The following is a 288,358-nucleotide window of genomic DNA, read 5'->3' as shown; positions in this document are numbered from 1 at the left end:
TCCCTCCCCGCCCCCCCAAAAAACCTGTTCCATACTTTTCTACCCATACCCAACAACCCTCCAACTTAACACCTAGGCTCCTTCCCAGCAATTTACTTTCCTCTCCCTCAGAGCTCCTCCGTTAACCCTGACTCCCCCAAGCCTTTGCACTGCTACTGAGGGGTGCAGGAAATACGATTCTGTATTGTAGTTTAAATGTATTATTCAGAGTTCTGTATTAATATGCCTATAGCGGGGTGGTCACCCCGCCCCGGCCCTGAAGGGGTTAAAAGCAGCCCTTGCTAATGATGAATGGCGATTACACTGCAGCCTGCCCCAGTGAGCAGGGGCTAGATGATGACTGGCAATAGCCACTGAGGCAAGGTGGGTTTAGAGGGTTGGGGGTTCCCCTGGGAGGGGAGACCCAGAGCGTGGGGGTCCTGCTGGGGCAGAACCCTGAGGTAAAAGGGCACTGGGGTCCAGGAGGGACACGGGGCCAGCAGCAGGTGAGACACCAGCTTGCAAAGGGCACTCCGTAAGCTGGAAAGAGCTAATTCCTAGACGATCAGCAGGAGGCACCACACCAGTGAGTCTTCACATCTCTACAATGCCTAGTAAGGAATCTATTTGTCAAAAAACATTTCCGGAATCTTTTTTGTTGTCTCTATTGTAACAGACATACTTGCTTACAGGTATTTTGAAATAAATGACCAAAAATAATTGAAACTGGTATGATTATATTGTGTTGTTTTGACAAAATTTGCAGAATTTTAAAATATTGTGTGCAGAAGTTTTAATTTTTTTTGGCACAGAATTCCCCCCAGGAGTAGCCCATATTAGGGCTGTCAAGCGATTTTTAAAAAAAATCACGATTAATCGCACGATTAAACAATAATACAATACCATTTAAATATTTTTGAATGTTTTCTACATTTTAAAATCTGTTGATTCTTATTACAATACAGAAGACTGTGTACACTGCTCACTTTCTATTTATTTTTAATTATAAATATTTGCACTGTGAAAAAACAAGACTATTTTTCAATTCACCTAATACAAGTACTGTAGTGCAATCTTTGTCATGAATGTTGAACTTACAAATATAGAATTATGTACAAAAATAACTGCATTCAAAAATAAAACAATGTAAAACTTTAGCCTACAAATCTACTCAGTCCTATTTCTTGTTCAGCCAGTCACTCAGACAAACACATTTGCAGGGGATAATGTTGTCCGCTTCTTGTTTACAATGTCAACTGAAAGTGAGAACAGGCATTCGCATGGCACTTTTGAACAGACATTGCAAACTATTTACATGCCAGATATGCTAAACATTTATATGCCCCTTCATGTTTCGGCCACCAATCCAGAGGACATGCTTCCATGCTGATGACACTCATTAAAAAATGTGGTAATTAAATTTGTGACTGAACTCCTTGGGGGAGAATTGTATGTCTCCTGCTCTTTTACCCGCATTCTGCCATATATTTTGTGGTATAACAGTCTCAGATGATGATCCAGCACATTTTGTTCATTTTAAGAACACTTTCACTGCAGATTTGACCAAACAAAAAGAGGGTACCAATGTGAGATTTCTAAAAATAGTTACAGGACCTGACCCATGGTTTAAGAATCTGAAGTGCCTTCCAAAATCTGAGAGGGATGAGGTATGGAGCAGGCTTTCAGAAATCTTAAAAGAGCAACAGGTTGATGCAGAAACTACAGAACCCGAACCACCAAAAAAGAAAATCAGTCTTCTGCTGGTGGCATCTGACTCAGATGATGAAAATGAATGTATGTTCGTCCATACTGCTTTGGATCATTATTGAGCAAAACCCGTCATCAACATGTATGCGTGACCCCTGGAATGGTGATTGAAGCATGAGGGGAGATATGAATCTTTAGCGCATCTGTCATGTAAATATCTTGCAACGCCGGCTACAACAGTGCCATGCGAACAGCTGTTCTCACAAGTATGGGAAGCACAAAAGCTTGTCTCTTTCACCACCAGAAGTTCGTTCTATAAAAGATGCTACTTCACCCACCTTGCCTCTCTTCTATGCAGCAGCCCTTGTTTTGGGGAGAAATAGGGCATGGTAGAGCATTCTTGATCCATGAAAACCTAATGGTCTGACTCAAAGCCAATGAAGTCAGTGGAGAGAAACCCATGTACACTGGATCAGACCACACTGGCCAAATTTTCCTAAAAGCTCAGCACCCAACATAATGAGGTCTTTTGAAAATCTGGCCAGTTAAGTTCTTAAATGGGAGCTGTGTTCTTGAAATCTGTCCCTAAATGTTTAATTTCTAAGATGGGGAATATACTTGCCCTTCTCTTCCCACTCCCCGGTGTGGCTTGCATTATCCTTTGGTAAATGTATGCCACTAGTGTGTTTATCTTGCTTTGCCCATTTTCAAGATAGTTGTGGTTTTCCCCAACTCCTTAATTTCCCCAATGTATCAGTGATTGAGGTTACTACAGAAGATAATTCAACAAGGCAATCTGATTTTACAGGCTTATAATAGAGCTTTACTTAGTGCTTGGAAAGGTAGGACCACAAGCTACCATATGCTCCGTGGTGGAGAGGAGACCAAAATGTAGCAGAAACCCCAGCCAAACCCACAAAAGAGAGCGAGAGAGCAGTGGCCCTGCTCTCATCTCCCCTTGCTTACATGTTGCAAAAGTCCCTCCTGGTAGGAGCTCTATTGGTCTTAGAGGGTACAGCTGGGGTGGAGGTGGACAGCAGTTGTTGGATGCGGCGTGCTTCATAGGAGGTGTCAAGGTTCCTCCCCCACTCTGAACTCTAGGGTACAGATGTGGGGACCTGCATGAAAAACCTCCTAAGCTTATCTTTACCAGCTTAGGTCAAAACTTCCCCAAGGTACAAAATATTCCACCCGTTGTCTTTGGATTGGCCGCTACCACCACCAAACTAATACTGGTTACTGGGGAAGAGCTGTTTGGACGTGTCTTTCCCCCGCAAAATACTTCCCAAAACCTTGCACCCCACTTCCTGGACAAGGTTTGATAAAAAGCCTCACCAATTTTGCCTAGGTGACTACAGACCCAGACCCTTGGATCTTAAGAACAATGAACAATCCTCCCAACACTTGCACCCCCTCTTTCCTGGGAAATGTTGGATAAAAAGCCTCACCAATTTGCATAGGTGACCACAGACCCAAATCCTTGGATCTGAGAACAATGAAAAAGTATTCAGTTTTCTTACAGGAAGACTTTTAATAAAAATAGAAGTAAATAGAAATAAAGAAATTCCCCCTGTAAAATCAGGATGGTAGATATCTTACAGGGTAATTAGATTCAAAAACATAGAGAACCCCTCTAGGCAAAACCTTAAGTTACAAAAAAGATACACAGACAGAAATAGTTATTCTATTCAGCACAATTCTTTTCTCAGCCATTTAAAGAAATCATAATCTAACATATACCTAGCTAGATTACTTACTAAAAGTTCTAAGACTCCATTCCTGGTCTATCCCCGGCAGAAACCAGCATATAGACAGACACACAGACCCTTTGTTTCTCTCCCTCCTCCCAGCTTTTGAAAGTATCTTGTCTCCTCATTGGTCATTTTGGTCAGGTGCCAGCGAGGTTACCTTTAGCTTCTTAACCCTTTACAGGTTAGAGGAGCTTTCCCCTGGCCAGGAGGGATTTCAAAGGGGTTTACCCTTCCCTTTATATTTATGACAGGAGGCTGAGCAGATTTCTGCCTGGAAATCTGCCTATGAGTTACTACTGGTTAGATCAGTGGTAACTGCACCTGTACCTCTGTTGTCCCCCATTTTTTTTTTGGTGATGGGACCACATAGTAGCATGGAGCAGAACTTCCAGAAGGGAGTGGGGACTGAGAAAGGTAGAGGGAGCAATGAATAATGCTGAGGTTTGGGGCCTCATTCATATGTTTCTCCTCCTGGTAGGTGCCTGGAGATTCATATTAATTTTGGAGTATCTGCTGTATAAAGCACTGAAACAGTTTCACATTCCATGGGCCTAATCCTGGCCTCCCATGTGACAGGCTCATTGATTTTCACTCTTCAAGCTTCCTCCCACAGTATTTCCTAGACCTTCTACAAGGAAACGTGCATGGTGATAGCATGAGGACCATAATTGCATCTGAATATGGATGGATATTGAGTAAGCTTACACCAAGCTTTTAATCATAAAGCTTGCTGATTAATTTCTAGTGAATCAGGAGAACTAAATCCAGCTGCGAAAGATTATTTAACTCAGGGCTATGAAAATGTGAGTGAACAAAGTGTCAGGCCTGCAGATAATTAAAATAAAAAGCTGTCCTGGAAGATTTAAACTCATCCTGCAGCAGATGAAATGAAGCAAATATACCTGAGATACCAGGAGAATAACCCCAAATATATATCTGGGAAATACTATTTTTTAATGAATACTGGATCTTTTAACAAAACCCCTGTAACCATGACTTTTTTCATGAACATGTTCAGTATTACTGTGCCACTAGCTAGCTTTTTCATTGAGTGCTAAAGTTTGAAGAACTTGGTTCCTATTTCAGAATTGCACACTTTAGTCCTAGATTTAATTTAATTTAATTTATTTTTTGAAACGGTCAGTGTTGGTCTAGCTGAATCTATATGGTGCCTTTAAAACCTTAGAAAAGAGATGGAAAATTCAAGATTAGAAGATTTAAAACCTAATGTAGGATAAGGCATAACCATTTAAAGCTCATTCTATTAATTCAGGTCCCAGTTCAGCAAAGCAGTTCTGTAAATGTTTAAGTCCATCTGTAGTCAGTAAAGCAGTGAGGCGCCTGGTTATCTTTAAGAATGTGTCTAAAGCTGAGAGTTTTGCTTTAGAGGTATGGACTGCTGAATTGGTGCCTAAATTTCTCCAAATGAATACGATATTGATAATGCTGAAAATCATTTTTTCTCCTTGGAAAATGATAGCAATCAGGATAATATAAAACACATACAGAGTAAATTGGAGAAAGAACATTTTGACAAAGGCTGGAAGACTCTTCGTAAACTACTTTTAACTTAGTTTATGCTGCACCTAGAAAACTTGGTCAACTCCTCTAGTGAAATGCATTAAAGATTTAAAATAGGCAGTTAGTTAAACATGAAAAGATAATAGTCCCAATCCTGCATTCCCTGTGCACCCAAACTCCCTCTGAAATAATTGGCTCTTGGGCCTGAATTCCTTACACTCCATTGGTCAGCATGGAATATCACACTATATGTTTTGTTTGAATTGTGAGAGCCAGAGGTTCCAAACATAGGAAGAGAGACAGACTTATCCTTCTTTGTAGAGCAGACTACTTTTGACATAAAATAAAGCAGGGGGAATTCTAGACATCTGCCTGGTAAGCAAGCTCACTTTCCTAATTTTTTACTTTATCAGACTTGTGAAAGGAGGGGCCAATTCTGGGAGGGGTTGAATGTGCAACTTACCTCTGAAGCCAATAAATTCCATGAGTTTAGTGGGCTCTCGGCACCTTGCAGGGTCAGGTCACATGAGTGTAATTAAAGCCAGCACAGACTTTACAGGGAGGGAAAAGAATTAAGGCATCAAAATGTATTACTACAGTAAGAGTGGATCATTACAAAGCAGCCTAGGAGAAGCCTGAGGGAGCTGATGTGAGTGATTATTGATTCCAGGGAAAGGATATCTCAAGGGCAGGGGTTGTCATGTGGGAGCTGCAGTGAGGTAACAATGCACTCCCCTCTCCCCCTGGCAAATGAATCATAGCTGTAGAGAGTACGGTATGCTTAACTAGACACTTGCAACTTGATATTATTGGCCATTGTGTTGTTCCCTCTGGTCCCTAAGTCAGCCGGAGTCATCACTTTCCTTAGTGGTGTTATACTGATGACCTTGGCAACCCCTATCTTTCTCTCTCACTTTTCCACCACGGTATATTCAGTACTGCTCCTCAAGAGTTCAAAAATCAAGAGTGGCCCCAGAATCATTAGACTGAAAAATGTATCTTGATGATTTTTTAAATCTGTCTTTTGACTCTGCTGCCAAGGTGTTTCTGATAATTAAAGGTTGGCTTTTCAGCCTTAAATGTACACAAATGCATGCCTCTCCCTGAGTGCTAATAGTGAAACTACCCTTACCCTTTCCTCAACTCTAAGATAGGGAAACTGCCATCCCTTGTCTATTACTGTCTTGACTCTCTCCCCTCCTAGTTCATTTCCTTTGATTAAAGAAGGTTTGTATAGTAAATAGTTTGAGAACCTCTGCCCTAATTAATGGGTCATGATTCACACTCTCACATTGAACTGATACCAATTTTTAGGGTTGGTAAATTACAGATATATCTATTAAAGGATTTTCACTAACTCCTGCTTTCTGAATTTAGCTTAACAGGGTGCAGAGGAATATATCAGGACAGGGTCACAGACAAAAATGAGTATTGTACATTGTAAGCAACAGCAAAAAGAAATGTTTGTCATTACATATGAGTAAATTTCATATGTTTATGTAGCACTGCAATAAAAGAGATGACCTCTTCACAAATAAGTATAAGCTAACCACTAATCAGCATCCTTGGGGAGTACAGTTAGATAATCTCCATTCATTAAATATATTTTTTTAAAAAATTAAGTCTTGAAAATATTTGTAATACTACAAAAATGACCCTGTAGTGACTGATGTACCTTTTTTTGCATAGAAATATTATCATTCGTCAGTGACAATGTTTCAGTTAAAATATGGGATTGGTTTAGCCTTTTGCAAGAAGCAGCACTTCCCTGACTCCCTCTACCCTTCTCTGCCTGAGACTGAATAGCACTTCCTCCTCCTCTGCCTCCCAGCTGCTCCTGAACCCCTGCTCCACTCTGCTCCACTGCAACCCCTAAATCTGCCTCCTGCTCCCCCCTCATCTTTCCCATCCACCTTTCCCAGTATCTCTACTGCTCCTCACAGTCCTTGTGAACTGTCCAGCCCCCTGAGTCCTAGAGTGGCAGCCATTTTGCCTGTGGGCACGGCTTCAATCTCAACTGAAAACAGTGAGAGGTGGCCACCAACTTTATTAATGGCAGCCTTCCTTTCACATGCAGATAGCCACTATTCCCCCCACAATCCCTCTTGCTGGCTGTAGCCCTGTAGACAGTAATAAGAGATGGTGACTGTTTTGAAAAAGGGAAAACTTGTGAATTGGCAGCCTTTTGTCATGTTTTTACCTGTCTCGTGAAATCAATACCATAAAATCATGAAAGTTGGCAATACTGGATGTTCATGGACATGTATGCTCACATAGACACCCACAGCCATGTTCACTTACACTCAGTTCAGTTATTTTAAACCAGTTCAGTGCTACGTTAGTTGAATAAGAAACCATACAAATGTTGCCACAGTGTGGAGAAACCTGGCACGCTCATGTCATCAGTTACAGTCTGAGGCACAGATCACCTGTGTAACCTTTCACTTTGTTGCATTTACAAACATTCTTAAGGAATCCAAATATTACATTAGCAAGAGTATGTGATGTTTGAAACTAGAGTAAGTCATATGCGAGTAAACCCTACTTTCTGTCAGTGGAGTGTGTTTATACTGGAGGTTTGCACTGGTGTACCTATAATCAGGTTAGGCTGTTTTTGAAGGATGTTAATGCCATTCTTGTACCCTCTCAGAGAAAGAAGATGGTCCAGTGGTCTGAGCATTTGCCTAGGACTTAGAAGATCTTGTTTCTAATCCTTGCTCCACCACAAACTTCCTGTGTGATGGGCAAGTCATTTAGTCTTTCCATATGCCAGTAAAATGGGAATAGCACTTACTCACAAAGATATGGTGATGATAAATAACTAAGATTGTAAGGTAATGGGGGATAGGATTTAAGAGAGAGATCTCATAACTTCATATGCTATGTAAAATACAGTTACATCAAAGTAATGGATACATCAGAAAACACTGTCCATATAGTTACACAAAATTGCTGAAACTGCAAGAAAAATATCAGAAGCCTCTGTGTAATTATAGCAAAGAATCAAAATATGAAAATAACTGGATTTAAATTATTAACCTGATAGATAGCTTTAGGTTAAGTGACTTGTCCAAGGTCTCATAATGAGTCACTGGCCTCTTGATGCATGTGCGTTTGTAGAGGAACTCTCAGAATTATGCACCTGCACTGAGAGGAAAACATCTAGTCTAAACTAAGTCAATTTTAAGAGTCTGATCTCTACAGCAACATTACTTCCATGATTTCTCCCCATTCACCTGTGTTCATGACACTTTGTGTTAACTAATTCAAGCTCATTGCTTAGGTCAGTGAAAATTTTGGTTTCTAGTTGTAATTTAATCAAGTTTAGTGCGTCCTCTCAGTGTAAACTCTTGGCAAGAAGTGCAGATGAGCCTGATTATAGAACCATGGGATCTTGATTAAATAAATAGGTCTGACAGTGTTGCAGGTGAGCTTTTACCCATTTTCAAGAGCAGCAGGTTAGACCTAGCTTCCAGAGGATAAATTTGGAGTTGGTCTATGGATGGAGAATGGGGGAATATGTTTGAGAGCTCAATGAGAAAGGCATGAATAATTTGCTGTATAAAAATCTGAAATGAATCTATCTGGCCCAGGGATTTTGCCAATCAATTGCTGCAGCTTGACCTGAGGAAGTGTGTTTGTCCCCCGATTTTTAGGAGAGAATTGTTGGTAACATTTCTGAGAGAGATGTTGGAAAAGAGAACCATATTCATATTTTTAGGAGGATTGCTCATGAATTGTTTGATTTCCTAGAAGGGGATTAAAAGTCACTGATTGCCCTTGGTTTTTCAGAGAGACAAGGGGATGAGATAATATCTTTTATTGGCCCAACTTCAGTTGGTGAAAGAGACAGGTTTTCAAGCTACACGGATATCTTCTTCAGATATCACCTCACCCACCTTTTCTTTTTAATATCCATATTCTCTTAACAGAAGTTATCATCCACAGTGGAGCTTTCTGAACCTATTGGAAATGGATGTTATTCAGAATATAGGCTTGCTCCTGGACCCATCTAACACCTCTGAGATGATGGAAGATCTGGAGAGTCAAACTTGCAGGAGTCATGCCCTCTCTACCATGATGGTCACCTCTGTGCTAGAGTATGTCCTCCAGGAAGAGTAGAGATGCCACCTTTGGCTTCTCGGGACACACTTCTTGTTGGGGCAGAAACAAAGCAGCCCACAATAGGGCAGAAGCAGGCTGCAGCTGCACGAAATAGCAGGAAGTTTTGTTGCCTCATTTCTGTACATAGTCACTGTTTGTAACAGAGTTTCTCTTGACACCAGTCTGCTCTTCAGTAAGATACTACAACCACTGCACTAGCCAATATTGCTTTTTCAAGGGCTTGACTTCTCAAAGAAACTCAAGTGCCATCTCTGCTGTGAAGACTTCTGCAATGCCATGGAGCTCCTTTGGGGTGAACTGACTAGTATGCCTTTTCTCTGTGGTCAGGTTGTGAGACTCTTAGCGTTGCTATTTTTTCCTTAGATAGTTGGGTGACTGTTTGTTTGTTTTGTGGTTTTTCCTCCAGAGAAATCCCCCGACCTTATTTACGTATATGTAGAAGCTATTTTTACATAAAATAAGAGGAGTAACATGAGATTTAATGATATACTGTGAAAGCTCATTATTGTGGAAATTCAAATAATAGAGTCTAGGAGCTCTAGTCATGGATGAGGACCCCATTGTGCTAGGCGCTATACAAATACGGAACAAAACTGTCCCTTCCCCAAAGAGCTTACAGTCCAAGTATGACAGGAGATGATGGATAGATTGACAGGGCAGTACAAGATAAAAATGAAACAATACTGGTCAGCATGATGGGCAGTGGTCTCAGCACATTATCTGTGTTTCTTACAGTTGTGCTGTGCACCATCTCCCATTTTTATAAATAACATAAAAAAGTCCTTTTAATGACCCCCTCTGTAGCTGTTCTTGAAGAATAGGGAGGCTTGAATGACCTTTCTTTGGGGATCCAACTAAATCTTCTATAGTTATGCATCCTGCTTGATCAGAATAAAAGGTGCTGTCATTCCATTAGAGGTGTTAATGCAGTGCCCTACTTCATATAATTTACTTGCATTGCATATAGAAACAAAGGGAATACAACAAACACAATGTGAAATGACAGAAATAGCAAACAGGGCAAAATGCATCAGATTAATTTAGGCCCTTGTTCTTACCTCCACTGTGTGGCACAGAGGGGAGTAAAAACACATTAATCATGTGGCTATCATGCTTGGGAGACCACGCTGGTGAGAGGTGGCTAACAGGCATACTCCTGTCCTTGCAGCCCCTTTGCTTGAGCAATGCATGTCTGGCGCAAGTATAACTACATGTAGACTTGTAGCTGGCTAGAAATGGTGGTGCAGATAGGAAGCAGCCTCCTGATAAAACATGCTTCCATCAGACCACAGCACAAATAACATGACTAATTGTCCCAAAGCTAATGACAACTGAGTCAGCATCATCATACATGGAACTGGCGTCACTGTGTGCTTTTGGATGATATCATAGCTGTTTTAGCAGCTCTAGATACTACATAGTGCTGTTGTCACTAATCTCATTGTCTATAGGGGGGACTGGAAAGGAGGGGCTTAGAATAATGCCAGCTTGATTAGGTGCCTCAATTTCCCATCCTGCACTGTGCTTTTGTGGGTTCCTTGCCATTATGTTATGCACTTCCCCTGTTGCCATACAATTAGCTGTCCATGGTCCCTCTGAATTCACAGCAAAATGCACTTTTGAATCTTTTGAGACTATTCCGTAGGCTGATTTTAAAACATTTTCTTTTGGAGTGCAAATAAATATATATGCTTTTGGGGGTTGACAGAGGTGTTGCAGTCATGGGATAATCAGACGCATCTCCTGTGGCTCAGAAGAGGTTACATCATTTTCCCTTCTCTGTATAAGATTTGACCTGTTACATGGTAAAGAAACAAATCCCATATCGTGTGTGTGCGCATCTGTCTCTCGTGAGTCTTATAAGTCAATATCACACATTTTGGGTATGTCTATATTTGAATTTTTATTGGCACTTTAGCACTTAACTAACATAACAGTAAATTCTAGTATAGAGATGAAACACATTTGTTCCTAGCCGTGGTTAACCCTACTTTATATTTACCAACATTTGTTCCTAATCGTGTTTATCTGGTCTACACAGGAATTGACAGTTATATTAGTTAATGTGTTAACTGACACCTGTTAAACCATGACTAAACATTAGTGTGGACATACCCTTTGTGAGCCTGGATGAAGGGATTTATATTCATGAAAATAATAGATTACATACTTAAAGTACAAACACAATCCTTCCTGGGTGAGAACTCCCACTATATTAAAATGTACTATGGAGATAGCCTCAAAAAATGTCCCTTGGATACAGAAAACATTCTAAATGGTCAGTTCTGGCGTAATTTTATTAAGGTAGTTATTTGAAGCTTTTTTAAAAAGAGTACTGAAAGAGAAGATACATATATTTTCTGGTAAAAGTTTTTAGAAAAAAGAGACCTTGATTGTGATTTTTTTGTGATATGTAGCTGGTACGCTTTGTCACTGTATTTAGATATAAACAACAGGCTATTCTTGTTCTATTTGTAATTACAGTTTTATTCCTCATCAGTAAAAAGCTGTTTTTAAAAAAAAAATGTACAAACAAAACTAAAACCAAAATTTGTCTAGATTGGAGTAATATTTAACAAATTTCTCTTTTCACAATGACCCTTTAATTCCTGTATTTCAGAATTAAATAATTATGTCCAGGAATTGGGGGTTGGAGCTACATTGGGAAAGCTCTAGAAGATACATAAAGTCAAGTTTTCTAAAAATACCTACTGAATCTGGTTCTGGCCATCATTCGTCATTTCATTTGCTGGCAGCAAATAGAGATGAGAGTGGAAACAGTTATCTCTTAGCCCAGCAACTGTTCTCAAGTAAAGGACCCTGGAAGCCACATATTCATAGGAAGTTTGTTGTGACTAATGCAAACTGATAGTCCTTGCAATGTGATGTCGAAAGCCCAGAGGCACTTAGAGTCCTGTTGTTTTAAGTGAGCATGTGGAAGGCAACATGGATCATGAAGGTCTGTTAATATTCCCGCACTGGAGAGGAAATGTGTGCTGGCATTAATGTGTGTGGAAAAATTCTCTGACACTGCTCATGTATTTAAAACACGTAATCAAGGCTGAAAACAATAACTTTTTTTCTTCTTTTGTTGAATGTGTTTGTTTTTTTTTAAAGTAATTAACTAAATCCTCAATAAAGCCAAAGAACTGCACTGGAGTTACTGTTAAAAGACATGCAGTAAATTCCGTGATCCTAGTATTTAAAAAGGAGGCTAAAATAAAAAGTAAACTCCTGTATTTTGTGGCTTTACTATATCTTTTTAATTGTGGCACGTATCAAGCAATTGGAAATGAAGATACTATTGACCTATATTTCCATTCTCCATATGTGAGTTCCATCTCTACCTTTGCTTTGTCTTTGATTTTCATTATAACATTATATTTTTGTCTTCCCTGATGATGTGCTTCACAAGAAGCCAATAATGTGTCAAACAACCCAATAGTAAATTTATTTCCTCCTTATGAATTAATGACCTTTACATTAGATTCTGCCGTCAGTTTCAATGCCTTTGTTCTGACTTGTTTTGAGCATTGTCCTGAGATCCGTGTCAAAGATTAGAGGAATGAGTCTGTAGAACAAACAGATTTCAGAGTAGCAGCCGTGTTAGTCTGTATTCGCAAAAAGAAAAGGAGGACTTGTGACACCTTAGAGACTAACCAATTTATTTGAGCATAAGCTTTCATGATAACTGTGATTACACAGTCTTTGGGGTGTGTGGGAAGAGTTGCTTAAAAAAAATGACAATATAGCCAAGTTTTATATGTCTACAGAAATGATCAGGCTTTCAGTTTAGATTGCAAACAGCAATACTAAATCTTTACTATGAATGATGAGGTGGTTGCTGCAAAGCAGCCAGGAAATCTACAATGTTCCTAGAGGGCCAGTATGACCTCAGAAGTCCTCTGACAGTGAAATATTTTGACAGCAATGTGAGGCTCAGTTTTTATTAGCCTAAACATTCTTTTATTGGAAAATGTGTGTATAAGATTGGGGAGATTAGGAAAAGGAAAAGACTTAGGCCCAAAGTGGCCACTCCTAATGTGGATTAGAAAAAATATTTATTAATGGGGACAGTCAATAAAATAACGTTTTTATGAAGAGGCTTTCAGTGGGATGGGGAAACTGAATGTCCCTGTGAGATCTCATGTTTAACTGCTTATGGTTTAGACTAGAGCTACGTTGCTGTAACAGAAGTAGCAGTAAATATATGAAGGTGACACTAGAAAGGAGAGGTTATACAAAAAGATCATAATAGAAGACCGTCTTAATAACCAAGAGCTCAGTGCTATAGATAATGAGTCCTTGTGGAAGAAGGAAAATCCCTTGTTTCAAATGGCTTTTCTTTCTGTATTGAAGATCAACTGTACAAGGAAAGGAAGGCAACATCCAGCATCACTTGGCCTTGCACCAAAGACAAAAATATGTTGTATGGAGGCAGAGGTGCGGTTTGTAGATGGCGGGGTCTAAACAGCAACTGGGAGCAGTATATGGATAGCAGTGCTAGAGATGTACATTTGAATCTGGAACTTGAACTCTGAGTTGCACGTTGCTGGTGCTCTGGAAGGGGAATTATTTGTGGGTAGCTGTACTGTTGCTACAGCTATCTTTGTTCAAGTAAATAAGCAACTGTGAAGAAAACAGGCTAGGAATTCAGGCCAAAATGTTATGCCATGGTGCTCAATTAGGCTCTTAAATCTGTATTGAGTATCTCAATATATTTATTTGGATAGAGATAAAAATAAGATGCCCATACCAAAAAATCTAGTTTTGAGACATTTAATTAGACTTGCAATCAAAATGACTACCCAGCAGCAAGAGAGTCATACACAAACAATGAATTAATTCAGCCAGCCAAAGCAGTAGCAAAACAGACGCTTTTATACCTCCAGGAACATACTTCCAACCTTCCTCAAAAACCCCTCACAAAGCTATGTAAATTGATTTTCAGAAGAGCTGAGCACCCACAAATTTTGTTGAAATCAATGGGACATAAAGGTACTCCAACACCTTTGAAAATTAAGCTGCTATTTATATATAATATTTGAAAATCAGTGAGAGTGTATAGATTTATATAGCTTATTTTCTCTTGTTTCCTTTGTTGTCCAGCATATATTTTTTAGTCTGAATCCTATGAGGAATCCTGAATCATACAGATATTTACTTCTGCTTCAGGGGATGGGTTGATGCTTGAGACATGTTTTGAAAATCTTGCAATTATGAAAAGATTGGAACAACAATAAGGAGTGGTTTGGGGATAAGTTGATAAACTGGAGACTAAATGCACATGAGACAGACTAATCTAAATTACGTTTGATTTTTGTATTTTTTTTTAATTTAGTTGTGGCTGCTAATGTGGCTTAGGTGATCTTGAAGACATGCTCAGGGTCTGGAATATTTATATCTGGAGTGGAGAAATGACCCTTGACCTTATTTTAAAGTTACACTGGAAATGTAATTTAGTAAGTGAGTGGTCATGTTGTTCGGATGTGAAACTTTTGAGGGAATTACAAAATGTGATTTTTAAGAATTTTATTTTGGTGAAAGGGAATAATGCCTTATTCTGTGTTTATCACATGGGAATGACTGGAGCAGCTGTAGCAAAAAGGAGTCTCTCAACTCTGGCAAGTGATTTCGGGTAGAAACTAGAGATGGTGGGAAAATGGATGTTTTTCTTTGTTGTTGACATTTTCTATGGAAAACTTAGAATTTTTGGCAACCCTCCCCCCCCAAAAAAAACCAAAAAACAAAAAAACACATATGCCTAAAAATTAACCTTAATTTAGAAAGGCTGCCAACGTGCCTCATGGGAGCTCTAGCTTGGGTTCCTCATGCCCCATTCTTCGCTATCGGCTGTCCTCCCTGGCCAGAACACATCTCCCCTGATAGGTCACAACCGCCTCTTGTTGAGCCCTCATGCTGCATCATAGAAGTCCTTTTCTGTGGTTCCCAGAAGGCGGAATGTGATTGGGGAATCTGGCCCAGAGAGGAGAATGGGGGCATAAGGCACCTAAATTACAATTCTCCTATGAGCCACCACAGTGGCATTTCCAAATAAAAAAAAAAAATTTCTGGCTGAAATTTTTGGTTTCTGGTTGCAAATCAAGAATTCTTTGGTTTTCAAGTGTTTTGGCTTTTCACTGAAAAGTCAATTTTCTGTGGAAAGTGGACACTTCTTGAAAAACTTTAGTTTTAATTTTCTATCAATATACAGTTTAGGCAGAATTTTTCACCAGACCTATTTAAAAATCTCTCCTACAAAAAGGGCTTGGTTAGCAGCCAGTGGAAATTTTTCAGAACTCTTTACTGGGGGTGAGGGGAAAGAGCCAGAGGCCTAGATCTAGTATCAAGTAGAGTCCTGATCTGGCACTGCTGAAGGAGGTAATGGAATTTTCTATGTTTTTGTAATTCTTGTTTTTCAAAAAAAACTTTTAACCTTTTATAAATGAAGCAGTTTTTATATACACATGGTAATACTGTTGTAATTTCCAACATCTTGCCTGCCCAGCAGATTACAGACACAGGCAGACTGTCACAGTAGACACATCACATTTCCTTGTAATCAGGATTCCAGCGGCTGTATCTTAATAAATATCGGTAGAGAGAAACAATTAATAACAGAGACCACCTCATCTTTATATCCTTGAAGAAAGAAGTACAAGGAAAAAATACTGTGTGTGTGGGGATAGAGATACATATGCAAATATCAGTAAATTTAAGTCATGATTACATGTTACCATTTACCAACATTAAAGTTTGAGTCAAACTTTTGAACTGATGGTATTAAAATGGGTCAGAAGTTAAGCAAAATGAGTTAACCCTTCGCTAATTCGGCTATGATGGCTATTGTAGAGGGTACTATATTATCTTTTTATCTTTGTGACTAGTAGCCATTTTTTTACAATAATTTTCTTTTTACAAAATCTTTGGCATTTAGTTAACATATAGTACTAGCTATACTTAAATCTAGGTCCCATTTTGGATAATTCTGATTTACATTTCTCCACAATCATGTAGTTTGAATTATAAGCATTATGGTAAAACAGTATCAGTTATACAGATGCTAAGAAAAATATGTAAAGCAGTATGAGCTACCATGCTAACATCCTATAAATGTCACTATGACAGAATGATGTTAACTTAATGAGCCATAGACATCTGTTTCTAAACTGTTACCATCATTTTATGCAGTGACTCTGATTCTCAAGTTTCTATCCCATCTTTAGTGTTTTTGTGCTGTATTCATTTTGGGAGGATTGAAGAAAGTTAAGATAAAACTGTCTTTGAAGGGCAAAATTTGAATCTGAATGAATTTGTAGATCATCATCTCCTATTCCTAACTTGTATTACACATGGTCTGAGGACTGGGAGCCAGGAACACTTCAATTCAAGTATCTGCTCTGACACTGACTTTTTTGGAGCCTTGAGGAAGTTGCTTAACCTCTCTCTTCGTCAGTATTCATGTCTGTAAAATGGTGATCTTAACATCTGTCTCACTGAGTATTGTTTAAGGCAAGATCTTTGCACTGGTTACTTCTGCTGCTTCAGTGCAGGAGGGAGAGTAGGCTTCATTTACTACTAAACTTCTCCCATAGGCTAGGTGGATGGAAAGAGGCAGGGAAAGGACAGAACCTTTGCTCCTCTCTCCCTCAGTGTGCTAGGCAGCATAATTGTACCAGCACACTGGGTGATGTGAACTGTACCAGGTACAGACCTAGTGTAGATTTTTTCCCTTCTTAGAGCAGCAGAAAGACTGGGAGGGAAATTGTGGCTCCAAGAATCGGTCTCCCTCTGGGGCAGAAGAACAAGCTACTTCTTACTCTAGGCTTGTGGCAGAGCCACGACTGAGTACTCGGAAATGAAAAAAGCTATATAACACCACTTGCTGTGAATTTTCCTCGTCTGTCATCTCTTGTATTGTGCAGTGTAGTTGTAGCTGTGTTGGTCCCAGGATATTAGAGAGGTGGGTGAGGTAATATCTTCTATTGGGCCAACTTTTGTTGGTGATAGAGACACCTTTTAAGCTTACACAGAGCTCTTCTTCAGGTAGGCGAAAGGTAGTCTGAGCCCAGCTAAATGAAAAGTGGAACAGTTTAGCATAAGTAGTTATCTGTTCCACTTGGCATTTAATTGTGACACTTGGGATTTCCCAGACTTGAGGAAGAGCTCTGTGTGGCTCAAAAACTTGTCTCTTTCACCAGTAAAAGTTGGTCCAATAAAAGATATTATCTCACCCATCTTGTATCTCTTGTATTATCATTTCCACGCTCCAGAGCACACTAGCACTTTGGAAATAGACTGGCCCAAGTAACACGCAGTACTGGGTAGTGACGTGCTGAGTGGCAGCAAATTTTGGACAAGGCTCTGCTGGCCAGCTTGTCAGTTGCTGGACTTCACTGGAGCTATTCTGACTTACACCAGTTGAAGATTGGCTCCTCAGCTGATGTAAGTCAACATCACTCCATTGACTTTAATGGAGCTATACTGATTTAAATCAGCTGATGATTTAACCTCCAGTCCTCTGTTTAATACTGTTTCATATATTATAAATAAAATTGGCTCATTACATGATCATAACATTCATCATCTTCTTTGTCATAAAATTCTGGGTGCTCAGCACCTTATAGGATTGGGCCATTTTACCTTACGGAGTGGAAAACTGCCGTTTGAAATAAAGACTGGAGACTGAATGTACCATTCATGCTATGAGGCTTGTGATCATGGTGTCATATTCATGCAAATTAAGGAGCACCAAATATGGGTGACTGAGTTGATTTGAACCCTTATTGGTCACAGATGCTCATCTGTCTGAAAGCTGCTTGTTTGGGAGCTCAGAATTAGCTCTGGTTGACTTGTGTGTGGGGGTGGATGGAATGTAATGGACTTGCTCATATAACAGGGCTCTCTACCAGTTCAAGGAGCAGAATAGCAGCCCTGGTCCTGGCATGTCATGCTGCATTCTCATCTTGCTTGTCATGCTCGTTGTGCAGGGCAGGTTAACAATCACACTGTAGTTATATATGTGTAAAAAACACAATTTTGCAAAATTATAACTCCTGGGTTGGAGAGTTCTCCATGGACAACTGTTTTAACACTCAAGGATGAGTGAAATGCTGATTATCATGGATAAAGTTTTGAAAGCACTGAGTTGAGTTCTTTGGGTAAATCAAGCCTGCTTTTCTTGAATGTACAGATTTAGACCTTCAGGAAACTATTTTCTCCTAAACTTGAAGCATAAAGGGCAGTGGCTTCCTTTTTTCAGATACAGACATGTTTGTTAGAATTCTAATTTATATTCATTTCCTCAATTTCCAATTCTGTGAGTCATATGAAGGAATCAAATTCCCCTGGAATAAGCAAACTGGAAAGCACATCCTATCTCCAGGCAATAGAAATATGCTGAGGTAGCTGATAGTGAAACAATTATAAGGGTAAGCCCCACTGTGAGAGGGGAGGAAGTCAAGCATATCACAGTTCAACTGAGAGGCCAAGAGACAACTTAATTGAACAATTTATGTTACGTGAATGACAAAACTATCAATTATTTTTTTTGAAAAAACACATGGTATTTCTTGTAGCAGCAACAGCACATAGCAATTAGGGGTTGGGTTTTGTTGCCTTCACAGCTCAGGAAAGGACACTAATTTATGCTGTGTCAACTGGAATTAATCGTATTTCTCATAGCATAGATTTAAAATGGTTCTTTGCATCTTACATTTCACCTTATATTTCCCATATGCTACAAAGAGCAACTTAGAAAATTGGCTCGGTCTCAGATCAGCCAAACTACACTCTTAATTTTAATCTCTTTTCTCTTTCCCTCCCCCGCCCAGTAATTATTTTAATATATTTGTTGTTTGATGATCTGTGTTGTGGCTTGTATGCAGGTTGCCAATGAACAGGCTAGATATAAGGTCTCCTACCAAGTGAACACGAAGCAGTGTAGGAATGGCTACACGAGAGATGTCTCTAGGCGTCTTGTGCTTTACCTGGAAACAAGAATCAAAGCCTATGCACAGAAGAAGAAATAGGACTTGAAGCAATTCTTTCACTGACCTGCTGTGTGAACTTGGGCAAGTCACTTCACTTCTCTTCCCTGTGCCTTTGGTAGGAGGGGATCCTAACCTTTGTCTGTCTTGTCTATTTAAACTGTAAGCTCTTTGGTGTGGGAAGACTGTCTCTCACAATGTGTTTGTACAGTGGCTAGCACAATGGGACCCATCTCTGTTGGTGCCTCTAGATGCTACTTGGGAGTTCAATTGTCAGCCATATCGATTTTGTGTTTGTTTTTTTTCCCACCGGGAACAACATTTGTCTCTCTCTCCCAGAAGCTTCATCAGACTTTCCACCTATTCTCTTCTATAACTAGCCAAAACTAATGTCCTCTAGACTGTAGCATGTCTTGGGTGCAAGGAATATCCACCAGCTGAAACAAAGTATGAGTTTCTACTAGTTCAGCTAACGGGGTGGGGAATCCTTTTGATTCATTACTTAAATGTATTCTTTTGGGCCATGTAGAGCCTGGCCTGAGGAAACTTGCAGGATGCATAAATTTAGGGCTCAATTTTCAAAGAATATATTTCATTCAATTCAACTCTCATTGTAACTAATGGAAGGATTTCTGCTGACTTTAATAGGAGCTGGATCAAGCCCCAAGTACGTAGTGAACTGCAGTTTCACACATGATGATGATATTTTTATAAGCTCAGTTGAAATAGTGAGTGTAAAGAGACATAAGGATGTTTTGCAGATTCAGCTGGATGTGGAACATGAGATGTTTAAGGCGCTCAGGTAATATGGTGGTGAGCATAGCATAAATTCCTAAAGGTGAATATAAAGCTACACTCCTTTTCTCAGTCACCTTCCTCCCAGTTGCACGCTAGTTTGAGCTACGTAAATGACCTCCAACAGCTCTTATCGCTTCATTTGAACAACCAATGACTTCAAGTACCTAATAAAAAGCCACAGCATTCTCTATGCAGTTGTGAGCTCATGCTTGATATCTGTAAAGTGCTGAGAAATAGAGGAACAGCTTTCAAGGCTGGAAGGTCTAACATTTAACCTCTTCTGCAGGGGTTCTCAGCCTCTTTCATAGTGTGATCCCATGTTACAAATGAAAAATTTCAAAGTACCTTTCTCATCTCTCCATAAAGATAGGGAGGATTGTCATATCCCTGCACCCCACCTGTTCAAAATTCACAATGTGAGCATACATATTTAAGTTAATAATTAACCAGAAGAATAGCACTATTGCTTTGCAGGCCTGCCTCACTCTGGCCTTCTGTTCTGCTTGCCTCTTCTGTTTTTGTGAGCGGGCAGAGTATCAACATTGACAAAAATCTGCTCTTCTATAGTAAGATTCTTGTAAGTTTTGATACTTTACCAATGCACAAAAAAGAAGAGAGTAGGCAGACCGATCCAAGGGGCCACGTGACTTTCATATGTGCACCGGTTATAGCAAATAAGTCAATACCTAGATATGGTCTGGGTAGATAAGCAATGGGATATTGGTTTTTCATTACTTGGGCAGAAACATGGCTAATAGTTTTTCCAGGATTAAACTTTAAAGATATGATTTATAGGGAAGGCCCAGTTTTGATTTGGTTATTCTAAGTGGTGCCCCTTTAGTAAATTACTTTTTTGCTCGCTACTTAAAGAGAGCAAAGATACTGTATGGTGCTTGAAAATTAAAAAAAGAGGCATAAATCTTTAGAGAGTCTGGGCATGCAGAGATATTATGCCCTGGTATGCTGGCATGCTGTGTAATGCTATCTGCTTATGAACTGTGGGAGAGGGTGTGATGCAGCATCCCTATGTCAAGCCCCAGGAGTTTTAAAAATGAAGACTTGGGCTGGGAATGTTTCAGGGGCAGAGCAGATCGGGGCTTTATTCTTTATAAAATACTACCCAATTTTCTCACCTCCCACTTGAGATTTCCTCCAGAGAAAGCAACAGACTGAGTGTTTGAATCAGTCCCATTGCCAGAGTCAGACTCTACTCAGGAAGGCAGGCTCGTTCTCATTATGTAGGTGTTACTCTTATTGGGTAGCATAACTCCAATTTTTTTATCTCATGGCATGCTAGTCAACTTTAAGTCAATTGTATCTTCAATTTTCCAGGAGTTATTCAAATCATATGACTCAAGTGTAATTTTATTTTGTTTGTCCTTAAGTGTTTCTAGTAACATAAATGGGATAAGTTTTTGGATCTGGAAGAAAGTTAGGAACAAAGATTGGTTAACTTTGGCCATTTCCAGATTGAAGTAAATCTATATTTAACGTCTGGAGAAAATGTGCTTTTTTTAAAAAAAAAAAAAATGGAATTTGAGTATCTTTTTGTATGTTAAAAGAGAAACTAAACTTTGCTCTGAATTTTTGACAATCTTGAAACAATATTTGACTATTGGACCAAAACTTGAAGCCCTTTCTCAGACTTTACTTGGGAAGCTTCTGCTGATGTCAGTGGAAATTATGCTTCAGAACTAAAAACTCAGACCAGTGGGAGTTTTGTCTAAGTAAAGAATTGACTAAAAAGTGAGTAAGAGCTTCAGCATTTTGCCCACTGATAATCAAATTTAGCTCTGGGTTGCAATCCCCATTGTCTATATGAGAGCTGTGCTGGTGAAATGTTACCATTTTAAAAAAATTGCATGATATGTGCTTTTTAATGGACTGCTCATGGTTTTCTCTCAGATGTACACACTACTGGTCTGAGTCTAGATTTGGAAGATAGAATTGCCATTCCCAAGCATTCAAAAATCATAAGTCCTTCCCCAAAAATCATGATTTACAAAAAAAATTACCAACAGTTGAGTTCTTATTTGTTCTTTTGAGCCTTGATATGTCATGTGTTCAAGGATTTCTCTGCAACCATAATGGCTAGAGACTCTTTGATTCTTAACATAATCATGGGACTGTAGGAGCTGGGGCTTTAAGGAAAAACATGAAATATTGCAAGGCTCCCCGTGTATATTCCTAATTAGAAGCTCATTGAGGCAGAGACCTGTCACGCTTGTCTGTAAGAGCTGGACACACTTACTGTGATGTGAGCACATTCTCCCCAGCCTCCCACTTGTGCGCAGAACAAGCCCAGTGGTCACACTGAGTTGTAGCCATTCCAAGGCCCATATGCTGCTGTGTGAATTTCACAAATAATGAATAGGATTGGGATGGCTGCTATTAATACAAAGTTTGAAAATACTCTCAAATGCTCAGATAAGAGGCAACAGGCAGAGTTCATTGTGGTCCATTCTATGCAAACCATAATCACTGTATTTTTTTGCTCGGGTATTACAGTGATAGGTGCCCTAAGTACCCTAAATAGGACGACAAGGGTTCTGCTCTGCAGAGCTTACACTCTAAATTGGAAAGCTACAACACATATAGATAAAGGATATGCAGTGAGGGTACAAACTTGGAAAAAATGTTCAGTTACTGTTGTCCCAATTATACCTACTCTCCACCTGGGCAGTTTCTTGGGTTCCAGGTCCAAATGTGCTAGAAGATGCACATTGTATTACTATCATGATGGTCCTGCTCTTGGAATTAGCTTGAGTGCGTGCTTAGGTTCCTACTGAAATGTACTTCTATCTCATTGCTTTCTGGAAGGCCGTCAACTGAGCATCACTGGTACTTGATCTTTCATATTGAGCAGACCTTCAGTCATGATTTGGAAACCAGAAAGAAGGAAGCAGGAGAAACACTTTTTGGATTTTAAAAGTAGTTACAAAATTGAACTTCTGCTGCTTGAACTGGCCATCAAAAATCTTAATCACAGTTCTTTGATAAGGTCACTCTTATCAAAGAACTGTAAATATCTAAATATCTCTGTAGAAAATTGACATTGTGTAGCTAGAAATCATCTTGACACCAGAATGCTTTTTCCTAGTATAATTAAACCGAATTTGCTTCTATGTCCGTCCTTGGGAGAACACTATATTTGGAGCATCTCTCTTAAATGATGCCTTCAAATAACACTACAGCCAGATCCTCAGCTGATGTAAATCTGACTAGCTCCAAGGAAGTCAGCAGAGTCACACTGACTTACGCCAACTGAGCATTTGGCGCTGTACTACGAAGAGGAGCTACATGTCTGATCAGTGTTATAATACAGTAGTGTTTTTAAAAAGCAACCCTCTCTGGTTTCCAGTTTCATTACATGATGAAAATTTCTCTCAGTGACCACTGAGGGTGCTCTGAAAAATGGGTTGCTTAATAGATGTGGTCTTCTAATAAAAATGGATGAAACTCTTGGGCCATTTTTGGGTAGTCTCTTAAAACAGGCTGTTTTAATAAGAGAGATCTTTGTACAGGTTTCATGTTAAATTTCTAGCTAAAGGCATGCAGCTCAGAATGGAATGTAAAAATGAATGGTCCACATGAGCTGCCTTATTTGGGGAGAGGGGCTGCTGTAAGTTATCAGAGAGAGGTATATTAATGCCCTATTATTTAAACAAATAATACTACCAAAGAGAGATTTAGGAAAAAAGATTCAGTGTAAACACAGAACATAAGTCTGCCAACAGAGAGCGCACTAGAAGCTACTTTCCTGAGGCCAGTTAGCAATGCTGATATTAGATCAGTTTCTCTGGTGCTATTTTGAACATCAAAACACCAGATTTACAATACTGAGGTTTTGATTCCACTTTCTTTATTTGTTTAACTATTTATGCACCTTGGCCCCCAGAACATTTGGGGCCATGTATTTTGATACAGGTCAATTATAAAGAAAGCTACAGGAGAATGTGAATCCCATATCGTCAGTTGGAAATATGAAGAACAATTCATCTTGGGCAATCCATTGTTGGAATTTCTCATTTTCTGTCTATCCTTTCTTCATACCATTTAAGTACGCCCACCTTTAGAATGAAACGCAGCAACAGTTTGAAAGCTTTCAACAGCCTACAGAACAGTTTATGCCAGGAAGTAAAGAATACCATATTGATGTGAAACTGCAGTGGGAATATAATTAATATTACCCACAGAGGAATTTGGCTAAAACAGTGGAATTACCACACTTACTCTTGTGAACAGTGTCATAGGATCTTTATTGACCACAGTTGGTCAGATTTCAGTTAGAACTGATCCTGGATGCAAGGGCTGGACCTTTATCTGTTTTTGTCCTATTTTTCATTTTGAATCAGATACAAATGTTTTTTAAATATTGAGCATTTGAATTTTATTTTGTACGAGTACTTATTAAGGATTAATAACATTTAAAACATACCTTTGTTCAGTTCTTCAGAGAGAGAGTTAACTTTTCAAAGGACAATCCCAACAGAGACTCTGAAGCTGCATATTATCAGTTCTTTCAAAGGTAGCTGATATGTCAAAAGTGTACTCGGTGTCACTCACAACATACAATGTGAGTATTCTCTGAGAGATTTACAGTAAAAGTAGGCATAATGCAATCAATGGGGAAAAATATATCCTCCCAAGCAATGTCCACTCAACCTGTTTTATTAGAGGTCTCCTTAATAGGGATGCATCTAATCTTTGATTTCATGTTGGTTTGGTGTCTGTATGAATATACACCGTTTTTAAAGTATGTGAATTAATTGAACACTGATTTTTGGGAAGCATGAATTTAAAGTAATCGCTTTGAAAGTGATCTGACAGTTATGCAGATCACTACAGAATGCTATGGAATGACAGCATCACTTGGGTTTGACAGCATGATTTTGAAATTTTCAAGTGGATGCTCGGTGCTCAGATGAGCATCCATGGCAGGGTGTTCTGGAAGGAACTTTCATTTTGAGTCTGTAGGAAGGATATGAGTGAAAAAAGAAAACTTGGATTGAAATTTTTTATTTATAATTCTGTTCTGTTCATGGAGTAAGCACAGATAAGTTAGATACTCTTGCTGAAGGTTGCATTGCAACACTATTTTTATTTTTAGAATCCAGACTAATACATAGTAACTCAAAACAGGGAGAGACAAAGTAGGCTGCTCCATAAGGCACAGAGGCACAACTCACCCCACCTTGTTTTAGTCTGGTTCTTTCCAGGCTCCTCTGATCACATACTTCACTCCGGAGTCCCCTAGCGTGCAAGCAAAAACAGGCAATTGCCCCCCATCTCCCTCCATCCCCACACTGTTGAACTGGTTCCTTGCAATTCCAATACAGTCCTTAGTACACCACAGAGTCTACTCTATGGCAGAGTGAAAACTACAAAATCCACAGTCCTTCAAGGTTAATCCCATTTTGGGATGCGCTAAAATGGGCATGATGAAACACATGCAAATCAGCAGGTGGTGCTGCTCCACTGTTCCAAGGGAAATTAGAATGAAAAGAAGAGCTCATGAAGAGCTGGTCATCTGTACACCTGGCATTTTTTCTGCTTTGATCTCTATATCCAATGTGTTCATCACAGGTAACTTCAAATCCTTTCTTATTGAATAGCTGTAATGTATAGTGTGTCAGGTGTTTTTTGAGTAAAGACTGAAAGAGCACTTCACTCCAAATTACATTAGGATCATATAACTAGATCTGGTCAAGAAGAGAGCACTGAAGACTGCTATGGATGAATATTAGCATATATATGATGAAACTGTCACCATCAGAATGATGAGACTTCTTACATTTATGAATTATTTAAATATACTTTGCTTCCATCTGATGAATCATTGTGAGCACATGGATTAGACACAAATTGTAATAAGTCTTGAAGAGGAGCAAAGCTATGTTGCCCAATAGTTGTTATATAGCTATTCTTTGTAATCCTTATTTTTTCTAGTGTAATCTGCTAAATATGACTCATTTCGATCAATTTTATCTCTTCCCTCATCTCCCCTACTAGCAACTCAGAGTGAGAGGTATACTTATTTTCTGACTGGGGAAATCGGCTCTGCTTAATATATATGCGAGGATGTTTATGCATTTCTCATGAAATTATGCTGATATTTCAGATCCATATAACACGACGGACAGCAGAAAATGGGACTTACTATGCAGCCTTTTGGAATTATTATTGCTGGGTTAGGGACTTTTCAAAATATGCATTACCTGTTCAGGAAATGTTTTTAAAACATGACCTGTAATAGAATATTTGGCCTTTGAACAATTATCCTAGCCCTTAAAAGCTATTGGTCTTTTTAGGGGCTTGTGAGTTTTTGGAGTTCTTACAGTCTATTTTGTAAATACCTAACATAGGACTTATCATAGATAGTTGGGGACATGTTAGGAGACTTTTGATTCCTTCATACCAGGATTCTAGAAAGAAGGGACCGTGATAACAGCTGATGATCCAGTTTCTTATCTCAGCGACACTGAGGCAACTTCTCTGAAATCCGTGGTCTTACCTTGAAATGAGACTTTGGCCCACATGACAACAAAGCCACCACCATTTTTGTATAGACAGTTTTCCATATAAACTAGGATCTGAGGACAGCTTATGGTCAGCAGATATATTAATATGTTAATGTTGATTTTACATTGATCGTAATAGCGATTTTAACTCATATTGCAATTTTAACCTTTCCAGGCTTCCTGGGATTTTTATGCATACACTTGGTCATCAAATCAAAGTTACTGTTGTAGTAGCAGCCTACCACAAAGACAAAAAGGCCTGAACAAGTGGCCAGAATCTTACTGTGCACTGATGCACTTTTTGGTTTCAGGAAGAACCACCAATTAATGACTGACAAAATCATGAAGAGTGGATCTAAAACTCTGAGCCAAACAATTATCCCAATTAGGGGTCTGATCTCGAGTGGTAGGTGCTGACTACTTACAATGCCCATTGATTGTAGCTCAGTGCTTGTATTCTTTGTATTATGTTTCCATTTTCCCTCTTTAGGAGAGATCCTCATTGCCTACAGATTCTATTTAAAAGTGTGATTTATTCTTTAAAAATGGCATTGCCCAGTTCTGCATTTCTTGTCTCTAAAACAAATAAAATTCAGGAGCCATACAATGTTTTTATTTATTTTATTTATTTTAATCAAAACAACCTAAATCCTTGTGTTTATAACCTTGAGTCTTGCGATCTCACCCTGGGATCTGAAAGTCAAGCTGTTTCACAGATAACTTTCAATTATAGATAACATTTCTGTTTGAGGGTATGCAACAGAGTAGAATCTATGTGTGTCTGTCTGTCTTTTTCTTTTTCTGCCACAGCTGTATTGGCTCTAACATGAGTAAAAATAGTAAAAACTCACTGTTGCTAAAGAAAGCAGAAATGGCTGAATATACATAACGAGTATATCGTTGAGTAAAAAGCTACTATTTTTATAAAATCACTTATCTAAGCATAACTTGTGATAATAAAATCTCTTCTGATTCCCTGCATTATTACTTCTAAAAGTCTTGACTAATCACTCACATTAAATACAAGCGAATGTGACTTTTTTTTGCCTTCAGTTGTCAATTCAGGTAACTGTACAGAGACTTGTGAAGTCTCAGTTGCTCTGTTTATTCTACTGTTTAATCATATCAGGATACTACACATATCAAATTGTCCTAAAAATGGACAGATCAAACAACAAAATCAAATATGCTCTTAGTAATTAACAATTTCCTTGTGCAACAATTCAGGCACACATAATACATATTTATGTTGAATTGCTATTACAATAATAATACAGTAGTATAAGGCCCTTTTACAAACTCCACATCTAGCCTGCTTGTTTCTTGGTTATGGCTAGGGCCCTACCAAATTCATGGTCCATTTTGGTCAATTTCACAGTTATAGGATTTTAAAATAATAATTTTCATGATTTCAGATATTTAAATCTGAAATTTCATGGTATTGTAACTGTAAGGGTCCTGACCCGAAACGGGGTAGTGGGGGCATTGCAAAATTATTGTAGGGGGGTTGTGGTATTGCCACCCTTACTTCTGTGCTGCTTCTGGTGGCAGTGATGGTTTCAGAGCTGGGCAGCCGGAGAGCGGCAGCTGCTGGCCAAGAGCCCAGCTCTGAAGGCAGCGCCATCACCAGCAGCAGCACAAGTACGGGTGGCATGGTATGGTATTCCCACCCTTACTTCTGTGCTGATGCCTTCAGAACTGGACCCTTGGCCCCTCAGCCAGCAGCCGCCACTCTCTAGCTGCTCATTGCCACCCTTGCTTCTGCTGGTGGTGCTGCCTTCAGAGCTGAGCACCTGCCAGCAGCCGCTGCTTTCCAGACACCCAGCTTTGAAAGCAGCACAGAAATAAGGGGGCAATACCACAACCCCCCTACAATAACCTTGCAATCCCGCCACAGCCCTCTTTTGGGTTGGGACCCCCAGTTTGAGAAATGCTAGTGTCCTTGACCCCTGTGAAATCAGTATAGTATAGGGCAGAAGTACACAAAAGACCAGATTTTGTGGTGGAAAACAGATTTCAAGTCTGTGATGCATTTTTCATGGCTGTGAATTTGGTAGGGCCCTAGTTATAGCCCAGGCTAGGAGTTGCAGTTCCTGGGTCTCTGCAGCACAGCATGCTGATAAGGGTGGAGTAGGCTATATAAGCAGTTCCCTGCAGGAATCAGTCAGTCACTTGAAACAGGATAAATAACTCCACAGATCTAGAGACAGTTAGTGGGCTTATGGACCTGGGGAAAGAAGCTTTTAACATTTACTAGTAGTGTAACTTTTGTTGATTGTTAAGATTTTGTGTTAGGAGCCCAGAGTGGGAGAGAGGCTTGAAATAAGATTATGACAGTGATCTGAGGTAAAAGGACAATGGGGCTGTAAAGTCCAAAGTGGACATCTGTTCAAATTTTAGGGGCACAAGGTGGAATCTCCCCTCCATGCCCAAAATGGGAGCTGAATGCAGACTCCCAGCAACTTGCCTGCACCCAAGGCAAGACTGGGGAAAGCTTGGCCTTGACTTATGCTTGGCTACAGTAGGTGGAGTTTGAGTTTAGCTGAAGAGCTAAATAAACAGCAGGATAATTTTAGTGCTTCTGAAATGAAATCTGCTTCCCAGGAGCCTGGAAACCCTGTGTGTCCTGGCTCTGCTGCAGCCTGTCAGGAGGGCTGCTAAGGAAGGAGACAAATAGGCATGTCAGTTGGCAGGGAACTTGGTTTCAGTTGAAAGTTCCTGCAGAACACTTGATTTTGATGAATCAAGATATTCTGATGGGAAAAATGTTCTGTCAGAAAATTTTCCACCAGCTCTAATTAATATACTAACAAGAGAAACTGAGGCAGCAGGTTTATTACCACAGCCAACAGGTGAGATCTCTCTCAGTAAACAAGTGTGAGATTTCTTTAATACCAAGGAGTTCAGATATTTACTACTGTATTCATGCTAAAAGAAATAGTTTATGAAAGGGTTTGAAAACAGCAAAGCATGTTTGCCAAGTTTACAAACTCCAAACTGCTCCTCTGTCATTGTTTTATGATTATATCTGTTTCCTTAATTTCTCTCCCTTGCAGATTACTAGACTTGTTCCCATGATGCTACTTGGAGAAAGCTTCCTGAGATGTGTTTTCTAGACTTAAGCGTTGCTTTCTTTCCCTGGCATAGCTTTGTAGCATTGCAGATTTCAGAAGAGTTTTCTGACATCTTTGCTACTGGATCCTTTTCTCAGCCAGGAACTGCCAGTCTGGTTTGCTTGACATACGTTAGTTCTTAGCTTAAATTTAGTTCTCTTTTCTAGTCATGTTAAGAAAATGTACCTTCTTGATGGCTGATACCCAACAGATGAGCAATTCTTACTTCCATTTAGTCCTTTACAAAAGAGAAAATATACTTTACATTGGTCCTTCAGAGGTGTGGAGAGTTAGTTTTCTGGCTGAAATCTTCAACTGTGCCAGGATTCTGAGTCTTGTTTGTTTTGCAGTAGTACCTAGAGGCCCCAGCTGAACTGCATTGTGTGGGTCATGTTCAGACAAAGAATCAATCAGACCCTGTTGTGACCCTAGACACCCCTATATTTATACCCTACACACTAATGTTATGCTTTCTTTTGTACAAAATATGTCTTGTGAGGTATCATTTGAAAACTAATAACATACTGGTCAACAATTTCATTGTAAAATATATATAACAATGTTTTATGTGAAATTTTGGATACTCACTGATATTATGCTTTTAAAGTCAATGACTAAAAGGTGTTTTAAACTAGGCATGTCAGGGGAGTTGATTAAAGGAGTTTCTCCAGACAAAGGAAAGAGGCAGACACCTCAGACCATGTGGCCAAATTCAATGGGCAATTCATTTGTATCCGATGTTTCAGCAGGAAGAGATACTTTGTATAGTAGCAACCACTGGCCGGGGAGGAGCCAGAATGGAGCCTTATCCTCTAATTCTCATGGCTCCTTTACTCAGCATGCACTAATGAACGCTATCTGGGGGAACTCTCCAGATGAATACATTTCAAAAGTTCACTGAACTATAGAAAGAGCAGGAGTGAACCCTTAAGTGACCCTTCATCTTAAGGAGACAAAGAAACCAAGTGTTTTGGTCTCTGTGATGGGTGCTGGCCAGTAAAGGCTAGAAAGGAGACTGTGGCTGAGAGAAACCATCTTGAACAAAGACTGGGCCTTGCTAGATTAAGTTTTAGACTTTTAGATGCATCTTTTCACTTTTATTTGCTTGTAACCATCTCTATATTTCTCTTTTACCTGGTATCCCCTAAGCCATGCTCTTTTGCTAATACGCTTGTTTTGCTTTCATTATAAATCATCAGTGCTGAGTGAGTTCAATAGTGTGTGCTTCTAGGAAGCTGACAGGTTGACATGTTACACTGAGTGTCTAGAGGCAGTGACACTAACACCCTTTCTGTGAGGGTCCAGTGAAAGGACCTAGTCCTTGCAGCAGGATGATTTTAGGGTGAATTTGGGGCTGGCAGGGTACTAAGGTCAGTCTTCAAGGAGTAACCAAGTTGGGCAAAGCCAGGGTGAAGCTTGTGGGCTGCTGGCAGGCTGTTGGAGTCAGAGCTTTGAACCAAAGCTGTATAGCCACGAGACATCCAGGGTTACAAGGCAGCCATTGACTGAACCCCTTACTGACCTAGGTGAAGCCCCAAACGTCATACATGCCCCAAAGAGCTTTATAGTCTAAATAGATGGGGTGGGAGAAGAACAGAGAGTTGGGGTGACCAAGGTCACACATCAGGCCAGTGGTAGAAGTGGGTATAAAACCAAGTCTGTTCAGCCCCAATCTGGGGCCCTTTGACCATGCTGACTCTCGATACCTTTGAAAACATATCCGGGAGAATTTGGAGGGTATCCTAGCTCAAAGACCTGCTTACTGGACAAGACTTTGTTCTCAATTACACTAGTGTAAATTGTGAGTAAGACCATTTAAGTCAGTTGAGTTACTCTGGATTTTCACCTGTGTAACCAAGAGCAGATTTTGGCCCACCTTCACTTGGTTGTTTTTGCCTTGTTGCCGTTCTGTAATTTGCCTTTTGTCTTCTTTTTACAATTTGATAAAAAATGTTGTTTCTGGTCTTGAGAATTTGTATTTCAAGGGTTGGCCCAGGATAGCTTTTTAATTTTGAAGGCAGGAGGGAGAGAACTGACAGATCAGTGCAATGTACATGTGATAATGGGGGAAAAATTAATATTAAATCTGAAAGGAAAAAGGAGCATAGAAGTATTTGCAAATAGACCGCTAACCTTTGTCCACAAGTAACTAAATATTATTTGCTTACTAAGTGCCAACAGAGTGATTTGTACGGTACCAAATAAAAGTATCAAGACTGTTCCATACCAGAGAACTAAGACTCTGTTACTGCTTAGCTTATATGACTACTAAGAATGGGTCTCCATGGGAGTAAGAGTGGCAGAATCTAGTCCCATATTACCATGTGTAAAACTTCAAATTGCACCTGTTGCATGTGCCAGCTCCTGGCTAACTGTGCATGTGCCATGGTCCTCTTGTACATAGCATGTTAGATCTGCTCAAGCCTGTGTGAGCAATACATTACCTATTTGCTGGTGACCTGAAGATGAGAGAGATCCAGATTTCACTGCACCTAAAATAGATTCTGTGTTTTGGAAGCTCTATGCTCTTTTTTCTTACCCAATAGGATGTCTGCGTGTGTGTGTGTAGCCACTGACTCATTACACAAGCAAAAGGATGCTTTCGTGCTGGCAGTTATCCATTTTCCACAGTTACCTGCCTGCACATAAATGCATATTTTGCAAGTGAAATTTAGGTAACTATATTTCAAAACATAGTTCTTATCATAAATGGGAGTTAAACACAAAACGAGGGGAAATTTATACTCCTCTGTGTTCACCCTCCCACTTCTTAAAAATTCCCTTTATGGCAACTCAAGGATAAAAATTGGCATACGTTTTAATGGTGGTTGGTAACAGCTGGTCAAACTTTATTTTAGGTGTCCCATCGTTATTAATATATTAGTTACTATAATAACCCTGATCAAAATAAATTCATCTGGGGCTCCCATCTTACATTCTTTTCCTGGAATTTCCTTGTAATTCAGCAAAATTGATGCATTCATTTGAGACAAAGTACTGTTAATACCTGGGTTAAACAAAGTGATTCTCTGTGTGTCTTTGCTGTGGGATATTAGCTGTGTCATTTGCCTCAAAGTTGTACAGTCCCAAAGTAAATACTCAAAAATGTTAAAGAACTTCAAAGGATCGTAATGCCCAAGTAATCCAACAAGCATTAACAGTCCCCTTGCCCTGAAAAGAGAGCCATTTACATAACTAATTAGTTTACCATAGTAAATAATCCCCTGACATTTACAGTAAGTATCCATATTGGAGGTTGAAGTAAATATTATGTTGCATGCAAAGCTATAAATAGTAAGAATTTTGATGTCAGGCACAGGTTTAAAATACTACGGAAAATAGGAGAGCACTGGCTGTGTTGAAATGAGTATGCATGTCCACGGAGCACAGTTCAAAAGCTCATGGTTCCCATATACTAACGAGACAGGGATCAAAAGTCAGTGGTGTGTTTTTGTTAACTCAGAGGTTTTCAACACAACAGTATGTGCTGCATCCTTGTCCAGCTGGCCAGAAGAAAAGGGGCTTTTGCCCTTTAAGGGCATTACTGTGCAACTAGAGGAAAAGGAAGTTTGCGCAGAGGGAGTGGGTAGTTGCTGCAAGTGGATGGATCAGGTTGGTTGGAGTGGAATTTATACCCTGTGGAGTTCCCAAGCAGCCCTCTCACCTTCACACCCATGAAATCTGAAAAAGTTCCTTCATGATCCATACTGGGCATCATGCTAGTGACCCCTTTGTCGTTGGGACTGAAAAATAATTTCCCCCTCACAGTTGGCAGGGGTGGGCTTTTTCCCCTTCCCCACAGGAGGTTTGTGACCCAGTGAGGTAGATAGGGTGGTTAGGTTACAATGTCAAAACGGATTACATAAAACCTGTGGTGGTACTTGTTACAGGTACTTGTTAGGGAAGGGTATTTGGATAAAATGGATTGGAAAAAGATTTAGAGGAAAGCATCCCTTAAAGGAGCTGAGTTGGGGGGACATGGAGACCCTGAGTCTAGTACAGCAGGGAGCTAGTTGCCCTCCTTTTACGGCACCCTTCACTGTCCTACTACGAGGCGAAAGTTTGAAGTCCCAGAGACAGGATCGCTGAGACCACTTTGGGGATTATGTGAAAATGATTAAAGAAAGGATGATGACCTGCTGAGCACACCCAGATATTTTAAGTGAATAAAGTTGCAGCCTAATTAAACCACATCTATTGCTTTCTATCTTTTCCCCAGCATGATTGGACAGTGAGGTTATGAGACAGTCTGAGCAGAAGTGAAGTGTATCTTAAAAACCACGAGGTTGACTTTTAGCTATTCCCAATTGGGAGGGAGCATAGTGGTTAAAGCACTGGGCCAGGAGCCAATGATTAATAGTTCTCAGTTCTGTTCCCAGCTTTGCCAATGAACTTTATGAAAGTCATATGACCAGTTTGGTGAAACTGAGATACAGCTTAGAAAGGGAGATAACATTGTACTTTGCAAGAGTGATGTGAAGCTTAATGAATTACAAGTTGTAAAGCAAGTTGAGGGGATTGGTGCTCGAGAAGTGCCAAGAATTATTATATGATGGCTAAAGCTGCAGGCTGAGAGCAATACTGATTGTGCATGGACAATGAAAAACCATAGAACTCTAGGTATGCAGCTTTAGAAGACTATGCATCAGTGAGGGTCCCACTCAGTCAATAACTTTTTCCCAACACACACCTACAACCCTCCTTGCCTTTGCTGCAACTCCCAATTCCAACTAACTTTTCTGAGCTCAGTTACATGAACCAAATCTTTCTGGATCCCCAGTAATGAGCATTGTTTCCCCCCCTTTCAGAACAAGCTCACTTGATGTCCCCCATACATAACAATACCAATTGCTGCAATTTTCCCTTGGTAGTAGAAACTCCATAGAATCCCTTGTTGGTTTCTGTGGGAGGAACAGGAACAAGTAGACCAATGGCTGTACTTCTACATTCTAGAACCTTATTATCAAATGTAACCAGCTGCAAAGTTTTAACTGGAACATCATCTGTTGGGGGAAGTCTCCACTTAGGTCCCTATGCATTTTACTTTACTTAGGTTCTGCAAATCATTCATCTATATTGGGGATGCTTATAAACAGATGAGTAAGAATCAGAAAGCATAATTTATTTTCACTTTCAAAAAGCCTTTGACAAAGTTCTCACAGTCTTCACACATCAGAAACTGGCTAAGAGCCAAACAAAGATTAGGAATAAATTATCAGTTCTCATCATGACAAAAGGTTAAGAACTGGGTGCCCCAATGTTTTATACTTGGACCCATGTTGATTAATAGATTCACTAGTGATATGATAAAGGGTTGAACCAGCAAGGTGACAAAACTTGCAGATAGTACAATTATATGGTTACTCAAGACTAAAGTCTGGGGAACTCACAGAGGACCCTAACAAAGCTAAGTAAATGGGTAGCCCAATGTGAGGTGAACTTCAATATTGAAAGTGTGAGGTAATGTGCAATCGGAGAAAAAATTAGAAGTGCTCCTATGCAATGTTCAGCAGTGGTCAAAAAAGTAAAGAAAACAATAGAATGCATAAGGAATGAGATGAAGAAGAGGAATAGTGAAAATATTACAAAGGTATTATATAAAGAAATGGAGTTCAGAAGCGGAGCCCCCATCTCAAAAATGGATATTGGAGAAGTAGAGGGAGTTAGAGAATGGAAATGATTAGAGGCATGGAAAATCACATGAAGAGACTAAAAGGACTAAGACAGTTTTGCATAGAGAGCAGAGGAGTAAGAGGGGAATGTGTCAGAGGTATCCAAATAATGAATGGAGGGAAAGGTAAATTGGGCACACCAGTTTACCTTCTGACATAATACAAGAGCAAGGGGACAAAGAGCAAGGGAATGTTCCAGCTGTCTAAGCTGCTGGCAGGCAGCTCTAAACAAAATGAAACAAGTTGTTGCACAATATCGGAAAATATACAATGGAGAATTAATAAGGCTGAGATTCAGCAACGTACTTAAGTATGTGTATAACTTTAAGCGTGTGAGTAGATCTACTGAAGTCAGAGTTAAGTACCTGTCTGAACAGGGGTCTAATACGACATTAAAAAAAAATGCAAGGACACTCAAAGTTGGAGGAAAATGTGTTCCAGATAACATGGGAACACTAGTATTTAATTCCTCCTCTTTCTATTCCAGTTCCTTTTCCTCAGACCATTCCTAGTTTGACCATTTCTTGCAGTGTGTATGTCAGTGGATTGCTTAGGCGATTCACTCAATGTGGATGTCTCTTGACTGCTGTATTAATTATGCTTGTAATCAGTTGGGGTGTGAAGATATTTTCTATGATGAAAACTTTGGTTTGTTTTTCATTCTCTTGTTGAGCTATGTGATAGGGTATTCTCCCCACACCACCCATGAAGGGGTTAAGGTGACTCAGTACAGGGCTAACTCACTTTGTAGGCTGCACCTGGGAGTAGATTTAGTCTTGAGTGACAAGCACTAATTGAAAATGGAGCCCATCTGTGCAGGAATAAGTAGGGGGTTGTGTAAAGCAGGAAGTGACAGCAGAAGGGGACTGCAGTGTGGAACTCTGTAGTCACTTTCTGGGCCCAGCGAAGAGAGAAGGAGGAAAACTGCAGGGAAAGCAAAAGCCCTGGGATCCTGACTCTGGGGGAAGAGTTTATCCAGAGAGGTGATGGAGAAGCAAGTCTGCAGAGGAGGAAGCCCAGGGAAATGGCAGTGAGGGTTGAGACAGTGCAGATCTTGGCTGTTGATTGGGGGGTCCTTGGACTGGAATCTGGAGCAGCAGGCAGGCAGGCCTGGGTTCCCCTACCAGCCCCTGAGAAAGTGGTACAGTCTGGAATGAGAAGACTGCCTGGAATGGCACTCGGACAGCTGCTCCAGTGAGACTTTGTTACCCCAGAAGGGGAAAATTATATAGAGACCTGGCTGAAGGACCAGGCCACAAAAGAGGAAGCACTGTGACTTTTAGAGCTTAAGAAGGGCCGCAGTACAAGTGAGCGAAGGAAGGTGGCATCAGAGGGGGTAGAGCTAACTCCCAGACACAGGACTAGCCACAGACCAAATGGCACCCCAGATGAGGAGCGTCTTTGCCCCTGTCTTTGTTAAACTTTTAAATAACTTATTTTTCATTGCATTTGTAGCCCATTTCATGACTTTGATGCATGATTTGCATGCATGATTTATCTCTGTCATATAGGATGATAAATTTGCATGTGAAGATCTGTAAATCTGTATTTATTCAGGCCACATCATATGTAAGCAAATAAAAAATTCATTTCCTCTAAGCTTATAGAAACTTTTTAATTTTAAGAATAACTGAAATGTACTAACATCAAGATATTGAACTGTGTATCAACATTGGGTGGACTAGTATCAAATAGCATTACAGTAGGTGACAGCCTTAGAATGTTAACTCTCGTCCTTTAATTCAGAATGTCACTTCTCTCGTCTTTGCCCTCATAAGCTGAAGCACAGCGTCAGAGAGATCCAAAGACTGGCCAATGGCATTTTCAAACGATAAAATAGAAAGTGATGTCAGTCTCTCATTGGCCATTGTTGATCAAAGATATGTTTTAATGAGCCTGAACTCTGAAAAGCTGTGCTCACTGCTCCCGACTATGATTGGCAGCTTGATCAGAATCTTCCAAGCTATCCACACATTAGGAAAAGTGTCCTTCAGCTCTGCATCAGGAATAAATTGGAGAAGTTGGAGTGGAGAGTGCTTCCCAGATGGTAAAATGTGATGGATGTTGTCCAATTCGATATAGAGGTCTTTATGATTGATGTCCGAACCATTCCCCATGTGTCAGCGTCTGGTGAAGGTCTGTACAATTGTTCAAGAATGTTTTCCTGTCCGCTGGCAGCTTATTAAGGTCATACAAAAAACCTCAGGTCTTTTCATGGTGCTTCATTTGTCCAAACTCTTCTTTGATGGATGCACGAACAGTGTCAATGAGCGAGCAAAACCACTCCCTCTTGAATTTTTCCTCCGAGATTCCCATCTCGTCATCTCTGCCCTCAGAACGAAACTGTTTCTTCTTCTGATGAACACAAGTTTCCTTGAAGACAGGCTCAACTCCTAAGTTTTCTGCCATTTCTTTGGCAGCAGTGATGGCATCTTCAAATCTGTTGTCTCTGTAGGCCACAACGAAATCAAGCAGTAGCGGTCGCAATGTCCATCGACTGAGTTTGTAATGCCTTGCTTACAACATTTACTTGCACAGGGTATAGTGCTAAACCACAGTTGAGACCAGAAATTTGAAATCTGTGATCTGGTTTGCCAGGCTTTGAGCGTTGTGTTGGATTCCAGCCTCGACTTTACTCAACTGCACCAGTTCCATCAGGGCATTGTAATCCTCAGTCACTTGGTACCTCACTGGCCTTACGCTGTCAATGCGACTCGCCCAGCGAGTGTCACTTAGTGGCTTTATGGTCAGATTTGTAACATTGTCCAGATCTGATAGTTGATGCTGAAAACAGGATGTATATCCTTTGCTGTACTACAAAGAGAGATACTGAATCTAAAGAAGATGATGCTGTGTCTGACACAACCAGGCTGAGGGAATAGCAGCCACAAGGCATGATGAAAGCTCTTGGATTCAGCACAAGGATTCTTGCCTGGATGCCACTGTTTCTTCCCTTCATGTTCACGCCATTGTTGTAGCCTTGGTTGTGGCAGTGCTGAAGCTTTATTTTATTCTCATTCAAAACGTTCATACATAGTTCTATTTGACCTTTCCCAGTAGAGTCATTCACAGGTTGGAAACCGATAAAGTGTTCCTTTACCTGGATACTGCCATCCTCTTCGTCAACAAATCTTACTGTAAATGATATACTGTCACTGTGACTGACGGGAGTGCAGTCAATTATTACGGCATAATACTTCACTTTGCCAAACAGCCTCAATATGTTATCAAGCACCTTCCTTGGCATAAGGTCAATCAATTCGTTTTGAATTGTTTTGCTGCAGTAATGGTCCATAGCTTCTTTACAAACTACTTGATGTAGGTGCTCACGCATGTCATCATTGTATTGCCCAGCAAGCTCTACCAAACCGAGGAAATTATTGTTATGTTCAGTGACATTAAATAAGTTGTTTATTAGTCGCTACTTACACTCTTCAAGTCTTAAAAGGCAAGTACACTTTCACAGTTACACAACAAAGCAAGGCTCACAATATCATAGCTGGGCTCTCACTTCAGTTTGTTCTTGACTGTCTCTTATATAGCCATGAGGGCATGGCTGACAACATTCTAGGCGGTTCGAGGAAAATGTAGTTCTCAGAAAGTCTGGAAGGTTCCACAAGATTCTACAAAGGTCCAGAACATTCTAGGAGATTAGTGGAAAAATAAATCCACATCTAGAGTACCCGAAACGTGTTACTTCAAACATTCTATTTTCCCTTTTGTCACTAACAACAAAAACCTAAATCCAGCCCTGGCCAGACACAGCCACAAGAGGGCACCCGAGCAAGGAGTAGAACCCTGCAACAAGCTGCCTTTTGGGGGAACATTTTTTCTAATCTTGGTGTGTGTTTGTCCAGGTACAGTGATTACTACAATTATAAGCCAATGTTTTGATACTATATAATTGTTGCTTTTGTTTGTCAGTTTTATGTTGGCCAAGTAGGTGACATAAAACTTCTTAGCTTTGTTGTTAGAATTATGTGTTCTATCGCAATTCATCTTGTATGTTCTTTGTTAGTCTATTTTACTCTTCTAGTGATGGTATATTTGCATTTCTAATGCTCGCTATGTGCAGTTTGTATATGTAACTCCTCTTTGTTTCACTGATGCATTTGAAATTACAGTGATTACACTGATTGTATGTATAGCTATCCGTAGGGTGATGCAAATTCATCCTATGATTTACTCACAATGGGCAAAAATCACCTAGGCACAAAGGGCTAGATCCACAAAAGGACTTAGCTGCTGAATATCCACTTTAGGCACCTAAATCCCAGAATTGGGCCACACTGGGATTCACAAACCCTGTAGGCACCTAAATTTGCTTCATGCCTATGTTTTTGCAGTGAAAGTTCCTTAAGCAGTTATGTTTCTACCTTGAGCATATGCACTGTAGCCCCATTCCAGGGGTCTGTGTGCCTAAGCCCCAGAGCTATTCATGACCTGGGAAAATTGGGTATTCCTCTGCCCACCTCATCTGTGGGACCTTAGCCAGTAAACCTGTTCAGATCTCACCTACTGGACTGGGTCACTATAGATGAGCTTACCCAAAACAACTGGGAAGCGGAGGACCTCCTTCATAACTTTTAGTCCAGTGCTTAAGGTACTCAGCTGAGATGTGGGAGCCCCCTAATTCAGGTCCCCCATCTGTCTGATGGAGAGAAGAGATTTAAACTGGGAAGTACCACCTCTCAGGTGAGTGCCCTAACCACTGGCTATGGAATATTCTGGTGTGGGGCTCCCACGGTGTGTCCTGTTAGAAGCTGTCCACTGTGGATATTGGAGCAGGGACTGGATCCTGGGTCTCCCATCTACCAGGTGAGTGCTCTCACCAGCAGGTGTGTGTATCTCTCTCCCTCTCTCTCTGATTCTTTCATTATTTAATCCAAAGTGGAACAGGAGAAATTTAGGGAGCCCTCTCCACCTCCCAATTTAAAATATCCAAAGGTGCAGATTGTCAGGTGGATGGGGGACTTGAACCCAAGGTCTCCAACACCTCAGGGGAGTACTCTAGCCACTGGGCTAAAAATTATGAGGAGGTGGTCGACCTTTATGCTAAAATGGCTGAACCCCAAGAGATCCTTTTGCGGCTGAGAATCCCGAGCAGAGGGAGGGGCTTCCCTTTTGTTGCCAATACCTATCCCCAAGAGAGGGGCTTGGCATTTCCCATTGCCTAACTTAGGATAGAAGCCAACTCATGTGCTGGTTTTTGTGAATCCCATTCTGAGGCACCTATCTCTCCACAATTATTGTCTATAGGGAGCCTAGTTGCCTAACTTAGGTTTTGTGGATCCCAGTGACTTTTCAAGGTGCTGAGTGTTTAAGTGTGGCAATAGATTCCTTTGTGAATCTATCCCCAAATCTTTAAATACTGCATAGAGGCTTCATGATGGTGGCAGGAGGGCTGCTGTCTCAGTGGCCACACATGGGTGTTTGTGTACCTCCTATGCATTGAGGGAAAAGGTCTCAGCACCAGCCTTGCATAAGCCAGTATGGAAGGCCACATTTCAAACCTAGTTTTTGTTCATAGATGGGAAGAAAGAAACAAGCTTTCCTACTTTTCCAGCTTTCAATTGGTTTCTTAACTTCAAATGAAATAATCATTTAGCTGAATGAGTTGAATAAACTGAAATGAAGAAAACATTCTCTCTATACTGCAGAAAAGGCTACTGCTGTCAAGAGCTGGTTCAGCACTTTCAACAAACTCTAGTTCCAGGTGCCTAATCAGTGACTTCCACCAGTTCAATGGTTTGATTTTCTTTAATACTGAGCGTCAGACATGTACTGCTTAATATTTTTGTGCTTAATTTAAATGATTTTAATAAATTGTGGAAAGTTTAGGGCTTAATGTAGGTTGTCGATTTCAAATTTAATTAGTTTTATTTTTAAAAAGAAAATCTGTATTTAATTTAAATCCAATTTTTAATATTTTTAAAAATCTGTTATCCATCCTGCACTTAACCAACCAGTCACACAACCTTCATCCTCCTCACCTGGGTAGGTGAGTTAAGCTTGTCACAGGTGGCTTTGGAGTCATCTCCCATTAAGGGGCAAATCACCCAGTATTACTTATTTATTCATTCATCATTGTGATGCTGTTGATGGGGCATTAATTATATCCTTAATACTGTGATTGAATTAATGTAATAAATAATTATCTTTATAAATTTGCAAGTGTTTGTTTATACTCCAACCATTCTGAGGTTTTTTTTATTAGAAATTGAAGTTTCCTGCTCTTTCTGTTGAAGCCTGTAAGTTTATCAATGGGATGGTCTAAGCCACCTAAAGTTTGGTCAATGTGAACTTTTTCAGATGGATGGGTATTCAATTTGGAGTCATATGATACTGACAAGAATAGTGCCTGTGAAGTCAAGGAGAAATAATGCGTAGCATTTCAGTGTCCTTAAACAACCTGTATGTTTCAGAAAATATCACGGAGATTTACTGGAGAGAGAGATGAAGGAAAGGCTGGGGATATCATTTGTATCTTTCAAATCACTAATGAGCAGGATGGAAATCATAGAATATCAGGGTTGGAAGGGACCTCAGGAGGTCATCTAGTCCAACCCCCTGCTCAAAGCAGGACCAACACCAACTAAATCATCCCAGCCAGGGATTTGTCAAGCCTGACCTTAAAAACTTCTAAGGAAGGAGATTCCACTACCTCCCTAGGTAACGCATTCCAGTGTTTCACCACCCTCCTAGTGAAAGTTTTTCCTAATATCCAACCTAAATCTCCCCCACTGCAACTTGAGACCATTACTCCTTGTTCTGTCATCAGCTACCACTGAGAACAGGCTAGAGCCATCCTCTTTGGAACCCCCCTTCAGGTAGTTGAAAACAGCTATCAGGTCCCCCCTCATTCTTCTCTTCTGCAGACTAAACATCCCCAGTTCCCTCAGCCTCTCCTCATAATTCATGTGTTCCAGTCCCCTAATCATTTTTGTTGCCCTCCGCTGGACTCTTTCCAATTTTTCCACATCCTTCTTATAGTGTGGGGCCCAAAACTGGACACAGTACTCCAGATGAGGCCTCACCAGTGTCGAATAGAGGGGAACGATCACGTCCCTCGATCTGCTGGCAATGCCCCTACTTATACATCCCAAAATGCCATTGGCCTTCTTGGCAACAAGGGCACACTGTTGACTCATATCCAGCTTCTCGTCCACTGTAAGTCCTTTGAAGTCTCTCAGGCTGAGTGGTTTGAATATTTCCTACCTATTCCTTCTGCTGCTTTTCTTTTGAGCAGTGCCAGTACATCTGAAGTACTAAATAAACTTTATCCTTCAGCTTCAAAAAGGAAGAATAGTTGTAGAGTTGCTTGAAAATGTACACTAATAATATTATATTCTACATTTCTCTATTCTGAGGACCTAAAATCCAAATGTGACTGAATTAAGTGAACTAATTTGCTTATATTTTTTATTAAATTTCATAAGACCCCCATGAGGCAAGTAAGTTTTATATCCATTTTCTAGGGAAACAGACAATTGGTGATTCTGAGCTCATATTTGTTGCTTGTCCAAACTCACCCTACAAAATTTTGCCAGAGTTAGACCTTTTTCCTTGTCATGTATTCACTAGTAACAGTTACTGTCTGACAATATAAATGATGTACTTTGACAATAACTGTATTTTCTATGATTTATACATGCTATTGAATAAGAGTAATTATTCTGAACAATAAAAAGGTGATTTGCCCAATACAACAAAAGAATATAAAAATGGGTTCTGTGCTATGTATACATCACGAGGATGATGTACTGTAGATGGTTACTCCATAAGGAAACCCACTTTTCAGTAAACACTGTGTTTTTAAAGTACATGGACTACTGAGGATTTCAGTTTATATGACTATTTCAGAGTAACATGCCTAAAACTGATCATGTATTTCAAGTATCTCCACAGTTTGGAATGTTAAGATCAGAGATTTTTGATTGACCTACTATAATAAATGGTGAGCCATGAAATATAGATCTGGGATGGTTCTGAATAATCTCAGTCCCCAGGGATGCAAAAGGGGAGGGGAGTTCAGAACCATCTTTATTTGATGTAAATCCCCATTTGGAGACTAGAAGCTGCTTAGTTAGTATCACAGCAATCATTTATACAATAAAAAAATCTTCTATTTGAACTGCTGCATGGAAGCGACATCACTACATCAATTAAGTCCAAGCTATTCCATTTCTCAAAAATGATCAAAACGTTATGTAATAAGTAGGTATTTTATTATGCTTCTTAGGAACTAGTTAGTTCATAGAATGGTGGTGGAATGGGGTGGGATGATACAAACATTGGTCACAGTCGGGACATAATATCAAGATGCTTCACATGGGGATATAGACAGTAGAATGCAAATTTATTTAAATCCATTTATTTTAAAACTGCAAGTGATTTCCTGTTTCTTGTCTCCCCTGGCATTGACTCCCACTTATATGAGCTTCTGGTTATCTGAACAAACTTCATGTCTCCATGACTGTTATGAAATTATGGATCATATACTATATGGGATCCTACCGTTGTAAAGCATTTGTTCAATCCAAAATGGCACAGGAAAGAACATGTACATGTACATGCATATGCAACCTAGACTGACTACTTAATGTACTTGGGGTCAGACTTGAGTTTGTCCCTTTGCACAAGAAGGAGGACTAGAAGAACAGGAAATAATAACACAGCATGAAAGCATATATTACATGCCAAGTACTTCATAACAAATACTCTTCCCAAGCACCTGGCAAGCACAAGTCATTCATTTTCCAAATGTCACTGGCTAGTCAGTTCCTCAGGACATTCCCTCCTAACACAGGGATAGTTGATAGGTACAATGTCAGAATTTGGCCTCCAGCCTTGTTCTGCTGCCATGTGTGCAAACTAAGGACAGAACTACAGTGTGATTCTGTTTTTGTCTTGCAGGTGGTAACTCTTTGATGATATCCTTGATGTTTTTTACTTTCCCATTAATGTAACACAACGTGTCAACAGAGCTTTGATAGAAGCATATTTGGAATATTGAAAATATCTTTTAGGTGCCTAGACACAACAACTGGCTCCTGGTACAGTATGCAAAATATTAGTGGTATGCTGTAGTCACCTAGCTTTTAAGGAGAGTGAAAGCACACACAGCTGCGATGGATTGGGAATGTGTCGTGTCTAGAGTACACCAATGCAGGGGGCAATATGGGAAATACATTAATGTTTCAAACCTGCTCTCTGGAGTGACTTTAGAATGCAGCAGACCTCCATGTTTGTTACTGGCTGACCTAATGGGAGTTGCTCTTCTAGCTCACTAGGCAGAGGGTTAGAGATTTGTGCTTTTGAGGTAAAGGTCATGAAATCCATTCCGGACATCACGTACACGCTGTGGCTTCTTTCTGTGTACAGTAGGAGGCTGTGGCTACATAAACTGAAGATTTTGAAGCAGTGTTGCAGAAAAAGACAGCCGAAGTTCTGCACCCTAGTTGTATAATTTTCACCCCCAGTTGTATAATTTTTGCTTTGATTGCCAGTAAATTTTGGAATTAGTTGTAACTTAGAAACCATTGCATAACTGGTGGATGCTCTCACTCCTGACTTACGCTTTAAGTTAGTAGGATGCAGAGAAGTATACAGGTGCATTGTCTGTTGCTTTGTTTCAGATTCACTCAGTTATAAAAAGGAGTTCAGCCCAATCTGTTCATCCCAAATGACAGCCATAGTTACTGAAAGAAAAGCAAATGTAGAATAAATGTATTTTAAGCCATAGAAAGTCGCATTGTTTGAATTTATTTTTAATAGCAAGCAATCAAAGATTGGTCCATCGGTTCAGGATCTCAATCGACTATTCTGTCATGTCCCGTAGAGAAGACAGCTGTATATATGATATACAAGCTATAATGTTTTTCAGTAGGTTACCCATATATAACTTCTCCAGCCAGTTTTTGAGTTGAAAGTGTATCTTCAATGTTTAGAATATTACTTCATGTACAAACAGTATTTGAATTTCTTTGGTTCCATATATGAAACCTAAAATCTTTGGTTGCTTGCTATTAAAAATAAATTCAAACAATGCAACTGTCTTTGGCTTAAAATACATTTATTCTACATTTGCTTTTCTTTCAGTAACTATGGCTGTCATTTGGGATGAGGAGATAGAGATGAACTCCTTTTTATAACTGAGTGAATCAATCAGGTACTGCTTATGAGGGACACTGAAAGCTATTTTCCCTAATTATTACAAAGTGTTTTTGTTCACATATTTGTAAATGCAATTACAATCCATAATATGGAAACCACAGCCAGTCCATTTTCATTTATATGGGTCACTCCAGATTTTCAGTTTGCATAATTATTAAAGCCGCTCCAAGACCAATGAGGAGCAAATAGCTGTAAGGCAAACATGACTGATACATAACCAATGGTGGTTGTCTGTATATTATGCTTATGTATCTATCTTATTAATCTACCTACTACCCATCTATCATCACTGTATGATGTGAGTGCCTGATCTCCTGCTAACGGATGAAGAAGTGCACATGCTCATCCTCTGTGATCCCTTAGTTGCCTTCAATGCTGTTAGTTTGTAAGATCCACCCATTGTCCCTAGCAGGGGTAAGTAGAATTTTTTTAAGTGCTCTTGCTGCTTGAGAGGCCCAAAAAAAGTAGTACTAGGCAATTATTTGTCTGCCTCAAAGTCACTCTCATGCAAGGTACCACATGGTTTTATCTGGTCACCTTGCCTGTATGGATCATGATGCCTGTAGTATAAAATCACAAAAAGAAAAGGAGTACTTGTGGCATCTTAGAGACTAACAAATTTATTTGAGCATAAGCTTTTGTGAGCTACAGCTCACTTCATCGGATGCCTTCAGTGGAAAATACAGTGGGGAGATTTATATACATAGAGAACATGAAACAATGGGTGTTACCATACACACTGTAAGGAGAGTGATCACTTAAGGTGAGCTATTACCAGCAGGAGAGCGGGGTGGGGTGGGGTGGGGTGCGGGGGGAACCTTTTGTAGTGATAATCAAGGTGGGCCATTTCCAGCAGTTGACAAGAATGTCTGAGGAACGGTGGGGAGGGGAATAAACATGGGCATTTACTCAAGAAACTCCCTGAAAAAGCACAAGAACGAACCCGCACAGACACACCCCTGGAACCCCGACCTGGGGTATTCTATCTGCTACCCAAGATCCATAAACCTGGAAATCCTGGACGCCCCATTATCTCAGGCATTGGCACCCTGACAGCAGGATTGTCTGGCTATATAGTCTCCCTCCTCAGGCCCTACACTACCAGCTATCTTCGAGACACCACTGACTTCCTGAAGAAACGACAATCCATCGGTGATCTTCCTGAAAACACCATCCTGGCCACTATGGATGTAGAAGTCTTCTACACCAATATTCCACACAAAGATGGACTACAAGCTGTCAGGAACAGTATCCCCGATAATGTCACGGCAAACCTGGTGGCTGAACTTTGTGACTTTGTCCTCACCCACAACTATTGCACATTTGGGGACAATGTATACCTTCAAATCAGCAGCACTGCTATGGGTACCCGCATGGCCCCACAATACACCAACATTTTTATGGCTGACTTAGAACAACGCTTCCTCAGCTCTCATCCCCTAATGCCCCTACTCTACTTGTGCTATATTGATGACATCTTCATCATCTGGACCCATGGAAAAGAAGCCCTTGAGGAATTCCACCATGATTTCAACAATTTCCATCCCACCATCAACCTCAGCCTGGACCAGTCCACACAAGAGATCCACTTCCTGGACACTATGGTGCTAATAAGCGATGGTCACATAAACACCACCCTAAACCAGAAACCTACTGACCACTATTCCTACCTACATGCCTCCAGCTTTCATCCAGACCACACGATCCATTGTCTACAGCCAAGCTCTACAATACAACTGCATTTGCTCCAACCCCTCAGACAGAGACAAACACCTACAAGATCTCTATCAAGCGTTCTTACAATTACAATACCCACCTGCTGAAGTGAAGAAACAGATTGACAGAGCCAGAAGAGTACCCAGAAATCACTACTACAGAACAGGCCCAACAAAGAAAATAACAGAACGCCACTAGCCATCACCTTCAGCCCCCAACTAAAACCTCTCCAACGCATCATCAAGGATCTACAACCTATCCTGAAGGATGACCCATCACTCTCACCGATCTTGGGAGACAGGCCAGTCCTTGCTTACAGACAGCCCTCCAACCTGAAGCAAATACTCACCAGCAACCATACGCCACACAACAGAACCACTAACCCAGGAACCTATCCTTGCAACAAAACCCGTTGCCAACTGTGTCCACATATCTATTCAGGAGACACCATCATAGGGCCTAATCACATCAGCCACACTATCAGAGGTTTGTTCACCTGCACATCTACCAATGTAATATATGCCATCGTGTGCCAGCAATGCCCCTCTGCCATGTACGTTTGTCAAACTGGACAGTCTCTACGTAAAAGAATAAATGGACACAAATCAGACGTCAAGCATTAGAACATTCAAAAACCAGTTGGAGAACACTTCAATCTCTCTGGTCTCTCGATTACAGACCTAAAGGTGGCAATTCTTCAACAAAAAAACCTCAAAAACAGACTCCCACGAGAAACTGCTGAATTGGAATTAATTTGCAAACTGGATACAATTAACTTTAGGCTTGAATAGAGACTGGGAGTGGATGGATCATTACACAAAGTAAAACTATTTCCCCATGTTTATTCCCCCCCTCCACCTCCCACTGTTCCTCAGACGTTCTTGTCAACTGCTGGAAATGGCCCACCTTGATTATAACTACAAAAGGTTTTCTCCCCGCCTCCCCTGGCTCTCCTGCTGGTAATAGCTCATCTTAAGTGATCACTCTCCTTACAGTGTGTATGGTAACACCCATTGTTTCATGTTCTCTATGTATATAAATCTCCCCACTGTATTTTCCACTGAATACATCCGATGAAGTGAGCTGTAGCTCATGAAAGCTTATGCTCAGATAAATTTGTTAGTGTCTAAGGTGCCACAAGTACTCCTTTTCTTTTTGCGAATACAGACTAACACGGCTGCTACTCTGAAACCTATAAAATCACATGTAGGACTGGAAGGCACCTCAAGAGGTCATCTAGTCCATCCCCCTATGCGAGGCAGGATTATGTATACCTATTAAATATGCTTTTACACCTGTCTCCATCTCTAATCACTTAACCTAGTTAGTGCAGATGAGTGACTTATCTTGAGTCTGAGACTAGGCCTTGGTTGAGGACTAATTGATTAAAGCTCAGCTCAGATAAATCTGAGGGGACTGGTTGAAGGCTGTTTTCTGGAAGGATTTCTTGACTCTGCGGCTCATTCCTTCCCCTTGGTTCTAGGGTTGCTTATCCTTCGTGCCTATTGTAAGGCTCATCTCTTCTCTCAGCCTTTCAGGAGGAGATGGGTTGAGAGATGAATGGTCCCATGTGGGAAGTTGTTATCTGATGGCATGACATGCTTAGAAAGAGTACTGCTTGTGGCCACATTTTTATATATTGTGATACAGCATGGTCAGACGGCAGCAGGACAGTGTTAGAAGGGAGCCTTATTCCCTGTAGAGGGAAGAAAGTTTGCTATAGATTAATTAAAGCACCTGAAGCCAGTCACCTGATAAAACCCCCCTGCTTCAATCAGACAAGGGAAGGAGTTGAAGCAGAGTGGATTGGTGTTGGAATAGAGAGCAGTTTGGAGGGAAGCAGAGGAGAGTTTGGAAAAGTGCTGCGGTGGGCTAAGAAGACCAAGACCCTAGGTAAAGGGACACCTGGTTTGTGCAAAGGGAGGGCAGGAAGCCCCACAAACTGAAGGGCAGGAGAGGGAAGTAGCCCAGAGGAAAGAACCGCTAGTTCAAGCGGTTTACTGCTATCCCTAGGGCCCTTGGGCTGGGACCTGGAGTAGAGGGTGGGCCCGGGTCCCTCCCGCTCTACTCCCCTCCTCTAATACACTAGTGGGGCAGTTAATACCCCAGTTCAGGGGTGAGAAACGGTGCCCTGAACCCTCCCCAAGAAGAGAGAGCATGAGACCCATCAAAGTTGTGGCAGCAATTTGCCACACGTGGTGTGAGAAGTGGGATCTACGCGCTGGGGACTTAAACCAGGGTTAGCCAAAACCCTCCTGTCCCTAAGATGGATGACGTGGTCAAGGCCCTAATACAAGCCACCGCATCCCAGCAGGAGGCTACCCGGGTCCAAGCAACCACCCAACAGGAGGCAGCTCGGATGCAGCAGGAGACTAATAGTCTGTTGATGAGTCAGGCTGCCTAGGACCGAACCCTGCTGCAAGAGCTGATGAAAAAGATGAAGGCCCTTATGGAGCTGAACTGAGACGGGACCCGGATCATATGGGCCATCCACTGCCTACAGAAAATGACACGGGAGGATGATGTGGAGGTATACCTCCTGGCTTTTGAAAGAGCAGCCCTGCGGGAGGCCTGGCCCCAAGATCAGTGGCCTGGTATCCTCACCCCGTTCCTGTGTGGGGAGGCCCAGAAGGGCTACTACGATATGGCCGTGGAAACTGCAGCAGATTACCCCCAGCTGAAGGCAGAGATCCTGGCCAGATCCGGAGTAATGAAGGCATTGCGAGCCTAGAGGTTCCATGAGTGGCAGTATATGTAGGACAAGACACTCCGGTCGCAATTGTTTGACCTGATCCACCTGACCCGGAAATGGCTGCGCCCTGAGGCCCTCAGCTTTGAGAAGATGATGGAGCTCCTGGTACTGGACCGGTATATGAGGGGGCTACCACCAGGCCTCCGGGCTTGGGTTGGCCAGAATGACCCCTCCACCTATGATGAGTTGGTCTCCCTCATGGAAAGACAGCTGGCAGCCTGCGAACTGTTCCAGACCCCAGGGGGTGAGACATGGCAAACCAGGAAGCCAGTCCCAAATCCAAGGCCCCGGATTGTTGAGAACTCCAGGAGAACCATAACTGGGAGGAAAGACACTGAGGAATGGCCCAAGGCCAAGAAGGGACCTGGAGGTTTGGGACGAGAGGGCTGGAGGAGCCGGCCAAATAGCCCCAGGCAGAAGGCAGCAAACAGAATAAGGGGGCGGTGTTATGAGTGTGGGGAATTGGGGTATATAGCAGCCCAATGCCCCAACAGGGAAGAGCCTATGCAATGTAATCTGGGGGATCATGGGGAGCAATGTGGCCTAATCGGCCTGGTAGGGGTTGCAATGACCTCACATGGGTATACAAGATCAGTAAAAATGAATTGAATCAAAACCATAGCATTAGTAGATTCTGGGATTGCTGTCACGCTGGTTTTGGGGAAGTTGGTGGTGCAAGACCAACTAACCTGGGCCAAAAACACAGGGGTAACGTGCGTTCATGGCACTGTAAATTTCTACCCCACAATCCTGGTACGGATTGAGATCCAGGGGAATACTACCAGGGGTGGTCCCCAGCCTCCCCTACCCTGTCTTAATTGGTAGGGACTTCCCCGGGTTTGAGAGCTTACTCCCACCCCAATAGAGCCAGGGGAGGGTAGCAACCCCCAGGCTGAGATGGAGGCACCTACAGATAGCCTCACCCCAATATTTGCCGAATTTGCCCCAGAGTTATTCTCATCCCCCGGAAAACCCTGAAAGTCTAGGCAGGAAAGGAGGGCAGATAAAAGATTAGGGACCAGGATTCTAGAAGAGCACCAGAAAACCTCCCTTGTTGGTAGGCGAACCCGTTCAGGAGGCCAGGAGATAATTCAGGCCAGTGAGGATTTGGAGGCAGTTCCTAGCTCAAGTAGGAGCAACCCAGGGGGCGAAGTAGAAACAGGCCCCCTGGAATTAGGTCAGATTGGTACCACACGTGAGAATTTCGAGCAGGACCAAACCAATGACCCGCTATATGCGAATGTGAGGTAATGGAAGTAAATGGCGTACCCGCGGAAGAAAAGACCAAAGGCCCAGGGCAATATTATGTGCTCAAACGTGATCTGTTGTACAGGATAGCGCAAATACGAGGGGAAGAAGTAGAGCAACTCTTAGTCCCACAGAAACACACAAGGGAAGTACTAGAGTTAGCTCATAGTCATCTATTTGGGGGACATCTAGGAGTAGACAAGACACTGGATAGAGTCCTAAGAAGGTTTATTGGCCAGGAATATGTGCAGCGGTCCAGCGCTATTGTGCCTCCTGCCCTGAATGCCAGTTGCATAGCCCCCGACCTCATTTGCGGGCCCTATTAGTACCTTTACCTATTATTGAAGTCCCTTTCGAGAGGATAGCAATGGACATAGTGGGCCCGCTGGAAAGATTGGCACGGGGCTACTGAAACGTACTAGTCATCCTTGACTACTCCACATAGTATCCAGAAGTCATTCCTTTAAGAAACCCCACATCCAAGGCAATAGCAAAAGAACTACTCCAGGTTTTTGCCAGAGTGGGCATCCCTAAGGAGATCCTGACAGACCAAGGAACCCTGTTTATGTCAAAATTAATGAAAGACTTATATACCCTACTCTGCATCCAGGCCATACAGACCTCAGTCTACCATCCACAAACAGATGGACTGGTCGAGCGGTTTAACCGTACCCTTAAAAGTATGATCTGGAGGTGGTAGCACAGGATGGAAAAGACTGGGATACCCTTCTGCCGTATCTAATGTTTGCTATATGGGGAAATCCCCCAGGCGTCCACTGGTTTCTCTCCCTTTGAACTACTATACGGACGCCACCCACGCGGAATATTAGATATTGCCAAGGAAGATTGGGAAGAACAAACCAACCCAGGAAAGAATGTCATTGAGCACGTGACACAGATGAGAGAGCGAATAACTTGAGTAACCCCTATAGTACGAGAACATTTGGAAAAAGCACAAGAGGCCTAGCAGACATATTACAACCATCAGGCGAAAGTACGGAGATTTCAGCCGGGGGAACGGGTAATGGTGCTAGTACCAACAGCAGAAAGCAAACTCCTAGCCAGCTGGCATGGACCATATGAGATAGTGGAAGCCATTGAGGAGGTGGACTATAAGGTCAGACAACTAGACCGCCGAAGGCCAGAGCAAATCTACCACATCAACTTACTGAAGTCCTGGCGTGACCGAGAGACATGCCCGATCATTCGGAGAGCTCCACCCCAGACTGACGACCCACAGGGGCAGGTGAAGATATCTTCTGAGTTAACTCCAGAACAACGAACAGAGGTCATTAGTATGATCCAACGGAACCAGGACGTGTTCTGTACACAGCTGGGCCGTACGACAGTGGTCCAACATCATATTGCTACTGGTCCCGGAGTAAGGGTGACGATAAGACCATACCGAATATCGGAAGCTAAAAGGGAAGAAATTAGGACAGAAGTGAAGAAGATGCTGGAACTTGGGGTTATTGAAGAATCCCACAGCCAGTGGTCCAACCCTATCGTCCTAGTACCCAAGCCTGATGGCACCCTGAGGTTTTGCAACGACTTCTGGAAGTTGAATGATGTATCCCAATTCAATGCCTATCAGATACCCATGCATTGACGAGCTAGTTGATCAGTTAGGCAAGGCCTGACACCTAACCACTCTGGACCTGACCAAAGGATATTGGCAAATTCCCCTGGCTGAGAATGCCAAGGAACAGAGTGCCTTCTCTACACCTGATGGCCTGTTCCAAAACACTGTCCTCCCTTTCGGACTCCATGGGGCCCGTGCAACATTCCAACGACTTATGGACAAATTGCTGTGACCCCATGCCAAGTATGCCGTCGCCTATCTAGCCGACATAGTCATCCATAGCCCTGACAGGGAAACGCACCTCAGAAAAGTAGAAGCTGTATTAGACGCCCTGCAGAAGGCTGGCCTCACTGCCAACCCTCTCAAATGCGTGATAGGACTAGCTGAGGCCAGATACCTCGGGTATGTAGTAGGGAGAGGTTTGGTGAAACCCCAATGCAACAAAGTAGAGGCAATACAAAGTTGGCCTTGACCAGTCCACAAAAAACAGGTCAGAGCATTTCTAGGGATAGTAGGATACTATCGGAGATTCATCCCTCATTTTGCCACAAGAGCAGGGCCATTGACTGATTTGATAAAGGCTTGAGGCCCTGAGATAGTAAAGTGGACTGATGTGGCAGAAGGAGCATTTGCAGATTTAAGGACAGCCCTTTGTTGCCATCCAGTATTTTAATATTTGTGCAACTATACAGAGCCTGGACTGGTGCTCCTGATAAATAAGAACATATGAATGGCCCTACTGGGTCAGACCAAAGGTCCATCTAGCCCAGTATCCTGTCTTCCGACAGTGGCCAGTGCCAGGTGCCCCAGCAGGAATGAACAGAACAGGTAATCATCAAGTGATCCATCCCCTGTCGCTCATTCCCAGCTTCTGGCAAACAGAGGTTAGGGACAGCATTCCTGCCCATCCTGGCTAATAGCCATTGATGGATCTATCCTCCATGAATTTATCTAGTTCTTTTTTGAACCCTGTTATGGTCTTGGCCTTCACAACATCCTCCGGCAAAGAGTTCCACAGGTTGACTGTGCACTGTGTGAAGAAATACTTCCCTTTATTTGTTTTAAACCTGCTGCCTATTCATTTCATTTGGTGACCCCTAATTCTTGTGTTATGAGAAGTAGTAAACAACACTTCCTTATCTGCTTTCTCTACACCAGTCATGGTTTTATAGACCTCAGTCATATCTCCCCTTAGCCGACACTTTTCCAAGGTGAAAAGTCCCAGTCTTATTAATCTCTCCTCATATGGAAGCCTACACAACCTAATAATTTTTGTTGCCCTTTTCTGAACCTTTTCCAATTCCAATATATCTTTTTTGAGATGGGGTGACCACATCTGCACACAGTATTCAAGATGTGGGTGTACCATGGATTTATATAGAGGCAACATGATATTTTCTGTCCTATTATCTGTTCCTTTCTTAATTATTCCCAGCATTCTGTTTGCTTTTTTGACTGCTGCTGCACATTGAGTGGATGTTTTCAGAGAACTATCCATAATGACTCCGAGATCTTTCTTGAGTGGTAACAGCTAATTTAGACCCCATCATTTTATATGTATAGTTGGGATTATGCTTTCCAATATGCATCACTTTGCATTTATCAACATTAAATAGATCTAAAAAATGAAATAGAACTTTCAGCAATATGACGCTTCATATTTTTAAAATATGATCTGGAAAAGATTGTTTATAAATCCTCTTTTGTCATAGCTGGAAGATGACAATGTCTGATCGCCAACAGATCTGGCCATTAGATTCCTTTCAAACATTACAGTCTGCTCTCCAGCTATGAGTCATCTTCACCCGAGTAAATAGTGAAAATAACTAGAATATTAGAAAAGGAGAAATAGATAAAAAGAGAATCTGTTAGCAATACTTTTTGTAGCAAGCAGATGCTAGAATGCTTTTTCACCTGTTACATAATCTGTGTGACTCACAACAATGTGTATGTAACATTTAGTACAAAGGGGAATAGCCATAAATGCAAAGAACATTTTTGCAATCTCAGGAGTTGTTCACAAAGGAGGAAATCTATAGTTTTGTGTTTTAAGTTCTTTAATTTAGGGCTGCATGCTTATCTGGTTGGTTTTTATTTTCTTCTTCTCATGTGTTTTATCACAACTTATTAATAGCAGGGAAAACCCTGTTGTTTAAAATCTTTTTTCCTCAGAGCTGTTTTATGCAACCAGTCAATATAAGCTATTACCACTGTGTTTGCATTATTGACTGTTTTCAGTGGCACTCAATTCATGGGGTAGCTTTTAACAACATGCTGACCGAACACAGAAAAGTAAGCAACGCCTAGCTTACTAACTGTAAAAACTTAGTAATATAATGGGCCCAGAATGGCTCTCCCCAGTTCTGTCCCTGGTGGGGGACCCTATGCACACAGATCTCACACTGCTGCATGGAAAAAGGAGCTTTGTTACCTCCATGGCATCATCCCCATGCCATTGTGGATTCCGAGACAGAACTTTGTGGAGGTGGGCTGGAAGATGAATGCCAGTCAGGGGCAAGAATGTGAAGGATATTCTTCATCTCTTCCCCCCACCTCTTCTGGCCCCGTACAGGTTCCTTGGAAAAAATGCCTCAGCATTAATTTCCACAGCAATTTCCAGCATCTCTTACAGTTTTATAAGGGGACTTTCCTGCATGAAAAGTCATTCCTTGGCTACTCCCCCACTTTTGTATAGGCATATGTGTATGGGCAGGAGGGTTGGCAGTGGCACCATGGTGATCTGGGATGTACCATGAAGCTGTATTTCCCCTCTTTACCACTGACCCTGCAGCGTGACATGTGAATTACACTTATCTGCTCTCCGTCACCCCAGATAAGGGGGAAACAACATGGAAAAATGCAAAACTACCAGGAGTTGGCCCATGGGCTTTAACATTTTCAGCATAAGAACACTAATGTTAATCAACAGCTGTAAAGTACATGTAGTTTTGGAAGGGCACAAATGTTTTTAGTTAAGCCAGACTCCACTTTGCTGTAGTAATAACCTCCGTTCTTCTAGCTGGAGTTACAGCCCTAGATATTCTTTCTCCTTTATCTAGCAATCATTAAGAGGTTTTGTTTTGAGCGGAACACTATGAAGTTCCAATACACGGTGAATCCTTCCAGGTGGAATTATGTTTAGAAATATTCTAGTCTCGAATAGCAGATTCAGCATGTGGTCAGAAATCTTATGTGTTTTACTATAGCATGTAGGAGCCCCAGCTCTGGGCCAGGATCCCATTGTGCTAGGCACTGTACAAATAAAGGCCAAAAGACAGCTTATGTGCACCCTGGTGTGTGTGTCACTCTGGTTAGCAGAACAATGGCATGTCATAGCAATAGCTGGTTTATTAATACTTCAGTTCCAAGTACAGCAAAGTGGATTTTTTTGTTTTGAATAATTAGGAGTGACCTCAGACCGTACAGAAGCTAATGGAATGTTTCCCATTGACTTCAAAGGGGTTGGAATTTACCCTAGGACAAGAGATCAGAGATCAGCATCTATGTGCGCAAGTCACAAATTCAAACATTTGAGTGCGATTACACAGTGTGTGTAGGCAACTTAATAATCCCCAAATAGTCCCAGTTCTATTACATTTTGCCCTGGGAGTTTGGTAGGTTTAAGACAAACTTGCAGAACAATGAGCTGGCTCTAAAGACGCTCCCTGTTCGGTGTGTGTTCATCCTCTGCCAAGCTCCAGAGCTGGATGTTTTCATGTACATTTAAAAATGAAACACATGTATTAAGCTTTTCAGTCATTTATCCTGCTGAAGTGGTTTAGCACCATTTGAAATCATATTTTTTTCACTTACGTAGCTCTTGGCACACAAATTGGAGGAGACGGACACAAGGTCATTCTATCCCCCGCCTTCCCTGTGACCCCAGCATTTACTTTGGTGCTGCTCATCTTGATTTGGTCTCCTCCTGTTTTCCTGGCCATATCTGAGCTCCCTGGCTGTGTTCCTGCGGGGCTCCTCGAAGCAGTGTCTTCAGGACCCACTTCTCATCATTCTGTTCTCTACACTTTATTCCCTCTTCAGTTGTCATTCTTCTTTTCACCCAAATCCTCTTAATCTCAAACAGTTGTGTTTCGTCTTCTCCCTCAACATGCCCCCCTCCTTCATTCCCCCTCAGTTCCTCCAAACTCATTCCTCTGTCGAGCAAACTTTTTCTCCCCTGACTTCTGCCTTGCCCTCAAATCCTCCTAAACTTTCTTTCTTTCCCAGGTCTTAAGTCTCTCTTCTCTTTTCCCTTCCAATCCTACAGTCTTTCCAATCTATTTATATTTATATACAGGCACCCATCACTCTGATATCTTATCTCCTCCTCCTCCTCAAATGCTTCTCCTCTCCCTCATTTCCCCAGTCTTTTACCTACCCTTCCATATCCCAGATTCTCCTCCCTCCTCCATATTTTTAGCTCCTCAAATCACCATTCTCCCTTCCCCACATCCCTCACTTTTTTCTTTCTCACCCCAAATCTCCTTCATTCCTCTCCCTTTGTTCTTTCTCCCTCCAAATACTTCTCTTCTCCCCCTGCTAACAATGTCCCTTGTGATGGGGTATACAAACACCACACTAGACCTTGGGGTTAATGAGCTAATGTGGGCTTAGGTGGCTCTGCCCTGTCACATCTGGGAGAAATGTCAGGATTGGAGAGAGAGTCCCAGCTCAGTTGGTGGATGACCAGAAGGGAGAGTTGCACTTTACTCCTGGAGAGGCCTGACTGAAGGTAGGAGTTCCCCCAGCTGACTTCTGCCCTATGGCCCCTGTCTGAAGACAGGGAGGGCCAAATGCTGACTCACCTTGAGGGAACCATTCTCCTCTATCACCTGTGAACTCAGTATATTTATGTTAATTCTCCTTGTTTTTTGTTTGTTGATTACCCCAGAAAGGGAGAGACTTTAAAATCAGCTGGCTGGAGGGCCAAGTCACAGGAAGAGGCAGACCTCTGTAAGCCTGGAGTGATTTTCGACCAGAGAGTGAGCTGCTATTCCACAGATGGCCACAAGATGCGCTAGTGGCTAGACAACCGCTTTATAACTGGCAGAGACTATGGTCATCCTTCCTATGTCTGAAGAGGAGCGGGGAGGAATGACTGACCTAGATGGTCAAACACCCTAGACCTAGGGATGTGGGTTGATAGGATGGTGGCAATATGGACCTAGAGGGTCTTCTCAAATGGCTGACCAAATCTCAAAATCTCAAATGGCTGCCCAGCATCAACACATGGTCTCGGACTTTAGGGAACAACAGCAGGAACAGCAACAAATGCTGGTCCAACAGGTAATGGCCCCAGTGCAGCCACAGGGACTCCCTGGGGTTCCCCTCCAGGAGCTGTAGGCCTGGGCCCGGTGCCATGCCAGTGAAATTCACAAAGATGGGCCCTGAAGGCGACCCAGAGTCTTTCCTGGTAATCTTTGAGTAAGTGACTATGGCAATCCAGTGGCCACCTTACCAGTGGGCCACCTTGTTGGCTCCTTACCTAATGGGGCCAGGCCCCACATGGTGGCCAAGAAATTTAAGAGACCTATGCTAGCGGTGGTTAAAGTTGGACACTTGTCAAGGTGGCTGAGCTCATTGTGGTGGAGCATTTTGCCCATATACTCCCAGCTGGAGGTAGGGAGTGGGCGCTCAAACACCAAAGAACCTAGCCAGTTCTGTAACTGTGGGTCTTTGAGATGTGATGCAGAGGTGTATTCCACTTAGCTGTGTTTCAGAGTAACAGCCGTGTTAGTCTGTATTCGCAAAAAGAAAAGGAGTACTTGTGGCACCTTAGAGACTAACCAATTTATTTGAGCATGAGCTTTCGTGAGCCACAGCTCACTTCATCAGATGCATACCGTGGAAACTGCAGCAGACTTTATATATACACAGAGAATATGAAACAATACCCCCTCCCACCCCACTGTCCTGCTGGTAATAGCTTATCTAAAGTAATCATCAGGTTAGGCCATTTCCAGCACAAATCCAGGTTTTCTCATCCTCCACCCCCCCACACAAATTCACTCTCCTGCTGGTGATAGCCTATTCAAAGTGACAACTCTTTACACAATGTGCATGATAATGAAGTTAGGCCATTTCCTGCACAAATCCAGGTTCTCTCACTCCCTCACCCCCCCTCCAAAAACCCACCCCCATACACACACAAACTCACTCTCCTGCTGGTAATAGCTCATCCAAACTGACCACTCTCCAAGTTTAAATCCAAGTTAAACCAGAACATCGGGGGGGGGGGTAGGAAAAAACAAGAGGAAATAGGCTACCTTGCATAATGACTTAGCCACTCCCAGTCTCTATTTAAGCCTAAATTAATAGTATCCAATTTGCAAATGAATTCCAATTCAGCAGTTTCTCGCTGGAGTCTGGATTTGAAGTTTTTTGTTTTAAGATAGCGACCTTCATGTCTGTGATTGCGTGACCAGAGAGATTGAAGTGTTCTCCGACTGGTTTATGAATGTTATAATTCTTGACATCTGATTTGTGTCCATTTATTCTTTTACGTAGAGACTGTCCAGTTTGACCAATGTACATGGCAGAGGGGCATTGCTGGCACATGATGGCATAAATCACATTGGTGGATGTGCAGGTGAACGAGCCTCTGATAGTGTGGCTGATGTTATTAGGCCCTGTGATGGTGTCCCCTGAATAGGTGTCCCCCCACTTAGCTGTGTGTGCGCCCAGGGCACTGGAGCCGGAGAATTTTGCCTAGCAGTGCCCGTAGAGGGGCAGCACTTGCAATCAAAGCTTGCAACTCTCTCGCTCTCCTTGCAGCTGTTGTGAAATGCAGTTTTTTGACATAGGAGAGGAAAGGGCCAGGATGTCAAAGACTTGAATGGAGGTCCCATGAGAGCTGCTAAGACTGTGTTAAGGTCCCACAAGGGAATTGGTTCCCACACTGGAAGATGGAGACATAAGAAAATAAGACAAAGGATTCCTTTCAAGAATCTTGCCACCATACCATTGGAAAACATTGATCTTCCATGAATGGATGGTTAAAAGATTGTGATTGCCACTAGATGCATCCTCAATGAACTAAGCATAAGACCGGACAACTGAAGATGTCTTGGATACTAGCCAGTGTTGGCTGAACTCCGTGGGCCAATGACCACGTTGAAAAAGGCTTCCACTTTGCCGAATAGGCCATCCTGGTAGAGGGTTTTCTACTACTGAGTAGGACCTGTTGAACAGCTGCCAAACATTGCTCTTCCTCCTAATTCAACCATAGAGCAGCCATGCCATAAGATGCAGGGAGCTGAGTGCAGGATGTAAAGTGCGACCATGATTCTGTATGAGAAAGTCATAATGGGGGAAGGGATATGGGGTCTGAACTGACAGTGCAAGAAAGTTAGAAAACTAGCAGTGCCTTGGCCATGCCAGGGCAATGAGAATGAGGTTGTCCCAATCCACTTTCAGCATGAGGATGACCTGTGCAATGATAGAGGTCAGAGGAAAAGTGTACAGGAGAGTTGACTGCAAGCTGAGGTGGAAGGCGTTGGTCAGGGAGACCCCCTTGAGAGCAGAACAAATGGCATTTCCTGTTCCTTGTAGAGAACAGTTTGATTGTTGGGATGCCCCACTCTGCAAAGATGACTCTCAGAGCACTGGGCTTCAGAGAAAAAAATATTGCTGAAATGGTCCGTGAGATGATTCTGGGCCCCAGGCAAGTGATCAGCTTATAGAAGTGATACTCTTGTTAATGCAGAACTGCCACAACCTAATCACCTCTTGGCAGAGCACCCTTGCTTGTTCACGTAATACATCACAGTGGTATTGTTGGTAAGTATGTGAACCCTTGATGCAATCTATGAAAGTGAGACAGGCATTATAGATGGGCCCAAGCTCCAGGCCATTGATATGCAGTGAAGCTGCCTGCTCTGACCACAGGCCCTGAACCTTCAGCAACCCTAGATGCACTCCCCAATGTATCAGGGAGGTGTCAATGACACCAGTTCTGGTTAAGGACTGGGCAAAGGGAATGCCTTGACATACTTCCCCTCAACCATCCACCGCTGCAAGGAATCCAGAATCAATGGAGGAAGGTTGAAACTGCAGACTGAGACAAAGGCAGCAAATTGTCTGGAAATGGTCAGTAAGCAGAAAACATCTTGAATTTGTAGAGTCTATTAGGACCACAATGAACTCAATTTTTCTGGGTGGCGACCAGCATTGACTTTCCAGTGTTTAGGATGAGACCCAGAGTTGAGTAAATGCAGTGTAATGTGTACATGAGAAAGGACTTTTTCCCTGGACCTGCATCTAAGTAGCCATTTGCCCAGAAATGGGAAGACGTGGATTCCCCGGCTCCGGAAGTATGCCATCAGCATGATCACACATTTGGTAAAAACCTGGGGGCAAAAGACAGACTGAAGGGAAGGACCACGTACTAAAAATGGCAGTTTGCCACAATGAACAGGAGAAATCTTCTGTGCTTTGGGAGAATGTCCTCATGGAATTAAGCGTCCTGAAGATCCAGAGCAGTCATTCTGAGACAACATGGCAAGGCTAGTTGATGGGGTGACCATATGGAACCTCATGTATCTGATATATTTGTTGAGGTTGCAGAAGTCAAGAATAAGTATTACTCCTCTCTTGGATTTGGGAACCAGGAAGCACTGGGAATAGAAGCCCTGACCCCGGTGTTCTAGAAGAACTTCCTTCACTGTTCCCAAGGCCAGTAAAGAGTAGACCAGCTCGAGAAGCAGTATCTTGTGAGAGGGGTCCTCCCTGGGGAGGGATGGTGGGAGGAGGAGTGGAGAGGAATTGGATAGCATAGCCCAACCTGATGGTGCTTAGGACGCAGCTGTCAGTTGTAACAGAGTGCCAAACATTGCATGAGCAAGCCAACCAGTCCCTGAACAGAGGTCAGGTAAAGGAAGTGACAACGGGACTAATGCTCTGGACCAAGAAGTCAAAATGGACACGTGAGGGGCGATGGGGATGGGTGTGATGACTGGCTGAACCCTAGACCCAACTGCCTTCTCAGGGAACTATGCCCCTTTCTGGGGTAATCCTGCTGTCTTGAGGGAGGAAAAGGCTTGCCAAAGGTGCATTGTGGATAGTATTTTGCTGCTGCTGGCCACCAAAGTGGTGCCTCTACATTGCTAGTGTATACGCCCCCAAGGAATATTGAGTGGCCCAAGAGTCCTTAAAAGAGTGCAGGGTCTTGTCTGAAAACAACCCCCTGCTGTCAAAGGGAAAATTGTGGCCTGTGGACCACCAGTGGTCCAGGAGCTCCATTCAGGTGGTCTGCGGATAGTTCCCTCTAAGGTGCACGCCTAGGTGGCTGCACACGAGAGAATGAAGGGCCACCCACCTACTTAGTGGAGTCGTGCAGGCGTGGCTGCACTAATTAGGTGCCTGGACCCTGGAGCAGACACACATGTAAGGTGAGGTGATGGCCTTAGGGGGAATTAAGGGGTAGGTGGGAGGGCAGTGGGGTGAGAAGAGAGGGAGGAGGGAATTTGGGATGTGTAGGGCTGCGGCGGCCAGAGAAAGACATGACTTTCCCCAGCTCCAGGGCCGTAGCTGCTGAGAAGAGACCGCCCTTCCTCTGAACCTCAGCTCTGTGGCTGCTGTGGCGGGGGAGAGACTCCCCCCCTCCTTCCCAGCCCCAGCTAGGTGGCTGCTGTGGCCAGGGAGAGAGAGGGCACATCCATCACATTAGAAATGTAAGACTACTGATATTAAAATATGAGTTGTGTGCTTTTATTTGTAGAACAAAAAACATTTATTACTTTTTTTATATAGCGCTTTTATCGAAAGTGTTTTGCAATAGTTAGCTAACGGTACAAACAACATTTGGAAAGATCATTAAGTTGTCTGCTAAGACCCTCCGTAATTTTCAAGTGGTCTGCGAAAAAAAAGTTTGAGAACTACTTCTCTATGGCCTGCAGCACATCTCGAGCAATGCCCAAATTCTGCAGCCAGGACGCCCTTCTGTCACGAAGTTTGGGGGAGACAGGGCCCTGCACCCCCCACTTCCTGCAATTCACCGTGACTCTCAGCCAGCCAGTAGAACAGAAGGTTTATTAGATGACAGGAACACAGTCCAAATCAGAGCTTGTAGGTACAGACAACAGGATCCCTCGGTCAGGTCCATCTGGGGGGCAGGGAGCTTAGGGAGGCCAGAGCCCATCTGAGCCTCCCTCCATTTCCCCAGCCAGCTCAAAAACTGAAACTCTCCAGCCCCTCCTCTCCTTTGTCTCTTTCCCGGGCCAGGAGGCCACCTGATCTTTGTCCTCCAACACCTTCAGTTGGCACCTTGCAGAGGAGGAGGGGCCCAGGCCATCAGTTGCCAGGAGACAGGGTGTTGGCTATTTTCTGTGTAGACAGCATCACACTGGCCCTCTAGGGCTCTGCAACAATCACACACCCCATCCCACTACCTAGATACTTAAGAAAGGCATGGGGGAAACTGAGGCACCCACACAGTATTTGGAGAAAACCTTAAGAACATTCCCACTTCCTCACACCTTCTCATGGTCACTGCAGAAGCCATACTGTGGCAGAAGTGTCTGCAGCATCCAGCACAGACTGCAACAATGTCTTGGCCACTACACAGCCTTCGTTGACAAATGCCTGAAATTCCTCTCTGGAGGTTTCAGGCAGCTGGTCTGCAAACTTAGACATGGCCGTCCAATTTACAAAGTCATACTTAGACAATGATGCCTGCTGGTTTTCAATCCACATTTGCAGGGATGAGGAGGTATAAATCTTCCTGCCCATTAAATCCATCCTGTCGGAGTCTTTGCCCTAAGGAGTGGACTTAAATATGCTCTCTGGACCCTATCGTTTGTTGTGGCTATGACTGGGGAGTTTGGGGCCAGATAGAAGTACAAACCCTCAAATCCCTGCATTGGGACAAAGTAGCATTTCTCTATGTGCTTTGCAGTAGGCAATACCAAAGCTGGCATGCTCCAGAGGGCCTTTTCAGGCTCTAGGAGTGCATCGCTGATAGGGAGGTCTACTCTCCCAGGAGCAGATGGCTGAAGGATATCCACTAACGTATGGGTTTTCTCCTGCATGAATTACTCCTGAATGCCCAGGGAAGCAGCCATGTACCACAAAAGGTCCTGGTAGGCCTTAAAATCCTTTGGCTTTAGAGCAGAGGAATAGCCAGGCACTGCTACATCATCCTGGGATGAAGAAGGGGCTCTTAACTGTGCCAAGGCTCCCTTTCCTGGACTGGTGGAGCTGGAAGGGGCATGGGAATATTTAACTAAATACAACTAACACTGATGTAACTAACACAAAGGGTACTACTAACTATATGCAACTAGAAAAAACACTAAAATAGTGAGAGGTTGAGGTTAAAACCACACGGAGCTCTGACTCCAGCCAAGGGCTGTAAGAAGGAACTGAGGCGGGTCGGGATTGCACTGCCTTATAGAATCATAGACTCATAGAAGATTAGGTTGGAAGGGACCTCAGGAGCTCATCTAGCCCCAGCTCAAAGCAGGACCAACCCCAACTAAATCATCCTAGCCAGGGCTTTGTCAAGTCGGGCCTTAAAAACCTCTAAGGATGGAGATTCCACCATCTCCCTAGGTAACCCATTCCAGTGCTTCACCACCCTCCATGGAAATAGTTTTTCCTAATATCAAGCCTAGACCTTCCTGACTGCACTTGAGACCATTGCTTCTTGTTATGTCATCAGCCACCACTGAGAACAGCCTAGCTCCATCCTCTTTGGAACCCCGCTTCAGGTAGTTGGAGGCTGCTATCAAATCCTCCTTTACTCTTCTCTTCTGCAGACTAAATAAATCTTGTTCCCTCAGCCTCTCCTCCTAAATCATATGTCTCAGTCCCCTAATAATTTTTGATGCCCTCCCCTGGACTCTCTCCAATTTGTCCACATCCTTTCTGTAGTGGGAGGCCCAAAACTGGATGCAGTACTCCAGATGTGGCCTCACGCATGCTGAATAGAGGGAAATAATCACTTCCCTTGATCTGCTGGCAATGCTTCTACCAATTGGGGATTGGTCCTGCTTTGAGCAGGGGGTTGGTTGGACTAGATGACCTCCTGAGGTCCCTTCCAACCTTGATATTCTATGATTCTAAATGCAGCCCAATATGCCACTAGCCTTCTTGGCAACAAGGGCAAACTGTTGACTCCTATCCAGCTTCTCGTCCACTGTAATCCCCAGGTCCTTTTCTGCAGAACTGCTGCTTAGCCAGTCGGTCCCCAGCCTGTAGCGGTGCATGGGATTCTTCCGTCCTAAGTGCAGGACTCTGCATTTGTCCTCGTTGAACCTCATCAGATTTCTTTTGGCCCAATCCTCCAATTTGTCTAGGTCACTCTGGACCCTATCCCTACCCTCCAGCGTATCTACCTCTCCCACCAGCTTAGTGTCATCGGTGAGCTTGCTGAGGGTGCAATCCATCCCATCATCCAGATCATTAATGAAGATGTTAAACAAAATTGGCCCCAGGACCGATCCCTGGGGCACTCTGCATGATACCAGCTGCCAACTAGACATTGAGCCGTTGATCACTACCCGCTGAGCCCGACAATCTAGCCAGCTTTCTATCCACCTTATAGTCCATTCATCCAAACCATACTTCTTTAACTTGCTGGCAAGAATACTGTGGGAGAAGCTTTGCTAAAGTCAAGATATATCATGTCCAACACTTTCCCCATATCCACAGAGCCAGTTATCTCATCACAGAAGGCAATCAGGTTGGTCAGACATGACCTGCCCTTGGTGAATCCATGTTGACTGTTCCTGATCACCTTCCTCTCCTCCAAGTGCTTCAAAATGGATTCCTTGAGTACCTGCTCCATGATTTTTCCAGACTGAAGTGAGGCTGACTGGTCTGTAGTTCCCCAGATTCTCCTTATTCCCTTTTTTTAAAGATGGGCACTATATTTGCCTTTTTTCAATCATCCGGGACCTCCCCTGATCACCATGAGTTTTCAAAGATAATGGCCAATGGTTCTGCAATCACAACAACCAACTCCCTCAGCACCCTCGGGTGCATCTCATCCAGCCCTATGGACTTGTGCATGTCCAGCTTTTCTAAATAGTCTTTAACCTGTTCTTTCACCACTGAAGGTTGCTCACCTCCTCCCCATACTGCGCTGCCCATTGCAGCAGTCTGGGGCTGACCTTGTCTTTGAAGACCAAGGCAAAAAAAGCATTGAATACTTCAGCTTTTTCCACATCATCTGTCACTAGGTTGCTTCCCCCATACAATAAGGGTCCCACACTTTCCCAGACCACCTTCTTGTTGCTAACATACCCATAGAAACCCTTCTTGTTACCCTTCACATCCCTTGCTAGCTGCAACTCCAATTGTGCTTTGGCCTTCCTGATTACATCCCTGCATGTTCGAGCAGTTTTTTTATACTCCTCCCTAGTCATCTGTCCAAGTTTTCACTTCTTGTAAGCTTCTTTTTTGTGTTTAAGCTTACTGAAGATTTCTCTTATATAGCCAGGGGAGGGGCTATGGCCACGAGGCATGAGCACTGCCCTACTGCTAGGCAAAATTCTCCAGCTCTGGTGTGCAGGGCACTCATACACCTAAGTAAAATATATGGCTGTATTTACTTGAACTCCTGTCTGGCTATTGAAATGGCTTTGGCTGCATCACATGAGTGATTGCTTGAGGCCAAGGGGCCCCTTGACTTAAGGGAGAACCTATTCAGAGGAATTGGTGGTCTTATGGCATGGTTTTGGAAATGCCAGTCTCTAAAAGGCCCAGCAGATTGCAGGGTCCTAGACTGGCCTCTGGTGGGAAACTCTGGCATCTTAGGACCCAGCCTGGAGAATCGTCCCTGCAGTCTCCTCCACAGGAAGGTAGGGGTTGGAAGCAGATGAGTCACATAAGGAAGGGCCACCTTGAACATCAGGCTCGGGTTCAAGGCCTACTTAGACAGCAGTGCGGTTTGTTTTTCATGGGGGTGTGCAGGCCACTAGCATCACAAGTGCCTCTATATTGAATGTGCTTCTAGGTTTGGGACTCTTTCTACAGTATATTCATGGAGATGTTAAATCCTATCCCAGTGGATGCATGCAATTGACTGTTGGGGATATAGGAATTCCCTTGTAGGTGGGCTGGCCTCAACGCTAACCTACTTCATTATCTTGGGGTGGGATTAGGAGCATTTCTCAGGGGTACTGAGAGACTTCAGACAGGCCCAGAGGGGTTAAATGAGGTGATCCTGGGAGAAGGGAGTCTCAAAACCCTGGGACGTTGGACACACAGGTGTAGGTGAGGAGCTGGACCATGGAGAAGGATGGGGGTCTGGCTGAGAGGAAGCTCTCCCAGAAGGGCCACCTAACAATGAAACTGTTTGCCCCCCTTTTCCCCCAGAGGAGAGGGCATCCTAACTAGAGGCACCAACTTCATCAAGGATCAGAGGGAGGATGAAATCTTGAGCCTAAGACCGGCTACCTTCTGGGAGTCCCAGAGTGAGCAGAGCAGTACACCTGATTTGAGCTTCGCATGGAGCGACTGGAGAAAGACCAACTAATGAATCTGTTTGGTTGGAACTCCGTGTTCACTGGCCTCAGAGGTGTGAGAACATGTGATTGGCTCTTTCTATCCCCTCTGCGGGCCAACTCTCCGATGAGAAGACCCTGACCCGGATTCTGGATTGATTTTTCTTGGCCTCAGATTAATCAAAACTTAAAGACTTCTGCAGCTCCTGTCCCAAATGCAAACTCATAGGACATAAAGGGGTGAAATAATTCCCTCTAGTCCAGTGGTGGGGAACCTGCGGGCTCCACGCGGTCCATCAGGGTAATCCGCTTCCCACAGCTCCCATTGCCCCGGAACGGTGAACCGCAGCCATTGGGAGCTGTGGATGGCTGTGCAAATGTAAACAACTGGTCTGGCGGCCCACTAGTGGATTACCCTGACAGACCGCAGATTTCCCACCACTGCTCTAGTCCCACTTCCTGTAGTAGGCATCCCATTTGAAAGGACAGGGATGAAATTTGTTGGACCCTTTAATGTTTTTATACTCAGCTGCACCTTTTTTATAGTTGATTACATCACCTGATACCCTGAGGCAATCCCACTGTGTTCCCACCAACGCAAAGAACTGCTAGAAGTCTTTGCCAGAGTCTGGGTACCTCAGGAGAGCCTCATGGATCAAGGCACCGACTTTACATCTTGGCTGTTGAAAGAGGTGTGTGATTTGCTAAAAATGACAACTCTACATACATCTGTCTGTCATCCGTAAATGGATGGTCTAGTTCAGTCATTCAACCAGATCCTGAAAAGGATAAATGCTAAGGAACCCTGTCACTGATATCAGCTCATCCCTTTGCTTTTATTTGCTTTTTGAGAGGTTCCCCAATCATTTAGTGCAGTGGCGCTCAAACTTTTTTCTGGTGACCCACATAGCAAGCCTCTGAGTGTGACCCCCCCCTTATAAATACTTTTAAATATATTTAACACTATTATAAATGCTGGAGGCAAAGCGGGATTAGGGGTGGAGGCTGACTGCTCGTGACCCCCCATGTAATAACCTGAGGGGTCCTGACCCCATTTGAGAACCCCATATCTAGTGGATTATTTCTTTTTGAACTTTTATATGGGAGACAACCCCCGGGATTCTTGACATGGTCTGTGAGAAGTGGGAAGAAAAAAAATTCCTAGGACAGAGACAGTTATATAATATGTACCAAAGCTCTGTGAGGGGCTCAAAACCCTAGGGACCTGCACCAAAGGATACCTCTTCAGTGGCCAACAGGCCCAGGAGCAAGCCTATAACAAAGGAGCACGTATGTGCATATTTAAGTCAGGTGATTGGGTGGTACTTCTAGAGTCCAAGCTATTTGTTACATAGCCATTTGAAGTAGTCCCCCTAAGTTGGGCCAGTTAACTATGAGATCCGGCAGCCTTCTGAGAGGAAGTTGCTCAGATTTACCATATTAAACTGACGCCATGGAAGGAGTGTGAGAGTGTATGTTTTACTCCTTATCTCCTTGAGCCAAGTTGGGGCTCCAAGTATTCCCTTCTCTGGACCCAGATCATATACAGATCGGAGGAAACCGCCATCTGGAGCAGAGGGCCCAAGTGAGAAGCCTAGTGAAAGCCTTCCCAACAATATTTGTCTTCCAGTCCAGATGGACACCTCTCATGCAACACCATACACAAAGAGCTGGGGCAACTTGCTGGGGAAAACCCCTGGCTGCTCCCATCGAAAATGTGGGATGCTGTGAAGCAAAAGAATCCAGGTCATGTTGGAATGAGGGGTCACTGAAGAATCCTGCAGTGGCTGGCAAAGTCCAATTATATTTGTCCCCAAAACTGGATGGCATTATCCAGTTTTGCATAGTGTTGATTTTTTCTAAAAGATCTCTCCAAATTAAGTGCTTACCCCTGCCCAAGTGGATGAATTATTAGACCGTCTGGGTGCGGCCCAGTATATCACAGTGTTAGCTCTAACCAAGGTATACTGGCAGATCCCACTCACACTGGAATCATCAGAGAAAACAGCCTTTGCCTGTCCTTTGGCCTGTATCGTTGTAGGACTATGACTTTGACCTCTGTGGTAACCCAGCAATGTTCCAACAACTCATAGATCTAGTCTTCAACCACATGGCTCATATATAGCAGCAGATTTAGATATAGGCATCTACAGCCAAAGTTGGGAGGAACACCTAGCAGTAGTCGTTGCCATAGTTTGGTCCCTATGAGACACTGGGCTAGCTGCAAACCCTACAAAGTGTAAGGCTGGAAGAGAAGAGACCACCTACCTGGGATATCTTTTGGGGAAAGGCCAGGTCCAGTCTCTCGTGAACCAAGCCCATCCCCTCAAAATATGACCTACCCCAACCAAGAAGAAACACATCAAAAGGTTTCTGGGGCTTGTGGTTTAATGCTGTGGATTCATGCCAGCGTTTTTGGGGATAGTGCCCCACCTACCCCCCAAGAGCCTAGTTAAGGCTAGCCCCAAGAAAGTTCACTGGTCATTGAAAGACCTCCCTATGCAAAGAACCTGTCCTGTTCACGTCTGACTTCTCAAAAGACGTCATTTTGCAAACCAATGCCTCAGAAGTGGGACTAGGGGCAATGCCATCTAGCACTCTTCCTGAGCTGCGAACTGTTCCTGGGTGGGGGGGGCATAGTCAGTGTTGGAAAAGGAAGGGTTGGCTGTGAAATGGACTGTGGACTCTCTCTCCCTCTGATATCACCTCTTAGAAAAATCCGTTCAACCTTGTCACTGATCATGCCCCCTTGAGGTGGTTAAACGACATGAAAAAAATGAACCCCCAGCTTATGCGCTGATATCTGTCTCTCCAGCTCTACACCTCCCAAATTCAACATATGGTGATTTTTTCCCCCTGCCATCCCTAGGAAGTGTGTGTGGGGGGGCACAGTCTGCTGGCCCAGTTCTCTGGCTGCCATCTCAATGGGGAGGGTGTGTGATGGGGTATACAACTCCCCCCACTAGACAACATGGGGTTAATTATCTAATGTGGGCTCAGGTGGCAGGATTGGAGGGATGAGCATAAGAGGGAGAGCCCCAGCTTAGTTGATGGCAGCCTACAGAAAAGAATAGATCTTCAGTGATCATCTCCTGAAGAGAGGGGCTGGATGAAGATAGGAGCTCCTCTGCTGACCGGTGCCCGACAGTCCCTCCCTGACGAAAGGGAGGGCCAGCTGCTGATGCACTTTGAATCATTCTCTGTTTCCAGTGAACTCAGTTTATTTGCATTAATTCCCCTTATTTTTTGTTCAAGGCCGACTCTGGAAGGGGACAGACTTTAAAGTGACCTGGCCGGAGAGCCAAGTCACAGGAAGAAACAGACCACCACAGGCCCAGAGCCACCGTCGGGAGGAGAGCTGCTACTTCGTGCATGGCCATAAGAAGGAGCTAGTGGTGAGCCAACTGCTTTGCTCTCTTCAGATGTATAACCACCATATTTGATCTCATAGACAACTTGGGGCATGCGGAGGAGGCTTGTGGAAATGGTGTTGCGAATTTGTCCCTTCAGTACGATAGCAAAGCACTGAAACCATCTACTGTAAATGTAAATCAAAGCAATTGTGTTGCTTTTTACAGGACTTAAATCGCTAGGAGCACTGAAGTCTCGCCCCTGTGAAATGGTATTGCTACTCATCTCATGTTGCTCTTCCTACAGCAGTAGACCCTGCACTGTCAAGGCTTCACAAACACTAGTCTAAGCAGAATCAGTTACTGTGGTCACAAGTAAAACGGAAGGCACTGACCACTATTTATGCAGGCTGTTGTGTGGTACACAACACAATTTATGCAGGCTGTTGTGTGGTACACAATTTCTCAGCTAAATGTGACTATATAAGCATCTTTTCCTAGTGGATAGAGGTCTACCATTGGTGACTGGTAAGACATTGGGGACTTGGAAAAGTCACTTCACCTTCCTGTGTTTTAGAATCTGTAAAATGGGGATAATGATCCTGATCTCCCTTTGTAAAGTGCTCTGAGAGCTCTGGGATAAAATGTTCTATAAGAGCTAGGTATAGTAAATAAAATACCAGATACTTTCAGAGTTATTCTAATCCTATGGAAAATGCCCCCAAAATATATCATAGCAGCAAAGTTAAATAAAGGGCCCCAACTACAGAGCACAGTGGTGTAATTATCCCAGGATTATTGCAAACAAATTTGATTACTGAACTGAATTTAATAAAAATAGTTTGCTGTGTATGGTCTCAGGACTCCAGATCCTCTGAGGGGTTTGTTCTGTGTATATTTTGAATTAGAATCTAAATCTAGCTCTGGGTCAAAACTTTGCACTTGGACCCTACTGCTGTTATGGCTGAAACTAACCCCCCTCCCTGCACCCAGAGCCAAACATCTGCAAACTTTGGAGTGTTTGAAATTCAGGGCAAAAATTTTCAAGAACAGGTGTCTGAAGTTAGGATTCTGATTTTCAAAATTGCTTCAGTGGGATCTATTACCTCAGGCTACTTAGGGGCCTAATTGAGGACTGAGGCACCTAGTTTTGAAAACCTTGTTCCCAATCTGCCTTTCGTGGCTTAGGCCCCTATATAATTTATCTAATTTAGGGACATGAAGAGGTTGATAAAGGAAATCTCAGTGAAAGCGAGTTATATTTTTGCAGTTTTAAATACCCTTTACATGGTGTTTTTCAGTGAAACTAATACAGCTTGGACATGATTTAGTTGGGGATTGGTCCTGCTTTGAGCAGGGGGTTGGACTAGATGACCTCCCGAGGTCCCTTCCAACAATGATATTCTATGATTAGAAAAGGGGACATATCTTCTCCTGAATTTACTGGTTTGTATCAGAGGGGAGACCAGGTCATGGAAATACCATGCAGTGTATTTTATAAATCTGGAATTCAGCTCTAATTATCTTCTGCATAAAAAGAGCATCATCGCCCCTTCCCCAACTTTGATTTAAATTACAACAAAATCAGAGGCCAGTCTCCTAGAGGCAGCTTAAAAACAGTAAATTGTTTTTCCTCTATTTGTTGCTCCTTTTTAATTTATATTAAACTCACAAGCTACAAATTTAAAATGTAAACACTATATGGTTCTCTACCTTTCCTAGTGTAGTCTGGTAAATCGGGTGCAAGGGATGGAGGAAGGATAGAGTTGTGGAAGCCCACTCTAATGAGCAAGAATGAATGTGCAGTACAGGGTACTTTTTTCCCAGGAGCTCATGTGTTCATTTCTCAAGTCCAAAAATAATAATCACAGCACACAAACCAACGTAAATCAAGAATCCCCAGAGGACTCTTTAGTCTTCCCTGTTGGAGTTAGCTGCAGCAATCTGTCCATTCTTCCTCATGATCTTATCAAGGACATTTGTAGTGGATCTCACAATTCAAATATCAGATTTTTCATAAAGGTGACAGTGTTTCACTGGGAATAGTTATCTGCCTTTTGCAGCCTCTATACACAGAGGTTTCAGTCATGTATACTATCACAAAAGAAAGACTACAGTAGCTATTCAAATCACTAATCATATATGGGAGTGTAGCAAGGCGGTGTGGTACCCCACCACCCCGCAGAGGGAGGAACCTCCCCAGACACCAAAGTGGGCGGAGCCAGTGGATCCTGCGCCCGTCCCCCAGAGGTCAAGGCGCAGGACAGGGAGTATAAAAGCCCAATCCCAGAGCTCACTTGGTCCGCAGCCGCCGGAGAGGCCAGACGCCTGTGGCCTGGCTCCAGCCTGGGTGACCCCGGCAATCCACGGCCGACCCCAGGACTGGCTGGACCGGCCAATGCTGACCGGTGCACGGAGGAGATGCCAAGCCTACCCCTCGCCAGCTACCCGGAGGAAGCCATGGTGCTGGAGCCCTCTGAGGACACCACCCTGACCCAGGTACCCTATGAGGGGGAGTCAGGAAGTAGCCTGGGGGCAGCTGACCCTAGTCTGGCTGCAGCACTGCCAGAACCCATGTCAGTGAGTGGCGGCCAGGATCCACACTGACGCAGCAGCGGGTCTTTTGCTGCTGCTAGGGCCCCAGGCTGGGACGCAGTGGAATGGGTGGGCCTGCGTCACCCCCTGCCACCCACTCTCCCTAGTCGCTCAAAGCCAGGAGCCTGGGGTTTGCTACTGAACTATTTGCTCAGCCCCTGCCTGCAGGCCTGAGCTTCTGACTGTTTGTTTGCTGCCCCGCTCTGACCCAGGGCCTGGGCTTACCTAGAACTATTTTGCACAGTCCCTGTCTGAAGGTCTGGGCCATAGACTGGCCAACCCAGCAGAGTGTGTGTAGCGAGGCGGTGTGGTGCCCCATCACCCCTCAGAGGGCCGAGTCCCCTTACTGGGGGACTGAATGAATTAAGTATAGGTTTGAAAATTAGGATACAGTCATACAGAGCAACAGCCTTAGAGTGTGAAAATGAGCCAAATGGGAGACTGGGCCACGGACACAAACACATGCATTTCCAGTGCAGTAACTGAAGTTCCATGTTGTCATGTCACCAGTGAATTTGGCCCAGCATGGCTAAGTAGCATGCGACGAATTTGACTTCTTGGAGAATGATGGGGGGAGGGTGCGGAGAACAGAATTATTGGGCTCTCAGTTCAATTTGAGAGAGTAGAGATTAGTCATAAGGAAAGAAAAATGAACAAGCATGGAGCAAGCTTTCATAGGAGATTAGCCTCTTTAGGAACACCTTCCTCTTCAAAAAGCCCTTTCCACCATCAGAAGAACACAACAGTAATTTCCCCTGCACCCAACCCTCCCCCCATTAGCCTGAAACACATGAACCTAAACAAAAAGTAAATCAATGAAATCTAAATGGTCAGAACCAAAAAAGGGAAAAGTGGCAGAGACTCTATGAACTCCCCTAGGGACTAGGTTGTTGATTTTTACATTGAAGATGCTTAGGTACTACGGGCAGCAGTATGAAGTCCTTAAGGCAGATAGAAGTAAAGTTTTTTATTCCTCCCCCAATCCCATCTGTTCCTTGGGCTGTCCCCATTAAAAGTCTAGTATTCGGGAGAATAGACCTGCTTTCCATTCACTTCCTCGAGAGGCACCCATAAAGTGCTAATATGTCTGTATTGTTTGCAGATGCCACTTGCTAGTTTTCTGCAAAGAAAAACATCAGGATTTGTGCATTGCAGAATTTGAGAGCGATGCTGCAGATGTTTTAACTACAGTAGGTTAGCACACCAATCCCTTATTCTGTTTCACACTCTCTGTTCTTCAACCTCTTCACTGTTTCTGTGAATACTAAACCAGAGGATTTGAAAATGTTATTTCTTAAAGGCTTAGTTAATCTCCTTTCATTTGCTCCATGTTTAGTAGCTGACCTTCGATAGGAGGACAATGTACTGTGCCATCTTCTCTGACTCACTGAGCTACTGAAGAATCATTTTTATATCCTTCATAACCATATCTTATTAATATACAGTAACTAAGAATGTTAATATGACTTGAAAGCAGAGTGAATACCTGCAGGCTTGTTACTCTTATCAGAATAATTTATTGTACAGCCTACTTTACTATAGTTCTTAGCTACTGTGTAGTATCATTACATACATGTCAATGTTTGTGTAAATAAATATTTCTAGGCTTGTTATGGAAATGGCTTATGCTATGTATCTGAGAGCATGGTTTTGATAGTGTAAGCCCACAGGCCAGTGTTCACATTGAATCCACTTTTTCTTTCGATGTCCCACCACTAGAGTGGAAGTCTCTTTAGTTTCTTTTTATCTGATGGGAAGATAGAGTTCTTTATTCATTCTCTGCTCCTTTGTCTATGTGCTAGGAAGACCTGATAACTGAGACTTTGACAATCTTTGGTGACTCAAAACTGTCCATTTGATAGTATCTCTGTATTGTGGACATTGAATATATTGTGTAATCAGATAAATTCATATAATGTAATTACACAAATAAGAAAGTGCCCATAGCTGGAAAAGATGTCACTGTAACGATGTCATTCTGTTCCCATAGTTGTAGAAAAAGTTCCTCTTCATCCCCAGATTCAAAGGGTGTCTTGAATTTTGAGAATTAGGCAGGGAAAGCTACTGTAGTTTAAATGGGATCAAGCAAACACGTTCTCCTCTGTTGCTGCCTAAATCCTTCACTTGTTACTGGGGGGATTTACATATGAATTGTTACATCTTCACATTCACAGTACTGTAGAAATACTTCATGTCACTTTAATCTCAGTTTTGAAGATATGAAGAGTATTGTGTGGTCAAAAAGTGGTAGGGGAATAAAAGGTGGTTTAGAGATCTATCAGTTTCAAAAATGTTTGACAATATGTATCTCTGTTCATTATACCCAGAAACTTATTTTTTCATTGTTAAACTTTTTAGAGAAGGGCTTATTGTGTAGACAAGAGACATTCTTGCAGCTTTATAAAGGTAGAGTTAATTCAAAACATAGACAGGAGCAACTGCTCCTAAAATATATATTTCTATTAAAGGGAAGCTCCTGAAAACTCAGCACCTATTGGTAACAACTAAGAGGGAGTAAAACTCTGTAGTGACCTACTCATTAGACAACCCTGCTGGCTTTAATGGAGTTTTATATGCTGTGTTTAGTCTGTGTAGAAATACATAAAAATCCTATTTGTGAAGAGAAAGGAAGAACACCTATATCAGGAAGCTATCCACCAGTTTTAACTTTCTTTCACTTTGAAGTGATACATTCCTTGGGTAAAATCCTTAACTCTATTGAAAACAAGGGCCAAATTCCCTTGGACTTCCAAGGAGCCAGGCTTCTGCCCATTCTCTTGGCAGATGATAGAAGACATTTTTCCAGGAAAAATATCTGCAGTATACTGTTCGCATGAACAGAAAAACCCACCTGCAACTCTTAATAACCAACTTTTTATTAGAGCAAATACAGTTGTGGAAACTGTACATTTTTTGGGTTCAAGACTTTTATAAATAGAGAAACTCCTACATAAAGAGTTCATTTTTTTTCACAGCAAGAAACTTTAAATAGACAAAGTGACATTATTAAGTACATTGGCAGGCTTCATGTGCTGTCCGAAATGTAGTGTACAGTATAACAACCAATTATAAATAGCCTTTCATGTAAAATACAGCTGTGCACATTTTAGAAAAATACCAACAATTTTTGAGCTTTGTTTTAGAAAAGCTTATAAATCATACATATTTATAAATTGTAGTAACATGCTTAAATTTATAAACATTTTCAGAAGCTGATTGTTACCCCATTATTTGCAGAGCATAAAGTATTTTAAATAAACATTGAATAAGAATTAAATGTCAGTTACAAAATTAGTTCTCTTTGTAAGGAGACATGGGGTGGGCAGGAGCATTTATCCCTTACATCAAGGCTTACAGTAACTTTAAAATGTGTTCTCATTTAAAAATTACTTTCTTAAATTTAAAAGTAAAACATGATTTTACTTCTTTTTAAAAATAAATAAATATTCCAGTTATTTTCATTTGCTCTCTTTCTGCTTTCTTCCACACTGGTCAAACCACAGGATTCTCAACATACTTCTGCATAAAACACAGTGTTATTGTTCTGCACTGAGCTGTATCAGGCTACACAATATTCATTCCATACCTATGTTACTTTATGTGCTGCATCAAAAGATACCTAATGTAGCTTTTAAGAAACTTCTCCATTAAATCATGCAAACAATTACAAAGTTTACAAACATGTTCAAAAACTAAAAATTATGAAATCTTTTCTAATAGAGATAAAATAAACCATATTCCAAGCCCTTTTCTATTTTTGATTTGAAAGTAAATATTTTAATTTAAAATGATCACACCACATAAACTTCTGTAAGTAAAGAAGCATGCTTTTGAGTAATACAGGGTACAGTAATTACAGTGTAATGGCACATGAAAAAGCACTGATTACATCAGCATAACACAGGACTATAAAACAACTTAAGACAAATGTTCCAAATCAAAATTTCTGTGACTCTTTCTTGTTTTGTTTCGTTGAGGTAAAATTATCTACGGACTTTAAAGACATTAAAGCCATCAAATTGATTAAACAATTATTTCAATGGATCTAAACGCTCTACCTGAATGTATTCAACACAAAGCTAGTATTTTAAAATTAATAATATTTTTGTATGTAGTAACTAGCTTAGGTTTCATTGGCATTAATGTCCACTTGGACAAGACTTGACTTTAACTGCTGGCAAAAATCCCAATATTAAAATATAATCATTCAAATAACCAATTACCACAACACTGGTGCCAGAGAAAAACCACACAAAACTTCAATCCTATTTCTCAAAATATTCTGCCTCCTTTTTCTAACGTACTGGTACTCCCTGAAGACTCTCATGGTATTATAAATTGGCTTGCTATTGACACAAGCATTTGAGCATTTTTTGGAAGCTATAAAGGACAGCTTAAAACTTCGCCATTACTGTATATTACCTGCTAAACCTTAATAATTTAGGAAAACAAGTTTCAAGAATTGTACCTTCAGATAAAAAAATATATATACTGTATGTATAACAGAGTTTAGCTTCTCTGCTGCTAGATGCAACTAGTACATTTCTCCAGGTTGCTCTACATACTATATTATGGCTATACATCAGGTTTAAACAACAGCGAAAACAGAATCATGCACTAGCAAATGAAATTCAATCTCCCCGACCATTGCAGGAGATGTTAAAAGCAGCAGGTAATGGAATAAGACTGGTGAGTGATGCTGCTAACTATTTCTTCTAATGAGATAGGAGTGAACGCTGGAATCACTTCCACAGCAACTGAATCCTCTGACCACATTCCTCTGGCAGTCGTTTTCCGATCTCCCTACTAAAAACATCAGACGGTAAAATAATAAGGCAGCTGTTAGCTTCCATCAACAAAAAGTGCAGCTCCGTACATTTCCAGTTTAGTCACACACTGCTGGAACAGATGGAGTAGCCAATGCACTTCACTGGTTGGGCTGCTTCAGCAGATTTTTGTTGTTGTTTTCCAACATGGCTGCTTGCTTCAGCTTCCAGAGGACCCCAAAGCCACAAATCATCAGTAGAGAAACTGATCAGGCCCCTGGCTGAATTTTCCAAGTGTCATCTCTCTTGCGTCCCATCCTAATTCCAAGCCTCCTTCCCTGTGTCTGAGTACGACTGGTGCCATTTAAAAGGCTGATGAGACAACTGCAGAGAATTGTGGGCTAACACCACTAGTTGTCATGACTTCACTGAAGGGTCAAAACAATTATATCATTAAGTAACTATGTTGAATCACATTCAGGCATAGCTAAAATTAAAGTAGGGAACATTAAAAGTTTGTAAATCTTTATAATTTGAACAGGGGAATCAAACTGATTTGGATATGGTGTTCTTCTATAGAAACAAGACCTTTCTTACCTTCTCTAATTCCAGTCAAGTTAGAAAATGGACAAAAAGAATGGCTAAACCAATATTCAACAGCATTACCAGGGCAATCATGACTGAGTTAGGACCCTGAAAATACAATAAAATGGGTTTCGATTACATTTTTTTAAAATGGAAAAAATCATGCAAGCCTGAACATAATGCATGTTTCTAAATGAAGTCACAACAGGAAATATATATCATGACCTTGTCTTGACCTTTTAAAACCTGCCTTTGAAAGATTAATCACCCCTAAAGGTACAGACTCTACTCCTGATAAACAAAACATTTAAACTCATTATTTCTGGCATTCAGCTGTGCTAAATATCATGTGTGTGAGAAATGCAATGGATGCTGTAAATGCAGGTGAAATTAAATGTGGTATCATATTGGTTTAATCAAGTTGGGATTAAGTTGTTTTTCTGGGAACTGTGATTGTCCAAAGAAAACAAAATAGTGCAAGACAAAATCGATGCCAGTTTTTTAAAACAAAATTTGAACTTCAGTAGTAGTAAAAAAAAGATGATAGTACAGCACCTCTTCCCTACTTCAGGCCTCTTCATAGACTGCAACCTCTTTTAAAGTAGAAAATATAACTGTGTTATGTAAAATAATACACCCTGGCCCTGGCAGTACTCTCACTGGAATTTCCTCTTTCCCTTCCCTCCGCAGGTAGTTTGGCTAATAAAAAAGAGATGATAGAGATCCCCCAGAAATCTTTTATAAATATTTAAACTGTAATTTTAACAGTTGCAGAATTACAGGCCTGTTCCTGCTCCTGTAGACACTGATGGCAAAATTCCCTTACTTTATAAATGGAGATAGTCAATTTCATAAAGAAATGTAAAAGTCAAAACAACCCCTGCCTCCCAAGCGAAATCTAAATTTTATTAAACAGCTGACTCTTAATCTTTGTATAATTTCTTCATTTTTACATGAAATAGATGACCAAAGATTCTGATTGATGTATACTGCTGCTTTTTAACAGTGCCCAGAAAGATATCATTTGTACAGATTCTCACTTATGAATAGTTTGGAATATATATTTAACAGATGAGATGCCTCTGTTCTTGGATTCGCCTTTTAAAATTTTTGACATATTTACTCAGACTTACATGTGATTAACTTTTAAAAAAAATGCATACTCCACTGCTAGTAAAAAAACAAAGAAAACCACACCCCTTATAAAATTCATTCCTATGGAAAACACAAATGATCCATGCAAAAAGGCAAGATCTGAGCAGGGCAAGATTGTTGGACCTGTTGATGGGACTATCACTTTTAAGAACACAAGAGGGATAACCAGATTTAATTAAATCTTAAACAAGAATTTATTGACTTACTGCAAACGTCATCTATTGTAAAATTCCGCTACATTTAACGGCTATGATTGACATCAGCCATACAATCCCTGGAATGATACAGGTTGAGAACTGTTTGCTAGAATACCATAATGGCAAAGCCTGTCTTAAATGCACAGTATTTGTGCTAATATCACATCAAATAGTATTAAAAATGGTTTAGAGATGATTACAGGCAAACACTTAATACCAGGCCTCGAGCTTACTACTGTGAGTAGTTTCATTCAAGACAATGAAAACAGTATGTACAGTGATGAGCAGTAGGCCTGGTAATGAGTGTTTTCAAGGACTGGGCTCATAGTACTCTCACAATAGAATCCACTACAGATGGTAGCTGCAGGGGACTTTAGTCTTGGAGAAATGGAGTTAACAATTAACAGACACCAGGCTTGCCAACTGCCGTGAATTTATTGTGAGAGACATGATTTCTAAGTAAAATTAAGCCTCACTCATGACAGAACTCTCAAAGCTCAGGATTTTTTTTTTTCAGTCCCAGGTGGCAGCACTCCGGCTGTCAACCCTGGGTGGCTGCTTCCCTGCCAGCTTGGGAAGAGGGAGAGGTGACCCCACTGCAGGCCTCCTAGGCCTGGGGAGGGTGAAGAACCCGAAGAAGAGCACAGGTGAGGCTGGGAGAGCTGAATTATGGCGTGGGGGCTGCAGAGCAGGGCTGATGGGGTAGGTGGGCTGTATTGATGATGGGTTTGGAGCAGACGGTGTGAGTGCTAGGAGGGTGAACTGAGACCGCTGGGGGTCGATGGGGTAAGGGGGCTGAACTAAGGGGGGTTGAGTGGGGAGAAAACTGAGGGCAGTGGGGTCGATGAGGGAGGGAGGGTTGGGTGGGGAGAGAACTGATGGGGACCTGGAGGACAGGATTAATTACTGGGCAGGAGAGGGGCAGATGTGGGGGTGAGAGCTCCTGCAGCAGGGGCCAAAATCACCTTATCCAATACATGTGGGAGAGTGGGCAACACTAATTGTCACATGCACACACCCTGGGGATGGGAAATTCAAAAATCAAGGGACTGACCTAAAAAAAACGCAATACAATCTTTTTGTGTCTCATGATTTTTGATCTCTTGAAGTTGTCAATATGGAGACACTCCCATATCGATAGTGCCACTGCTTGCTGAGATGCAAAGAGGCTGTCAAACGAATGGAGAGGCCCTTGGAGATGGGAGGAGGCGCACCACCTGTACTGGGCCTATCTGCACAATGGCACTGACAGATGTGAGATACCTGGTGTGATGGCCCAGCTTGTATAGTTAGCATTTGAAAAGTGAGCTCACGGCCAGGAACAAGTGAAGGACTTTCTGCACAAATCACAGCTAACAAACAAATAAGACCAGGAGAAAAGAGACAAAACTAGCGTAAGATTGAAACTTTAAAATTAATATCCGGAGGCAAGATTTTCAGAAGCGACTAATGATTTTGAGTGCCTCGGTTTTTGGGTGCCCAACTTAAGGCACTTCTTAATGACCTAAGTTTGAGGGAGTGGTTACCTAGAACTTTCTGAAAATTAGACCCGTTAAGGCAGCGGTGGGCAATCTGTGGTCCTCAGGCCGCATGCAGCCCATCAGGGTAATCTGCCTGCAGGCCGTGAGACAGTTTGTTTACATTCACTGTCTGCAGGCACAGCTGCCCGCAGCTCCCATGGGCCAGGAACGGTGAACCAGGAGCTGCAGGCGGCCATGCCTGCAGATGGTCAATGTAAACAAACTGTCTCACGGCCTGCAGGCAGATTCCCTGATGGGCCACAGGTTACCCACCACTGCTTTAACATGTCTCAAATGGGTGCACACTATCACTAGCAACTTCTAAAAATCATGTCACTAAGTACGTCTACACTGCAATTTAAGGCAACATTGCAGCTTATATAAGCATTCCCATGCTAGGTTTAACCACTACAGTACAGATAAGGTGGCATGGGCTTCAGCCTGGGCTAGGAGCCCCTGTATAAGTCCCCTGGGGACCCTAGATACATACTTGTGTTTCTGTTCTGTGCTGGGGTACGTGCTGCTGTGTCTTCACTACTATCAAAAGCTAGTGTGGGTCTGGCTGCCTGTGTTACACATTCAACTGCAGTGCAGATGTACCCTAAATGAGCTAGAGTCTTCCTGCTTAAGCAGAATTACTGCCTTTTTATGATCCCATTAACTAGCAGTCTTTCCGTTAAGAAGTACCAACAGGGCTAAATCTGGTCTCTGGGAGATGCCCCCATTTATGTAGTTTTGCCAGTTAAATGCAACCTGCATAAGTACAGTGCTCTGCATGACAACAAATTGTTAGAACAGTGGTTCTCAACCCAAGGTAGTGTATCTGTGGGGGTACTCAGAGGTCTTCCAGGTGGTAATCAACTCATCTAGGTATTTGCCTAGTTTTACAACAGGCTACATATAAAACATTAGCGAAGTCAGTACAAACTAAAATTTCATACAGACAAATAATTTGTTTATTCTGCTCTATTTACTGTACACTGAAATGTAAGTACAATATTGATATTCCAATCTATTTATTTTGTAATTATATGGTAAAAATGAGAAAGTAAGCACCTATTCAGTAATAGTGTGCTGTGACACTTCTGTATTTTTATGTCTGATTTTGTAAACAAACAGTTTTTAACTGAGGTGAAACTTGGGCTACGCAAGATAATCAGACTCCTAAATGGGGTACAGTATGGAAAGATGGAGAATCACTGAGCTAGAGGGCCACACCCTAGAGCCTTTGCTGAATTTTCACAAGTGTCTGGTGGAGTATGTCTTCATGGCAGTTAACCTCTACCTCGGTGTTGCCCCTAACCCCCACTTCTAGCCCCCGTCCACATACACAAATCTTTGACCCATCTGAGGCTGTATGATAAAGCCTGACGCTCAGGTCGGTAACCTGGCTGCTTTGCAGTGAGGATGCAGGCTAAACCACTGAATTGCTGATAGTCTCCAGTGCCTTCCCACAATTCAAGTCCCCACAAGGAGTACCAACAGGGCTAAATTACTAAATCATTATCTCACCATTTGCTGGCAAAGAATCAGAGTGGCCCAGCTTACTGCATCATAAGGAACCATAGGAGATACCCCCAGAAGTCCTAGTGCCATGCATGGGTGAGTGCAGCAGCTGGTAACTCAGGTAGGACTTTGCAGTGTGGCTCCTCACACCCAGACTAGATTTACGTGGGTGCCAATCATCCAAGTTAACTCTGAAGTGAAGATATATCCTTCTGTAGCAGAGTGTGTGTTAAAAATGACTAAGGGTTTGCGATATTGTCTACAGAAAATTCCCCACAGGAAACAATGGGTCCCATGGATGTTTTTGAATCAGATTCACTTTCATTCCACTTCACAGAGATGGGGACTCATCCCTCCTGCCACAAACTGGCCTTTAGATTATCATAGGAGAGGCTGCTATTATAACTACTCTGGATGCTTACATCTGCATGGTTCAGTGCACCACAGCCCTACGGGGATCCCTTTCTACGGCAAACTTGTTTGAAACAAATACGACTTGCAAACTCAAAAAGGCCAAGGTTCATACACTTATGAGACCCTTCCTACTAATGCCACTTTTCTGTTTGCAGAAGGACAGAGAACCATACGATACACTTCACTGTTAGGATACATTCCTCCAGCAAGGAAGGATGGTTATGGTTATGGTTAAGGCACTGACTTGGACTCAGGAGAGGTGGGTTCACTTCCTGGCTTTACTGCAGACTTCCTGTGTGACCTTGGCGACATCACTCTGTCTCTCTGTGTTTCAGTTCCCCATATGTAAAATGTGAACAATACCTCTATTCCCTTTGTCTATTTGGGCTGTAAGCTCTTTGGGTTTCAGACTAGCTCTTACTACATGTTCATTGGGTCTCTAGCATGCTGGAGCTTGTAGATGCTTCAGTAATATAGGCCTGGATTTTCAAAGGATTGAAATTCAGTTGGAGCTGGGTGCCAACTCCTTTGAAAATTCTAGCCATAAATAATAATATTGGTTTATGTGGACTAGGTGAAACCCTGGCCTTGTTAAATCAATGAGAGCTTTGTCACTAATTTCAGTGGAGCCAGGATTTCCTTCATTACCTATCATACATCCTGAACTGCATTCTACATGGTATGAGAGCTCCAAGACAGACAGTTTTTGGTTGAATAGCAAGTTGGGGCTGTAGTTCAAACAGCAACAGAATAAGATATCAGGTTCCAGAACCCTGCCTGGAGATGGAGGGCTATTCTATTGATGCATCTATCACCCAGATGAAGTGGGTATCATTAGCTCCTACTAAGGAGAATAAAAGGTAGAGAACCTCTAAAGTAAGAGAGGGGTAGGATATGAGACAAGGCATCCTTCCTAGAAAGAAGCAGCTGATGAGGAAGCGGAGGTTAAGGATTAGGTTTACTAATACTGAGTAAAGAATGAAGAGATGGTGATGTTGGGGCACCAACCTATGCTGAGTTGACACAAACAGGGACTCACCCCATTCACAGCAGTGAATATATTTTGTTTTCTCTTTTGATAACAAGAATTGTGAAAGTGGAGTTTTTTGATGTTCCAAAAATGTTCAGTCTTAGAGTTTTGTTCTATGCAAAGCATGACCCCAGTTTTTAGACACATGCTATGAGTGTTAAATGCTTTAAGGTAAAGCACCAAAGATAAGTCCTTAATACCCTGCAGGAGCTTAAAATAGCAAAAGGCAAAATTAGTCTGTGCTGTGCAGGATTGACTAGAACAGGTGCAATAAAGAAGCTGCAACAGCAAAGTTTTAGTCCTGCATCAAACTGTCCTTTCATCTTTTCAGTAGCAGGAAAGACAACATCTTTTTCCTTAGGTAAGAGAACCCTATGTAATTAATTTTGAGGTAGAAGATGGCACGACTGTTCAGGGAAATAACTAAGAGATATAAAGACTAGTCCTGCAATCCATTTGCATTAGGAATGGCTATTGACTTTGCTGGGAATTCTAGGCATAGGAGTTTACAGGATCAGTGCCAGAGCTCTGTATTTTCAACAGGGACATTAGATTGTATGATTGATGGATGTCAAGTGCACATTAAGAGGAGACTATACCCCATACCACTTGATATTCTGCACATTGTGATGCCCTTAGATTTAGGTAAAACGGAACTAAGTATTGTGGTTTAATACCAGTTACTCTCAAAATAGTCTTTTACGGTATAATAGAGCCATGCCCCTTCTTCCAATACTACCTTATTTAAGCCAATATGCAAACAATTTGGCAGAAGAACATGAGTGCATAGGATAAAACACCATCTGCTCATCTTTTTGATCACAATTCAAATCTCATCTGATTTATCTCCAGTGATTTTTCAGGTTTAGTTCAGTGGATGGGTAACTGTGACTTGCTGACAAATCTCTGTTCAGGAAAGACTCAGAGCAGAGGGAATCAGGGAAATCATTTCTGAGGTTGAAATGGGGATGGTGAAAACTTTGGAGAAAAATGCACAAGCAGCATTAAAAACAATTCTGTACCAACACACACCCTTGTTCTGGTAGACTGTTGGAGTACCTCTTGTTGCTTTACTCCTGTTAGAGTTTTAAAAAATGCAAATCGGTAGAGAATTTACCCTGTCTCTGACACACATCACCACATATCTTGGAAAAGTTTCAGAGTAACAGCCGTGTTAGTCTGTATTCGCAAAAAGAAAAGGAGTACTTGTGGCACCTTAGAGACTAACCAATTTATTTGAGCATGAGCTTTCGTGAGCTATAGCTCACTTCATCGGATGCATACCGTGGAAACTGCAGCAGACATTATATACACACAGAGATCATGAAACAATACCTCCTCCCACCCCACTGTCCTGCTGGTAATAGCTTATCTAAAACTTTTCCACGGTATACATCCGATGAAGTGAGCTGTAGCTCACGAAAGCTCATGCTCAAATAAATTGGTTAGTCTCTAAGGTGCCACAAGTACTCCTTTTCTTTTTGCGGATATCTTGGAAAAGTCAGCTACACATACACACACACTTGTAGAAAATATAGTTTTAAAGACATACAGCAAAATGCCTTCACATTGGGAATGAACTCCCACACCCTAATTTCCTTTCTCTCATACACTCACCACACCGAGGTTATCAAGACTAATGCAATTAAAGTACCCCAGTAGAGGCAGAGGGACAGATCCCAGGCTATCACATCAATAAATAAATGTCTGCTGTGTGATATTCTCTTATTACCCTCTCCACCTTTTGGGCATGGCTACACTGCATGCTTTTTTCAGTAGTGTGTCGTGTAGGTACATATGGAGCCCCCACAACATAGGTATAAATAGCAATAGACTGTGAGGCATAGCTTAGGTTAGTAAAAACATGCCTGAAGGGTGTGGGTATGTATGTGCGTACTTTTCCAAGTCATGCCTCTCTCTCGACACTGCTAAAAACAGCAGTGTAGGGTCCCTGCTGCTGGAGCCTTTCCTCACCTTTTGCTGACATGTGTACTTAGAACCTGCAGTGTGTATGCTTTTCACTGCAGCATGTAGCTACACGTACACTGCATGCCACTGCCAGTTGCATGTAGTGAAGACATAGCCTTCCTGATCATTGGCTAGTGGTGTGTTTGTGTCTGTGCCCTGCCCTGATTGTCAGAGAAGGTGGAGGGATACATTTCTGATCTAGAGAGACTCCAGCTAGTCAGTAAAGTTAGGAGCTCCCTCAGGTCCCAATAATGATTTGGTTTGGAAGGAATGGTGGAAAAGATGAGAAAAATTTGGCCTGATAGATGCTGCCTAAGCAGGTGCAACTTCACTTGCTTATATCAGGGCTGAACAGAAAACTCAAATTTCAGGCTGAGATTCTGTCCCTTCATCTTTGGACCCCCTTTCCCCTTCCCAGGCCTGACAACTTCATGGTAGTGTACGTCTGACCCATCCACATATGTCAGGCTCCCAGGGTCAAAGGCCAATATCAGCTGCAAAATAGATTAAAAGGCCAGAAGGAAACATTGTGATACTGTAGTCTGACCTCCTACATAACACATGCCACAGGACTTCTCTGAATTAATTCCTGTTTGAACTAGATCATATCCTTCAGAAAAATATCTAATCTTGATTAAAAATTTCCAGTGATGGAGAATCCATTACATCCCACAGTAATGTTGTTCCAATAGTTAATTTTGCCATCACTGTTAATTTTTTTTGCCTTACTTCTAGTCTGAATTTGTCTAGTTTCAAATTTCAGCCATTAGATCATGTTATACTTTTGTCTGCTAAACTGAAGAACCCTGTATTTCTGTCCCCTGTGTAGGTACTTAATCAAATCACCCCTTAGCCTTCTCTCTGTTAAGCTAAGTAGATTTAGCTCCTTGAGTCTCTCTCTATAATGCATGTTTTCTCATGGCTCTTCTCTGAGCCCTCTCCAAGTTTTTAACATCCTTCTTAGAGCGTGGACACCAGAACTAGACATAGCATTCCAGTGGCGGTTGCATCAGTACCCTATTTATATATTCAAGGATTGCATTTGCCTCTTGGTCACAGCATTGCTCTTGGAGCGCATGTTCAGCTGATTATCCACTATGACGGACAAATCTCTTTCAGAGTTGCCGCTTCTCAGGACAGAGTCCCTCATCTGGTAAGTATGGATGGACTACCTTTTCCCCCAGATGTAGGGCTTGACGTTTGGCTGCATTGACACACGCATTGTTTGCTTCAGTCTAGCTTACCCAGCAACCCAGATTAATTTCTCAATGACGTGTCCTCTTCATTATCTACCAATCCACCAAACTTTATGATTTTATGTTTTCTGTCACGTCACTGATGACAACAGTAAATAAGTATAGGGCCAAGAATCAATTCTTGTGGGACCCTAGTAGAAACACACCCACTTGATGATTCCTTGTTCATCATTACATTTTTGAGACCAATAAATTAACCAGGTTTTAATCCATTTAACGTGTGCCATGTTTATTTTCTATCATTCTACTTTTAGTCAAAATGTTGTGCAATACCAAGTCAAATGCCTTACAGAACTCTAAGTATATTAATTGCATCATCACTATTACCTTTATCAATCACATCTGTAATCCCCTCCAAAAAAATATCTAGTTAGTTTGACAGGATCTGTTTTCCATCCACCTATGTTGATTGGCATTTATTATATTACCCTCTTTTAATTCTTTATTAATCGAGTACTAGATCAGCCAGACCATTATTTTGCCTCAGATTGATATTAAGATGATGGGCATATAATTATCCAGGTCATTCTGTTCACCCTTTCAAAATACTGGCACAACATTCGCTTTCTTCCAGGCCTCTGGAACTTCCCCAGTGTTCCAAGCCTTACTGAAAATCAATATTAATAGACCAGAGAGCTCTTTGGCCAGCTCTTTTAAAACTTGGATGCCAGTTATTTGTGTCTGCCGATTTTGAAAAGTATACTTTAGTAGCTGCTGTTTAAAATCCTCCTGACATTCCGTTGGAATGGAAACTATTTTATCATGATATAATATGAACATATGTGTAGGGCTGTCAAGCAATAAAAAAAATTAATTGTGGTTAATCGTGCGATTAAAAAAGTTTATCGCCATTAATCGCGCAATTAATCGCGCTGTTAAACAATAATAGAATACCACTTATTTAAATATTTCTGGATGTTTTCTACATTTTCAAATATATTGATTTCAATTACAACACAGGATACAAAGTGTACAGTGCTCATTTTATATTTATTTTTGATTACAAATATTTGCATGATAAAAAACAAAATAAATAGTATTTTTCAACTCATCTAATACAAGTACTGTAGTGCAATCTCTTTATCATGAAAGTTGAACTTACAAGTGTAGAATTATGTACAAAAACCCCCTGCATTCAAAAATAAAACAATGTAACACTTTAGAGCCTAAGTCCAGTCAGTCCTACTTCTTCTTCAGCCAATTGCTCAGACAAACAAGTTTATTTACATTTGCAGAAGATGATGATGCTTGCTTCTTGTTTACAATGTCACCTGACAGTGAGAACAGGCGTTTGCATGGCACTATTGTAGCCGGCGTCGCAAGATATTTACATACCAGATGCGCTAAAGATTCATATGTCCCTTGATGCTTCAACCACCATTCCAAAGAACATGGCGTCCATGCCGATGATGGGTTCTGCTCGATAATGATCCAAAGCAGTGCAGACTGACGCATGTTCATTTTCATCATCTGAGTCAGATGTAACTAGCAGGTTTACTTGTGGCACCTTAGAGACTAACCAATTTATTTGAGCATGAGCTTTCGTGAGCTACAGCTCACTTCATCGGATGCATCCGATGAAGTGAGCTGTAGCTCACGAAAGCTCATGCTCAAATAAATTGGTTAGTCTCTAAGGTGCCACAAGTACTCCTTTTCTTTTTGCGAATACAGATTAACACGGCTGTTACTTTGAAACCTAGCAGAAGGTTGATTTCCTTTTTTGGTGGTTCAGGTTCTGTAGTTTCCGCATCAGAGTATTGCTCTTTTAAGACTCCAGAAAGCATGCTCCACACCTCATCCCTCTCAGATTTTGGGAGGATCTTCAGATTCTTAAATCTTGGTTCGAGTGCTGTTGCTATCTTTAGAAATTTCACATTGGTATCTTCTTTGCATTTTGTCAGATTTGCAGTGAAAGTGTCTTAAAACGAACATGTGCTGGGTCATCATCCGAGACTGCTATAACATGAAATATATGGCAGAATACGGGTAAAACAGAGCAGGAGACATACAATTCTCCCCCAAGGAGTTCAGTCACAAATTTAATTAACGCATTGTTTTAACGAGCGTCATCAGCATGGAAGCATGTCCTCTGGAACGATGGCTGAAGCATGAAGAGGCATATGAATCTTTCGTTCATTTGGCATGTAAATGATGCCGGCTACAACAATGGCATGCGAACATCAGGTGACACTGTAATTAAGAAGTGTGTAGCATTATCTCTGTAAATGTAAACAAACTTGTTTCTCTTAGCGATTGGCTGAACAAGAAGGACTGAGTGGACTTGTAGGCTCTAAAGTTTTACATTGTTTTGTTTTTGAGTGCAGTTATGTAAAAAAACCCTACATTTGTAAGTTGCACTTTCATGATAAAGAGATTGCACTATGGTACTTGCATGAGGTGAACTGAAAAATACTATTTCTTTTATCATTTTTACAGAGCAAATATTTGCAATGTAAGATAATATAAAGTGAGCACTGTACACTTTGTATTCTGTGTCGTAACTGAAAGATATATTTTAAAATGTAGAAAAACATCCAAAAATATTTAATACATTTCAATTGTATTCTATTGTTTAACAGTGCGATTAATCACGATTAATTTATTTTGAGTTAATTGCATGAGTTAACTGCGATTAATCGACAGCCCTAATCATCTGGCTTTTTTCAAATACAAAACAAATGTTTATTGAATGCTTTTTCTTTTTTGGCATTATTATTGACAGTTGTACCTTTCAACTGTCTAGTAATGGAATATCTAGGCACAATGGTCTAAAACCACAATTTCAGTCTTCACTTTCAATTTTATGAAATTAATCCAACTAGAATTTCTGTTAAAAAATAAAGAAGAAAATTAAATTTTCCATAGCAGTATAAGAACTGAGCATTATAAAACTTTAAAGTACTTGTTTTGGGAATTTATTTAGATCGTTTAGTGGACTTTAAGATCCCTCACTAACTTTGGATCAGGTTTTTAATATATTTATATATGAAATTTTAGAATTTTCTGTATTTACTGAGCTGAAAAACCTGAGGGACAGCTGGGGAACCATTGAAAGACTTGCCAGAAACAGACATGAGCGGAGTAGCTTCGTCAGTGCCCTAAACGCCAGAGGTGTAATAGGAACATGATGATGATAACTAAAAGTATATCTGCACAGCAACTAGTCACCTGTGGCTGGCCTGTGCTAGCCGACTAACTCATGGGGCTTGGGTTGCGGGACTGTTTGTTTGCTGTGTAGATCTCTGGGCTCGGGCTAGAGCCCAGGCTCTGGAACTCCATGGAGTGGAAGGGTCCCAGAGTCCAGGCTCCAGACTGAGCTCAGAAGTCTACACAGCAAAGAAACAGCCCCGCAACGTGAGCCCCATAAGCCCGAGTCGGCTGGCATGGACCAGCTGCAGGTTTTTCTTTGCAGTGTAGATGTACCCTAAGAGGCTGAAATATCACCTTTGTAGCTGATATTTAATGAGAATCTGTAATCAGGACTTTATTAAAGTCTTATTGCATCACTGGGTATTTAATGCCTGTTTGATACACTGACATTTTAGCCCCAAACATTCATATCAATCTAAAGGGTAACCCTTAGCTCTAGGGAGTTACATGGGTGATGAAGATGATCTGTTATGCTGATTCTGAAGCAGAAATGATAAACACACACGTGCCTGATGTGATACTATATATAAATTTTTTTAATGGTTGCACAGTAATTAATTGTTAACTATTCAGCAGCAGCCATCTGAATTTGGAAATTACCTTTCTCAGGGCAAGCAAATAATAATCCCTGTGCTGATAATGTTTATATGCAGGTTTACAGCAAAGCTACATGGAAGTTATAAACTTTTCAATGACAGTCTTCAGTAAATCCCACTGGCACTTTAACAATTAATGGGGAAAAATGTTTGTTACACTCATAAAATTGGATTTTTGGAAGATCCTGCATAATTTTTTGGGTAAACATTTAGAAATTGTTAGATTCTGGGATCAATCTAGCAGTGTAACCAAAATATCCAATAAGGGAAACATATTGGTTTGAGGTGAACACACGAAAAAACACCAAAACATTTGTGTGTGTAAGGATCTTGCTGTTACATAAATACACAAGAATTTATTCTATGAACTGCCACTATCGGTATTCTGGCTACTATCTGTCCCTTCCATATTTTTAAGAAAGGCAACAGTGAGGTAAAGAACTTCAGTTCCTTACTCCAGTTTTACTCATTGGGTGTTATCCAGCAGTCCATACAGAGATGAAACTGCTATGGAAGTCAGTGAGTTTTGCCCGGACTTAGACTGCAAAGCTGAAATGCAGCAGGCAGAGCAGCACTGAAGGGGAAGGGGCTGCCAGTAGTACTTACCGAATGGATTTCCACTTCTGCTGAAGAATGGGACTCATTATTAGCGGGATTCTTTGGTGCAGCAAGTTCAGGTTTCTTTACTTTTGTATCAGATTTGCTTTCTTTGGCATCTGGATTAGTCACAGATCTGGCAGGACTTGGCTTCTGTGGAGTTGGTATCCGTGTGAGTGCTGAAGGTGATGGGTTGACATCTTCATCCTCCTCCATGAGCTCATGTGGAAGCAGCGTTGGATTCATTTTTACGTAGTAGCCATGGTAATGACCATGCAGCTCCCCATTCTCTGTGCTGATGGGATTGTGGTGGGCTGAAAACTTTGGCTGATGTTTCACCGCTATCTCCTCCTTTGCGGGTACTTTTGAATACAGAGGCTTGTTGACCACAGCTGTTACAGTCTCACTAGCTAAACTCTTTTTTTCTTGAGTGAGTCTTGCCTTTGAGCTGGAGTTTTGCCTTTTCAGTTGTTTGGTAGGGGAGGGCTCAGATGGAATAGGAGAACTGTGCTTTGGGCTTGCTACAGGTGTCCCAGGGGGTGTAGTGCCTTTTCGATAAAAATGAGGAGACTCTTTGGGGGAAGGTGTTTTTTCTTGAACCTTTTCTTCAGGGTTTTCTTTTACCTCCACGCTTTCTTGAAATCTTTGTTTGATATAATCAGGGCCTGAAAAATAGTATAACAAAATCTTATCTCATTAAAACAAGAATAGGGCCTGGTGGCAAATCTGCCACGCTGTGGGTATGGAGCTGGGCTGAAGCTGAAATAAAGAGGGAAAATAAAAACTCACTCAGTTTTGGACTTTATATTATAATGCATTTGCTAATTAAAGTTGCGGCACCTTTTCCTCTCTGCTTGGCAATAATTTGGGCTTTTCACTATTGGTTTGATCACTTTGCCTTCAACCTTGCAAAGGGACATAGAAAATACAGTAGATTGTCTCCAAATGAGACCATTGAAATCAATGGGAATTAAGTGCCTAAATACCTTTCTGAATCTCACCCCCAAGTGGCTAACTTTTTATTTGTCTCATGCATACACTTGCCATTTTCTCCTCTAATAGCTGATTTTTGTCTGTCTACCATACATGGTCCTCATCACAATGATACCTGATTGTTATTTTGGTTGTTACATACTTAGAAGGCAATCTCTCTCCTTATGCCTTAATAGCCTGTAGAAGACTGAGCTTGAATCTTTTATAAGTTTTCTGGTTTGAATTTATGAGTGGGTATTTGTGTGAGGGATTGCACTGTCTCTGTCTTTGGGTATGTCTTCATGGCAGAGTAGACCTTGGCTCTTATTCAGAAATTTCACCTAGCTCCCCTTGCATTCCCTCCCTCCCCTTATCTGAGTTTAGTGGTGCTTTCTAATCCTTTACAATAATAACATCTTGTAAAGAATATTGTAACTTGTTGCTGCTGGAATCTGAGAATTAGTTTGCCACTAAAAGGCTGTGTCCCTGTGCAACAGAAACTCAGTGAAGGAAGGACTTTCTAACACACAAATACAAATTGATGGTCTCTCTTCCTCTTAAAGTTTTAATACTGATCTGTAGTAAGGTCTTATTAGTTTGTCATTATTTGTACAAAATATATTTCATTACATTTACAATATCGTCTTCAAGGGTTCAAAAATCATGACAATGTTTTAATAGTAATGAGATCTTTTAAAAAAAGCTAATTGTTTTCTTTGCCTTCTTGTTAGCCCTTAGGACATACTCTAGTCACATTTCCAAGCTTTTCTCCACAACCACGAAGTCTAGAAATATACTTTAAAAAACAAACAAAACAAACAAAAAAAGAGCAGAGATTGTCACATAATTGCTTGATTCCAGAAGCTGACTTTAAGGAAACACCAACTATCACAAAAATCACAAGAGTTGGCAGTATTTCATTTAGCAATATTCTATGATGCATTATTCACAGCTAGTTAAAGCTAAAATGTAATTGAAAAACTAATAAAGTACACTCTGTAATGCTGGAGCTTGGTTTCTTTTTATTGCCTTTGTTCACTAAGAGCAACATTCTGCTTCGTCTTTTACACAGCTTTGAAGTAAAAGGGGAGAGTGTAAGGGGCTTAAAAAGGAGGGACTGGCAAAACTGTAGTCTCTGAACTCCAGGGAGCACAGGGACTTCTCCATCCCTATTCCCTTGGGATACAGAGAACCCTAAGGAGGCAGAGAGAAGATGGGGCCAAGGCCACGGCCCTGCTCCTGCCTCCTCATCAGCCTGGAAGAGGGGCTAAAGCTGGAGCAGGAGGGCAGGGTGCACCCCATACAGATATGTAGCCTGCCTTTGTGCATTAGGGTGGATAGGGATGAATTTAGTCTCCCTAAAGCATGATTCCTCCTGCTGTTTCCTAGGAGCAGCATGTCTCCTCAGTTCAGGGCTTTTATGCTTCACAGGCAGGATCTGAACCCTTATCACTAAATATCCAAAATTCACCATCTGGCAGTGACTCTCCCAATCTCATTAGTGTAATTTAATAAGCATGTGTTGTATTTTTTTATATTTATTTCTATATCTTCAGAGGTATAATGAAAAATTAATCCTATTTTTTTTTTGCCAGCTATAAAGGCAATTCCTCTCTTCAAAAAAGGTAATTAGTACAAATGACTCATTTTGGATGATAGAAAAATCCTGGCCTAATCAAGTCTCTGCCTGTCTCTCTCACTTGGAAAAAAGGAGTGTTTATTGTGATACAGTGTTTTCACTGTGAACCAGTTCATCTTCTGGTCCAGCTGTGCATGCTAACACATAAACCAAGTAACAGTTTGATGGTTTAATAATTAAAAAGGCATGACAATATATTATTTTTAAATGACTTATTCCGCTAGTGTAATAGTACACTTTCAGTTGCTCTTAAAATTGAATACACTACATCCTGATCTCTTGGGATTTTTACTTCTATTCCTGTGTGACCTTGGGTAAGTCACAACTTTTCTTTGCCTCAGTTTGTTCGCCTGTCAAAAGAGATAATTTAGTGGGCGCAACTGACTCACCTGCTTGAAAACATCTCTCTTGTTCTGGAGCTATTCCCTGTTTTAAAATGGGAGCACCATTGTTAGCACCAGTAAAATCTTTCCAACTGGGCACCCTTAAATACGTCTATGAATGTGCTCCCTCTTAGGAGTTACTGCCTGAAGCTTAACTCATTAGGGCTAGGGATCATGGGTTCTCAATCTGGTGAATATGAACAGGTTTCCAGAAAAGAGGGTTTTTCTATATGATTAAATGGAGAGGTGGGTATCCCAGCATGCAAAATGTTGAGAGCCCCAGGCCAAACAGTGACAGTTGAGCTGGGTCATGCAGCATTTGGAGTCCAGATGACTAAGTCAGATGCCTATTAGGCCTGTAGGTAACAACATGCTGTAGAAGAAGCTCTACCAACTTTTTGAAGGGTGAAATGTGCATCCTCCCCTATTAGACCAACTCCACTTGCTGGTGTTGAAGGAAGTGGGTCTGGGGCTCTGCTCTCAGCCCACCCCTTTTAGCTCCCCTCTGGAAGCTAGCCATACCGACAGGGCTAACGAACCCTCTACTCCTTACGTGGCTGGCTCCCTGCACAAGATAGGCTCCTTGTGTCCTTCTTCTCTACTTGCATTCCTACGCAGGCCCAGCCACAATCCTTAATATTTTGTAAGTGGTTTGGGTGGGAGGTCTACAAAACTACGAAATAGTATTATCATTACATACTGTATGCAAAAATGCTGGTTTGAGAGTCACCTGGCATTACCTAAGTGACTAATTGGATAATAATAATTGGAATAATGGTGATTAAAATATAAAGATCCATGTACAGTTTACTCTAGAGACTAGTTTTGAACTGTGTTTGCTCTTCGGTAGAGAAGGGAATCTAAAGCATGGCAAACAAAACACACCTGTATGTACAGTAAACATTGTTCAGTCTTTCCTTCTGTATAGACTTATATTAAATTTAAAAAATATTTAAAGGTCTTGTTAAAAGAGAAGCACTTTACAAATAATTTTCTAGAAAAAAGGCACCACTTTAAAACCTGGAGAAACCTAGCGTGGAAAAATTAAAATGGTGCAATTTTATGTAAGCAGGGTTTTGTAGACAAAGAAAAGATGGCAACTCTCTATACAGAATCTAATGTCATTCAAAGTATAGTACACGATGACAGTACATAATTCGATTTCAGAGTATTTCAGTGGTAATTATCAAGCATACACCTATTCCTATCTTTTAAACTGGAGTGCATAATTATGTAACATCCCCTAACCTATTTTATTTCCATACAACTGATTTACTACTAATAATGATAGTTGCTTTTGGACTCAGTAGATTTAATTCCTAGGTAATGAATGACATTTCTGTTCATTTTAATGATAATAAGTGTAGTTATATTGTGTTAAGGCTAAATTCTTCCCTGAGATGTCTACGCAATGCTCCCAGAATTTGGTTCCAATCCTCACCCCAAACTGCCAGAGGTGTAATGATGACATTATCAGACCCACTGCTCACTGAAGTCAGTGCAGTGCCTAAGTGAAGAATTTATTGCTAATATTTGTATTACATCCATGTTTTAAGTGCACAACCAAGATTGGTGCCCCACTGTGCTAAGCAGTGGACGTATCCATAGTAAGAGAGAGACTGAAGAGCTTACAATCCTATTAGATAAGACAGAAAAAGGGCAGCAAAAGGAAATATCAAATCCCCATTTTACAGATGAGGAACTGAGGCACAAAGAGATTGTGGCCCCAGTTTAGCAAAGCACTTAAGCACACGCTGAACTGAATAATCCCACTGAACTCAATAGTTAGTTGTCAGTGGAACTGTGCATGTGCTTAAGAGCTTTGTTGTATCATGGGATAAGTGATAGCCCAAGGTCACAAAGAGTGTCTTGGGCAGAACAGGAATTGAACTCGCATCTCCTGAATCCCAGTCCAATGTCTGAATAATTGCAAGCCCATTCTCCAACTTGGCCCTCAGAAACAACACATAGATACATTGATACGTCATACCACTGTGGATTAGTTGAGAGTTACATTTAGTAATTAAAAAGTAATTACTATATCCATTCTGATCTGGAAGACAGAAATACGAAATAATTATTAGGTAAATACACAGGTCTTTACTGTGTTGTAACCTGGAACAAAGCAAGAGCACACTGGTTGTAGCGAAAGCTGAAGCTCTAGTTGTTTAAACAACTGAATGATCTTTTTTGAACAGTGTATTACAACTATTGATTGATGTTCACCGTTTTGAGGAATAAATTAGTGAAAATCCTGTGACTTTGTTATCCTGTGAGGGGATCAATGTTTTTCTGTAACACTACAGCTGCCAACAATATCTGTGCTGTCAGTGAGAATTATTTTTTACGCTACTGAATATTTATGACTTAAGTCTGACTTAAACCTGAGCTCAAAATTGTATTATTAGAAGGTCCCTATCCTGCAGGTCCCGAACATGGAGAATGCTCACAGACTTCAGCAAGACTTTCTCACGTTAGAGACTTGCAGGGTAGGACCTTTATAGGTAAGCAGTTCTCAGAAGTCAGGATGACAACTGTGGGGGAAGGAAATAAAAATAATCCTTCATCAGTCTCTTAAACTAAGTATTTCAGTGAGTCAGCACTAGGGTGAAAATAACTGTATTCAGTAAACTTTAGAAAGACAGGATTTTTTATTATTACTTCATTGTGGATGTGAGTATGTGGCGGGAGGAAGAGCTATAATTAAAGTCTTTGGTGCCTCTGTTTTATTTTAATATTTCTAAAGGTTAAATTACATGAAAAAAGAGCCTTTTCACTGCTAGGCAGCACATGTCAATGGATGGCTGTTTAGAGGTACATGTAAAATGAGTTGCTGGGGTCAGTGGACAGTTTTGTCCACATTACCACCTCCTATGGTTGTGGATTTATTTATGTTTGGTGAGATTTGCTAGCAGTATCTGTACAGGGACCAAGGACTGAATGGAACTGGAGACTAATGACTCAATCCCTCAAGGTGCTGATCTCCTTCAAGTAGTATACACCTTGCAGGATCCAGCACTCAAGTATTCTTCTCACTCCTAAAGATGGTTTCCCATTCCTGGGCATATCTGAGGGGTTTTGGTGGGGAACACTGTTGATCTAGCACCTTTCGGTGAACTCAATTGTACCAAAAAATTATTGGCAAAGTAACACAACATACTCAGTAGCATGTTCCATCTTGTTCATATAATATAAACAAACAGACTAAGTTTGCACAAGCTCTGAGCAAGTTTTGAGTAACACAGTCAAATCAGGGGTTACAGAAACAGTACTTCACTTGTACAGCATCTTTCATAATAACTGAACCTGAGAACACGGTTCATACAATTGTGTAGTTTAAAAATTAATAATAGCAGAAGGAGGGAGAAATGCATGGTCTAGGCAAAGGCTTAGAATACAATTTCAGCTGGGATTTGAAAGGAAAGGGATAGTTGATGACACAGCATTCAGTGCTGTTTACAAGGAACTTGAGGTCAGAAGCTGATTTGCATTTTCAGCCTCTGACTGGTTAGTCAGTATACCCAGGATTTTTAAATGCCAGTCAGCAGTGTGCTCAGGAAGTCATTAAACTTTACTTCTCTGGATTGGATTTTAAAATTGTCCTGGCCTGCCTGGCAAGAATATATTTTTCCTACTTGCTAGCTCTAGCATTGAGATGTCTCAGGGTCAATAGATTTGCCCAGATAGGCAAATTACAAGACAAAAAGCCACGTTATGCTACAAAGTTTGGTCAATGCAAGTTACCTTGGTGTACAGCCAATGACCTTTGTATATTGCTTGAGTCCATGCATACCTGGGTGCGTGCTTTGGCGCTGCATTACTCATCACAAGTGCTTGTATCCATGTAAAATGTGGTGCACCCTGGGTAAGTATCCGAGCTCGTCCTGTGCTGCCATCTGACACAATGCCTTGTGGGACATTTTTGCCGTGCTTTGTGAAATACCAGTGATTCACCCAAAGATTTCTGGGAGCTGGGGTCAAATTCCTACCATGCCACTTTCTCCATTCCATAATGTTTTCCACAGCTCACAACTTTCATGCTGGTTGCAAAACTCCCACAGTCCTCCATGCCGCTTTTCAGTCTCTTTGGCAGAAGCATGGACTCTGAACAGCTCAGCACAATTCTCATGAACATTGCTATTACAGCATGCACAATTCTCCGGTATTAGAAGAACCTGAGCAAATACTATTATAACTGGGATTGTAAAGAGGAAGACGTGGAGATGTTCAAGTGCAGAAACTGGAGGCTGACAGACTCAATGGGAAAAAATGCCAGGCTGTTGCTGGTGTTCAAGGAGCAGCTCCACACAGTGGATTTCTGCTTCTGGTCTCAAGAAATGAGCACCGATTGGTAGAATTGCAGCATAAGGTACATTTGGGATGATGAGTAGTGGCTGCAGAACTTTTGGTTGTAAAATATCACATTTCTGGATCTGTGTGCTAAGCTCACCCAGACCTCCAGTAGGAACACCAAAATGACGGCTGCATTGTCAGTGAGAAGCAAGTGGCAACCATGCGAAGCTTGCAACGCTGGACTGGGCAATCAGCTTAGAGTTGGAAAATCCACAATGAGGGCTGTTGTCATCCTTGTGCGTAAGGCCATTAAGCATCTCCTGCTACACAGGACTGTGACCCTGGGTAATGCAAAGGACATATGGATGGATTGACAACACTGTGGTTCCTGAATTGCGGTGGGTTGGTAGATGCACCCATATCACTATTCTGGCACCAGTCTACTTTGCCACTGAATACATCAACTTCAATACCCAAGTGCTAGTGGATCACTGTGGGTGCTTCATTAATATCAATGTGGGCTGGTCAGGGGAAGGTGCATGATGCTTTCTTCTTTAAGAACACAGGACTTTTCAAAAAGCTGAAAGCAGGGACACTGATGATACTGAAATAGCAATAGCTATTCTGAGGGGCCCAGACTACCTCTTGCTCCCATGGCTCATGAAGGTTTACAGTGGTCACTTGCCCAGCACCACAGAAAGTTTCAACTACTGGCTCAGCAGGTACAGAATGACAGTTGAATGTACTTTTGATACACTGAAGAGATACCAGTGCTGTTTACTTAGTACTTAATAAGGCAAACATGCCCCTTGTTATAGCTGCACATTGTGTACTGCAGAATATCTGTGAGGTGAAGGGGGAAAAGCTACTGCCACAGTGAAGGGGTGAGGTGGTCAGGCTGTTTGCTGAATTTCAACAGCCAAAACCCAAGGCTATTAGAAGACACAACTGTGGAGCTGTCTGGGTGAGGGAGGCCTTAAAAGAACCTTTAACAGTCAGTCACGGTAATGTTTGATGCTTTTATGAAATAGGGTCTCTCTTGTGTATGAGGCGGAGTCAAAGAAGGGGACAGACCGCAACAAGGCAGAGATGGCTGTCAACAGGACAGCCTAGGGAGCACCAACCACGGAGTTCTCCAATGATTGGAAAGGCTGCTGAATCCTGGATCTCTGGGGATGTAGGTCAGTAATGCTTTGCAGCATCTGAGTTTATTGCCTGAGCAAACCCATTATACCCCCGTGCACTTCCTGATGTGCCTCTGGGTCCTTTTCTCTCTCCTGCAGCAACCACTCTCTCCATTCTTGGTCCTTGTCCATGGTCATGGCCATATGTCCCCTCCAAGACCTGAGTTCATGACCTGAGGCTGTACAGGATTGGAGGATCTCAGAGAACATATCCTCTCTAGTCCTCTTCTTTCTTCTCCTGATCAGGGTCAGACATTCAAACAGAGGGCACCTCTCAAGGCCACCACGCCAGAAGTTGTTCATTGAAATAGACAGCCACACCACTAGATTTACAGTCACGAGGGAAAGCAAAAGAGAAGTCTCAAACTCCCTTCAATTACTCCCATACCCACCTTTAATGAGAAATGCTAACTGTCACTTTAACTTTGGAGCACCTTGTTACAGCACTGCTCTGCAGCTCAAACGCTAGTGAGCACGTCCTAGCTTAGTGGGGAGGGTGGGAAGCTGTTCTGTTCCTGAAGCTTTAAATACTGGAGGCCCTGCCCCGGGTTTAGGGAAAGGACAATGAATACTGGCAATATTTTCACAAGCAGTAGTGATTTTGGCTGATATCTCACTCCCAAGAGTGACAAAGGAATAGAGAACGCAGCTCTTACTGGCGTCCTGAAGCTGCCCAGGCTCATATGCTACTAGCTTGTTTATTACACTGGTGCCTGCTGAACTCATGGCAGAATAGTCCCGTAGGAAAGTCCCCAGTTGTGGTGGAAGAAACAAGGCTGTCGTCCCTAGAATCTTCAGGAGAGGACTGCAGAGTATATCCATGAAAATTTTGTCAAGATCTCTCAAGAGGATAAAAGGAACATTTCTATCCATATAAGCAAAGTACTCTGCAAGGCCCCCTCTGCTTAGCCCAACAAGCCAAAGAATTGAAAAGCAGATGCTGAGTCTACCTCTATTTGTCTACCTGAGGAAAGGACACTGATCTGATATGGATTGTGTAATTGGACTTCCATACTAATCTTTTTGAATTTATTCCCTAACATTCTATTTTTTAATATTATACAGGTAAAGTAAGCAATCAAAAGTCAATGACTGTTTGCTAAACTTGCAGATGGGATGGGCACCATTTTTAAATGGGGAAGAATAGTGGAGAGGGAGGAGAAAAAGGGAGGGAAGGAGACGAGATTTTGGACAATGTAAAGCAAAAAACTGATAAGGAATAATACATATGCACACTTACCCAAGCTCCCTTCTCCTTCATCAGTGGGGTCATTTGTGCTTGCCTGTTGGGACTGGCTTGACTCCAGTGGAGTTACAAACAGCTCCTGGCTCACAGTAGGATTTGAGTTTCCTGCCGTGTTGCCCTCCTCCTTGCCTTTCCCAGGAAGGGTCTCTGCCTTGGGCTCCTGCGAAGTGTCCACGTTGAATGCAGGGTGCTGGTGTGGTCACTGCCAAGTATGGCAAGCAGTTTGTTGTAAAAACAACATGTCTGTGGGGCAGCACCAGATTTCTTGTTGCCCTCCCTCATCTTTTGGTATCCCTGGTGAAGTTCCTTTGTTTTCACACAGCACGGCTGCTCATGCCTATCGTGCCCCCATTGAAGCGTCCCCTCTGCAATCTGCAGGTCGATGTTGATATTTCTGTGGCTGCCGCATAGCTGTGCTTGCCCAGCCTCTTCTCCCCACAGTCCAAGTAGATCAAAGACTTCTTGCCTGCTCCAGGCAGAAGCACATCTAATAGCGCTCAGTGTGCATGGAGTTGGCATGGTTTTAGGTACATAACAAAGGTGAGCAGGTAGGTGTGCTTACCCAGGTGGGCAATCAGGAAAAGGCATTTCAAAAACATGTGTGTGATTTTAAAACAGGGGAGGGGAGGGGTTGGAGTGGCTGTTTTTTGTGACCGCTGGGCAGCGGAGTTCAAAATTGTGACTGGAGTGGCCACTGTTGCAAGGACAGGGGTAATGTGGGATGGCTGCCGCAGGACTGTTTGGATCAGTGCAAGTAATCAGTGTGTACACTCGCACTGTGTAGACCTAAGTAGGTAAGTCATGGCTTTGTGTTACCTGGGGAGGTGCTCTTATTGCATCACCGTAATGTGGTGCTTACATTGGAGGGATACAAATTTTGTTGTAAACAAATGCACAACTAGGTTGACGTAAGTCTATGTAGATCGATCTAAATTTGTATTGCACACCAGGCCAAAGAAAAGACAGGATATGGCAAATTTTGTATAATATAAAAATGCCCAGATAATACCTAAATTTCAGAAATTATCTGGGATCCTTCCCAACCTTCTCAGGTTCTCCACCAACCACCCCCGCTCCCCCACAGAACACAACTTCTCCAGCCTGAAACTACTTTCCCCCTAGATTTGGGATTCAAAGTCTCTGGGTAATTGTGCTGCTTCTTTTATCATTACTCTTCCTCCCCCTTCCACATCGGAGGCAACAGTGATACCAGTGCCTGCCAATAGCTCTGCTCTTGCCTTTGAACATTCTTTAGGGTATCCTCCAGATCTGATTTTTGTATGTGGAATTGTTGTGACTGGACAGGGCAGCCCCTTGGCATGCAACTTCAGAGGTGAGCCAAAATATCTTTTGAGGTCAGTATGACATAACATGATGTTGTGCCACGGCAGATTGTGCTATAATCCAACAATGCCATGTCATCATGCTGTGATGTAAATGTCATGATGCACAAATATGTCTGAGGACAAACTTTAAAAGGTGGCATCCCAAAATCCCCATTTGGCTCTAAAGTAGTCTCAAATTCACCTCTCCCTCTCTCATAAAGTAAGAGAGGCTACTTTAATTTTTAACTGCTGCAGGCCTTCAGTTTACTGTGTACCCCATGTGTAGAAACCCATGTATTCATTAGGCTTACAAAATATTGTACATCAAGTTTGCCTTCTGAAATGCTTGCTTTATTTCTTTTCAGAGACCAATATCATAGTGCACCACAAACAACTTCCAAGTAATTTTGCTATAATGCCTCATTCTTTCAAAACCTCTACTGGTGCTTAACTCTCCCGTTACACCCATGAACAAGATAGGGCCTCTTCCAAGCCTACAATCAAACACACACTTTGACCTGCTTCTAGCCAAACTCCAAAAGTGCTTAGTCACTTAAGTTACAGGCCATGTACAGGCCTGGCCAAGGTCAGTTCCCAAGTCTGTCATTTATTCTGCTCTGCTGTTGACATGCTGGGGATAAACTATTGACATGGCTTGGAGATTGGTTGCTGTACTTCTAAACCTCCTGCCTTTTAGAGATAAATGCATTATAAAACGGAAGTGACTTTGTTAGCATAACATAACGTGATCCTTAACTCACAAACCATAAGAACGTATTACAAAGGCTAAAACTCCATCCAAACATTACCCGACTTGCTAGAGAAAGTATAAGAGTGTCAAAAATGTAGGCGAACTTGCAAAATGGTCCAGGTTGTGTACAACATCATGAACTTGCAACTCAAACAGCATGGTAAACAAGTTTATCTAACAGGGAAAACTTTGAAAGGTAACATGTCTCAATCGTTCAATGCAATATCAAATCCTCCCATCAATTCCTGCAAAGCTACGTTAAGCACTATCATTCACTTAATTGAGTACAGTATTTAGGCAGGATTTTTGCATGTAATATCCATAGCTGTTTTCAAATTAGTAAAAAAAAGACACCAATTTCTCATTATTCAAAATAAACCTTAAAAGCAACATTTTCAAAAAATTTCCAAATACAAATTTACAAGATGGACAATATGTATAAAGGGACTTGATCGGATAGTGTAAATAGTAGAATAGTGAATCTCTCAAATGGCTATCAGTAAACGCTTAAGTGACAATAGTGTTTGTGCCCCTTCTGTGTTCTTTTTGGGTACGTCTACACTGTAATTAGACACCTGCAGCTGGACCGTGCCAGCTGACTCAGGCTCACAGGGCTTAGGCTAAGGAGCTGCTTAACTGCAGTGTAGACATTCAGGCTTGGGATGGAACCTGACCTTGGGGACCCTCCTGTTTTTGGGTTCCTAGAGCCCGGGCTCCAGTCTACACTGCAATTAAACAGCCCCTTAGCCCAAGTCAGCGGGCATGGGCCAGCCACAGGTTTATAACTGGCATGCAGCCATACCCTCTCTGAATATCCTAGCAAATGTCTAGAGAAGAGGAGGAGGAATGTTTGTGTAAACAGCACATTTTGAACTCATGTGAGTATCTGCACTGTAAATTAGGGCCTAATCCTTCAATGGTAGGCCCCTACACATCTATTGAGCCCCATCTGGAAATACCGTACCTGCATTTGGATCTGATATGAAGGATAGCACTGCGAATAGTACATTTCTCTACAACACCACGCTGGGACATGAGTTCATTGTCTCAGAGGAAAGAATGGAACTTATTGAATCACCAACACTGCTTCCTGAAGGCACTTTGTTTTCCTAAGTATCCCTTTACTAACCAGGACTGATTGTACTTAGTTTATATTTGACAAGATCATATTCCAATGAGATATGGCTGCCAGGGCAGGACAGGCTTAATTTTTCCTGGCTGAATAACTTACATATGCTGTAATCTACATGAGTGCCACTGACTTTTAAAGGCTCACTTAGCCACTGAGCTGCTCCCCCGTAGGCAGACACCTTGATATGGTACAACTGCCAAGATAAATAAAGTTTTAGGCTTTGCAAATATAATAGCAATCCTTTTCAAAATATTTAATTTCATTGGGCTTCTTGGAAGTACAGTGCAGTTATTAGAACCTCTGGTCATTTATTCATTTTACAATTGCTCTGAAGAGTAACCCTTGATCATATTTTGTAAAATCTGAATAAATACATCAAAAAGTTTTAACCAATATTAACTAAAGCAGCCAAATGGTATTCTGTTCTAAAAATGGTTTTGTATCAAACAGAAAATCTAATGCATGCTCTCCATGATGTGCTGATTCTGCAGGACTGACATTAGTGAAAATAATTAAATATGTATTTGTCACTAAAATAAGCAGATATGACTGAATATATGCAGATATGTGGCATAAACAGATGTTTTTACAGTCAGTTGTCACAGTAGAATGACACACTGATTTTTGTAACATTTCTTTGAATACCTTCCAGCTTGTCCACATCTTTCTAGTATTGAGGTGCCCCCAAATAACCTTAGTATTCCAGGTGCAGTGTCACCAGTCACGTGGAGAAGGGACTAATACCTTCCTTCTCCATGACATGCTGCCTTTGCGTATACAGCTTAAAATAGCATTAGCTATTTTGCTGCCATATCACATTTCAAGTGCATGGGTCTGATTCTGCTCCCAGGAGAGTTTGGCAACTGACTTCAGTGGGCGTACCATCACGTCTTATATCTAATATGCTGACTCCTATCACTCCTATGTTTCTTTGATATTATTACTGGTGGTCAAGTTTCTTCCTTTCATTTTAACCATTTAGGTTGATGAGTTCAGCCCTATGTGTCAGCTTGGCTTTGTCTCAGATACAGATTATTTAAGAGTCAAATTGTGAATCCCTTACTTGCACTGGTGAGCAGTTACTCATATGAGAGTGGCAACACTGACTTCTGTCCCCCAGTAATTATTTCCAGTCCATATTTGTAACTTCAACTAACTACTTTGTTTTTCTCTGTCATCACTTGCTCTTGCATCACCTCATTTCACCATCACCGGCTGATTTAAATATACTGTGTGCCTCTTCTACATTTAATTAATGGACATGGATCTACCACTACGTCCTACGTCATCTCATTAGATGCCTCCTTCCTGAGCTCTCTGAGGACAAAAAAAAAGGGTGATGGTAAAATGAGACACAGTTTTCTGTCCATGTGCCAATGCTCATGTCTACACCAATTTGAATGCTATTTTTAAAAAAGAGGTTTACAAAATTAGTAGGCAAGGAAATGCAGTAACTGTAATGTTTTGTTTTAGCAAAGCATGGTGTGGAAGTAGATGTTTTTCTCCCACAATGGTTTTAATGGTTTTACAGTAGTCTCTCGTGAAGTTATATTTGAAAATTTCAATAGAATTGGTCTGGTATGTCTTGTTCTTAAAAAAGCCAAGCTGTTTATTGCTCATGGTTCTGTTAACCTAGAGAAGTTCCCCCCTCCCTCCCTTAACATGTGCATAACTCCATCAAAGACCTAGTTGAACTTGGGCACTCCAGACTGCTGTGAGGGGATTCACACACTGATCTTTAAGCCTCTGGAGTGTGAACAAAATCCAGGCACTGCCCTGGCTTCGGGTAGGCACACTCGAAGTGCAAATTCTTTGTCTAGCACCCTCCCCCGCGAGCTGAGACCCCCATGCTCTTGACTTAATCTCATGAAAAACACATGCAACTCAATACAAAAATAATAACCCTTACACACATTTCCCTGCCTTAGTTTCCTCACCACTCTAGAACATTCTCTGCTGTGTCCAGGATCCTTCTGTTGAAGCTCATGTCTTGACTTCTGAACCATGGAGCCTCTTTCCTTAGGTCAGCTTGTGTTCTCTGAGCTTGGTTGGTTCTGCAGCGAAATCTAGTCCTCCTGCTTTGAAAGCATGCCTGTCTCTTCACATCTCCTGCCCAAACTTCCCATGTCTCTCTCCAAGGCCTTCCCCTTAAGAGTCCTTTTAAAAACTCTTGCTTTGTTACATCTGTCCCTTTGTCCGGTTGGAGGATTTTCCACTTGTTCCATTTCTTCCTCCCTGCAGACAAGTTGGAGGAAGTAGCTTTTTCCAGCCTCATCAGCCAACCTGTCATTCAGGTGTTTCATAGGAACAACTTCATAATATGGACCAGAATTCATAATTTGCATAGACAGATCCCCCAAACTGTCACAAACTCTACCAGAGATTTTTGTGTGTTCCCCCCATTCCATTGTGATGTTGAGCTAATGGATTTGCATAGCTGTCCTGGCTCCACTGCCTGTTGGGCCAGAAGTCACCACAAAGGAGGGAGAAGAATTTGCCTCACTGCATCTGAATGCATGTAGAAAATTTATAATTATAAGACAAGGAGCAAGTTTCCCCCCCGCACATATTTGGACTTGGGGGTAGGGGGAGGGGAGAGGGGTTGTTTAGTTAACATGCACTGAACGAAACCTGGACTTCTGGATTGCTACTGGGGATTAATATTTACTACTCAAAGCAGAGATTATTGAGTAAATTAAACGGAGTAGTTCTCTACAAAATAAGAGCAGCTGTTCAGCCCTCACAATCTCTACCAGGCCATGTAGGCTCCATAGCAGTCTGACCAAGTTAGAGGAAATATGAACATGAACCAGAAGCGCCAAAGAAAATAAAAATCTCCAGCACAATGAGATTTAGAGCTGTATGCTGGGAGTTGAGATCTGTAAATACACAAACCAAGCCTTGGGCATCTCAGGTCCATCCATCCACCTAACACAGCCAACAGCAATTATTGCAACCTTAGTAATACTCCAGGTATATAGACTGACCAATCTTAGGCCAAAACGACAATCAACTGTGCGTAAGAAACGTTAAACAAGAACAAAATATGCAGTGTGGGGGTGGGAGAGAAATGATATCTTTCACTGCTGTGGGGTGCTCTCGTCTCTCAGCCCAGCTCTCACCGCATCATTGTGCTTCTAGTGCTGATGGCTGGGTGGAATCGCTCATGGGGAAAGCCTGATAAGTTCTGGCTCTTAAAATTCTAACCTGGGGAAGCATTCAAGTTGAGTAGCATCAAAACAATCCCTCCCCACCCCCACTGAGGTTTAGTGTTCCCAGAAGATAAGGGATACTCCCCTCATGGACTATAGGAAGGTTGGAGATAGGATGTTTAACAAGATTGTAATAGTAGCCTTTTTTCCCCCTAGGCATCAAAACAGCTTCCTTAAAGACAGATGGCAACCCACTCCCCGAAAGGGAAACCTCTGATAATCTGAAGCAACACCAGATCCAGGACACTGATCTAAATCATAGGTTGTAGCTCAGAGCACTCCTTATGCCTTTAGAACTTCAGTGAGCAATATCAGCTTGAAATTCAAAACAAAGAAGATAAAGTGTTGTTCCCTCAAGATTCTGCTGTGTCACCATGGAGGCACACAATATAGTTCAGATATGCGTGGTTTTATGGGCAAAATAGTCACTGTTTTAGACTTATTATGCCTGTCAAGGTTCCTCCCCCACTCTGAACTCTAGGGTACAGATGTGGGGACCTGCATGAAAAACCTCCTAAGCTTATCTTTACCAGCTTAGGTCAAAACTTCCCCAAGGTACAAAGTATTCCACCCGTGGTCCTTGGAATGGCCGCTACCACCACCAAACTAATACTGGTTACTGGGGAAGAGCTGTTTGGACGCGTCCTTCCCCCCAAAATACTTCCCAAAACCCTGCACCCCACTTCCTGGACAAGGTTTGGTAAAAAGCCTCACCAATTTGCCTAGGTGACTACAGACCCAGACCCTTGGATCTTAAGAACAATGAACAATCCTCCCAACACTTGCACCCCCCCCTTTCCTGGGAAATGTTGGATAAAAAGCCTCACCAATTTGCATAGGTGACCACAGACCCAAACCCTTGGATCTGAGAACAATGAAAAAACATTCAGTTTTTTACAAGAAGACTTTTAATAGAAAATAGAAGTAAATAGAAATGAAGAAATCCCCCCTGTAAAATCAGGATGGTAGATATCTTACAGGGTAATTAGATTCAAAAACATAGAGAACCCCTCTAGGCAAAACCTTAAGTTACAAAAAGATACACAGACAGAAATAGTTATTCTATTCAGCACAATTCTTTTCTCAGCCATTTAAAGAAATCATAATCTAACACATACCTAGCTAGATTACTTACTAAAAGTTCTAAGACTCCATTCCTGGTCTATCCCTGGCCAAGCACAGCATACAGACAGACACAGACCCTTTGTTTCTCTCCCTCCTCCCAGCTTTTGAAAGTATCCTGTCTCCTCATTGGTCATTTTGGTCAGGTGCCAGCGAGGTTACCTTTAGCTTCTTAACCCTTTACAGGTGAGAGGAGCTTTCCCCTGGCCAGGAGGAACTTCAAAGGGGTTTACCCTTCCCCTTATATTTATGACACGCCCCCCAAATCTCAGCTAGGGTGAAACACTGGCTGGGATTTCTTCCTGGAGCTCTAGGAAAAACAGAGTTAATAAGACACATGCATCTCTAAATATACTACCAAGTACATAAAGACTAACAATATTTTCCACATCTTAAGGATGATTTTAACCAGTTGATTCTGGGAAACTTTCACGGGAGAGTGCATCAGCCACTTTGTTAGAAGCTCCTGAGATGTGTTGGATGTCGAAATCAAAATCTTGGAGAGCTAAACTCCACCGAAGAAGTTTTTTGTTAGTTTCTTTGACTGTGTGAAGCCACTTCAGTGCAGCATGGTCGGTTTGCAGGTGGAAACGCCGTCCCCAAACATATGGGCGTAGCTTTTCCAGAGCGTAGACAATGGCATAACATTCTTTTTCAGTGACTGACCAGTTGCTTTCCCTCTCAGACAGTTTTTTGCTGAGAAACACTACAGGGTGGAATTCTTGATCAGGTCCTTTTTGCATTAAAACTGCTCCCACACCACGCTCGGATGCATCTGTGGTTACTAGGAACGGTTTGTCAAAGTCTGGGGCCCTTAGTACAGGGTCAGACATGAGTGTCGCTTTAAGCTTGTTAAAGGCCTTCTGACACTTTCCGGTCCACTGAACAGCATTTGGCTGTTTCTTTTTGGTTAGGTCTGTCAGTGGGGCAGCAATTTGGCTGTAGTGCGGTACAAATCGTCTGTAATAACCGGCCAAGCCTAAGAAGGATTGAACCTGTTTCTTTGACTTTGGGACAGGCCACTTTTGGATAGCATCCACTTTGGCCTGTAGGGGGCTGATAGTTCCTTGACCCACCTGGTGTCCAAGGTAAGTCACTCTGTTTAGGCCTATTTGACACTTCTTAGCCTTAACAGTTAGTCCTGCCTCCCTTATGCGCTCAAGGACTTTTTGTAGATGTTCCAGGTGGTCTGCCCAGGAATCCGAAAATATGGCCACATCGTCAAGGTAGGCAACTGCATATTCTCCTAATCCCGCTAGGAGACCATCTACAAGTCTTTGGAAAGTGGCGGGTGCATTTCGCAGCCCGAAAGGGAGTACATTAAATTCATACAGCCCGAGATGTGTGATGAAGGCTGACCTTTCCTTGGCAGATTCATCTAGCGGTACCTGCCAGTACCCCTTTGTTAAGTCCAAGGTAGAGATGAACTGGACCCGTCCCAGTTTCTCTAACCGTTCATCTGTGTGTGGCATTGGATAGTTGTCTGGGCGAGTTACAGCATTTAGCTTACGGTAGTCCACGCAAAAACGTATTTCCCCATCTGGTTTGGGAACTAGAACCACTGGAGATGCCCATGCACTTTCAGAGGGGCGGATTACACCCATCTGTAACATATCCTGGATCTCCCGTTCTATAGCAGTTTTAGCTTGAGGAGACACCCGGTAAGGTTGGACTCTAATCGGATGAGCATTACCTGTGTCAATGGAGTGGTATGCCCGTTCAGTCAGTCCTGGGGTGGCTGAGAACGTTGGTGCGTAGCTAGTGCACAGCTCCTGGATCTGCTGTCGCTGCATACGCCCAAGGGTCATGGAGAGGTTCACCTCTTCCACACCACCAGCACATTTCCCTTCGTAGTAGACACCTTCAGGCCACTCAGCATCATCTTCTCCCTGGGCTGTAAACTGACAAACCTTTAATTCTCTGGAATAAAAGGGCTTTAGAGAATTAATATGGTACACCTTAGGCTTTCGGTTGGAGGTGGGGAATGCTATGAGATAATTAACAGCTCCCAGGCGCTCCTGGACCGTGAATGGCCCTTCCCACGATGCTTCCATTTTATGGGCCTGGAGCGCCCTTAAGACCATGACCTGGTCTCCTACTTTGAAGGAACGCTCTCTGGCATGTTTATCATACCAGGCTTTTTGCTCTTTTTGAGCATCCTGTAAGTTTTCTTTAGCAAGGGCTAAAGAGGTTCGGAGGGTGTTTTGTAGGTTGGTTACAAAGTCCAGAATGTTAGTTCCTGGAGAAGGTGTAAATCCCTCCCATTGCTGCTTCACCAACTGCAATGGCCCCTTAACCTCACGGCCATATACAAGTTCAAATGGGGAAAACCCTAAACTGGGATGTGGTACAGCTCTGTAGGCAAAGAGCAACTGCTGCAACACTAGGTCCCAATCATTGGAGTGCTCATTTACGAATTTACGTATCATGGCCCCCAAAGTTCCATTAAACTTCTCCACCATGCCATTTGTTTGATGGTGGTAAGGAGTGGCAACCAAGTGATTTACCCCATGAGCTTCCCAAAGGTTTTTCATAGTTCCTGCCAGGAAATTAGTCCCTGCATCTGTGAGGATGTCGGAGGGCCAACCTACCCTGGCAAAAATGTCTGCTAGTGCCTGGCATACACTTTTAGCCCTGGTGTTGCTTAGAGCTACTGCTTCCGGCCATCGGGTGGCAAAATCCATGAAAGTCAGTATGTACTGCTTTCCTCTGGCTGTCTTTTTCGGAAAAGGACCCAGAATATCCACAGCTACTCGCTGAAATGGAACTTCAATGATGGGGAGTGGTTGTAGAGGGGCTTTGACCTGGTCTTGGGGTTTTCCCACTCTTTGGCACACCTCACAAGACTGGACATAGGTAGAAACATCCTTGCCCATTCACTCCCAGTGGAATGACCCCCCCAAACGGTCTTTGGTCCTGTTCACCCCAGCATGGCCACTAGGGTGATCGTGGGCTAAGCTCAAGAGCTTGGCCCGGTATTTAGTTGGAACTACCAACTGTCTCTGAGGATGCCAGTCTTCCTGGTGTCCACCAGAAAGAGTTTCCTTGTATAAAAGTCCTCTTTCTACAACAAACCTGGATCGATTAGAAGAGCTGAGAGGCGGTGGGTTGCTCCGTGCCGCTGTCCAAGCTCTCTGGAGGCTTTCATCTGCTTCCTGTTCGGTCTGGAACTGTTCCCTTGATGCTGGAGACATCAGTCCCTCATTGGATTGTGGACCTAGGCTTGGTCCCTCTGGAAGCAATATAGGGGATGGAGCTGTTTCTGTTGACTGTGAACCGCTCTCCGCTGGTGCACTATGTTGGGATTCAGGCTCCGGCTGAGCCTCTTGTGTAGGGTTATCGGCTGCTGCCAGTTCAGGTTCAGTGGGGCCCTCTGGTGTTGAGGTTGCAAGTACTGGATTCAGTGCTGACACAGGGTCTGGTGTTGGTTGTTCGGCTGGTTCCGGTTCTGGGACTGGTTCCGTCTGGGTCTCTGGGACTGGATCCACTACTGCTGTTGCAGACATTGGCCTAAGGTCCAGGTCCATCACCTCTGACTGGGTCCTGATAGCAGTTTCCGGAACAGAGCTAGGCCTCACGGCTTGTTTAGCCTGGCTGCGGGTGACCGTTCCCACCCTCTTGGCCTGCTTCACATGATTGGCCAAGTCTTCCCCCAACAGCATGGGGATGGGATAATCATCATAGACTGCAAAAGTCCACATTCCTGACCAGCCCTTGTACTGGACAGGCAACTTGGCTGTAGGCAAATTGAAAGAGTTGGACTTGAAGGGTTGAATCGTCACTTGGATCTCTGGGTTGATTAAATTGGGGTCCACTAAGGAAGCATGGATAGCTGACACTTGTGCTCCGGTGTCCCTCCACGCGGTGACCTTCTTCCCGCCCACACTCACAGTCTCCCTCCGCTCTAAGGGTATCTGGGAAGTATCTGGGCCTGTGGACCTCTGGTGTGATTCCGGTGCAATGAACTGTAATCTGTTGGGGTTCTTGGGGCAGTTGGCCTTTACATGCCCCAGCTCGTTACATTTAAAACATCGTCCAGCTGACGGGTCACTGGGGCGAGGAGGGTTGCTGGAGAACGGGGTGGCAGGACGATAAGGGGTCTGGAGGGTTCTTTGGGAGGTAGGTGGGGCCTTGGGCGGCCCCCGGTAATAGGGTGTGGTCTGGGGTGGTCCCTTCTGGTCTCCGCTCCAACTGCGACCAGTTTTCTTCTTCTCTGCCACCTCCACCCATCTGGCTCCAATCTCTCCTGCCTCGATTACAGTTTTGGGTTTCCCATCTAGGATGTATCTTTCTATTTCCTCAGGAACACCCTCTAAGAACTGTTCCATTTGCATTAGGAAGGGCAAATTTACTGGAGATTCAACACTTGCTCCTGATATCCAGGCATCCCAATGTTTCACAATGTGGTAGGCATGTCGGGTAAATGACATGTCTGGTTTCCACCTTAGGGCTCTGAACCTCCGACGAGACTGCTCGGGTGTTATCCCCATTCTGACTCTCGCCTTGGATTTAAACAGTTCATACTTGTTCATGTGTTCTTTAGGCATTTCAGCTGCCACCTCAGCTAAGGGTCCACTGAGCTGCGGCCTCAGCTCTACCATGTACTGGTCAGTAGAGAGGTTGTATCCAAGGCAGGCCCTTTCGAAGTTTTCTAGGAAGGCCTCAGTATCATCGCCTGCCTTGTAGGTGGGGAACTTTCTGGGATGGGAAGTGGTACTTGGAGAAGGGTTACTAGGGTTTGTTGGGATATTCTGCTGAGCCTTTATCTTCTCCATCTCCTCCACATACTTCCTCTCTTTTTCCTTCTCCTCCAGTTCTTTGTCCCTCGCTTCCATAGCTCTCCTGTGAGCAGCCGCTTGGTGTTGTTCTGCCTCCCTTTCTTGTTCCTTCTTCAGCTGCATGAGTTCTATCTGTCTTTCATGTTCCCTTTGTCTTTCCTCAGCCTGAAATTTGGCTAATTCGAGCTGTAGTCGAGCCGCGGATTTTGCCATTCTAGCCTCTCTGTTTTTAACTAACTTTACACCCGAGGTTTAGAAATAAACAAACAAAACTTGGCTGTAAACTTTTGCTGTGCTGGAATAGAATACCTATTCTCTGATAGTGATTGTCAGCCTACAGAAAAAGACAATTCCCTTGTCTCTGCTCTGGGCCCAAATTAAAGCAAAAAACCTCCAACTACTTGGAAACCTGCTTACCCAGCCCAAAGAAAAAAAAATTCCCTTTCAAACCTGTGCTCCTTGTAAAACAAAAAAAATCAAAATCCTAAAAAAAACACCCTGCCACTTTTGTCTCCAGGCAAATGGGTAGAGCACACCCCCCCTATTTACTTTTTGGAAGAAAAGAAAAAAAAAAAACTCTGGGTTGGAAGACTGTGAATTTCCCTGCAGGAGTTAAGTACCCTGCCTCCAGGCAAAGAAAACCTGCAATTCACAAAGATAATCCCCTTTTGTCTCTGCTTGGCCACAAAGCAGAGAAAAACAATCTGCTTTCAGTTTCAACTGCTTTCTGGACTTCCTTTCCAAAGGAAAAAATAATTTCTTTTTAAAATCTGTATTTCTAGTTCAAAAAATCTCAACTGGATCTCAAAATGATTTCAGGTTAATCCCACCACTATGCCACCATGTCAAGGTTCCTCCCCCACTCTGAACTCTAGGGTACAGATGTGGGGACCTGCATGAAAAACCTCCTAAGCTTATCTTTACCAGCTTAGGTCAAAACTTCCCCAAGGTACAAAGTATTCCACCCGTGGTCCTTGGAATGGCCGCTACCACCACCAAACTAATACTGGTTACTGGGGAAGAGCTGTTTGGACGCGTCCTTCCCCCCAAAATACTTCCCAAAACCCTGCACCCCACTTCCTGGACAAGGTTTGGTAAAAAGCCTCACCAATTTGCCTAGGTGACTACAGACCCAGACCCTTGGATCTTAAGAACAATGAACAATCCTCCCAACACTTGCACCCCCCCCTTTCCTGGGAAATGTTGGATAAAAAGCCTCACCAATTTGCATAGGTGACCACAGACCCAAACCCTTGGATCTGAGAACAATGAAAAAACATTCAGTTTTTTACAAGAAGACTTTTAATAGAAAATAGAAGTAAATAGAAATGAAGAAATCCCCCCTGTAAAATCAGGATGGTAGATATCTTACAGGGTAATTAGATTCAAAAACATAGAGAACCCCTCTAGGCAAAACCTTAAGTTACAAAAAGATACACAGACAGAAATAGTTATTCTATTCAGCACAATTCTTTTCTCAGCCATTTAAAGAAATCATAATCTAACACATACCTAGCTAGATTACTTACTAAAAGTTCTAAGACTCCATTCCTGGTCTATCCCTGGCCAAGCACAGCATACAGACAGACACAGACCCTTTGTTTCTCTCCCTCCTCCCAGCTTTTGAAAGTATCCTGTCTCCTCATTGGTCATTTTGGTCAGGTGCCAGCGAGGTTACCTTTAGCTTCTTAACCCTTTACAGGTGAGAGGAGCTTTCCCCTGGCCAGGAGGAACTTCAAAGGGGTTTACCCTTCCCCTTATATTTATGACAATGCCAGATGCTGATCTCAGTTACATCAGTTTTCTATAAGCGTAACTTCAATAACAACTCCCTGACTTCAATAACAACTCCTGGTTCTCACTAGTGTAAGATCAGAATCACACAATCATCTCCGACTACAGTATAACAGAATTCATGCCCCCTTTCCATTAAAAGATGCATTGTTTCTCCCCAAATCATGTGATTATGTGAGACTCTCAGTTTTCATTTTCCAAAAAGTAAATTTCTAACCCTCACAGAACCACCACCCCCTAGACCCCTAGCCGTACCCCTTTGCTGTCTGCAGTGCTAGAAATCAGATTATGCAGGGTCCTAGCATGAGTAGGCTAAGACGCAGGGCTCCCTGTACCTTCTTGTTCACCACACCACATTATTTATCTTTGCAATCACACTTGTGGTGCTGTATTTCCAATATGCAAATACTACGGTAACTAATTACAGAAAAGGTAAATGTCAGGACTTTAATGGTATTTCAGTATTCACGTTTCAGACTGACATCTCACTTTTACAATATGCTAGTTTGTTTTACTGCTTTACTCCCTTTTCATTCTCCCTCTAAACTACAGTATAACAGCTAGAATGTTTTGACACCTGCTGGTGTCTGTGTAAAATGAGTGCAATATTTAAATGTGAAAATAGGTACATCTAATGTTCAGTTGGAATGTCAGAGGCATCATGCTAGGGGGCAAGCTAAAATTGTTTCATTTCATAATTGTAAATTGCACCCCACATTGTCCCGGTATGTACTGAGTAGGAGGCAAGAGTTTGAGGACTAAAAATTTAAGAGCCTGATCCAAAGACTCACAGAGATTTCAATGGGCTTAGGCCTCAGGAGAATCAGATAGGATCTGGCTAAACGAGAAAAGACACAATGATCAGTTGTTTAAGGAGAAACATTTCAGACGGGAGACTTTAGCCTTCACTCTGTTTCTCTTTCTTAAAGAAAATTGTTGATATCCCAAGTGCAGTCATGCATACCTTGCTGACAGACTGCTTGCTTATCACACATACAGTTCTAGCCAAGAAGAGGGTAAAATTACATTTTCCCACAATATCTTTTTTTCCCCAAGACAATTCAATGCAATGAAAGGCTGTGTCTTAACTAGAGTCATGGAGATTGAGACTATCTCATGCTTCATTATCTTTCAGTAATACCTAATAGGACTCTATGGAGATGCTGGAAACCGAATAGGCTTGGGCAACTGAGAAATTGCTATAACGGAGACAACAATGTTGAGTTTGTTTTCTTTTAAACAGGCATAAACCCAGTATTATTTTGAATAATGGCTCTTGGAGAGGGATATATAAATATTATTATGGGCATGCCTTGTTTATTATTGTTAATGACACATGATAATAAGAAATGGTGCTCTATCAGTCATAGCTATGATATACTGGAAATATTTAAATATAACACTGCCGCGTACTGTGAGGTTCAGAACTGGATGATACCAGACAGAAGTGATCTATTTGAGCAACATTCAGAACTTTCAGCCTGAAACTGGATATGTTAAAATTCATGCACCTTTGAGGAGATTCACAGGTGCACAATTCAACATAATACCCTCTGCAGATCCTATGCTGTATTGCGGCTGATGTGGGATACTTAAAATTTGGTCAAAATCTTTGAATATTACAGTCCCTTAAAACAAAGCTTTTTAAGAAAAGGAACAGAAATTAAAATATACATCTCACATGTCTGGAAATGTTTATAATGGATTAGGAAACTTAAAATCAAGATTCATAAAACCTGCTCTTTCTATCTCTAACTACACAGGTTGTAAATGTTCCCACACAAGAGACTGACTCAGCAAAAACTTTCTAAAAACTATTATGTGACCTACCTGCCTATGAACTTTCCTCTTCTGTTCTCTTGCTGGCCGTAATCCTGCCTGCAGAATTGAGCATGAATGACATAGCCTTGCATCACGAATGTCACAAGGACTAGGGGAGGAATCCTTCCACCCAGATCATAGATGGGCAGTAAACTGCTCTACTGTTGCACTTCATCCAAATGACTGAAGTAGCCACCATATTCTGGCAAACACACCTTTGTAGGAGGTTTGACAGAAGGATACATATAGTTGAGATCCCCTGAAGAACTGAGTGCTAAGATGTACAAGGGGCATGCACCCCCTGCAGACTCGATCATAGAATATCAGGGTTGGAAGGGACCTCAGGAGGTCATCTAGTCCAACCTCCTGCTCAAAGCAGGACCGATCCCCGACTAAATCATCCCAGCCAGGGCTTTGTCAAATCTGACCTTAAAAACTTCTAGGGAAGGAGATTCCATCACCTCCTTAGGTAACGCATTCCAGTGTTTCACCACCCTCCTAGTGAAAAAGCTTTTCCTAATACCCAACCTAAATCTCCCCCACTGCAACTTGAGACCATTACTCCTTGTTCTGTCATCTGCTACCACTGAGAACAGTCTAGAGCCATCCTCTTTGGAACCCCCTTTCAGGTAGTTGAAAGCAGCTATCAAATCCTCCCTCATTCTTCTCCTCTGAAGACTAAACATCCCCAGTTCCCTCAGCCTCTCCTCATAACTCATGTGTTCCAGTCCCCTACTCATTTTTGTTGCCCTCCGCTGGACTCTTTCCAATTTTTCCACATCCTTCTTGTAGTGTGGGGCCCAAAACTGGACACAGTGCTCCAGATGAGACCTCACCAATGTCGAATAGAGGGGAACAATCACGTCCCTCGATCTGCTGGCAATGCCCCTACTTATACATCCCAAAATGCCATTGGCCTTCTTGGCAACAAGGGCACACTTGACTCATATCCAACTTCTTGTCCACTGTAACCCCTAGGTCCTTTTCTGCAGAACTGCTGCCGAGCCATTCGGTCCCTAGTCTGTAGCGGTGCATTGGATTCTTCCGTCCTAAGTGCAGGACTCTGCACTTGTCCTTGTTGAACCTCATCAGATTTCTTTTGGCCCAATCCTCCAATTTGTCTAGGTCCCTCTGTATCCTATCCCTACCCTCCAGCGTATCTACCACTCCTCCCAGTTTAGTGTCACACTGTCCTTCCTTCTCTTGTACAGTAAGGTGAAAGAGTTCTTTTGCAGAGGGTCTCTACACCTGTGGAGTAGGGGGTCAAGATTTGCCCCACACAACTGGAACAAAACAGTTGTAAAATGGAAATTCTTCTTGATGAGAAATGGATCCTTTTACACCCCCTTTACACCAAAATCAAGCCATGTTAAATAACATTACTTTTGATCTCCAGGTACGCAATGAAAAAGAACAGAACGGGGAGTAATGGTCTCAAGTTGCAGTGGGGGAGGTTTAGGTTGGATATTAGGAAAAACTTTTTCACTAGGAGGGTGGTGAAACACTGGAATGCATTATTTAGGGAGGTGGTGGAATCTCCTTCCTTAGAAGCTTTTAAGGTCAGGCTTGACAAAGCCCTGGCTGAGATAATTTAGTGGGGGATTGGTCTTGCTTTGAGCAGGGGGTTGGACTAGATGACCTCCTGAGGTCCCTTTCAAACCTGATATTCTATGATTCTATGATCTCAGGCTGATAGAATCCTTGTCCAGGGGGCCAGGATTCACACTGACAAACGTTAGCATTTACTGTTTGGCTATGAGGGCCCCTTCTGTCTCCCAATCTTGGGAGCTTCTAGCACTGCTCTTTCTGTAGGCTTCCATACTCCCTATTATCCTCCTCTAACCTATTTAATTTTGACAAAGTCCCTGTTTCCAAGTTCTTACCTTACTCACTCATGGAGAGGTATTAACTGGGCCTATTCAAAAATATTACTGTTATGATTATTGGATGTGACCAAACAGCTTGAGCAAATCAAAGCCTACTAAAAATTTAAAGCACGTATATATATTCAAAGAAATGCAGTCCTTTCAAGAGATTTGGTTCTCTGACTTTATTCGAACCCATGATGTGTGATTGTGTTCAAAATTTAGATTACTTTTTCTCTGTCCATACGCCTTTCTACACTTTTTTGCTTTACATATACCAGTATATAATCCAAAATTAACAATTATAAAAGAAACTTAGAAAATCAAATTTAAATAATTATTTGACCTTTCATTGTTTTTGAAGTCAGAAAGCTAATAAATAGTTACATAACAGTTAAATTAATGTCACTTTGTACTTTAAAGAGACAAAACTGCTTACCTAAATTGTTCATGTGAAAGACTGTACTGTGTTTAAATCAGTGATTCTCCTAGATCAGTGGTCAGCAACCCACTGACCGCGATCGACTGCTTGATCATGGGGACTCTCCCAGTTGATTGCAATCTCCGGTGGTGTAGCGGGGCTGCTGCTAAGGCCAGCTCCCTGCCTGCTGCAGCCCCACGCCACTTCCAGAAGCGGCCAGCACGTCCCTGCGGCCGTGGGGTGAGGAGGGGGTCTCTGCATGCTGCTCCTGCCTGCAAGCACTGCCCCTGGAGCTCCCATTGGCTAGGAATGGGGAACTGTGGCCAATGGGAGCTTTGGGGCCGTGCCTGCAGAGAGGGGCAAGCGTGCAGATCCATGTGCCCCACGCCCCCTCTCAGGGGCTCCAGAGGCATGTTGGCCCTTTCTGGGAGTGGTGCGGGGCCAGGGTAGGCAGGGATGTTGTGGTACAGGAGAGAGTGCGGGTGCTGGCTCTGGGAGGGGGGGTCAGGGCTGGGGTAGGCAGTTGGGGTGCAGGGTATGGGGTGCTGGCTCCAGGAGGGGGCTCACGGCTAGGGGTTGGGGTGCGGCCTCCCGCTGGGTGGCACTTACCACGGGCAGCTCCCAGGCGGCGCTGCAGCCTTCTCCTGCACCCGAACACCCTCCCAGAGCTTGCACCCCTGACCCCCTCCTGCACCAAGCCCCTACCCCAGCCCTGACCCTCCTCTCGAGCCAGCACCCCAAACCCTCTGCCCCAGCCCTGACCCTCCCCCCAAGCCAGCACCCCAACCCCCCTGCCCCAGCCCTGACCCTCCTCCCAGAGACAGCACCCCATACCCCCTCCTGCACCCCAAGCCCCTGCCAAAGCCCTGACCCCCCCTCAGAGTTACCACCCTGTACCTGCTCCTGCACCACAAACCCCTGCCCCAGCTCTGACCCCCCTCCCAGAGCCAGCATCCTGCCCCTCCCTGCACCCCAATCCCCTGCCCCAGGCTCAGCTCAGAGCCTCCTCCCACACTACAAACCCCTTGGCCCCATCCCAGAGCCGCACCCCTTCCCGAACCCCAACCCCATCACAGCCCAGTGAAAGTGAGTGAGGGTGGGGAAGAGTAAGGGACGGAGAGAGGGGGGATGGAATGAGCGGGGCAAGGCTTTGGGGAAGGGGTGGGGTAGATCCTGGGTTGCCCTTAAATTCAAAAAGTGATCTTAGACATAAAAAGGTTGGAGACCACTGTCCTAGATACACGCCTTTACTGCCACATTTGAAATCATTGGGAGCACTTCCAGGATGTGACCATATACCGATCTTGGGAAAATACACACACAAGTAGGGTAGAAATAGGGATAGTGCATCCTGTATTTATATTATATATAAACGTAAACTAGAAAGGTTTTGTCAAAACAAAACTGCTCATTATAATCATGAGGATGTACTGTAGTTTGAGATGTAATAATGAATTTCTTTGCTTTGGCTCAGGCTGCAAAAAAAAAAAAAAAGTTACGTTCCAAGACTATAAGAATAAAGCATGCTGAGACAAAAAAATAAACTCATTTTAAAATAAAATTTCAGAAGATCATGAAATGTGTGGTTTCCCATGTATTGTCTCAGCACATATATCCCAGAAATTGTTCTGAGCTTATGGTCTGGAAATGAGTGTAGTTGCAGGTACTGGAAGGCACACACAACTATGGAGCCAGGATGCTAAGCTGCCTTATTTCCAGCGGTTGGTGACTTTTGGTAAGGAAAGAGGGAATAGGTTGATGGTAAGAAAAGGTCACAGGGTGAGGGCGCTGGGAGATTGTGGGAAGGCACTGAAGAACTCATGGCTTTCAACTGCAGGGTTACAACACACTAAATGATACCTTGAATGGGAAGCTCACTTGAGGTCTGCCTTACTCCCTGAACCATGTTAGCTAACTCATGTGATTTCAACCATATCCCATAAATGAGAGAGGAAGGTTTTTTGTCTTGATAGCAGGACAAGTTAGTAGGAAAATTGAGCTATAATTTGTGTTAACCTGCGAGTGAAGACAAGCCCTAGAACAGAGGTCCCCAAACTGTGGGGCATGGAGGAACATTCGGGGGAGCGCGGCTGAGGCTTGGCCTCGCGCCTGCCATGGCCCCAGCCTCAGCCTCTTTACCCCTGTCTGTGTCACAGCCTTCCGGAGCCGAGGCTCTGCTCCCGGCTCTGCCAGGAGGGAAGCAAGGGGGAGGGGAAGGGCAGACAGGAGTAAGGTGGGGCATGAGGTTAAAATTTTTGGGACTTCTGCCCTAGAAAGAATCGAAGAGCTGTAACTCTTGACTAAGGGGGAATATGATAGAGGTCTATAAAATCATTAATAGTAAGGAGAAAGTGAATAGGGAAGTATTATTTACCACTTCACATAACACAAGAACTAGGGGGTCACCCGATGAAATTAACAGGCAGCAGGTTTAAAATAAACAAAAGGAAGTACTTCACACAACACACAGTCAACCTACGGAACCTGTGTCAGGGGGACGTTGTGAAGGCCAAATGTCTGACTGGATTCACAAAGAATAAGTTCATGGAGGATAGGTACATCAATGACTTTTAGCCTAGATGGGCAGGGACATGACCCTATGCTCCAAGTGTCCCTAAACCTCCAACTGAAGTCTTTAAACCATGATTTGAGGACTTCAATAGCTCAGACATAGGTGAGAGGTTTTTTTGCAGGAATGGGTGGATGAGATTCTGTGGCCTGCGTTGTGCAGGAGGTCAGACTAGATGATCATAATGGTCCCTTCTGACCTTAGTATCTATGAATCTATGAACTGCCAGAAACTGGGATTGAAAGACAGGGGGCGGATCACATGAAATTGCTTTGTTCTGTACATTCCCTCTGAATCATCTGGCACTGGCTGCTGTCAGAGACAGGATACTGGGCTAGATGGACCACTGATCTGACCGAGTATGGCTGTAATGTTCTTATTGGACAGGTAAGAGACCAGATAATATTCTGAAAATACATATTAACACTAGATAAAAATCTGTTACCCACCTTTTCGTATCTGTTGTTCTTCACGATGTGCTGCTCATGTTCATTCCATTCTAGGTGTGCATGTGCCCACGTGCGTGGTTGTCGGAGATTTTTACCTTAGCGGTATCCATAGGATCGGCTGTGATGCCCCCTTGAGTGCCGCGCTCATGCTAGGGACATAAATAATGTGTAAAAACAATAACCGTGTATCTGATTAAAATTCTATCGGTTACACGGTTAAACGTTTAACCCGGGAACTAGGAATGTGGGGCAGCGGAGGTGTTGCAGCACTTCAACGTTTTACACGGAGCTCCACTGCTGGCCCCACACCCGGGATCCTGGCTGCCGACCCGCGCCCAAGGTCCTGGCTGCCAGGACCTCTGGTGCACCAGGATGCATGGCACAGGCAGCAGCAGACAACCAGGTGCACGGGGTTGGCAGCCAGGACCCCGGCAGAATTTAATCGTTAACAGAAAAGCTTAATGCTTATCGGTTATCCGGTTAAACTTTTACATCCCAGGCTCATGTGTCAGTATATCTGGCGCTGCTGGCCCTACGCCCTCTCAGTTCCTTCTTGCCGGTAACTCCAATAGAGGGCAGGGGAGCGGGTAATGGAATGGACATGAGCAACACATCTTAAAGAACAGTTACGAAAAGGTAGGTAAGTGGTTTTTCTCCTTCGAGTGCTTGCTCATGTCGATTCCATTCTAGGTGACTCACAAGCAGTGTCCATGGAGGTGAGCTCAGAGTTCATCGTCAGGCAGCTTGCAGCACTGCTCTGTCAAAGCCAGTGTTGTCTTGAGTTTGCTGGGTAAGTGCATAATGAGACATGAATGTGTGGACAGACGACCAGCTAGTGGTCCTACAGATCTCTTGGATTGGCAACTGGCCCAGCAAGGCCGCTGACAACACTTGTGCCCTAGTCGAGTGTGCCGTCATGATTGCTGGCGGAGGAACTTTTGCCAGCTCACAGCAGATGCAGGCCGTGATCCAGGACGAAATCCTTTGAGCAGACATTGGGCGACTTTTCATTTTGTCTGCCACAAACAACTGCGTTGACTTACGGAACGGCTTCGTTCTATCTATGTAGAAGACCTACTTCTGATGTTCAGGGAGTGCAGCCTGCGTTCCTCATCTGACATATGAGGCTTTGGAAAGCGGATGAGTAAGTATATGTCCTGTCCTGTGTCGTATGAAACAGGGAAACTATTTTAGGCAGAAACACCGGGTGCGGTCGCACCTGGATCTTATCCTTGTAGAAGACCATATAGGGTGATTCTGAACCACCCTGATCTCAGACACCCTGTGGGCCGACGATATTGCAACCAGGCATGAAACCTTCCAGGAGAGAGGAGAAAGCCAAAAGCTCAAAGGGAGGCCCCAGGAGCCTCGACAGCACGAGATTCAGGTCCCAGGGAAGGACGGGATCCTGGACGCGTGGGTACAGATGTTCCAGACCTTTCAAAAACTGGCCCATAATATCGTGAGCAAAGATCGACCTGACTTGGAACAGAAAGTGGAAAGCTGAGATAGTGTCTAGGTGGACGTTGATCAATGTCAGGGACAAACCTTGGAGTTTGAGATGCTGCAGATAGTCTAGGATCTCCTGCAGCGAGGCCCGGACATGCCGTTCCGAGGCCCAGCCATGAATCTTTTCCACTTGGCGAGGCAAGTTGTGCTGATGGAGGGGTGTTCCGCTACCCAACAAGACCTGCTGAACCCAGGCCGAGTATTCCCATTCGTCCGCATTCAGCCATGCAGTAGCCATGCGGTCATGTGCAGTGCCGCCAAGTTTGGGTGCAGCCACGTGGCCCAACAACTGCAGCAGATGAGAGCGGTGGTGAGCGGGTGGTTCTTCACATGGGAGATCAGGTCCGACATGACTTGAAAACGCACTACTGGAAGGAACTGCCCCAATGAACTGTATTCGTTGCATTGGCCTTCAGGTGGATTTTTTCTTGTTTATTAACAGGCCAAGGTTGCAGCAGGTGGAATGCATCAGATCGAGGCTCCTCTGCACTTGTTCCCGAGATCTGCCCTTGATAAGCCAGTTGTTGAGATATGGGAAGACCTGGACCCCTTGCCATCTCAGGTAAGCAGCCACTAGCGCCATACATTTTGTGAACACCCTTTGGGCCGATGAGAGGCCAAAGGGCCGTGCCATGAATTGAAAATGGCATCTGTCCACTATGAAACAGAGGAAACGTCTGTGACCTTGGAATATGGAAATAAGCGTCCTTCAAGTCGAGGGCGGCGTACTAGTCTCTCCGATCCAGGGAAGGCATGATGGAGGCCAGGGAGACCACGTGAAACTTCAACTTCCTGAGAGACTTGTTGAGGTGATGCAGGTCCAGAATGGGTCTGAGGCCCCCTTTTGCTTTTGGGATTAGGAAGTACTGGGAATAGAACCCCTTTCCTTTCATGTCCCGAGGGACCTCCTCCTCCACCCAGCCCCCCAAAACGCAGGAAGTTTCTGACCTCTTGAACGAGGAATTCCTTGTGAGAAGGGTCCCTGAAGAGGGATAGGGGTGGGAGGTAGGAGGGAGGTGCAGCCAAGAATTTCAGGGTATAGCCCCGAGATGCTATGTCCAGCACTCAGCGGTCTGAGGTGACCTGCAACCTGGCCGAATGGTAGGGACAAAGATGTTTGAGGAAAGAACAAGGTGGATCTGGGGAGCTGACTGGGGCGTTGCTCTCGAGCACACCTTTAAAATGAGCACTTCTGGCCCCCAGGATACTTTGCCGGGCTGGGCTGTGCCGGTGAGTGGGAGGAGAAAGGGTGGCAACAACTCAAGTTCATGTCTCTATCCTTTCTCCTTGCAGACCCCTGATAAGACTACCAAGGCCTTGGTGGTGGGGGCGCTGGAACTGTTTCCTTGCAGACTGCGGCATATGCATACCCAGCGAGTGAAGGGTGGCCCAAATGTCCTTTAACAAAGTGGTCTCCAAACTTTTTGGCTTGCGCACCCCCAGGGCAAAGACCGGAAGACCTGCCGCAGATGCGCTGCTGATAGAAAAAGACCGGAAGACCTGCCGCAGACGTGCCGCCAACGGAACAGGACCGGAAGACCTGCCGCAGACGTGCCACCAGAGGGGAACACCAGCTGTGGACGTGCAGAGCTGCTACCAAAGAAAAAAGCGGTGGAGTGCCGTCCAGTGGTGCTCCTGCTGCTGTGCACCCCCTGGGATCATCTTGCGCATCCCAGTTTGGAGACCACTGCTTTAACACATGCAGCCTCGCATCTGTTTACTCCGCAAAGAGACCTTTCCCATCGAATGGGAGATCCTGGATTGAGGTCTGCATTTCTTGGGACAGGCCAGTGGTCTGAAGCCAGGAGTCCCATAAGTTAAAACTATACCTGCCCAAGAGGCCTGGTGGTTCACTACCTGGAATTGCAGGCTGGCTGTTGAATAAATTTTCCTCTTGAAAAGTCTTTTGACCTCTTTATTTCTGGGAACAGAACTGGTGTGTCCCTGCTTGTCCTTTTTGTTGGCAGCAGAGACGACCAGTGAGCCCAGAGGTGGGTGCGTATATAGGTACTCAAATCCTTGGGCCAGGATTAAGTATTTCTTTTTGGCCCTTTTGGAGGTGGGAGGGATGGATGATGGGGTTTGCCAGAGGGCAATTTTCAGGACTCTGTCATGCACTGGTAGTGTCACACCGGCAGGGGTAGAGACCGAGAGCACACTGAACAAGGTGTCTGCTTGCTCAGCCATCTCCTCCACCTCTAGGCCCAAGTTCTTGGCCACCCATCGAAGCAGGGCCTGGTGTTCCTTAAAATCATCCAGCAGGCTGGCCCTTGAGGATCCCCTGTCCACCTTGTCCGGGGACAAAGACGATGATTGTACAGCTGGGGAGGCCACGGGACATTATCCCCCGTGGGGTTTTGGGGTGGGTACTGTCTCCGCTACCCCAACCTCCGAGTGCATTTCATGCACTGATACTGGTGCTGTCAACTGTTGCTCTGAGGTGGTGGCAGATAAGCACTGCGAAGCGGGCATCGGCATCACCGGCATGCCCCATGCACTCCAATACGGCCACTGGCTGTGCTGCCAAGGTGGAGTGGCCTCTGGTGCCCAGTTGTGCCAGTGGAGTCTCGCCAGTGCCGGGGGAACTGGTATCGCAGTGCTCCCATGGGGCAGGCTACAGAGATCTGCACCAGGAGGACACTGGCGGCAGGGCAAACGGTGCCTGTAGTATGGTGACAGGCGCCTCCCCCAGGTGATCTGTGTCAAGATGGTGGGGACCGTGAACGCACTGCCGGTGACCAAGGGTGAGCCCCAGAGGATCTGGGCTGTGACGCTGGAGATCTGCGGCACAGAGATGGAGAGTGCTATCTTGGCTCAGGGGGATCAGCGGCCCTCCATTGTCCTCTGGGGCGTCTTGGAGGCTGGCTTGCCCTTGTAGGGAGCCTTTGCTGCGTCCTGTGGCACACGCGGTGCCAACAGCATGGGCAGAGGCCTCTGCTCTCTTGGCGCCAGGGGGAGCTTGGGAAGGTGTCGATGTTGCCACAAATTTGGGTCCCCTACTACTCCTGGGAGTCGGTGGTGGATCCTTTAAGGAGCTAAGGGCCCTGACTGGGGAGGCACGTCCACATGGCTCCAAAGTGGCCAGGCTGCCTGAACTGGGTCTTTTGCCCCATGCTGCATGGCCTTTTTTGCCCGGCGCTGGGGAGCCGTGCTTCTTAGTTTTCTTTTTGGGCACCGGCAACGGGGAGTGGTGCTGGGGGTGTGCTGTGCACTGAGGGTGTGCTGTGCACTGAGGCTGAGGTACCAGGGATCGAGTCTGGCTGGGATGGCTCAGAAGCCAGTCGGAGGGCAGCCTCTATGAAGAGAGCCCACAAACAAATAGCATGCTCTTTCTGAGTCCTGAGTCGAAAGGTTTTACAAACACAACACTTGTGATTCACATGTGATTCCCTCAAGCACTTGAGGCAGCTGCCGTGGGGAGCACTCACAGGCATAGGCTTGTTACAGTCTGTGCAGGGCTTAAACCCCAGAGACCGGGGCATGCCCAGTCTGGGGTGAAGTCCCCAGTGGGACTCTGACTTCTAACTACACTTAACAACTACTTACCACTAACTACTATGAACAACTATTTACACGGCCCTAAGGCTCGGTGTCATAGAATCATAGAATATCAGGGTTGGAAGGGACCTCAGGAGGTCATCTAGTCCAACCCCCAGCTCAAAGCAGGACCAATCCCCAATTTTTGCCCCAGATCCCTAAATGGCCCCCTCAAGGATTGAACTCACAACCCTGGGTTTAGCAGGCCAATGCTCAAACCACTGAGCTATCCCTCCCCCCCGTCAGAAGAGATGAAACTGCTAGCCCTTGCTATACAAGCAAAGGTGTTCCAATTAACCACCACGGCGGTAAGAAGGAATTGAGAGGGTGTGGCGCCTGATACTTCGACGCATGAGCGCAGCACTCAAGGGGGGGTGTGTGTGCCACAGCTGACCCTACGGATACCGCTACGGCAAAAATCTCCAATGACTGTGCACATGGAATTGACATGAACGAGCACTCGAAGAAGAACTGAAGTTCTTTTTGGTCTACATGTTTTTGAATTGTTTTTATTTTCATCAATTACTTTTTAAATAACCGTTGAAGGACACCTAATATATGGTAAACATTCCAGTGCTTCTTGTTATCCCCTCTCCACCAAATGGCCAATGAATATGTGCTGTGAACGGGCAGATCTACAGGTGGGAAATTGAAGTGGAGCAATTTCTGTGATACTTTGAGTACAGGGACTAACACATTTGTGTAAGGGTCAGGCACAATCTAGCCCTCTGTTTTTACTTAGTTCTTAGTTCAGGCAAAGCTGTCATTGACGTCCCAAGATTCAGTAATGATTTCAGGATTTGGCCTGTAATGAACATGGCATAGAAATAACTCTGAAAATTCAGTTGTATTATGTTCTCTAAAGACAGAGTAAGACTTACTCTAACTTCAAACTTAAGGGAGATGCTCAGACACAGCATACTCCTATAAAATCTTGACACTGACACTTCAATAATGAAAGGTTTTATAGGAAGCACTATTTGTTACCAAATGATAATACAATAAAAACAAAACCCTCTTGAACAATAAGTGCTCTTCATTGCCTACACACAACTATGGTTTCTGAGTAAGTGATTAAATTAAAAATGGGATGAACTTTTTAATTTAACAAAGAACTCTTTTCTTTAAAAAATATAACAAGGAAAATATCCCCCAAACAAAATAAAACCAATCAAAATTTTACCTGGTTGGTAGAAACTTGGTGAAAGTTCTCTGGCAACTGCTCTTGCAATATCACTTTCCTGGCGAGCAGCCTGAGCAGCCTGATCCGCAGCATCAGCTTTAGCTCTTGCATGTGCAGTTCTATACAGAGCAGAAAAGGGTTTATATGCACAGATGCCGTTTCATTAGTTGCATTAATACACCCGAGAGCAAAGTATTATTGTCTTTGGAAAAGAAATGATGAAGCATAGCCAGAAAATTATGCCTGTTGATTGTGAATAACTGCAAAACAGCAAACCTTCATACAAGTTATCATGACCCATGAAGTCTACACAAAATAATATTGGGACAATTATTGGTCTGCTATAATCAGTCTAGTTTGGAAGTGAATGGAAAATATCTTTGTTTGATGCTTTGGGGGATTTTTCTTCAGTCTGCTGAGCTGAAATTTGTATAAAGGTGGTTTTAATGAAGTACAGTCAGTAGGAAATATGGCCCAGCCTTAACAGGTGGCATCATGCGAAGACAAAGCTGATCAGTTGCAAGGTTTTCTTGCCAGTGAACTCAAACAAGCAAATTTGTATTCATTTATTAAGAAAGATGGCAATACAAGCAAATACAATATAATGATTGCATACATTTACTTTTGATGAAAATATCATGCAAATTTATAAATAGATGCCAGTTTAAGCCTTGGTGTTGCAAAGTTTAGAGATCTAAAATAAACTGTTCCTAATAGATGCTAAAGGGCTTTTTACAGTACACCCACATTCTTCACTTTGAAAAATTAAAAAAATGTAACTGGCTTTGACAGAGGACATAACTGATCATACAGGTACAAAAGTACCATAATGGAAAAGAGATCTAGAAAAAATCATTAATGCAGTCAGAGAATCCTGATAAAACTTCCCCCAACATTTCAGCAACCACAAACAGCTTTACAAACCAAAATTATTAGAACTAGAAAAATATCCACCTCCAAGTACATGGGATGTCATCCAGATTATACCAACTATAATTGTACAGAATGTAATTTTCTTTTATGTAACTCCTTTTACATTTAAGAGATCTTGAAGTGCTTTGCAAAATAATGAATTATATTCAGCTAGTGTAATCACTATGTAGGCTGGGGTGGCCCCATGCCGCTCTTCAGAAGTTAACATGCAGCGGCTCCGGGGGCTGCTTTCCAACTTTCCAGTGTGCCGGGGGGTGCTCCCTTCTCAACCCCTAGCTCTGCCACGGGCCCTGCCCCAACTCCACCCCTTCTCATGCCCTCCCCTGAGCCTGCCACGCCCTTGCTTCTCCCTCCCCGCCCCCCCAGACTCCTGCATGCCACAAAACAGCTGATTGGGAGGTGCGGGGAGGGAGGGGGAGGCGCTGGGAGCAGGGTAGGGGAGCTAATGGGGGGCTGTTGACGAGTCACTGTGGCTCTTTGGCAAGGTACATTGGTAAATTCTGGCACCTTCTCAGGCTCAGGTTGGTCACCCCTGATGTAGGCAAATGAAGACAACATCCTGAACTCAACCTCCCCCCTCCCGCCCCCCGCAGGTAACAGAAGAGTTTAGTAGTGCCCATGATAAAAAAAAAATGTTGCTTATTTACTACAAAAATGTAATTATAGTATAAATATATAAACAAGCTAGATAAATGAGTAACTATGGTATTTTTGTGTCTAATATGGCAGTATGTATGAATAAAAAAACCTTCTGAAAAGAATTAAAGACACTACCACTGTTGGTATGGAAGTTCATAGAAACTAGTGGCATCGATTTTAAGACCACGGTGACCATTATGATCATCTACTTTGACCTTCTGTGTAACGCCATTCATAGACATTCACTTGGCAATTCCTGTATCAAGCCTGTTATTTCTGGATCAGCTAGAGTGTACTCTTTAGAAAGGCACCCACATTTGATTTAAAAACTTGAAGTGATGGAATATCTAACACATCCCTAGGTAAATTGTTCTAATTGTTAATTATCCTCACTGTTAAAAATGTGTGGCTTATATATAGTCTGGTTTCCAGATGCTGGATCTTGCTCATGCCTTTGCCTATTAGTACAGGGCTCTTTTGTCTATCAGAAAGCTGTCCTTTTAAACATCTGAGGCCAAAATGTTTCCTAAAACACAATCATTAAAGACGATCAATTAAGCTATTCCAGTGGCAGTCGAACTACAGTCCTCTTGTACAATAAATATAGATCTACAGAAATGAGCATATATTATATACTCTGTGACTGTTCCTAGACCTGAGGCCCCCTAAATATCTACAGTTTGCATATTGGGGAAGTCAAGGAAATCACAGAAATGTAGGGCTGGAAGGAACTTCAAAGGCCATCTAGTCTAGCCCCCTGCACTGAGGCAGGACCTGAGAATCCCTGACAGGTGTTTGTCTAACCTGTTCTTAAAACCCCACAATGATAGAGATTCTACAACCTCCCTTGGAAGCCTATTCCAGTGTTTAACTATCCTTATAGTTAGAAAGTTTTTCCTAATATATAAAGTAAATCTCTGTTGCTGCAGTTGACATGGAGAACAACTGATCATCATTCTCTTTATAATATCAATAGTTCAGTTTTACTGTACTTGCTTTTATTACAAATTATATTTGGATTTAAATCAAAGGGTTTCAGTTTGAAAGAAGCCTTGGCTTTCTAAACTGTGGGTGCAACTAATGCCATTAGATGTATTCTTGCTTTTTTGATTCACTAGGGTAGTTAAATATCTAAATGACATCAGTTACACCCACAGAACTGTGGGCACAAAATCAGAGGCTTTTCAAAATCAGTTCCATTGGTACAATCCTACAGATGTCCATCTGCTTATACCTGAAAAGTGACTTAAACGAGGTGTACTGTGGGCTGAAAAGCTTAAGCAAAATTAATTGGCATTCTGCACTAATCCTAAATGTGCTTTACATGTAGTGCCATATGTCTTCCATGCATCAGCTATTAGGGATCCAAAGCATACTGTATAACATTTATCTCAATTTAAATTCCATTTAAAACTCTCCATTATTTTATTTCTCCACAATATCCTCCTGTATGTTTACAATACCTGCCAGTTGAGGGTCATCTATAAATGTGATCAATGTACAATTTACTGTACTTCTCCAGCACATTATTAAAGATACTGATCTCAAAACAAACCTTTCTAGTAATCAGCTTTCTCCCCAGTATAAGACAAACCATTAATTATTCTATTTGAGCATGAGCTTTCGTGAGCTACAGCTCACTCACGAAAGCTCATGCTCAAATAAATTGGTTAGTCTCTAAGGTGCCACAAGTACTCCTTTTCTTTTTGCGAATACAGATTAACACAGCTGTTACTCTGAAACCTGTCATTAATTATTCTGTTTTCCATCTATCAGAAATTTTTGAATAAACACTATAATATTCTTAGTAACCAGATAGCACAGGGGTGGGCAACATTTTTGGCTTAAGAGCCACATTGGGGTTCCGAACCTGTATGGAGGGCTGCTGCCCGGCAGGAGATCACAGCCCTGCCGCCCAGAGTGCTGGTGACATGGCGAGCTGAGGCTGCGGGGGAGGGGGGCAGGGGCTAGCCTCCTCAGCCAGGAGCTCAAGGGCCGGGCAGGACGGTCCCGTGCGCCGGATGTGGCCCGGGGACTGTAGTTTGCCACCTCTGATCTCGTATGTCTGACTTAATCAGTTCTTAATGAACCTGTGCTCTTTATCAATCATGTGGCTCCTCCTAATTGCTTTCAAGCTGTTTCTTGATTCTCCTAAATAATGAGTAACATCACTTTCTTGAAGGTTATTATTCTCTTTCTAATTACAATCTTTGGAAAAACAAATGCCAAGCTTAGAGCTCAGAGTTCCGTGTCGTCAATAACAGTAGGTCCTGCTCTCACTAATTTCCTCTTTTCATGGAAGAACCTTTTAACATTTGCTTTTTTCCTTTTACCCATTTAGTGCCGAATGCTGCAAAGCTCTGTGTAAACAAAACTCCCGTAGAAAGCAACAGTACATCCACAAATTGCAAGGTGTGAGGGTCATGATGAATGACGAAATGAAATATTAAGGGAATCAATCACTTACATTTTATTTTACATATTTTTTTCTGACGTTACAACACACTTAAGCTATTCTACACAGGTTGTCATACTAACCTCATTACCACAGTATCTGAGTACCTTCCAATAGAGCATTAAGTGACGTGATTAACATCTATCATGCATGATTTGTTCTCTCCCCAATGGGAAAAAAGTGCAGGCAGAGCAGTGTTTTGTTATGGTAGGATTTTTTTTTTTTTTTTAAAAAAATGCATATTCTGCTATATGGAGTTACCAAAGGGTTGATGGCTCCATGCCCAGGTAGACCGAATAACTTTAATCCAGACAGGAGGTGACAAAGGTGTGTATAACTGATGACCGAACACTGTCTGCCAAGATGAGAGAGACTCTCCTAAGCAACTGGAAATGAAAGAAAGTATTACTCATGGAGTCTGATATGTAAGAGCTTTGCATCAGTGAGGAAGTTCAATATTTTTTCAAAATGTTATCAAAATGATCATTGAAATTTATCATTTGAGAACTTGTTTTTGTATTTCAAAAAACAATTGTAAAACAAAAAAAATGGCAATTCCAGGGGGGGGGAAGGGGAAGGGGGAATACTCCCTTCCCCCAGCTTTTAGTTAGAAAACCTTCAACTAGATCTGCCCATGGATGGATTCATTCAGACAAATCACTTAAGAAAAGTACCTAAGAAGGGTCCATACCTCCCATCTCCTCTATGGTGGAATCTGGTCCACTAGAATAATCCATTTAACTTTTAGGGCATAAAAGTCTGCAGTGTTACACATGCCTGAGAAGTGAACTATTCTCATATGATGTTACAGTCAAATAGACAGTGTACATGTTGTATATTTGTGCTCCCTTCACCTGAGGCTGATTATTAGAACAAATTAAATTTTACACTAATAACTTGACCAGTTAGAGCACATTTCAGATGCCAAGGATTTAGGCCAATTGTGTGAAAAATAAATCTGCATTATTTGTGTAATGTGCAAATATGCAAGGGTGGATTGATTTAATCACCAATTTTGATGATGATTTAAAGAAGAAAACTTCTTCTTTAAAAATTGTAACTGTTTATTAAAAAAACCAAAAACCTGTATTTAATTTAAATCAAAATAATCGGATTTTAAAAAAACTAATTTTTTTTAAATTGATTTTTATCCACCTGAAATATATCAGAAATATTTTGCTATTTTTATTAGTTTTGCAGTATGAGATGTCTAAATGCAGTATTCAAAAATACTGTTAAGAGTATGTCGTGGATTTTTAACAGGAGACTTTGATTCTCATCATGGTCTCATTTGATTACACTTCTGATATAACTGAATAGTCTGAATTCCATAGATGTACATGATGTAAGCAAAAATATCAATATACAAAGGCTTACTTTAAAGAAAAAACTACAGTTGGATTACATGGAGGCATCATGCTCATTTGCCACCTTTCGCTTCACATAGCTATGGAACGTAAATATATTCCAGCACTGGTTGTTGCTCAGAATAAAAATAGCATGCAGTGAAATCCTAATAGCAAATGTTGATAGATAGGACACACTGCAAAACAACACAGCACATGAGCTGAGATAGTTGTGGGGTGGACGTTAAGGAATAGAGTGTACAATAGAGGCAGACCCATTGTGAGACCCAAAACAACCCATTGTGAGACATAATTAGAGAATTTATAGGACTAATATGGATGTTCAGAGCCCTGGAAAGGAAAGAGTAGCTAACATTTGTTTAAATAATGGACACATTGACATTATGAATTCATATTATTCAAAAGACTAAAATCTATAGAGATCTTAGTACCGCTGAAGTCTTTTCAAAAGTTCTTCAGTATCTCTCTGTTTAAAATCTTAAGGACTTCAATAGATTTTTTTTTTTTTAAAAGAAATCATCTTTTTGCAGTTCATGTCCCTTATTGAGTGGTCTTAAATTCCACACTAATTTGATTGTGAATTACTCTTAATTTACCCTTTCCTTTTCTGCACTCATTCATGTTCCTTAGTCAGGTACAAAATGCCTAGAAAGAGGTTAATAAACCCCCCCCCCCATTTGTTTTTCTGTACTTTACAGTTACCATATCAGTTTTTTTAGTTCAAATGTATCTTACTCAATACATCTAGTGAGAGCAATGCTTGAAATGTGCAAGTCAATTTGGTAAGTTAGATACTAGTAGTATTTGAACAGCTGAGGTTTGAGTCTCTCAAAGGTAGCAAAGGGTCTAAGCTCTCCCGTGGGGGTAGGTCCTCAGGTGCAGGGGTGACAGAATGCACATGGCATATACCCAGGCACAGATGAATCAAGCTGCTCACATTATGATATGTTAAAGATCATGAGACTGAACACTGGAAACAAGCAAAAATAATAGGCTTTGATGGCGCTTTCATTTGCAAATATCTAATTTACCCTGATAGAATACAGGAAACTGGCATTTGGGTATAATGCCAGAATGTTTCAGACACAAAGCAGGTGAAGTTAACTACACCAAAAACTAGCTAACATGAAACAAATGCAAAAATTGGATTTGTGACGAAATTCAGTTGGCTGTTCTAAATTGAACCTACATTGTTGTATGCAGTGTTGTTGTAGCCCTGATGGTCACAGGATATGAGAGAAACAAGGCGGCTGAAGTAATATCTTTTATTGGACCAACTTATGTTAGTGAGAGAGGCACAGAGGTTTTCCTCAGATCAGTTGTGAAGGTGTGAAGTTTGAAAGCTTGTTTTGTTTAAGCCAGCTTTAAGGGGGCTTTGTTTTGCTAGTGATGCAAACCCGCCCCAATGGGAAAATGGTGCTGTCCCTGTCTATGCTGTAATACAATCACTGCTAAATTAGTAGGAGTTTCGTTTATTGCAGATTGCATTGTATTTTATTTAATACAATTTATTAATTTATTAAATTTATTAAAATAATTTAATTATTGTACAATTTATTGCAGATTGCATTGTATTTTATTATTTTTGCAATGTATTTGGCATTGGTGCTAGTGAAGACATCAGCGTTGGATCTTTCCTTGGCACCATCTTCTCCACTAGTCTTAGGCATCACCTGTCTGCTTGATAGGGCGCTGGCTTGTCCACTAGCAGGATTCTGAAACTCGTGTCCTTGGGGTCTGACACAACCTCTGACAATTTCGTGACGTGAATGCTTCTAGCAGAGAACAACAAGTTGCTTGGGATATGTGATTTCCCCAGAAGTAATACCTACTGTGTGCCGCCTTTAGGGGGGATTAGTCCATTGCTGGATAATCAGGGCTTGAAGCTCCCAGGTTTCAAGTCTGCCATACTAAAGAGCCCTGTAAGGGGAGGTCTGACCAGAAGAGTTCAGTCCAGAGATGACAGATTAGTTAACAGTGGTTGAATGTAGGAGATCAAAAGTAGTTCTAGAGACTTTGGAAGGTTTTGAAGTTCAGCCTGAAACTAAGAGCTAAGAACTAGTGTGTTGGATGCTTGTCAGGTTCTGTCTGACTGCCACAGACTGTAAAAGGGAACTGAGGAAGAGTTGCCCTGCCCTTTATGTCCTCATGTGAGAGTAGGACGCAGCACAGGGCATACTGATATTAAAAAACACCACCACCTCAGGTGTGCCTCATGTGCACACCTTCAGTGGGATCCACAATGCTGCATATGCAATGAAGAACTGGCACCTATTTGGCATTCACTGGTGGTGCAAAAAGAGTATAATTTATTGTAGTTTGGCATTTTGCAAGGACCAAATTCAGCTCCTCCTGCAAGGAAATAAAGCACCGGAGGAAAGGCGATCTGTGCTTGTGTACACCAGGGCTGAATTTAGCCCTGTTGGAGCCAACGCAGGGTAATTAAATTAGGTAGGGCCATCTTTATCTAATATCCTCCTGATAATTTCTTTTCCTCTTCTGCCACATCACATGTGAATTATACATCACTTTAGGCATCTAACTCAAACTTTTAAAATATCAAGAACTCGCAGTTAGCCACTTCAATAAGTGGTCTGATTTTCAGAAGTGCTGAGCATCCACAGCTTTCTTTTGAGTAAGTATGAAAATCAGACTGCTTATTTGGGTGTCTCAATATGGAATATTATTGGGTGCCTTAATATGGAATATGGTGCTCAATTTTAAGCACCCAGGTTTGAATAATCTGGCCCTTTTAATGCTAACACAGTACATGTTGCCCTACTTCGCTCCTTACATTGGCATGCCGGTCATTCTCAGTTTAAGAATTTATCCTGGAGACTTCTGTGGAAGTTACACCCACTTTCTCCTGATGGTCTTTGGATGAAATTGACCCAATAACTCTACAAAGGACACTTGTCTGTATCACTTGGTAATGTTCAGAGCTAATGCTATCTCTTTAGTCTATACAGCTATTTCTGGTCATTTCAGCTCTAATGAATGATTCTAGTTATATATTAAGTGACTGGGTTTGTAATTTATTGTAATAAGCCGCAATAGGACTATTCCACTCTCTCCACATCCTTTACTCCAATGATGCATATTAATTTATGTACTACTCACCAAAAGATGCTGTTTTGATCAATCCCCCCGCTTGCTTGCTTGCTCTCTGTTGTTACAATACCTTTTGGAAGAAAGGCATCATGTTTCCTAGCTGTAATTTTGGTTTCTGCACTTTCCAGGATGAAAGGTTACAGGTCAGACAAGCAGTGCTACTAATCACAGCAGAAAATATCCATGAAAGGCCTACCACTTTTTCTCTCTGATTCCTTATATGACATTTCCATAGTATGTGTGCAAGTGGAACAAAGCACATGTTGTTTAAGCAAGTTTCCAGAACAATGGTATTGCCTCTTAACAGTGGTAGGCTTATGTCAGAGAACAGAAGTTTTAAGGGGCAAGGAGCCAAACAGGTTAATAGGGAATATTATATGCTTTCAGCAATTAAGATACAAAAGCAGCTAGTCTACAACATGAAAAGGCATAGAAAATAAGGCAAGAATAACCAAACTGGGAATGTCTATGAAGTGGTGTAGCCAAAATAAAGAAAATTAAAATTACGAGTGGGGAAAAATAACTCTTTTCTTACAATTTCAGCCACAGGTGCTGGAACTAGGTGTGGGCGGGTGTGTGTGTGTGATGCTGCATCACCTGGCTTGAAGTGGTTCCCATTATATATAGGGTTTGCAGTTTGGTTCAATTACTCTCAGCACCCCCATTATTCAGATTGTTCCAGAACCCCTGATTTCACCAGGCAGGAAAGAAGGAATGTAACTAGAAGTTGTCTAAGTCTTTTCACTTGTGAATTGCAAAGTAGAGGAAGGTATAATGTGGTCTTACACAGGAGATAATTCCTGGAACTAATTTCTAGCAAAATGCAAAGTGACAACTAGGTTCTTCCATCAGTGAATGTTGTAGACATTTTCGATCAAAATTTCTAGGTAGAAGATCACCTTTTTTGTGTATTTCTAAAAAGGTGGAGAGTATTTCCACCTCAAAAGAGAACTCAAAGAGGATAGCATTCTTATGAGGGAATTTGAGCATTCTTCTATGAATAACAAGGTGTAAAAAGGGTGAACTCTTAACAGGTTAAGATGCTTTGTCTCAAAGTGTTGACTCATCTAGGAAGTCACCCAGGTGTAGTACTTACTGAGACTCTTCACAGATACATTGTCAAAACTTTGAAGACCCTAAAGACCACTGCACATCTAAATGAGGGGATTTTGTGTTGACCATGGAGCACAGTCTTGAACTACAAATACCTCTGATGGCAGTGTAGAGGTAAGAATACAAATCTATTGAGGAAGGTCCTTAATTGATGGAAATTGTGAACAATCAAATTGTGAATGGAAACCATCTCTAGGACACAACCTCATTTAACCATTTTAGGTCTGTTCCCCATCCTGGCCATATTGAGTGAGCAAAGAAAGATTTCTCACTGGCTCTGCTACTGCTCCTTGCCCTACTGACTCCAGTGAAAGCACCTTTCCTCCATCCTCATTTGTCCAGCCCACCCTATGCCTTTTGTAGAAATGATGAGGTCCATGGCCTCACTCCAGGAAGTTGATATCCAATTTGCCCTGCCTGACAATGTTCAGTGTATGCTCCTCTCCGTTTAAGGTGTCTGGCTTTGGCAGTGATTCCAGCCTAGGGCTGTCGTAATGTTCAGGGAGTGCAAAGTCTGTGCATATGACTGTTCCTGATGGTGGGCCAGAGATGTACACAGGTCCAGTTGGAAGCCAGAGGAGCAGGAGAACTTGTTTTTATCAAGATAAACTTACCACTACTAGATTAAAACTATATTTGAAACTGCACATTTAAATTTGGGAGAGCAGCCATTCTACTAGCAGGCACCAATGGTTTGTTTGTCTGTTTCTTTCTATATGATTGGCCAACAAAGTAGTAGTAAAGCTTCATGGCAGCAAGTTAATATATAGGATGACAAACAAAACTGCATTTCAAAGTTACAGTATCTTCTTATGTAAGCAATAAAGAACACCCACAGACATGAAAGACGTTAAATTGCTCTGAATGTATTTCTTTTAATATCAAACTTGTCTGCTTTAACACTCCTGAGGAATTGAGCCAGATTTGAAAACTGTCAGGAAAAATTATATCAGCCAAGTCACAAAATCTATTTGTCTCCCCTTTACCACAATGTAGGATCATTTAAAAAAACCTGAAATATTACTTGATAGTGTCCTCCCGTTTGTGTGTGTGCGTGTGTGTAATGGCCAAGACAAACTTTTGCATGAGCAGCTTGAGAGAGGTAACGTTTATATTCTGATCCTATGTGGGGAATCTTCTTTTTACAGTTTTTAGTTACATCAATCTTGTAAGGGATAAATTTGTACCTGGTCCCCAGAGGCAACAGAAATGGGCATTGTTAAAAAAATAAATTAGAAAGTCTTTACACAACATAAGAACCCTCCAGATACAAATACTATGTCACATGTGGGCAGCTTAACTGTTTAACTTATTTTCTTCTCTGGCTGCCATTCTGCTTGAGTGATTTCCTCCCCTCCACCCAGGTCTTCAAGTTCCCAACTATATCCATACACCAACAGTACATTTTATCCCTTCCAAAGGGCTGAACAGTAAAAAAATATCCCAGACCTGGAGTTGAAGGCAAGTCAGTCAGCAAGGCCCAGTTAAGGAACATATGTGCCTTTCTAAGGCTGGATATTCCTACCATTCCAGAGTAGTACATTCAGTGTCCTTTACCTTTTCTAGAATATGAAGGATTCATAGGACTTCCTGCTCCAGTATTTCATCTTGTTGCTGGACCAGGTATTCAGCTCTTCATTGAGTATGTGGGGAAGAAGACCAGGAGTTAACTATCCTGATGTTAGCATTTTTCAGATAAGGGAAGAGAGGTAATGATGAGGCTGAGTCAGAACACTGTTTTCAAGCTCTGTGGAAAGACTTTTGCACTGATTTTTTCTTTGACACTGTTGTCTATTGGCATTAAACAACTTGAGACTTTTGACAATATTTCCTTACTGAGCAAGAGTAACTAGTTGCCTATCCGGCTCTTGTGCAGGCATAGCAAATACTGGAAATCACCCAAAGAGCAGGAAAACAGGAGTGAAGGGGACAGACTGACCTTCACCATTCCAAACCGTGATAGCTATAGAGCAGCAAAACATAGCCCAGATTCCAAGACTGCAAACACAGGGTTTCAGTCTGTGGATCTGGAAGTTGAAATTCTTTGAAGATTCACACTTCAAAAACACATGGATAGGGTCAGATCCTGACCTGCCACTTGCAGGCATGTAGGACACAATAGGTATCTGCTGTACAGGTGAACAAGTCACAGAAAGGCTCCATGGGAAGGTTGTGTGCCTTATGAGCTTTGGTGCAGGTTTCTGCAGGAGTTCAATATTCTCCACCATACAGGTTGTTTATGATGGGCATTGAGCAGAGATGTGGCAGAGTTCACAGACACTCTGACAGTTCTTTGTCAGCTCTTGTGGCTGTGGAGCTATGCCACACACTTTGTCAGGAAATTCCTTCATGTGCTCTGCAGCCAATAGCTAGCCCCAAAAGATTTAAGCATTTTAGTAATTCAAGGTGACTTATTCTAACCTCACAGCACACAGAGATCCCCTTCTTACTTGAAAGAACACCAGTAATAATCCAAAAATTGGCTCTATCTGAAATACATTTGTATTTGTGCTAAAAGATGAATGTCTTAATATATCATCTGAAATATTGTTACTTGAGAGATTACCTTTGACGGTATTTAGCAAAATGTCGTATCACAAATATGGGTCAAGAACACGTAATGGGAAGAGTGCCTATGGCAGCATAATATTAGAGACATCACAATGTTGTATGTATACAGGGTTGAAAAAGTTTAGTATGCTACTAGACAGTAGTCAAGATCTCCCTCAATATTTTCACAGCAGATAATTTTGAATGCTTCCAAATGTTGAATCACAGAATATCAGGGTTGGAAGGGACCTCAGGAGGTCATCAGGTCCAACCCCCTGTTTAAAGCAGGACCAATCCCCAACTACATCATCCCAGTCAGGGCTTGTCAAGCCTGAGCTTAAAAACCTCTAAGGAAGGAGATTCCACCACCTCCCTAGGTAACACATTCCAGTGCTTCACCACCCTCCTAGTGAAAAAGATTTTTCCACTATCCAACCTAAACCTCCCCCACTGCAACTTGAGACCATTACTCCTTGTTCTATCATCTGGTACCACTAAGCCCTGGTTTACATTACAGGGTTAGGTCGAATTTAGCCGCGTTAGGTCGATTTTAAAATGAATGCATCTACACAACCAACCCTGTTCCGTCGACCTAAAGGGCTCTTAAAATCGACTTCTATATTCCTCCCCAGTGAGTGGAGTAGTGCTAAAATTGACCTTGCTGGGTCAAATTTGGGGTAGTGCAGATGCAATTTGACGGTTTTGGCCTCCGGGAGCTATCCCAGAGTGCTGCACCGTGACTGCTCTGGACAGCACTTAACTCCGATGCACTAGCCAGGTACACAGGAAAAGCCCTGGGAAATTTTGAATTTCATTTCCTGTTTGGTCAGCGTGGCGAGCTCAGCAGCACAGGTGACCATGCAGTCCCTCCAGAATTGCAAACGAGCTCCAGCATGGAGTGAAAGGGAGATACTGGATCTAATTGCTGTATGGGGAGAAGAATCTGTGCAGGCTGAACTCCGATCAAAAAGAAGAAATGCTAATATATATGCTGTGACGGGGCAAGGCCAGATGGCTATAGAAAAGTAGTGGGAAATAGATATATTAGCTCCAGGCTAAACAAATCCCTAGTACCAGGATAAGTGAAATGGCAGCTACTCCAGGTCAATTAAGACACCTGAGGCTAATTAAGAACTTTCCAGAAGGCAGGGAGAAGGCTAGGTTGATTGGGACACCTGAAGCCAATCAGGGGCTGGCTGAAACTAGTTAAAAGCCTCCCAGTTAGTCAGGTGGGTGTGCATGTCAGGAGCTGTGGGAGGAAGTTGCGCTGTGGGAGAGGCTGAGTAGTACACACCATATCAGGCATAAGGAAGGAGGCCCTGAGGTAAGGGTGAAGTGGAGCTTGAGGAAGTGAGGACTGCTGTGGGGGAAGTAGCCCAGGAAATTGTACATGTCATGTTTTTAAAAGGTCAGCTACCATAGCTGATACTATTAGGGACCCCGGGCTGGAGCCCGGAGTAGAGGGTGGGCCTGGGCTCCCCCGCCCCCCACCTTTGCCCCCTGATTAACCACTGAGACTGGGAGACAACAGAGACTATGCAAGGAAGGATAACTTTTCCTCACCTCCCTCGCTGGCTTATGATGAAAATGGCTCAGTAGACTGTGACCCTTGTCTCCAGAGAGAGAAGGGTTACGTGCAGGGTCACAGTGAGCCCCGAAGGCTAGCGAAATCCACCAGGAAACGCGGGACCCACGGAGGCAAGGACAGAGCTTTATCACAATGCCAAAATTGCACAGGGCATGGTGGAGAGAGGCTGCAACAGGGACACACAGCAGTGCTGCGTGACAGTTAAGGAGCTCAGGCAAGCCTACCAAAAGGCAAAGGAGGCAAATGGTTGCTCAAGGGTCAGAGCCCCATACATGCTGCTTCTATGATCAGCTGCATGGCATTCTAGGGGTGGGCCCTTCCACTACCCCACCACTGTCCTTGGACACCTGCAAGGGGGGAGTCTCACGCAACCGGGAGGAGGATTTTGTGGATGAGGAAGAGGAGAAGGAGCAGGAGGAGAATGTGCAGCAGGCAAGCGGTGAATCCGTTCTCCCTGGCAGCCAGGACCTTTTCATCACCCTGTAGACAATACCCTCCCAAGGCAGGATCCCCGACCCTGAAGGCAGAGAAGGCAGCTCTCATGAGTGCACATTTGTAACTACAGTACAGGGTTTAAAAGCAATAGCGTTTAATGTTTGATTTGCCCTGAAGACTTGGGATGCGTTCGCGGCCAGTACAACTACTGGAAAAATCTGTCAACATGTCTGGGGATGGAGCAGGAATCCTCCAGGGACATCTCCATGAAGCTCTCCTGGAGGTACTCTGAAAGCCTTTGCAGAAGGTTTCTGGGGAGGGCTGCCTTATTTCGTCCTCCCCAGAAACACTTTACCACGCCAAGCCAGTAGCAAGTAGTCTGGAATCATTGCAGTACAAAGCATGGCAGCGAATGGTCCTGGGTTTTGGTCACATTCAAGCAACATTCGGTCTTTATCTTTCTGTGTTAGCCTCAGGAGAGTGATATCATTCAAGGTCACCTGGTTGAAATAGGGGAATTTTTGTAAGGCAACAGTAAAAGGACCCCGTTCATGTTGGGTTGTTTGCGCTTGGCTAAAAGGGATCATTCCAGAGAATAGCTATGCGGCGGGGGGAGGGGTGAAGGGATCATCCCAGAGAAGAGCCAGGCGGTGAGGTGAGAGGAGATGTGTGCTGCACATCCACCTGAAAACCCAGCCCCTCCTTTTAAATGTGAAACCCAACCGGCATTGCTTGCTATGGGAAAGGATGGCGCTGCAGTTTGAAACCATTCCCACATGTTCTGAAGACGGAAGAAGCCAACCTCGCGTACCAAAAGGCTTACCATGGCTGCCTGGAAACTGAATTCTGTTGCCCAACCTTGCGTGATGTCACATACCGGCAGGCGCTCAATATAAAAGGCAAAATGCAACCTTGTACTGAAAGCACGTGTGCTGTCTGCTGTGAATTGCTTGATTCACTGTGAAAGAGTCTCCCTTTTGTTCTCAGAAATGTATCAACTTAAATTTTACTCTCCCTTTTTATCTCCCCCCAGGTGCAAATGTTTCTATGCTCCCCCTATCATCTCCATCCCTGAGGTTATTGCAGATTGGAAGATGAAAAAAAAAAAAAAACGCACTCGCGATGACATGTTTTCCGAGTTCATGCAGTCCTCCCGCACTGATAGGGCACAGCTTAATGCACGGAGGCATTCAGTGGCAGAGGCCAGGAAAGCATTAAGTGAGCACGAAGAGCAGAGGCAGGAGCCAATGCTGAGCCTAATGGGGGAGCAAACAGACATGATGAAGCGTCTGTTGAAGCTGCAGGAAAGCCAACAAGAACACAGACCTCCGCTGCATCCATTGTATAACCGCCTGCCTTCCTCCTCAAGTTCCATATCCTCCTCACTCAGATGCCCAAGAACGCAGAGGCAGGAGGCTCCGGGCACCCAGCCACTCCATTCCAAAGGATGGCCCAAGCAACAGAAGGCTGTCATTCAAACAGTTTTGATTTGTAGTGTGGCTACAATAAGCAATGTACCCTTGTTCTTCACTCCTCCCGCACCCCACCCCACCCAGGCTACCTTGTCCATTATTTCATTTTTTTTAATTAATAAAGAAAGAATGCATGTTTTCAAAACAATAGTTACTTTATTTTGAAGGGGGGAGGGTGGTTGGCTTACAGGGAATTAAAATCAACAAAGGGGGAGGGTTTGCATCAAGGAGAAACACACACAGCTGTCATACCGTAGCCTGGCCAGTCATGGAACTGGTTTTCAAAGCTTCTCTGATGTGCAGCGCACCTAGCTGTGCTCTTCTAATCACCCTGGTGTCTGGCTGCTCAAAATCAGCCACCAGGCGACTGCCTCAACCTCCCACCCCGCCATAAATGTCTCCCCCTTACTCTCACAGATATTATGGAGCACACAGCAAGCAGCAATAACAATGGGAATGTTGGTTGCGCTGAGGTCTAACCTAGTCAGCAAACAGCGCCAGTGAGCTTTTAAATGTCCAAAGGCACATTCTACCACCATTCTGCACTTGCTCAGCCTATAGTTGAACTGCTCCTTACTATTGTCCAGGCTGCCTGTGTACGGCTTCATGAGCCATGGGAGCAAGGGGTAGGCTGGGTCCCCAAGGATAACTATTGGCATTTCAACATCCCCAACGGTAATTTTCTGGTCTGGGAAGTAAGCCCCTTCTTGCAACTGCTCGAACAGCCCTGAGTTCCTAAAGATGCGAGCGTCAGGCACCTTTCCCGGCCATCCCACGTTGATGTCGGTGAAACGTCCCTTGTGATCCACCAGTGCTTGCAGCACCGTTGAGAAGTACCCCTTGTGGTTTATATACTCGTTGTCAAAGTGGTCCAGTGCCAAGATAGGGATATGTGTTCCATCTATCGCCCCACCACACTTAGGGAACCCCATTGCAGCAAAGCCACCCAGTAGGACCTGCACATTTCCCAGAGTCACTACCCTTGATAGCAGAACATCAGTCACTACTCTTGATAGCCAAGTAGCATTGGCTACTTGGATCACAGGAGTCCCCACAGTAGACTTGCCCACTCCAAATTGATTTCCGACTGACCGGTAGCAGTCAGGCGTTACAAGCTTCTACAAGGCTATCGCCACTCGCTTCTCAACAGTCATGGCAGCTCTCATCTTGGTATTCCTGTGCTTCAGGGCAGGGGAAAGCAACTCACAAAGTTCAAGGAAAGTGGCCTTATGCATGCAAAAGTTTTGCAGCCACTGTGAATCATCCCATATCTGCAACACTAAGCGGTCCCACCAGTCTGTGCTTGTTTGCCGGGCCCAGAATTGGCATTCCACTGTATCAACCAGTCCCACTGCCACCATGATGTCCCAATTGCCACAGCCCGTGCTTTCAGGAACGTCTGTGTCCATGTCCTCATCACATTCGTCTTTGTGCTGACGTCTCTTAGCCCAGTCCTGCACATACTCCAGGATAATGTGTGAGGTGTTCACAATGCTCACAACAGCAGCGATGAGATGAGTGGGCTCCATGCTTGCCATCATATGGTGTCTGCACAAGTAACCCAGAAAAAAAGGTGCGAAACAATTGTCTGCCATTGCTTTCGTGGAGGGAGGGAGGGGAGACTGATGACATGTACCCAAAACCACCCTCGACAATGTTTTTGACCCATCAGGCATTGGGAGCTTAACCCAGAATTCCAATGGACAGTGGAGACTGCGGGAACTGTGGGATAGCTACCCACAGTGCACCGCTCTGAAAGTCGATGCTAGCCACGGTATTGAGGACACACTCCACCGACTTAATGCGCTTAGTGGGGACATACGCAATCGACTGTATAAAATAGATTTCTAAAAATCAACTTTCAAAAAATAGACCTGATTTTGTAGTGTAGATATACATGAGGCCTCACCAATGCCGAAGAGAGGGGAATGATCACGTCCCTCGATCTGCTGGCAATGTTCCTACTTATACAGCCCAAAATGCCATTAGCCTTCTTGGCAACAAGGGCACACTGTTGACTCATATCCAACTTCTCATTCACCGTAACCCCTAGGTCTTTTTCTGCAGAACTGCTGCCTAGCCACTTGGTTCCTCATCTGTAGCAGTGCATGGGATTCTTCCTTCCTAAGTGCAGGACTCTGCACTTGTCCTTGTTGAACCTCATCAGACTTCTTTTGGCCCAATCCTCCAATTTGTCTAGGTCCCTCTGTATCCTATCCCTACCCTCCAGCGAATCTACCACTCCTCCCACTTTAGTGTCATCTGCAAACTTGCTGAGGGTGCAATCCACGCCATCCTCCAGATCATTAATGAAGATATTGAACAAAACCGACCCCAGGACCGACCCTTGGGGCACTCCGCTTGATACCGGCTGCCAACTAGACATGGAGCCACTGATCACCACCCGTTGAGCCCAACGATCTAGCCAGCTTTCTATCCACCTTATAGTCCATTCATCCAGCCCATACTACTTTAACTTGCTGGCAAAAATATTGTGGGAGACCATATCAAAAGCTTTGCTAATGTCAAGGAATAACACATCCACTGCTTTCCCCTCATCCAGAGAGCAAAGTTATCTCATCATAGAAGGCAATTAGGTTAGTCAGGCATGCCTTCCTCTTGGTGAATCCATGCTGACTGTTCCGGATTACTTTCCTCTCCTCGAAGTGCTTCAAAATGGATTCCTTGAGGACCTGCTCCATGATTTTTCCAGGGACTGAGGTGAGGCTGACTGGCCTGTAGTTCCCCGGATCCTCCTTCTTTCCTTTTTTTAAAAGATGGGCACAACACATTAGCCTTTTTCCAGTCATCCAGGACCTCGCCCGATCGCCATGAGTTTTCAAAGATAATGGCCAACGGCTCTGCAATCACATCCGCCAACTCCTTTAGCACCCTCAGATGCAGCGCATCCAGCCCCATGGACTTGTGCTCATCCAGCTTTTCTAAATAGTCCTGATTCACTTATTTTTCCATAGAGGGCTGGTCACTTCCTCCCCATGCTGTGCTGCCCAGTGCAGTAGTCTGGGAGCTGATCTTGTTCGTGAATTACAGATCTAAATGCTGTAGGAGGCCTTGAGGAACACTGGAGCCTTGTAATACTCTCCAGTGGACTTGCAGTCTATAAAGCAGATAATGGACTACATGCTGACAAAAGTTATTCTGTGGCAGATATGATCTTGCTCTAATATTGTTCCTGATGTGTAAATGAAGAGTATCCAGATTCTTCAGAAAAAATGGGAAAAGAAACTCTTCAAAGAAAATTTTCAAAAACCTTGCCCCCATATATATTGATGCTTGCATAAAATAGGAAATAGATAAAGCCATTAATCTGTCATCTAGCAATATAGCTTTAAACAGTTTTTATTGCATCCTTGTGCACTATGGGTGTTAGCATTCTGTGGTATGTGTAACGCAGGTCAATAAAACGAAGAGTCTGTTATACACATGCTTTATGGCTGTAATCACATAGGTTGTGTTGCAATATTGTGACCTTATGGTATGCGCCGGTGGCCTTTGTAAGGCCCTGTGTATCACAAACTCCACATAAAGTTTCACCTTCTGTAGAAATCTCTACAACATACCTAGAAGAAGTACGTCCCATGATAAACTACATAGTCCCCATTTTGGGATGCTTCTAGTATAATGTGATATAACAACAATGGTAAAGTAGGGCTTGGTCCACACTTAAAATGTAGGTTGACATAGCTACGGTGCGCAGAAGTCTCAAAGAGCCACACCCCTGATGCTATGCTGACCTAAACCTCACTGTAGACACAGCTAGGTCAACAGAAGAATGCTTCTGTTGAACTACCTACTGTTGTGTTCCTACATAATCATCATGATGTTCCCATTATGCCTCTGGCGTTTAGGGCAGCGACGCAGCTCCTCCACTCCTGTCTGTTCTGGCAAGTCTTTCAATGGTTCCCCGAACCACTGAAAGACTCTACAACAAGAGAGGTTTCAGAGTAACAGCAGTGTTAGTCTGTCTTTGCAAAAAGAAAAGGAGTACTTGTGGCACCTTAGAGACTAACCAATTTATTTGAGCATGAGCTTTCGTGAGCTACAGTTCACTTCATCGGATGCATACCGTGGAAACTGCAGTAGACATTATATACACACAGAGACCATGAAACAATACCCCCTCCCACCCCACTGTCCTGCTGGTAATAGCTTATCTAAAGTGATCACTAAGTTGGGCCATTTCCAGCACAAATCCAGGTTTTCTCACCCTCCGCGCCCCCCCCCCCCCCCAAACTCACTCTCCTGCTGGTAATAGCCCATCCAAAGTGACCACTCTCTTCACAATGTGTATGATAATCAAGGTGGGTCATTTCCAGCACAAATCCAGGTTCTCTCACTCCCTCACCCCCCTCCAAAAAACCACACACACAAACTCACTCTCCTGCTGGTAATAGCTTATCTAAAGTGATCATTAAGTTGGGTCATTTCCAGCACAAATCCAGGTTTTCTCACCCTCCGCCCCCCCCCCCCACTGCTGGCAATAGCCCATCCAAAGTGACCACTCTCTTCACAATGTGTATGATAATCAAGGTGGGCCATTTCCTGCACAAATCCAGGTTCTCTCACTCCCTCACCCCCCTCCAAAAACCACACACACAAACTCAATCTCCTGCTGGTAATAGCTTATCCAAAGTGACCACTCTCCCTACAATGTGCATGATAATCAAGGTGGGCCATTTCCAGCATAGATCCAGGTTTTCTCACCCCCCCACCCCCATACACACACAAACTCACTCTCCTGCTGGTAATAGCTCATCCAAAGTGACCACTCTCCCAAGAGAAAAACCCTTCCTTTGCTGTAGGTTGTGTCTACACTATGGGGTTATACTGAGATAGATACGGCGCTGTAGTTATGTTGTAGGCACGGCCTAAGAGTAATTTACAGCACAGGGAAACAGAAATGCTGACTGAGGATAGTGGTCTATAGTTTAAACAGGAATTTCAGAACTTTTCAACCCTAAACCCTATAAGTATTATTGAAGTTTGAGAATTTAAAAAAAAAATAATTATATCATATTCTTAACTGTGCTGTCCTAACAGAATATGGTTGCATTAAAAGGGAATGAAACTGTTGAAGTGGGGTGTCACTATTACTAATATAAAAATCCTGTTTTCACTGTATTAGCTAACAAACAACAAATCACTTAATTGATAAGTTAATCAAGGGATTGCTAACTTTTTCACGTATATATTACTGGTTCTTATCTTACATTCTTCTAAAAGACAACAGATGATCAAATCAATCTCCTGTACCCAAACAAGAATAAACTATCTCAAAAAATTTCCACTTAACAGTTAAAGGATTTAAAATTAAATTTATTTTAATGAGTGCACAAATACCGATTTATATACAACAGAATTAGGACCATCTTGTATACATTCACTTCACCTCGGTGTTATAAGTCCCATTCAATAACTAAGTAGTAAAACAATATTAACCCATTTTAGAAAAATATAATAAAGATCATGCTTTGCTTGCAGCTATTCAGATGACGTGGAAAACCAGGTTATGGCTGATGAGATGGAAAGAGTGATCACCATAGCAACAATCTACCACTTAACAATGAAGGGGGAAGGGCAGATCATCCTTTCCTAATTGCCCATGTAAACAATTTAGTTCAAAATCATTAAGTGTTAACTTCTTTATTTAATACTCTTTCACCTGAGGAAGACATTTAATGAAAAATGCACATGGTACTCCTAATACTAAGAGGACATATGTTGATCTTATCCACAATGGAACCCATTTCATGGCAACAGATCCAGTACTTAGAGAAAAATTATAATTTTCATTAAACACACACACTTGTATTTTTGAATAGTTGAACTTTCCCCCCTGGAATGCTAGTCTGACTTAGGGCTCCTCCACACTTAAAACGCTGCAGCGGTGCAGTTGCAGCAGTGTAGTGAACACTCTACACACGCCAACGGCCGGGGTTCTCCCATCGCCATAGGTAATCCACCGCCTCGAGAGGTGGCGGCTAGGTGGATGGGAGAATTATCCCGTGCTGTCTACACTGAGGATAAGTCAGTTTAACTGCATCGCTCAGGGGTGTGCTTTTTTCACACCCCAGTGGGACATAGTTATATCGACCTAATTTCCCAGGCTTTGTCTGTACTGGCACTTCGTCAGCAAAACTTCTGTCGTTCAGGGGCTTTAAAAAAACACCCCCCTGAATGACAAAAGTTTTAGCAACGAAGAGTGCCGGTGTGAACAGAAGCACTGTCGGCAGAAGCACTCTTCTGCCGACAAAGCCGCTGTCGCTCGTGAGGGGTAGAAGTTTTTTCTCATCAGGAAAACTCTCTCCTGCCAACAAACAGCAGCTACATTGCATGTCTTTTAGCGGCATGGCAGTGTAGCCATAGCCCTAGCGTAGGCCAGGCCTGAGAGAGAGAAAAAATTGCTCTGGTCAGGTAGAAAAAGCCCTGCTGGTTTAATTAACAATGTACAACTTATTCATTTTCAAGTTTCTAATACAGTGGCTCTCAAACTTTTGTACTGCTAACCCCTTTCACACAGCAAGTATCTGAGTGAGACCCCCCCTTATAAATATATAAAAAAGCGTTTTTAATTTAACGCCATTATAAATGCTGGAGGTGAAGTGGGGTTTGGGGTGGAGGCTAACAGCTTGCAACCCCCCACATAATAATCTTGTGAACCCCCTGAAGGGTCACGATCCCGTTTGAGAACAGCTGGTCTAATATATGTGTTTATTGCTATTGAAAACTGTATGGTTAAGAAGTTCCAGCTTTTATCACACAGCTTTTGTTGTACACAAAGTTATTTTAAAATCTTTAAAACAAAAGGAATATAGATTCCTTTTTTTTTCTAGTGACAGATATGTATACGCCCTCACAACAGTAATTGTCTGACATTACCCTGATTACTTTTAGAAGTTCTGATTAGGAAACTGATTTTCTCTAAACTCTTGCAAGTTAGTTTGTATCTTAAACATTTACTGTTTTTATACTAGTTTCCCTCCCCTCACCCATAACATCTTGGAAACCTTAAACTTAAATTGTTTTAAATCTAATTGGTCTTTCTTTGTTCTGTAAGTGTTATTCAGGTGCATCAGCATGCTGACACCATCATATTCATGCATTGCTCAGAAGCCTATTGCGCTCATCTCCAATCACTCTCTAAATGCCTAATCCAAGGTACTTTGAAGTCAATGGGAAAACTCACCCTGCCTTCAGTGGGAGATATAGGTGCTCAGCACTTCTGAAAAATCAGACCACATATTTAAAGGCCTAACTTTTGGCACTCATGTTTGAAAATTTTGGCCTAAATAACTTGGCAAATATCAAAACGCGAAGTGGCAGAGATGGGGATGGACCCAGATATCCCAACTTAGTTCTGTGCCTTAACAACAAGATCACTTTTCCTCAGTTCCTATCCTGTAGTCACATACTTCCTACCATTCAAATATCAGAGCTCAATTCTGCCCTCTGCAATTTTCAATGAAGAAAATCATGCTACTATGGTCAGACCTAGGATTCCTGAGCAATTTCCATTCTTTCATCTCATACATGTCCTGACACACTGTTTATCCCAAGATATTTCCCATATAGTGCCCTCCTGCAATTCTCTGCCACTGCATCAAAACGCCTTATCCAAATTTTCCTTTGCAGCAACATCCACCCATCAGCTAGCAATTTCTCTTTGCCATCTCCAATGAACTAAATGTCCAGATCAAATCCCCTCCACCAGCAACAAAACCTAACACTTGAATCAATCCCCATCACAGAACAACCTCCACTCCAGCCCAATTTATTTTCTTATTCCAAACAAACACCAGGAGAACAGATTCCTCTCCTTAGACCTTCATGGGTAGAGGGGAAGCCATTACTCGTTCTCCTGTGGGGAAGGGAGAGAAGGGAAAGAAGGAGTGGGGCTTCTTACTGCAGTACATTCTTCATAGAGAACAGTTCTCCCCACAAATATTTCAGGTAACTGCCCATATTGCCTGACAACCCTCCCTTATAACTCACTGATGGGAAAAAACCTGTAGGGCGGGCCTTATGGTGCTAACCACTTCAAGGCGGCACTGGCCAGTAATTTACATATGCAGGATGATGGTTTATACTATAAATACCAGCAATAATTTTTCTTGCCACACTTTCCTCACCCGAAACACCAAGAAAGAGAAAAAAAATTTCAAATGAATAAAAAGGAAGAAAATCAAAGTATATTCTGATTTACACTGTTACATTTGGAATAATTCCATTGTCCTTCGTAAGGTACCTCCAGATTTATATCTGTGAAAAAAGAACAGAATTTGGCTTTTGTTTTGCATATGAAATATGTAAATGGAATAACTTATGATATTTAAATGTTAAGCCTAAACTCTCAGACAATGTCCCTTTGTATTTACTATGGCAGACTAACAATGTGCAGCGTATAGAACAGGATATTCCAGTTTAACAGAGTTCAGTTTTCGAGTTTAGTTACCTGTGCTAAAGCAAACTGGCACGTGTGTGCCTAAAATAGGCAGGATCTGTACACTATATATCAGGCAAAGTCAGAAAATTGTATTCCAGATGTTTAAAAGTGCATATGCCCACTGTACAAGATTGGATCTTGCACAGAATCTTGAATAGATTAAATAAATAAAATGACAAAATGGATATTTCTCTGTTGGATCTCATTCAATAATTTAAGTACTGTGCAGGGAGAGAACAGAATTGATATAGCAGTTTTGGAAAACCAAAAGTAGAAAATCCTAACATACTCAATCTATTTTCATAGATGATAGAAGGAAAATCATTAAAATCTGATTATTTTAAGAACATGAAAGCAAACATGAGCATGACAAATACAGTACTTTTTACTGCCGGAGATGCAGTATTCACAACTGAGAAAAAATGCCTTTAACATAAGCCATGACAGAGAAAATATATGTGTGCTTTGTTGGTATACAGATGATGAATAAACTGCCCAATACATAATATACTTTAAGATATTAGTATACAGTATGGTACAAAAGATAAATTATAGATGATAATGTCTCTATTCATTAATCAAGCAGGGCTTGAAGTCAGAGGTGGCAAGGAACATTTACAATTCACAAGTATTGTATGTAGTCTAATGAGCCAGTGAAAATATAGCTTTGATTGTGGCAAAATTATGTGCTTCAATCTTGGCAGAAAAATATCTTGATTAGTAGGTGCCCATTTTTTTTTTTTTTTTTGCTGGGCTGGGATCATACTTCTGCTTGTAACTGCCCAGTTCTAACCCTCTCTATTCTTAGCAGAGGAAATGAAGGGTTTTTAAAAAAATTAAAAATAAGTTCAAAATGTATTTTTTTAATAGTCAAAGGAAATGTTCAGCCCAAATTCTTCCTTTTATATATTAGAAAATGATTATTACAAAGAAAGCACGGTAGAAAGAATAGTTTAGAAAAAAATCAGGTCAGACACATCCACTTAAAACAAAAATTGGTGGTGAAGTATTTTTTCTAAGTACATTTTAGTATAAAACTATAGTGATTATGTCCTTAAAATACATTGGTGTCCAAAGATAGGAGCTCTATATCTATCTTGACTGCTTCCTAATTGGAAATCTGCTAAAAAAGTATTCCAAGCTAAAACCTGACACACATGATGAAAATCTTGTAATTTAGTAACTCAGGGAAACATGAGATTTCTGTGAGATAGAAAATGATAAGAACTAAATAATTAGTTCACTGTGAAGATGAAAGAGATTATTATGCAAGATTGACTCACTAAGAATATACATACAAAAGTTTGAGAATCCAATGCACTGATGTTTCAGGATAGTTTCAGTATAATAAATTGAACTTTCATAAAAATCAATCTCACTGCCAAACTGCAGTCATTAATCCCTTGCTTTATGAAACTTCTGTCAATAGTAAAAATCTGATGAACAGAATCACTCACCTTTAAAGTTCAAATACTAAATGTTTAAATTAGATTGCTAATTTCTAACAGTACCTAGCTTTTCTACTTATTGATATTTTATATAGAGTTAGAACCAGCCTTGATAAAATGAAAAGGAGGACTTGTGGCACCTTAGAGACTAACAAATTTATCTGAGCTCAAATAAATTTGTTAGTCTCTAAGGTACCACAAGTCCTCCTTTTCTTTTGTGGATACAGACTAACACGGCTGCTACTCTGAAACCTTGATAAAATGTTAATATAATTCAACAATTACAATAAAAGGATATTTTAAAATGTAAATCTATTCTTTAATCTGCAACCATCTTGATACACAACAGTGGACTGGACATTAAAAAAAGATACTCATGACACTAGTGCAAATTGTTTGTGATTTTAGGTTTGATATACGATGTACTACGATTACAGAACAGATTGCATGCTCACATGATTTTTCCATTTAAAGAGAGCTATATTCAAACAGACAAGATACTGAAACATGTAAATATCCTTTAAAAAAAAAAGAAAAGAAAAGAAGGATTTTGTCATTCCTAATTGTAGAAAGGAAGCGTTAGTCTAGTTTAAAACAAATCTGTAATATGGATGCATGCTGACTATACGTTAACTGATATTTGAGGTTAATTTTTTCAAAGAAATTCTCATATAAGACTACGTATTTGGAAACAATGACATAAGAATTCCATTATATATGGGCTTTTCTTTTTAAAACTGCTTCAGTATAATCAATTCAATTTTTATCTCAGAGAATCTCCCCTGACCCTTTCAGTCTGGAAGAGGTGATTTAGGGGAGACTATTTGTAAGATTTATCTAATTAATGGGCATTAATTAAACTGATAGCTGAAAGACCTCTAAAATTAAGACTGTACAGTAAGGCTCCGATCTTGCAATTGTTGCCACATGGGCAGACCCCTGCAGCAGTGCAGAGTTCCTTTGGTTCGGTATGGACATAAAAAGAGTCCACCTACATGGATCTGCAAGCAGGCTCGGGGCCTAACATTAAACAATTGACCCCTCTCTCCTGTTCTTCTCTATGTTTTCTACTAACCTCCTCTCCTTTTGAGATGCCACAGATTTTCTCTCATCACCACTTCATCCACCAATATCTTTATTTCACCTGTTATCCACTATCATAATTTCCATTTGTCAATCTTTTATCTTTTTTCTGTGCATTTTTCCATATCCTTTGCAAGATGTGGTGGATTATTCATCGTTGAAGTCTTTAAATAAAAAATGGATGTCTTTCTAAAAGATAAAGTCTAGCTCAACCAGTGGTTATGGACTCAATGCAGGAAATATTGGGTGAGTATCTATGGTTTGTGTTATGCAGGAGCTCAGACAGATGATCATAACAGTCCCTCTGGCCTTAAAATCTATAAATCTGTTAAACAAAGGTCTCTCTTGCCTTTCTTTAATGGTCTTCCACATGCAAATTAAACATTATCTGACATCCTTCGGAGGGGATAAACTTGGTGTCCTGGCTGATATTCCCACCTTAAAAATATTTCTAATATTCAGGGCTATTTGAAGTATTGCAGAATAGATAACATCTCTGCCTACATGCCTTCACAGCCACTGGACTACCATTCATTATGGTAAAGGTGCTTTAGTATATCCCTTTATTATGAAAGGAGTTAGATTAAAAAAAACAAACACAAAACCCTCTCCCATGGGTGAGAGATATTGCGCACTTTGCAATAATTTGCACAACCATGACTCTGTATTGTGAGCCCTCTATAGAATCTGTACACTGAGCTGACTCCAGTGAGCTCCCCACTCAGTGATATCGAATTCTGTTACCAGCCGGATTCAGAGGTCAGAAAGTTACTCTTTTCATGTATATTCTCAACACTAGGCTACTGAATGACAAAGTCCCTGAGGTACAGACACCTTTGTTTCCAGGTCAGTAAACTGAGGAAAATAAATTTTTCAGCTCAAACTGCAGCGGTTTTATTCTGAGTCTTGCAATGGGTCTGATGAAAGATGTATGACACCATGAAAGCTAGCAGCTTTAGGAAAAGGCAAACAATGCCCTATCAGTGAGTCTGGGCTTCTGATCACACAAACTGGCTCTGCATCAGATTTTGGCTCCTTTTTGTTCCCTTTGCACTCCTCAGGTGGTGCACAGGGAGGAAAATCTCCCCCCTCCTGCAAAATTCCCTGCTAGGGCTTGTACTGGTAATAACCCTCCCCAATACAGAAACACAGGCGCCTGATCATTAGGTGATAGTACACTTTCTTATGGACCTAGGGAAGGGATAATAGAGGCGAAGAATGTCATTCTGGACTTCAACTTTGAAATGAATTTGTCCTCTTTTCTCAGGTCTAGAATGATTTTAAGTTATTGTGTGTAAAGACCTTTCCCTCAGGAATGTGGATTATGGAATTTCAGGCCTCCCTTTGTCTGCTTCATCCTACCGGTCATAAATATAAAGGGAAGGGTAAACCCCTTTGAAATCCCTCCTGGCCAGGGGAAAGCTACTCTCACCTGTAAAGGGTTAAGAAGCTAAAGGTAACCTCGCTGGCACCTGACCAAAATGACCAATGAGGAGACAAGATACTTTCAAAAGCTGGGAGGAGGGAGAGAAACAAAGGGTCTGTGTGTCTGTCTATATGCTGGTTTCTGCTGGGGATAGACCAGGAATGGAGTCTTAGAACTTTTAGTAAGTAATCTAGCTAGGTATGTGTTAGATTATGATTTCTTTAAATGGCTGAAAAAATTGTGCTGAATAGAATAACTATTTCTGTCTGTGTATCTTTTTTGTAACTTAAGGTTTTGCCTAGAGGGGTTCTCTATGTTTTCTAATCTAATTACCCTGTAAGATATCTACCATCCTGATTTTACAGGGGGGATTTCTTTATTTCTGTTTACTCCTATTTTTATTAAAAGTCTTCTTGTAAGAAAACTGAATGCTTTTTCATTGTTCTCAGATCCAAGGGTCTGTGGTAACCTATGCAAATTGGTGACGCTTTTTATCCAACATTTCCCAAGAAAGGGGGGGTGCAAGTGTTGGGAGGATTGTTCATTGTTCTTAAGATCCAAGGGTCTGGGTCTGTAGTCAACTAGGCAAATTGGTGAGGCTTTTTACCAAACCTTGTCCAGGAAGTGGGGTGCAAGGTTTTGGGAAGTATTTTGGGGGGAAAGACGCATCCAAACAGCTCTTCCCCAGTAACCAGTATTAGTTTGGTGGTGGTAGCGGCCAATCCAAGGACAACGGGTGGAATATTTTGTACCTTGGGGAAGTTTTGACCTAAGCTGGTAAAGATAAGCTTAGGAGGTTTTTCATGCAGGTCCCCACATCTGTACCCTAGTGTTCAGAGTGGGGGAGGAACCTTGACACTACCCATTTTAGACATTATACATTAAACTACTTTTACAAGATCTGGGGTTCTTACATAGTGACCTGGATCATCCTGGTAGGACTCCAAGCTCCTAATCATCTGCTGACAGAGAATTTAGCTTTTCACTTGGATGTTGACCACTGTTGTTAGACCACTGAGTCTTTGCATAATAGTTTAGTCCTCTGGCAACTATTTCAAATCCTATGGTCAAGGGTGAGTGAATGGGTGAATGAATGGGTACATGGATATGGGAGCAGGAGGAGGCGGAGGAAGATATTGATGGGTTACAGAAGAAAAAAGTGGGGGTAGTGAAAGGGCAAGAGGAATTTTTTGTGAGGGGGAAGGAAGTACATAAAATAGGGGAAGAGGTAAAGAGCACAGTGGACCTGATTCTTCATTATTTTGCATAGCCATTTACACCTGATGAAAGTCAATGCAAAGCAGGTATAACTCACTACCAAGCCAGAACTCTCTGCTCGTCCACATAATTTTTCACCTACTTTGCACAGATGTAAATGATAAAACAAGGTGCAAGGCAGTGGAGAATCAGACCCAGTAAAGGGAAAGAAAGATGTAGAAGCTAGAATGTGAAAAGAAAAAACAACAAATGAAAAGATACACCATTATTAAATACAGGAAAGAAATGAGAAGAAAAGTGGAATGAAGCAAGAGAGAAAAAGATCAATCAAAAAGACACAAAGTGAAAGATGAACAAGTGAGATGGGGATGGGATTTCTATTCACTGCCCTAAACTTTAGTTTCTTCTAATGCATATTTAACTTCAAAGACTAATGAACACTTTGGATAAAGGCATATTTTCTTAAAGATTCATCACCTCTGTTCCTTCAATTGGATGTTATAGCTCAAAATAAACAGGCTGTGAGCTCTCGCAAGAGGTCCCCCTGCATAACCCAGGATTACTAGAGACTTGCCACTCCTGATATTTTTAAGGTACAAAAAACCTAAGTAGAAAACCTTTCAGGCCTCCTTTAAGCAGCATAAACAAAACACACACACACACACACACACACACACACACACACACGTCACCTTTGAATTTCAGGAGACATGGCCTTAGGTTGTGTGGCACCACAGGTGTTTTATAACCTGACTAGGATGTTTAGTCCTCAGTTTAGTAGCTGTTGGGTAACATTTCCAAACTGGGTTAAAATTCCTACCCCTGTACACTTAGCTCAACACATAATTGGGATCCAAAAAGTGTAATTTAAATATGAAACCCAATATGAAAATAACATTAAGGGTATTTTAATGCATATATTATTTTTTAAAAATCAACCCATTAAGGGCCTGATTATGTTCCTATAGAAATCAATGGCAATTTTGCCACTGATGTCAATGGACATAAAAATCACACCCTGATGTGAGGTCAGGCTATCAGACCAACTAGGACTTGTTTTTGGAGTATTCATAAAACATATCCATGATAATTTTTCAGCACAGTGTATTAGCCAGGTGACACCCATCGGCACTGAAATACACACTATTAATTCATATTAATCACACTTAATATCCTCCCACCCTTTTTTCTTTAAAACATTTAAATAAAGAAAGACATTTCTTCAGTGAGCTCTGAAATGTCCAGCGATCTTTGGCAGAACACCTGTGCATTTGTTGGAAAAGAAACATTCAAATTAGATTTGTATTTCTGGACACTAGATCTGTCTTTCAATCTAGTTTTCCCTGGGGAATTCAGACCCTGAAGTTTTCTGGGAGCTACAGATCATTCATAACTTCTGGGATTAAGTTAAAAAAAATGCAGATGAATAAATTTTGAGCACAGTCAGCAACACAGCAGATGATAAACATCTGTGTGCAACGCAGAGAGCTGATGATAGCACAGAAAAGATGGGCTACAGTTTCAGCTGTTAGCGGGCTATATTCCTGTCAAATGCTGATAAGTTCAACTCCGGCATTGCCTTATTTAGTCAGACTTCTCTGCTGACACACTTAAACACAGTAACAAATGCATATGCTGTTTCCAGTCTGGACAGGCTCTTGCTCCTCCTTTTAGTAATACTATGACAAATATTAAGATGCTTAAAACTTTTTATTTAGGTTTATGGAAAGATCTTTATTAGCTTGTTTTTTTAAATATACTACCAGTTATTTATCTGTCCCACTAACAACTGTCTAAAGTGTGCGCCTATGTTAAGAAAGAAAACTAATCATAAAAACATTACAGCTATTTCTATAAAGGGGATTTTTACCCTATACTTCAAATAAGTTTTTTAGTCTGGAAGACAATGAGAAGACATTCAAATAAACATGTATGTAGTGCCTCTGAATTATATGTTTTGTTTTTTAAACATTGGACAAAGGTTAGGAATTTAGTTCTCTAAATAGATATAATGTATCATTTTCAACTGTTTACATTCCCTCAGAATATTCCTAAACCAGTCAGAATAGTTCTTTTCTTTGACGTTATATGACAAAAGAGAATAATTTTGAAATATGATGTTTTCCATCTAAAGAACCACTTCGCCAATTCTCACTTTGCTAATCTGATAACTCACACAATGTACTCACCCCACTTCTTAGAGACGATTTCATAGCAGACTGCTGTACTAAGGTTCCTCTGTAAAGCTTCATTATTTTTATCAACTACGCTCCAGTGCATTTACCAACATATTATGAAGTATAAATACTTAAAACAAAACTGTACTTGTCAAGGTAAATTAGCAAAGTACATTCTGTGACGCAGTATCCCTAAAGTTTTGTCGTCATGTTTCTCTTACTTGCTAATTGGTAAAATACAGTAATCCACATTGGATCTGCCAGTCATTAGCAAGAATTGGTGAGATTCTGCTGTATTATATTTCACAGCTACCGCCAAATGCAGAACTTTTGAGAAAAGATCCATTGAGAATCACATATTTAGGCACCTTTGGAACTATTATGATATATTCTGTTATTTGTTTAATATGTCATATTACAAATTGGCACATTGTGAATGAGGATTAATCTATTGAATACTAGCTGTTTTTTAAACATGAAGGACTTGCCCATTTTAAATAGGGCCCCTAAGAACCAGACACATTATGGCTGCATAATTGTTAAGCTGTGAGTTAGGCTTTGTCTACACTGGCAACTGAACAAAAAAAACTTTGTCTTTTAGAGGTGTTAAAAAAAGCAAACCCTGAAAGACAAAAGTTTTGCCATGACAAGTGCCAGTGTGAACAGCAGGTTGTCAGTAGGAGCACCCTCCTGCTGACAACGCAAACGCTGTTCTTTGGAGGTGGAAGTTTTTGTCCGCGGGAGAGCTGACAAACAGTAGCTACACTGCATAACTTTTAGTGGCATGGCTGTGGCGACACAGGCATGTTACTAAAAGCTGTGTAGTGTAGACAAAGCCTTAGTGTTGTTAAGAGAGAGCCACTAAGAGTGCACTGTCACATATTTTTCCCTTTCAGCTCACTCTAACACCTTCCAATGTAAAACAAGCTTGATTCACAATGGGCTTTTGTGTCCAAGTAAAATCAACTATAGCTCATTGACTCTTTATCAGTTGGCCCATGGATGCAGCATTTAAGCAAGTCAATAGCAGAGTATTTGACTGGCTTGATCTGGTGTGACTCTATGAATTTAGGGTCTTAACAATAGCAATGTCTGACCCACTTGTTTGCGTTCCCTGCACAGTTCTGAAACATGGACCTGGACAGGGTAGATTAAGTGACTTGCCCAAGGTCACACAGGATGTCTGTGGCAGAGCTGGAAATTAAACCCAGATTTGAGTAATTGCCCAACCTTTTAGTCCATCCTTCATAACCATAAATCTACGCTTAACTCAAATTTCACTTTAGGTTTCAAGTTAACTGGCAAAACTAAGTTAATAATCATGTTTAATAGATGTCTTTTCAGATTTTCTTGTATTTTCTGGGCCTCAGATTCAAAAGCTGCTTGTTAGTGCTAAAAATTAAACTGCAGCAGTCTATATAACCAGTTATTTCTACTGTAAAGGTATATTACCTATTAATTGTCTAGTCTCAATTACACCTAAATGAAGATTCTCTAGTGAAGAGATCCAATCTACTTGTCAAAGTATGAAACAGTGTTCTTACTTATGCTCATCAAATAAAGCAAAGAGAATCAGATTTCCAGAAATATAACTCTAAGAGACCAAACTGAATTTTCTTTATGGTATACATTCTGTCACCCTTACCGATGCTGAGTAATAAAGTAGAACCTCAGACTTACATACACAAGAGTTACGAACTGACCCGTCAACCACACACCACATTTGGAGCTGGAAGCACGCAATCAGGCAGCGGCAGCAGAGAGACACACAAAAAAAGGGATGGGGCCAAATACGATACAGTGCTGTGTTAAACTACTGAAAACATAAAAGGAAAGTTTAAAAAAAGATTTGAGAAGGTAAGAAAACTGTTTCTGTGCTTGTTTCATTTAAATGAAGATGGCTAAAAGCATCATTTTATTACTGCATAGTAAAGTTTCAAAGCTGAATCAATGTTCAGTTGTAAACTTTTACAAGAGCAATCATAATGTTTTGTTCAGAGTTACGAAGAACCTCCATTCCCAAAGCATTCATAACTCTGAGGTTCTATTGTACCTTACTCTGTAATGATTCCATGGGACTACTTGCCGAGTAAGATAACACTCGGCTTCAGTAACGGTGGCAAAATATGAACCGGTATGTTTGGGTTTTAAGAGAAGTTTCTTTTTATGGAAGGGGAATGACAAAAACTGGCAAGAGAATATCCTTGATGGAAGTCAGAACGTCATGCTATTTTAAACATCATTATGGCCTTCTGAAAAAAGAAAGTGAGGAATGCAATTTCCCTCCCCTCCTCATTTGACATAGGAAAATAAATACCACAAGAAAAACCATGTTCAGAGACAGATGCATCAGAAACTATGGAGTCCATAGACTGAGATGGGGAATAAAAAGAATTAAATTAAGATGCTGTAATATGCATAATACTGTATCTTGGGGGCTATTAAACCAGAGGATAAACCTGTATGCTGCTCCCTTTGAGTACTAAGAGAACTCAGCTCAAGACCTTTCTGTAAGTACTTTAGGCTGTTTTGAATAGCAAGGGAAGCGAGAGGAGCTCTGGCCCTCCTTCCAACAACAAGAAGTGGCTCAAGATTTGCAATAAATATTGGCAAAAAGGCTCTCTGGGTTTTAGTAAAATGCATACATTTGTCTGGCTTTCTTAATCTCCTTTTTAATTTTCACTCACAAGTCAGGTCTAGAATTTAAGAGGTTCATCGGAAAGGATGATAAGTTGACACTTAATGCAGCAGGCGGAGAATCTGAGGAAGTTTTCCTCCCATGAGCAGCTGAACTGTCTCTACTTAGTTAATCGTTATGGTCCATCTGAGACCTACAGATGTCTTGTTTTAGCCTTTTTTAAATCCCTGCCTCCCACCCCCAAAGTATGTAAATTATTGAAATACTTTTCCTTGGATGAAATCCTGACACCACTGAAGTCAATGGGAGTTTTGCCACTGACATGTGTGGGACCAGAATTTCAATTGCACGAGTGTTGGACTTTACAGTGAATAGATTCAAACTAGACAAGTTTGGTCAGCCTTTCATCCGGCATGGATAAATGGAGAATAGTTCACTATGTGGATGGGGTGCTCCTTTTGGTGAAGACCTTAAAAACAGAAGTTTTGTCTGCTGTATATGGATACTAATATCCCAGGCATTTCTAAGAGTAGCCACTTTTCTTAGTGTTCTTGGCCAAATTTCCCCCTCATCTACTGTTGGGCAGCATTCATTGGTTGGCTGTTGATCTCCACCCCAGATATAGCTGAATAACAATGGATATGACTGCTGTACAGAGTTTGTGAAGTTTTTTGGGATCCTTCAGAATGAAAGGCACAGGATACAGGAGTAAAACAATTAGCTGATATCATTACAGCCCACCTAGCATCTTGTGCTGAAAGCAATAGTAAAGACAACTGCAGCAGTTTCACGTAGTCAGTCATCTCAAATGTGACGTGCTGTTAAAGGAGGGCACATTTCAATTTAGCTAATCAAACAGGACATGGACTTGAATTAGAAGACGAGGACACTTCAAGCACATGGGTTTTTTCACATACATTTTCAGAACAAAGAGCTCTTTGTAGGAAGCGTGTTTCTTTTTTTATTCTACATAACTGATTCAATCAGAAAGTAAAACACCCACTCTTTAGAACATTAATACACTTCCTTTTCTCCTGTAAGGACAAAGGCCTACTTCCACTAAAAGAAGTCTCATGTTTTCACATGTAGACATTCCTGCTAGCTACTGCAATCTTCCAGGTCCTCTGCTATAAAGTGAAAACCCAGTACCAGTTTTTAAAATACTCTGCTTGAAGTTGTTACTTTAGCCATGTGGTCCAATATAGCCTCTTGCCCCCTATATATTTATTAAAATAGCAAGAATTCATGATCACATCCCTCTGTATAAGGATATAATTGAAAGGTCCCATCTATAACTACAATAGAGCCCAAAAGTAGAGAGAGGGATGGCCACCTTGCATAGGCCTGCTCACATTCTCTCATGCAGTTGGCAGCCATTCCACAAATCCCACCGATACACATTTGCAGAAGTGGTAGGGCACAGTTTTCTTTTAAACCCTTGCCCATTGCTCACAAGATGTGGATAGGTTTCAGAGTAGCAGCCGTGTTAGTCTGTATCTGCAAAAACAAAAAGGAGGACTTGTGGTACCTTAGAGACTAACAAATTTATTTGAGCATAAGCTTTCGTGAGCTACAGCTCACTTCATCGGATGCATGCAGTGGAAAATACAGTAGGGGGATTTTATATACACAGAGAACATGAAACAATGGATTTTGTTCAGGGATTCCATGATAGGGCTCTGAAGAACTACTGAGAAGACCGTGCAGCTGTATCAAAATGGTTGCTTAAGTAAGGACTGCAAGATTGGGTTTTATGTGAATTTAACAAGACAAGTGAGCCTGTTCCCTAAGGACATAGTGTCACTTCCAACTGTAGCTGCATCCATTCCTGCTCTTTACTTTTCCATTGTGTAGCTCAAATGTGTAGACGGCATAGACTGTCGGTCCTTCATCAGTTGAGACTGAGCCAATTGCACCACTCGTGTATGATAACACCCACTGTTTCATGTTCTCTCTGTATATAAAATCCCCCTACTGTATTTTCCACTGCATGCATCCGATGAAGTGAGCTGTAGCTCATGAAAGCTTATGCTCAAATAAATTTGTTAGTCTCTAAGGTGCCACAAGTCCTCCTTTTCTTTTTGCAGATACAGACTAACATGGCTGCTACTCTAAAAAAAGTTTACAAAGCAATCCAGATTACTCTGTATAAAAGCCCTGTACTTACGGTTATTTACCATTCCACCAATTGTTTCAGCTATGAACTTTAGCAGAGAGAGACAGGCAGACACAGTCCCTATTCCAAGAATCTTCAATAACTTGCTCTAAATCTTTTAAGTCTAGGACTCCTGAAGGCCACAAAGCACTTCCACAGAGCACAGAAGCTACTCATCAGGTGGGAATCATAGGTAAATTTAAAGGCAGTAATGTAGAGAAAACAGCATCTAGAAATATTAGGACAGTGGTTTCATTTGTGGGGAAAAAACAAATATCTAAATGGGTACAAGGACACAAAGTATATTCTCATACCAGTTTCAACCTTGTGAAGTGTCTGGTGGAAATATAAATGCTGGCTGCCACAGTAAAAATCTACTGGGAGGTTTTTGACCCTCCGCCATACTCTCTCCCCAGCAGTTAGTTTACACATCTTAGACTGTTTTCAAAACAAATGTTAGTATGCTGATCCCTCTAATAGACTCTTCACCACTACCCTGTAGCACATTTTAGATGAATCGCTCTTTCTTCCCACTAAGTAAAAAGGGAATTCTATTAAGGAGATTGAGGATCAGGAGAAATGAGTCTAATCTGCTGAAGTGAATGTTACCATCTTTTTGAGAAACCTGTATTTGCAATGTCAGGGTCCTAAAGGGAATAGTGGGAATTAGCAGAAATTTCTTGAAGAACCAACTAATGGAGAAAGGGCTTTCTTCAAGCAAGGCCTGAAAGATCAGCAGCTAAATCTAGGTAAGAGCTATTAACTTTTACTCAGCTTCTAAATATCTCTAAGGGCAGTGGCTTGTCACTATTTCCCTGGACTTTTCTTTAACATTAAACAAATTAATGTCCAGCTGAAGTCAAGAAATGTCTATAGGGAGATAACAGGCCCATGAATTTGAAGGGTTTTGTTCAGGGATTCCATGATAGGGCTCTGAAGAACTACTAAGAAGACCGTGCAACTGTATCAAAAATGGTTGCTTAAGTAAGGATTGCGAGATTGGGTTCTATGTGAATTTAACAAGACAAGTGAGCCTGTTCCCTAAGGACATAGTGTCACTTCCAACTGTAGTTACATCCATTCCTGCTCTTTACTTTTCCATTGTGTAGCTCGAATGCTTAGACTGCATAGACTGTCGGTCCTTCATCAGTTGAGACTGAGCCGATCGCAACACCTCTTCCAATCTTCTCTCGCTCTGGCCATCCTTTGCCATGCTTGTCCGTATCTTCTTGTTAGGAAATCATCCCACCTCCTTGGAGGCCGACCACATGGCTGTTTTTGTTCTCGCGGATACCACTCGGATATAGCTGCAGTCCATCTGTTGTCACTGAGTTGGGCCACATGTCCCGCCGACTGCATTTTGCTGAGCCTGCTTTTAACAACAACGTCTCACACTCCAGACTGCTGCCTAATTATTTCGTTGGGGATGTGATCGCGGAGCGAAATGCCCAAAAATGTTTGTTCCATTGCCCTCTATGTGACAGACAGTTGATGTTCTTCAATCTTTGTCAGCGAGCATGTTTCGCTGCCATATAACATTGCTGGAAGCACGGTCGAGTTAAAAACATTCGCATGAGTTATTTTGCTGATCTTTTTTTGGAGAATGTCCTTGATGTCACTGAATGCGCACCATCCAGCTTTTTTTCTGCATGACAGTTTGCCTTTCTGATCGTGGCGCATGTTGACTTCCTGGCACAAATAAACCTATTTATCAACCTCTTGGATCTGCTCTCCTCCAAGAGTTATTTGTGTTCTTGGCAGAACATCTGATCTCATGTATTTCGTTTTCAACCGGTTCATTTTTAATCCGACTTGACTACTTTTCGTGTTCAGTCCTTTAAGCATTCTCTCAAGCTGTGCTGTATTTTCGGCTACCAGCACTATATCATCTGCGACCCTGAGATGGTTTAGCCGCTTGCTGTTGATATTAATCCCGCCTTTCAAGTCTGCTAGTCGAAAAACCAATTCAAAACAGGCTGTGAATAATTTTGGTGAAACTGTGTCTCCTTGTTTCACACCCTTCTTGATGGGGATTCGGAGGGGAGTATCGAACAGCGATATATCCATGCTGCAGCCAGAGTTTACTTCCTTTAGTAATGTGGTACATTTCACGCTGATGTCCTGTTCTGAAAGAGCTTCAAGAACAGCGTTAGTCTCTATGCTGTCGAACACCTTCTTGTAGTCCATGAAGGCAATGCACAAAGGGAACTTGTATTCCCTTAAACCAACTACTAGAGCGTTCAGAGTGAAGATGTGGTCTATCGTGCTGTAATTCCTTCGAAAGCCGGCCTGCTCTCTAGGTTGCTGTTCATCCAGGTTTGGCGACAGTCTATTTGTTATTATTTTAGTGAACAACTTATAGATATGTGAAAGCAGGTATATCGGGCGATAGTTCTTTAGATTTTCTTGATCGCCTTTCTTATGCAGCAAGATGGTATTGGACTCTTTCCAACTGGACGGTATCTTCTGGATTTCCAGGTAGCGGCTGAAACTTTGGGCGAGAGCTCTCCAAAGTTCCTGACCGCCTGCCTTAAGCACTTCTGCTATCAGACCATCCTTGCCTAGAGCCTTCCCCTCTTTCATTTGATGGACTGCATGACGGACTTCGCTGATGAGAACCGGGAGTATGTGTTCATCGGTTTGTTGAAGTGATGGCATTGGAATGACTATACGGGACGCAAACAGCTGGGTATACAAATCCCTGCAGATTGCCTCCATCTCTGTTCGGTTACTGATTCTCCTTCCTTGTTCTTCAAAGCTGATAATGATGACCTGTAAAACATCAGGTCCCGTTTGCATTTTTTGAGACTTTTACGATCTGCAACAGCCCAAAAATGAGAAAAAGGAAGTAATAGCCTCAGGACAATACCTTTACAACCAAAAGGAAAGACTACCTACGGACAGCTGGCCAAAGGGCATGGAAAAAACCCTGAAAGATATCAGGCACCTCTTGTTGAAATACAGTGGAATAACCTATTAACTTGTTTGGTGGAAGTTGTTGCCCATTCCCTGGAATCAAGCCAAGAAATAATCACAAACAAAGATTGAACTAAAGTATTCCTGATGATTGATGTATTGCTTGCTTCCCTTCTTTGTGTTATTATACTCTCACACACATTCCATTCATACAGGTGATAGGCTGTACACGCGGGTGTTGCTTTCAATCTTAAGTGACTGAGACTGGCCAGGTTCCAGCTTCCCAGAGATCGAACCTCTAGGCAATGAGAGACCCCGAAGTCCCTTTGGGTCTGCAGGAGGGCTCTACTACTCTGGTCCAGTCCTGAGTTCTTGCTGTTGCAGGTTACATCTCTCACTGGCCGCTACTGCCATGGGTTTATATATAGTCCCATATACACCTTGATTATCCTTACACGGTAATATTTCAGTTCAAGCCTTGTGTTTGGTTTGTTACACTCATACTATCTCACTCATTCCTTACATATTGATTACATATTCATAAGCATGCATACAATTGGTAATATAGCTTTAAGCAAGCCTCTCACATCAGCGAGGACTTCTGCTAATGTTTGTGGTTCAGACAGGAACAAGGTAACTGGCATAACAGGAAACCCACATAGATAGAGAGAGACTGCTTGAAAGGCAGATGTCAGGGGGCCATAGGCTGCCCCTCCTCCCCATGGAGCAGGATGTGCTCCTGCCTGGCAGAGGGCAAGCCATGGACAGGGCTACAGCGGTCATATATAATGGCTAGAATCCAAGAAAAGAATAGCAGCCCTTCTTCTTCTCTTTTCTCTCTCTCTTTCTTCAGTGCAAAAAAGATGCTTTTGAGTTACAGCATCAACTTAACGCTAGTACTATTTACATAGTGCATCATGTTTTAGAAGAGCTTAGAGTCTAAGAGCTCAAACCTGCAAACATGTAGATGAGTACTCATGCCAATTTACATATATAGCACACAAAATTTAATCTAACTTAATAACTCATTGTTTAATACATAAAAATATATTTGCCACTTGAAAAAAACAAAGTAAAAAAAACCCACCCCCATGTTGTGAAAAGATCTGTACTATGCAGAAAAGCCAAGATTTTCAAAAGTGACTAGTGACTGAGTATGCGCTAAAGAGCCCTGATTTTTCAGAGAGCAGTGAGTACTCAACCTCTGAAAAATCAGCCCCCTTTACAGTGTCTCAAGTTGGGAAACGCTGGTCACTTTGGGAAACCCTGGACACAGAGTTTATGACTAGTATGACTGACTATGACTGAAAATGACTAGTATAAATTAGCAATGGATCCCTACTAGCTTAAGTTTCTGGAAATAGTTCCTTAAAACCAATCATCTATTTAAATGAGCAACTGGAGGGGAAAGGAGTCTTAGTTCCAGAAACGGGTCATTGTGACCCAAATGCCCCTGGTATATGGAAAGCTTCTTTGAAAAACGAAACCCCCATTTTATTTCAGATTTGCATTCTACTCAACAGTGGTTCTAATAGGAATGATTGGAGTCTGTTTTGTAAATATATATTTTAAATCCTTAGCAGAGCTGGGTCTGAAATAAGACTTTCATGCTTTGATATCCCTAGGTCATTCTTCTCAACCACAATGTCACTAATTGTATGAACCACAGAACCACAAATCACATTAGAGAAAAATTTTAGTTGCAAATTGGGTCTTTTTTCTACCATTAATTCTAGAAAATTTAGAAATATATCCAGCAGAGTTAGACACTACCAAGTCTTTGAGGTTTATAGTCAGAGATAAAATAAAAGTACTCATATAGTGAAGTTATATTTGGTGATACATAAGCCAGGGTGGATTGATTTTAATAATGTTTTAAATCAGCAAGCAGAAAACCTTGATTTAAATCACAGATTTTAATTGTTTTGAATTTGTACCTTTTAGTTTTCTTAAAGAAAGGTTAATTCTCATCGGTAATTATTATAGCACAATGATTTGCAACTAAATATAGCTTTTGCACTAAATTTGGTGATTTTTACTAGCCAGAATACTGTAACTATACACATTTATTTAAGCAATTATGTAGCTTAACATACATGTATTCAGAATCTTAGTTTCTACATTTCTTATAAAGTTGGAAAATGTTGAATGATCCATTTCTTATATATTAGATTATTAATTTTTTACTTGTTATTTGGATGAATATTATTTCTATTTGGATGAAAATTCAAAATACACAATTTTAATTTTATTAAACACTACCAATTTCAACGTGCTGGATACATAAAGGTTGATCAAAACATGCTTTACATTTAAAATGAATATGTTAAACAAAGGAAGTATGATTTATTCACAAAGGAAGCTGTGACTGAGAGACTTGAGCACTGTAGTAACCCCTAGCAGTCTATCACAGAAGTGCAGCTATCTCTGCCTCAGTTTCCATTAGTTGGTTCAGTGATGTCACCTATATGTTTGCCTGTCTTTGTCTGTAACTCCAGCCCTCTGGTTGGATTACTTGTCTCTCCTCTTTTGGGACTGAAAGGAGTCAGGCTCCACCCAAAGTTCTATGGGCCACTTCAGTGGATCTTTGTCACAAGCTCTCTCTTAATCCATTTTCCGGCACAGCCCCCTTTATTTCTGCTCTGAAGAAAGAAGGGAAGAAATCTATAAAGTAAGTTAAGCAGGAACACAAAGACACAGTCCCATATTCCCCGGTCAGGGTTCTTGGCAGTCTCTACCGCATCTGTGCACAGATGGTAAGGGGACTCAGGCCCAGGGACCCTGGTTGGTGTTTAACTCTTACTGCTCCCCTGGGCTGATTCCCACCTCAGGGCCTTGCAGGAACTTCCTACCTGGCAATCTTCTCTGATCCCTTCTGGCAGAACTGGTATCTCTGGGCAGCTTCCTCCAGTCTGACCTCATAGAGTCCCTTCACTGCGGCTCTGACTCCAGCAGCTGCCCATTTGGCTGGGCTGCAGCCTTTTATCCCGGCTGTTGTTAGCCTTCCCATAGACTACTACTGGGGAGATAACTGCTACCTTTTTTAAACCCTTTGGTGTCTGTTGCCTTGTAGGATCTACACAACTGATCACAGAAGTATTCACTGTAGTTAGTGAACTGAACTAATTGTTTCTGGTCACCATATCCTTCAAGATTATATAACCAGTAGATTACACCCTGTCACACCTAGCTTTTATTCACAGATTGGAAAAGCAAAACAAGCTTTCCTGCTTTTTCTACTCTCAATTGGTTTCTTAACTTTGAACAAACAAGTCATTGAACTGAACTAGCTTAAGAAACAACTGGAAAAAAAGAGAGCAAATGAAGAAAATATTCTCTTCTCTACATCAGCAGAAAAAGCTGGTTTAGCATTTCAGCAAACTGTGGTAGCAGGTGCATAGCCAGACTTTCTTTAAAATTTTGGCAATAAATGTACCACTTAACGTTATTCTTTGTATTTAATTTAAATTATTTTCTTAGAAAAGTAATTTCAGGCTTTAAACAAATTGTCATATTCAAATGTAATTTTAAATAGGTCTAGTTTTTGAAAATAAACAAAAATACAACCCTAGCATAGGTTTAGCCATTTTAAGTGTACTATAGGCTGGACTCTCTTTGCCCATTTTGGAATAGTGAAACAATAGGCATATCAAAAGATCCTTTTCTGGGCAAAATAATTCTAGCCTGATCACAAACAAGTCTGACATCTGTGACTGTAGAGATGACTTCAGTGGATTGGAGAACAGTTGAAGACAGAATATACCTGGAACTGGTAGACAAGTTTGGAATTCAGGAATGCCTTCTCGAAAAGCAGTTGCTGTATCCCCAGAGCTGGACTGAGGGTTTGGGAGTATATATCTAGTAAGAAAATATCTTGCTCAGGAGTTAAAGTAAGGAGGAAAACCAGCTCCCTTTCCTCTGCTAAACACACAAGGGCGCTGCTCCTCATCTCTCTGGCTTGGTAAGCAGTGCTCCCATTCCCCCTTAGCTGGCATGGTGAGAACTTTACCCTACCCTCTTTTCAAACTACTTTAAGTAATGGTCTTGCTATGGCCATGTGATGATTAGAAGAAGATTTGTCTCTGAAGATTTAGAAGAGATGGGGAGATTTCCTGGAAGATGAAATTCCGGTATTGTCCCAGTAAAAGAATAAAAAGGACTCTGACTAAAATGGATCTCAGAAGTTACCTTTCAGATATATCCATGGTTACGATCTTGTACTGCCAGATGGTACATTTTGCACCTCTGAATTGTACGGTGAATTTTGGCCTGACGCTGCTCCCAATGAAATCAGTGGAAGTTTTACTATTGACCTTCAACAGCAGCAAAAGGTTAGATCAATGCCCAGCACTTTTTAAAATCCCATCTGTATTGTATTATGAACTGCTGAGGCAGGATACATATGCTATATACAGGACCAAGTGTGCACACTGCTCACAGGAAAGGTCCAAGGCAAATCCTCTAAAAAAGTCATCTAATTTATTATGCCATCATCAGGCGGCTATATTTCACAGCTGTTACACAGCCACAAAATAACTATCATGTTAAATTCAAGATCACTTTACAGCCTTTTAATGAACATGAGACTGCAGAATGCAAATGAACTAACATCAAATACCATGTCTCAAAACCATAATTCAACAGTAAATGGTTCATAAGCGGCTTAATATCAAAGTTGAAAAGCCATTACAATTTTGCTTCTGCCATCCCTATGTTTCCTTAAATAGAATCTTGCAAAACAATGTGGAGGAGTTTATGCATTAACTAAAACTGTTTTTCATATTCAAGTTTTTTGGAACTTTAGGAAAGACCCAGTAAATTTTTACAGAGCTGTCATTCTGAATAACCAAACCACATATTCCATTGTCAGGATACTGTACTCAACGCTGGAAGCACAATGCCGTCAATTTTTCTAATCTGTCTGCTACCAAAGGTTGTTCCCAGGAGTGCCACTCAGCAGTTGTTCATTTGAAATGCTGTATATTATTACAGAGAACATTGGTGCATATCAGAGATTCAGGTTTCTACCAAAGGTTGCTGAGCAATTTTTCTTAATTAATTATCTTAATCTTCTCTATTTTTTATTAAATTATAAACATCTATATAATTATTAAAGATAGAATCTCACTTCCAAGACACAGAAGTAATTCTAACGACAGCTCTGATATACTCCTCATAACCAAATATTCTGCTGCAAGACTCCCTGCTGAAACTGATGATGAAAACAACATTAGAAAAAAAGAAGCCCAACTACAGGGGAGTGATATATCCCTGTGAATATGTACTTAAATAACAGATAGCCAATATGATTTTTTCTAATAGTGCAATTGTAACTGGAGGATATAAACAGGAAGAATTAATTTATATTTGTACATTTCACCTTTCAGTAACTCGCCAAGTATCTGGAAACTTAACACATATATAGAGTAATTAAATTTACATGAATCTAGCCATCAATAAATAAATGAACGTGCTTCTTTATCCCAAAGCAACCTCCCACTACTTGAATAGATTAGTACAACTTAAAATATTACCGAACATTATAGGAGCACAAAAAAGCCACCATGGCATTCTTCAATCAATATTTCTAAATATATGATTTGGTGAGTGTCAGACATTATTTTCTAGTCCAATGCTTCCAGAAATAATTTGCTTTTGATTCATAAAATAATAGTTAGAAAGGCATTAGATGTATGGATAAAATGTGTACTTTAGTCTAGATTTTGGGTACATCTGGAATTAATCCCAATAGTGAAACTGCCCCACAGAAGTAAGGATATGATTTCAGATACATGTTTAGCACAAAGCCCCTCATTTTGTTTAGGCAAAGGATTTTAACTGACATGTGCTATAACATTAACTTGGACTCATCGCACATTATCTTACATTTTACTCACCTTACTATTCCTTGTTTTACAGCTTGCAATTACAAAACATTCAACACCACCTTTGAGCTCTTTTGAAGATGTTTGTGAAACTGACACAATGAACTATTATTAACAGGACTTGAAAATTCCACTTGTGCTGCTAGGTAAGTAGGAATATTTCCTGGGCATATGCCTTTACCTTCCGTAGAAACTAGCTTTCATTAAGTTAATCAAAAATTAAGTTTCTAGCCATTATAGTTGTGGAAACAGCTTTCCAAATGTGATCCAAGGATGAATGAATGCAATGATGTTTACCCAAATCTGAAGACTGACAAGAATCAGATGAGGCAGTCTATTTTCATTGCTATTTTTCAGATCTGTTTGAGTAGCAGTGGAAAATGACCAAACAAACAAACAAAACAAAAAACAAAACAAAAAAAAAAAACCCACACCACACACAACTGTTTAATTTCATTCAGATGGGGTCTGGAAAATTCTGAGCAACAACAGATGCATGTCCTAAAGCTATTTACTGGGAAGAGGAACTCCAAAAATGAAGGCTGGAGAAGAGCAGAGCAGCAGAAATGTGCCTTCCTCATCTCTCTGCAGCAGCCAGTAAACTGGGGGTGGGGGGGGGGTACAGTGGAGGAGACACATCATCATAACAAGAAAACTAGGGAAAGTTAAAGTAGCAACCTGGAGGCTCTGGAATGGGAAGAGAGAAGAGAGAAAATAATCCCGCCCTTTCTGAGCGCTGGAAGGGAGAAGTGTGGGATGGCTTCAAATTCATCAGATGCATACTAGCCAGAAACTAATATAAAAAAATATGGCTCCCTGAGCAGTGTCCAGGGTAGCACACTGATAGGAAACTTAGTGCCTTCTCTTTCATAGCAGCTAGAGGAGAGCAGGGATTGGCTTCTTACTTAGCCTTTGTTCCTGAACTTTGGACCTCCTGCACCCCATCTTTCATAACCATTGTAGCTGTAGGTTTAGTCACCTGGCTATTGGGTATCTGGTAAAATTCCAAGTCCTCTGAGGGCTGTGAACGTTTAACAACCTGCATGGAATTTGGAGGAAAGAGCCCAGATGGCAAGAGGGAAGAGCTTGGAGGAGGCACAAGGAAATCAGTCTGTTTGAACATGGCTTCAATGTTAGCTGCAGCATCTCTGTAAATGGTTCTCTTGATAAAGAGCCAGTTTCATTTTAGAAATATGGAGTCCTCTCTTGTTATTACCAAGCATGCAGTACATGAAGCAACAGGAGAAACTGATTAGATAAACTGGGGTGGGGGAAGAGAGAGAAAAATACCCTAGACTACAGAGAATTCTGGGAGGGGGAGCAGGGGAAGGGAGTTTGAGAAGAAAAGACAGAAAACATACAGTAGTAGAACACCACAATATGGGGGAGAACGGAGAGAAACAGAGTGGAAACAGACATGGACGTCAACTCAGAAAAAGATAGGAATAAAATAGGAAAAGTGAGTAAACACAAGAAAGGAAAAAAATCTCACAAAAATAAAAGTAGTAACTAAGTAGGGTTGCTCAAATAGTATTCAGCAAATATATTATTCAGTTAATTTTACAGCATTTGTGGAATAAATAATTCAATTAATACTTTTTGTGGTATATGCACAGCTCAAAACTATTCCGCAAATATATTAGTTTAATACAGAAAGAATTAATCAAATAAGTTAAATGAATTGGTATAGTAAGTTACATTTAAAAAAAGAATTAAATAGAAAATTGAAAACATTGCACTTAAATACACTACAAATAAACACATGACTTTTATTCCTGTAAGGGAAGAAGCTTGGGGGAAGGGCAGGGTTGTACAGGCAGAGGTATTTTTCTTACTAACAGGCTTAGTTTTCAAACTAGTCAGTGCCATGTACATTTCTCAAGTTCTGATTACTAGTAAAATATTCATAGTTAGCAAACACTGAAGATGATGTTACTGTGATGCTGGCAGACCAGGTGCCAGCTCATGCTGAAGCCCCAGGCCAATTCACTTGTGTATTAGTATAGATCAAAGTGATTATTAAATGTATAAAAGAGTGTATTTGGTGTTTAAACTTCATGAAAACTGATAGATATTACTTACATTGTCTTCACTTATCAGTATCCTGTTTAAATGTAGTAGCAAACATTTACATTGTGTAAATAAATAACCAAATGAGAAAGAAGCTTTGTGAAATGCAAATGAAGAACTTTAACAGAAAAGTGCTAATTTCAAAGCAAGTGGTCACTTGATGATCGGAGGTCAAAGACTCCAAATACATTCCTCATTCTCAGTCATCAAAGGAAAAGCCCAAGCGGGTAGTGACCCTGTCAGAAGAAACTGAGAAGAAACTATAAGAATGGATTCAGGGAAAGATCCTTCATCTCTGGACTGTTTGGACTCTTAAAGGGAAGTGTACCAGATGCAAAGTGGAGAGGCCCAGAGACAATCTGCGTACCCTGAAAAGACTTTTGGGAAAGTGGCAGTTTAGTACATCACTGCCACCAATTTGAATTACAAAATCTGACTCACCTTTACATATATTTTACCTGCTTTAACCTCTCAATAAATCATTTCCTTTTTTTATCTAATGAACATTTAGTTAGTTTACTATAGCATTTGCTACCAGTGTTATCTTTGGTGTAAGATCTAGAGTGCCAATTGATCTGAGGCAAGTGACTGGTCTCTTGGGACAGGGAGCAACCTGATGTGATGTGATTTTTTTGGTTTAAATGACCTTTTATCACAAAGTCCACTTTGTTTGGGTGGAAACATAGACTGGAGAGTCTATGGCAGTGGCGGGCAACCTGCGGCCCATCAGGCCCGTCATGGTAATCCACTGGCGGCGGGCCACGAGACAGTTTGTTTACATTGACCGTCCGCAGGCACGGCTGCTCACAGCTCCCAGTGGTCGCAGTTCTCCGTTCCCAGCCAATGCGAGCTGTAGGAATGGGTGCAGGCCACAGGGATGTGCTGGTTGCTGCTTCCCGCAGCTCCCATTGGCTGGGAATGGCAAACTGCGGCCACTGGGCGCTGTGGGTGCGGCCGTGCCTGCGGACGGTCAATGTAAACAAACTGTCTTGTGGCCCACCAGCGGATTACCCTGATGGGCCACAGGTTGCCCACCACTGGTCCAAGGGGTGACTCCATGGTAAGACTGATAAAATGATCCAGGAGTTCACATTTGTTATTGGCTTGGTGAAATCTAATTACAGAACACACGACCAGCGTGGGGTGTCTGCCCTGTTTTCTGACAGTCTGCCCTGAGGTAGGCACTCAGTTGTGAGCCACTCCAGACAGCATGACAGTTACCGCAGAACATTTTGATAGGAAACAGTAGGTTAATTCATTAACCTTTTACTTTCACCTTGGTTCAAAGCTGTACCTCAGATTACAAGTGAAAATGCATCTGGTGATCTCTTCATTCTAAACAGACATTTGTCCATCACAAAAACTCTACTCCAAGTAGGAAGAATTGGCAGACACTGCCCAAAGCCTTAGCTTTTGGAATGATTGGGGTATTGTACATCAGAAGTGAGATGTATTGGAATAGCTAAAGGGGAAGTGTGCATAACGTCTTCTCTCACAATCTGGCCCTAACAAGAGATGTTGGTCCTACACTTATATGATCTAAGACCCACAAAAAATGTTGTTTTTTTTTTAAAACAATATACCTACTGGGCTGCCTTTTTAAAGGTTCTTTCAGCTCCTAAATTAATTAGTCTGCAAATCAACCAAAAATATCTATGTAATAATCTGTCCTGTACAGAGAAACATTCCAAAAGTCTTGCTTATTGGAAAGGTTTTCCTTATATGGGTCTTTCGAAAGGCCTGGTGCACAGAGCTTCTGTTTAACTAAAACATATATATAGTCAGCAGAATTTACATTTTATCTTAAGTCAGAAATTTCCTATACATCTACGTTCTCAAATCTCTCAATTTTTAAGAGAATTTTTAATCTCCCCAGTTTAAGAGAACAACTCTGTTGTACCAATTTCTGGATCTAATATGCATGCACAATTTCCACTGAAATCAGTAGGAGCTCCACAAGTAAACTTGACGGCACAATTATTTTTATTTCTGTATCATAATGTTTTTAGTTTGGGGCTGCTTGTGAAAGCGATCTAGCATTAATACCTACAGACAAGAGTTAGTCCACAATAATATTCTGGAGGGCCCGTTGTCTATTTTCAGATCCCCTTCTCTAAATCTTAAGAATCTATAGCTGATGAGAAAGAAGTCTGAGGAGGTTCAACAAGGACAAGTGCAGAGTCCTGAATTTAGGACAGAAGCATCCCATGCACGGCTACAGGCTGGGGACCGTCTGGCTAAGCAGCAGTTCTGCAGAAAAGGACCTTGGGATTACAGTGGACGAGAAGCTGGCTATGAGTCAACAGTGTGCCCTTGTCGCCAAGAAGGCTAATGGCATATTGGGCTGCATTAGTAGCAGCATTGCCAGCAGATCAAGGGAAGTGATTATTCCCCTCTATTCAGCAGTCGTGATGCCAAATCTGGAGTATTGTGTCCAGTTTTGGGGCCCCCACTACAGTAAGGATGTGGACAAATTGAAGGGAGTGCAGCTGAGGGCAACGAAAATGATTAGGGGGCTGGGGCACATGACTTATGAGGAGAGGCTGAGGGACCTGGGATTATTTAGTCTGCAGAAGAGAAGAGTGAGGGAGGATTTGATAGCAGCCTTCAACTACCTGAAGGGGGGTTCCAAAGAGGATGGAGCTTGGCTGTTCTCAATGGTGGCAGATGACAGAACAAGGAGCAATGGTCTCATGCTGCAATGGGGGAGGTCTAGGTTGGATATTAGGAAAAACTGAAGCACTGGAATGCTTTACCTAGGGAAGTGGTGGAATCTCCATCCTTAGAGGTTTTTAAGGCCTGGTTTGACAAAGCCCTGGCTGGGATGATTTAGTTGGGGTTGGTCCTGCTTTGAGTAGGGGGTTGGACTAGATGACCTCCTGAGGTTTCTTCCAACCCTAATCTTCTATTATTCTATGATTTGATTGAAAAATTAAATACTTGGGATTTTTTTTAATTTACAGCTTAACTCGAAAGTTAACATAGAAGTACTTTGGCGCTTTTCAGCTGTTAACTCATTCAGCTATTAACACTTTTGGTCAAAAGTCAAATCAGTGAAGTAGCCAGTGACAGTTTTGTAATTTCTACACTTGAAACAGATATATTATATATACACACCAACACACACTACAGGGACTGTTACAAATCAGACTTTTCAACGTCCAAACCTGCATTCCTTTTTCCAGTGAAATAATTGTATAATGAGTAAAATCCTGGCCTCACTGACTTCAACAGAGCCAGGCTTTCACACACAGAATGTAGAGTTAGTTTAAGACTATCCACATGACGCATTATACAGCAGCTTGATTTTATCCATAGAACTTGAATTTTACCATGGCAAAATTTTATTTTTGATCATGAATCGGACTGAACAGTAAAATGAATATAACTGATTTTGTTCTAAACCCAAGTTATCTTTGTACTAATGCAAGCAGACTCATATAAATACCTTTGGTATTAGTTGGATCCTATTTCTAAACACAATGTTCATATTTCATCTATAATAAGTAAAGCATCTCAAAGATTTGCAAGGCACTAGTTTTGCGAGTGTCCAGTTTAGTGCCTCGAGTAAAGTGAGATTGGTAGAGTCAGCTTAATCCACAGTGGAAAGTTTGTGCGCTGCACATATTTCAACACAGTTTGGCATGATTGGCAGTTGCTGTTCAGTGGGGACACAAACTATACATATGCAATACACACTAAATTCTCTCTCCCCCTTGAAATCACAGTTTGTCCAGGTCAAAACTGAGGACATGAGTGAGAGGGGGTAAGGGACACTGCACTGTAATTATCTACAGGAGGCTTCAGTTTTAATTCCTGTTTGTTCTGTTCACAGCATCCAGTTTAAACTGTGTTGAAACACTTTAAAAACTTAGGACAATATTTTGCCTCAATTTAAGTGCTTTACTGCAGAGATCTGGACTCTGTGGCAGTTGTACAGCTGCTATAGCGAATAAAAAGGTTAATGAGCAACATCTATTTATATTCTGTTTTATCCACCTCAAAGATCAGTGAATGTTACATAATTATACATATTAAAGCTTGTTAGACTCAGCATTTTGAGTGTGGTGTAAGTCTGATTTAGGTGGTAGTATGGATTTGGTCAAAAATATTTTGTGGGGTATGACGACAGGAAAGGATAAGCAGGGAAGCCTTCCATTTCCTTTGATTTCTTCTCCCCATCCCTTCTCTTCCATTCCATCTCTCCTCTCTCCTACTAATCCTCTCTCTCATTCATTGCCATTCCCACTTTCTCCCCCTATGCGTTTTCAAAGTTTACTCTCTCTCTTGCAATGTCAACCCAATGCTAAAAGTAGCATTTCTTGTGATTAACTTGGAGAGAGAGGGGAAAGCACAATTTCATAATTTGAGCAAATGACTGAGCTCCAGGAACTCATGCCACAGCTCCTAATACAAACTCTCTTTCTGGCCTCAGGGTAGTCACTAGGGGTATGTCTACAGTGGAATAAAACACCCCCGGCTGGCCGATGTCAGCTGACTCAGGCTTTCAGGGCTATAAAATTGCGGTGTAGATGTTGGTGCTTAAGCTTGAGCCCAGGCTCTGCAACCCCACGATGGGGGAGGGTCCCAGATCCTGGGCTCCAGCTAGAGCCTGATTGTCTACACTGCAATTTTATAGCCCTGCAGCCAGTGTGGATAAAAATCAATGATTTTTTTTTAAATTAAAAAATCATCTTTATTTAAATTGGATTTTTTTGATAAAATGCTTTTTGAGGAAAAAACTTATCTAAAGATGTATCTTAATTAAAACTATTATAGCTCAAAGATATCTCATCATGCAATAGGGATTATAAATTCTAATTCTGTAGTATGAGACAATATATTCATGTAATGTTTAAGAAAATTTTTGTAAATTTCCAATAGTTCATGGATTAGGGACCCAATTTTATGGGGTTCCACAGACTTCTGTATAGATTATTTAGGCTAACCTTTCTATCTACCCAATGGGACTCAGTGCTCACTCTAGAAGATACCATCAGAGATGCTTAGTTTTGCAGTTCTCAAACTGTGGATTTGTGTCTCCAGAGGTAACATGCTTGTTAAGAGCAAAAACGTTTTTAAATAAGTAAATAATATAGAGAGGTGAGAAATAACAGACCTCAACTCTATTGCCCCTCTGCAAATTTGTGCACACAGAGTCAATTCCTTACCTCTCTCTAAAAGTGCAAAGTTTCAAAAAGTTCAGTGAATAGAAGATTATTGGGGGCAGAATAGATCTGGAGATAAATGTGAGAAGCGAGGGACATATGCTTGTTTTGTTAAAATACTATGTTTGCTGTTGAAGAAAAAAATCCAGAATACTTAATGTTGCTGTTTTAGTTAAATAAAACAATTTAAATGTCTGTCTGGTGATGTCCTCCTCCTAATACAGCACGGCAAGAAAATCCTCCAAATATTAATGATTAACCTGTTGAATTGGAGATAGTTCACCTTCCAATGACTTCATAAATATCTGCTTCAATTATCTTTGGGAAATGAAATAACCAAACAATCATTGTTTTCTGATATAGCTGTAAAACTAATCTGAAACATTTTCAAAATAAACCACTGTTTAAAAATTTATAGTGTATACCTTCTAAAAATGAAACCTACATCTATCTCTGAGCTGTGAAGAATACGTGTTAAGATTATTATAACCGCCAACAAGAATGCACTTTTATGTAGAAATCCATGATTAAATCAAGTCTCCCTGACTAGTAATTTAAATCAAATCCACCCTGACTGCAGCCAGAGCCCAAGTCAGCTGACACGGGCTGGTGGCAGAAGTTGTATTGCAGGGTAGAAATTAATCTCCCTGCCTTGATCCCCCTATTTGTAAAATACCTACCTACAACACAGATGTGAGGAGTAATGAATGCAAAGATTCTGAAGATGAAAAGAGTGATGTAAGTGATAAGTATCATTACGCTTGTTTCTAACATTGTATAGTCACACCTAGAGCTAGAAAACTACTAGAAGTGTTTATCTTAGTAAGAAAATCTGAAGAACTCAGTAATATAGAGTATCAGAAAGTATAGGGCACGTGCTTATTATTATTCTTAAGAATAAGCTGTATCCTTTTAGAATTATATCTCATCCATACAGTAGTTACAAAAACACACACCAAGGAAAGAAGGGAATTCCAAACCAAAGACAAGTATCTTGGCTCCCAGTGCATACATTTACGGGAGGGTGAGAGTGGGGGGAAGAGAGAAGGATATATTCCAGAGACCCTTTATACCCCTCTCTATCACGGACAGGGAAAGCTTCCCATTCACCACTGGTGGGAATGCAAGTGGTTTTTTCAAGACTAGTTGTATTTATTTAGAATCTGCTGGGATCCTATATTTACCCATAACGTGCACCCTATGGATGTTAATAAGGTTGTATAAAGAAGAATATAGTCGAAACTCTTATCCAGCTCCCCTTCTCTACTCATCTACTTCTTGAAAAAAAACACATAGTACTGCAATTATGTCAAGAAAATCAAATTTTATGACCAAAATGGTTGTCAGAACGTTATGATACGCATGCAGAGAACTTTTCATAATAATAAATGGTTACTATGGACAATATTTAGCACACAGTAAGGATAAAAAGCTGACAAAGCTTAGTTTGGTGATCCTATAACAAAGCTCTGATTTCTTGAATATGTGAAATGAGTAAGCATTGATTGGTTTATACTTATATTACTTGAAAACAGTCATACATAGAGTGGCAAACTGCATGGATCGCATCCTCTATGTAAGACCTAGAGATAGGTTGTCTTAATTGTGAGCTGTTTCCTGGACACATTGCTGTCCTGATTATTCATGTTACCAATTCTGATTTAATTAATTAAGGCTATGACAGAACCTGTGACTTCCACCTATTTCTAAATGGGGGGAGGAGAAGAGTCAGCATGGGGCCAAGTGTAGAGTTCAGGAAAGATGCTTAGAGGACACAAGAGATCTTTAAAACCATGTAATTTAGACAGTCACATCATGCTTTTGAAACAAACAGTAGCTGGTGTTTTTTTTTTAATATTTCAGGCCCAGATGTTTAGCATGAGTAAGCTAATGCAAGTTACTGGGCTCAATACAGAGGTAACTGAGTGAAATGTAATGACCTGTGATTAATGCCTTTCATTTTCAGTTTTTACAGAAAAATTCCTGGGTTTTTACAATATTTATTATTCAGGTTTTACCAATTTTCATTTGACTTTTGGACCCCTAAAGTACATGAAAATACTGATTATGTTAAGAAAATCCAATGCATTACATTAGGTAGATGTATTTGTTCATAATAAATTAGTCTAATTGCAAATACGAGGCTGTCTGTTAAAGTAAGGTAATGTAGTAGAAGATAACAATATGTATGTAATGTGGGTAATATACAGCTGATGAAATAAACCACAGCATTAAACTACTTTTACTTCCAGTATTCTTACTTTTCTTTAGTTGATGCTTTAAACCCTGATATTTACCCAGAATCCTGAGAAGTTCATTTTTTACACTGATTTTCATCCTTAAAAAAATTATAACAAACATTGAAATTCCCATGAAATTTTAAATAAAATCAAAACCAAAAGCAAATCATACTTTGTCTGTGATATAGAGGAAATCAGGTTAGATGATCTAAAGGTCCCTTCTTATACCAGCTAAGTATCTGGCCCCTAGAGTTGTGTGTGAATTTTCTTAACTTTACAAACTTGTGAAGTATGACTGAATCTGTTCCTGATTTTGCAAAAACTTAATAAACCTAAATTATTCACTTTAGCAAAGTTACAAATACACTTAAGTGTTTTTAGGACTGGGGCCTTTATCACCTCAAAGTACTGTAACAAATTTGTGATTAAAAATATAGTTTTACTGAAATATAGTGCTCAATGACTTAATGCAATTTCTGTTTCAAAATTATGACCATTGACATTTTAACTGTGACAATCTCAGAGTAATGAAGATAAGCACATGTGAAATTTTAACAAGATCAAAGACTAAATTATTAACATTCATCTCCATACTATTTCACTTCTAAGATGACAGCCCACACTGCAGACTTAGACCTGATCCTGCAGAGCCTCACGCACATGCTTAACTGTAATAGTGAAACTGCCTATGTGCCCACAGTAAATATTTCAGATGAGGTGTACACTCCTGAAAACAGGAGTTTAAAATCTGGACAAAATCTTAGCTAATGGCAAAAAACTGAACTACTATATGTTCAAATTGTTTTAAGCGACTCCATCACAATAAAAAGTTTTTGTAAAGAAAAATAAACTAATCTTATTTATTTCCTCCATCTCCTTCTTTTCTAACACCATCAAGATGTGAGGGGGCAGCATTCTTATCTCATATAACCCTAGTTAGCCAGAATAAAACCTTTACACTAGAAATACTTGGATGTTACAACACAAGAAATGTATAACTTCCTTTAAAAAAAAGTTTAAAATACTTACAATGAAAAAATGAAGTCTTTGGAGTCTCCTGGTGCAACCTTCTGATTGACTACTGCTTCAACAGGTGTTGAAGCATCCTTAGGATATCAGAGTAGGCAATCAGCATTCACCAGGATTGGACCCATACTTTGTCCTTAGAATACACACACAGGAGAAATTCCCCCGATCAATATTCTTGAGGACTGGCAAGTAGCCATTTTTCCTTCCGAATACAGGAAGCTGGAGAAGTAGGCTAGATTTCTCCCCAGTATAACATTTTTGTAGGCAATAAATGAATGGATTTGTCTCAGTGACTTTAAAATAGTTTTAAGATTTTCTCCACAGAGACTATTAAAGTGATAAAATGCGGGAAGCACCCCTATATTTCTGAAATTTTAATACATGCGCTCCAGTGTTTTCTCTTTAATATGTTCTGAGAGATTTTTGCTTTTACTGTAATATACCATGACCCCCAAATTATACCGGTGTTTGTTAAAACAATTTTATTATTAATTATTATTAATTGATAATGAATATTCACTTTTTAGATGTGTATCCTGTCTTTCTGTGACTTTTGTTGTAGCAGGGATTGGTTTACAATTCTTAACTGTTGAGCAGCTTTGTATGTATATGATGATTTTGTAATGCTGTCCATTTATTTTTTGATTAATTGCTATGACAGTAATTATGTCAAAAAGACACCAATAAAAATAAATAGGAAAGCACATTCTGAGTCAGGATAGAATTTAGGTTGATGGAGGTCATGCTTAACTAACTTGCTCGATTACTTTATAGATCCTACAGTCATGATAAAAGAAAAGCAGAACACATAAAACAGATTTTCAGAAAGCTTTTGACATCTTCCATATAGCAAGAGATTAATGGCAACAAAGAGTCTGAGAACAGGAAGCAAAACAGTGCACTAGATAAAAGGAAACAAAAAGATAGCTACAAATGGAAGTTTTACAAGTTGAAAAAGGGTTATGAATCCAGGCTCAGTCTTAAAATTTCAGTAACAGTTATTAAACAACTAAATTATTTGGCCAAGATACTGAAAATAAAATTTTCCAAATCTGTAGATAATACTGAAATTAGAATCGGAGTAAAAAATAATTTGCAATACAACTAGAATAAAAGGGAAAGGCATCATTTGAGTCATTGAGTAAGTAAACTGAAAATGGTGAAAACGGTAAAGTAATTAGTTTGGGAACAACGAATGAAGAAGCTAGGGAATCTGTGCTAAATAGAACAGCCATTCTGCACATTCATTCATAGAGTCGTAGATTATAAAGCCAGAAGGGACCATTGTGATGATCCGGCTTGACCTCCTGTATAACACAGGCCATAGAACTTCTCGGAACTAATTTCTTTTGGAACTAGAGCATATCTTTTTGAAAAACATCTGGAGATGAATGGATCAGGAAATGAATTTCAGAGTTACTAAAGAAAAATTGCTGAAACTCTCAGCCAGGAATACAGCTGCAATAAAAGAAGGCAAGCAGAAACTTATTGTATTACCTAAAGAATGATCAATAAGAAAAAGAATGGTTCCTGTTTTATTGGATAAACCCTTGTTAGACCCCCAAATAGAACTGTGTGTATATAATTGTTTACGGTTTCATACAAATTGTTCTTTTGAGAGGGTGCATCACAGATTCTTTTAATGCCAGAAGGTACCATTATTATAATTTAGTCTGGTATCATTCATAATACAAGCCACAGAATTTCACCTACTAATTCCTGCATAAAACTCCAATCTTGTTAAGTCAGAGCATCTCTCTTATCACAGTCTCAAGAAAATCAGTTATGGAACGGCTTAATGAGTTTGCATGATTTCCATTTGAAAAGACAAGAGAAACTATTCACACTATTGAACAGCATCAAAAATTAGGATACAGCCCAAGAGCTAGGATTAAAAAGGGAATTATTCTTATGCTACCAGTATTTAAAGCTGAGGATACTAATAAACACAGAACAAGTTTCCAAAATGACTAAAGGTAATTTAAGCAAAAGTTATAGAATAGAGTTTGGTTGACTTATGGAGGAGACTGAGGCAAGGTGATGGTGAATAAAAAGGAAAGTTGAATGGAGATCAACCCAAAATGGATGGTCTTGCTAAGCCAGACTGCCTCTCTTTTTTGTTAAAGGATTATATTTTTCTGACATGGAACATTCCCTGATATTCCCGTAAACATTAATTTATAAAACTATATGCCCGTACATATCATGGATTCACTCTACCCTACCTCTCAAAATGTTTATCAACCACATCCTCAAGCCTCTTAATCCTTTATAATCATCTCTCCATCCTATCTCCACTGTCCTAAACAATTAGGACAGCAGAGGGTCAATATAATGTGTGCCTTCCCTATATGAATGTCCTTCAAGACAAGTCTCTACTGGTCTTTAATCCTACCTTAGAACTTCGTTGTTGTTTAGTTACGATTGACACTCAAGTATGTTCTGATGCTCTGCTATGTGTTTGCTCTTGTATGCACTTGATTGCTTCAGGATGACAAAAGCTGATTACAAAAAGCAGAGGTGGAGAATACATTTCAAGGGCTACCAAGGAGTACTTGTATATCAATCTAGGTACATATCCAGCTCTCATTACCAATTTATTTTTCTTAATTTCATCCTGTAACTTCAATTACACATGGTACCAGCCTCAATAATCTTTCTCAAATCACATTTAGTGTTTGTCTACACTTACAGTGCTGCAATGGTGAAACTGCGGTGCTTAGTGAAAACGCTACCTATGCCGACAGGAGAGCTTCTCCCGTCGGCCTAGGTACTCCACCTTCCTGAGAGGTGGTAGCTATGATGATGGGAGCAGCTCTCCCAACAACATAGTGCTGCCTACACCAGGAGTTTGGTGAGTAGAACTGTGTCGCCCTGGGTGCAGATTTTCCCGTACCCCTGAGTGACATACTTATACTGACATAAGTTTGTAGTGTAGACCAGGGCTCGGCTATTGCTCAGCAAAACTATAGATAATTTTATTCTTTAAATTCCTTGTAACAACCAATTCTTCTACCCTTTTATCTACCCTTTATTTATTGCGCTCCTTTACATTCTACCTTATTTGTCTACATTTTTAGGAAGAAGGTGTTCAGAAATGAATACACTATTACAAATAGTTTCCGTAGTCATACTTTGGGGGACCCTTACCTCCACCTCCTTAAAATGGTGTTTCTGCATATCCAGCCTTTACTAATTTACATCTTTCGAAGACCTTATGTACATCTGTAGTGGGGCAGCTGCCCCACTCTTGCATGGAAGGGGTTAAAGCAAGCCAGAGAGGCTGCGCAGAGCCCAGACAATCCTGGGAGGGCTTATTGGGAGCCAATCAAGTGGAGGCTTGAAAGTAGCCTCTCAGGGCCATGCTGGGCTCTATAAGAAGGCTGCAGGGCAGAGAGGAGTGGAGTGTCTCCCTGGAAGGCAAAGGGAGAAGAACTGGGGGGGAGGGAAACACCTAAGACAGGGCTGGGCAGGGTCAGCAGAGGCTGGGAGAGCTCTAGGCTGATGCCAGACTGGGGCCCTGACACAAAGGGGCAGAGAAGGTGCTGGGGCTAGGGCGAAGTGGCCATGGGAAACAGGCAGTAGAGGAGAGTTGGAAGAGGGCAGTAAGTGGCTGCAGGTAGAGGGTCCTTTCTTTCCCCCCCACTTGCTAGTGAGGAGAGCGACTAAGCCCAGACTGCAGTTTGCCCTTGGAGGAAGGCGCAAGATGGAGGACTGCAGTGAGCCACTGAGGCAAGTGATAGAACCAGAAACTGCCGGTCCCCTGGAAAGGGGGTGGGGGAGAGCCAGCGGAGCAGGCACAGCTGGAGGACAGTGTCCAGAAGCGGATGCTGCAGTCCGGGAAAGACATGGGTCCAACTGTAAGGACGGTGGAGACCGAGAAAGTAATGGAGAGCGAGACACCACTAACGAAGGTGCACTGCTGAAAGAGTTAATTCCCAAACCAACCAGCAGGAGGCACCGCTGTGGTGAGTCTGCACCCCGTTACAACATCATTTACAAACTCTTAAAGATTCTTTAAAATCTTACTCTAATTATTTTTATTAGGAAGCAGTACACTGGTTAAAAAATAAATCTTTATTTTTCTTTAGATCCATTTTTTTTAACTTCATAATATACTATGATCTGCTTTATTATCAAAATGTGTACAGTATGATGCATTTCTTTACTCAACCTACTTTTAAATCTTCTGATAAAACTTAAATTCTCATTCTGGATTTTTTATGTTGTTGTTTTAAAATTGGTTATTGCTTCAACTCTTTGCTAAATGGTTATGCTGCCAAAGGCCTCCCTGACTTCTTTGCAAAATCCAATTACCAACACTCATTGAGGGCAAACTGTGTTACCAAGCAGATTTACGTCTAATTGGATAGTGCTCCTCAGGGTTCATTAGTAGCCCAATAACTTCTTTATGTGTTTGCCACTCAACTGCTTTTCAGTACAAATCATCCAAAAATTCAACTTCTTCCATGTATTTGGGGCTCGCTCTTTGAATTATTTATTAATATTACTTATGTGCAGCGAATATACCTTTTTAATTCTATGCACTAGTGGCTGTACAGTTCAAGCAAAAGTTGGTGTCAGCAGTGGAAGGTCATCTTTAACAAGTGTAATATGGCATATTCTCTTTCTAACACTCCAGTCAATATTTCCTCACAGCATCTTTTTTTTAAAAGCTGTTTTTATGGTGACAGTAAATTGCAAGTAGAGTCTGATTGAGAAAAGTAATTTGAAATGTGGAAAGTTGCTAGAAAGCTTTATTTTATTTATTTACATTTATAAACAATAAAAAGAGTGCCTATGCATTTGCTTTAAGCGCCCTTGACAAAACACTTAAAAATTATCATAAACTGCCTATATTACCATATAATTTAAACTGCGGCAATTCCATCTCAGATAGTCCCCAACCAACAAAACAAGAAAATTAAAAGTTGAAACAGCCTTCCTTCTTTCTCTGTTAACCACCCTCATAATTCTCTCTCATTTTCAAACATTTGGGGAAAAAAGTTTGCAACATGCCCTGAATGTCATCAGGTTCCGGTTATTTCAGATCCAATGGGGGAAGCAAGTTCCAAAACTGAGTCCCCTCAGAGAACACCCTGCCAAGTGGGTCCCTATCCCCATCTAGAGTTAGGGGATTCCAGCTGAAATGAGTGAAAAGAGGCTCTCTCTCAAATAAGTAGGTAGGTCATGATTCACAAAGAAATTTAGGTATGGTGACACTCAACATCACCATGTATAACTTTTAGGTACTTAAAAAATCACTTGGATTCCCCAAACTTGAGTTAGGCACCTAGATCCCTCTACAGAGAGATAGGTGCCTCCAAAACAGGATTCATGAAAGCCAGCATTCTAGACGGTGCCTCACGTAAACTAGCCAATGGGAGGTGCCAAGCTCAGAGGTATGCTAAGACCTGCCCCTCTCTTTTGGATAGGTGCCTAAGCCTGGGCTGCAGGGAGGCTTCTCCCTCTGCATGGGATTCTCAGCTGCAAACCCTCTCCTGGCATTAGGGAGACTTGAACTGTGCGGGAGGGGTGTTGCTAATAGATAGATGTTTTGAGCACAACTGTGCAAATGTGTCTTCTGCATTCCAGGTGAGTTCTCTAACGACTGGCCTGAAAGTTATGAAGGAGCTCCTCCTTCTCACCCTGGAATTTTGTGTAAGCTTCCCCAGAAAGGCCCAATCTGGTAGGTGAGCTCTGAGCATGCTTACCAGATCGGGTCCTGCAGGGGAGTTTGGCAATGGAAAGCCTGTCCTCCCCAGGTTCATGCATTCTCCGGGGCTCAGGCCTCCAGATGCCTGGCATGGGGCTGCAGCATGCATGCTCAGAGGCAGACACACAGGCACTCAGGGAGCTTTTATTGCAAAAATTTAGAAGCCAATCTATTTTAGGCGCCTGCAGGGTTCAGGGGCAACTGAGCAAGGGTTCTGTGAATCCCAGTGGGGCATGATTCTGGGATTAAGGCACCTAAAGTGCTAGTTAGGCACTTAAGTTCTTTTGTGAATCGAGTCTTTAGGGTGTTACAAGTCAAAACGAACACCTTACATTTTATTTGGAAACCTACAGTAAAGAAGAACAAATCACTAAGCAAAAGTGTAACATCTTATGGCAAGATATTCCACTTTATAAGCAAGCCACCACATTCTTCACCAGTTTAATTTTCAAGATGGCGTATAAAGGTGAAACCCCATGTGTACAATGGAATGGAATGATCTAATTTAGTAGTAGTTCTATATTTTAGGTGCAAGTGTGCAAGACTGACAGTATATTTCTGAAGTATGCAAGTAATACTTCTCTCAAGTTATGGGGGCAACTTCTACTCTCAGGTTCACGTATACAACTTCATTAAAGTCAGTTAAAATGCACATATGAAACAGAGCTGAATATTGCCCATTGAAGACAACAATTTGTACTCAAACTTTTAAGAGTCTCTGTCAATATAACTTACTGCAGACAATACATTTTTTGTTGCTACACCAAGTGGCAAAAGTATGCATTTTGCAATTACATACCTTGAAGATGCGATTTCCACTTTGGTTCTTGCCATAGCAGCTGCCCTTTGTGCACCCTCTAGGGCTCTGTCCACTTTTTCTTTAGTTTTGGTGTTTCTTATTGGTATAAGTTGCTTCCTTATTCCACGGACCAAAACATTGTTTTTATATTTTCCCTCTTCCTTTGTGCCATCTGGAAATACGGTGCATCCATATCCATGCCTTTTATTATTTAGCCATTCTCCTTCATATTTCATACCATTTGAACGCTCACTAATACCAAAACCATTGCGCTTGTCATTCTTCCACTCTCCCATGTATGTTTCTGTTGTGGTGGCATCAACATGGTCTTCCATAGGGCAATAATCACAGTCACCATCTCCAAAACTAATCGTAGAGTTGGCATCACTAGAACTAATTCTGCTCATAGCAGCATCACTCCTGACAGAGCTACGTTTGCTAGATATTGATGATTTAGATTCAGATTTTCTAAGTTTTATACTACCAAGAAGGGATCCTCTTCTGAACAAGCCGCCTCTTTTCTTACTACTCATGGCTTCCGGGTCACTGTGAAAATTCAAAACAAACCCACCTCTTGTTCCAGCTGGGCTGTCTGAAGTAATGTCATGCAGAACAGTGCCATTGCTCTGCTCACTACGAAGTGAGGCTAGAGATGTTCGGAGGGGTGACCGGATCACAGTTGCCATGCCATAAGGTACACTTTGACGTACGCCATATCCGTGCCGCATCCCTCCTGTCCACTGTCCCTGGTATGTACCTTTTAAAAGAATAACCAATGGAAACAACATTTAAGAAGCAATTCAGTTACAGAGGAACTGATGCCATCACTATAATAGTATACCTACTGTCAACTATTTTATCAACCATATTTTTGGCAAAATTTCATCAGAAAAGGCAACACGTTTTACATGATAAAAAGAAAACTAGAATAGAAAAATATTTTTCTAACTTTTTAAAAATTATTCTGCCGTTTAATAAAAACTTAACATTTCAAATGAACCCAGTACTCAAACAGCTAAAAATCCATTTGTGTCCAGTCTGGTTTTAATCTGGGTCTCTCAACAAAAAGGCACTCATAATGGTTTATTGCACAATGATTCCTTGCACACTAGTTTCAAAATATATTTTAACAAAGAAAAAAAAACATCTAATTTTTCTGAGATGCCAGGAATGAAATGGTAGTATATTACCTTTGCCTCTTCTTACTCCTTGTGAAATTTTGGCATTTACATTTTTTGCTGCCAACAGATATTTCGCTATCATGAATAATGAATAGCTGTGTTCTCTATAAAATCAATAACTTCCCTGTAGGTTGTATTTCATTTCAGACTTTCATTCTATTTGTAGCAACAGAAATACAGTCTTATGAGACAAAGAACCCAGGAAAATAGTATATATCTTATCCTGCAGTCTGATCATAAGCAAAAGTCCCACTGAAATCAGTGGGAGATCTGCCTAAGAAACAAATGAGTTCAGGTCCAAAGACAACATGTTCAAGGCCTTGATCAGCCATAATGAAATTTAGAACAATGATGACTGAGACATGGAAAATAGTTTTGCTTGTAAATTTTGTTTTTATATTTAATTAAATAACTAAATCAGAACTAAGGCAGAAACTTCAAGTTTCTCTCACTATTCACTTAAATATGATAAGAATTTGAAGTAACCTTTCATTTGTGCTCATTTGTATGTAGTTAGGACAAGCCAATGGCAGAATAACAGAGAATTAAGGGATACCATTTTAGCTGTACCTGAATATGTTATGTCACAGTCTTAACACTGAATTTTTTTTTAAAATGGAAACAGAAGCGGGAGGGAGTTGCATAACATTTGAAAAGAGGCAATCACAGATATCTGTTTCAGAGTAGCAGCCGTGTTAGTCTGTATCTGTAAAAAGAAAAGGAGTACTTGTGGCACCTGAGGGACTAACAAATTTATTTGAGCATAAGCTTTTGCAAAAGCTTATGCTCAAATAAATTTGTTAGTCTCTAAGGTGCCACAAATACTCCTTTTCTTTTTACAGATATCTGTGTGATTGAAGTTGTATTTTCTGGGTTTAAAAAAGTGAATTCAGGTTACGCCCTGGTACATGGTTGTCTCCTTAAGAACATAGGAACTACCATACTGGATCAGTGGTTCACCTAGTTCAATATCCTGCATCTGATGATACCCAATACCAGATGTGTTCGAGGAAAGTGCGAGAAACCCTACAATAGGCAGATTTGTCCCCTGAGAAGTTCTTGTCCTAATCCTTAAAAGTTAGAAATTGATTTAAACTCTGAAACATGAGGTTCTATCTCCCTCTCTCCTCCCTCCACCCACTGCCCAAAACACTAACACACATAACTCTGAATATTCTTAGAAAAGTACTAATAAGCAATTTTTAAAATATCCTTGTTTGGTTTTACTCTGTTAGCTGCATAACACATTAAATTGCTCTTTAGAGAAATATATTTGACATTTTGAAGTCAGTGATTTTCTGTAAATGTTTGCATTTGTCAAAAGCTTCAAATTTTATCATCATTTAAAGCTTAATTTGAGTAATTTGTTTGAAATTAAATCTCAGTTTTATGTACATAGCCCAGCTTGGTTATGCATCTGTGTGACAATTAATCAATATACAATATTACCACCATTTACCACTTATCATATCTGTCTGAACATACTAATTTAAAAGCATCAGTTTATAAGCTTTGTCACAAAGATTTTTTTTAACCAATTTATACTTCATATAATGTTAAATAAGCTCAACAATGTAACTATTTAGTGTTAAAATATTCTAGCAAGTGGAAGGTTTTCCTTTCTAACAGATGGCGGCTGACATCAACAGTAAGCAACTTTCTTAGATTCTCTCTCCCTCTCTGTATCCTAGATACCTGCTGAAGCACTGGTGTTTAAGGCTGCTGAATCTAGAAATGTGGTTATTTAGAAATACTCAACAGATGGAGCAGAGCAAATAAAAAACGTAAGCATAATACATGGATGTGGTCTGTAAATAGTTTTAAAAGTACAGTCTTTTTCTTGACATTTGTTACTTTAATAAATATTTTCCTGGAAATAAATGTATAAATATTCTAGCATAGCTGAAGCTATATTTTGCCCCCACTTCCATCCATGTGATTACAAAAGGTATACTGAGGTGAGAATCCGGCTACACATGTTTTGCTGCTACATATATCAACTGTCTAATTTGTTATGCCAGTAATAACTGTTCTGTTACTTGACTCTCATTTAGACTAAGCCCTATTACACCATGTTGGCATCCCACCCCATGGCCTCTTTACATTGCCAGAACAGTATAGATCTGGATTAGGTCCACTCTATTTAAATAAAAAAAAGTTATCATAAATATCAAAGCTAGGATGGTCTTCAATTTTTCTTGATCATCAATTTTTTATTTTGAAAAGTGAACACATAAGATCAAAAATATATAAGCCAATTATGACGTATGTTTTTCACTGTTTTCTAGGAGAAAATGGAAACGGTTATGATTTTCCCTGGAGAGCATTAAAACCAGGACAATTAATTTACACTTATGTGCTTATCAGACTCTTCTTTCTACTGGGACAATGAAATCAAGGCCAGCTCCTTTTTAAAAAAAAGAAAAGAAAAATTAGCTAACGAGGAAGTGGAATATTCTATAAATCAAACATATGGGGGGTGGGGGAGAGGGAAACAAACAAATACCATGCCATGGATATTTCATCTGATATGTGTGTGAAGTTCTGCAGTGCAACAATTCTCAAGAACTCACACATTTGCTTGTAATTAGGCATTAATCAAAAAGGTATCCCTCTCTTTATTACTACTAGGCAGTATCATGGTGAAAAGTGTCCACTCTTGCATTAAGTTTTCCAGTTACATTCAAAATATTTTCCCTTTAAAAAGTATGCTGAAAGCATACATATACATAAATGTGGAAACAATAGTTTTACATAAATTATAGTTGCATCTATTATTTCCAAAGTGAACATTTAAGAAGTTGTTATAGGGATATGATTATCCAAAATAATACTGTAATATAATGAAAGGCTTACATATTCAATAGACAACATGATCTACAAAAAAATCTAATGGAAAGCTTGTGGTTCCTGTGCAACGCATACTCATTCATGCAAGAAACAACACGCTTTTTTTCATGTTCATTTTAACTATAACTGATAGTTCTAATTAGTGCCATTGATAGTGGCTTTAAGGCTACCACTGTCATTACCAAGTGATTTAAAAACTGCATGTGCTCCTCAAAGAAACGAGCTACAACAGGGCCACACAGCGAAATAGTTGAATTCAGTACAGTTAAATTCGCTAATCGTTTTGGATGGCCCAAAATTGCGTTTGTCAGCAAATAACTATTGATCTAAAAAGTTTACCTAGCTCTAATTAAGACCTAAATTTATAACCTTTTCCATGTAGATTTAATTGAACGTCAGTTTCAAAAGCACATACACACAATGGACTGTATTACTCTGGTGTTGCAGATGAAAATCAAAGGAAATTTTGTATGCAGACAGAAAGCAGAAGTTTGCTTGTTGCCAGTGTTTGTTATTTCTACACTTATATGTACATCCCTCCCACACTAACACACTTTAGAGAAAACTATTGTGGAAACTTTCTGTTTAGATTCTTTTTTTAAATCATTAAAATCTAAGTCTCAGTACATAAATAAAGTTATTTCATTATGCTACTGTTCTCCAGGACAAAAAACACCTGTAATTACAAGCTACTTTAAAAATGAAACAAGCACGAAAAACTAGCCAACACGCAACGCACTAGCCGACTCAGCATAAAACAAGCCCAATTTCTGCTTATTTTGAGCGCCTTTGGTATATGCTCAATTTGTTTGCAGTAACAATTCAGATATTTTTCTACAGGTAAAAATACTGCAGTTTCCCATTTGCTATTGTATTGTTTGCAGTGCCTCAAAACTAAGGACCTGACTCTGCAGACACCTAAACCTACGTGTAACTTAATTCACATGAGTAGTTCCATTAAAATCAATGGGAATGCACATGCTCAAATATACTGACATGCTCTTAAGTGTTTGCAGAATTGGGGCCTTAGTAATAGATTTAGATTTACGAGAACAAAAATTCTTAAGATAGGATAGTGTGATTTTTTTTATAAAGCTACTGACTTCCAAACTATCTATGAAGACATTGACCTCTGAATTACATTCTGCTTCATTGAGAAGAGGAAAAAAAACCTAAAAACCATGGATTCCCACAATTACACTGTTCTTTTTTAGGGTATGTTAATTAAGAAACCTATTTCTAACAATAACGAACATGCTAATTTACTTTAAAAATATGGTAAACTAATTATACTTGTCGCCTGCCCTTCTTAAGCTTCTAATCCACCAGAAAAAAAAAAATCCAACAGTGTAGTGAAAGTAAACTAAAACTCTGATCATGTTTTAGAATGAAATAAATAAAAAACCTGCATGTATCCTCTAGGCAGAGACCAAGCATAAAAACTTTCAGCCCCAAGAGATCACTATGAGCATGTGAAAACACTTAAAAAAAAATCCCAATATAAAATTAACTATAAAATTAATGTATTTTAACTTTATTATACAGTTAATTGTATGGTCTCTCTAAATTTTGGAATAAAAAGCTTCCTTTGGAAGCATGCGGCTCTACTTCCCCTTAGCACATGGGCATCCATTCTTTGCTGCATCTCTTCCGGGTCTGACCACAAGTCGCTAATCAAACTTCATGTAGAAACTGATACACAGCATTACTTAAGAGGCCTGAACCAAAGATTTGTTTTTAAGTCACAAGGAAGGCAGATTTTATATATTATAGTTTTGCTAAATTACACTTCTTGTACAGCACTCACACACTTTCACACAAATTTAAACTTGCAAAATGTACATGACAAATGTTAAACTAAGTAACATTTCTAAAAGATTTCAGCTCTAAAAAATTAGGCCAGATTCTCCCCTTACATTGGGATAGATCAAGTAATTCCATTAGTCACTGCTCTCACTTACACTGATTTTACACTGCTGTAACGCCAAAAGCTACAGCCATGTAAAATCAGCATGAGAGCAGAAACAGGCCCATCTGTCTTTTGCGTGGCACTTGAAACGACACATGTACATTATGATTAAATGAAACTGTGCAACTGCGTAAGCTTTACTCATGCGTCATCTTGCTGAACCTCAACTTGACACCCCTTGGTACATTAAATATGATGTCAGAAGTCACTAAGACATACTCATCCCAAAATATGGGAGAGTTTTAGGAGCGTTGGTTTTTTAGGGGGGAGGGGTAGGGGGTTGTAAGGGAGAGAAACAGCAGCTGGCCTGCTTATTTCAAAACATGATTTGTTTGTATTTGGAATCACATGTGGGTTTTTTTTTTAAGTTACAATATTTCTGTATTAATTAAATAATCTCATTTAATAAAAAAGTGGGTGGGGCTAAGATTCATTAATTCTAATAATGTGTAATCTGTTTGGCCACTGTTTAGCTTTCTCCTGAATTTATCAATATTGTTTCCCTGCACAAATTCTCAAAAGCAAGTGATTGGATTTGTTGGACCGTTTTCTTTACGACAGAATATGTAAGTGTTGCTAAATCAACTAACACCACCTGTGAAACCTCCAGCAGTTGTACAAAGAACAGGCAAAAACCAATGTTTGCAAGCAATCGCAATTTCTTTCTAAAGTTTAGGAATCTGCAAACATTTCTACCCGCTGGGGAAGGAAAAACGATAGCCCTGGGAATGTGGGCTTTTAAAAGGGAAACCATGAAACAGCTCATAAGTTTCATCTCCTCAGCATATATTACTCAAATGCAGCGTTTCTAACAGGATAATTAACATTAACCTTAGGTCACCTTGCAACAGTGTAACCGACACTTTGTTTTCATTGCCCTGAGTGTAAAGCAACGGTAGCTTCCTTTGTGAACTTTCCTCCATTCCGCTCCGTGTCACATTAGTACTAGCGGTCCAGCTCCAGGATCGAGGCCTCACTGAACTCTCTGTCAGTTGGCTGCAGTGTCAACCAGTGACAAGGGGGAATCTGCTCGCAGGCTCAGCAGCTGCCCCCTCGCAAAGGATGCACCGCTCCCGCGGTTTCAATGGGGCCCTGCTCGCGCGCGCAATCTGTACACAAAAGGGGCGTGGGGGGGGGCCGCGAAACTTTGGCAAGAGTTGAGTTGAGACTCCTCCTCCTTCCCCTGACCCGGACTCCTGGCAGCGGGGGCCTGGGCGGGGGCTGAGCAGCTCCTGCGAGAGCCAAGGCGCCCGGGGCTGCGCGCGTGGGGCGCGCCAGGTGGCAGCGGCACACGTGTGTGTGTGTGTGTGTGCGCGCGCGGCCCGCCAGGCGTGTTGCACCCAGCCCCGCGCGCCAGGGGGCGGGCGCGCTCCCCTCCCTCCCTCCCTCCCGCGGGGCGCTCACCTCCATCCCCGTAGGTCTCCACGCCGTAGCCGTCCTGCAGCCCGTTGCTCCAGGTGCCCTCGTAGCGGGCCGGGGTGCTGAGGCTCTGCCGCACCCCGTAGCGCCCCTTGAAGCCGTGCGACCACTCGCCCCGGTACATCCACCTGCCCTTGGTCTCCACGCCCAGCCCGTGGCGCTTGCCCTGCGCCCAGTAGCCCTGGTAGGTGTTGCCGCTGGGCCAGGTGTAGCCGCCCACCACCTCGAAGCCGTGGGACCAGGAGCCCGCGTACTCGCCCTGCCCCTTGGGCCCGGTGCAGATGCCGTGCCCGTGGGCTTTGCCCTCCTCCCAGCCGCCGCAGTAGGTGCCGCCATCGTCGAAGTCGAACCTGCCGCCCGTCATTCAGGGGAGCGCGGGGCGAGCTCGGCTCCTTCGGTCCGCTGCTGCCGCCGCCGCCGCCGGGCTCCGGGCGCTGCGCTGCGCTCCCCGCGGCCCCTCCGCTTCCAGCGCCCCGCGCGGCAGGACTGCCAGGGCTCCTCCGCCGGCGCCCCGGAGCTCGGCGCCAGCGCCGCCCCCCGCCCCTCCCCCGCAGCCCGCCCCTCCCCCGGCTCGCACACCCGGAGGCGGCGGCAGCGGCGGTGGGGGCCGGAGCCCGGCACCCCCACCAGAGGGGTCGGCGCGCCCGCTCCTGCCCCCCGCGGGTGCCGGGGTGAGCCGAGCGTGTGGGCGCCAGAGGCGCGTGTAGGGTGAGCTCTGCTTAGGTGCCAGCGTTCCCGTGTGCAGGTGCGCTGGGGGCAGCGCTCGCAGTGCGGGACGGGTGCTGGTAGGTGAGTGTCTGTGCGCGAGCATCGGGCTATGCAGGGGTGTGTGCTGGCTGCAAGCATGTACCGGATGTGGGAGAATACAGCTCTGGCTCTGCGAAGATTTGTAGGTACGTGTTAATCTAGTTTGGTAGTTACTTATATAGTATCTGTAGCTGCCTGCGGAAAGGACACAGTGTTGGAAAGGGTGTGTGGGGGGGGAGGAGGCGGATGCATATGTGACCGTAAATATTTATGCATGTGTGTTTTTATAGATAATGCACTAAGAGGATTCTGGGGGCAGCCTCTCTGTCTTGAAGGTGGTAGCAATGCCCCCCGTTAGAGAATGGTTTAACTTTACCAACATGCTCAAACATATTCCAAGTTTATAATTCTTCTTTGCACTTCTCAGAGCTTTATGTTTGGTCCCAGGAGCTAATGTTTTCTGAGTAAAGCTGAGCTGAGTTGTGGTACTTTATCTCATCTTAAACAGCATGGAAGACCCACCCTCACTGCAGTGCTAAGAAATACTGTGCCAAACTGACAATAGTTTCAGGAAGTGAGGTCTAGGAGTATGGGGCACAGGATACTGTAGTTGTATTTTTGATTTTTCAAAGACATAATGATGTCACCTTTTAAAAAGTCTCACATTATGCCTTTAATTTGATGGCCTTTGGATGACTGGTTAGCTTCAAGTACTGCCAAGCACTCTTCACCAGACATTTGGTAATCAGATAAAAATATAAGGGAAGTGACAAGAGGTGGCACAAAAGCACTGGACAAGATTTAGTGGAGAAGGAACTGGAAATTGTGGTTGGTCATATCTCAGAACTGTGGGGATTGATGTTTCCTGAAACCTTAGTTTCACGTTCTTTTAAAGTTACAGACAGGTTGAAAGAACATTTTAAAGCAAACTTTTCACTGCAAAGGGTGTTTGAGGAAGTTATGAGATGTGTATATATATACTCCCACATCCCAGTTTCATCTCCTGTGATATGTGACCTCCTATTCTGATAGAGCAGAATTAAAGAAAAAAAAAGAGTGGTTTGATTGGGGGGCTTGGATCAGTGTTCACGTCACAGTCCCCGCCCATCAGTACCCGGCCCACGCTGGGGAAGCTAATGATCCAACCAGCAGACCAAATTCAGTGATGAGTCCTGGTCACATGCCACCTGAGGCATGTTGCACATATGCTAAGAAGAGTGTTTTGGTTAAGCAATGTCTAAAATAAATTATTAATAGAAACTACAGATTATTATAAGCAAAAACCTTAATGCCAGGTGAAAAAATTGAAAAAAAAAAATCAGGAACTGAAAGAGTAACAGCCAGGACACACCCATTAAGCTAAATTAAGCCCAAGAGTAAGCCAGTGTAGCTCCATTTTCTTAAATCTACACTAACTGAAAATATTAAACCTATATAATGTTGCTGAGTTAACACTACTGTTCAGGCTTTCTTTCACAAATTTACAACCTTATGGTTGTATTGAGTTGCACGACTGTAATGAATTTCACAAGTAATTATGAATTAATATAATTATTTCTAACTATATTAAATATTTTTGTCTAAGTTATCAGAGGTCTGTTTCTTACTGAGGACTAGATACCTGTGACATTTCAAGCTGTGAAATTCAGCTACGGTTTTAATTGTGAACAACAAAAAGTGGTGGGTTTTTTTTTTGTCATTCATGTACTGGGGACTATAATTATTACATAGTACCATAAGAGTACACTTGGCTCTATAGAGTGATAATATAGTAAGTAAAGACCTTAAACTATGGAATCTGGAGAACAGTGGTGACCAATTTACAAGCGACAACAGTCTGATTGAAATGCTAGTAAATAAATACAACTATGATATAGTTGGCATCACAGAGACTTGGTGGGGCAATACGCATTACTGGAATATTGGTATAGAAGGGTACAGCTTGCTCAGGAAGGACAGGCAGGGGAAAAAGAGGAGGTGTTGCCTTATATATTAAAAATGTATACTCCTGGACTGAGATTGACATGGAAATAAGAGACAGACTTGTTGAAAGTCTCTGGATAAGGATAAAAGAGGTAAAAAACAAAGGTGATGTCATGACAGGGGCCTACTACAGACCACCTAACCAGGAAGAAGAGGTGGATGAGGCTTTTTTAAAACAACTAACAAAATCATCCAAAGCACAGGACTTGGTGGTGATGGGGGACTTCAACTACTCAGATATCTGTTTGGAAAATAACACAGCAGGGCACAGATTATCCAAGAAGTTCTTGGAATGTAGTGGAAATAATTTTTTATTTCAGAAGGCAGAGAAAGCTACTAGGGGAGAGGCTGTTCTAGATTTGATTTTGACAAATAAGGAGGAACTGGTTGAGAATTTGAAAGTGGAAGGCAGCTTGGGTGAAAGTGATCATGAAATGGTAGAGTTCATGATTCTAAAGAATGGTAAGAGGGAGAACAGCAAAATAAAGACAATAGATTTCAAGAAAGCAGACTTTAGCAAACTCAGGAAGTTGGTAGGTCAGATCCCATGGGAAGCAAGTCAAAGGGGAAAGTTGGCAGTTTTTCAGAGAGATGTTATTAAGGGCACAAGAGCAAACTATCCCACTGCATAGGAAAGATAGGAAGTATGGCAAGAGACCACACTGGTTTAACCAGGAGATTTTCAATGATCTAAAAATCAAAAGAGTGCTACAAAAAGTGGAAACTGGGTCAAATGACAAAGTATGAATATAAACAAACACAATTATGTGGGGACAAAATTAGAAAGGCTGAGGCACAAAACGAGATCAAACCAGCTAGAGACATAAAGGGTAACAAGAAAACATTCTACATATACATTAGAAGCAAGAGGAAGACCAAGGACAAGGTAGGCCCATTACTCAATGAAAGGGAAAAAACAATAACAGAAAATGTGGAAATGGCAGAGGTGCTTAATGATTTCTTTGTTTCAATTTTCACCAAGAAGATTGGGGGTGATTAGACATCTAACATAGTGAATGCCGGTGAAAATAAGGTAGGATCAGAGGCTAAAATAGGGAAAGAACAAGGTAAAAATTACTTAGACAAGTCTTCAGGTCACCAGGGCCTGATGAAATTCATCCTAAAATACACAAGGAACTGACTGAGGAGATGTCTGAGCCATTGTCTTTAAAAAGTCATGGAAGATGGGAGAGATTCCAGAAGACTGGAAAAGGGCAAGTATAGTGCCCATCTACAAAAAGAAAATAAAAGACAACCTGGAGAATTACAGACCAGTCAGCTTAACTTCTGTACTCGGAAAGATAATGGAGCAAATAATTAAGCAATCAATTTGCAAACAGCTAGAAGATAATAAGGTGATAAATAACAGTCAGCATGGATTTGTCAAGAACAAATTGTGTCAAACCAATCTGGTAGCTTTCTTTGACAGGTTAACAAGCCTTGTGGATAGCGGGGATGTGGTATATCTTGACTTTAGTAAAGCTTTTGGTACTGTCTTGCATGACCTTCTCATAAACAAACTAGGGAAATGCAATCTAGATGGAGCTACTATATGGTGGGTGCATAACTAGTTGGAAAACTGTGCCCAGAGAGTAGTTATCCGTGGTTCACAGTCATGCTGGAAGGGCAAAATGAGTGAGGTCCCACAGGGGTCAGTTCTGGGTCCAGTTGTGTTCAATATCTTCATTAATGATTTAAATAATGGCATAGAGTGTACACTTATAATGTTTGCAGATGATACCAAGCTGGGAGGGGTTGCAAGTGCTTTGAAGGATAGAATTATAGTTCAAAATGATCTGGGCAAACTGGAGAAATGGTCTGAAATAAACCAGATGAAATTCAATAAGGACAAATGCAAAGTACTCCATTTAGGAAGGAACAATCAGTTGCACACAGACAACATGGGAAATGACTGCCTATGAAGGAGTACTGTGGAAAGGGATCTGGGGGTGTCATAAATATAAAGGGAAGGGTAAACACCTTTAAAATCCCTCCTGGCTTGAGGAAAAACCCTTTCACCTGTAAAGGGTTAAGAAGCTAGGATAACCTCACTGGCACCTGACCACAATGACCATTGAGGAGACAAGATACTTTCAAAGCTGGAGGGCGGGGGAGAAACAAAGGGTCTGTGTCTGTCTGTGTGATGCTTTGGCCGGGGACAGAACAGGAATGGAGTCTTAGAACTTAGTTAGTAATCTAGCTAGATATGCGTTAGACTCTGTTTTCTTTAAATGGCTGAGAAAATAAGCTGTGCTGAATGGAATGGATATTCCTGTTTTTGTGTTTTTTTGTAACTTAAGGTTTTGCCTAGAGGGATTCTCTATGTTTTGAATCTAATCACCCTGTAAGGTATTTACCATCCTGATTTTACAGAGGTGATTCTTTTTACTTTCTCTTCTATTAAAATTCTTCTTTTAAGAAACTGAATGTTTTTTCATTGTTCTTAAGATCCAAGGGTTTGGGTCTCTGGTCACCTATGCAAATTAGTGAGGATTTTTACCAAATCTTCCCCAGAAAAAAAAAAGGGGGGGGGGCGGGAAGATTTGGGATATTCTGGGGAGAAAGATGTTTCCAAACGAACTCTTTCTCAGTAACCGGTGTTAGACATTTGGTGGTGGCAGCGAAAGTCCAAGGGCAAAAGGTAAAATAGTTTGTACCTTGGGGAAGTTTTAACCTAAGCTGATAAAAGTAAGCTTTGGAGGTTTTCATGCAGGTCCCCACATCTGTACCCTAGCGTTCAGAATGGGGAAGGAACCTTGACAGGGGATCATAGTGGACCACAAGCTAAATATGAGTCAACCATGTAACACTGGTGGGGGAAAAAAGTGAACATCATTCTGGGACGTATTAATAGGAATGTTGTAAGTAAGGCACAAGAAGTAATTCTTCCGCTCTACTCCATGGTAATTCAGCCTCAACTGGAGTATTGTGTCCAGTTCTGGGCGCCAGATTTCAGGAAAGATGTGGACAAATTGGAGAAAGTCCAGAGAAGAGCAACAAAAATGATTAAATGTCTAGAAAACATGGCCTATGAGGGAAGATTGAAAAAACTGGGTTTGTTTAATCTGGAAAAGAGAAGACTGAGAGGGGACACAATAACAGTTTTCAAGTTCATAAAAAGTTGTTACAAGGAAGAGGGAGAAAAATTGTTCTTCTTAACCGCTGAGGATAGGACAAGAAGCAATGGGCTTAAATTGCAGCAAGGGAGGTTTAGGTTGAACATTAGGAAAAATTTCCTGTCAGGGTGGTTAAGCACTGGAATAAATTGCCTAGGGAGGTTGTGGAATCTTCATCATTAGAGATTTTTAAGAGCAGGAGTGGTCTAGATCAGGAGTGGGCAAACCCTTCAGGGCTTTGGATCTGGCCTGCGGGATTGCCACCCCTGTGGTGCCTCGGGGTTAAGGCCGGGGGGGGGGAGGCAGAGGGCTCTGTGCGTTGCCCTCACCTGCAGGCACTGCCCCCTGCAGTTCCCATTGGCCAGGAACAGGGAACCACGGCAGGGACGTGGTGCTGGGAGTGGCACGGGGCTAGGGCAGGCAGGGAGCCTGCTTTAGCCCTGTTGCGCACCACAGCCACCCTGGAGCTGTTCCAGGTAAGTGGCGCCAGGTCAGAGCCTGCACCCCAAACCCCTCCTGAACCCAGCACCCCAACCCCCTGCCTTGATCCCCCTGCTGCACCCCGCACTCTTCCTGCCTCCCAACCCCTTGCCCTGAGCCCCCTCCCACACGTTGCACCCCGCCCTGCACCCCACTCCCTGTCCTGAGCCCCCCCGCACTTTGCACCCCCTCTTGCACCCCAGCCCCCTGCCCTGAGCACCCTCATATGCCCTGCACCCCTACCCCTTGCCCTGAGCCCCTTCCTGCACACTGCACTCCCTCCCATACCCCTGCCCCAGCCCTACATTCACGGCTCTGCTTGTAATTTCCCCACCCAGATGTGGCCCTTGGGCCAAAAAGTTTGCCCACCCTTTGTCTAGATAATACTTAGTCCTGCCATGAGTGCCCTTCCAGTCCTATGATTCTGTGATTTGGAGCACATCACTGGACATCAGCAATACCAGGAGAGAGGAGCTGGAGTGTCATTGAGAATCAAAGTCGGGAAAGTCACTAAATTACTTCTCTGTTGGATTGTATTTACTGAGGGACAACCTATCCTAAATTCTCAATTACTGAGGGAAAATCTACACTCATTGCTATATTTGCTTTCCATAAGCCACTGTTAGTATAACTTTTTATGAGTGATGTACTCAAATATTTGGATACTAATATTTGTAACTATCATTACATTTATTAGTATAAATATGGGATATTGCAAATAATGTACTATATGTATTTTTTGACTTTTAAAATAAAACTTTGAGATAATTTAAGCATTATACCCAGATATATAGATACTCTTTCCTTAACCTATGTATTAAATAATATTAACATTAGCTTTAATAAAAAAAAAATTTAAATGTCAGTCTCTTCTTTGTCCTGAATGATCTTAATAGTGTAGTAACACAGACTTTTCTAACTTTCCATGTAAATAAAAAGCATTGGATTCTTGTGTCTGGGCTACATTAAAAGAAATTAGGTTTCCCTGCAGTGACATCATGCAATAATCTTTTCATTGTGATTAAGGCATATTATTGTTTGTGGTCCTAGGTTAGATTAAACTGATTTTTAAAGACACATTAGATTTTGTTTAGTTTTTCCTTCTTCATGCTGCCACTGCAGGGCAGATTTAAGGTTGTTTGTAAGTGCCTTTTGTAGCCAGGCAAGGTACTAACAAACTTCAACAGGATTTTATTTTTTAAAGTGGAAACCTCTTTTCCAAGCTGCTGTTGCATCCTCAGTAGCACTCCCTCAGCCTCTTCAACTCCTCCCCACTCCTTCCTGTTTCCTGTCCTTTCAGACTCCCAACAGCCCGTGCTCCCAGTTCTAATAATTACAAGCAACATCTAAACACCACATTCCCTCCTCTCTTAAGAAACTCTCCCAATTACAATAAACATTATTCTAACCACAGGAACAAATAGGAAACAAGGCACTGTACTGTTGACAGAAATATTACACTAAAAACACTATAGATAATACATCAGGTGGTCGTCTGGGTCTGGGTCTCAAGCTCCGGTTCCAGTGCAATGTCTTGTTGTGTTGATACTATGGTGAAATCATCCAATGCAGACTGGGTGTTGGCATAATCTCCTCTTGGTGCATAGGCAGGTGCAGGATAAGAAGCATTCCATACCCGCCCATCAGAAAGTAGGTGTAAGGTCCCTTCTTCTCTATGATTTTAATAGGAGCTGTGAATTTATGGTCCCCTTTGTGTAAAATTCCAGGTTTTCGTATTCTTACGAGGGAAACACACTGAAACTTTGGTTCCTTAGCACCCCGCCGCCTGTCTGTGAAAGCCTTATACTTTGCTTGGTTCTGTTCAACTGTTTTTCTCACATCATCCTCGGTTGGGGCCTCAGGTCGTGCCTTTAAAAATCCAGTAATGTTCAGTTTAGTATTCATCTGTTTCCCTTGCAGTAACTCTGCGGGTGATCTTTGCATTGTGGCACATGATGTAGCCCGGCATGCTTGCAAGAAATCAGTAGTGAAAGTTATCCACAATCGCCCATCCAGTTTAGCTGTTTGCAAACTCTCTTTCAAACTTCTGTTAAATCATTCGATTTCCCCATTGGCTTGAGGGTAGTATAGGGATAACCTTCTGTGTAAAATGTTCCTCTCTGCTAGAAAAATTTCAAACTCCAGGGAAGTAAATTGACTACCATTATCTGAAACCAGTTCTTTGGGGTTACCTTCCCTCCTAAAAACTGAAGAGAGGAGCTTGATTACTGTAGCAGAAGAGATTTGCAATGTAAACGCTACCTCAGGCCATTTACTGAAATAGTCTATTAAGGTGATGGCATAACGGCAGTCAATTGGAGCAGTATCAAAGGGTCCTACAATGTCAATCGCCACTTTTTCCCATGCAGATTCAGAAAAAGGAACAGGCTGTAATGGAGGGGTACATGTCACTGTTGTCTTATCATGCATTTGGGAAGTGACACAGGATTTTATGAGTGCTTCAGTTTGAGAGTCCACCGCTGGCCACCAATACAGATCCTGTAGTCGTTGTTTGGTTCTGACAATTCCTTGATGAGTATTGTGTGCCAGGTATATGAGTTTTGACTGTAATTCTTCTGGCACAAGTAGCCGGTGTGTACCTCATAGCACACAGCCATCGAGCAAAGAAAGTTCATCCCAAACTCTAAAATAAAGCAGCAAAACTGGGTCAAGGTTTTTAGGGTTACTGGGCCATCTCTTTATCAGAAATTCCCATAGTTTTTGTTGAATTGGACACGCTGAACAAGCAGCTTGAAATTGTCTCTTGTAACTGCAGTGAGAGTGCTTGTAATAAGCACAACTACTACATCCTCATCCTTCGGTGGACCATCTGGTGAAGGCAAAGGCAGGTGAGAAAGGCAATCAGCTACCACATTTTGGTTTCCAGGCTTATATTCCAGTTCATAATTGAAAGAGAGTAGTCTTGCAGACCATCTAGCAATACGATATCCTGCTCTTCCCTGTCCTTTCGTGATGAGCAACGTCGTCAAAGGGCTGTGGTCTGTGTGCAACTTGAACGTGCGGCTCCACAGGTAAGTTCTCTATTTTTCAGTAGCCCAGACACAAGCAAGTGCTTCTTTTTTGACTGTAGAATATTTTCTCTCAGCATTACTTAGTGTCCTTGAAGCAAATGCAACAGTCCTCTCTATGTTGTCCTCATGAAGTTGTGTGAGGACAGCCCCAAGTCCATAATCAGAAGCATCAGTAGTTACAATTGTGGGCAATGCAGGACTGAATAGTGCAAGTACTGGACTATGTACAATCAAGTCTTTCACCGTTTTGAAACTAGCTTGTGCATCCGTTGTCCACACTAAGATTGAACTTCGCTGTAGTAATTCTCGTAACAGTTCAATGACAGATACATAATTGGGAATGAATTTTGCATACCAGGAGGTAAGACCCGAGAAGGAACGTAACGTTTGCAAATCTGTTGGAGGAGGAGCATTTGCAATTGCCAGGATATGAGCCGGATCAGGTTTTAGTCCAGCCTGTGAAATTGTATGCCCCAGAAAGGAGAGTTCAGTTTGTCTAAATTTGCATTTGGACCTATTGAGCTTGAGGCCTGCTTTGCTGATGCAGTTCAGTACAGACTGCAGGTTATGCTCCTCCGAAGTATTTCCAAACACGATAATATCATCCAAATAGCACTGAACTCCATGTTGATTCTTCAAAATCAATGACGTCATTGTTTGGAAGGCACTTGGGTCTGATGCGAGACTGTATGGAACACGTTTAAAATGGAATAGTCCCTCATGTGTAATAAAAATGCTGTGAGGTCTCTGCTATCTTCATGCAATAAATCTGGTGGTATGCGCTCTGCAACTCAAGAGTAGAAAACATCTTTTCTCCATGGAGTTCTGCAAATACTACTTCTGTGTGAGGAAGAGGATGGCTGTCAATCACAATAGCTTTATTTGGCTCCCTTAAGTCCACACAAGGTGAATGCCTCTACCCTTCTTCTGCGTCACTACTATAGGTGAAACCCATTCTGAGGAGTTAACCTCTTCAATAATGTCTTCTTGAACAAGTTTTCTAAGTTCCTCTGAAACAGCTTCCCTGACTGAAAATGGTAAGCGCCGTAATTTTTGTCGTACAGGCATCACATTATTCCGCATTTTAACTTTATGCGGAAACCCATAAGTACAGCCGAGTTTCTGCTCAACCTGGTGTTGGGTCTCAGCTGAAAATGGTGTATGTACCGCAAGAGTGCTTTGCTGAGGAAGATCAATTCATCCATTAACTACCCTGAGATTTAAAGCAGCCAATAAATCTCTGCCAAGGATAGGGGTGCGCCTTTGTGGACAATGTAGAACTCTGCAGTTACACAACAATCACCAAAAGTAACTATTGCTGGCAGGCAGCCACGTACTAGAATATGTTTTTTCAAATAGCCCACCAAGTGAAGCTTGGGTTCAGTAAGAGGCACATCTTTAAAGTAATGCAAATAGATGGAATCAGGTAGTATAGATACTGCTGAGCCAGTGTCCAACATTAGCAGAATAGAGTGCCTGACGGTATGGTGGAAACATTTACCGTGCACTTTATTTGTTCTGGAATATGTGCAGTAGTGATTTTGTCCACGCTCAGCACAGTAACATCTGGTATTGTAACTGCATGCACCTGTTGACTGAACTGGATGCTGCGACATACTTTAGCAAAATGCCCAATCTTTTTACAGTGATTGCACTGAGCTACTTTTGCCGGACATCCTCTGTAGCTTGGGAGGTTTTGTGGGGATCCACAGTGAAAGCATGCTTTTACTGTATTTTGAATTTGCTGATTTGGTGGTTTTTCATTAGTTTTCCTCTTGTAATTGTTTGTCTGCAGCGATAGTGAATTTTTCTGCAAAGAAGTCACAGCTTGGACTGTGCCTTCTGTATCCATGCTCATTATTTTGGCTTCAGCTGTAGCTGATGCAATCTGGGTAGCAATGGTTATTGCTTTTTCTAGTGTAAGTTGTGGTTCTAGAAGTAAACGTTGTCTTACAAGAAGCATGGTTGTTTTCTCACTGAGCTGGTCTCTAATCATCTCATCTGCCATATTCCCAAAGGCACAAGTTACAATCAGACTCCTCAGGGAAGCAATATACTGCATTATAGTCTCCCCTGGTTTCTGCTCACGCTGGTCAAATCTGTAGCGATTAGCTACTACGTTCACTTTTGGTACAAAAAAGTTCTTTAATGCACTGAGTGCAGTCTCATATTTATTGTCTGCAAGGGGAAAAGTGCAAAATATATGCTGCCCTTCTGCTCTAAGGCAGTGGATTAGCAGAGCACGCTTTCTTACTTCAGAAATCTCTGTAGCACTGATTGCAAGCAGATAAGTCTCAAACATATGGATCCAGGCAGTAAAAGCAATTGGAGACTCACCTGGACTTTGTAGAAAGGGTGCAGGTGGGTTCAGAGGCAGAAGATACATCCTCGTCCCCAAAATGTTGTTGTAGCCAGGCAAGGTACTAACAAACTTCAACAGGACTTTATTTTTAAAGTGGAAACCTCTTTTCCAAGTTGGTGTTGCACCCTCAGTAGCTCTCCCTCAGCGTCTTCAACTCCTCCCCCTCCTTCCTGTTTCCTGTCCTTTCAGACTCCCAACAGCCCGTGCTCCCAATTCTAATAATTACAAGCGACATCTAAACACCACACCTTTCCATACCTTAACGTGGATTTCTGGTAAATTTAACCTTAACTCTGAATTTCTTTGGCTTATAATGCTTGGTATTGGGATAATTGTAACATCTCTGCACTGTATTTTACTCTAACTTATTAATATATGCACTCAACCTTAACACTGTTAATTAAAAATTCCTAGATTAAAAACTATTTCATGCATGAACAGTAAACAAGAAACCAAAAGAGAATGTTACCATATGATATTTCTAAAGATTTGAAAATATGAGGTATCACTTAAATATTTTTTTAAAATTTCTTTTATGGCCATATTTACCAGCATGCACTGGCTGCTTTCAAGCCACGCTGGAGCAATGCAAAGCAGCCGTTGCATTCTAGCCAATCAAACTGTATTTACAGCTGTCTTGCATCATCAAATTAGCTGTTTTCAACCATGAAGTATGTCCTGTATCTGTATTTTTGTCTTCATATAAAACACAATCCTTTGCTTGTGAATGTGTCTACTTATGGAAACTGAGTGATTGGAAATTAGCTAACCCTTTGTGACCTGGGACAGATTTCCAATTAGGCACAGTAGGTAATTCCTTAGGATGCCAGCATTCTAGGGGTGCCTAAAATCTCAGTTTACCGCTCCTGGGTCTTGGCAGGGGGCGTGGCTGGCTGAGGGGAGACTGCCCCATGCAGCTCTGCTGGAACCTGCCAGCAGGGAACAGTGTTGCCATACTGCTTGCTCGCTCAGCCCGGCAGACACAGTCACTTCCTAGAGGGGCTGGTAAGTGCAGGTGGGGGGCAGGGTGCAGGAGAGTGGGTCTCTGGGTGGGCTTGGGGAGGGGGGAGGGGTTCTGGGCAGAGAGGGGGTAGGCGGCACTGGGCAGTGAGGAAGGTCTGTGTGTGTTGGGGTGCTAGGCAGTGAGGGGTCTGTGTGGGGCACTTGGCAGTTGTGGTGGTGGGGCTGGACGCCTAAAAGTTTAGTGGTGGGGTACCCCAGCCACCCGTGGCAGTTCGGAGCTCCGAGCTCCTGTGGGCAGTGAGGGTACTCTGCAGCTCCCGGCTGCCGCTGGGCAGCGAGAGTCCCCAGAGCTCCAAGCCACTGCGGGCAGTGAGGGTACTCTGTAGCTCCCAGCTGCCGCTGGGCAGTGAGAGCCCCCAGAGCTCCAAGCCACCACGGGCAGTGGGACACCCCACAGCTACTGGCCACTGCTGGGAGGTGAAGGGCTCCACAGTTCTGTGCTGCCACGGATGGCGGGAGGGGGCCCTTCAGCTCCTGGGGGGCCCCTGCAGCTCCGAGCCACAGGTGGCAGGGGACCTTACCTGCTACATATGTGATTGTTTTAATTACATGTATTTTTGTTGTTGTGTTAAATTTTTAAATTATTGTTCATATTTTCCATAAAAAATGAAAAGAAAATATAAAGGTCAGCTGTAGGCGGGGGGCAGGGCAGTGCTGAAGGCGCTGTGCCTAGGAGCGTGCAAGGTGTAAATCCAGCCCTGTTTATCACTGATTTTAGAAAAAGAGCACGAACAGATTATCCACAACAGGAGAGTGAGTGAGTGAAGTACAGGCGAATTAGGGTTATCACAAATATCACTACAAAGTGCTAATATTGGTAGAATTTTAATGGTAGGTATAACAGGAATTTAGAAAAAAAGATCTCCACATATATGTAGTTACCTCTTTCCTGGAGTTTGGTACTACTAATAAAGAAATGATCAATCAGATAGTAATAGTCAGCTCAGGAGCTGCTGGGGTTCCTATCTCAGGACAGCTCAGCCCCTATTATAGATTCTCTTACCAGAAAGCCATTGCTATCTTTTCAGACAGTCTAAATAGAAGCAGGTAGATGAAATCCCTTTGTGGCACTCTCTTAACTGCATTTTGTTATCTGATCCATCTTGACTGTTTGCTATATTTGACTTTGCAATTGCGCACTGCTGTTTTGCTTTCTATGATCATTTAGAAACAGAAATTGTTGGTAATTCCTTTTTTAAAAATGAATTTTGTGCTCCAAAGATGTACTAGATTGTTAGCCCTAGAAACTGAAGCCTTTAAATTAAACAGAAAATTTCTAGCAAGCACTGCCATATTACATGCTTCTCTACATTGCTTCACCAATAAAAAACAAAACTCTGTTTTGGATGAGAGGGTAGTTCTGTATCTATTTTGCCTCTATCCTTGGCTATTCTCTTAAGATTAGCAGTTACTGTCTGTGTTGATAGTTTGTGTGATGAGGACATATATTCACTAGGCAGTGGCTTGGAACCACCAACCCCTTTTACAAATATATAAACTGTCATTCACAGATAATACAATTAAACAATTTTGTAGAGCTGTGCAACAGTTTTGTATGTATCCTTTGAAATTTCAGGTTAAGTCATAGATTCTGCTCTTTTCAAGAAAAAAAGCACTGAAGCCGAATGTTGGTAGAACTCTCTGTGCTTTAAAAGCAATGGAATTTAGATTGTATGACTTAACAGAGAGACTTTGAATCTGTGTTTCATGCTCTAACTGTGAACAGGCTATCATCTGTGCTTCTAGCATATGCTATTTGCATTTTTGTCTGTACAATGTGCCTTGTTCAGGCTGTCCAATCCACAACATGATTCCTAATAATTTATTTATCAAATCATTAGGGCTGTCAATTAATTGCCGTTAACTCAAGCGATTAACTCAAAACAAATTAACTTGATAAATTAATTGCAATTAATGGCAGTTTTAATTGCACTGTTAAATAATAGAATACCAATTTAAATTTATTATAATATTTTTTGGTTTTGTTTTTCTACATTTTCAAATATATTGATTTCAGTTACCACACAGAATACAAAGTGTACAGGGCTCACTTTATTATTTTTTATTACAAATATTTGCACTGTAAAAAAGATACACAAAAGAAATAGTATTTTCCAGTTCACCTCATGCAAGTACTGTAGTACAATCTCTTTATTGTGAAAGTAACTTACAAATGTAGATTTGTTTGTTATGTGACTACACTGAAAAACAAAACAATGTAAAACTTTACAGCCTACAAGTCCACTCAGTCCTGCTTCTCGTTCAGCCAATTCATAGATATTAAGGTCAGAAGGGACCGTTATGGTCATCTAAGACAAAGAAGTTGGTTTATATTTATGGGAGATAATGCTGCCCACTACTTATTTATAATGTCACCTGACAGGGAGAGCAGGTTTTCGCATGGCACTGTTGTAGCCGGCGTTGCAAGGAATTTTCGTGCCAGATATGCTAAACATTCATATGCCCCTTCATGCTTCAACTACCATTCCAGAGGACATGCTTCCACGATGATGACAGGTTCTGCCCAATAACTATCCAATGCAGTGCAGTCTGATGCACGTTCATTTTCATCATCTGAGTCAGATGCCACTAACAGAAGGTTGATTTTCTTTTTTGGTGGTTCGGGTTCTGTGGTTTCCGAATTGGAGTGTTGCTCTTTTAAGACTTCTGATAGCATGTTCAATATCTCATCGCTCTCAGATTTTGGAAGGCATTTCAGATTCTGAGCAGGAGACATACAATTTGGCCCCAGGGTGTTCAGTCACAAACTTAATTAATGCATTATATTTTTAATGAGCGTAATCAGCATTGAAGCAGATCTCTGGAATGGTTTCTGAAGCATTAAGGGGCATACAAATGTTTAGCATATATAGCATGTAAATACCTTGCAATGCTGGCTACAGAAGTGCCAAGTGAACTCCTGTTCTCACTTCCAAGTGACATTGTAAATAGCTAGTGGGCAGCATTATCTCCCGTAAATGCAAACTAACTTGTTTGTCTTAGCAATTGGCTGAACAAGAAGTAGGACTGAGTGGACTTGTAGGCTCTAAATTTTACTTGTTTTGTTTTTGTGTGCAGTTATGTAAACTATAATTCTACATTTGTAAATTGCACTTTCACGATTAAGAGATTGCACTACAGTACTTGTACGAGGTGAATTGTATTATTACGAGGTGAATTGTATTGTATTGTACTATTTCTTTTGTTTTTTACAGTGCAAATATTTGTAATAAAAATAATAATATAAAGTGAGCACTTTACACTTTGTATTCTGTGTGGTAATTGAAATCAATATATTTGAAAATGTAGAAAAACATCCAGAAATACTTATAATAAATTTAAATGGGTTTTCTAATATTAACAGTGCGATCTAAACTGCCATTAATCATGATTGTTTAAATCCCGCGATTAATCATGATTCATTTTTTTAAAATCGTTTGACAGCCCTACAAATCATCCTGTAGTGAGTGTGGTTGGCATTATGGACCTAGTCCTGCCATGAGTGAAATATTGAATTAGGCCAAGTCTTATTAACCTCAGCTGGTAATGAGGATTTCTGCATCTTGCAGGATTGGGCCCCTTGTGAGAAATAGACAGTCTTTTTCTGAAATATCATAGTCCAACTATCTTATTCAATACATAACCAAGAAATATAATACATGCTGCATCCATAATAAATGTTCTTGTCCTACTGATGATTGTTACAATCACAAAATATGTATAAACTGCATCACTTGTTGCATAAAGAGGCTTCATTCTGTTATGTTTTGAAATATCTAACAATGTGAGTAATATGTAATTTATATGAGTAACTTGCTTTAAATTAGACATGTGGCCACACATCCTCCCCTTGTGCCCCCTTATGGTAGGGCACAGTGCAGCACAGACCTGCCTGTTTCACTCCTGGTCTTCCACTGCTCAGTCTCCAGCATTTTCCACAGTGAGGTAACTTTGCCCTTCAAGGGCATGAAAAGTCCAGAATAAACCCACAGAAATGTAATCCTTCTTTCAGGAAGGCCCCAAAAAGCAGCAGTCATCCCCACTTCTTAGTCCCAGCCTGTCTTCTCTCCTAGAATGAAAACTCAAAGTCTGCTCTTCTTCCCTGGCAACTGAGATAGGCACTTGTTTTTTGAGCTCCTCTCTTGAAGCCTGACAACCACATCAGGACTCACAGGTGAGAGTGGTTGGGCCCCCAGTAGATATGATAATAAACATATCTTTAGAAGTTGCTGTAAAAGAGAGAAATCTGTTACATATAGAGTAAGGATCAGTTTTATCTAGTCTTTGGTTTATGAACTTCAAATTTTCCACTGTCATTAAGCCACATGATGTCTCTATATACTAGCTTTGACGTTTGGAGCCCTCATTTAGATGAAAGATGTGTAAAGCCTCATATAAGGAGGCTCAACTGTCAGTTATTTCACTGAAAGTCAGCAGTAAATTTTGATTGGCAGTTTGGTTCCATAGTCACTTGTTTTATATGATAGCATTAGAAATATTTTGCTAAATCTCCCTAATTTTGACCAAGCAATATGATTTTTATTTGGCAGGCGATGCTTCGTCCAAACCAGAAAGACTGGCAGATCTGAGAGGCTGACATTTTCCACAGAATGTCAGAAGGGTACCAACAGTTAAATATAGAGGCTAAAGTAGTGATTTTGGATGCTTCAATTTTTGGCTGTTTAACTTGAAAGACTTGAATAGGGCCTGATTTTCAAAGTGTGGGAGTTCAACACTTCTTGAAGTTCGGGTACCTATAAAGTGTCTCTGGTTGGGCACCTAAAATACTAGCCACTTTAGAAAATGTTGACAGTCCCTAATAATATACCCTATTCCAAATTCTCTTAATCTGCAGTATGAAGATACAATTAGACCTTACATAAATTTGCCTTTCCAAATTCCTGCTTAAAATGATATTTTGATAGGCCTAAAACAAACAATCATTCCTGAATATAATGTTCCATGTGGCTGTAGCTGTATGTTTAGTGTTAAAATATATTACAAATGTAAAAGCAGTAACATTAATGTGTGAAAAACTTACTTGTGACATTTCATCTAAAACTTTTTGGGATTATGAAATAAGAGATGATTTTTTTACTGGTTTTTGCTGCCTCCCAAATTATATAGTTGAGGTTGATTTTATATATCCTTCTGTTAGGAGTAATGTAGTTAGTGCTTATGAATGAGTGAAACTGAAGAGAATTAGGATTTATATTTTGTCATTAGGTGTTGGTGGTATAAATAAATTGGGGTATAACTTCACTGGGCCTTTAAAGATGGAGGTGTGCCTTCATACTGGTTTCAGAAGTTACCCTTTCATTCCTATTGATGAAGGCAGCTGTGTTTTCATGATTGCTTTTATTTTAGAGACGTTAGCACATATAAAAGCTGTGATTGCTTGAAAGCTCTGGAGGATGAAATCCTCAATTTAAGCACAGAAAAGATTCAGAGCTAGCAGTTATAGTGTGAATTTTCTCAAATCTTTCTACAGATGTGACTTGGCCTCTAAGGGAGAGAGGGCATTTTAGATTCATCATCTGGCCTCTGAATTCTGTTATATAAGGGTGCCAGTTATAGTTGTGGGGGTTTTATTTCAATGTTTTTCATTTGTCTGTCTTGCCATATTACCTTAATATTTGAGTTCCTTAGAAATTAACATAAATTCCAACACTCTACCCTGGACCCAGAATTCTTCTTTGTCTTGATCCCACTGAATTATTAAGCTTCCATTTATAAATAGCTTATAAAGAGGTTAATAAATAAATTATAAATTTTAATAAATGGTTAGTCAACTGTTAGACTCCAATAGGTCCATAGGTAGCTTATAACCGTCTGTGACATCCTGTCCTGGTTTGCTTATAACCATCTATAACGCTTACTAATCATGTCTCTCTCATGCTTATAATAGCTATTAATCATTTATAAACCTTTTATAAACTGTTTATAAATGGAACTTAATAATAAAGTGTGACTGCCTTCTCTCATCTCTTCCCATGAGGAGCGGATTTTTAAAAAAATCCTTATTATACTAGCAAAATTATTGCAGAGAGATGGATCTTGCGTTATGTCTATTGGCAACTAGACAGAGACTCACTTCACAGAGGAGAGCAGGCTTTGAGAGCCGTCGGGTGATGGTGGTAGCAACCAAATGTTGCCAATCTGTCTTAGATTTGAACTCATAAAACAGAGGAGCAAAGCAGCCTGTTACCAATCTGTTGAACAATTTAGTTTTGGTTTTCTAGAAAGATTAGGTCAATAGTGTTTGATGTAACCCAGGTGGATCCAAAAACATTCTAAAACACTGTCCAATCAGATTACTTTAGTGTCTATTACTGAGGGAAATACTTTATAGAAAGATATTTAAAAATAAGTTTAGACTTGCAAGTAACTTTCCCACCAGTAAATTTTTTTATTTTTTAATTTTTATTTCATCCTATCGTGCTTAGAGTGAGTGTTGAAAGATGAGCGGCCAAGCAGTGGTCAGCCAGAGGGAGAAGAGCGTCATACAGCCCCCAGAATAGCAACAGCAGTAAATATGGTCATGCTGTTCCTCCACTCAGATAGACCCAGATCACATTTACAGCACCCATTGGGTCCATTGGCTACCAGACATTCAGGAGCTTTGATGAAACGTTTACAAATGTAACTGCAGTTAAGAAGACCTTATTCCAGCGTCAAACAAGCTGACATCAACCAAAAGGAGGAGACATGATAATGGGCCACAGTGTGCAGGCATCATACAGTCTATGGGGAGAAAAAAATTAAATCACCAGCTGGTTCAATGCTTCAGGTTATTAATTGTGTTCTTGTTCCACTCACATCTACATGGGAACTTGCTGTTATTTGTAGCTGACTCATGGCCACTGAAGCACACAGGTTTTGCATAATGGGAAAGGTGGACTGCAAAATGATTCTCCCTGTGACTGTCTTATGTTTTATATAATGCCTATCACAGTGGTATCAAAGTGCCTCACATAATGAAGGAGCAGAAAAGCCCAGACTGAAAAGGTGTTTTTTTTTCACTGTTCTCTCATATATTTAAAAATATCTCGTGACAGAAGACATAATATTCTGCATTATCAGTGGCACACACACTGGCTGAGAAGGGGTGCTCATGCTAGTCCAACTGGCTGGGAAAACCCTGTTTACTTCTCAGATTTAGAAAAAAGGGGATCTTTTTCAAGGATCCAAAAGTGACGTCTTACTTCTGTATACAAAACTCTGCTCATCATTTTCATGTGATTCCCCCAAACTGACTCTGCTGTTAACTAATTTCCATGCTTTGCTTACCTGAGACTATAATGTGTAAGTCAAATTCTGCCCTCATTTACATACTATCTAGCTCCTCTGAACTGTAGACTATTGCACGTGGTAAATCTGGGCATTTTTTGCCCTGTAGCTCTATGCCTGTCTTCACAATTTGAAAAGCTGGTTTCAGTTCTTTTGCAGCGTCTCTGCTTTGTTGGTTTCTTCTTCCCACCCACTATGTCACTTGGAGTGTTACTGGAGTAGGTTTGTTATTTCAGACACATACCAACGCCTGCTGCACTCATTTCTCCCCTACAGTCTTGCACAGGGCACAGAGTCAACTTCATACTTTCATTTGTATCAGTTACACACATAGGATCTAAATTCATCCCTTCCTCTATATAGCCTAATATTTTCTGTCAGATGATAACTCAATATATACTAAATAGTAATTCTGTTTGCTTTTTCACTATAATTTTCAATTTGTTTTGGTGGAATCAATATATTTCTCTCCTTATGGAAACCTTGCTGAGACACACATGATAAAGGAACTGTGTTTTCAGAGTAGCAGTCCAATGACGCTATTTAGTTAAGAAAAAATCATGCCATCATGTTGCAGTTCTTGCCAAAAGAACATAGACAACTATTCAGTGCCCAGTATCCACTGCTGCCCAAAACCTTATCTTGTCCTATTTATACTTTCACAACTGAGATCTTGTTTAAGAGCTGGGTGAATATTGTATTTGCATTTTTAAAACAAACAAATTTGCTCCAGCGTTGACTATGTTCCTATTGTGTTTATTCACAGAAAACACATTTTAAATTCAGATGTGAATTGACTTCTGCTGGAAGTACGTGTGTGCACTCATCCAATCAGGACTAAGCAACACAGCTCAAATGTCAAATGTTGACTCCTAAATGCTTGCAGAGAACTACTTATGATCAATAAATATACTAAAAAAAGATTAATATACAATAGAATCATTTTGAATAAGGGACCACACTGAGGATATGTCTACACTACGAAATTAGGTCGATTTTATAGAAGATGATTTTTAGAAGTCGATTTTATACAGTTGATTGTGTATGTCCCCACTAAGTGCATTAAGTCAGCGGAGTGCGTCCTCAGTACCATGGCTAGGATCGACTTACGAAGCGGTGCACTGTGGGTAGCTATCCAACAGTTCTCACAGTCTCCGCTGCCCATTGGTGTTCTGGGTTAAGCTCCCAGTGCCTGATGGGGCAAAAGCATTGTCGAGGGTGGTTTTGGATACATGTCGTCAGTCGCCACTCCCTCCCTCTGTGAAATCAAAGGCAGACAATCTTTTCGCGCCTTTTTTCTTGGGTTACTCATGCAGACGCCGTAACACAGCAAGCACGGAGCCCGCTCAGCTCACCGCTGCTGTTGTGAGCATTGTAAACACCTCGCACATTGTCCTGGAGTATGTGCAGAACCGGGCTAAGAGACACCAGCACGAGGACGATTGTGATGAGGACATGGATACAGACGTTCCTGAAAGCACGGGCTGTGGCAATTGGAACATCATGGCGGCACTGGGGCTGGTTGATACAGTGGAACACCAATTCTGGGCCCGGCAAACAAGCACAGACTGGTGAGACCGCATAGTGTTGCAGGTATAGGATGATTCACAGTGGCTGCGAAACTTTCACATGTGTAAGGCCACTTTCCTTGAACTTTGTGAGTTGCTTTCCCCTGCCCTGAAGCGCAGGAATACCAAGATGAGAAGTGAGTGGCAATAGCCCTGTGGAAGCTTGCAACGCCTGATTGCTACCGGTCAGTCGGGAATCAATTTGGAGTGGGCAAGTCTACTGTGGGGACTGCTATGATCCAAGTAGCCAATGCAATCACTGACGTTCTGTTATCAAGGGGAGTGACTTCATGCCAGAGCATTCACTTTCTGCTTTCCTGTACTCTGACATTGTTTGCCTCCACGCATTCTGCTGAGGTCTTTCAGTGCGGGAGGACTGTATGAGCTCAGAGAACATTTAATCGTGAGTGCAGTTTTTTTCGCCTTCTTATCTGCGCTAGCCTCTGGGACAGAGATGATAGGGGGAGCGGTGAAACATTTGCAGCTGCGGGAGGGAAAAAGAAGGAGAGTAGTATTTAAAAAGACACATTTTAGAGAACAATGGGTAGAGTCTTTCATGGTGAACCAAGCTGTTAACATTACATAGCACATGTACTTTCGGTACAAGATCGCATTTTGCCTCTTATATTGAGGGCCTGCTGGTTTGGTGTGAGAGATCACACATGCAGGGCTGGGCAACAGAATTCAGCTTGCAGGCAGCCATGGTAAGCCACAGTCTTTCGGCTTCTTCAACCGTCGTAACATGTGGGAATGGTTTCAAACAGCAGCACCCTCCTTTCCCATACCAAGCACCCGTTGGGTTGGCCATTTAAAAGGAGGGGCTGCAGTTTTTGGGTTAATGTGCAGCACAAACCCAACTAACACCCCCCCCACCCGCAATTCTCTGGGATGATCACTTTCCTGAGGATAAAACAGAGAGATAAAGAACAGATATTGCTTGAATGCCAGCAAACACCAGGACCATACACTGCCATGCTTTGTTATGCAATGATTCCAGACTATGTGCTACTGGCCTGGCATGGTGAAGTGTCCTACCTTAGAGGACGGAATAAGGCTGCCCTCCCCAGAAACCTTTTGCAAAGGCTTTGGGAGTACTTCCAGGAGAACTTCATGGAGATGTCCCTGGAGGAGTTCTGCTCCATCCCCAAACACATTAACAGACTTTTCTGGTAACTGTACTGGCCACGAATGCATCCCAAGTCTTCAGGGCAAATTAATCATTAAACATGCTTGCTTTTAAACCATGTATTATATTTACAAAGGTACACTCACCAGAGGTGCCTTCTCCAGCTTCATGGTCCAGGAGCCCACCTTGGGAGGGTTGTGAGGGTATCGGCTCCAGGGTGATAAACAGTTCCTGGCTGTCGGGGAGAACGGTTTCTCTGCTTGCCTGCTGTGCGCTATCCTCTTCCTCATCCCCAAAATCCTCACCTCTGTTGCATGAGACTCCCCCCTTGCAGGTGTTCACGGACAGGGGTGGGGTAGTGGTAAGGGCCCCCCCTAGAATTGCATGCAGCTCATGATAGAAGCGGCATGTCTGGGGCTCTGATCCGGAGTGGCCGTTTGCCTCTTTGGTTTTTTGGTAGGCTTGCCTGAGCTCCTTAATTTTCACGTGGCACTGCTGTAGGTCCCTGTTGTAGCCTCTGTCCATCGTGCCCTTGGAGATTTTTGCAAATATTTTGGCATTTCATCTTTTGGAACAGAGTTCTGATAGCATGGATTCGTCTCCCCATACAGCGATCAGATCCAGTACCTCCCTTTCAGTCCATGCTGGAGCTCTTTTGCGATGGATTTGTCTCCCCATACAGCGATCAGATCCAGTACCTCCCATTCAGTCCATGCTGGAGCTCTTTTGCGATTCTGGAACTGCATAATCACCTGTGCTGATGAGCTCACCACGCTGGCCAAACAGGAAATGAAATTCAAAAGTTCCTGGTGCTTTTCCTGTGTACCTTGCTAGTGCATCTGAATTGAAGGCGCTGTCCAGAGCGGTCACAATGGAGCACTCTGGGATAGCTTCCTGAGGCGAATACCGTCGAATTGCATCTACACTACCCCAAATTCAACCCTGCGATGTTGATTTCAGCTCTAATCCCTTCGTCGGGGAGGAGTACAGAAATCGATTTTAAGAGCCCTTTAAGTCGACAAAAATGGCTTCGTCGTGTGGGCAGGTGTAGGGTTAAATCGATCTAACGCTGCTAAATTCGACCTAAACTCGTAGTGTAGACCAGGGCTGAGTGAGTGGGGTACACCGTCTCTCCCAAGGGTGAGCACTGCTACTTTTCCACATCTTCATGAGGCACCAATCCTTTTGCATCTCTCCTTGCTCCTCTGGTTGTTCCTCAAATGCTTGGTTTGTGTTTGTACCTAGCCCTTGTGTGGTGGGAGGCAGAAACCTCCTGGTAACTCTTCTTCTGCACCTTGCCCCCTCCAGTCGCACGAAAAGAAGGGATATTATGGTCCTATATGTGATAAGAGAACCAGAAAGGAGAAGAGGGAGGGGGAAGGCACAGCAAAGGGAGAGGGACAAAGCTAAGGGATGGAACAAACAATGGAGGCATAAGAGAGGACAGAGGTGGAGAACATGATTGAGATGAGAAGAAAGCATGGGGAGTGTGTGGAAAAGATGAGATGAGGAGGTTAGTGGGAATAAAAGAGTTGCCCCAAAAAGCGAGGTAGTGTGGCGTGGTGGAGAGTCTGCATTAGACCACGATTCAAGAGACCTAGATTTTAATCCCAGTTCTGCCACTTGTGTGCGGCATAACTTTGGGCAAACCTTTGTTTGTCTCATCTCTTTCGATTGTAAATGAGCTCTCATTATGTGTTTGTACCGTGCCTAACACAATGGGGCCTGTAGTGCTATTTTAATGTGCATAATAATAAAAGACCAGATTAAAAAACAGGAAGAACACAAGATAGGGAGTAGGGACAGAAGAAATTAAGAGTTGGGAAAAATTCATCCTGTCATAAGGATAGAAAAGGCTGTCTAATGAGGAGTTGATTTGACATCATGTAATTCAGGAATAATAGGGAAGGATAAACTCTTCAGAACTATTTTTGTTTCTAGCTAGTCGTGACATCTGAGTTTCTTAGTTTTATTTGACATTGATCTACTACATTTTTAAATGCTATTTTTAACAAGTGCCAGATTCACTTTTTAGTGAAATCAATGGGTTTTTTCCCACTGACTTCAACTGGAATTAAGACAGGCCTTAAGGATCTCATCTAAATCGGAGTCCTCCCACTGACTTCAGTGGGCTTTGGGTCAAACACTAAAGGAGTTTCTCTATTAGTACTTAGTAGCAAGCTCTTATTCCAACTGCAAGACAAGAAGGAAACATGGTCCCTTGCACACTTACTGTTATTTTTACTATGGCAGTGCCCTAGTGGGGCCAGGCAGTGTGCAAATGTAATAAGACATTCCTTATCCCAAAGAGCTTACCCATGAAGTATAAGATGAGAGGCAACAGGTAGGTACAACAACAAAAAAAAATGTGGGGAGCACAGGGTAACTAAGATGATTGTATAATAAGTATAATAAGCAATAGTCAAATTCACTTGAAATTCACCTGAAAACACTTAAGCACACATTTAGTTTTCCTCATGTGAGTTGTCCCATTGAAATTAATGTGAGTAAATTTAAATAGGGGCATCAGTGTTTGCAAAACTGAGCCTTAGGTCTCAGTACATTTTTTTTCCTTCTTGTTCTTCACTAAAAGAAGGATCAAGCCCCCTAGCTAGTGTATTACATATGCACACTGAAGCAATGTGATAGGTGCATTTTTAAAAACAAATAAACGAAAATCGTTATGTTCTGGAGTGAGACATGGATTAAGATTCCAACTAGTTAGCTTTGGGTTTGATCGCATGTGTTAGTTGCGACAGTCTGGAGGCATAGTTGGGATAAAAGATTATTTGCGGAGATAAGAGTGGTAGATCACATAAAGTCTGAATAATAATGCCTGAATTTTAAGATTTGTAATAGAGCCCTTGGACCTCAGTCAGCTGATCTATTTTACATTTGATTTGAAATCTGAAATTTGATTGATAACATTAGGACAGTTGAATGTTTCATTTTTAATAAGCATCAGAAAAGTAGGGAAGTTTGGGGCTCCTAGTAATTTTTTAAATAAAATATTGTTGTTTAGATTTTTATTAGTAGTATCTTCATAGTCGCAGAGGAGAAATTCAATTTTTAAAGAATTGTTGAAAATATTGACATTAGAAATTCCTTTGTGTAGGAAAGGGGAGGGATTGTGCATTTGGAGAATGTAGGACAGAGTTCTGAACAGTAACTGTCTGAGGGGAATTGAATATGATACTGTAAGTAACTCAGTAAGTAAGAGAGATAGTTCAGTTTAGTGAAACACATGCATGTATGTATTGGGTTGGGTGCAAAATAGTAATTCAGTACTCTACACTTTTATACAAGATTTCTTCCAAGTATTTTCCAAAGGCTATACAAGGGTCATGTAGTTTAGCCTGCCTACACTGTTTTACACATGGGTAAACTGAAGCACAGATAGGCTGAATTGTAGTTATACTTTGATGTGTGACTGTTAAAATGTTATATGCAGTGTTGTTATACCCATATTGGTAATGTAAGGGTCCATGTTTCTTGTCTCTCACTAGTTTTCAGTATGAATTCGTTAAGTTTACAGTCAAAGGATATCTATTCTGTCAACACTGCAATCTCTCCCTGGGATCTGAAAGTCATGCTGTGTTCTCTCTGGCTCATGCGTCATCACCAGTAATACAGACTCTGCAACTGGAACTTAGTCAATAGGTGTTGATGATGAGTGATCCAGAATAGAATCCAGCTTGTTTTCCTATAGCTGTATTAGCTACTGCATCATTAGTAATTCAGATTCTGCAACTGGAACTGAATCAACAATTCAGCTAATGATGTATGAGTCAGAATAGAATCCAGCTAATTTTCCTGTACCTGTATTGGCTCGGCAGTTCTGTCTGGTGTGAAAAAGTAGCTAAAGCTTATTTTTATCTGTAAAATAATCATATCTGACTCTGAATACACATGGGAACTGATCTGCTGAGTAAGAAATTGCTATTTTTACATAGAGTGATCACTCTTCTGACTATACGTATTCTGGCCAAATCACAAAGCAAGTGGCAGAATTTGAGGGGGGGGGAATATTGATTTCCAGCCTCTGATCTTAATTTCTACAGAATATTACTCCCTTGTTAATTTGGTTTTGACTTTACTTACACTGCTTATACTGTGTATGTATTGTGACAGGGTCAGGCCAGATGGCTACAGGAGACTGATAGAAGGCAGATATATTAGCCCCAGGTTAAGTAGGTCCCTTTTCTCTGGGTAAGGTAACAGGGAAGGTTCCAGAACAATCAGGAACTTTCTGGAAACAATTAAGGCAGACATGCTGATTAGAACACCTGCAGCCAATCAAGAAGCTGCTAGACTCAATTAAGGCAGGCTAATCAGGGCACCTGGGTTTAAAAAGGAGCTCACTTCAGTTTGTGGTGCATGTGAGGAGCTGGGAGCAAGAGGCGTGAGGAGCCGAGAGTGAGAAGGCGTACTACTGGAAGACTGGGAAGTACACGCATTATCAGACATCAGGAGGAAGGTCCTGTGGTGAGAATAAAGAAGGTGTTGGGAGGAGTCCATGGGGAAGTAGCCCAGGGAGTTGTAGCTGTCACGCAGCTGTTACAGGAGCCACTGTAGACAGCTGCAATCCACAGGGCCCTGGGCTGGAACCCGGAGTAGAGGGCGGTCCCGGGTTCCTCCCATCCCTCCATCCCCTCAACTCCCTACTTGATACCGGAGGAGTTGACCTGGACTGTAGGTTCCACCAGAGAGGAATGTCTCTGGCCTGTTCCCCGATCCACTAGGTGGATCAGCAGAGACTGCAAGGATTGTTCTTCTTTCTTTTCCCCATGCTGGCCAGTGATGAGGCTAACTGAGTGAACGGCAGGTTTAAGCCATGAAAGTGGCCAAACTGAGGGCTGCCGTGAACCTCTGAGGCGAGCAAATCTGCCAATAAGCGCAGGACCCACCAGGGTAGAGGAGGAACTTTGTCACAGTATATGTATAAAAATTAATATTATTTTCACTACAGATTTTATGTAAAAACTACTAATAAAGAATTTTGTTTAGGCATTAATTTTTGTAATTCTCACAAACAATTCAATTGTGGAGCCAGTAGGGCACCTTCATGATGTAAAAGTTTATGCAGTAAAACCAATATATTTTGTTTTCAGAATGAAAAACAAGATATTTCTGTACAACACAGGAAGATCAAAACACACCACATCAAGGTTCTATAAGTGAGGCCATATAGAAAGAAAAGGCAAAAATGCTAGAGAAATAAGAAAAATAATTAGTTAAGAGGCAAGATTTAATGATAAAGTGGCCACCTATCTCTTATCTGAAAAGTGGCTGGGTGGCAACTCAGTTTGCTGTTGTTTGTTTCGTGAGCTGGATATGTGCCCAGCTCCTCCTTTATGTACTTAGGTACATATCCAGTGTATACAAAAGTATCTGCAATGAATTATGAATAATAATTTTCTGATCAACCATGTGAGCTTTCTGAAGATGTCTCTTGGCAAATAAACTTGGATTAAAGGGGCTATAGCAGGATGCCTGTCTTAGAGAAGAGGGCTTTCCAAGATGTTCTGAATGTCTTTCTGCTTTTGGTTCTCTTGATGGAACATGCTTGTGCATTTGAAGATTTTTTAAGAAAAGCTGGAGAGGAAAAAGCACATATGAATAATACCTCATTCTTTTTGCACTTTTCTGAAGAAATAAATAAGTCCAGCATTTTGTCACATTTTTAGATAAAAGGGGACCTCTTGTGGTTATTCAGAGAAACATCTTTATACAAAGCTCATGGAAAATAATTTCAGTACAACCACAGCTCACCTAACCTGGGTATGTTCCCAGGGTTCTGAGCTCAGTATTCCTGTGCAATAGTTTTGAGTTGGAAAACTGTCCTGGTTATTGATATGCAAATCAGCAGGCCAACCACCCCACCAAGTTTTAGAATCCCTATCTCTTGTGTTCCACCATAAAAAAACTTTTGAACTTGAGTACTGTTTATGCAGGCCAAGTGTGGAAATACAGATATGTTGGTCCTAAGTTGCTGTCAGAAAAAAAAATTGTGGGTGTTTACCAGCCAATCAGCTGTTTGGTGGGCATCGCTGATCAGCTATTCTGCAGGCTCCACCGATCAGCTCCTCCCTCAACCCCCCAGTGCCTCCTGCCCACGGCTGATCAGTTGTTCGGCAGTGGGCTGGAGGCACTGGGGGTGGGAAGGAACAGGGCGGGAAGAGGCAGAGTGAGAGTGGGGCACGCTTGGAGGAGGGGGAGGAGCAGGGGTTGGAAAAAGTGGGGTGGGGAGCCTTAGGGAGGGGGCGTAGTGGGTGCGGGAAGAGGCGGAGAGAGGGTGGGGCCTTGGGGTAAGGAATGGAGTGTGGGCGGGGCCTCAGGGTGGAGCAGGGATGGCGCACGCCCTGGGGAAAGTTGAAAGTTGGCACCTGTGGCTGGTGTCTTAAATCTAGAAAAAAATTGAAAGGTTTGGATGTGCTTGTGGATACATTGAGATAGTTAAGAAAGCCAGAAGTGGTGGGGATTAATTTCCTCACTTTGCCTCCTGTCTTTTATTGTACTTGGGTGTGGGCGTGTGACTATAGGATGAAACAGGAATTTCCTAGAATACATTTCTGCTGCCCAAACAGATTGGATTTTTCAGATAATAATATAATAGTTTCTGTAAGAAGATCTAAAATCACTTCATAAACATAAGTGAATTAGGTTTAGGTAGGAAAGTATTATCACCACCCTTTTACAGATGGGGAAATGGAGGCACAGACAAATTAAGTATGTTACTCAAGGACACACAAGAAGTTTATGGCAAAGTTAGGAATAGAACCAAGATTACTAGACTCCAAGGTTTGTGTGTTAGCCCTAAGATCATGCAAGATAATCATACATGTCATGCATATCTTTAATTCTCTTAACACAGGAATATCTATTACTCATTGACTTTAAGGCCAGAAGAGACTATCATGATCATTTAGTCTGACCTCCTACACATTGCAGATCACAGAACATCACCCACCCACTCCCATAACCTCTTTTTGTGTTACTGAAATACTAAAATCTTGATTTAAAGACACCAAGTTACAGAGAATCTCCAATTTACTCTAGTTCAAACCAGCAAGTGACCCAGGCCTCATGATGCAGAGGAAGGTGAAACCCCTCCAGATCCTCCCAATCTGACTTGAAAAGAATTTTTTCCCGATCCCAAATATGGCACTCTGAGCACATGGGCCACCAGCCAGACACCAGGAAAAGAATTCTCTGTAGGAACTCAGAGCCCTCTTTCTCTAGTGTCCCATCTCCGGCCATTGGACATATTTACTAATGGCAGTCGTGGCCATATGCCACTGCAGCAATCCCATCCACTCCATAAACTGATCAAGCTCAGTCTTAAAACAAGTTAAGTTTTTTGCCTCCACTACTTCCCTTGGAAGGCTGTTCATGACTTCACTTCTCTGAAGTCTAGACCTTACTTTAATTTCAAGCGTAAACTTACTGATGGCTAGTTTATATCCATTTTTTCTTGTGCCAGCATTTTTCCCTTAATTTAAACAACTTCTCTCCCTCTCTGGTGTTTATCCCTCTAATACAGTGGTTCCCAAACTTGTCCTGCCACTTGTGCAGGGAAAGCCCCACGCGGACCAGTTTGTTTACCTGCCACATCCACAGGTTTGGCCAGTCGCGGCTCCCAGTGGCCGCGGTTCACTGCTCCAGGTCAATGGAAGCTGCTGGAAGTGGCGCGGGCCGAGGGACGTACAGGCCACTGCTTCCAGCAGCTCCCATTGGCCTGGAGCAGTGAATCGCGGCTACTGGGAGCCGCGATCGGCTGAACCTGCAGATGCGGCAGGTAAACAAACCGGCCTGGCCCAGCAGGGGCTTTCCCTGCATAAGTGGCAGAACAAATTTGGGAACCACTGCTCTAATATATTTATAGAGAGCAAACACCTCTTCTGTCAGCTGTCGTTTTGTTGGGTTAAACAAGCCAAGCTCCTTAAGTCTCTTCTCGTAAGGGAGTCTCCGTTGCTCTGGTCATCCTAGTAGCCCTTCTCTGCACCTGTGCCAGTTTGAATTCATCTTTTTTGAACATGGGAGACCAGGATTGCACAGAGTATTCCAGGTCTTACCAGTGCCTTGGACAATGGTCATAACCCTTCCCTATCTCTACTGGAAATCCCTCATTTGATTCATCCTAGGATTGCATTAGTCTTTTTCACAGCTGCATCAACTAATACACCCAAGTTGATGTGGATTAACCAATTGTGATCAACCAATATACCCAGATCTTTCTCCTCCTCTGTCACTGCCAACTGATATGTCCCCATCTTGTAGCAAAGGTTCTTGTTGTTAGTCCTTAAGCATATGACCTTGCATTTCACACTGTTAAATTTAATCCCATTGCTATTACTTGTTTTCAAGGTCCTCCAAATATTCTTTTATGATACTCTGGTCCTCCTCTACATTGACAACACCTCCCACATTTGTGTCATCTGCAAATTTTACTCCACTTTATGTACCAAGGTCATTAATGAAAATGTTAAATGCAATCGGATCCAAGACCAGTTCTTGAGGAATTCCACTAGTAACCTCCCTCCAGCTTGACAGTTCACTTTCAACATGATATGTTGTAGTCTATCCTTTAACCAGTTCCTTACTCACCTTTCAATTCTCATATTAATGCCCACCTTCTCCAATTTAACTAATAATTTCCCATGAGGACTTGTATCAAATGCTTTACTGAAATCCAGGTAGATTAGATCTACTGCATTTCCTTTGTCTGGAAAATCGGTTATCTTCTCAAAGAAAGAGACCATGTTGGTCTGGCATGATCTACCTTTTGTAAAACCATTTTATGTGTTATCGCAATTACGTTTTACCTCTGTCTTTAACAACTCTCTCTTTTAAAATTTATTCTAAGACCTTGCATACAGTTGAGGTCAAAGTAACAGGCCTGTAATTTCACAGAATTTTTTCCCCTTTCTTAAACATAGGTATTGTATTTGCAGTTCTCCAGTCATAGGGTACCACCCCTGATTTTATGGATTCAATAAAAATCCTTGCTATTGGGCTTGCAATTTTATATGCCAGTTCCTTTAATATTTTTGGATGGAGACTATCCAGGCCTTCTGATTTGGTCCCATTAAACTGTTTAAGATTGGCTTCCACCTCTGATGTGGTAATTTCTACCTCCATATCCTTGTTTCCATTATCCACCCTGCCACTACCCCCAAGCTCCTCGTTACCATTATTAAAAACCAAGGCAAAGTATTCATTTAGGCATTGGGCCATAACTAGATTATCTTTAATCTCCACTCCATCCCCAGTGTTTAGCAGTCCCACTTCTTTCCTGGTTTTCTTTTTATTTATATGGCTAAAGAACGTTTTACTGTTGGTTTTAATTTCTTTTGCAAGGTCCAACTTTGCTTGGCTTTTGGCAGTTCTCACTTTTACCCTACACTTTCTGACCTCCAAGAGGTAGCTTTCCTTGCCGATTCATCCCTTGGTCCATTCCTTGTAGGCTCTCTCCTATCTCTTAATAACCTGTTTGAGATACTTATTCATCCAATTTGGTCTGACACTCTTCCCTACAATTTTTCCCCTTGCTTGAGATGCATGCTTCAGATAGTTTCTGCAACTTTGACTTAAAGTAATTCCAAGCCTTCTCCACATTCAGATACTTAGGGAAGTGGAGTGGACAGTAGAACTCAAGGAAGTCCCTTCATTTTTTTTTTCAGGTTTGCCCTTTTGAAATCACAAACCGTAGCTGCAGACCTATTTTAGTTTATCCTGCCATTTACCTGAAACTGAATTAACTCATGATCATTCAAACCATTACTACAGTGGAAGACATGTTAGACATATCCAGATAAAAAACCTTTGCTTTTCTAAACATGTTTCTTATAATTTCATCGGCATTTCTTTGTTTGAAATGCTATTCATGTAAGGAAACAATTTTTGTGCTTTACTAGAATTAATATTATTCATTAATTTCTAAACATTAATGTATTCAAATTAGTAAATGCTTGTTGTTTGGATGGTACATCCTTTAGTTATATTATTCCTCCAGAGCTGCACTCAGGGATGTGAGAAAAATACATCAAGGGAGGAAGGAAGAATTTTCTGTTTCCCAAGGTAACAGCTCACCCGAAATACAACAAAAATTCATTTTTATTAGTTAATAATAAATAATCTGCACTTAATTACACAGTGTTTGCTTCAAGTCAATGAGAGTACTCGTGATTAAAGTTAATCATAGGCATACGTGTTTACAGATTCAAGCACTAGACATTTGCACAGCCAGACATTGTAACAAAACACTGAATAAAATATATAAGCCACAGTGTTTAGGCAGGACCTGATCTCCATTCTTTGCACACCCAAAATTATCATTAGAGTGAATGGTTGTTTAATGGGAGTTTGAGGTATACAAACAATAGAGAACAGGGCCATCTGTTTGGGATGATCTTCAATATATCAAAAAATCTCTGATATTTTGTATTTGAATAAACAAATGATCCCTCATTTCCCCATAAATTCCAGAATTAACTGGACAACAGACCGAGTACTGCAGACAATGAATTTCTCAGTGAGCTGATATGCTTCTTATTTTTCATGTTAAAGGGAAAATTCATAACAGTGAAGGCATCAGAAATAATTAAGGCTACTTAAACACTGCTATAAATACTAAGTCAAAGAACTACTGGGCTATGAAGATTTGTTATCATGTACAAATAATTACTTTCACTTCTCTCAGACAACATACTATGGAAAATTTAATATTGGATTCCCCATATTTTAATGTACAAAATCTGAAGGAATGTTTATAATTCTTAGGCACTACTATACATTTATATGACTTGTCTGAGTAGTAGTTCTGGGGGCTGATCCAACTCTCAGTGAAGTCAACAGAAAGACACCATTGTAGTTTAGAAAGAGAAATGTTCTTAAGTGCCCCAGTGTGTCTTCTTATTCTCTTAGCTCCTCACAAACTGCAGAGCAGACATTCAAATATTCTCATCTAGGAAAGCTTTCCTGAGCCATGCCAATTACACTCTCCTGTTCTGCAGAGTTCAAGTCTGAGATGATGCCCTCCTAACAGGAGGACTAATTTCTTTTCTGCAGTGGCTTTTCCAGGCTTTTAAAGCAAGGTCACAGATGGTAGCATTGATTATAATTGTCTTGTACTAGCTCTGATTAGAATTCAAATCCATGAGCAATATAACATAACCCTGATTTTCTAAGATAGTATCCTAAACTATGAAGGTTTATATCCTTTCTATATTTTGTACTATCTGATGTAACTATGAGGACATTTAGCTATATAGATAGATATTTATATAACCCCAATTAACTCTTGATCTCAATTATGTCTTGTAGCAATGAATTCCGCAGTTTAATTTGGATTGTATAAAGAAGAATTTCCTTTTATCAGTTTAAAATGTATTGTCTTTCAGTTTCATCAAATGTCCCTTTGTACTTGTGTTATGAGAGTGTATATAGGAACACCCATTCTAACTTCTCTATACCCTTCATTATTTTGTATGCCTCTGTCATGTCCACACTTCCCAATGTGAGCTTTGGGAGGCATTGTGCCTGGAGTTTGCAGAAGAATCATAACTTCCCCTTGATCACTTTGTTGCAGGGCACAAAATGTACCCCCAGAACTGTATTGAGCAGTACCCAAAGGGGAGGGGCTGTGTAGGGTCACTGCTTACCTCGTCTGAGGAAGTTTGTGCTGTTTGTGATGCTGGCCTTGCCACAGTCCTTAGGTTCAGGGGAATCCAAAGACTGTAATTGTGCCTCACTCTTGTGAGTATTACAGGGGTGGGAGCTGACTCTTTTTTCCCCCTTTCCCTCCTTATTTAAATGCCTTGGTCACAATTACATTACAGAGGTAAGTGGCTATGAATAGTGGGTGAAATCCTGGGTCTGTTGACACCAATGGCTCAACTTCCATTGACTTCAGTAGAGTGAGGATTTTACCCACTATGTTTAAAATGAAATGAAACACACTTAGTATCAACAGGGCCTAGAACTCACAACATCCTAGATTCCGGTTTGGCTTGCCCTAGCTGTGGGGAGTATTTAGTGTGAAACAGGGTAGTCCCAGAAAAGGCTTTCCTATCCGATTTCCTACTAGCTGCAAGATCTAAGCTATGTACCATCTTTACTCATCCACAAAAAATGCTTTCTGCATTTTCCTGGCCTAGGGGACATAATTTCTGATACATGGTGGTGACACTGTCAGAAATTGCTTCCCCTCACTTTTCCTCATATCCTGGAATGGAGGGAGAAATTTCTGATGTGTATGGCTGAATCCTACCATCATATGTTTTTCAGGCCTTCTTTATTCCTTGTAGATAACAAAAAGGAGGCAAAATCTTTTTATTTCCTCTGTATGTCACCCTTAAAAATTCAAGAGCATTGACTCCCTGGCTGAAGGAAAGCAAATATGAAGATGTAATAATAACAATACAAGAAACACAGGTGGGTAAGGTAATGTAACACAGTCTGATTAATGTTCTTGCTGGATGATGACGTCCATCATGGTTTTCCTCTGCAGCAAAACGTATTTTCCTTGAGCGTCATTGTGTAATCATGTGATTGTTAAAACATCCATTTATTCATCAAGCATAAATGAACTTCCTTGAAGTGTGGACTTTTTCCATGTATATATATTTATGCCTGTATAAGGAACATTCTGTTTAATTTAGCTCAACATGCTGGACGTGGGATACACATTGAAGGGCTGGGTCCTCAATGTTTTGGGCTAACCTTAGCAAATTGCAAAAAGAAAAGGAGTACTTGTGGCACCTTAGAGACCAACCAATTTATTTGAGCATGAGCTTTCGTGAGCTACAGCTCAAATAAATTGGTTAGTCTCTAAGGTGCCACAAGTACTCCTTTTCTTTTTGCGAATACAGACTAACACGGCTGTTACTCTGAAACTTAGCAAATTGGCCATTCTTGGCTGAGGGCTATAAACACGTGTAAAGATGGGACACAGACACACACAGCCATGGTTGTTGGTTATGGAGGGACTTTATGTTCTTTATGCCAGATTCTGCCCTGCAGTTTGTACCTTACCAGAATTACAGTTTCTTACCCATGTATTATTTTAAACACCCAAATCATGTCTGCCAATATTGGGGGGGGCAGTCAGTGCATCAGCTCTCTAGGCGGCAGCTGCTTTGGGTTTTCCACGCATTCTAGGCATTGGGCTAGATTGGGGCTTTCACGCCAGAGCCCTGTGTAGGGGGTGGCAGGTGCAGTGATGCACTGTCCATGGATGCAGCACAAGCCCCCACAATCTGATCCCACTTTTTTTTTTTTTTGCCCCCCTCCACCCTTTCTCTTCCTAGTCCTGCATCTCTGCCCCTCCCCCGCCCGCTCCTGCGTTTCCTCCCCGGTGCGGCCAGGGCGCAGGTACCGATGCCGTGCGAGGGCAGCGGCTGTCACGGAGCATGCTCCGAGCGCCGGCGCACGCTCCGTAGCCGCCGGGGAGCCCGGTCCGCTGGGGAGCCGGTTCTGAGTCCGCTCAGCCCCTGGGAGCGATGGCGCGGCAGGAGGATGGCGCGGCAGCGGGCAGCGTGCTCCTGGCTGACTGCAAGGCAGAGGCTAAGTTAATACTGTACCACTGGACGCACTCGTTCTGCTCCCAAAAGGTGAGTGCCTGGTTGCTTTCGGGGGTGCCAGCAGGGATCAGCACCTGGACAGATCCCTCGCGTCTTTGCTGCCCCGTTTGGGGCGTGGCGGCGGCAGCCGCAGCTCAGTGGCCTTGCCTTGCAGGTCCCAATCTGGATGGTTAGGCGTGGGCAGAGGGAAGTAGCGCTGTTGCCTAGATCTGGAGAGGGAGGAGGAAGAGATGGTGAGGGGCAAGGCCACAAAGCTTTCTTTTTAGGCCCTGAAAGGCTTGCAAGGCCTCCAGGGGACTGTGATCATTTCGAAATGCAGAATCCCCAAACCCAGCACTGGAGGCAGCGGGGAGGAGGCCTACGAGGAAGGATGACTAGGGGCTTTAAAACGGAAATATAACACTCCTTGAGTTGTTAAAATGTAACAGATAATTTTGAATGGCACTTCCATAGTCTGTAAATATAACAAGATGACATGAGCATATACATCTATTTTGTGTTCTAATTCAGAAGACGTTTTGATACTTTTTAGCAAAGGGCTGTTTCTCACCTTTATTGCAAATGGTTCAGTTGCCAAAGCAAACAATTATGGTATAATAAAATATGGATTATTCTTGTAATGGAGAAGCTTTCACACCAAGTACATACACAAGAGAAGCACCAAAAAGAGGACAGGTATTTAGAAATTTGGCCACCCTTTTTACATTTATTCAAAGGGGGAGAGCTCTCCAGCCAGCAGATCTTTAGCCAGGCTTTTTGAATATTAACCTGATCCTTAATAAGTCATGTCCAATGTAGTATGTTAATATTTTATTGTAACTTTGTCTTAATAAAAAATTCCAAAAAAGTATGCCTCAGTTCCAGTTATGTATACAGAACATATTCGAGAGTATATGGGAAAGGAATTTAGACATCACCAAAACTATAGCACCAGGTTTTAAGATATTTAAAAAAAAATTTTTTGTGTTGTTAATTCTCTTACATTTTATCAACTGTTTCTAGGAATACCTGTCATTCAGGTAATAGCCACCAACTATTTTATGCTAATGATAAATGTGTTGAAAGAAGAGTTTTAGGCAATTACAATTATTCTTTGTTGTTTATTTATTTATTTATTTATTTGTATTACAGTAGCACTTAAGGATCCCAACTGAGATTAGGACTCAGTTGCATTAGGAACTGTACATAGTCCATACCTACAGAGAACACAATTTAAATAGACAAAGGATGTGAAAGAAGACAGAGAGGTGAAGAGATTTGCTAAGGTCACACAGCAGATCAGTGGCACAGCTGGGAATAGACCCCAGTACTCCTGACTCCCACTGAAACACATTGCCCCTCTAATTGAACAGTGTATCAGTTTATCCCTGGCAAATAGCTTAATCCAGTAATTCTTGCAATATTTTTCAGGTGCGCTTAGTGATTGCTGAAAAAGCACTGAAGTGTGAAGAACATGATGTAAGTTTACCCCTGAGTGAACACAATGAACCTTGGTTTATGCGTTTAAACTCATCTGGAGAAGTGCCTGTCCTTATCCATGGGGAAAACATTATTTGTGAGGCCTCACAGATTATTGATTATCTTGAAGAGACATTCGTGGATGGTAATGAAATTTTTTTTAGATTATGTGATTTTTAATGCAGTACTTATGTGTCGCTGTATAGAGTTTTGTTCATTTCCATAAAAAGTTTCGCATTCCCCAAGCAAACGGATTGCATTGAAAATACTTTAACATCTATTTGGCAAGATAATGGATATCTGATCACTTATCCTGCTAGCCCATACAGGTCAGAAATATGATAATACTTTGCTGTACTAATTGTGTAGCAAGGACTAATATAAAATAATAGTCTCACAGAAGGATGCAAAACGTTTTCAATTTTTGGAAAAAACCTCTCACACAAAAATGGTGTAGTTTCCTGGATAATTCCAGAATAATCTTTTTTTTAATTATACCCTGTAAAGGAGAGAGAATAGTGAGAGTGTGTGCGTGCATGTGTGCACACGAATAAATGGAGTAAGGAGATAGAAGTGGGAAGAGTAAATCTATGGTAATAAGAAAGGAATAGTGGCATACCTTGACATTTCACAACACTTGTCATTACTAGGAAATAGGCAGGATCAATTTTTAAAGAAAACTTTTTTTTTTTTTTTTGGCTTATGCACAGAAACTGTATTTCTTGGAGTGAGGAGAAGACGCAACCTTTTGTATTGGTGCTCTCTAGTTAGGGTTCTGATACGCTATGTCCCTAACTGGAAAATGTAATTTCAAGGATAAAATTCTGCAGTGGACTTTAGAGATTCCCATAGCAGTAAGAACATGTCACTATTAGCAGTTCAACACCTGCTGAATTAATTGCTAGCTGCTTGCCTTTTGGTCAGATAATAATTGGAGGAAATAGAGAGCTGGGTAAAGCTGAGGGTGGCTACAATCTATGAATACAGTTATAAATGAACTGTTAATGCTGCTGTAAAACTCTTTAAAAACATATTTAAAATAATTAAAGTATCATTTTATAATAGAGTTCTTGAATCACTGCAATATTTTCTTTTTAATGGGCCATAAGAGCTGTCTATTGTACTTCACTATGTAGTAACATTGCTTGAAATTTAAAAAATTGATTCTGCTGAAACTGCTTGACTATAATATGCTATGGAGCAGATTCTCTGCTCTGCTAAGGTCTCTTTAATCACGTGGTTAAGTACATTGCTGAAGAGGGATGGAATTACATGCTGAAAACTAAGCACACGGTTAAGTGTTTTGTTGAACTGGGCTCATGGTTGGGGAGGAGGGGGCGGGAATCATCCAGTAGTGACTATTTCACTTGATAACCATGTCATCTGTGCTACACAGGGACAACTGAAGTACCATTAAGAACACTACTTTTATCATAATATCATTACATATATTATATAGCTCTTCTGATTTATTTTTAAAAATCTCCTAAATGAATGTATTTCAGAGAGGACACCAAGATTAATGCCAGAAGAAGGAAGCATGTATTACCCAAGGGTGCAACACTATAGAGAGCTCTTGGACTCCTTGCCTATGGATGCCTACACGCATGGCTGCATTTTACACCCAGAATTAACAGTGGATTCCATGATTCCAGCTTATGCGACAACTAGAATTCGCAGTATGTAGCCTGAACATAAACCCCAAAATATTGCCATTTAACAGATCTTTCTTACTTGGTTCTAAATATGTTTTATATTTAAAGATCCCTGAGACCTGAATAAGAATGTAGTTTTAAAATTTGCTTAACACATAAACAACTCATACTCAGACATTGTTGATGGCAAATACGTTTGATAAACGGATGCCCTACAGTTAGGCACTTAAATAACTGGGAGCAACTGGGTGCTCAGCAGTTTTGAAAATCAGCTTACTTAATAAAGTAACATGATATGGATTTATTGGCCTAGTTTTAGGCACTCATTTTTTTAAAATATTGGCCTTTTTAAATGAACAGTAAAATTTTCAAAAGTATGTAAGTTGCTTATGAGGGCCTAGGCTTCTAAGTAATGTAGGCACGTCTGAAAATTTTATCCAGTAACTCAAAACCAGGGATTTAGGAAACTTCAGTTCAATTCTCCCAATGTTGAGCATTCAGTCATAATGACAGGAAATACTGCTATCTATAATAGTTTTGTGGGCTGAAAGACGAGTACATTCATCAAGGTCTTTGTTTTTGAATGAACATGTCCTTTTCCATATTAGGCTGGTAACAACCCTTCCTCGCCCCCACACCCACAAAGTGCACTTTCTTTCTAGTCTGAATTTGTTCAGCTTCAACTGCCAACCAGATAAAATATCTGAGTCAGAGCTACTATCTCTTGTGATCACAGCCCCATTGGACATCAGTAGAGCTATGAGCATACTACTGAGGGAAGAATCTAGCCCTATATGTGTCATTTTAACTTTAAAATCTTGATAATTTTAAAAGATATTTTGCTTAAAATTTTGAAAGATTTGAAAATGTGGAAAAATACTCCTTTTGGGAATATCTGTGGAGTTAATTCTGCTAACAACAGGAAAGGATAGCAATTCGATTTGTGCTTAAAATGCACAGACAGTAATGGCATTTGCAAAATTTTAATTTTTTTATCTCGCTGTTTTAGGTTATAAAACAATGTACATATTTTCCTGTAGGCTGCACTAATAGTGCCTGCACCAAACCATTGCAGTGAAGAAAATATATTCTTTGTAAATGTAGAAATGTACAATGGCAGCAGAACTTCTATTAAAATAATGAACCCGACTGTCCTCTCTCTGAAACTAGTGTAATGAAGAGTAGCCTTACAAAGAGTGGAGTTTCACTGATCTAAAACTTGCGTGAGAGGAGAATTTGGCCCCATTTTTTGTAGGAGAAAATATTCACACCTGGGGGCAAAAAAGGATAAGCAGCATGGGTTCATCTGACAAATTAATTTTTAAAGATCAATTTGTCCCAAAATCCTGGATCTGCACAATCCCACATTTTGGGAATCTTCAAAGCAGGATATGGGATAAAATCCTGGCCCCATTGAAGTCAGTGGCAAAACTCTTATTGTCTTCAGTGGGGCCTGGATTTCACCTATTGATTTTTCCATTTAGACCAATTTCTGACTCCTAACATGTAGATTGTAAGGGTAGAGGGAACCATGGTAGTCATTTAGTCTGACTTCTGCATAATACAGGCCATTCATTGACTTAAATTCTGCTTCGAGTCCAATACTGTGGTTGGACTAGAGCATATCTACCAGAAAAACATATAATGTTGATTTAAAAAATTCCAGTGATTGGAGAATCTACCACAGTCCTTGGTTATTCCAGTGGTTAATTACACTCTCTGTTAAAAATTGCACCTTATTTCTGGTTTGAATATGTCAAGCTTCAAGTTCCAGCCTCTGAATTTTGTTATAACTTTGCCTGCTAGATTAAAGAGCCTTTTGTTATCAAATTTGTGTTTCCCCTGTAGGGTGCTTGTAGACTGTGATGAAATCACCCCATTTTCTTCTTCGATAAGCCAAATAGATTGAGCTCATTGTGTCCTTCACAACAAAGCATGTTTTCTAATCCTTTAATCATTCCTGTGGCTCTTTTCTGAACCCTCTTCAATTTTTCAACATCCATCTTGAAATGTGGACACCAGAACTGGACACAGTATTCCAATGGCAATCTCACAAGTGCCAAATACAGATGTAATATAGGTTTCAGAGTAACAGCCGTGTTAGTCTGTATTTGCAAAAAGAAAAGGAGTACTTGTGGCACCTTAGAGACTAACCAATTTATCTGAGCATAAGCTTTCGTGAGCTACAGCTCACTTCATCAGATGCATACTGTGGAAACTGCAGAAGACATTATATACACAGAGACCATGAAACAATACCTCCTCCCACTCCACTCTCCTGCTGGTGATAGCTTATCTAAAGTGATCACTCTCCTTACAATGTGTATGATAATCAAGTTGGGCCATTTCCAGCACAAATCCAGGTTTTCTCACCCCCCCCCTTTTTTTCCAAAAACCACACACACAAACTCACTCTCCTGCTGGTAATAGCTTATCCAAAGCGACCACTCTCCTTACAATGTGTATGAAAATCAAGGTGGGCCATTTCCAGCACAAATCCAGGTTCCCCCCCCCCCCCCCCCGAAAAAAAAACAAAACCCACACACACAAACTCACTCTCCTGCTGGTAATAACTTATCCAAAGTGACCACTCTCCCTACAATATGCATGATAATCAAGGTGGGCCATTTCCAGCACAAATCCAGGTTTTCTCAGCCTCCTCCCCCCCACACAAACTCACTCTCCTGCTGGTAGTAGCTCATCCAAACTGACCACTCTCCTTACAATGTGTATGATAATCAAGGTGGGCCATTTCCAGCATAAATCCAAGTTTAACCAGAATGTCTGGGCGGGGGGGTAGGAAAAAACAAGGGGAAATAGGCTACCTTGCATAATGACTTAGCCACTCCCAGTCTCTATTTAAGCCTAAATTAATAGTATCCAATTTGCAAATGAATTCCAATTCAGCAGTTTCTCACTGGAGTCTGGATTTGAAGTTTTTTTTGTTGTAAGATAGCGACCTTCATGTCTGTAATTGCGTGACCAGAGAGATTGAAGTGTTTTCCGACGGGTTTATGAATGTTATAATTCTTGACATCTGATTTGTGTCCATTTATTCTTTTACGTAGAGACTGTCCAGTTTGACCAATGTACATGGCAGAGGGGCATTGCTGGCACATGATGGCATATATCACATTGGTGGATGTGCAGGTGAACGAGCCTCTGATACTGTGGCTGATGTTATTAGGCCCTGTGATGGTGTCCCCTGAATAGATATGTGGGCTCAGTTGGCAACGGGCTTTGTTGCAAGGATAGGTTCCTGGGTTAGTGGTTCTGTTGTGTGGTATGTGGTTGTTGGTGAGTATTTGCTTCAGGTTGGGGGGCTGTCTGTAAGCAAGGACTGGCCTGTCTCCCAAGATTTGTGAGAGTGTTGGGTCATCCTTCAGGATAGGTTGTAGATCCTTAATAATGCATTGGAGGGGTTTTAGTTGGGGGCTGAAGGTGACGGCTAGTGGCGTTCTGTTATTTTCTTTGTTAGGCCTGTCCTGTAGTAGGTGACTTCTGGGAACTCTTCTGGCTCTATCAATCTGTTTCTTCACTTCCGCAGGTGGGTATTGTAGTTGTAAGAATGCTTGATAGAGATCTTGTAGGTGTTTGTCTCTGTCTGAGGGGTTGGAGCAAATGTGTTGTATAGCAGAGCTTGGCTGTAGACGATGGATCGTGTGGTGTGGTCAGGGTGAAAGCTGGAGGCATGTAGGTAGGAATAGCGGTCAGTAGGTTTCCGGTATAGGGTGGTGTTTATGTGACCATTGTTTATTAGTACTGTAGTGTCCAGGAAGTGGATCTCTTGTGTGGACTGGACCAGGCTGAGGTTGATGGTGGGAAAACCTGGATTTGTGCTGGAAATGGCCCAACTTGATTATCATACACATTGAAAGGAGAGTGATCACTTTAGATAAGCTATTACCAGCAGGAGAGTGGGGTGGGAGGAGGTATTGTTTCATGGTCTCTGTGTATAAGATGTAATATAGACTTTCTACTCAAGAGTTCCTCATTTATACATTCAAGGATTGCATTAGCTCTTATAGCTACAGCATTGCACTGTGAGCTCATGGTCAGTTGATTATCCACCATAACCACCGACTCTTTTTCAGCATCAGTGCTTCCCAGGATAGAATCCCTCATCCAGTAAGTAGGGCCTCCAGTCTTTGTTTCTAGATGTTGGACTTTACATTTGGCCATATTGAAATGCATATTGTTTGCTTCATTGCTTGCCCCCAGTTTAGCAAATGACTCAGATCACTGTATATCACTTCTTCGTTATTTACAATTCTTCCAACCTTTGTGTCATGTGCAAACTTTATCAGTAACGCTTCTGTTTTCTTCCCGGTCATTGATACAAATATAAATAGCATAGGGCCAAGAAGCAGATCTTGGGACCTCACTAGTAACACAGACACGTAATGATAATTCCTCCTTTAAATTAAATTTGGAGACCTATCAATTAGCCAGTTTTTAAGACATTTAATGTGTGCCATGTTCTCATTCAGAAACCACTTCTCATTTCTTCAGGCTGGTTAAAATGACATGTTTCTTTGCAATTTTGCACACCACTTACTTAATTTCTGTGGACTAAAACATGAATGTAGTGGGTGATTTTATATAATTCCTGTTTCTGTTTTATCAGGCCAAGTAGGTAACTTGTTGAAATAAGACTTTCACAGCTATTTAAGGTTGAAACAAAGAACATATAAAATAATGGGCCTTATTCTTCTCTTACAGCAATTTTACTTCAATTTAACTCCACAGATTTAGGCTTCATCTACTCTACAAAGTTTTGATGGCATAGCTGTTGACTAGCAGTGTGAGAGAATCACACCTCCTAGTTGATACAGCTGTGCAGCAAAATTCCTGGTATAGATGCAGCTAAGCTGACTATGTTAGCATATCTAATGTTGTTCAGAGAGGTGGTTTAGCTGTGTTGGCAGAACTCCTTCTGTTGGGTTATACTACATCTCCACTAGGGGTCTCTGTTGGCACAGCTCTACCAGCAAAACATTTGAATTGTAGACAAGGCCTCTAAAAGAGTTACACCTAATTTCCACTAGTGAATTTGAGAGGAGGCTCAGGCCCTATAAGTATTCTTCTGTGTTCAGTTTTTTATTACTGGAGATATGTGTTTAATAAAAACTTGCTTACTCTGAGCCTAACTTTTGACATTATGGGTTTGTGAGCTGGTGGAGTCTCTTCCAAGGTCCAAACAAACTACACACTTGTTTAAAAATGAAAAAGTTATCCCCTCTGTAATACAAATAAATAATGATAATGTCACTATAGGGTCTTCACTCACATTTCTCCTTCGCATTACACAAGCAGAACCTTTTGCTAGCCTATAGCAAATATACACCCTGCCCAACATTTTCAAAAGGGGCTGCTGATTTTAGGTGTCTCAAATTTTGACCAACTCGGAACACTTTGGGCCAGATTTTCAAAAGGTGCAGCTAGACAAAGATCTTTAGATGCATAAATACCTGTAAAAATTTGGCCCTTTGTGCCTTGATTTTTTTAAGAACTGCTCAGTACTCAGAACACCGATCAAACTTAAAGGGAGCTGTGGGTGCTCCAGGCCCAGGTGTCCAAACTTGGGCACCCAGAAACTGCTCACACAAAATTAGAGACCACCTTTGAAAACTTGGTGGCAAATATTTTTCAGGAACAAAGTATAAGCATTTGCTGCGAAGATACAGCTGTTTACTACATTTGTTGCCATGTGCCATTTTCCTTCCCTCTTTGGTAATGAGTAACAAAGAAGTTGGGTTTACTGAAAGAACAAATGAATAGCTTCACCAGTCCTTCATTCTTTCTCCCTGGAAGCAAGTGCCTGGTTTATAGAATTAATCACAAAATAGGGAGTAGAAAATGTTTTGGGGTCGCTTGTTAATTCATCATACCACTACTCCAAACTGTGATATCTCTGAGCCACTTGACATGGAAACTTCATTCAGAAACCACTTCTCATTTAAAATGACATATGTTTTGTAGCAATTTTTAACTCCACTTACTCATTAATTTTTGTGGATGAAAACATGAATATAGTGGGTGATTTTATATAATTCCTGTTTGTGTTTTATTAGGCCAGATAGGTAACACAGAATCGGAACTAAAGAAGCTTGCCAAAGAAAATCCAGACCTCCAAGATGCTTATATAGCAAAACAGAAGCGCCTTAAGGTGAGTAAATTAATGGTATCCCACCGTTAAACTAATTGGTTGGTAATATTGGACTTCTCCTGGAATGATTCACCTGTCATTATCAGTGTGCTCATTCAGGGAGACAGCCCTGCAAAACGTTTAGCACTTCGTCTCCCATCCAGCAGAACACTTCAATACATGCTTAATTTAAAGAACTTTAATATGCCACTGACTTCAAAGTTAAGCCTGTACGTGAGTGCTTTGCTGGACTGAAGTGAGAGCACTCACCCCATTGCAAGATTAAGCACTCAGAGTATCTCCATGCTGGAAATAATTTTTTTCTGTTCTTAGAGTCGTTACTAATATGTGTATTGCCAATAGCTTCCACTTGGCTTTTAACTGTGATGGGAAAATGTGCACATTTTATGAATATGTACTATAATCCCAAAATGAATCTTCTTCCGAAAACGCTAACTATAATATATATGTATGATTGTTTAAAACTATAACCTATGTATATTTGCAGTCTAAGCTGCTGGACCATGATAATATAAAGTACTTGAAGAAAATACTTGATGAATTGGAAAAAGTTTTGGATCAGGTGGAGACTGAGTTACAAAGGAGAAATGAAGAAACACCAGGTAAGGGATTATTCCTGTTTAATTCTATTGACAGTTATGTTTAACACAATTGATTCATCCAGATAGCAGCATTTGTTCTGTATGATACTTTTTGATGTATCCTTTTTAATTTATAGCCATCTAACTGCACTGAGCCTGTCAAATATGGCTTTCAATACTAATTTAGTCTAATGCAATCTACCGTCATTAGGAGCATATATGAGCACTTCTAAGTGTGCTTTTGAGACCTTGATCACACATTTTCAGCATGATTAGCCACAACATTCCATACTGCTTTTAAAAAAACATTTCATAAATTGCTTGAGGTCCCAATTCAACATAACACGTTCGTGCCTAACTTTAAACACGTCAGCAGGCCTCATGTGCTTAAAGTTAGGCATATGCTTAAATACCATGCTGAATTTAAACCGTTGTGATGGAGATAGGTACATAACTGACAGTCCTGGAGATTAAAGGCCTCTAGTCACGGAACAAAAACACTGTAGAGTAGCGGCAGTGCAAGTTCCCTCAGGCTTTTGTGCCACTATGTCCTAACCTTAGCTGATCCTTTTTAAAGAAAGCTCATTCTTTATGGTCATCCAGATTCTGATCCAGCTCCCACAGAAATCAATGGGAGCCTCTCCTCTCACTTTACCGGGAGCTGGATCAAGCTCTCAATCCTTCACTCTTCTACTGAGACTACCAATAAGGATGCTAGTTGGTATTAACCGTGTTATGTAAGTGAACTCCTACTCACTGAGAACAGAACTCAGACAACTAGCTCACTTCACATAGACAGCAAATCAGAAGTCAGATGGTAACAGCTTTTAGTCTCTATCAATACAGGCCGGATTAAAACCAATGAATGATACAATAGTGAATAAATCTTTTGGCCAAATTCTGTACTGCCACAATGCCAGTGGAGTTACACGAGCAAAGAATTTCATCCCATTACCAAACCCTTGAGAATTCATCTATACCCTCTGGAATTTCATCCAGATGCTCTAGAGTTTCTTGCATTTGTAAACCATAATCAAGCCTAGAACTTTCTGGACTCCTTGTTGAAGAGTTACCCAAATTGATTAAAAAACTGAATTCAGAAATCTTAATATCATTCTAGTGCTAAGAATGAGCTGTTTAACCAAATACAAACATTTTTATGACTGTTTCTCGTGGTTTTTCTTTCTTGAGATTCACTTCCAATTTCCTCTGTCTCCAAACTCCCCCCGCCCCCCACATCATGAATAGCAGCTCTAGTGATTAGATGATAACATTTCAGTGAACAAATGAGATGTACCAAAACTACTTCGTGAGGTACTTTGTTTTCTCATAGAGATCTTTCATCCAAACAGTGACCTGGCATGACATCACTTAGTTTGAGATTTGACAAGGGTATAGCAGGGGAAGGGAGGTGGCATTTGGCTGCATGTCAGAGTTCTGACAAATCAGATGCTTCTCTGAACTTCATCTAAGCTATCTAAACCTCTTGAGTCTGCAAATAGACCAGAAAAATCTCATGATTACAGGCTTTCTTATGAGATGTCTGGTTCTTGCTTTGGTTAGGCCATAGATACCATAAAAACATGTTTTCTCAATTCTCACAGTTCTTTCATTTTCATGCTCTTTCTCACACCCTGGCTCCAGCTGGGATTGGAAGGGGTCATTCGGAAATTCAGTTAGAAGGCTGGTTCTAAGTATTTCCCAGTCCAACCTCAAGCAGGTAAAACCACAACACACATGGGAAAGTGTGTTCTCATGAGACTTCCAATGCAGTTTTATGTGTCGTCTTTACTGAAGTAATTAGTTCATTTCCATTTCACAATGTATGTTACTTTCAGCAAGATAAGAATAAGCTTAAATGTGTGGGTGCCCATCTGAACCAAACCTCCAGACAGTTCGGATTTCACTTCTCACTGTTGGTCAGAAACCTAAACAAAAATAAAGATTAATGTGCAGAATTATAAAGACCATTTTTAATATACAGTAAAAGCTTTGTTATCTGTCGTGTTGGGGGAATGAGGGTTCTGGCTAGTCAAATATTCCGGTCAACTAAGAGTTATACTTACCAATGCGAGTTGTGGAGCCAGCACTCGGGGTAGGGGCAGTGCACAGAGCTGTCTGACTGCACCTCTGCCTAGGAGTAACAGGGACATGTCGCTGCTTGTGGGGAGCTGCCTGAGGTGAGCACCACCCGGATCTGGACACCTGGCTGCAACCCTATCAGAATTAATGGTTTTTAGAGCTTTCCAGTTGGGAAAGTGCCAGATAACACAGCTTTGACTGTATTGTTTTTCGTTTTTCTTCCTGTTCTAATCCCTTTCATATTTTTGATCTCCTTTTCTACCTGTTTATTCTATCTCTCTGACTTTCCAGTTATAGATTCGTAGATTTTAAGGCCAGAAGGGACCATTAGATCAGCTAGTCAGAATTCCTGTGTAACACAAGCTATAAAATTTCATGCAGTTACCCTGTATGGAGCCCAATGAACTTGTGTTTAAATAGAGCATATCTTCCAGACAGGCATCCAGTTTTGATCGGAAGACTTCAAGAGACAGAGAATCACCACTTCCTTTGGTAGTTCCAATAGATAATCATCCTCACTGCTTTACAAAAAAAAAGAGTGCCTTATTTCTATTTTGAATTTGTCTGTCTTTAACTTCTAGTCACTGGTTCTTGTTATTCCTTTTACTATTAGATTAAAGAGTCCTGTAGAACTGGGTATTTTCTCCCTCTGAATGTACTTGTATACCACAATGAAGTCACCTCTCAATCTGTCTCTGACCTTCTATTCCTTCCTTTTACTACTCCAATCTCTCCCTCCCTCCTAGTCTTCTTCCTCACACAAGTCTCCTGCTCACACAGTTAGCTGCTTAGATCTTCCCTTTTATTCTCCTTTTGTAAGGATTAACTTCCACATTTCTCTTCAGCTGCACAGAACTGATCCCCTCCCAGCACAGGTCTCTCTCCCCAGCCTTCTAGATATAACCACAGATCTCCCTGGCTCAGAGAGCATATACTTATTTTGATTTAAAAAATACAGCAGAGAGCACTGTATTTCACTTGAGCATTTCCACTTGAGATCTAAGCAGAATGTAACTTGCTGACTGGGTCATAGGAGGGCAATTAGGGGACTTGTAGCTAAATTGGCAATCCTGAAAAAATTACTGTCAGATCTTAAAAGTTCTGGGTAGGCCATGGGTCAGTGCAGAGCTCCTTTAATGGCCAGATCAACAGGTTAATTTTCTTTTGCTTGGAAAATTTTCATCAGATGTAAGCAGCTCCTATTTGAGTTTTTTTAAATAGTGTCATCCTGTTTGTGTCATTCTGTCACGCCTTTGCCAGCGGGACCTGCAGCCCTTGTAGTTTCCTTGTTTCCCTTCACCTCTATTGAGTTAATTTAGTCCTGAGAAAATTTAATTGGGAGCAAAAAAATGAGTCTCAAAGTACCAAACTGAAGTGTGGATCTTACTGGGCAACTGGGAGGTAGACTTTGCAGCATTGTATAGACTATGAGAAGGGGTTGGAGAAGGAAGTTAGCTATTAAATCAGATTTTTAAAAGTACTATTGTTGTTTATGAATCTGTTTATGTACTAGCAGTAAACATACATGTAATAGACCAGGCAACCTTCCACATACCTTGTACTTTGTTAGCTCCTAATTCTTTGTGTGTTTATCTCTGATTAGAAGATGGACAGCAGCCTTGGCTGTGTGGCGAATTCTTTAGTTTGGCAGATGTATCGCTTGCTGTTACATTACATCGCCTGAAGTTTCTGGGGTTTGCAAGAAGAAACTGGGGAAATGGAAAACGACCCAACTTGGAAGCTTATTATGAACGTGTCTTGAAGAGAAAAACATTTAACAAAGTTTTAGGACATGTCAACAACATATTAATCTCAGCAGTTCTGCCAACTGCGTTCCGGGTGGCCAAGAAAAGGGCACCAAGAGTTCTTGGTACGACCATGTTGGTTGGCTTGCTAGCGGGAATGGGTTATTTTGCTTTCACGTGTCTTCGGAAGAGATTTGTCAACATGATGTTGTCAATTAGAACAAGACAACCTTATTTTTAAACTCTAATTTGCCTGGTTGTGGGTGGGGAACACCTCTAACCCCCAGGAAAATCTCCAAGATAAACATATATGAAAGATTCATGGAGCAGAACATTGTCACAGAATAATAGTCTCCTACAATGACATACATGTATTGGAAAAGCTGAAATACTTGTAGATAATAAATGTTGCGGGGACAATAAAGAAAATAAAATATGTTCTTTTCAGATGAGGAGCTGTAGATCCTGTGGCAATGTTTTCTTAGAAGAATCCTTGTTTCTGTCTCTTTTACCAAATGACTGATGTAATTTTAGAACTTCTATTGAATTGGTATTCATGCAGCAATGCGACAGGTGCTCATTGTGGGTGAAATTCTTCAGTGTGCAGAAGACCAGCACAAGTCCTGGGCTCCGCTTGAGCCCTGAAAACAGGATTTAAGTGGGACTTAAGTGGCCCATAGTCCTTGTGCCTGTCCTTTGCATGGGAGAGAATTTCACCAAGATCAACTGCCATTGATTTGCAATGGGGCCATTATGACTGTCTTAGGAAATAGCCCTATAGGGCCAGGCTCTCATATGGAGGTTCAAATAGTAGCATGAGTTTCATTTATTTGGGAAGATACCTGAAGTGGGTGTGTGAAAATCAGCTAATTTGGGAAGACATAAGAGGAGATTTTTTTAAAGGGATAACTAGCAGGTAGGCTCTCAACTCCCATTGAGATTCAGGCACCTAACTTCAACTTGTCTCTTTGAAAATCCCCTGCATGGGCTGTGTGCACTCAAATAACCAATTTGCTTACATACCTTGGATATTTTTGCCTACAAATTAGGTGGGTGTAATTGTATGTAAGTAATTACATGTGTGAAAATATTGCCCATAAGTGCCACAACCTATCGGAAAATACCTTATCCACTAAAAATAGCTTTTTATATGAGTAAGATTTTCTGAGGATAGCTTCATTTTTGTTTGTTTTTTATTAGTGGAAAAGAGTCAGCCATCTGTCAAGTTTGATTGGCTAACAAAAAGACTCAAAGTGGGTAATTTTCCAGCCTGGTCTACTTATTTACTGAGAGGTTACAACTTGGTGAAAATGAGTGAAAATTGTTTGTACAACCTGGGAATAGCAAATTTGTATTGCAGTTTCTTCATAAAGCTACAGTTTGGATTTGAAGAAACAATTTAAATAACACAGATGCTTTAATGCAATCCACCAGTCAGTGGCTACTGATGGATGCATTGTTCAACCTGACCCAACTCCCTGTCATCCCTGTGGCAGTTGTGCACCTATCTGAGGCCAGATTTTGTTTGTGTGTCAGTCAGTGGCCTGACAGGAAGCACAAACTACCATAAGTCTGACCTAGCAAGATTTCTAGCTCATTTGTGAAGACCCAGAATGTTTCAAGAATTTTGGATTTATATCTGAACCAAAACGCATCTGAAGTTTTTGAAGTTTGGCTAGTTACTGATATTCTATCTGCTACCCAAGATCCATAAATCTGGAAACCCTGGATGCCCCATCATCTCAGGCATCAGTACTCTTACAGCAGGATTATTTGGTTATTTGGACTCTCTTCTCAGACCCTACGCTACCAGCACTCCTAGCAGTCTTCGAGACACCACCAACTTTTTGAGGAAACTACAGTGCATTGGTGATCTTCCTGAAAACACCATCTTGGCCACCATGGATGTAGAAGCTCTTTACACCAATATTCCACATGAGGATGGACTATAAGCTGTCAAGAACAGTATCCCTGATGAGGCCACAGCATGCCTGGTGGCTGAGCTTTGTGACTTTGTCCTCACCCACAACCATTTCAGATTTGGGGACATCTTATACCGTCAAGTCAGTGGCACTGCTATTGGTACCTGCATGGCCTCACAGTATGCCACCATTTTTATGGCTGACTTAGAACAACGCTTCCTCAGCCCTTGTCCCGTAGTGCCCCTCCTCAACTTGCACTACATTGATGACATCTTCACCATATGGACCCACGGGAAGGAGGCCCTTGAAGAATTCCACCTGGATTTCAACAACTTCCACCCCACCATCAACCTCAGCCTGGACCAGTCCACACAAGAGACCCAATTCCTGGACACTACAGTGCAAATAAGTGATGGTCACATAAACACCGCCCTATATCGGAAACCTACTGACCGCTATACTTATCTACATGCCTCCAGCTTCCATCCAGGACACATCACACGATCCATTGTCTACAGCCAAGCCCTAAGACACAACCGCATTTGCTCCAATCCCTCAGACAGAGACAAACACCTACAAGATCTCTATTAAGCATTCTTAAAACTACAGTACCCACCTGGGGAAGTGAGGAAAGAGATTGACAGAGCGAGAAAGGTACCCAGAAATCACCTACTACAGGACAGGCCCAACAAAGAAAATAACAGAACACCACTGGCCATCACGTACAGCCCCCAGCTAAAACCTCTCCAGCACATTATCAATGATCTACAACCTACCCTGGAAAACGATCCCTCACTCTCACAGATCTTGGGAGGCAGGCCAGACCTCACTTACGGACAGCCCCCCAACCTGAAGCAAATACTCACCAGCAACTACACACCACACCACAGAAACACTAACCCAGGAACCAATCCCTGTAGCAAACCTCATTGCCTACTCTGTCCCCATATCTACTCTAGCGACACCATCAGAGGACCCAACCACATCAGCCACACCATCAGAGGCTCATTCACCTGCACATCTACTAATGTTATATATGACATCATGTGCCAGCAATGCCCCTCTGCCATGTACATTGGCCAAACCGGACAGTCCCTACGTAAAAGAATAGATGGACACAAATCGGACATCAGGAATGGTAACATACAAAAGCCAGTAGGAGAACACTTCAATCTTCCTGGACATTCTCTAACAGATTTAAAAGTAGCTATACTTGAACAAAAAAAACTTCAGAAACAGACTTCAAAGAGAAACAGCAGAACTAAAATTCATTTGCAAATTTAACACCATTAATTTGGGCCTGAATAGGGACTGGGAGTGGCTGGCTCATTAAAAAAGCAGCTTTGCCTCTCCTGGAATTGACACCTTCTCATCTATTATTAGGAGTGGACTACATCCACCCTGATCGAATTGGCCCTGTCAGCACTCGTTCTCCACTTGTGAGGTAACTCCCTTCTCTTCATGTGTCAGTATAATAATGCCTGCATCTGTAATTTTCACTCCATGCATCTGATGAAGTGGGTTCTAGCCCATGGAAGCTTATGCCCAAGTAAATCTGTTAGTCTTTAATGTGCCACCAGATCATTGTTGTTTTAGTAGACAAAATGTTACTGTAATATCTAGTAATGGGCCTGAATCAAACTCCTATATCCCAATGCCCACAAACTTTAGTTGTTTGCTATGGTCTATCTCTAGTAATGTCTGGTTGAATTCTAATCGTCATTTGAAATGAGCAGATATGGATTTTAGCTGGATAGTTTTGGTGTCAAGCAGATGTTGAAAGGGATAATTTGTTCATTGAACATTGCTGGTTATAATTTAACAGAGTGTTAAGTGTTTAACAAAAGATGGCCCAAATCTTACTGCTTCTTTTCATTAGTAAGAAACATTCATACATAGGAAACAACACTTGTTTGTTTGTTTCTTTGTTTGTCTGTTGATGGTAAAAGACAGTTTCATATAATTCCATTTAATGACCCAGTTGTTTTGGACATCTTGATAAAATGAATGTGCTCTGTTTACAAAAACTTAGTATCGCTAGAGTAAATTTAATCCAGTAACACTGTTAATGTTTTGTGAGCTTTAAATGACTCTTGCTTTGTTGTTTGTATATTGCAGCATATCTCTATTTACTTTGTATCTGGCAAATTCCACAAAACAATATGCATCACTGGGTGCTTCAGTAGCATGTCATATTTCTGAGGAGTTTGAAAGTATAACATTAAAATATCTGTTCAAGTCATTCTAAAATTAACATAATTTAAATATAGACTATGCAGAATGAATTTCACCTTCTTTCCCTGCATAAAGTTCTCTTCCTAGAAAAATGTTTTCTGTTAGCACAAGTGTCCAGCCCACACTACCAATTTGTATGTATATTTATGATGAAGACTAATGATTGGTCAGGCTGTATAGTTTCACTCCCTCTTATCTATCCTTGATCTTTAGTGCCCTTGAGATTACACACATTCATTGCCTGCCAACAGCAGCATGTACTGCTGGGAAGACCTGAAATGACCACCAGATGTCAGTACTCTGCTAGGGCTGCACTTTGAGAATCCAGTTGAATTGTCATTGAAACTCTCACAAATTAAACGTTTCTGCTCTTGATCTGAGACAAAGGGAGTATCCTCCTCAGGGTAGCTAGTGTGGTTAAAAATGGTGTGACACAATTTATTTGCCATGTGATTTCAAACTGTTCTCAAACCTGGAATATTTATTGAATGACATAGTTTCTATAGTAAATATGTAGTGGCCTATGTGATTTGAGATTGTCTACCAGAGGGCAGAGTTAAAACAACACTTCACATTAACATGAACACTGAGTAGCAGGGAAATACATCTACCTGAATGAACACTTTATGGATAACACTATTCAGGAAAGTTCAGGTTGCTAGGTAGAGCATAAGTCTGTCACTAAAACTGTAATACTAAGTAGCTTTTGTTAGCCTTATGATTAACTACTTGATAGGCTACTCATTCTCACTGCGCTAAAGTGCTCTTCATCATGGCTGAAATCCACTCCTGTACAGAGGGCCAATAAAAGACCTATCACATAACTTAAGACCTCAACTTAGGGCTGATGTGGGATTTAAGTGTGCATTGACCTTGTGAGGACCCTGTGCACAGGGGTGAATTTCACCTTGTGTTTGTAAAGTTGCTTGTCTTTTAGCCCAATTTCTTTCCAGCAGTGATTAGTACTGCTTCCTGTGACCATTTTGTAGTTTGGATGCTCTCCTCCTTTGATTTTCATATACCGTTTTCTCTCCATATGTCACACAGCTGATGTACAGCAGTATGCTAGTATTTTTTTTGTATCATATGCTTGTATGTGGGCTCAGAAAAATAAATATGGGACGTGAAATGATGTTCTAGAGTAATGCATTTCCTTTGGTTTAACAAAACTGAGCACAAGGTTTTCCTGTAAAGTTAAATTATTTAGGCTGAGGCTGTTCAAGGAATTAAGCCACATAAATTTACAATTTACGTGTCATTCAAGAGTCAGTTGTACATGAGTTTGTGCACATATGTGGAAATAACATAGTTACATTGCTCCCTGATTGGCTGAGCCTATCTGATATACTGAGGAGGGTCAGCAGAAGTCATTTTAATATGTTTCTTCAGAAGGAGAGGCTATATTTTGTGTGCTGTCTGAGAGAATGAGAAAATTACTAACTTCCCTTTTAGGGTCTGGTCTGATAATCTTTGCTTACATCATAATTTGCATTACAATAGTGTTTACAGGGCCCCAACTAAAACCACAGCCCCTTTGCACTAGACATTGTATAAACACATGGTGAGACAAGAGTTCCTGTCCTGGAGAGTTTATACACTAAATAGACAAGAAGGGAAACAGGCACTGAAAGGTGAGATGACTTGCCCAAGGTCACACAGCAAGTCAGTACAGAACCATATCTCCTGCCTCTCACACCATGTCTCTCTAACATGAGTAATTTGTGATCACATGAATAGATCCTATGGACATCAGTGGAAATATTTGGGACTAGGGATTGTTCATGTAAATAAAGGTTACAGATTTCCATCCTTATTTTTTAAGGGGCTTGAGTCTTAGTTTTACACTAGCAGCCACTCACTAGAGCTGATGGCACACGTCTCTGCCCCAGGGCACCGACAGAGGCAACAGCAGACCAGAGCTGTGTGATGTTCCCAACTGCAATGGTGGTGGGTGCTTACTGTCCTAATGCCCTAGATTAGATTATGGGTACAGTGCTCACCCTACCTCTGACAGGCTCCACAAGGGCAAATGCGGCAACTCAAGTTCAGTTGGGACTAATTAACTCACTGAGTAACTGGGAGGCAGTTGTTTAAGCAGGAAGCACCTGGGCATGAGGAACAGCCCCCAGACAGACAGAGCTCCCAAAGGGAGGGGTCTCAGGGGGACCTGGTGAGGGGGCTCACCAGAAAGGGAACTCAAGGAAGAATGCTCCTGGGTCTGAAAGGGGTGATGCTGCACAGGACTGCCAAAGAGCATTTCAGGGTGAGGGTCACTGCCACAAAGACTTTTAAGGGGTAGCAGGCTGCCATCTGCCAAAGTTGCTAAAGACAATAGCAGGTCCCCAATCCTTCGTACATGGAGCCAACATAGAGTACAATGTTGGCACTTAACAAAGACAACATAAGGTAGGTGTGATGGTGTCATGTGAAGGTGTGTGAGGGAAAGGGTTGGTGAAAATGGAATCCCAGAATGCCATATTTGAAGAGTGGCTTCAGTATGAAGCTGCACTTAAGGTCACCTGGTACCTGAATTAGTATTTTTAAACACATTCAGGAGGATCTATTACAATCTGCAGTATGTCTCTGTTAAGGCTGGGGTTTGTTTATTCATTTATGTATTTATTGCTTCCCGCAATAATAATTTGAGGAGTGGGGCAGGCAAATCAAATATTATTTTAATTTGGGATTCACAACTGAATGGGGGCAAACTGTGGCAAGCTTTACCAGAAGTGACTGCATGGAATATGTTAACTGCCCATTCTAAAGAATGAACCCATTGTAGTTTCAGTGCAGTATTTGATTGTTATGAGTGTACAGAATGGGTCAGGTTCAATAATACTTTATTTGTTCATATAGTGGGAAGGGAATGGGATCCTGACTGGGGATGGTGTCTGTTATGACAGGCAGCACCAGACGCAACAATTACACTCAGTCTTTCATGTTCTTTTTCATAGCATCTGAGCAAATTTTTAGTCTTGAAAGAAGTGTATATGGTGGTGATAGTTTTTGCTTATGCAAGGTTTTGGGTAGAGGGAGCTATGTGAATGGCAGGAGAGTGTGCTCCTTGCCTTAGGCTCTGATTAGAGGCAGTGATTCTCGCTGGGCATTGGTGCTGGGCTTTTGAGATTCCTGAAAGAAAGAATACTGTGTATACTGTTTGACCATCTCATTTCAGTACTCTCTTTCTGTGTGTGTGTGTGTGTGTGTGTGTATAAAAGCAAAGTGTGTGTGTGTGTGTGTATAAAAGCAAATTATACTTAAAATATAGCCAAACTTCACATCACTAATTTCTTCTCCACTGGTAAACTGACCTGCGAAGCATGATATCTGCTACTGCTTAGCAGAGAGGTGCCGCTGGTTTCAGAAATGGGGAAACAGGTCAGTGCATGAACTGAGCGTGAATTGTGACAACGGTCTGAAAGTATGGATTGTTTGTTCTTAGTATGTACCATAAAATGTATAAGATGTAGGTGAGTATTGTGGGAGCAGTCTTATCTACTAAGTTCCTGTTTTTTCTCCCTTTAACATTGCATCAATGTTAATTTTTACATTTAGGCATTGATCCTGCAAACGCTTAAAATATCCATGAATAACTTTATATCCAGATGTCTGTATTTTGTATATTAACACACAACTTATGCTTACAAAGATAATAGCATAACTCAGTATTTACAAAATACAGTTCTGTAAAAATGTGATTTTTGTCAATTTTGACCAAATGAAAAAAGGCCTTCCCAATGGCTCCAACTTGCAGAATCCTATACATTTTATAAGTCCCTCCCTACAAGGAACATATCTGTTGGTGGTATTTACTGAATTCACACTAACTGGGCATGAGCTGTAACAATATCTTCAAAGTATGGACTTGGAAAATAAAGTAGCATGTTTGGTGCTTTATTATTATTTATTATTTATTCTCATTAGGGCTGTGCTTAGAATCCCTATCTGAAATCGAAGCCCTATTATATTAGCTGCTGTACAAAACCAAAATAAGCATGAATCCTTGCCCCTCAAGTGTTGACGATCTAAAAGACTGATTGAGCAAGGCACTTAAGCACATGCTCATGTGTTTAAAGTTAAGCATGTGCTTAAATACTTTGCTGAATCGGGGCCCAAACATACAAGGCAGATATAGGAAGGAATATTATCCCCCTTTTTACAGAAAGGGAAACTAAGGCACAGAGTTTTATTTAAATGGACTTGGCTAAGCTCTCTCAGGAAGGCTGGTGGAACTGAAGCCAGATCTTTAGGGTCCTAGTCCTGCATCTTAATCACAAGACCATCCTTTGTCACTGAGCACCCTTCTTCTCTCTAAAGGGAACTCCAAAATTGGAGACACAAGTAGGTAAAAAAGTGTCAATAAAATTGACACAGGTTGCAATATTAGCGTGTGACCCAGGGACCTCTTGGTGCCAACTGGCAGAGGGCACGGCATACACAGGGTTTTACAGCGATCCCCTGGTCTCATATATACACATAATACTTTATCAAAGGATGGCATGCGAGATTGCTACTAAGAGCCACTGGTGATCATAATAATTGAAAAACGTATGAATGGATAATATTTAAGGAGTTCTATATCTATTCTGAAAATAATGTTCTTGTGGTCTTGAGTTAAGGCAGGTCACCAGGAGGTGACGTATCTCCTGCCTGAAAGGGATAGTTTCTAAGGTAATACACACAGCTCCATGTCTGGCCACTTCTGTCTTGTATGCCTATTTGCATACTGGGTCAGGTGTTAATTAAGAGATTGCAAAGTCTACTAAAGAGGAAATCTGCAGGAAAAAACAAATAGCAGGGCAGTGTCCTAGTTATGAATAAAGACTAAGGATTTGTCAAAAATCATGTTGTCAAGGTTCCTTCCCCACTCTGAACGCTAGGGTACAGATGTGGGGATCTGCATGAAAAACCTCCTAAGCTTATCTTTACCAGCTTAGGTCAAAACTTCCCCAAGGTACAAAATATTCCACCCTTTGTCCTTGGATTGGCCGCTACCACCACCAAACAAATACTGGTTACTGGGGAAGAGCTGTTTGGAAACGTCTTTCCCCCCAAAATACTTCCCAAAACCTTGCACCCCACTTCCTGGACAAGGTTTGGTAAAAAGCCTCACCAATTTGCCTAGGTGACTACAGACCCAGACCCTTGGATCTGAGAACAATGAAAAAAACATTCAGTTTTCTTACAAGAAGACTTTTAATAGAAATAGAAGTAAAGAAATCCCCTCTGTAAAATCAGGATAGTAGATACCTTACAGGGTAATTAGATTCAAAACATAGAGAACCCCTCTAGGCAAAACCTTAAGTTACAAAAAAGATACACAGACAGAAATAGTTATTCTATTCAGCACAATTCTTTTCTCAGCCATTTAAAGAAATCATAAACTAACGCATACCTAGCTAGATTACTTACTAAAAGTTCTAAGACTCCATTCCTGGTCTATCCCCGGCAAAGACAGCATATAGACAGACGGAGACCCTTTGTTTCTCTCCCTCCTCCCAGCTTTTGAAAATATCTTGTCTCCTCATTGGTCATTTTGGTCAGGTGCCAGTGAGGTTACCTTTAGCTTCTTAACCCTTTACAGGTGAGAGGAGCTTTCCCCTGGCCAGGAGGGATTTCAAAGGGGTTTACCCTTCCCTTTATATTTATGACACGCCCCCCAAATCTCAGCTAGGGTGAAACACTGGCTGGGATTTCTTCCTGGAGCTCTAGGAAAAACAGAGTTAATAAGACACCTGCATCTCTAAATATACTACCAAGTACGTAAAGACGAAGTGAGCTGTAGCTCACGAAAGCTCATGCTCAAATAAACTGGTTAGTCTCTAAGGTGCCACAAGTACTCCTTTTCTTTTTGCGAATACAGACTAACAACGGCTGTTACTCTGAAACCAATTTTAACCAGTTGATTCTGGGAAACTTTCACGGGAGAGTGCATCAGCCACTTTGTTAGAAGCTCCTGAGATGTGTTGGATGTCGAAATTAAAATCTTGGAGAGCTAAACTCCACCGAAGAAGTTTTTTGTTAGTTTCTTTGACAGTGTGAAGCCACTTCAGTGCAGCATGGTCGGTTTGCAGGTGGAAACGCCGTCCCCAAACATATGGGCGTAGCTTTACCAGAGCGTAGACAATGGCGTAACATTCTTTTTCAGTGACTGACCAGTTGCTTTCCCTCTCAGACAGCTTTTTGCTGAGAAACACTACAGGGTGGAATTCTTGATCAGGTCCTTTCTGCATTAAAACTGCTCGCACACCACGCGTGGACGCATCTGTGGTTACTAGGAACGGTTTGTCAAAGTCTGGGGCCCTTAGTACAGGGTCAGACATAAGTGTTGCTTTAAGCTTGTTAAAGGCCTTCTGACACTTTTCGGTCCACTGAACAGCATTTGGCTGTTTCTGTTTGGTTAGGTCTGTCAGTGGGGCGGCGATTTGGCTGTATTGCGGTACAAATCGTCTGTAATAACCGGCCAAACCTAAGAAGGATTGAACCTGTTTCTTTGACTTTGGGACAGGCCACTTTTGGATAGCATCCACTTTGGCCTGTAGGGGGCTGATAGTTCCTTGACCCACCTGGTGTCCAAGGTAAGTCACTCTGTTTAGGCCTATTTGACACTTCTTAGCCTTAACAGTTAGTCCTGCCTCCCTTATGCGCTCAAGGACTTTTTGTAGATGTTCCAGGTGGTCTGCCCAGGAATCCGAAAATATGGCCGCATCGTCAAGGTAGGCGACTGCATATTCTCCTAATCCCGCTAGGAGACCATCTACAAGTCTTTTGAAAGTGGCGGGTGCATTTCGCAGCCCGAAAGGGAGTACGTTAAATTCATACAGCCCGAGATGTGTGGTGAAGGCTGACCTTTCCTTGGCAGTTTCATCTAGCGGTACCTGCCAGTACCCCTTGGTTAAGTCCAAGGTAGAGATGAACTGGGCCCGTCCCAGTTTCTCTAATAGTTCATCTGTGCGTGGCATTGGATAGTTGTCTGGGCGAGTTACAGCATTTAACTTACGGTAGTCCACGCAAAAACGTATTTCCCGATCTGGTTTGGGAACTAGAACCACTGGAGATGCCCCTGCACTTCCAGAGGGGCGGATTACACCCATCTGTAACATATCCTGGATCTCCCGTTCTATAGCCATTTTAGCTTGAGGAGACACCTGGTAAGGTTGGACCCTAATTGGGTGAGCATTACTTGTGTCAATGGAGTGGTATGCCCGTTCAGTCAGTCCTGGGGTGGCTGAGAACGTTGGCGCTTAGCTAGTGCACAGCTCCTTGATCTGCTGTCGCTGCATACGCCCAAGGGTCATGGAGAGGTTCACCTCTTCCACACCACCAGCACATTTCCCTTCGTAGTAGACACCTTCAGGCCACTCAGCGTCGTCTCCTCCCTGGGCTGTAAACTGACAAACCTTTAATTCTCTGGAATAAAAGGGCTTTAGAGAATTAATATGGTACACCTTAGGCTTTCGGTTGGAGGTGGGGAATGCTATGAGATAATTAACAGCTCCCAGGCGCTCCTGGACTGTGAATGGCCCTTCCCACGATGCTTCCATTTTATGGGCCTGGAGTGCCTTTAAGACCATGACCTGGTCCCCTACTTTGAAGGAACGCTCTCTGGCATGTTTATCATACCAGGCTTTTTGCTCTTTTTGAGCATCCTGTAAGTTTTCTTTAGCAAGGGCTAAAGAGATGTTTTGTAGGTTGGTTACAAAGTCCAGTATGTTAGTTCCTGGAGAAGGTGTAAATCCCTCCCATTGCTGCTTCACCAACTGCAATGGCCCCTTAACCTCACGGCCATATACAAGTTCAAATGGGGAAAACCCTAAACTGGGGTGTGGTACAGCTCTGTAGACAAAGAGCAACTGCTGCAACACTAGGTCCCAATCATTGGAGTGCTCATTTACGAATTTACATATCATGGCCCCCAAAGTTCCATTAAACTTCTCCACCATGCCATTTGTTTGATGGTGGTAAGGAGTGGCAACCAAGTGATTTACCCCATGAGCTTCCCAAAGGTTTTCCATAGTTCCTGCCAGGAAATTAGTCCCTGCATCTGTGAGGATGTCGGAGGGCCAACCTACCCTGGCAAAAATGTCTGCTATTGCCTGGCACACACTTTTAGGCCTGGTATTGCTTAGAGCTACTGCTTCCGGCCATCGGGTGGCAAAATCCATGGAAGTCAGTATGTACTGCTTTCCTCTGGGTGTCTTTTTCGGAAAAGGACCCAGAATATCCACAGCTACTTGCTGAAATGGAACTTCAATGATGGGGAGTGGCTGGAGAGGGGCTTTGACCTGGTCTTGGGGTTTTCCCACTCTTTGGCACACCTCACAAGACCGGACATAGGTAGAAACATCCTTGCCCATTCCCTCCCAGTGGAATGACCCCCCCAAACAGTCTTTGGTCCTGTTCACCCCAGCATGGCCACTAGGGTGATTATGGGCTAAGCTCAAGAGCTTGGCCCGGTATTTAGTTGGAACTACCAACTGTCTCTGAGGATGCCAGTCTTCCTGGTGTCCACCAGAAAGAGTTTCCTTGTATAAAAGTCCTCTTTCTACAACAAACCTGGATCGATTAGAAGAGCTGAGAGGCGGTGGGTTGCTCCGTGCCGCCGTCCAAGCTCTCTGGAGGCTTTCATCTGCTTCCTGTTCGGTCTGGAACTGTTCCCTTGATGTTGGAGACATCAGTTCCTTATGGGATTGTGGACCTAGGCTTGGTCCCTCTGGAAGCGATGTAGGGGATGGGGCTATTTCCGTTGACTGTGAACCGCTCTCCGCTGGTGCACTATGTTGGGATTCAGGCTCCGGCTGAGCCTCTTGTGTAGGTTTATGGGCTGCTGCCAGTTCAGGTTCGGTGGGGCCCTCTGGTGTTGAGGCTGAAAGTACTGGATTCAGTGCTGACAATGGGTCTGGTGTTGGTTGTTCGGCTGGTTCCGGTTCTGGGACTGGTTCCGTCTGGGTCTCTGGGACTGGATCCACTACTGCTGTTGCAGACATTGGCCTGGGGTCCGGGTCCATCACCTCTGACTGGGTCCTGATAGAAGTTTCTGGAACAGAGCTAGGCCTCACGGCTTCTTTAGCCTGGCTGCGGGTGACCGTTCCCACCCTCTTGGCCTGCTTCACATGATTGGCCAAGTCCTCCCCCAACAGCATGGGGATGGAATAATCATCATAGACTGCAAAAGTCCACGTTCCTGACCAGTCCTTTCACTGGACAGGCAACTTGGCTGTAGGCAAATTGAAAGAGTTGGACTTGAAGGGTTGAATCGTCACTTGGATCTCTGGGTTGATTAAATTGGGGTCCACTAAGGAAGCATGGATAGCTGACATTTGTGCTCCGGTGTCCCTCCACGCGGTGACCTTCTTCCCGCCCACACTCACAGTTTCCCTCCTCTCCAAGGGTATCTGGGAGGTATCTGGGCCTGCGGACCTCTGGTGTGATTCCGGTGCAATGAACTGTAATCTGTTGGGGTTCTTGGGGCAGTTGGCCTTTACATGCCCCAGCTCGTTACATTTAAAACATCGTCCAGCTGACGGGTCACTGGGGCGAGGTGGGTTGCTGGAGAAGGGGGTGGTGGGACGATAAGGTGTCTGGAGGGTTCTTTGGGAGGTAGGTGGGGCCTTGGGTGGCCCCCGTTAATAGGGTGTGGTCTGGGGTTGTCCCTTCTGATCTCCGCTCCAACTGCGACCAGTTTTCTTCTTCTCTGCCACCTCCACCCATCTGGCTCCAATCTCTCATGCCTCGATTACAGTTTTGGGCTTCCTATCTAGGATGTATCTTTCTGTTTCCTCAGGAACCCCCTCTAAGAATTGTTCCATTTGCATTAGGAAGGGCAAATTTACTGGAGATTCAACACTTGCTCCTGATATCCAGGCATCCCAATGTTTCACAATGTGGTAGGCATGTCAGGTAAATGACACATCTGGTTTCCAACCTTAGGGCTCTGAACCTCCGACAAGACTGCTCGGGTGTTATCCCCATTCTTACTCTCGCCTTGGATTTAAACAGTTCATACTTGTTCATGTGTTCTTTAGGCATTTCAGCTGCCACCTCAGCTAAGGGTCCACTGAGCTGCGGCCTCAGCTCTACCATGTATTGGTCAGTAGAGATGTTGTGCCCAAGGCAGGCCCTTTCGAAGTTTTCAAGGAAGGCCTCAGTATCATCGCCTGCCTTGTAGGTGGGGAACTTTCTGGGATGGGAAGTGGTACTTGGAGAAGGATTGCTAGGGTTTGTTGGGATATTCTTCTGAGCCTTTATCTTCTCTATCTCCTCCACATACTTACTCTCTTTTTCCTTCTCCTCCAGTTCTTTGTCCCTTGCTTCCATAGCTCTCCTGTGAGCAGCCGCTTGGTGTTGTTCTGCCTCTTTCGCTGCCTCTCTCTCGTTCCTTCTCCTCCTTCTTCAGCCGCATGAGTTCTATCTGTCTTTCCTGTTCCCTTTGTCTTTCCTCAGCCTGAAATCTGGCTAATTCCAGCTTTTGTCATTCTAACCTCTCTGTTTTTAACTAACTTTACACCCGAGGTTTAGAAATAAACAAACAAAACTTGGCTGTAAAATTTTGCTGTGCTGGAATAGAATACCTATTCTCTGATAGTGATTGTCAGCCTACAGAAAAAGACAATTCCCTTGTCTCTGCTCTGGGCCCAAATCAAAGCAAAAAACCTCCACCTACTTGGAAACCTGCTTACCAGCAGCCCAAAGGGAAAAAAAATTCCTTTTTAAACTTGTGCTCCTTGTAAAAAATCAAAATCCTAAAAAAAACCCCCTGCCACTTTTGTCTCCAGGCAAATGGGTAGAACACCCCCCCCCTCCCCCCCATTTACTTTTAGGGGAAAAAAAACTCTGGGTTGGAAGACTGTGAATTTCTCTGCAGGAGTTAAGTACCCTGCCTCCAGGCAAAGAAAACCTGCAATTCACAAAGATAATCCCGTTTTGTCTCTGGTTGGCCACAAAGCAGAGAAAAAACAAGGTGCTTTCAGTTTCAGCTGCTTTCTGGACTTTGTTTCCCAAGGAAAAAAAATTTCCTTTTTAAAATCTGTATTTCTAGTTCAAAAAATCTCAACTGGATCTCAAAATGATTTCAGGTTAATCCCACCACTATGCCACCATGTCAAGGTTCCTTCCCCACTCTGAACGCTAGGGTACAGATGTGGGGATCTGCATGAAAAACCTCCTAAGCTTATCTTTACCAGCTTAGGTCAAAACTCCCAAGGTACAAAATATTCCACCCTTTGTCCTTGGATTGGCCGCTACCACCATCAAACAAATACTGGTTACTGGGGAAGAGCTGTTTGGAAACGTCTTTCCCCCAAAATACTTCCCAAAACCTTGCACCCCACTTCCTGGACAAGGTTTGGTAAAAAGCCTCACCAATTTGCCTAGGTGACTACAGACCCAGACCCTTGGATCTTAAGAACAATGAACAATCCTCCCAACACTTGTACCCCCTCCTTTCCTGGGAAATGTTGGCTAAAAAGCCTCACCAATTTGCATAGGTGACCACAGACCCAAACCCTTGGATCTGAGAACAATGAAAAAAACATTCAGTTTTCTTACAAGAAGACTTTTAATAGAAATAGAAGTAAATAGAAGTAAAGAAATCCCCTCTGTAAAATCAGGATAGTAGATACCTTACAAGGTAATTAGATTCAAAACATAGAGAACCCCTCTAGGCAAAACCTTAAGTTACAAAAAAGATACACAGACAGAAATAGTTATTCTATTCAGCACAATTCTTTTCTCAGCCATTTAAAGAAATCATAAACTAACGCATACCTAGCTAGATTACTTACTAAAAGTTCTAAGACTCCATTCCTGGTCTATCCCCGGCAAAGACAGCATATAGACAGACGGAGACCCTTTGTTTCTCTCCCTCCTCCCAGCTTTTGAAAATATCTTGTCTCCTCATTGGTCATTTTGGTCAGGTGCCAGTGAGGTTACCTTTAGCTTCTTAACCCTTTACAGGTGAGAGGAGCTTTCCCCTGGCCAGGAGGGATTTCAAAGGGGTTTACCCTTCCCTTTATATTTATGACACGCCCCCCAAATCTCAGCTAGGGTGAAACACTGGCTGGGATTTCTTCCTGGAGCTCTAGGAAAAACAGAGTTAATAAGACACCTGCATCTCTAAATATACTACCAAGTACGTAAAGACGAAGTGAGCTGTAGCTCACGAAAGCTCATGCTCAAATAAACTGGTTAGTCTCTAAGGTGCCACAAGTACTCCTTTTCTTTTTGCGAATACAGACTAACAACGGCTGTTACTCTGAAACCAATTTTAACCAGTTGATTCTGGGAAACTTTCACGGGAGAGTGCATCAGCCACTTTGTTAGAAGCTCCTGAGATGTGTTGGATGTCGAAATTAAAATCTTGGAGAGCTAAACTCCACCGAAGAAGTTTTTTGTTAGTTTCTTTGACAGTGTGAAGCCACTTCAGTGCAGCATGGTCGGTTTGCAGGTGGAAACGCCGTCCCCAAACATATGGGCGTAGCTTTACCAGAGCGTAGACAATGGCGTAACATTCTTTTTCAGTGACTGACCAGTTGCTTTCCCTGAGGTTACCTTTAGCTTCTTAACCCTTTACAGGTGAGAGGAGCTTTCCCCTGGCCAGGAGGGATTTCAAAGGGGTTTACCCTTCCCTTTATATTTATGACACGTGTCAAACCAACCTGATAGCTTTCTTTGACAGGGTAACAATCCTTGTGGATGGGGGGAAGTGGTAGACGTGGTATATCTTGACCTTAGTAAAGTTTTTGATTCTGTCTCATAAACAAACTAGATGGAGCTACTATAAGGTGCGTGCAAAACTGGTTGGAAAGCCGTTCCCAGAGAGTAGTTATCAGTGATTCACAGTCACACTGGAAGGGCATAATGAATGGGGTCCCACAGACATCAGTTCTGGGTCCGGTTCTGTCCAATATCTTCATCAATGATTTAGATAATGGCATACAGAGTACACTTATAAAGTTTGAGGACGATACCAAGCTGGGAGGGGTTGCAAGTGCTTTGGAGGATAGGATTAAAATTCAAAATGATCTGGACAAACTGGAGAAATGGTCTGAAGTAAATAGGATGAAATTCAATAAGGACAAATGCAAAGTACTCCATTTAGGAAGGAACAATCAGTTGCACACATACAAAATGGGAAATGACTGCCTAGGAAGGAGTACTGTTGAAAGGGATCTGGGGGTCATAATTGACCACAAGCTAAGTGTAAGTCAACGGTGTAATGCTGTTGCAAAAAAACCCGAACAGCATTCTGGGATGTATTAGCAGGAGTATTGTAAATAAGACACAAGAAGTAATTCTTCTGCTCTACTCCACTCTGATTAGGCCTCAACTGGAGTATTGTGTCTAGTTCTGGGCACCATTTCGGGAAGGATGTGGACAAATTGGAGAGAGTACAGAGAAGAACAACAAAAATGATTAAAGGTCTAGAAAACATGACTTATGAGGAAAGATTGAAAAAATTGGGTTTGTTTAGTCTGGGAAAGAGAAGACTGAGAGGGACATGATAACAGTTTTCAAGTACATAACATATTACAAGGAGGAGGGAGAAAAATTGTTTTTCTTAACCTCTGAGGATAGGACAAGAAGCAATGGGTTTAAATTGCAAGAAGGAAGGTTTCGGTTGGACATTAGGAAAACTTCCTAAATGTAAGGGTGGTTAAGCACTGGAATAAATTGCCTAGGGAGGTTGTGGAATCTCCATCACTGGAGATTTTTAAGAGCAGGTTAGACAAACACCTGTCAGGAATGGTCTAAATAATTAGTCCTGCCACAAGTGCAGGGGACTGGACTAGATGACCTCTTGAGGTCCCTTCCAGTTCTATGATTCTATGATTTTACGATTATTCTGGTATTGTTGAAGTACAAAGGGACACACTGAATCCTTTACGTAAGAGGCAAACTAATGGCATGCTTGGAAAGGAGGATCACAGCTAGCCTGGCTGTAAAGCACTGCTAGGATTTTGGATGAGCAGTACCCTACAAGACATGGGAGTATCTTGTTAATTCAATCTAGGCTTTAGAATGTGTTATGATTTTATATGTAATCATTTGTTCCCAGTACTTCTACTTGGTAATATTTGAATCTCTGTGCTTTGTTAAATAAACTTATACTTGATTTCACTATAAATATATCTAAGTGTTGTGTGATAAGCAGAGCGGTGATGCAAAGTGAAACTAGCAAGCTGGGGTTTAGTGCTTCTTTGGAAGCAACGAATCTATGAAAACTGCAAGTGTCCTGTGAACCAGGGGCTGGACGCTCCAGGGAGATGCTCATAGGACTTGAGAGATGGGGTGTGCCTGTTGCTAACCAGTAGAGAAACAGTGGGAGGAAAGAGCCTGCGGCTGAAGGAGCTGACCCACGGCAGACAGACAAGATTTCTTCATGCTAAGGGCAGGTGGTAACAAGGTGCCTCATGACCCTGGATTCCCCTGGGCAGAGGCAGGTAAAAAATGGCAGAAACCACAACACTGACACAGGGCAATATTAGAGGAATCAAACTTTGAGTTTACCCAGTGGGCCAGATTGAGAGCTGCTGTGAGCCATTGCTACAATGACTTCAGTGGAGTTACATCCATTTACACCAGGCTTGCATAAGATTTCTGAAGTCGTCAAATCACATTTCATGACTTTACATTAAAAAGCTTCATTTTAACCAGCCTATTTGTTTTAAATATATTAAAAGTCACGTAATACTTCCTTTAAAACAGGAGAGCACAGCACAAAAGTGCATTAAGTTTGTTTAAGCTTTTAATATGGGCATTATGTACAGAACCCAATTTTTAGAATATGGAGTTATTTTTGGAATAAAGAATCCCTTTAAAACAAGTTTGAGCATGTAGGGTTAGGATTGTTTCCAGAACAGCAGCATAAATTTTATATTCTGTGTGTTTAAGACAGTACCAAAGGCTTCAGTTTACTTTAGTTTTCCTTAGTTACCTAATCATTATAATATGGGAGACTTCAGCAATCAGACAAGATCCTAGGCATCACAAATTTATAATGTGAGTGATTTTTTTTCTTTGATTATCTTCAAGATGATGTTCCTAGGGACAATACAAACCATGTAGTGGATAAGGGGTCAGTCCATTCATATCTGGTACCAGAAGTTCCCAGAAACCCTTTGTACCAATGGGAGGGAATGGAAACCTTCCCAAAATGGCTAGCAGAATAACTGCAGTAACAAGTAGCTCAGACTGCAATCTTGCTGCGGCAGCAACTAATATAGGCAGCAGTCCAACAACAGTGAGAAGAACACACTGCAACCCACCAGACTTAGCTGCAATTTGTGATGAGCTGCAAATCCAGCTCACCATGAAGAGCAGCAAGCCTGGCAGTAACAGCTCCAGGAGCAGCTGATTCCGAAGCTCCCTAATCTGGTTGAACAGGTCAGGTAGTCTGTTAGTCCCAGTCCTATTCCAATTGGGATCAGAGGATGTCCCAGTGGATTTGCTGGTCATTGGTGAGGGTAAATGCTACAGCTCAGTGGGTAGGAATCACGTGACTTTTTGTTCCCCTTTTCTAATGGGGGATGCACAACTGTCATACCAGGCCCTAGATGAGCAAACGGCTACAGATTAGTTGGGGGTGGGGGCGGGGTTCAGAGGAAAAATACCAACAGCAGTTTTGACAGTGAGTCCCTTTCTCCAGCAATATGGACATTGCTTGACACTGGACGGACTAGGCAGCTCCTTGGCTGAACAACAGGAGAATGAATAGATGTAGTAGTACTGACATCAAGTCTGCTTGGGAGGATGAAGTCTTGGGTGTGCTGGCACCAGCTGTTCACACTGGCTGAGGCTGTGCTTCAGAGAGAGGAACAGAGGGAGGCCGAGCTCTGGGAGAGATCAGCGTAGACTCAGGAGTACCCTGAAAGTGAGGGGAAGGTACTGTGAGGGAGCCAGAAAAAACGCACTCAGTGAGAGGAGTCACTGGCTACTCTTACTGTGCATTTTTTTCACATAGGAAATCTTGCTCTTGTGTTGATTGTGAGTATGGTGGTTGATGTGGTCTGGTTGAGTCTCAGGTTTCAGGATGTCCAGAGGATGTAGTGTGCAGCTAGAAGGTGGATGCCTACAGGTTTATGTAGGCAGTGTGCCAACTCATGATTTTATTTCCTGTCTCATGACAGTTGGTGTTTTTCCTAAAACCCCAGATGATGGAGGCATGGGATTAGGGGAGAATCTTGGCTTTCCTGAAAAAGAAAGAAAAGGCACACATTTAGCCTTCAAGGTTGTGGAGAAAAGCTTCAAAATGTGAGCCTTAAAGGGTGACAAACTAGAAGGCTAATAACCCTTCCCCCAATTTTGTGATTTTGTTAAAAACTCATTACTTTAAAGCTAATATCATGATTTTGAATGGTTTCAGTTGGCAATACTGTATAGGAGAGCTTAGTCAGAGCTGAGGTATTGCAGACAGGAGAACACTTTTAGGTCACCTACATCCATGGGGACTTATACACAAATCCTGTAGCTGTAACCTCTCTCTAAGTGAAGGGGTGGGGTGGCTGGTGGACTGACACGAGGTAGGAGTGTCCCTTTCATTACTAGGCTGTTTGTCTTGAGGAGAGACTAGAAGCACGTTCGGGACTTCAGAGGTTCATGGCCCTAATCCCAGAAACCCTGAGACGGAGAAGAGATTGGCTCCTCCAGCTCCAACAGAAGATGTAAATTACACAGGGGAAACAAAGGGGCAGCATGCTCTGGAGGAGGATGTGCAACAGGGCAGCAGAGCTCTTCTGTTTTTCCACCCGTTCACCCCATTAGCAGGTGTTTAGAATCTTGCATGAAGCTACTGAAGTTCTGTTGCCTCGTGGTGACACCGTTCAGCTACACTGGGTTGTGCGAGAGAAAAGGAAGTAGTTAGTTTATGCAGTCATTTCAGTCCTGGCCTTGCTGGCCCATGGATTCTCCCCTCAGGTACAGGGGTCTTTCCAGCTGTCCTTCAGGAAACTGGGGGGTATCCTCCAAAGCTTCTTCCTCCTTGGCAAAGCTTCTCCCTCCTTGGCCAACTTGTCTTGTTGGGTTTTGCTTGGTCCTCAGGCTAGCTGTGACTATCAACCAGCTTCCCCTTCAGCTGCTCCATGCCTCCAATTAGTCCCCAGGCTCAGCAGGCAGCCTTTTCCCACTAGTGTCTTAGTTCATCCTCTTCTTATGCTTTATGCGGAGCTACTCTGACTCTGTAACCACTACCTACTATATTCCTTGTGCATTCATGCCACTAGACTCTCACTCTGCTCAACAGCCTTAAAAGCATAACAGAGCTTTCTTAATGTTACCCCACTTTCCCCATACTTGCACTAAACCCTTCATAGTATCATCTTTAAGTGTCTACATCAGGGGTAGGCAAACTTTTTGGCCTGAGGGCCACACTGGAGAATAGAAATTGTATGGCGGGCCACGAATGCTCATAAAATTGTGGTTGCGGTGTGGGAGGGGGTGAGGGCTCTGGTTGGGATTTGGGGTGCAGGCTCTGGCTTAGGGTTGGGGATGAGGAATTTTGGGTGTAGGAGGGTGCTGTGGGCTGGGACCGAGGGGATTGGCGAGCGGGAGAGGCATCAGGGCTGGGGCAGGGGGTTAGGGTGTGGGGAGAGGCTCAGGGGTGCAGGCTTTGAGTGACGCTTACCGCAAGCATTTCCTGGAAGCAGTGGCATGTCCCTTCTCCAGCTCCTACATGGAGGTACAGCCAAGTGGCTTTACGCTCTGCTCCATCTGCAGGCACCACCCCTGCAGCTCCCATTGGAGCCCAGGAGGGGGCCATTTGAGCACGTAGGAGCTGGAGAGAGGCCATGCGGCAGCTTCCGGAAGCCGCATGATGCAGCCCCCGGCCCCGCACCTCGGCTGGAGCCCCGGAGCAGGGCCAAGCCCTGTGGTGTGGTCCCCCTGACCCAGCGCCCCGGCTGGAGCGCCGGAGTGGGACTGAGCCACGTGGTGCACCGCCCCCCCTCCCCAACCCAGCACTCTGGCTGGAGCAGGACTGAGCTGCATGGTGCCCTCCCCCAACCCAGCGACCCGGCTGGAGTGCCAGAGTGGGGCCGAGCCGGGTTGTGCAGTCTCCCCCAATCCAGCGCCCCGGCTGGAGAGCTGGAGCGGGGCAAACTCCAGCCCTGCTCCCTCTAGGGAGCTCGGAGGCCGACTTAAAATGGTGTGTAGGCTGGATCTGGCCCATGCGCCATAGTTTGCCTGCCCCTTGTCTACATTCTTCATAAAGAGCCTTTCTTTCTGGGGAACACTCCCTGCATTCCCATATCAGGTGATCAACTGTTTCTTTAACCTTACGTATGTTACAAAGCCCATCTTTGTGTCTATTCAATAAACGTAAATTATTATTCAAACCACAGTGACCAGTTAACAGTCTAAATATGAGGACATCACTGATCCTTTCATAACTTTGCACTAGCACGTTATCGTCTACGCTGGGGCATACTTCATAGACACTTTCTCTTTTTACTTGGTCCACAATTCTCACCATTCCTCTTTAAACTAAACTTTTCATTTCCTGCTTACTTTAAGGAATCTTTACATCAATGTTGCCGTTTTTTAAACAATTTTTTGCTTCTTTATGTGCCGTTTCACTGCCAGGTATCCCTGCATGTGCTGGAATCCATACTAGTGTTGTGTCCATACCTGACTATACTAACTCAGGTGTCTAAAACAATATTTCATGTATTAGGTCACTCTTGCTTCTTGAGGTATCCCTTTGAATTGTCAGTATAGCTGATAATTAATCTGAAAAGAGAACAGCTGTGGTAGGCCAGATGTCCATATCCAGTTTGTTGCTAGCATTATTCCCACCAAAACAGCTCTCATTGGGTATGTCTACACAGCAACTAGACACCCGCAATTGGCCTGTGCCAGCAGACTTGGGCTTGTGGGGCTGTTTCACTGCTGTGTAGACGTACTCATAATGGCTATAAAATTAGATGTTCTTTTAGATTTCTCAGCTCCAATTTTAGACATGCAAAAGGCTGCTTCCACTCTACCTATTTTTTCATCTTTTGATCCATTGGCATGCATTTGGCAATGGTGACTCCATTTATCATAAACTCAGACGTTATCTGTCTCTTTCTTCTCATTTATTTTATTATATGATTCTAAATCCACAGCCAGAGAGATGGTTTTCCAGGTATAATGTACCTTTCCATAACTATAGATTTTAATCTCTTCTAGTCTTTTCTTTTTTACTTAACTCTTTTCTCACATTTTAACCCTGTGAGCATGAGCGAGTTTATTGTGTCGGGCTACATTTCATCCACTTAGTTCCCAACATTCTTGATATATTTGTCCAGTATTCTTATTTGTCTGTTTCCCCTACTTTAGCCCAAAATGTCAGATCTAACACTTTCATCTCTATATTTTGAGGGATGAGGCAGAATGTATGCATTCCTCTTCTTCCACCTCATTCCCCACTGGTTGGGTGAGAGGGGTGCCTTGCCCTGCCCCTCTGTAAGAGCCTGGCCTCCAGGCTCTTAAAGAAACAGTAACAGATTTCTCCTGAACACTAATTTCCAGGACTGCTTCCTCTCCACTAATATCTCTTATTTCCTAGGCTTTTGCATACATCAAAACCTCCACAAATCTGGAAGGGTTATGCCAACTGAGTGGGTGGGCTGATGGCTAGGCACCACGACCCTTACGGGGGCAAATTACTTTATCACACTGACAATCATTTTTCTGTTGAATACCCATTCTGTTCTGTTTAATGATACACTCTTAGTAGATTGTACTCCAGTTGTTATTTTGTGATATTTTAAATAATTCCCCAAAGTAATGATCATTTATTCCCCAGTTCTTTTCTCCATTAATGAACCATGACTCTCATAAAGCAATCATTTGTCAGGTATTGAGCATTAACAAATGCTGTATTTTTGCTTATATGTGGAATTAATCCCACAAAATGACTTTACCTCAGAATTTATTTTGTTCTGCCATGTCATGGTCCTTCAGCTTTTGCTTTACTGTACTCAGGGCTGGTTCTAGGGGTGAGCAAGCAGGGCAGTTGCCCATGGCACCAATTTCCAGGGGATAGTGAACTGCTCTGCTTTTCCCCCCTCTCTTTGCTGAGCTGCTCAGGGAGCTGAGACACCAAAAACATTTTCTGGCCTGGCCTGCAAAACATCTTGGGCTGCTTCTGACTGTACTGCAATGGTTTTTGTTTGGATTGTTACTTATTACTTTATTGCCTCTTCATGGCTCAGCAAGGTACATGCTCTGCATGGTTGTGTGCTGTATAGTAATCTCAAACACAACTGTTTATCAGTGCACTGGGTGACATTTTCAAGTCAATAAACAATGCCAGCAATACATTGTACTTGGATAGTACCTTATATCGAGCAGCTCAAAGCAGTTTATAAACAATAGTGAATTGTATTCTCACAACACTACAATAATGTAGAGAGGCATTATTATCCCCATGTTACAGATAGAAAACTGAGCACAGAATGATTCAGTATCACAGGGGTCTTACCAGAGCCTGTAGGTACCTGGGATGGGCTGTGAGTTCTGCCAGATTTCCTGGAAGTTTAGGTATTGTAAAAACAAGTGTGAAAGCTTAGAAAGGTTTTATTGTTCTTTAAATGTTTTTATTAAACAATGTGAATGTTGGGTATTTATATCTTTATTGTCACAATTTGCATTTACAGTGTAATGTGTGAGGGTGATTGGAGTTGCATGCGCTGCATGTGACTGTAAGAGAATGGCTTAGTTTAGAAAAATTGTTTGCTGCACATAAGAAAGCAAGGAATTTATTATGCCATATCTAAAGCGAGGGTCTCGGTAATAATAGCTGCCTGGCATTAGCTTTAATTGATGTGACAGATGCTTTTGGTATTTCCTAGCTTTTTTCCATTAGGAGAATATATGCATATTTCTCATTTTATCCATCTCCACCAGTCTGAGCTCAAATTCCATCCCCTATAAATATAACTCAATGTGAGTTTCTTGCAGTAATCTGCAAATGAGAATACCAAGTCACTACTTTAAAAGAAAGGACTCCATTTAACAGCTCAATTGCTTCCCCCTCAAAACAATGGTATTTTCCAGATGTTCAGACAGAGTAATGTTTAGCAGAATACATTGATTTTCAGAGCTGCTGAGCACTTGCAGCTCCCACTGACTTCAGCAGGAATTGTGGGTATTCAGTGCCTCTGAAAATGAAGCCCACGGTAAATGTGCATAATTCAGCTCATGTCAAGGCAGCTTCTGGGGCTTGGCTCATAATTTACATCTGTCTAGCATTTACATTTTTGTAATCTAATTGCCACAACAGCAAGTGACAGGTATTTGCTATCAGAGAGAGTATGTGGTGACACAAAGATCGATCTAATGGACTGTGTAGTTGTGCAAATTCACTGGCAATTTCACGTCCGAAGAGTTTGTGGAAATGGTTTCTGATTTGGGTTAACACCCTTTGTATATTAATTTGAGATTTGTGTCAAAGAAACCAACAACTCAGGGCAAACACTCAGCTGACACCAATTGGCGCTGCCTTATGTCAGGTCTCAAAACCATGTATTAACTTAGGTTTACCTGAAACTCAAGCTCACCTAAGGGTTTCTAATGGGGAGTCATTAGATTTGGATTCTATTCCCAGCTCTGTATTCCTTTAAGGAATTTCTTACCCATTTTCCTGTAGGAGGACACAATCTGGTCCAGAATTCACCTACCTTTGTGCCTTTGTGCAGAACAAGAGCATTACTCCACTAACAATCCCACTGAAATCAGTGGGGACCACTCACATGCTAATCAACATGAATAAGGATTTCAGGATCTGGCCCTAACAGAATAGAGGTATAGTAAAGATTATAAGAAAAGGAGTACTTGTGGCATCTTAGAGACTAACAAATGTGTTTGAGCATAAGCTTTCGTGAGCTACAGCTCACTGCATCTGATGAAGTCAGCTGTAGCTCACGAAAGCTTATGCTCAGATACATTTGTTAGTCTCTAAGTTGCCACAAGTACTCCTTTTCTTTTTGCGGATACAGACTAACACGGCTGCTACTCTGAAACCTGTCAGTAAAGATTAATTAATTAGAACCTGACTGTACAACTCTTACCACCCTGAGGAACATTTACTTGCACAAGTAGTCCCACCAACTTCAGTGAGACTGCTGGTGCAAGTGCTCCACAAGAGAAGTAGTGGTTGTACAATCTGGCCTTTAATGTGTGTAGATTTCTTAGAGATCATCAGATGGAAGGCACTCTAGAAGTGCAGAGGTTATGTGTACAACAGAGCATTATGATTTTCACTTCGCTTGGTGCTTGCAAACAAATGCTTACTATAGGACAGGTCGGGAAAGGAACTAGCAAGTCATTGATGAATGTGAATTTCCTCTTTCATCAAGCTAGAGAAATGCCCAGTACATGCTTACTTGTTTTATTTGGGTGACTGACTGTCTTAGTATTCCTGTGCTATATGGGAAAAAGCTAAGATTTCAAATGAATGCAGATGGTGGAATTTTCCTTTTTAAACAAGCCACACCAAACATTTATGGGTTTTACATGCTTACGTTTTAACTTGTGCTGATGAAGTGTATCCACTGTGCTGCACCAAGAGGAGCTTAGTACAAGTAGATGGCTTAAAGTTAGTAGTGTTTGGGTACAGCATTTGCATAGTTTTCTCAAATGCCAGTGTCTCCACACTGTCTGCGCAAGTAGCTTTTAGAGACCACTTGATAGTATAGTGAGGCCCAGTGTTAGTTGTCCAAAAGGTATTACTTATGTTTGAACGTGAACCTCAATGGCTCTATTTTTTTATTTATTCGTTCTCAGTGAATTATTTTTACTTTCGTCTCCAGACTGATTGATGTGGCGTGTGCCTGGTGAGGATGGAGAGACTTGTAATTTCTGGGAAGTTGTGCTCTCTGGATCATTTTCTGAACAAGGGGACCAACAAAGGCAGGTAAATGAATAGCTGCTGCTTTATATTTCAGCACACACAAGGGGCGAGCAACTAGATGTTTAGTACTTTGTGTACCTAAAAGGGAATGTCTGGGAGTAAGTATTATAAGGTGCTGGGATGATAAACAGTATGTGATTGGGAGCCAGACCCAACCATCCTATACACTAGATAGCTCTACTCAGTTCTCTGCGCAGGCAAAATAAAGCAATCACATTGTGCAATGTATGCAAAAAACAATATAGCTGGGAAAGCTGTTACCATGGCAGCAAGAGATGAGAAATCATGGATGTTACTTAGTGCACAATTGCAGGCCCCAGATTCTAACTCTAATGCTCGCTGAGGGGCAGATTATGGAGCACTTACTCTTGCTGGTGAGCAGTACAACCCAAGTTGTCCCACTGAGATCCAGGAACTACTTTGTCTGAGTGGTGAGCATGCGAGCGAGAGCTTTGGAGCTATTCGGGGATAGACCACGACCTATCCTGGTGAGAGTGAGCCAGGGGGCCGTTATGACAGCAGTTCCTGTGAACAGGGCCTATCAGTCCTTACTCTCTGGGAGGCAGGGCCATGGCCCACACTGCTGTCCACGCAAGGCCAGCAGTGAGGCTCATGCATCAGCCAGAGCAAGCTGTATTTTCTTCAGCATGGTGGGGTGCTCAATAGGCAGCCTTGGGCACAATGAGTAGTAGGTCTGCACGCTGCTCTCTACCTCAGAGTCTGTGCAAATGGCACAACTGAGCCTTCTGTGGTGTGAGTTGTATGTTTGAGTCTATTTTCCTACTCTCCACAGATAATTATTCTGCATTTGGAGGCTGCAGTTGGCATATACACTAGGCATATAAAAGAAGTATTTGTGTATACTGTAGATGCCAATCTGAAGGTTGAAATGAGGGAGTGGATATTTTATAATAATTAATACACTCAGCACTTACTTTATGTTTCCACCTGTAGAGCTCAAAACACTTTACAAAGGTTTACAGAAGTGGAAACTTTTTACATACAGAGAAACTGAGGCCAAGTACTTGCCCAAAGTTATAAAGCAAGTTAATTTCACATCTGGGAACAGACCTCAGGTCTTCCAGTCAAGCTCCTTCTGTTTGAAAACTAGTCTCTGCGATACATATTTTTGTTAACTATAGGTAATAAGAGAGAGGAATCAGTTTTAAAATTTGGTTCTGGATCCGCACCTTTTCAAAAGTTGGGGATTGGGGTTGAGTAGTGTTTGTGCTGGCCCATTTCTATCAGCAATATACGTATAAACTATCAGGAAACAGAGTACTCTTACAACCTCTTCTCCACTGCCAATAACATTGCTAGGCCAGACTCCTTGCTGCATTGAGTTTTGGAGAGCAGCAGACGAGGGAGGGCCCATCACGGAGTTGGTTGTAGCTCCCTAATTTTTTGTCCTGCCTAAGAGCTGCCCTCACCTGCATCAGCAGGCAATTGCCTAGAGGGACTCCCTGCCACCTGAGGACAGCTAGAGTGCAGCATACTCTGGCCAGACTGCCTCCTTTTGTCTTCTATGAGGGATTGCAGAGTCTCCTGCCTTGTGTTGCCAAATAATGCTACAAGGGTAGAATGGGGACAGAACCTGTCCTAGGGTCTCCTATATCATTTAAATGTATGTAGATTTCCTGTTGATCTGTGATTTTCCACCCATTGTGTGAAGGGCTCTATGTTAAATGAAAGTCTTTTTTGACAACATCTCTGAATAAGAATAATGCTTTATATATAATGGTTTGAACTGAATTCCTTCTGAACATTTTCTCTTTTTACTCTAAAGGAAGTAAATCTGTTTTCCAGTGACTAGCAGCCTGATCTTTCTCCATGGCAAAACTCCCACTGACATCAGTTGAGCTGGATCTACCATGATGAAGTAACATACCCTTCTGGAATCTGGGCATTTGGTTTTGGACTCCTCTCCTTAGAGCAAGCTGGATCCAACAGTCCTTTGCATGCAGAATATCCATTAACTTTGGGCTAGCTTCACAAAGAAGCTTAGGTGTTGCAATGCTCAGCCTAACTTACGGTGCCTAGAAAATCACTGGGATTCACAATGCCTGAGTTAGGCACCTAGGTTCCCTGTACTATGATTGGGGAGAGATAAGCCAGCACGCTAGGCAGCTCCTCACCTAAGCTAGCCAATGGGAGATGCCAAGGAGAGGGGCCTGTCCTAAACCCTGTCCCTCCCAGGAAGTTTGATTCCGCTCTCAGCTTGGGATTCTCAGCTGCAAACCTTCTCTTGGTGTTAAGTGCCTATGCCATTTTATCAGGAGGAGGAACAACTTCAACAGGAGAGATTGAGGGAACACCACATCAGAATATTCCATAGATCAGTCATTAGGGCACTCACCCGAGAGGTGGCTGGTCCCTTTTCAAATACTTTTAGGTATAGAGGGGACTTAAATTGGGGTGGGGGAGGGGGCTCTCCTAGGTGAGTATCCTAATCACTGGGCTAAAAGTTATGAGGGAGATTCCCCCAGCTGCCTTGAGTTTGCTCACCTATGGGGACCTGATCCAGCAGGCTCTGAGCACACTTACCTGCTTGGACCCAGAGAAGAGGTAGGAGGAGGTATGCATATTTTCTCTGGTTCATGCATTATACTGGACTATAGGTGTCCAGATGCCTGGCATAAGGCTGCAGCATGCCGAGGCGAAAACATAGGCACCTTGGGAACTATTACATTCAGCACCAAATGAGTTTAAGCACCTATGGGGTTTGGTGGCAGCTGAACAGGTGGTTTTGTGAATCCCAGTGGGGCCTGATTCTGGGATTTAGGTGCCTAAAGTGGCAATTCGGCAACTAAGCCCTCTTGTGAATCTAGCCCCTGGTGGAGGTTCCATCCACAGACCTTTCGTTGGTGGCATTGCCATTAATGGTAATGGGTAGGCCCTACCAAATTCCTGGTCCATTTTGGTCAATGTCACATTTTCAGATGTTTACATTTGAAATTTCACAGTGTTGTAACCATGGTGGAGTCCTGACCCAAAAGGGGACCATGGGGAGTCATGAAGCTGTTTTAGAGGGGTTACAGGATTGCCACCCTCATAGCCACCTTCCTGCAGCTGGAGGTACGTCTGAACTCCCTCCAAGAGCGTCCGTGCAGGGGAAGAGGAAGTCCCATCTCTCCCCAGCCTGGCTTGGACTAGCACCTCTGTCCTGCCCCTTCTCTGAGGCCCCACCCCTGCTTTCTCCATCCCCCATCCCCTCCATCGCTCGCTCTTCCCCACCCTCACTCACTTTCACCAGGCTGGGGCAGGGGGTTGGGGTGCAGGAGGGGGTGTGGGCTCTGAGCTGGGGGGTTGGGGCAGAGACATTTGGAGTGTGGGAGGGGCTCCAGGATGAGCCTGGTGCAGGGGGTTGGGGTATGGAAGAGGTTCAGGGTGCGGGCTCTGGAAGGGAGTTTGGGTGCAGGAGGGGGCTCAGGGCTGGGGTAGGGAGTTGGGGTGCAGGAAGGGGTGAGTGGTACAGGTTCCAGCCAGGTGGTGCTTACCTCAGAGGTGGCTCCCAGAAGGAACTAGCATGTATGGCTCAGGCGTGGCCAGGTGGCTCTGTGTGATACCCCTGCCTGCAGGCACCACCCCCGCAGCTCCCATTGGCCATGGGTCCCAGCCAATGGAAGCTGCAGAGCTGGAGCTGGGGTGGGAGCAGTGCGCAGAGACCTGCTGCCCGCCCCTGCACCTAGCCAGACATGCTGGTCGCTTCCTGGGAGCCGTGCGGAGCCAGGGCAAATAGGGAGCCTGCCCTAGCCCCACTGCGCAGCCAACCGGACTTTTAGCAGCCTATTAAAATCTCCCAGATTGGTTTCAGTAACTACCAGGAGATCAGTTCCAATTCTGGGAGACTCCTGGCCAATTCGGGAGTGTTGGCAACCAAGTGAGACAGCTATGATGCCAACCTTAGCCATGAGGGTGCACCTAGTGGTGAGTGGACCCAGTTACAGTTTTCAGGACTAATAAGAAATAAATATAAACTTTCCAAATTAACATGTGAGTCTTTTTTCAATGTTAATAAGATCATTATAATAAGTTGTTAGGGGAGTAAAATTGCTAAAATGGTGTATCCAGAGAAGAAATATAAGACAAAGTTTGACAAGGGGGCCTGAGTTGTAAATATTCCCACATGACATATTTGTTAAGAAGCCAAAAATGCATTGGAAGCTGTTAAAGGCTAGTAAACTAATTGCTTTAAAAACATCTGAGAGAGACAGATTAAACACTTATCTTGACAAAAGATAGATACTGGACTATAACAATATTACCCACATGGTGGGATTTCAATAAGCATCTGTTTGTGGAAGCCATTATTTATAAAGCATTTTTGCTAATTGAAAGGCTGTTATTAACAGAAGGACACAGCAGGTAAGAGCAAATGTAAGTATTTTCAGTGACAGGGCAATAAAGTCAAAATGCTTGCAAATAAAATTAAACTGTTGAAAGATCAGTTTAATGCAAATGAATTCTAGGTTAGCAATGATAAATAAACTGTGATTTTTATGACATTGTTTATTTGCCATCATTGAGAATTTATTTTGGAATGATAATATAAACATGGACAGTTCCAACAGTACTGGTATTGAAATCATAATTCCTGTTGATACAGAGCAAAATCCTGCCAGAAATTTAAATGAAGAGCGAGTCACAATGCATTTGGATTGCCATAAACCCTCTTGCAGAGTACAGAAATTGTGTTCCAAAAGAACAACCCTGACCCCATGCTGCTTTAAAAAAACCCACAAAAAACTGAATCCATTTTGCTCATCCCAGCAGACTGGTAGTTTAAAAGGTAAGGAGCATTTCTCACTGTGAAGAAAACAGTGGTGAACATTTGCAAGGAGAAATGTGTATTCTGCAGTTGTCAATTCTGAGCCTACGCTGTCTTGCCAGAAAGCTGGAATTACTTTTGTGACGTTGGCTGTCTCATAACATAATGTCATACACCATGAAATAGTTTCCATCCAACTTTAATAGATAATATATTGTAATTAATTACCAGCCATTAGATGGCTCTTTACCTCTCTGATGCTGTTTGCAAACATTAAGTGAAGAATCCTCACAACAGCCATGTGAATTAGGTAAGAAACATCACCCCAATTTTTAAGATGGAGAAGGTAAGATACAGAGGGTCACATGGTTAAATGGGTGCCATGTCTTCTGGTCAATTCAGGGGGAAGGGGCTAAATGACTTTCCCAGTTCTGAGTTCCTCTTTTCCCAAGCTCAGTGCATCAACAAGGAAGGCACAGCTGACTTTAAATGACCTTTGCACCTCCCCTGAGGATGTTTGGGCATCAATTTTAGCTCCCTGTAAGTTAGAGCAGTCCCAGGCTCTCGACACGCCCTCCCCACCTGCTGGGATGAGCAAACTGTTTATGTTTCTCCAGATCGAACACTATGGTGGCAGTACTAGGAGACTTGCTCACCCCATTCACCCTGATGAGCTCCCCACAAATGGAATAGCCCAGCAGGGAGTTGGGTTTCCATAATGAGCCCCCAGAGCAGTACAGGTTTCAGAGTAGCAGCCGTGTTCGTCTGTATCTGCAAAAAGAAAAGGAGTACTTGTGGCACCTTAGAGACTAACCAATTTATTTGAGCATAAGCTTTCATGAGCAGTACAGTGGCTCAGCAGCTTCCCCTGCCTGACTTCACACACATTCCTGCTCTCCTCTCATGGGTATAGAGGTGCCGACAGAGCTAAGGACATGAGCTGCCTGTCATGGAACGGAGCAGCGCTATCTTTTTGAGCCACTGAGAACCAAGCTGGGTAGGACAGAGCGGATGGAGGCAGTTACCAGACTGAGTGGAAGCAGAGAGGGGAGCAGGTGGAGGTAGGGCTAGGCTTCTGCGGCAGTAGCCAGTGTGACATTGTATGTACTATTTCTTTAAATCATGACATAGTAGGAAGCCAGATGGGAGGGACTGGAGAAGGTTTTAGTCAGAAACTTTCCAGGGAAGCAGACAAGTTTTATGGATAATACTGCTTCCTTTACGCTGATGAAATTCCTTGTTCAGTATTAGAAGATAGCAACTCAGAGGGAGGAGTTAGTAGACACAGGAAAGTGGAAGAAGGGCTGGTGGGGGTGCAAGAACTAGAGAAGGGACAAGCGGAAGCAAAATGAGTCATTTGTTTATTTTTAAAGTGAACTTAGTGCTTGAGAGAGGTTCTGGCCTGACAGCCCTGGAGACTGAAGTTCTTGATTTGTCCACAGGAGAAAGAGAGAGTCTACAGCATGACTAGCAGTGATACAAACTTTCCTGTTTAGCGAGATGCCTCATCCTTTTCTGAAAGGTAAGAAGATACTTCAGGCATTACGTCCATTCAGTCCTTGGACCCTTTACTGGCTCTGTAAACTGGAGCCAGCTGTACTAGAAGGTTCTGCAGTATGGCCATCTATCCATCGGGAAATGGTCTGAGAGTAATTCATCGCAAAGATCACCAAGCAGCTGTCAAATTGTATGGCTTTTGTCCACTACACCAAACTGTGCTGAATTTGAAACATGGAGAGGGAAGAGCTGGGTAAAGAAAGTGAGCTAGAAAGGGCCAAATCCTGAAGTTGGCGACTGAGAGAAGAAAGGTTCTTTATCTCCTACAAAGTGACTTACACAAAATCTTCTCAAAGTTTGTGGGTCTTCTCCACTGGACTCAAAGTGCCAAAACCTTCGCTATGTGTTTGGGCCTTGGGAACTCTGGTGGAGCTTTTTCTCTGGCATGCAGTGGGTATGAATAACTCTGCCTCTGCTATGCTCCACAGCTGTGCTTGTTCTGCTCTGTCCTTTTTTGCGTGCTGAGGGAGAAAGCCAGATTTGTCAATCATGATGTACAAATGTGGGGGTCAATTCTGGAAAAAACTGCCCCTGTGAAGTGAATTGCAGCTGGAAATAAGCATTTGGCTCTCAGTGCTCATTGTCTCAATTGTATTTGACAATGGCAATTACACAAACTATCAAATGCAAAGAAAATAAACAAACAATTAGTCCTTCTGGGGTAGAGCTTTTATCTACAGTATTGCTTTTGCTTTTATTTTATTAAACTTGACAGATAATAAAGTAGGAATGCATTGTTCAAAATACAGCTATAATAAGTCTTTACATTTTAGTAGACAGATCTAAGATGTATTGCTTCTGAGATGAACTATGGTTACAGCTGGTGCTTGACCCTGCATAAACACTAAACACTATCTGTGTTCAAATAGAGCACTGCAGGGCAAGTAAAGGTCAAAGCACTGGAAAAAAATTTAAAACACAATTATGGCAGTTTAAAAGGAAAAATATTTGGAGTTGTTGATAAAATAGGGACCACGCACTATTTTTTAAATTCCTTCATCTGATTATGTAACAAGGGATTCCATAAAGGAAGCAAGCACACTTGAAATAGAAATGTGGAGGAAGGTAGTAAAATTTTTTCCCCTTATTTCCTTTTTTCATTATACTCATCTAATATATTATGGGTATAGATTGGTCATTTGTTCAGTGAAGTGTGGCATTGGGAGCCAGTGCACAATTGTTGCATCACTAAAAGGCCAAAATGACCAATCAGAACATGAGTTTGGACACTGAGACCCTGTCTTTCATTGGCTGATAGAGTTTTAAGACCAGCAGGGGCTATCAGATCATGTAATCTGACTGACTGTATAGCATAGACCATAGAATTTCACCTAGTTACCCTTGTATTGAGCCCAATAATTTATTTGACTAAAGTATATCTTCCAAAACGACAGACCTGTCTTGATCTGAAGCGTTCAAGAGGTGGAGAATCCACCATTTCCTTTAGTAGCTTGTTCCAATGATTAATCACCCTCTCTGTTAAAAAATCTGTACCATATTTCTAATTTGAATCAACATGTTTGTAACTGTGTTTTCGCTTAGGCTCCCATGTCACGGAGTCACCGGGCAATGCTCTGGAACTATTCTCTACGAAGCCAGTCAGGAACTCTGAGGGAGCCTCCTCTTTGTGAGCAGACTGTCTCCAGGGCAAGAAGCTTACATAGCTTTGACCTTCCTGGGGCTGACCTTGGAGCATTCAGTATCCACTTTCACATCGTGCGCTTCCCACAGGGAGTCCGCACAGGCAGGGCTCCTGGGGAAGCCAGTGGGCCCTGCACCCCAGTTCTGCAGTCAGACGTGACTTTCAGCCAGCCAGTAAAACAGAAGGTTTAGTAGATGACAGGAACATGGTCTAAAACAGAGCTTGTAGGTGTAGAGAACAGGACGCCTCAGTCAGGTCTGTCTTGGGGGGCAGGGAGGCCAGCGCCCCATCTGGCCTCCCTCCATTTCCCCAGCCAGCTCCCAACTGAAACTCTCCAGCCCCTCCTCTCCTTTATCTCTTTCCTGGGCCAGGAGGCCACCTGATCTCTTTGTTCTCCAACCCCTTCAGTTGGCACCTTTGCAGAGGAGGGGCCCAGGCCATCAGTTGCCAGGAGACAGGGTGTCGGCCATTCTTTGTGCATCACGCTGGCCCCCTAGGGCTCTGCCACAATCACACATCCTTATCCCACCACCTAGATGACTTAAGAACTACATAGGGGAAAATGAGGCACCCACACAGTATTCAGAGAAAACATTAAGAACATTCCCACTTCATCACATTCCCCCTCACTTTAAAGGTGTTAGATTAACATGCTTGTAAAGCCCTGCCAAGATGCAGGCTAACGCAACTGAACTAATATCATGGAAAAAAACACACATTTTTTGTCCCTCAAGACAGGCCCTCTATGTCCAGTTACACTATAATGGTCATTGTGATGTGTATGGAGCTGCTGTGTGATAACTTATGAATGCTGCATGTTGACCTGGTAACTGGGATGTTTGCCCTATGAATATATTGGAACAGTTTAATAGTGGGCTGAAAGGAAAAACAAGCAGGAAGGGGAGAATAGGCCAAGATAAACCAACCCTTAGCATACACTTCAAGGTTCTGACTTGACCTCCTGTTCACATCCCTGGACTGGTTTGGTTCAAAAGGGCACAAGCGCAGGAGCTGACAAGAACAAATGGACTCTGACTAGGTTAAGAATGGTTTGTTTTCTCTCTCTTTAAAGAAGAGAGAGTTATTGAGGAGATGTTCAGGCAGGAACCAGGCTGTGACAAATGCACCTGCTGGGGCGTCTGAAGAAGCTAGGCCTGCACTGGTTATCACAAGGGGATGGTAAGCCTTAGGTAAGATAGATGTGTGTAGGTTACTTGTTTTAAAATCTGTTTTTCTCTTAAGCTTTGATTCTACTGTGAGAATAAACAATGCTTTGGTTTTAAGAAGGCTGTCTGATCACTATATACACCCCTGCTCAGCCTCTGGAAGGGAAGAACTGCAGCTACTGATCCCAGTTGGATTTACTGGGTAAGCACAATTAATAGAGAGGGTACTGTAAACCAGGGTCTGCTCTGAGAGTGGGAGAATTGTGGAATTCCACCCCAGGATAGGGAGAGGTGTGAGGCCTGATGTCTGAGGGGGTGCACTCACACCAGGAAAGGTATGGATAGCTCTGTAACAGTCACACTTAAGTGAGCTGTAGCTCACGAAAGCTTATGCTCAAATAAATTTGTTAGTCTCTAAGGTGCCACAAATACTCCTTTTCTTTTTACTTACTATTTGATTGAGAGAATCATCTTGACTGGAGAAAGCTGCTAGTGGGTTATTTAATCCTCTCTCACAGGGTTATTAATTACAGACAAATGTCAAGTCTATCCTTAAATATCTCCCATGAAGTTGAATTCTAATGATCACTTGTTCCAATTCTTAATTTTTCTTATTAGGAACAACATTAGAATATATTCAGCCTAAGAATTCCTTTCTGCAACCTAAGTCCCTGACTCACGTCATCAATGACTAGTAAGAATAATAGATTGCTTTATGACAATCTCTTAATTATTTGTAAGACAGTAATTGGGCTCTTGGTTACACCAGTGTACATTCACAAAATTCAGTGGAGTTAGTCCAGATTTACCATGGCAAAGGTGACAGCAGAATTTGGCCAGTCATCTCTCTTCACAATACCTTTCTCTAGAGTGAACATGCCTACTTATCTTAACCCTTCCTTGGTATTATATTCCCGCTTGGTATTATACCCTTTGGTATTAATTTCCAAGCCTTTTCTCATTTGTACTTGCATTATTATTTGTTTGGTTATCCATATGTGTGTAGCATAGGCAAATATTCTAGGTGTTGTCCACACACATATGAAGACACAGGGCCTGATTCTTGAAGCCTTTTAATCAGTTTTAAGATTATGTAAATCTATGGACTTCAATGGATTTACATCAGTGAAAAACTTTGTATAACAGATTGGAGAATCAGGCCTAGTCTCTGAGCTCTCCATTTTGTCTGTGTCTGAACATGGTTGCAGCCTATTGAGTCCAATGCTGAGTAGAGTGGAATAATTACCTGGTTTATCTTAAATGTGATATTTCTATCCTAATACAACTTGATATCATCTTCATTTTTTGTGATGACATTGACTCATATTCTACTTAACATCCAATTTATAATAGCGCTATCTAAACCATATTTCTCTATTTTTCCTTATCAGAATGTCACGTGGAACCTATCAAATACCTTAGTTAAGGCAGATGTACTACATCAAGTGTAATTTCCTTTATGTACTAAAAAGTACAATTAGTTTAGCATAATTTGTTTCTTTTGAGCATATGTTGCCTTCACCTTATTTTTCACTAGGAGCATATATACTGATTGTGGGTGGGAGTTTCAAAAGTAACTTTGGAAAACAAGTCCCATTGAAGGACACAAGGATTTGTGCTCACAGCTTATTCAGGCATTTTTGAAAATCCCACTTTATTAGTTGCTGTAGCAAATCTGATTATATGTTAAAGTCACATTTATGGGTGTGTCACTTCCTTAGCCTTGGTCTACACTAGGAGTTGAGGTTGAATTTAGCAGGGTTAAATTGATTTAACCCTGCACCTGTCCACATGACAAAGCCCTTTTTTTCGACTTAAAGGGCTCTTAAAATCGATTTCCTTACTCCACCCCCGACAAGGGGATTAGTGCTGAAATTGGCCTTGCCGGGTCGAATTTGGGGTACTGTGGATGCAATTAGATGGTATTGGCCTCCGGGAGCTATCTCAGAGTGTTCCATTGTGACCGCTCTGGACAGCACTCTCAACTCAGATGCACCGGCCAGGTAGACAGGAAAAAGCCCGCAAACTTTTGAATTTCAATTTCCTGTTTGGCCAGCATTGCAAGCTGCAGGTGAGTGCAGAGCTCATCAGCAGAGGTGACCATGCAGAGCTCATCAGCAGAGGTGACCATGATGGAGTCCCAGAATCGCAAAAGAGCTCCAGCATGGACCGAACGGGAGGTACGGGATCTGATCGCTGTATGGGGAGAGGAATCTGTGCTATCAGAACTCCGTTCCAGTTTTCGAAATGCCAAAAAATTTGTCAAAATCTCCCAGGGCATGAAGGACAGAGGCCATAACAGGGACCCAAAGCAGTGCCGCATGAAACTTAAGGAGCTGAGGCAAGCCTACCAGAAAACCAGAGAGGCAAACGGCCGCTCCAGGTCAGATCCCCAAACATGCCACTTCTATGATGAGCTGCATGCCATTTTACGGGATTCAGCCATCACTACCCCAGCCGTGTTGTTTGACTCCTTCAATGGAGATGGAGGCAACACGGAAGCAGGTTTTGGGGACGAGAAAGATGATGATGATGTTGTAGATAGTTACAGCAAGCAAGCAGAGAAACTGGTTTTCCCGACAGCCAGGAACTGTTTCTCATCCTGGACCTGGAGCCAGTACCCCCCGAACTCACCCAAGGCTGCCTCCCGGACCCGCCGGGCAGAGAAGGGACCTCTGGTGAGTGTACCTTTTAAAATAGTATACATGGTTTAAAAGCAATCATGTTTAATAATTAATTTGCCCTGGCATTCCGGACTCTCCTGGATTTACTCCCAAAGCCTTTGCAAAAGGTTTTTGGGGAGGGAAGCCTTATTCCATCCACCATGGTAGGACACTTTACCACTCCAGGCCGGTAGCACGTACTCGGGAATCATTGTAGAACAAAGTATTGCAGTGTATGTTTGCTGGCATTCAAACAACATCCGTTCTTTATCTCTCTGTGTTATCCTCAGGAGAGTGAGATATTATTCGTGGTCACCTGGTTGAAATAGGGTGCTTTTCTGAAGGGGACATTCAGAGGTGCCCATTCCTGCTGGGCTGTTTGCCTGTGGCTGAACAGAAATGTTCCCCCTGTTAACCATGGGGAGGGGGAGAGGGGCTAGCTACGTGGTGGGGGGAGGCAAAATGCGATCTTGGAACGAAAGCACATGTGTTATGTATGTAATGTTAACAGCAAGGTTTACCGTGAAAGAGTGTACCCATTGGTCTATAAAATGTGTCTTCTTAAATACCACTGTCCTTTTTTTTTCTCCACCAGCTGCATGTGTTTCAAGGATCACAGGATCTTCTCCTTCCCAGAGGCTAGTGAAGATTAGAAGGTGAAAAAAACGCACTCGCGATGAAATGTTCTCTGAGTTCATGCTGTCCTCCCACACTGACAGAGCACAGATGAATGCGTGGAGGCAGACAATGTCAAAGTGCAGGAAAGCACAAAATGACCGGGAGGAGAGGTGGGGGGGGGGGCTGAAGAGGGTAAGTGGCAGGCTGAAGACAGGGCTGAAGCTCAAAGGTGGCAGCAGCGTGATGAGAGGAGGCAGGATTCAATGCTGAGGCTGCTGGAGGATCAAACTAATATGCTCCAGCATATGGTTGAGTTGCAGAAAAGGCAGCCGCTACAGCCCCTGTGTAACCAACTGCCCTCCTCCCCAAGTTCCATAGCCTCCTCACCCAGATGCCCAAGAACACGGTGGGGGGG

The 288,358-nt window shown here is 42.1% G+C and overlaps 3 protein-coding genes and 1 long non-coding RNA gene across 18 annotated transcripts in view; 3 read left to right on the top strand and 1 right to left on the bottom strand.

The window, feature by feature from the left end:
- Positions 1-52,404: 52,404 nt before the first annotated feature.
- Positions 52,405-198,955, bottom strand: JPH1 (junctophilin 1). Of its 9 annotated transcripts, none has more exons than XM_077810116.1 (6): positions 198,467-198,955; positions 191,063-191,819; positions 128,968-129,086; positions 91,792-92,447; positions 78,406-78,501; positions 52,405-52,486 (listed from the first exon to the last, which is right to left on the bottom strand). In XM_077810116.1, exons 1-5 carry the CDS (start codon positions 198,843-198,845, stop codon positions 78,421-78,423), a joined length of 1,992 nt encoding a protein of 663 aa, XP_077666242.1. In that variant the 5' UTR covers positions 198,846-198,955; the 3' UTR covers positions 52,405-52,486; positions 78,406-78,420. The 9 variants fall into 9 exon arrangements, 8 of the variants coding, with proteins under 8 accessions (XP_077666242.1, XP_077666241.1, XP_077666240.1 ...); XM_077810115.1 differs by lacking the exon at positions 52,405-52,486 and adding an exon at positions 75,901-78,295; XM_077810114.1 differs by lacking the exon at positions 52,405-52,486 and adding an exon at positions 75,901-78,236.
- On the top strand, positions 162,174-165,410 carry LOC144261040 (uncharacterized). Its single transcript, XR_013345124.1, has 3 exons — positions 162,174-162,303; positions 162,620-162,711; positions 165,363-165,410. It is a non-coding gene; the product is annotated as an uncharacterized LOC144261040 (long non-coding RNA).
- A 104-nt stretch (positions 198,956-199,059) lies between the features above and the next one.
- On the top strand, positions 199,060-253,770 carry GDAP1 (ganglioside induced differentiation associated protein 1). Of its 7 annotated transcripts, none has more exons than XM_077810106.1 (7): positions 199,060-199,270; positions 234,519-234,821; positions 236,202-236,394; positions 237,755-237,928; positions 243,979-244,073; positions 244,561-244,675; positions 248,340-253,770. In XM_077810106.1, the coding sequence occupies exons 2-7, from the start codon at positions 234,711-234,713 to the stop codon at positions 248,720-248,722; spliced, it is 1,071 nt and encodes a 356-aa protein (XP_077666232.1). In that variant the 5' UTR covers positions 199,060-199,270; positions 234,519-234,710; the 3' UTR covers positions 248,723-253,770. The 7 variants fall into 7 exon arrangements, with proteins under 7 accessions (XP_077666232.1, XP_077666231.1, XP_077666236.1 ...); XM_077810105.1 differs by having other exon boundaries at positions 199,060-199,374; XM_077810108.1 differs by having other exon boundaries at positions 199,081-199,152.
- A 32,153-nt stretch (positions 253,771-285,923) lies between these two features.
- Positions 285,924-288,358, top strand: part of LOC144261038 (myb/SANT-like DNA-binding domain-containing protein 7) — a 2,609-nt gene continuing 174 nt past the window's right edge. Inside the window, exons 1-2 of the mRNA XM_077810113.1 lie at positions 285,924-287,340; positions 287,921-288,358. The exon at positions 287,921-288,358 is cut by the window's right edge and continues 174 nt beyond it. Coding sequence (XP_077666239.1) covers positions 286,765-287,340; positions 287,921-287,968 — 624 coding nt within the window. The 5' untranslated portion in view covers positions 285,924-286,764 and the 3' untranslated portion in view covers positions 287,969-288,358. The remainder of the gene's footprint in view (positions 287,341-287,920) is intronic.

The sequence above is a fragment of the Eretmochelys imbricata genome, chromosome 2, assembly GCF_965152235.1.
Source record: "Eretmochelys imbricata isolate rEreImb1 chromosome 2, rEreImb1.hap1, whole genome shotgun sequence".
Classification (NCBI taxonomy): domain Eukaryota; kingdom Metazoa; phylum Chordata; order Testudines; family Cheloniidae; genus Eretmochelys; species Eretmochelys imbricata.
The sequence above is the reverse complement of the archived record's forward strand: the minus strand, read 5'-3'. Positions and strand labels throughout refer to the sequence as shown.

Excerpts from the sequence above, each read along its gene's own strand:
- JPH1 (XM_077810116.1), bottom strand. The coding sequence starts at position 198,845 with ATGACGGGCGGCAGGTTCGACTTCGACGATGGCGGCACCTACTGCGGC. Across the intron at positions 129,087-191,062 it reads GTGGAAATCGCATCTTCAAG|AACTGCACATGCAAGAGCTA; the intron begins GTATGTAATTGC and ends TGCTCTGTATAG. Across the intron at positions 78,502-91,791 it reads CAGAAGTGGAAATCCATTCG|GGTCCTAACTCAGTCATGAT; the intron begins GTAAGTACTACT and ends TTGTATTTTCAG.
- GDAP1 (XM_077810106.1), top strand. The coding sequence starts at position 234,711 with ATGGCGCGGCAGGAGGATGGCGCGGCAGCGGGCAGCGTGCTCCTGGCT. Across the intron at positions 234,822-236,201 it reads ACTCGTTCTGCTCCCAAAAG|GTGCGCTTAGTGATTGCTGA; the intron begins GTGAGTGCCTGG and ends AATATTTTTCAG. Across the intron at positions 237,929-243,978 it reads TGCGACAACTAGAATTCGCA|GCCAGATAGGTAACACAGAA; the intron begins GTATGTAGCCTG and ends GTGTTTTATTAG.